The sequence below is a fragment of the Syngnathus floridae genome, chromosome 1 (genome assembly GCF_059516105.1).
Source record: "Syngnathus floridae isolate MCC-2025c chromosome 1, RoL_Sflo_1.0, whole genome shotgun sequence".
NCBI classification, from domain to species: Eukaryota; Metazoa; Chordata; class Actinopteri; order Syngnathiformes; family Syngnathidae; genus Syngnathus; species Syngnathus floridae.
The window spans coordinates 23,937,155-24,225,512 of NC_142413.1; the positions used below are offsets into that span (position 1 = coordinate 23,937,155).

Below are 288,358 nucleotides of genomic sequence, written 5' to 3' on the forward strand. Positions count from 1 at the left end.
CGCAAGTGTGTGCGAGAGCTTGTGAGAGAGAGATTATCAATGTATAAAGAAAAACACAAGATCATATACATTCTACATGTTTTTAATTGGTACATCAAATTTGGATCCAGGCACAAATAGTCTCACTAGCAAATGTCATGCAGCTGAACAATTTTATTGTCATGTTAACTGCGCACATTTTTTTCATTTTTTTTTCTAGAAATGCTATATTGGTCGTAATTTCAGTAGAATCTAAGGTCCAGAAAATTTCAAGTTCATTACAAAATAAAGTCTTTGCAATAAATAAATATTTATATTTATACTTTATATGTCGAAAATAAATACATTGTACATCTCATAAATAGGATCGCCCATATGTCCCCCTCAGCTGCTTGCCTTTTTTAATCATGTTCCTGACACGCTGAACATCACACATCAATCACTTGTTCTTCTGTCCCGCATTGATCACGCAGATCATTCAAAGGCCATTGAGCATTTATTCCATATTCTCGATGTCCATCTTAATCTATGTACTAGTAAGCTCCTTGTCCTCACTAGTAGAATAATTTGGTGCGCTAGTACAATGTCTTAGTGCCACTTATCACTTACTGGCAACCTTGGCAGTGGAACAAAACTGCACTTTTTGCCAACGGCATGCTACTGTACTGCTACGGAATAAATGCTCAAGGGGCAGCTATCCTCCATCTGGGTTGTAAGTGCTCTCAGATGAAGACGGCATTCGCCACATTTTCTGTCCAATGCGGGACATTCTCGTCTCGCTTCAGGCTGTGACCCCTCAGAACATGTCACGGGTGTGTACTGTACACTTGAGCCTTCTTCCTGTCCTTTGGCTCTCTGAGTCCATGTAGGAACGTGCCTCCTCTTCCATTAGCTCTAGTGCTTTCTTTCCCATCACGTGGTAAGTTAACCGTCCGTTGGTTCTGCGCCAACATGGTGCTAATTGAGCTCTAGGAAAAGTGGTTATAGCGCCTGATTGGAGCGCATTCTCTCGTCACTTTGCTGGGCTGCAGATGCAATGAAGCAACATCCAGGAACACAGATGTTTATATCAGTGCTCTTGGTAGCGAGCCGAGGCGAGGCGCTGACCTCGGAGGAGGGTAAACAGTTTTGTAGCAAACAAACCCCTTGTGGTCATGTCTTCTTGCAAGCGGGATCGCGCATCCAAGCTGCGGTCACCTGTATTGGAAGAGGTCCCGATAGGCCTGAGGAATTTTTTCAATCTCCACAGGCCGCGGTAAGAAGTGTGTCAGTTTCTGGTGCTTTTTAGTCCTGCTGCCCTCCCTGGGCGAGCCGTCTTTGTTCAAGGCCACGTAGTAGAAGCGCGCCGTGTCGTTGTGCTTGTACAGCGTTGACGCATACGTGTTGTACCAATTCTCCTCAAACTGCTCCCTGAACACGCACTCCGCCGTCAGCTTTCTCTGTGAAGAGAGGGGAAACTACATGTTAGGGTCTGTCGACATGAGAGAGAGCCTCCTTCTTCCTACTTTACCAGAAATATTGACTGGAAATTGTGTAGAATCGAATATAATGTGAAGGATTTAACAGTTCGTTTATTCATTATACAGCTCCTTTCGGTGTGTGCACCTTAGCCACCAGAGGGCAGTATAAGACGATTGCTGTTAAAATCACGATTGTTCAGTAACATCAATTGTTTTTGAAAGAGGATAAAGAATATATCTGTGAATGTTTGTGTTCATATGTCTTTTACAAAATGTTTGAATACATTCTGACGCTAGCTAGTTTAATTAGCTCGCCTATGTTTTTTTCCCATCGTGCGTTAGCATTAAGTTAGAGGCCTTTCATCGGACCATGTTATGTTAAATACACAAGTGTAATTTTAAATTTTATTTTTGATTCTAGCAAATAGGAGTGGCAATAACAACTTGACACAAGCACTTAGGCTCTTCTTTTTTCCTTCACCATCTGCTACTTCTTGTGAAATTCCCTAGTGCTTGTGACTCTAAACTCATGACAAAAACAAATCTGCAGTGATATGGCTTCTATCTTGAAAAATTAATTGGATCTTTTTTGGGCTCGGCGCTGGGTTAGCAATTCCAACCAGTTTGGGTTTACAAAGGCAATGCCCTGGACTCATTTTCCACATCATACAGCCAAGTAAAGGCCAATATTTCAGAATCTTTAAGAGTTCAAGCTAAACTAACGCACAGTTGGTCATTTAATAGGTTAATACTGTCTGCGCTTACAGCTCTGTTATGCTAGGGAAGGCCGTGAATCACAGTCACAATGTCTCCTTAAAAAAAACAGAAAACAGCATCTTGCGGTTATATTTCAACATGAAATGGGACAACCTTTGCGTGGATTTATGACTTCAGCGGCCTTTAAATGCAGCCACTGAATGACGTAGCTGCTGAACTGGGACACAGAATTTGAATAGCATTTGTCTGTGTACAGTATGTATGGGTTTACGATTTGCTCATATAAGTAGTTTTGGGGCCCTGTGATGGGTTGCGAGCAGTCCGGGCTACTTCCCGTCCCAAAGTCAGCTGGAACGGGCTCCTGCTCAGCCGCGAAACGAATGCGAACAAGTGATGCAGAACATGGATGGTCCGATGGAAGTCATATTGGGCACGTGGCCAAAACAAACAACATTTCTATCCGTTGTTAAGTTGCAACTCACTACACGACTGACAGAGACGAGTGCTTGTGATCATTGCTCTTCCATTTAAGTCCTGTAGGTGTCAGTGATTTACATTTTGAAACATTTGGAGCCAGTCAGACAATTGAAGAGTGTTTTAGGTTCCCATCGTCTGGGTTTGTCATCCAGTGATTTTCTGGTGCAGCCTATCCTAGCTGACTTTGAATGGAAGACAAAACGACACCGCCGTAGCGATTCTCTTGGCGGCAGTGCTTCCAGTATATGTACAAATACTAAATCAGCTTTTTAGGCTAATCAGATTTCAGCCACTAAGTTCCCATGTCAATCTAATTTGCCCAGGGCCTTTAGAATTAGTAGTGCTGGCCCAGGACAATGTAACATGTTTGTTTAACCAATAAGATTTTAAATTGATAGCTAACTGGCCAACAATACCATTTGCTGATTGATTGTTTGAAGGAAGCTAACTTTGACTAGCAACATGTCTGTAGTGATCAGCGTCTGAATATGTTGGATGTCTTTGTCATTATATTTATTAAGAGTTATTACGAAAAACAGGATGTTTACTGTAAACACATGAGTACTGTAACACTGTCTCATCTAATACTATACAGACGTATTTAGTGATAGTATTCAAAAATCCACAGCCTGTGATTACCAGAAAGTCATCTCAATGTCTTACAGCTGCTCAGGAGCATCCAACTGAACTTGACGTTTCAAAATGGAGCTTGAACCAATGTTTAATCATGTGTCCAATGAGGCGGTTCGCCATGGCTTTCCGCAATATAGCGTGCGTGTCATCAAACCGAACCCGTAGAAACTCATTTAAGCAGGTGCGCATTATGATGAGGGTGAGTCATTAGAATGACTTTTCACTTAAAATTCCAGAGTCGCTCTGCGGACCCGTTGACCTCTTGTCGTGCTGGGGGATCTTTTCCCTCTCTGTAATGCAACATGAACGCTTCACACACACACGCACACACACACACACACACACACACACACACACACACACACACACACACACACACACACACACACACACACACACACACACACACACACACACACACACACACACACACACACACACACACACACACACAGCGAGCGTCTCTAAAAGCTGTCCTGACAGCGCAGCGTGAGCGATGGCTGCCGGTTCAGCAGGTGAGAGCAAGCTGGCTGGCTGAGCGTGTGAGAGCAATAGGAAGACACAAGGGTACGAGCTCCTCGGCTGCCAAAGACCAGTCATTCATGCAACGCCTGCTTCTGGTTCTGCTCTGTAAGCAGACCGCACAGAGGGAGGATCCCCCCCAAGAAGGAAGCCCTCGTTGCAAAAAAGCAGGGCTTTAAGCTGATGCTTTGTCAGGCTGGAAGAGCTGTTGTGTGTAAACACACATGAACGGACCGTCCTATTAGACGTACTCGTCAAGGTCTGCTGACTCGTTGCAGCGGAAGAACCCTTTAACCTTTGACCCCGGCCTCCTTTGATCAGTGGCAACATGGAAAAAAAAAATGCTAGTTTCAATATGTACCATCTCCCAAAGCATATTTGCAGTTTGACATTTGCAAATTCTCACAGCAAGAGTAGAACAGGGAGCTCACACTTGGTAGGAGAACCTCCAACAGCCAACCAAAACTCATGGTTGGAAGCAACCATCCTAAAGAATAAACAAACATGAGATGGCTGACAGAGGCAGAGAGAATTCAGGGATGAATGGCTTTCAGGGATGAATGTCTAAATATCTAACAATTCATCAACAAAGCCTTAAATAGTAGCATTTAGCTGACTGTGACTGAGAGACTGACAGGTGTTGCGGTTTTGGTTAATAATAGAATTCAAATCAGCTCAGCTGTCAACTCTTACTATAACCTGCGGTAATTAGTTACTACTTGCATTTGACTATGAGAGGGACAGCCGCTATTTTTACTTGGGTTATGTTGGTCAGGTGTATACCAGGTCTCGTCGTCATCCCCCAATCACTGCTTCCCACCATCCGCCATCACATGCCCCTCAGCCCCTGGGGGTCAAAGCCCCAGGATACCAGACTCTTGATACATACGCATGCAGTAACAATATCTGCCATTTCAACACAATGGGCGAGTTTAAAGGTAGAAAGGTGGCCTCTGTTTCCAACGCTCTGGGCTAGAGTTTGGAGGGTGGGGATGGGGGGGTGATGGGCCAGAGAGGCCCCAGGTAATGCCTTGGGACACCTGATACACAGCCCTTGCATACTTTAGCCCCTCTATGTCTTCATCTCCTTCCCCTCTCTTGAGATAAAAACATTGTGTATGCATGACAAAGAGGGGGAAATTCTTCAGAACCAAGCAAACTGGCTGCTTCCATGTTTAACGCTGAAGGCCATCAAGTTCACCAACAGGAGATCTCAGAAAATCTGGACTCACTTTGATGAGACTTAAACAATATTTCCGTGATTCTGAATGACTTGAGTCCAACGCAACCCTATGAGGTGCTTTTTGTCTAAATGACCTGCGGTCGAAGGTTCATTTATAGAGGCGGAGTTCTAAGGGCAGCGTGTTAGACATAATTATTTCGTCTTGCTACAGTTTGCTATCAGCCCACGAGCCTTGACAACGCACTGAAACCCGGATGATTACGTGCGCTATTGAATTATTCAAACATTCAAAGGAATCGGGATAACCTAAGGAGCTATACTGAAACTATGGTGGAATATCCAACTTGCTTATTCTCACTTGCCAACATCAGGGCAAAAGACTATAGCAGACAGAAGCAGAGAGGAGGCCTCATTATTGAAGTAAACAAAAACTTTTCTTGAATAAAATATCAAATGATCACTCATACTTTACTTCTGTTGTTTCAAAGCATTGTGTATCATTCTGAGTTCCCAGGCAAGAAGTGCAAAGAATTGTGGAGGGTTTTTGACTCACCGACCCATAGAGCTCTCCTTTCTCGTTCATGCCGAGGTAGAGTCCGGCATCCACGCCCCTGATGCTGACCAGACCGACTGCCAGACTGATGAACTCCAGGATACCTTGGGATCAAACATGCACGCTGGTCAGGAAGCGCTCCACTGTACACACCCACACAAAGACGTCTGTGCACTTTTTTTTGGCACTTTCTCTACTGGTCTCACTATGGCTGCCTGCAAAGTCAGGAACACGCTTGTGTGTAATTTTCCTGCCCTAATGTGCCATCTACTTGGTGACATGAAAGGCATTTTTTTCCCCCATGGACCAATTCAGTTCTGCCTAGCAACAAGTGGACACACGAACATAATGTAATGTAACACGACGCAGCACATTTATAGAGAGGTACAATGATTGATCAATCAATCGATCAATCGATCGATCGATCAATCAATCAATCAATCAATATTTCTGATAATTGATTAATCGTTAGGAAACCTTTGCTAATTTAAAATGGTCCAAATCCAAAATGGAAATTCAGCCTCCCAACATTAGATATTCTCAAATATAGTCTGGAGTAAAAATTTTTTTCATATACTAAATATCAAAGTCCTAAATGGCGTCATTGTTCATGCTATCAGAGAATGGTTGGCATAGTGCCAGCAGCAATTTACCAACCAGCAAGTCTTCACTTGGCCTTTACTAGTGAGAAAAAATTGAGCACTAGTTTGACTTTGTGCTATTAGTACAACTCGTAAAGCCCCAGATGTTACTAGTAGTACAAATAGCACGCAAACTTGTGCACAGTTTTGTCTCACTAATGACATGTTGTCCTACTGGTCTATACAAATGTCATACATGATAGCAATAAAAAATTACTTAAGTTATTCCTGTGTATGTTTGGACAATTCCGTTGCAAAAAGCCTCCAATTGAATTAAAAATATAAGGCAAGTCTCAAGTTATATTGGAGGCATTTTATGAAGTTGCACTTGCTGTACAGCCAAGACTAGTGTACTGATTTTTTAAAATGTTTTCTATATGGCGTTTACAATCGCTTGTAATGTAACAAGAGAGATGTTTGGCATGAAGGCTGGTGATCGAGCGGTTTGGTGCCCCAGCGTTTTGCACACCTAACTAGCAGTGACTTTTATGAGGAAGCTGAGCCTTTTGTGCCTCCGATGCTGACTCACAGGAAGTTCCAGCGCAAGCGTACGTGAACTTCAAAGGGTGGGAACCAAGCAGTCAAATTAAAAGCCTGGATGCTGGGATGCAGAAGTTCGCAGTCAGAGAGGATCCAGCTGGCAGAGGCCAGCGTGCGGCCACCTGGGCCCCATCTTCCCTCGAGCTCACGGGGTGCCAAACACTGACAGTGTGTCTTTTTAATCAGAGCCATGTCTGACAAAAGGCTTTGCATCTGTAACTTAAGTCGTGCCAGAGACAAAGACGAGGACCACCCATCCTTTTTATGCGCACCGTCCTGTTTTTTTGGACGTCTCCACTGGAAGCCTACCAGAAGTTCTGCTTTAGCCCGCACCTGCTTCCTGCATGCTACACGTCCGCACCCTCGCGGCACCAAGAGAGGAGACACCTGTGGGCGGCGCCCAAAGGGAATTCGGTTTAGGAGAAAAGGTGATTGTGACGCATATTCACTGGGGATGTAAAGAGCTCAAGAGTGACATTGATTCATTTAATTGGTTGTGTTGCCTCACCTGCAAACAATGTGTAACCTGCACTTGCATGTGAAAGCAAGATGGTGGTACATTGTTAGTCATTTTTTTCAAATATATCAAATAATTCATAACTTTGATGCTTGTACGCAACATATTTGAATTTCATTTAAAGTGGTAGGATGTAACAAAGTAAAAATACTCTGTAGTTGTCTTTAAGTTATCTATCTATCTATCTATCTATCTATCTATCTATCTATCTATCTATCTATCTGTCCATCTGTCTATCAGTCTATCAGTCTGTCTGTCTGTCTGTCACGTGTTAATGAGTGTTTCAGTAAATTGCGATGAATGAATACGTACCAAACCTACTGTGGTCCTGCCTGGTCCCGTGCACCGTCCCATTAGGGAATATCTCCAGCTGGAAGCCGGTCCTGCAGTAGAGCTGCCGCCGCCTCAGGATGCCTTTGAGGTGTCCAAAGTCGGTGGGCGACCCCCGCTGAAGGCCCCCTTCGATCTGGCCCAGGCGCTCGTTCAAGCCCAGCGGAGACTCCGGCTGCAGGGGCGCGTTCCCAAACGCAGGAAAATTTTGTAAATCCAAGTCTAGCGCTCCGAACAAAGTCCCCACCTCGGCCATGGTGTGCACGGCCGTCAGGTTAAAACTAACCGAAGGCATTTAAAGTGGTGAAAATGTCCGAGCCATACAGGCTGAACAAAGTCCTCTCGTCATCCGTTTTGATATGTACGCTAATAAGAAGGAAAAGACTCTATTATATACATCCTCCCCACTTATTCTCCTCACATTGGCCACGCCTGGCTGGCATCCTCTTGTTGCGCGCACCTCACTCGGAGCGCAGACTCCTCCAATCCAACTTGTCTGCAATTCCGTCGTCTACATGAAATCTTGGTTCCTCAATGACAAGTCGTGAGAGATGCATTCAAAGACCATCCTTGAAATTTTACCACGCAACGATCCATCCGCGGCTTTTTGGGAGCTCGCGCTCTGTGCAATCCACGCTTACGCGCAAGTGTCAGTGCCAACAAGCGGAGGTTCTCATGAGAGCCGTCTCTCCTCCTCCTTCTCCTCCTCCTTCTCCTCCTCCTCTTTGGAAGCAGGTGCTTCCTCGCCCCGCTGCACTACGTCTGCAAATATTGCAGCAGCTTTAACCACTTGTAGGCCCTACTGCTAGCGAGAAAGGGAGGGGAAAGCTCAATTGTCGTGCACCATCAAACGTGACTGGTGTGAAACCACCACAGCTACTAAGTGACGTTAAAGGGCTTGTCAAGTGCATTCAGAAATCTGTTTTGAAATACATTACACGTGCTTGACGATGGGTGCTTGCAACATGTGATGAAACTGAGAACTATTGAATGGCAGGGGACAGTTGAAAGAGCTTAGTGTAAAATAGCTTAACATGGCTTGATGAACCACCTCCATAAATTTGCAAGTTTCACCAAATTTTATCTAGACATGGCATAAGTATAGATTTCCACATTCATTTTGGTGATGATTGATTGAAGTCCTGTAACGTTAAGCAACACTAGACGTTTTCTCGATAATGATGGAAAGGAAAAGGCTTAAAGGCTCCATAAAATCCAAAATATTTGTGCAATTGTTTTTAACTGCAGCCCACTTACCTGTATTTTTATTTTATGTCAAGAGAGCATATAGAAAAAGGGAATGAAAGATAAGTCTGGACTTTGTACCTCTTTCTGTACACAGCGGGGCAACAAGTCCTGACATGTCGAAGCATGACCTGAAAAAAAGAAAACAGCTGTTTTGCAAAGACTTTGCTTGTGTCAAGTGAAAACAAACAGCAGGAGTGTTTTAACTAGATCATTGTTCTTGAGATATCAGTGACAGCGGGGTGGCTGCTGTGAGCTGCATGAAGACATCAATAGCACAATTCAAGTTGGAGACATGTTACGTAGTATGGTCGACCACCCTCAAGCTGTCTTTATGGAAAGCACCCCCCCTCGTCAACACAAGCAGCAGCATGACATACAAGTTGTCTGTTCAAATGTCTCACATTTGAAGTGAGACAGTGCATAGGGATCAGTGATTTTAAACTGAATTTAGGTCTGGGCTCTCACTGTTGCTTTAGGTCAGGGGTCACCAAATCCGATCCTCAAGGGCACCTATACAGCATGTTTTATATGCAGCCCTACAACAACACACCTGATTCAAATGATCAGCTCCACAAACAGGTTGAACATTTGCAATTGTCGGACTCGACACCTTCCTGAAGAGGTTTACGACTGCCATAGGATGGCAGCAAAGGACTCATTTCCTATTGGACAGGACAACAAGCTGACTCAATGAAGCTTCACCTAACTTCAACATAGTTCCTTGGCACCCAGATGCCTCAACATGGGCACTAAGCATTACGTCAATATGATATAGTATTGATGTGTGTGTCTGTGTTTGTGTGTGTGTATATATATATATATATATATATATATATATATATATATATACGTATATATTTTTTTTCAATATTTAATCGCAATTAATTGCATTTTTTGTATTGCTAACTATAGTTAATCGCACATTTTATTTTTTGTAAAAAATACCTTGATTGTTTTTCTGATCCATGAATTTAGCAAATTTTGATACCCTTAATATAAAGAAGAGGATTGATTTTCATATGCAGACACATTTTTTAGTGAATTGAATTCAATTTATAAAAAGTCACACAAACAGCCCTCAACAGTCCATTCTAAGAATTCAAAATTTGGGCAATATAAAAAATACAACATGCATATGAAATGTAAACAAGGACTCAGCCTATAGTGCAACAAAGCATTTTTAAAGATTATTTTGAATTTAGCAGCAATATAGCTATGAAAATCCTATAAATGTACACTCTCCACCTGTTAATATGAATGTGAAATTGCCCCTATATTATTTTAACAATAAAATACATTTTGAATCAGAAATAAGGGAAAATAGTGACAATCAAATACAACTATTGTTTATGGAAAGGATTTGGGGATTTTCTTGACTGATTTTTCTGCCAGAATGAATAGAAAAATATCAATTTAATAAGACGCAAAAAGTAGACTGCTCTTTTTGGGTGGCAAATAACATGCTGCAGTCTAGATCTGGCCCAGGCATTGAGTTTTATATGTAATTGAGAGCAAATTGAATTGATTTTGATCTGGTTTTATCAACACAAGGTGAAGTAGAACCCCCCCCACCTTTCCATTTTCTGTATGTGGCCCTCCATGGAAACGTTTGGATATCCCGCTGAGACGGTATGACTTGACACCCTCCAAAGCATGCAGGCCTGCTTAGCAGATACTTATTGTGACTATAAATCTTGCGGGCGTGTTGGGACTTCATTGAAGTTGGCGAGTGGACAGTGGCTTTCAGCACCATGCAGGCTATGAAAGGTGGCGAGGGTGACGGATGCCTGGGGGCCTCTGCTCGATGAATTAGCCAAGGGGTTGGCGAGGAGTCAGGTCAAGTGCGGCTTTGTGCAAGCGGACATCGGGGCGCTCACTACACAGGAGCCTGAAAAGACGTTTTGTCTCAGTTGGGGCAAAGATATGAAAGAGAAGAGAGGAGGAGGGACAGAGAGAGAGGCTAATGTCCAGTAGAACATAGGAATGAGTGTACTATTTTGTGGAGAAATATATTTTTATATATATATATATATATATATATATATATATATATATATATATATATATATATATATATATATATATATATATATATACACACACACACATATATATATATATACACACACACACACACACACACACACACACACACACACACACACACACACACACACACACATCTATATCTATATCTATCTATCTATCTATCTATCTATCTATATATATATATATATATATATATATATATATATATATATATATATATATATATATATATATATATATATATATATATATATATATATATATATATATATATATATATATATATCTTTAAATCCTTCAAACTCTTCGTCCTCCGTGTCACTTACGCACAAAGCCGTTAATGATGCCGGTAGTACTTGGGGCCCTTTGTCATCCCGTGATCGAATCTTTGTCCTTTATGTAAACAACCGCCGCGCCGCGCCACTGACGTCACTTGAAATTCAAATTACAGTAATCCCTTGCTACATTGCGGTTCGTTTCTCGCAGTTTAACTTTTTTTTTCTTTTTTTTTAATTTTGAAAATTTGTGAAAAAATTCACATATGTCGCTCCTCAGCCTTATGGCAGGGGGTGCTAGTGATCCCGGGATGCCTCATGCGCCTACCTGTAGAATAAGAGATCTCCAGTTCAAATTTACTGAGGAGCAGTCGTCCATTTATTTCATTTTACATTCATTTTTTTTTCGTTTTTTACATTTCGTTTTACAATGGAGGATTACATATCCAAACGATTTTCAACTATGAATTTTTGGTCGAAGCAGGTGGTCATCAGTAAAGGAAGACCAACTCCGGAGTTCAAAGTTTTGATTCGGACAACGGGACTTCGGAGCATGTTTTTTCAAACGGAGCGGTACGCACGATCGAAAACAAGTTTTTGATTCCATGTTTTTATGTGTGAAGACTGCTGATATGCAATTTTAATTGAAATATTTCAAATAAAATAATGAATAAGCCACTCTCGAGCAGCGTTCCCCAACCTTTTTTGTGACACGGTTAGGTGTCGGACAAAATTGACCGGGGGGGGGGGGTGACGTCAGTCCCTCCTCCAGTCATTAACCTCACCGCACGTCACTATCTATCTATCTATCTATCTATCTATCTATCTATCTATCTATCTATCTATCTATCTATCTCTCTCTCTCTCTCTCTCTCTCTCTCTCTCTCTCTCTCTCTCTCTCTCTCTCTCTCTCTCTCTCTCTCTCTCTCTCTCTCTCTCTCTCCATCCATCCATCCATCCATCCATCCATCCATCCATCCATCCATCCACAAGCTTGTGGTGTCTGTAAAATTAATTACGTCTTGTATTTAAATATATAGTGTGTAATTATTTCTGTTATGTGTCTAGTGAATAGCAGACGATTAATGTCAAGTGATCTTATTTGAAATAAGCGGTTTGCATAAATGTTTGTATAAGAGTGGAGCTAGCTAGCTAGCTATATGGCCTTCAATGGCATTAACATACGAACATAGATATTTTTTAATGTGTTTTTAAGAAATGAAGATTGACTTGAAAGTATAAACAACAAAAAAATAATTTCCCGGCTTTGATGTTGAGGACTTTTGTCTTCTGACAAAAATAAATTGTTGGATTTAGATACTCAGGCCCACTTTTTGGAAACTTTAAAGGTCAAATTAAATCAAACTGTAGTGAAAAAAGTCAGAGGTGGTACCTTTTGATTCCATGTTTTTTGGTAGCTAGTAGAGTTACATCTGTTGCTGGTCAGCTGTATTTTATAGTTGACAAGGCAGATTTATGGTTGCAGACACACGCACACAAACACATACACATGAACACACACTAACACACTGACTTAAAATGTTCCCATATGCTGCGAACCTGCCGAGGATATAGAAATGAAGATAATGACCTCAAGTGTACGTCTGCAGCTTTGAAGTCGCTCTCCCGGGAGCACACACATGCACACACACAGTCCCAATAGAAAATACACTCGGCGGATTGGAGGCTAACAAGTGCCTCACCTATTTGTTTGGATTAGAAAAAATTCATACGTGTCCTCTTTGGCGAGGTTAGCAAAGGTCTGCTTAGGCAAATAAAGTGGATATGTTTTACATATAGATACATGTTGGATTCAATTATGGCGCTTTGCTGGAGGACTGTTTTGACATTTTGGGAAAGCTGCATGTTCATGTTCTTGATGTTCTAGAGATACAGTATGTCTTTGAAATGTGTGTAGTGCGTTGGAGAGTGAAGGAATGGGGTCGAAATACAAAAAGTCCTACCTAGCTACAAAAACAGATATGCTCAAACCTCATTGAATAAAGTACATAAGCAGAAAAGTATATTCACATATTAAATCAATAAAAGAAACACTTTAAGCTTATAATTATACCTACACACCAAATCAATAAAGAAGACATAACTAGACATTTTTAATAGATGGTAATGAGAAAGGTTTTTATAACTTTATGATCTGATATATATTTTTGAGCACTTTGAAATAACAAATGACTTTTGATATGTTGCCTAAATAGCTTAATGACCCTTAAGGAACTGTGTAATGCATGCCTGATGTTTTTTCTCTAAATCATGGACACGGCCAGAGTCGTCTTGACCGTTCAGTACTTGATTGTATCTTATGTTTTGACTAATGCTAGACGCCCGTTTTTGATTACTACTGAACGCTCTGCACAGAGGGAAATATTTTGCCTAACAAAGAAAAGATACGGTTGGAAGCATGATTAAACTAAGAATATAATGACGTAAGCAAAGACATGAAGTATCAAAAGCACAAACTTTACATAGTCAGGGAACAGCAATAGATTAATGATGTCACAGCCAAAAGCTAACATAATTTCGTACAAAATGACAAAATTGAAAGAATGAGGTACGACAGTGTATGTCCAAGACTGGAGAAGAATGTTCACAGGAAGGTCACGTGGAGATAAAACCAGCAGGTGCCAGAGGGAGCCAGCCAAGGACTCGGCCAAAGATGATCGCCAAGGCCGAAAGACGGGATGGAAGACAACAGCCCCCACACACACTGAATCGCCCATAACCAGCACCCACTCCCATGGCGAACTTGCCCCACCCCAAAGACTCATCACCCATCAAACTCGGCCCACACTGGCATGTGCAGCTGATATAAGCTAACCAAAGAACCTTGAACGTTGCCTTTTCTGAATGGAGACTTTCCGCTCTTGAAGGGCCCAGCGCTGTATTATACTTTCCTGAAAACAGAGCTATTTGAACAAGAATTGTGATTGAACTCAACCAAACTGTGTAAGTCTAATTTCTGCTTCAGTGTCTTAGCATTTTCCTAAATCTGAAGAAATCAAACGAGCACGCAGTGAGTAAATTGGATAACAGGTGATTGGCAATGGCTTTTGCCGTGAGGCGCAGATAACGCGCTCCCTAAATTGTGGACAAAATCCAACAAGATTGAACAAGATCGGTGTTCCAAAAGCTGCTCCTGTGCTCTGTAAATGCCACCATGCATCTCATTAGTTTGACTAATAAAACAAAAAGGAATGCTTGGTTATGTAATAGCTTGATGCATTTTTTGTAAATAGCTGATTTTTTTTCGTATTACGTCAAGTGTAACTCTTCATGGTCCTTAGGTTGTAAACAGCCTCGGCTTAGGCTCACTGCCCATTTTTTCTGTTTTTTTTTTGCAAAAAATATTAAAAAAAAGAAAATAAATAAAAGTGGTTTGTAGTTAAACGTGCGGCAATTTTAGATTTGCAACAGACGGCCCAATGCCGTATGGTGTTCCGCAGGGTTCAATATTGGGGCCGTTGCTGTTTGCATTGTATTTGCTGCCCTTGGATTTCATCTTTAGTAAGCATGGTATTTCTTTTCACTGCTCTGCGGATGGCAGTCAGGTCTATGTCCTGCTAAGAAAAAAGATTGTTTCTCTTCAAGGCCACTTTTGTTCTGTCTGGTGGAAATAAAAGCCAGAAGAACACTAAACGTCTTCAACTTCAACAAAAAGAAAACAGAAGCTATGGTGTTTGGTCCCCGTGGCACTTGCTCCACATGGGTTTAGTCCCCAGTTTGTGATGCTGCGAATGTGAGTGTGAATAATTGTTTCTCTATACTGTAGGCACCCTGAGATTGACTGACCGTTCACGCATGGACCTGATAAGCAATGTAGAGAATGGATGGATGAACAGATAACAGATTCATTAGAATACTGAGCCCTCAAACACTCATACTGGTTAAAGAAGATAGCCTCCTGCTCCCTATGATACACCACTTGTGTGATCACATCTGATCTGGGATCAGGTTCTTGGGAACCACTCTTAACCCCAGACATGTGAGGGCACCAAAAGATGGCGGGATTTGATGTCGGCGGTGAGCACAGGAGTGTGCCGGGGGGGTCAAAGCCCAGCATGTCCTGGTCAACAAAAACAGCACAAGTCAAGTTGCAGAGAAGAGGCACATGCTCCCAGAGAGAAGGGCTGCTATCATCTGTTCTTATTTTATCTTTTGTGAAGCAGCATGTGGAAAATGATCTTCGCTGTGAGTTATTTGCAGAGCTGGATTCCGTGTTATTTCATTCCCAAGCAGAGACATAACAGAGAGGGTCTCCACTTTCATGCAGGTGGTCCCTCGGCCTTGTTCAAGGGCGCTGTGTGCGTTAGGGCGGGGGGTGTAGAAGTTCAGGTGGGTGGCTGGATTGTGAGGGAAGGGGGGACAGGCAGATGCATGCGAATATAGGTAATGGTTTAACATTTCATGGCCCGCCCACCCAATGTAAAGATTGTGTTAATTCATTACTTTGCTTTGGTTTCATGCACTAATGACGACACCTCACCTCCCCCACCCTGACCCATCGCCCAAGGTTCTATTAAGTTGAAGATAACGCTAACTCCAGTTTGACATACAGTAAACCCCCCTGCATTGTGGGTCTCAAGTTCACACTCCGGCAATTTTGTGTTGTTGTTTTTTTTGGACTGTTAATATAACTATTTGTAGTCTAACTGTAGTAAAGTGTAGAATGCAGTGTAATTCCACTTTCAACCACTTGATGTCAGGACACTTATGTAGTAAGAGAAGGTGTAAATTTGAAAGAAGAAGAACGAAAACAAAGAATTTCAACGCAGTCTAGCTTTTGTTTAAAATTATTGATTGTTATCGGCTGTAATTCTGTTTTCAAACGCTACAGGAAGTGACAGCTCATTTTATAATGTGCATCATTGGACATGACTATTGGTGTATTTTGGGAGATAAGTTACATTTGTTAGTTTGAGAAAAAAATGAATTTACTTACTGTAAACGGAAGAATCTGTACACTGTACAATATTTTAGTATTTTAAATGATTTGTGATTCAGATTTTTTTTAAATTAGACGTGGGGAATTTACGTTTTAGATATCTGTAACTAGATGCATAACAGGTCAAAATAAAATAACATGTATGACGACAACTGTATCTCAAACTGGAGTTACAGATAATTAGCTATTCATAATTTACAAGCGGATGTCTGCAACTGAATTGTATGAGTGTGGTAGGAAACCCGTATAGAGTGCGTGAATGGCAAAAGTGACATCATTTGTCCTAAGTAAAACGACATTGCTGATATCTTTAATTCAGTTTTGACTAGACAAAACTGAATTACAGATAATTGTATCTGTTGTTTAGACGAGTCCCAATTATGTTACAGATCATCTTGGATGAAAATTTCAAATTTCTTAATTACAGCTCTGACATTGTATGTATGGTTTTACAAAAGACCTCTCTAATTGGGTTGCCATTGGACCGTATGGATGATTGACACTTCTTGTGAGAACAGCAATAGCGTCCCCACGTGTGTTTCTTTGCTTTAACCTCGAACGGTGTGACATGAGGGGTTAGTTTGGAGAGTGTGTATGCGTGATCATGATCCTGTCTGATGAGGGAACGGCCCCTTGGAGCGAGACGATTATGTTCAGCGCAAGGATCCAGCCTCAAACAGATGTTAGGCGGCCTTTGTAAAGGCCTTGGCTCGCAGCCCGGGCCTACCTATCTGCACAGCTATTTACATGGCAATCCAGCTGCTCGCTCTCTTTTCCTGCTCGCTCTCTCCCTCTCCTTCCGCTCGTATTTGCATGGCCCCGCTCTCCCCTCGCCGTTTGAAATCAAATACCCGCTCACATATAAACTTTGATCAATCAAAGCCACTAATTTGTTTAGCTGACAAGACAGCTGAATTCAGGTTCGCTTGGGGAGGGGGGGTGGGGGGAGGCCAGGCGGTCTGGATCCCAGAATATCTTTCTGCTGACGCAAACCTTTAGCCCACGATTTATTCTTAGTTATTTTTCCCTCTTAGAAAACACGACTGCATCGCTGATAGTCTTACCTACTGCACTTTTTTGTCTGTCCGCTGGAGATGTGGACATTTCTGTTTTCTCACTCATTGTATGAGCTGACGCCGGACGTTTAGGGCTGCCTTTAAGTCATGTTGCCATCGAGCAGGTTGCCAAAATCCTTGAGATGGAACTGAAATAGCCACTTTTTGGTACCCCTTTGCAAGGCGGCGAGGTTCCCAAAGGGTGGCGCAAGAACGGGAAGAACACAAGATGCACCTTTTCTCAAACGAACCTTCTCTTGGAAAAATCTTTTTTGGGGGTCCAAAACGTGATCATCAGGATTTTATAATCTCAATCATTTTGCAATTTTACATTGTGTCAGATTGTAGAGACTTTAGACCATCAAACATGTATTGTCTCGTACCGTACCGTACCATACTGTGTTCCAGTCCAGTCCAGTCCAGTTCAGTCCAGTCCAGTCCAGTCCAGTCTAGTCTAGTCTAGTCTAGTCTAGTCTAGTCTAGTCTAGTCTAGTCTCGTCTAGTCCCCAGACCATATGTAGGTACCTGTATGGAAAACAAAAAAAATCTAGAGCCATTTGTTGCAACTGATGACTTGGTGACTCTCGGGGGTCCAGGAACGGCAGTTTGAGAACCACTGTCTCAGAGTGCAGAAGCAGTTCCAGTGAGTGTCAGTGAGAAGAAACATCATCTTTAAGCGGAAGAAATTGGAGTCAAGTCAGTAGAGGGCGCTAATGTTTTCTCAGCCGACACTTCACATTGCCTCACGCAAGGTGATGCTAAGACAAATGGAGAGTCTTTTCTTCATTAAAGAGGGAAGTTCAGCCTTTTGTTTGTTTTTAAGATTCTGTCTTCACGTGTGATGAGTCCTGTCTCCGTTTGTGCAATCAAAGCTGTTTGTTCGTCTGATGCCTCTGCTAATCGCAGTCAGACCTGCCACATTATGGAGGTCATTTTCTGTCAAGAGTGATGCACACTTTGGCACGACTATGTAGGCCTGCGCACGTGAATGCTTAGTTTGTTTAGCAAATAGGATTCACACAAGGCATGTCTTTCCTATGCTCACGGACAGGAAGCAGTTCTCTCCAAGAGACCTTTTCATTAACTCAAAGAGCATTTTGGCAATGAGGATACACAAAAGCACTGATGAAGCCTGTGGGTTCATTGTTGATGAATTTTATCATAGGTGAAAAAAAATGTAAAAGAAATCCACGTAAAGTCTTCAACGTCTTTAACTTTGATGTTCTAATGGCAAATAGTTGATTGAGACAATCTCTTCACTGGCAGAAAGCAGAGCGGAGGCTGAAACAGGTGCAGCGTGTTCATCGCGTCCTGATGGAGCAGACCGAGGGCCAAAAACATATTGGACGTGTTTGCAAACACATGGCCAATGTTAGCTCACTTTGTCCAGCAGGAAGGGAAAGAACTAAAAAACAATACTTTAATTGCGAGCGGCGCCAAGGACACGCAGATGGCTTGTACTTTAATTTGCAGCAGATCTCTCCAACTATTGGGAGGAAGAACCAACTTTCCTGTCTGGGATTACCACAGCAAGTTACACGCATGATATGTTTGGCACATTTTTGCCCTATCTGACGCATTTTCAATCTCAATCCCTGTGTCCAAAGTCAACCACTACCAACATTATCAAGTTAAGTTACGTACCGTATTTTTCGGACTATAAGTCGCATTTTTTCCCCCCATAGTTTGGGTGGGGGGGCGATTTATACTGACTTATATGTGAATTTTTTCACAAATTTTCAAAATTAAAAAAAAAAAAAAAGGTGAAACCGCGATAAACGAACCGTGATGTAGCAAGGGATTATTGTAATTTGAATTTCAAGTGACATCAGTGTCGCGGCGCGGCGGTTGTTTACATAAAGGACAAAGATTTGATCACGGGATGACGGAGATGACGAAGGGCCCCACATACTACCGGCATCATTAGCGGCTTTGTTTGTAAGTGACATATATATATATATATATATATTGAACCCAACCTTGTGATTGTGATTTTCCGCAATGTGCTCTTCTGTCCATTGTGTGTCATATTTTCTAACATTCCTCAGTTACGTGCACTCCCACCTCATCTTAACACACACGCACACACGTATACACACACACACACACACACACACACACACACGCTCACAAACGTACACACGCACGCACACCTTCATCTTCCATGTTTGTATCACAGCTTTATTTCACACGTAAGGTCACGCAGCAGCAGCAGCAGCAGCAGCAGCAGCAGCAGCAGCAGCAGCAGCAGCAGCAGCAGCAGTAGCAGCAGCAGCAGCAGCAGCAGCAGCAGCACAGCTGGCATCAATATGGCAGACGTCTTTCTCCGTCCAGCACTGGGAACTTATATTCATAGGGCTAATCAGTTTAAAAGATAATGAAAACTGAGATTGTTTACAGAGATTAGGCCTTTAGAAATGGAGTAATCAGCGTTTTGAGAGTGAACTGACAGTGGCGTGCGCGGCAAAACTAAGCGACGTGGGCGGAGCTCTCCGACCCCTGATGTCATGGCAGATACAAGATAGAGGACGTTCTCCTCGGCTACTCTCTCCATTTGCTCCTCTTTGCTGGAATGAAATTAGTCAGCGTGTAACGGATGGGGCACCTGTCAGCCAGATGTGTTTGACTAATGAGAAAAGTGAAGCATGAAGTAAGCATTTTGACAAAAATGTGGAGAGAAAAATTAATCTTGGGCCTAATTTCACTCCAAATATGCGTTTGGATTTATGTGGGATGACTTAACAGAGGTGCTACATCTTCAATGTATTTGTAAGCATAAACGACAATGAAGCGCATTAGTGAGAGCTTGTTGCTGACGTTGTGTTGTTTGTTGCCCGAGCAATTTAAGCCCGTTCCGATTTTATTGATTGGATTTACACAGAGGGCCTCGTCTTAATTGGGGAGGGGCTCCCCTGTAAGCCATGAAAGAAATTATCAGCATCTTACATCACATCCAACAAGAGGGTAACATAGGTTTAGAATTTAGACTTGCATACCACCACTCCTAATTCACCAGCCAAACAGAAATTGTACACGCTTACAACTGCTGAGTGGGAAGTAACTCCAATTGGGTGAAAGAGCTAACCCAGCAATGCTCGGTCCCTTTCAGACATTTAAACCCAGAGGATCAGAGGATACGGGCACTTGTTTTGGCCATGAAAAAGGTCCAGACAAAAGTGGGCACTTTTCCTCAGGTAAACAAACATCAGCAGCGCTTTTATGAAAGTAGTTCATATGTGTCTCATGAGAATTACATGAAGTCTGGTTAGTGTCCTTTTTTTCATCTCCCGACTTGTTTTTGCATACTTTAGTGCGAGGACTCCTTCTGGAAAGGAGCACAGGGGTGTGAATCTTTTGTCTGGGTCAGAACACACGCTTTCAGTGTGGCGGGAAGCAGCGAGGCAAACCTCGGCCCAATGATCAACGCCAATGGCATCCTCCGCTACGGCACCGGAGGGAATCTGCATTGTGAACACAGGACATAAAAGTCACATAAAGTTGCATAATCAGGTGAAAAGAGAAGCACGGAGGTCTTTATAAAAGAACCGTTCTAAGTTTGGCACTATGGCGCAGTGGGATTTTTTTTTTTTGTTTAAGTGTTACGCATATGCCAGCCGCTGCCTCCACTCTGATACTCTTGTTTGCTAAATCTGGCCATTCATTTCATGTGAGAGCGCCCCTTACAGTGTACTCCATCCATTTCTTTCCCAGAGGAGCATGACAGGAGGCGGCCTGTGCTCCGCCGCGCGCCAATAGGAGCTCGGAGTTGGGTGGTCTGTCCGTCAACAGCAGATTTGAGGCCGGGCCTGAGAAAAGCAGCTCGGCCGTATCACTTTCAAAGAGTGAAACCCAAAGCAGCGGCTGCTCTCTGCAGCCTGCCGCAGCCTCATATGCACAAAGACACCTGTTGTTCAGCCTCCATAGGAGGACTTGATCCATGGAGGTGTTCGTGCCATCTTGTTTTCACTTCGTTGGGTTGCACATGATAAAGTAAGTGTAGTACTGAAACCACGCTGTGTCAAAAACAGCTTTGAACATAAGGAAATAGCCAACTGTAAAGAGAAACACAAGGTTCAACATTCCTTCAGCGGACTCTGGTCTAAGTATCGCGCCAGAGCCAGATGATAAGGTTGTATTTCTTTCTTTATATCATAAAATACAATTATTAGGGGTGCAACAAAAACCGAGTACGAAGTGTTTTTTGATTTTAAAGATCTGAGGACGACGAACCAAATTATTCCACTCTAAAATATACAATTCAATTCAATCATAACGCACCCTATCGATTGTGATATGTATCAATTCTTCGTTTATTGGAGTTGCACACCCCTAATATATATATATATATATATATACATATATATATATAATATATATCACACGTGTCAAACGCAAGGCCCGGGGGCCAAATACGGCCTGCCACATCATTTTATGTGGCCCGCGAAGACAAATTGTGCATCAAATTCGTGTGTCATTACTAGAATTGCAAATTGTCTTCAGTTTTAATATATTTTTTAAAAAAATATTTACATATACTACATATATATGTATATGAGCCATAACATCGAATAGAATCATAAACCAAATTCTTCTTAGCTACACATTCTGCCTAGAAAAGGTGATCTTATTGCTGCAGATACTAGAAAGCCACCTCGCAAAAAAAAAACCATTGATCAGTACATCATCAGTAATTTAGTACATTGCCAATTGAAGCGAATGAAAGCACAGAAAAAAGGGTGCGCACTGCCCCAAGTGGTTAGTGTACCACATTAAAACTCATGCTCATCATAAGTCGTTAAACACATATTTTCTTTGTTCAAGCTTTATATGACCACATAACAATTATTGCAAGCAGTTGTGCTTTGTTTATTTTCTTGTTATTAAAAAGCAGATTACAAGATGTGTGACAATGAAGCATCTTGTAAACACTCTCTTTTCATAAGTGTTGATTTCATTGAGTGAAGCCAAGCTGTGATGAGACTTTCTGTACTTTATTAGAGAAATGACACATGGAGTAATTTCATTGATTTGTCTTTGGACACCACTGCTTTATTGTGTTTCCCTCCACTGTGCAACAAATGGGCGTTGATGCCTTATGAAGGCCAGACACTTTAGTTACACTCAAGTGCTAATTGCAGTAAATAGAAAACAGAGAAAGACAATTGTTAAAAGCTGACTTTAAAAGCTTGACTGTATTTGATCGACGACTTTGATCTGTGGAGACGTGTAAAGTTCACGAGCGAGATCCTGCATGTGATGTAAAATAATTGAGTGGTTTAAGATGGCCTGATTATTGATATGTTATGTGTTTGTGTTAGATTAGATTTAGTTTTGTTTCATATTATGCCATGTTTTGCCTGTGACTTTTTTTCACGTCACGTTTGCTTGTTAGGGTTTCATCTCCACCTGTTGTTGTTAGCTCTCTTTCTTGTGTTAGCCAATCAGGTCCCTCCAGCCAGTCGTGTCTTGTCCGGGCGTGCCTCATTGTCTCCACATTGTTGCATGTTGGCAAGTGTGATTCCACGTGTTGCTTTGAGACTTTAGATTTAGAGGGTTTTTTTTCCCTATCAATCTTGTTTGCCTGTTGTTTAATAAATGTTTTTTTTAGAATCTACCTGCTCCACATTGTTGCATGTTGGCAAGTGTGATTCCACGTGTTGCTTTGAGACTTTAGATTTAGAGGGTTTTTTTCCCTATCAATCTTGTTTGCCTGTTGTTTAATAAATGTTTTTTTTTAGAATCCACCTGCTCCACTGGCTTGCTTCTCCTCCCTGCACTTGGGTTGTAGAACTTATTCTTCCAACACCACAAAAGCTCAAAACATTGAGAGTTTGAAATTTCTTGGCTCTTTAATTTTCAACATAGTCTGTGGCATGAGAACAACCAAAAGATGAAAACTTTAAAATAATTGAGCAAAGACGGGTAAGCCTGTCGGCTACCTAAAACTCTCTCGTTCAATATGAATGGCGAGGGTAATTTGATAAGGCGCCACCACTCTCTGGGATCAAGCAGTGTGAGTGGAGGCTTTGTTTGTGTGCCAAAAGGATTTACGGAATCAAATACAAGTTTTCATTTCCTTGTCTGAGTATACATGGGGGGGGGATTAGAAGAGGAAATATGTGAGCAAAGTAAAAATGAGTTACCAGAGGTACTGCGATCTACTTCTACTTGTTATCCTCCTCTAATGTGGTATTTCTCTGGTGAGCTTTGTATTTCAGTGGGATTCAATTATTCTCTCTAAAACCGTACAACACAGTAGTGACTAGTAGCAACATACTTTTACCCCATTGCATGCTGTTCGTAACCTTTAACCTCATACTTTGAGACCGACATAAACCGATGACCTCCTGTATAATCGCTTTAACGACATGAAAATTAGAAGAAAAAAAATCCAAGCTATCCTAAATGAAAAAAATGTGGCCGGTGTCTTTTGACTAACATGAGAACACACTTCTCTAATCTTATAATGCAAGTTAGCATATAGTGCAGAGGATGAAAGTGTACGTCAACATGTGTTAGACGTGCAGCACAACAAATGGGTGTAACTTGACAATTTGAGACGTTGTAATGTAAAAAGACAACACGTTTAAGTTGTTTGAAGAGAAGTAACAAGGGTTAGGTCTGAGGTCTGTTCTCAATGCTTTTGTTTCCTCACGCATGTTTAAGTGCGTACGTGATCAAAAATCCCATCAACATGTGTCCTGTGGCTGCCGTCATGTTCTGAAAAGCAGACAACATTCCTTTTAAATCACTTTCTATCTTACACACTAAATACATTAACGTTACGATGAGATGGATGACGTACAATAGCTGCCTTTTTTTCCCCCTCGTGCGTTTGTGTACTCTTTCATCTGTCAATTTCTGAAAATACGGCATTCCTCTCCGCTCTCACTGACATCATTTCACGACTCTGAAAAGTTACTGTAATATTGCAGAGAGCTCACGAAAGTCCCTTGCTGCGAGCCCACCAGTGACTCCTGACGGGCGCTGACCATAAAAACTTGATGGAACTTTTTGGGCCTGTTTAACTTTCAGCCTGCTGATTTTTTAAGAAGTAGGTTGGGTCATTGAAAACTTGACACCTGGTCTGAAATGTCTCAAGGACAAAGTACATGGACTTGAAACTTGATATCAAGCACATCCTCAAACAGCTTTTCGTATTTTAGAGCACATTCAACAACACAAAGAAACATGACACCTTCATTGGTTACGTTTACATAGACACATTTACGTATTCGCATTAAAAGCCTGATCGAATGAAAATGCTTCATGTACACACCCCATTCGGAATATTCTGATTCGATAAAAGCTATTCCGATCAAGATTTTATTTCAAATGAGAAGGGTGGTTGATGTTGATAATCCGCTCAGCGTGCGTGAAAATGACGAAACTAACCGCCTTTACCGTGCATGTCTGTGACGTCTCTATATGCGTTTGTTATTTTCGGAAGCTAGTAAAAACAGAGCGGTCGCTAGAGTTGTCCTCCTGTAGGATACACTGAAGCTCCATTAGGAAGTGGTAACACAAAATAACGCAAACGTTTCAAGTAGAAATGGACTGAGAGGAAGTCTTCTTCTATTACCATTTCTGGTATATTTGGCCACTAAAATAATGAGTTCTGCCTGAAAGTATGATGCATGAACATGCAAGTCCTGTTCATATCAATATTTTTTGTGTCCATGAAAATAATGCGTCCTATAATTCGAATTTTGATCAGCTGTAGTCCTTAGCTATTGTAGTCAATGGTGTCTGTTGTCAATCAGAGACACGTGCTCTGCATATACACCTGGTTTATAGTCTCACTCGCATGTCCTCCACAATGGAAAATGAAACGGTGACACGAACTGGAATGATTGTGTCATCTTTCAGCAGACTGTTGTCACAATAATGAGGTCAAAGGAGTGGGTGAGGTAAAAACGTTGTTCCAGGACCTTTGTTGCTGTGTATGAGAAAAGATGTGGTTCGACCCCGTCGTCATCACACAAACAGATGTGCACCTCTCACTGTTCTCTGTCCGGGCTGCCATGACCACCCTTCAGTTGGCTGGTCTAGTCAGTCATATTTGCTTTCATTAAAAAACACTTTGAACCAGTGGTGTGACTCGAACACGAGGGACATGCCTCCAATAAATAACAGTTTATCTATAGCGCTCTAATTGGAATCACCTTTGAGTCTCTGTTCTCTGATTTTAGTACGTTTGCGTCACCAGAAACAGATGTTAGCAAGATTCTTACTGCGTTCTGCTTTTGATTGAAAAGCTGGTCGATAGTCAGGCTGATGACATTTTGCTTCCCTGTGAACATATTTCTGATTGGATTCATGGCGTGCCTTTCAGAGTTCCTGACTCCAACTGCTTGTCACATCCAACGTTGATACTTCACGTCTCTTACTTGTTGCGCAAAAGATAAACACGAATTAAGAATAAAAGTGGGCCAAAAAATGGACATTAAAGCAAGATTTAAAGACCCTGAAGAGCAAGAATAAATGTCTTGTTAAATTGACCCACTACTGAGAACAGCGTTGTTAAAAACTGCCCAAATAAATGAAATGAGGCTTCAAAATCATAAAAAATAAAGACATCAACATTGCAGCCATATCATTGAATAATACTCAACCAATAACAATGATTACATTATTGTCATTCTAACATTGTTTTACAAGTATAATTTGCAGATTTTATGACTGACATGATAGCCATATCCAATACGGCGGACAAATGAAAACTTAGCATTATCAGGATGGAAGCTGTTGGCTAGCTTACAGCGCTAGCAAGCTGGATGGTATGAAAAGCAGGTAGCAGTCCCGGCCAGTCACAGCTTGCCGCAGACAGGTGAAAGTCTGTATATGTAATATGTATAAAAGCATTTCCTGTTCTACAGTATATTTAAAGCGGAACTCAGGGGAACATGATTAATCATACCTGTTTATTAATCACCGCGCCACTCGTCAGGCAGAGAATTAATGAACAAGTGAGCAGAGCGTGATTTTTGTGTAACCTTTGATTAACCCAGTGGTTCTTAACCTGGGTTCGATCGAACCCTAGGGGTTCGGTGAGTTGGCTTCAGGGGCTCGGCAGAGCTGGTATGTCATTACCCCCCACCCCCTGCGGATGGCCGAACATGTCTGAATGTCGTGTAAATTCGCGATAACGCATATCTGAACTGGTCTTGCAAAGGCAACAGCAGAAGTCACACTGATTTGCTGCTATGTCATACTAGATTAACCTGATAAGTCATAGAGCAATGCTGGAAAGCAGAAGGAGTCTGTATTCCTTTTTTCTGGGCCTGCCTGGCTTCAGAGGCCCTGTCGCTTCACATTAGCGCCTACAGGCCGCCGCGTCTGGCAATCAGCTCCACAGCTTGAAACACCTGCTCATGTTAGGCACTTTCCATGGAATCATGCAGTAGTTCCATCAGGAATTGATTGGGATGGGGAAAAACGGCAAGCGGGAAAACAACAATGTGACTGCACGTACAGTAAAGTCGACTCCACTGGAAAGAATGCCACCGTTTGTTTTCTCAGAAATTTCTCCTTTTCAATTGCTGTAGTTCACAGGCATTTTATGATATGAGATGGTCTGGATGCCTCCTTGGAACATATGTACTTTGCCTGGTGTACTGGTGTCAAACTCAAGGTCCGGGGGCCAGCTCTGGCCCAGCACATAATTTTTGTATTTGTGTTATGGTTATTGCCAAATGGATTTGATCTTTTAATTTTGGTCTCAATGACCCTCTGAAGGCAACTAGGACCATAGACCAACATTATAAGTGCACTACAACACAATTCTTAACTTTTCTTTGCTTTTTTTTTCATCTTTTGTGTTGCTCTTATTTGTTGTAATTGCGAATATTGCTGTTGCGACGCTATCTCACGAGCTATCGTTTCGAACAATTTTGCCACGTGTTTGGGGGAAAACAACAGCCTACTAGAAAATGAACTTTGTGAGAGTTTATCAGAGGCACTTCAAATTGTATAGGGTGTGTTCAGATTTCCATTTATCATGGGTCTGGTGATGATTCGTCGATTCTGAACGGAGTCAGATTCCTGTTAGAAGAGGGTGTGCAGACTTGTGCAACCCCATTTATTTCAGTTTACTTTTACTTCATCTCTTGAATCATGCAGATTATATCTCACAATAGTGGAATAATTTTCAGAAGAAGTTTTAGTTTTCTTGTCTCTCAGATGTGTATACTTTTTATATCCACTGTATTGACCCTTGTCCCAGAAGCAGGTTCACCACTTCATTTTTCAGAATTAAAACCTGTAATGAAAATCCACTTGCCGTAAACCAGCAGAGCAGATGAGCGCCTCACATATCTTGTGGTATTTCCTGGCTCGTGTCAGCTGTTTTTGGACGACTTGATTCCTTTTTAAATTCCTCCCAAAGTGCCTCCTCCTTTAGACACTTTTACAATCCATCAGGATTTGTTCTGACTTTTCCTCGAATGCCAAGTGGTTTTCATCAGCGGTATATTTATCCACACACAAGCTCTCTTTGTTTAAATCATACTTGTCATTCTGATTGTTTGGTGCGCTACACATGTGCTTGTAAGTATTCCTTCGCCCATGAGAGCTGTGAACAGATGATAGAAAGCGGTAGGGAGGACCACAATGTGCAAACTCTGGCAGTGCAGTCTGCTGCGTGCTATCTAAAGTCTTTATTTCCCTTTTTAACAATTGGAGCATTAGGACCAAAGTGAAGAGGTCATTCATTGATGAAAATAAAGTTTTTAAATGTGGGTCATTTTTGTGTACTGTGATAGCGGGTGTTGGCCTCGAGCAGTTTTCTGGATGAGCTGTCTTAAGCTTTACATGCCGTGTTACTCATAATGGACCCATATTGTACAGTACATCCAATTGCCATTAGGATAATTCTAATCAAAACATGCGAGTATGTGGTTGCTGGCTTCCCCAAAAAATATTTTTTTCTGTAACCACCAGCGATATGCTTGTCCTCCACTATCAGTTCAAATTCTCAAATATTTCACTACCTTTTACACTTCTACACCTGCTCTGAATTGGGTGTGAAAACTGGGACTCGTCTTTTGCATTTTAATTTTCTATTGCTTTTTAATGTTGCATATGCAGCAAATATGTAAATTTCTGTGGAAAATATCTTATGTTTTTAATGGAATATCCAATTTAAATAGTTTCATGGAACACTAGTATTTTCCCCATTTGGTTGTTCTGGTCCTGTTTGTTATACCATACAGTACATGTTTACTTTAACCTCTCAACCCATAAAGACTTGAGGTGATAACATCCTCTTCTTTCTCACAGATATTGTACGTGCTTCATCTCACAAACAGACGCACGCATGCACACTGACACACATCCGCTTGTGATGATGGGTAAGAGGAAAACATTCCTCAGGGGTGAAATTGCCCTGAAGCCTTTTTGTTTGTGTGTGTGTGTGTGTGTGTGTGTGTGTGTGTGTGTGTGTGTGTGTGTGCGTGCGTGCGTGCGTGCGTGCGTGCGTGCGTGTGTGTGTGTGTGTGCGTGCGTGTGCTTGCGCGCGCGTGTGTGTATGTACTATATACACGCAATTAGTCGATAAGGTACATTCGGTCATTAAAAAACATCTAATATCATTCAATAGATTTTACGAAAATTAAGGCCTAAAATACAAAAATGATATTAACAAGCATTAATCACAATGTTCAGAGACATTAAAAAAATTAATACAATTGATGGAAAAACATTGTTTTCATGCTTTATTTTGATTTTAAACAGTCAGAACAAAATTTCAAAAAATGATTATTTCGGTAAAATGGAGAAATGCATATTCCAGCAGAAATTATTAATTGCAAGTTAAGTTAATTGCAAGTTAACTCAAGTTAACGCAAACTTATCATGCGATTAATTGCAAACCACAGATGTATGTGTGTACATATTAAAGTTAAAGTCCCAATGACCGTGACACACACATCTGGGTGTGGTGAAATTTGTCCTCTGCATTTAACCTATCCCCGTGTGATTTTGATCCATCCCCTGGGGGAAAGGGGAGCAGTGAGCAGCAGCGGTGCCTCGCTCAGGAATCATTTGGTGATCTAACCCCCCAATTCCAACCCTTAATGCTGAGTGCCAAGCAGGGAGGCAATGGGTCCCATTTTTAAAGTCTTTGGTATGACCCGGCCGGGGTTTGAACCCACAACCTTCCAGTCTCAGAGTGGACACTCTACCACACGCTGGTGTATCTTTGGTGTATGTTTGTATCTGTGTTTACTCATGCCTGTGTGCATATGTAACAAGTTTATTTTAAGAAAGAAATGGCATTAAAATGAATTAAATTCGATTTGCTGATACCTGAAAATAGATACCTCACCTGACCAGTGTATAGACATAAATGCAGTACACATGTTTAGAAGTACACAATAAACGGAAGGGAGAATACTTTTTTCAATTTATGTCTACGCACGCGCATGCAGGCGCACACGTGCTGCCGAGTGAATCCAGGTGCATGACATCAGGTCTTGAGTATCACTTCAGGTGATGCCTTGTCAGTGTGCGTTGTTGATGTTGTGCGTGGACTCACACACCAGCAGCAGCCGCTTGTTGGTGGTGGTGGGGTTGGGGGAGGGGCATTGTGTGGAGGCATAACAGACCAAAAAAATAAACATGTTGTCAAGGCAATATCCAGCGTGTTCCCTCACGCCCGAGACTGGCAGCGGGATTGTTTTCAAAGCGCTGCTGCTGTTTCTGCACTTAGACACCTGCGACACACAATACGAGCACAGCATGGGAAAAGCATGCTTGTGGTTCCCTTGGGTGGGGGGGTGTTGGCAGGCATGCGTGTGAGGCCCAAAGTCAGAGTCTGAAATACCCCTTGCAATAGCAAGGGGTGTTTGCCTCATCGTCCAGTACGCTGTGCTGAGAGCTTTGATGCGTGTGTGTGTGTGTATATGTGTTCAGCTGGACTTGCAGGATGTTTTTATAAGGGAGGTGTTCTATATAAGTGCCGGCAGGCTTTTGTGGTGTGACGGCGCAGGTGACGTGGGCACGGCACCACCCAAGATGTCGAGTGTGCAACACACATTGGTCACGCGACGTCTAATATCTGCTATGTGCCAGACAAGCATCACCAACTTGAGTGACCCTTTTTATGTGAAAGTAGGTGAGTGCAGGAATTTGGAAACCAGCTTTCCTCTGACTGGTAGATGGCTATATCCGGCCAATTTTGGTGCTTTCTTAAATAGACACATTTATCCGTATTACGTAAAAGCCTGATTGGTATAAAAACGCTTCATGTACACACCTCATTTGAAATATTCTCACTGAAGTCGGCCTCGGTTTACCATTGCATGCACAAGAACGCAGAGCTGGCCTTCTGTCTTAAAAATCAACAAAAGTACTATCTGGAAGATACGTTGCAGCTCCATCAGGAAGTGTTAACTTGACATATTTTTTGTGTCCATGCAAAGAGTGCATTCGGTCACAAAATTTAATCCCAACTTTGATTGGATGTTGTCCATGTAAACGCCGCTAGTGTCGACAAGCTCTCTGGATCCTCCTCGTTAACTCTCAAGATGGATTTGCTGTGCTGTTGTGATGTCACTGTTAGAATAAGGCTCAGAAGTTAGCTAAGTTCTAGTGTGAAACGTGTTGCAACTGTGCGAGTTTTGGTTCACTCCGCCAGGCCTCAGGGGAGCCTTCATTTCTCGCAAGCAAGCACTTAGACCAACTCTCTTCCACCGTCTGCTAGAGGGGGAATAAATAAATAAATAAATAAATAAATAAATAAATAAATAAATAAATAAATAAATAAATAAGGGAACTCCACATCATAGCGTTTTAATTGGCTTTTGTGGCTTAACTGTGGCTAGCCTGTGGTTACCGCGGTCGGGCCAGTGTGGACCACAACAGCCACCGGATGGTTTCAACTTTTAAACACACAAGCACTTTCTAAGAAATACACGCACACACACGCACACGCACGCACGCACGCACGCATGCACGCACGCACGCACGCACACACACACACACACACACACACACACACACACACACACACACGATGTAGTAATAACACTCACGTTTAAAAAGCCTGGATTACACCACCACAGCGGTCGCCATTTCCTCTCAATGTAACCACTTGAAGAAATCCATCTCCCTCCATTACAACACATTAGAATGAGAGCACGCATACAACTAAACATGTCCACAAAAATGACCCAAACTCTGCTGCCCAATAAAAGAGTACATCAAAAGGGTCCACTGCATTTAAAAAGTTCTCTTTTGTCTGCCTGCAAATCTTTCCTGTACTGATGAAAGGCATTAAAAGTCTCTAGTTAGAGTTTGAACCCCCGTCACACAGCTGCTGATGCCGTTCACTAGTATTTTCTCACTTATTCATGAGAAAGCCAAAAATTGCTCCAAATCCCTCAGCCTCCATTATTACAAGAAAGGGCGCCGTCACCATAGAAATCTAGTATGAGTAACAGAAAAACAAAAGGGTGGGAGGGGTGGAGCAGGATATGGAGGAAACAATAGAGAGACAATTCTCATAGGTAATACCGTATTTGCCGGTGTATAAGTCGACTCAGTGTATAAGTCGACCCCCTAAAATTTGACGGAAATTTACAATTTTATGATATACACCGGCAAATACGGTATTTAAAAAAAAAAAAAAGAATCATGCATTAAAGTGTCAAAAAGATGTTTATAACGCATTTTCGCCGGTAACTTTATCCGCTCACTGCAATCAATCTTGAGAGGTTTTATTTCTAAAGCTTGACTACTACATACTACATATGTACTACATACATATATATATATATATATATATACCGTATTTGCCGGTGTATTAGTCGACCTTTTTCGATCCAAAATCGACCGAAAAAAATCGACCTCGACTTATACACCGAGTCATAAAATTTAACTTCGTATTCATCGCTTCAAATGTGATGGTATATATATATTCCAGTATAAAGTATATATTCCAGTATAAAATATATATATTTTATATATTTAAATTATACTAAAATATATTTTTGGATCAAGCGCATGTGTATACAATCCATTTTACATCGTGCTTTTTTTGTTCATGGTTCAATTTTCAATCAGCTGTTTGCGGAACATGTTGGGCAGCACTGAGGCCTCCATGCCAAATATTCTGTTACTATAGCAGCAGAAATCATGGCCATAATAATAAGCACGAGTCGACATCAAAAGGGAAACTGTGGCAACTGTTAAGATGTTCAAGTGCATTCCCATTTACTCAGCAGTGAAAGGAGCGAAAGGCACAGAAACATGACATTTTCCTATTTGGATTTGGAGATTCCATGAGAGCTGCAAAGGTTAAGCTTCCAGGAGGCTGCCTGCAAACTACTTGATGGGATTAGAGAACATATAATTGTTCAACTGCTCACATGTGTCATAAAAGGCGTCGGCTAACCCCCTTTGTAATGAGGATTATGTGTCTTTTCCATGGATTCATTTCTCCAAACACTTGAAGCATTTGCTGAGCTTTGTCTCGCCCATCCTGATGTTGTTCGTCGATTGCACACATGGGCCAACGACCTTGACTTTCCACTTAGCTCTCTGACTTTTTTTTTTACTGGTCAGTACGGACTGCTGGGAAGCTTTAGCCAAATCCTGTAAAGTGAGTTTCATTACTGTACCAGGTGTTAATGAAAGGAGTTGTGTTTTCAATGGAAGGGAATCCTAACTGATGACATTTTACTTTTGGCCAGGAGATGTTGAGCCTTTTGCTAACCATAACATGTAATGACAATTCCAAAGCCTGATTTAAAAATTTTGTTAATTAGTCACTTTAGGGTTCTCACAAGTGATATTTAATTTACATTTAATATATGTTTTCTGTGCAAAACGGGGTGGGGGTGGTGGTTGGGTATGGAAAAAACCCCTCTGAAAACAAAAAAGATCTAAAAATCCATCCATCCATCCATCTTCTTCCGCTTATCCGGGGTCGGGTCGCGGGGGCAGCAGCTTTAGGAGGGACTCCCAGACTTCCCTCTCCCCAGCCACTTCATCCAGCTCATCCCGGGGGATCCCAAGGCGTTCCCAGGCCAGCTGAGAGACATAGTCTCTCCAGCGCGTCCTGGGTCGTCCCCGGGGTCTCCTACCGGTGGGACATGCCCGGAACACCTCCCCAGGGAGGCGTCCAGGAGGCATCCTGATAAGATGCCCGAGCCACCTCATCTGGCTCCTCTCAACGTGGAGGAGTAGCGACTCTACTCCGAGTCTCTCCCGGATGACCGAGCTTCTCACCCTATCTCTAAGGGAGAGCCCGGACATCCTGCGGAGAAAACTCATTTCGGCCGCTTGTATCCGAGATCTCGTTCTTTCGGTCACGACCCATAGCTCGTGACCATAGGTGAGGGTAGGAGCGTAAATCGACCGGTAAATTGAGAGCTTTGCCTTTTGGCTCAGCTCTCTCTTCACCACAACGGACCGGTACAGGGTCCGCATTACTGCCGACGCTGCACCGATCCGCCTGTCGATCTCACGCTCCATCCTCCCCTCACTCATGAACAAGACTCCAAGATACTTGAACTCCTCCACTTGGGGCAGGATCTCATCCCCGATCCGGAGAGGGCATTCCACCCTTTTCCGATCGAGGACCATGGACTCGGATTTGGAGGTGCTGACCCTCATCCCGACCGCTTCACACTCGGCTGCGAATCGTTCCAGCGAGAGCTGGAGATCACGGCCTGAAGAAGCCAACAGCACCACGTCATCTGCAAAAAGCAGAGACGCGATGCTGAGGTCCCCAAACCGGACCCCCTCAACGCCTCGGCTGCGCCTAGAAATTCTGTCCATAAAAATTATGAACAGAATCGGTGACAAAGGGCAGCCTTGGCGGAGTCCAACCCTCACTGGGAACGAATCCGTCTTACTGCCGGAAATGCGGACCAGACTCTGGCATCGGTGGTACAGGGACCGAACCGCCCTTATCAGTTGGCTCGGCACCCCGTACTCCCGAAGCACCCTCCACAGAACCTCCCGAGGGACACGGTCGAACGCCTTCTCCAAGTCCACAAAACACATGTGGACTGGTTGGGCGAACTCCCATGCACCCTCGAGGATCCTGCCGAGGGTGTAGAGCTGGTCCACTGTTCCACGGCCAGGACGAAAGCCACACTGCTCCTCCTGAATCCGAGGTTCGACCTCCCGACGGACCCTCCTCTCCAGCACCCCTGAATAGACCTTACCAGGGAGGCTGAGGAGTGTGATTCCCCTGTAATTGGAACACACCCTCCGGTCCCCCTTCTTAAAGAGGGGAACCACCACCCCAGTCTGCCAATCCAGAGGCACTGTCCCCGATGTCCACGCAACGTTGTAGAGGCGTGTCAGCCATGACAGCCCCACAACATCCAGAGCCTTTAAGAACTCCGGGCGGATCTCATCCACCCCCGGGGCCTTGCCACCGAGGAGTTTTTTGACTACCTCAGTGACTTCGGCCCCAGAGATTGGAGAATCCGCCTCAGAGTCTCCAGGCCCTGCTTCCTCAATGGAAGGCGTGTAGGTGGAATTGAGGAGGTCTTCGAAGTATTCTCCCCACCGACTCACGACGTCCCGAGTCGAGGTCAGCAGCACGCCATCCCCACTGTAAACAGTGTTGACGTTGCACTGCTTCCCCCTCCTGAGACGCCGGATGGTGGACCAGAATTTCCTCGAAGCCGTCCGAAAGTCATTCTCCATGGCCTCACCGAACTCCTCCCACGCCCGGGTTTTTGCCTCAGCAACCGCCGAAGCCGCGTTCCGCTTGGCCATCCGGTACCTGTCAGCTGCCTCCGGAGTCCCGCAGGCCAAAACGGCCCGATAGGACTCCTTCTTCAGCTTGACGGCATCCCTTACCGCCGGTGTCCACCAGCGGGTTCGGGGATTGCCGCCACGACAGGCACCAACGACCTTACGGCCACAGCTCCGGTCGGCCGCCTCAACAATGGAGGCGCGGAACATGGTCCACTCAGACTCAATGTCCCCCGCCTCCCCCGGGACGTGGGAAAAGCTCTGCCGGAGGTGGGAGTTGAAGCTCTTCCTGACAGGAGATTCTGCCAGACGTTCCCAGCAGACCCTCACAGAGCGTTTGGGTCTGCCAGGTCGGACCGGCATCTTCCCCCACCATCGGAGCCAACCCACCACCAGGTGGTGATCAGTTGACAGCTCCGCCCCTCTCTTCACCCGAGTGTCCAAAACATGCGGCCGCAAATCCGATGACACGACTACAAAGTCGATCATCGAACTGCGGCCTAGGGTGTCCTGGTGCCAAGTGCACACATGGACACCCTTATGTTTGAACATGGTGTTCATTATTGAAAATCCGTGTCGAGCACAGAAGTCCAACAATAGAACACCGCTCGGGTTCAGATCAGGGGGGCCGTTCCTCCCAATCACGCCCTTCCAGGTCTCACTGTCATTGCCCACGTGAGCATTGAAGTCACCCAGTAGAACGATGGAGTCCCCAGAAGGAGCGCTCTCCAGCACTTCCTCCAGGGACCCCAAGAAGGGTGGGTACTCTGAGCTGCTGTTTGGTGCATAGACACAAACAACAGTCAGGACCCGTCCCCCCACCCGAAGGCGGAGGGAGGCTACCCTCTCGTTCACCGGGGTGAACCCCAATGTGCAGGCGCCCAGCCGGGGGGCAATAAGTATACCCACACCTGCTCGACGCCTCTCACCGTGGGCAACTCCAGAGTGGAAGAGAGTCCAGCCCCTCTCGAGAGGGCTTGTACCGGAACCCAAACTGTGTGTGGAGGCTAGTCCGACTATATCTAGTCGGAATCTTTCTGCCTCGCACACCAGCTCGGGCTCCTTTCCAGCCAGAGAGGTGACATTCCATGTCCCAAGAGCCAGCTTCTGCAGCCGGGGATCAGACCGCCAAGGTCCCTGCCTTTGGCTGCCGCCCAGCTCACATTGCACCCGACCCCTTCGGCCCCTCCCACAGGTGGTGAGCCCATGGGAAGGGGGACCCACGTTTCCATTTCGGGCTATGCCCGGCCGGGCCCCATGGGCGAAGACCCGGCCACCAGACGCTCGCCTTCGAGCCCCGCCTCCAGGCCTGGCTCCAGAGGGGGGCCCCGGTGACCCGCGTCCGGGCGAGGGAAAACAAAGTCCATTTATGGTTTTCATCATAAGGGGCTTGGGTGAGCCGTGCTTTGTCTGACCCCTCACCTAGGACCCGTTTGCCATGGGTGACCCTACCAGGGGCATGAAGCCCCCGACAACATGGCTCCTAGGATCATAGGGGCACGCAAGCCCCTCCACCACGATAAGGTGACGACTCGCGGAGGGGAGATCTAAAAATATTCCCAAAAATATCAGTGAAAATGGGAATCGCAAATAAGTGAGGACTTTATAAATGTATGTATGTATAAAAAACATTTGAATTGTAAAATTGGTTTTGATTGAAAAAAATGTGAATGCACAGAACCAAAGTGAATTGTACTTTAAAATATATCAAAATACATAGCAAGATACATCTTTGAAGATGCTTACTACCGTATTTTTCAGACTAAAAGTCGCTCCGGAATATAGGTCGTGTTAGCCATAAAATGCACAATAACGTGAAAAAAAACATATATAAGTCGCTCCGGAGTACAAGTCGCATTTTGGGGGAAATTCATTCAACAAAATCCAACATCAAGATCAGACATGAACGAGCAACAACAGGCTAAACGATAGGTATGTTAACGTGACATAAACAGAAACGAAGAGTTGAGAACGGGCCTGACGTAACATTCAGAGTTATTCAAATAACTATTACATAAATAACACGTTTATAAAACCATCTGTGTCACTCCAATTCATTAAATCCATCGATCATCCTTTATGTCAACAATGGGTGGCGCTTGCACTTCAAAATATTCCACAGGCCCATATAACGATATATAAATTATATATCAAATAACTATTATATAAGCAATAATATTATCAAACCATCTGTGTCACTCCAAATCATTTAATCCATCGATCAATTTCCTCATCCTTTGTCAACAACGCCGTGCGTGCGCCCTGACGTCAGCCTCGTCGTTATTCCACAGATCTAGTATATAATTATATATTGTAGCGTTAACAAAGTACAAGGACCCAAGCACTGGCGTGGACTTCCAGGCGTGTGGCGGCGTGGACTTCCATCCCCGGAGGTGGCACTTCCAGTCACGGAGGTGGAAGAGAGCTCCATAGTATGGGACCGGGCGTGCGTAAAAGCCATGTCCGAGCCCCATCCACCGTCCCCGGACAGCCACCCAGCCGAGCACTGGCCCCCGACTTCCATCCACGGAGGTGAAAGAGAGCTCCGTCGAGTAGGACCGGGCGTGCATAAAAGCCATGTCCGAGCCCCATCCACCATCCCCGGGCAGCCACCCGGCCGAGCGCTGGCCCCTGACATCCATCCACGGAGGTGAAAGAGAACTCCGTAGAGTAGGACCGGGCGTGCATAAAAGCCATAATAGTTTTTCAAACCTTCTGTGTCACTCCAAATCCTTAAATCCTTCAAACTCTTCGTCCTCCATGTCACTTACAAACAAAGCCACAAATGATGCCAGTCGTACGTGGGGCCCTTCGTCATCTTCGTCATCCCGTGATCGAATCTTTGTCCTTTATGTAAACAACTGCGCCGCTGACGTCACTTGAAATTCAAATTACAGTAGTCCCTTGCTACATCGCGGTTCGTTTATCGCGGTTTCACTTTTTTTTTTAAATTTTTGAAAATTTATGAAAAAAATTCACATATAAGTCACTCCTCAGTATAAGTCGCCCCCCCACCCGAACTATGAAAAAAAAAAACGCGATTTATAGTCCGAAAAATACGGTACTTATATCTAGTAATGTGCCCGCGAGATCCAGCCTAATGTTTATCATTTTAATGAAAGCCTGGCTCGCCATTAGCCTAGCATTAGCCTAGCACCTGGCTCACTGATCAAGAAAGAGCCACCCTTTAAGCCATTTTCACAATGGCAAGAAGAATGTGAAAACGTGTAAAAGTCCTAATCTTGGGCTATGACACCTGGGAGCTGTTTAAGTTGTAAAAAAAATTCACACTATGTCTCCATTAAAGGTTGCATTTGTGAGTTGAGCGTTCCCTTTAAAGTGTGTGAAGTTACATGGAATCCATTAACAGTTTAGTAGGTGAAAATTATTTTTCCAGTAATAGACTTTGAGCAAATTAAGAGAGGTCAGGCAGCAATTTATAGAGCACAGAAACTGGGCAAAGTCTTTGGAGTTAAAAGCGTTGTGAACCTCCAGGGGCCAGTACCCGGTCCCTTTGTTTGATGTTGATTGAGCTTTCCATCTCACTGCCACCTTTGCTGCAAAGTGACATCATCTCAAACCGCTCACATAAAAAACATTTGACAACCGTGATTGTGTTTTGGTCATGTGTTTGGTCTTCGTTTGGCCCCGAGCGCCGATGAGTTGTAAATGCAGAGCAATCACTGGTGCATGCACTGAAATAAGGCTTGGCTGTGGGGACAGGAAACATTAATTCCTGTGGTGCGCAGAAAACAGCAGAAACATTCCTCATGACTCTCATGTACGAGTGAGGCAAGTGATGCATGTGAAGTGTCTACATCTAAATAAACTTTGAAAGAAGCCTTTGTGTAATGACTTTTCTTTCCCGCTAGGAGCTTCGGATTGTGGGAAAGAATCAGCGTTTGGAGCTGTTTTTCATGGTCTGGCTGGGCTGGGAGTGAAGAGTAGCGTAGCTTTGAAAAATATCATTCTTTTTTTGGTTTGGTGATATGCTGGCAAACATTCGGGAGTGTGAGAACTTTTTCATGACAGAGATCAATTCAAGCAAAATTATTTTTGTTTTGTTCACTTTGGGAGTAGCAATGGTGATTGCTCTCTAGTGCCCGATTAATCGATGGAATAATCGATAGGCTAATAGATTCCAAAAAGATTAGTTTGTCGTTTACTCTGATTCATTTTTAGCTTTACAGCGTAATTTTATACCAGCCATGAATATTCAATGTATATTTGGCATAGATTGGTCCGTAAAAATAGTCTTTGGGGTCTGAGTTGGATGTAAAACTTGCTTTTAATAGGGTTTACGGAAATGTCACTGATGGTACAGCGATTTACATGCTTGACTTCTGCGCAAACGTTGTACTGCAGTTTCGGTTGCCACTCAGTGACATTGTGAATTTTTGTCAGTCCCAATTGGTCATGTGATGGACTGCCGACCACTCCAATGTGTTGTCCAGGATGCAGCTCGGATGTGCTCCAGCTCCCTTTCACCCTGAGAATGTTAAGCGTTAAAGAAAATAGATGGATGGCTTGCTAAATTGCCTGTTTCTGTGCTTATTTCATATAGCGGGAAATTGAAAAGCAGTTGTTGACAAGGCAAGAAGCAACACATCTTGCTTCGTTTGCGTTTTGGAACGATAACAAACAAATGAGACACTAACCTCCTTGGCGGAGAGTTTTAGCGATTCCCGTCAGCTATATACAGCATTTTATTGTCTCTCAGCTAATTGTTTTAGCAGCATTTGTTCTGTTTTAGTGTTCTCATCGTTGTCATCTTTGGACAGAGTCAACAGTAGACAGTCGTTTTCTGAGAAAAAGCTCACGGGCGCTCCAAGCATTTGAACCGATCGGTGGAGCTGAATGAAGAATTAATGTTGTTGGGCGCCGCGGGCAGCACGGTGTTAGTGGTGACTTTATGAGCTTCGACAGAGTCGGTGTTTGTGGGAGAAATGAACTGCAAACTGTGTGTGTGCGGTCCCGCTAATGCACTTCTTCAACACCCTGAGAATCATAAAATGGCTCTCAGTGGAGCAGGTCTCCAATCTGCCTATCACTCCATTAGCAGCCGCGCTGCTTGACTCAGGCCAATGTGCAAAACAGCTGTGGAAAAGGCCTCCTGGCTTTTCTTTAACACAGTGTCCCCTTAGAAATGTTTTTCCAACTCTCCCCATTTTTATCAGAAGTCTCGAAATTCCCACCCACTCCTGTCATGTAAGACTGGTTTCCCTCCAAGTATGACATGATGGAGCTCATCTGGATCGAGTTAGGGTGGGGCACCCTGCGGAGATAGAGTGGACGGGAATGACATGACTGAATCGATAAAGTCTCATTAACACGTTTGGGATGATGGAGTGCAACGAATACTTGATTGTGCCGCTCGGGACGGCGGAGCTGCCGTACTGACGCAATGCCGACACACTGCATTAATCCCGTTTTGATTTGATCATCCTGTTTCTGGTATCTCGTGAACCTCCCATTGCGTTATTAACCAGAGAGGCAACTCAGAGATAAAACCTGACACTGGAGAAGCAGAGGCTGGAGTTTCTGTCTACAGCGCTAGAATAAGTCATGCACCTAATTGAGCTGGGCTTAATGGAAGACTGACCAGTGAGATGTTAATTTCAGCTAAAAATAAGAAGACACATTTTGAGTTTGCTGAAAAGGCATGCGGGAGACGCCCAAACTCTGGGGTCAGATCAGACCGAAACAGATTTTTCCGGCTATCAAGGAAACCTCTGTTTGGTGCACACCCAACACATCTCATGATGACAAGCACACGGGTGAAACACGGAAGTGGCAGCATCAGGAATGGAAAGAATGGTGGTTGGCGCTAAATATGGTGATATTTTTGAGAGAAAATCTGTACCAAGGTGGCGCTACAAAGTTCTGACTTGATATACTTGATTATTAGGGGCTCAAAACCATATGACATAACAGAGAAACAGGAACCATGTTGTAGGTCCACCAGTCAAGAGTTTCCTGGTTCAAAAGTGGAATGATTCCGTGACCCTTTATTGCAGTGCTCGAATGACATTTGTTTTGCGAATGGCATTTCCTCATGAAATGACAAGATTTCCATTTTATTCAAAAGTGGTGCGAGGACGTTATCAAACGCATCGCAATGATTTTACCTTTCCAGTTTGACCTATCTGAGGAATGTGGATATTAGTAACCATTTATGCATGTTAACGCAGTAACATCTCCCTCATGAAACATCAGGTTTGTTTTCCCACTTCCTCTTCTTTTTGTGTCTGTTGAACACCAAGCCCAGGACCGATCAGGCTTGCTCCGTTTGATGCCAATGGAGAGTAATCAGACTAATTGTTCATGGCAGCGCCGATGAAACATTTCAGAAGGATAAAAAAGCCAAACTTGGAAAACTGAATCAAAATCATTAATCACAGGCAGGAATCTGCTATTATGTCTGTTTTCTATTAGACGCAGGCGTGAGCGGTGCGCAGGGATGGGGATTATCTGGCTGCTGCTCTGACCTCAGCTGTCCTCACCATGACCAGACAACAGAGTTCACAGCAGAGTGCATTATGGCCTTCACCCGTTATCACCCATCAAGACTTTGGTACGTGGAGATGGTTGGAGGTGCCGAGCTAACGGGGGAAACTCATCTGGAGCTTTATCATCTGAACTGCGGAGGGGTGTTTGCATCATCGGCAGACATTTAGATTCCAAACAGGTGTTGTCATACGGGCTGCTTTTCAAGAGCAATTTTGCAGGAATGGTCTTGCAAAATTGTGAGAACAGCTTTTGGAAGTTTAGATTGGTAGTGGAGTGACGAATGGCTGGCATCGTTGCTCTCCGCAGGCACTCTGGCTTCCAACACTATCAAAACGTGCATAGAAGTGTCAGTGTAGAAGAAAATTGCCTTAAACTGAGATAGATTCCAGCTTCACAGTCACACTTAACAGGTAAGTAGTATAAAAAATAAAAGTGGAATGAATATTGACCCAGTGATCTTCAAGAACTCATCATATTCAGTCTTGATGTTGCAACCCCATACATGCTGTGACTGCTAACTAACCAAAGTTCAAACAAGTCCCCGGAACACATCTGGGCATTCATACCACTCTTGAAAAGATGACAGAATTATAATTATAAGATGTATGTGTTGCCCCAAAGGGGCTATTTCATAAGTCCAAGAGAAGGCAAGAAGTAGGTCATGACAATCATGGAACTAGAATGACATGGTTCAGAGGGTCAAACATTTCTACAAATCTACAAAGTATGCTAACCACTTATCTGTGTATGTGTTAACCCAAATTGTATTTAAGTATTCAAAGTTGGCAATCAAACGGTATATACCATTGATCAATACCCCTACCCTAAAATTCACCATACTATGACAGCAGCCAAGCAGCCAATCTTAATGTTAGCTACTATTGAATATTAGCTAATACTGAATGTTAGCTAATATTGTTCCTGCCATTAGATAAAAATCTTTTCTTGGATGACAGCAATGTTATTGTTGAACGTAATTTAGCAATGAAGATACTAAATCCCTTTCTGAAATGTAAACCTGCGACGGAATGTCATCAAACTATCCCTTCATCCATTTTGTTTCCCGTCTGGAGACAGACAAGAATTCACACTCGCACCTATGGGCAATTTGGCATTCTGACTTTTGTTATAGTTTTAAGGAATTTGGCACAAGAAAGCACATACCTTGTGTATTAGACACAGTGGAAAGTTAGTCACTGTGTCTAGCCAGATTGCAAATTTGGGACCCAGAAGTAGTAGCATTAGCATAACTACAATCTGCATGACGAACAGAGCTAATAGGCCATCATCAACCTGAAAAATGTTGTGAACAAGAAAGACACTGACAAGGTTGTGATATTTCCTTTCATTGCATTTCGAAGCCAAAAGAAAGAAAAATGCAAAAACAACTCTCTCAAATAGAAAGTTTGTGCTGGGGAAGGTGGCAGCAGATGCGAAATGTTTCAGCTGACCTCCAAACTCAGAGTAGTGAATCGTGAGAATAGGGAATGTGGGACCATACGTGGGAGCAGAATGAAATGAAGTGTACCCCTCCTCCATTTCTGCAGCTTTCTCTTCTTTTCACCTCTTTTCACCAGACGGACTTTGATTTAGCACCGCTGGTTTTGCTGTATTTTTCTTGGCCTTTGAATATGGAAAATACAGTGTAACAAAGCACTTGCTGCCGCCCAAGTGAATGGATTCAACTTCTTTATGTGACTTTAAAAGATGGACGACCTCTTTGGAGGTGACACTGGCACTTTAATTCCCTCATAATCCTTAACTCAACACAGAGCTCTCTCGCAATTGCCATCGTTTAATGCCTGTGCTCGCCGTTGTACAGATGCAGTGACATCATCACAGCAAGACATCTCCATTCTCAGCCACCTGATGACATGCGGACAGGTTGAATTTATTGTCATGGATACGGAAACACGTGTAAACAATGGATTCGTGTGCGGGGTGATTGCTCCACGTGCACATTCGTGCCGTGTGTTTTTTAAAATGTATTTTTATTTTATTTTTTTATTTTTATTTTTTTTACACGAGAGCAGGTAGCTCATCACTAACAGATGGAGCCGGGAAAGAGCGCAGGGCCAGAAGCAGCAGTTGTTCATTATGTTCATCTTACATGACTCTCCAAGAAAAACCTTTGTTTCGGATCCTGTTAATGATTCACGTACATTAACACACACTTGCACTTGCCTCAGCACTAATGAAGCAACTCCAGCTCTCAGATTTATTGTAGCTCCGCTAGGCTGAGGGGTCGCCGGATTTTGAGCGATGGCCGATTGGAGGAGGGTTTTTACTGTCACGCGGGGACTCGCAAGTTCTCTTTGAAGCCACGGCAATCTTTTTCCAAGCAGCTGTCGGTCTGGTGAGTGGCTCCTGACAGCAGTGCGACTGTAACACTGGATCCCGCACAGGGGGAGAGCAAGTCAGCTGCCAGGCTTCACATGACACTGCCAGTGGAAAGATGGAACTTTGAAAAGACATCAGTGGAAAGACCTTCAATGGAGCTAGCTCACTTTTCCACTACTGATAAAAGCCGCTTTTGATGAAAAACATTCCACGCAGATAAATACGCAAATATGTCTTTGCACACTTTGACAAAAATTAAATGGCTTTGAAATGATGTCATTTTTTTCAAAAGCTATTAAATTAAAATCTCTTCTGTGGTCAAAAGTTTTTTATTTTACTTTCCCTAGTCAGACTAAAAAGTGACAAGGTGCTGCTTTCCGCAAAGGTGGACAACCGTCTGTCTCGGCCGCGAGTTAGTCATTATGAATGAAACGTTTTGCTACAAACCAGTACAAACTGTTTAGGTTTCATTCCGTGCACTCTGTTTTGAGACATGCACGCAGACCGTGACTGCCGCGGCAAATGTTTTGACAATTAAATAATCTCGCTGGTCACGTTAACCTATAGATTGCATTGTCTCACGTCTCATTTTGTGCACTGTGGTCTGAAACGAAAATGCCGCTGGGAACACGGCGGCTGTATAGCCAAATGGACCACGATGGCCCATGATGACAGGAGGCCAAGAAAATAGTCTTTTTCTTTTATAGTACTGAACTGGTGAATGACAATATGAATTTTTTTTTCAATATTTACAATGTTTGGTATGAGTAAGGGCTTTGGATGAAATTGAAACTTTTTGCAAGTGGGCCCCTCAATACTCACATGACTCTTGTCCCTGATCTTTGTATCCCCCTCACTCTAACATCTCCTTCCCACATCAGTCTGTCTCTTTTCTATTTATTCCACTCACACAGTCTGACTTGTTGGCCCTGTGAATTAAATTGGAGGGATGGAAACATCCCTTAAGTATCTGCTCAGGAATGTCATCTGCAAGGACAACTCCAGAAGCTTTCCATGCAGAATTTGGAAAATGGTTAATCAGAATTTTGCTTTGAAGAAAGGAAAGAAAAACAAAGTAAAAAAATTCAGGCCTTTTCAACCCTTTTTTTTTTTTGGGTCACTGACGGGACATTGTCTGGACGTTGAGGTCAGGGCAGACAGGGTAGGTCGTCCCGGAGCAATTTGGTGCTCTGGAACTTGTGATGAATTGTTATCTCTGAACAAGTGAGCAGGAGACTGACTCGCGGATTGACATGTTTGCTATTGAAGGAGCAAACGATCAATATTATAGTGGACCTACCTACATTCCACCCTTACCTATGACTGGTAACGAGCTTGGGTACTAGGGACCCAAAGAACAAGGTTGGCCAAAATCTGTAACTTTATTTTGCCTAAATGAATGTTCTAATTTAGCTAGCTTAAATCTACATATTGTATTTGGCCAAGGATGAAGAAGTAGGATGGAAATATTTAAATTACCACCAACAATATGGTATGATGTGTGCTGGAAATAAAAAAAATATAAATAAATATAAATAAAAAGTTTAATCAAATACCAAATGACTCATCTTGTTCCATCTGGACATTTTTTTTCCTTTTTGGATACAAGAACAAGAATCATAGTGAATTCAGCACTAATTATAAACATTATTATTGAACAATAAGGAAAACATACAAATTAAACACCAGTGTGCAGAATTCCACATCCCTCAACTAAAAATGTGCGATACCAAAATCAGTTCAAAGGAAGTGCGTGACTCGAAATGGCTTTAATAGACAGTGTAATTAGTGTCCTCCACGTGGCACGGCCATGTCAATTACTGTTATTGTTGAAGACATGCATGTCTCCACCCTTTGAGCAGATTTATTTTCACACATACTGGGTGAGGTGTCTGCAATTCTTCTTCCACCCCGTCATTGTTTGTTCTGCTGTGAATATGTGCAAAAGTATTAGGCCTTTTCTTGCTCCACTAAGTCCAGTCCGTTGACATCATACCAACCTCACAATTGTCCATCTTGACCACTTCTCTGCGTGTATTCGGTTGAACGCCATAAATTATATCTTAGGTTCAACATGACACCCGCTAATTTTTATCAATGCTATCGTAAAAACGTCAGCGGTGTTGTGTGGGTTTTTTGTTTTGTGTTGGGTGATATTGCAAATGAAGTGTTCTTTGAAGTCATGGCAATGTCTTCTCGCAACATTTTGACCCTCTAATTACTGCTGCGCTCATGTCTGATGTTTACATGCTCACCTTTTGTCCCAATGAGGTAATGTGGGCAACCCGGAGCGCTTTGATGGTTTGGATGAGCACCAATGTCAATATGAATACAGACTTTCCAATATGTGCTTCATATTGACTTCAAACAAATGCAGGACATGAATTCCTTGTCCAGACGCTCAAGCATGCAGGGAATGGGATGGAAATCCTATCAAATCAAGTACTGGCCTTGCAAAACAATGAAACAAATGCAGTAAACAACTCAAGTGCACTCATGTTTGTTTGGCCTTTCTTTTCATGGAATCACTACACTTTCGTTTTGTAGAATTGCTATATGTAGCTGTTCTTCCTTTTAGTGGAAGCACGGAAGTAAAATGCCCAGGCAGATGAACAATAAAAAGTCCAAGGGCCCTATTTTTGTTTACAGGCACACGGGTGCTTGGTGTAAAAACTGCCGGATCTTCATTGTCGTGCCGGGGCAAGTCTACTTTACCGTGTTTGGGAATTTGGCAGACTGTGCTATGCCACGCTGGGTGTTCTGGCAGATAGGGGGCGTTTTCTATTGCATGCCTCCGGCGCATCTGACATTTTGGTGAGAGAACGTAGATTAGACTTGAAAAAACAGGTTTAAGTTGTGGTGCAGGTGGTGTAACGTGACTTTGGCGACAGATTCTTTGGCTCGCTGGTATAACTGGAGGATGTCATTCCATTTCATGTGTTTCAAATGTGTTTCTTTTGGTTGTAATTATGGGTGGATGCTGCCAATGTAAGTTATTTTTGTAATTTTAATAAGCTACTTCTGTTCTCTTTACTTTGTGAATTTCTTCACCTGTTTTGGTTTACAAGTCGCAGCAAATTTTCATTGTAGATGGTTTTGACAACATGCATGTCTGTCATCACATCTACCCATCACTTGTCAGGAAATGGCAAGTAAACATTTTTTTTTTCATGTTCATCAACAACAATGCATGCTGCCACATTGCAAAAAAACATTGTCAATAGTGTTTCAACCATTGGCCACAGCGGTAGAACAAGTGCAAGACAGCTCAGTGGCCTAGTGGTAGAGTGTCTGCCCTGAGACTGGAAGGTTGTGGGTTCAAACCCCGGCCGGGTCATACCAAAGACTATAAAAATGGGATCCATCCATCAGTAGGGTAAAACTAACCTGTCTCACGACGGTTTTCACAAACAGCAGCCCTTGTTTGTCTCTGGAGGAGATGATTACAAAATCAAGGTGTGTGCTTGGCACTCAGCATTAAGGGTTGGAATTGGGGGGTTAGATCACCAAATGATTACTGCGCGCGGCACCGCTGCTGCTCACTGCTCCCCTCTTCCCCAGGGGATGGATCAAAATCACATGGGGATGGGTTAAATGCAGAGGACAAATTTCACCACACCCAGATGTGTGTGTGACGATCATTGGGACTTTAACTTAAACTTAAAAGACACGAGATTGAGTCTCTGGGGTCAAATGACGCACCCACATGCTAAGTGCCACTTCCTGCTCAAAGCATGACCGTGAGCTACAGCTCAAAACCAAACACTTGAACCGCTGCCATTGTGTCTCTTGCTCATAATGAGCCCTCATGGTGGTATGACATAAACCGCCAAATCTTTTCTTTGCTTTTGATCTTTCCACACAGACAAGCGTGAACTCTGCCCAAACAGGCTCTCCTTTAGCCCTCAACTGTCTGTTTATGTAGACTCCCATCAAGGTGGCATGGAATGCACCTCCATCACGCTGCACTCACACACCTCTGAGTAAAGGAGTCTGCCTCAACCTGCTGCTATGATATTTTATTTTAACTCCGGGGCATATGTTTTGATTAAAAGGCCGTTACTGTTTTGCTAGACACAATGGCTTTGTAGCGGAGTTTTTTTTTTTTTGCTGTGTCGACGGATGGATGCCTCCACTGTGCGGATCAACCAGAGAGGAGCTGTCACCACTCGGCAGCCGACATGGTCGCTTGAAGTGAGAGAAAGGCAGACAGCCAGAACAGGGTGGAGGGACGTTGTTACTTCTGGAGCTGGTGACAGATGATGTTGAATTAGAAAAATGCCATAATAGGCTCAGGAGTTTGATTCTTCTGAATCCCAGAAGTCTCTTTCATTACAATTTATTTATTTAGTTTTTTTTTTTGTATACAACAGGAGAGAAGGTGGAATTAAAATGTGTCAAATAGAGAGTCATGATAAAAAGACTGTTATTGGAGATTGCTGTTACCGCATCAGACCATCATTCCACAATTTTAGGAAAAAGGGAGTGGGAAATATTTTTTTCTTGAGAATATTGAAGTAAATGCATTTTTTGGTCATATGCTCATACTGATATTTTTCCATAATTAGAGTCAATGTATATTTCACCTACAAGAAAATGTAATTTGACTGGATACCTTGATGTGTTTAAAGTTGATTCAACCCTAATCTTCCCCCCCTTTTTTTTTATTGGTGTCAGGGGCATGTTTAGAGAATGTGGAAGGAAGCACACATCAGGCATGGAAAACACATTCAAGGGTAAAGATTCAAACTGAGAACCTCACAATTGTGAGGCAGACATGTTAACCACGAGCTCACTGTTTCGATGTAAAAATATTTATGTTCAAAGAAGGCTACGGTTTAATAACGGTCTTTTGGCGTCCTCTATTGGCGATTTTTAAAGTTTCTAAATTTAGGGTTACGCTGTACTGTGCTTTCAATTTCACTCAAATGCATTTGTAAGTCAGACTAGACGAAAATTCGTTGATTTCGATTGAATTAAATTTTGTTGTTGTGATAAACCATTGGCGAAATTAGGAAGTGCTAAGTAAAGAGCCGAAATCTTTTTTTTTTATTATTATTACAATCTACCAATGTACTGTTCTATAAATACTAAAAAATATATACAATAGAATAATCATTTTCTTTTTCATATTATTATTTTGAGTAAGTGAGAGTGTGCTGAATCGACGCTGCTACAGAAAATCCCTGGCAGGAAAGCTAATCGAGAGCAAAGTGAAGCAGCATTTCGATGGAGTATGGCGCTCTCCGGAGGTTTGAGATGCTGTCAAAGGGTTTTTTCGTGGATACCTGTGCTTATTATTGCCTCCGTGGTGCTGTGGTCGTATTACGCTTACGTATTTCAGCTATGTCTATGTGAGTATCTGAAAGAGGTTGTTCTTCTTAACCATTTATTTCCCCCTTTTTAAATCGTAAACATGACATGTTTGCCGCACAGGTCTGTTGACACATTTAAATGACAGAGCAGGAACTCGCAAACTACCCGGAAGTGTTTTGAATTTGAGCATTTGTGCCGTTAACGTTTTTGCTTTTTAATAAAAACCTTTAAGGCGGTTTTGCTTTTATCGCATAAAGGGTGGCCATTGTTATGCTTTGTGGTGTGAGCCTGTCATTCCTACGAATGTTGCTAGCCGTAAATGTCCATTCTGTGTAAAGATAAACTGCATTGTTGTATGAACTGGGCGCATGTTTTAAATATGCTAAATATTCTTCTTTTTTTGTTTCTGTAGTCACCCTGTCGAACACACTGGAAAAGGGTGAGTCTTGTTTTTGATGGGAGTTTTGCAATATCTAAAACAATCTATGGATGTGAACATGGTGTATTGTTTGTCTCTGCAGTAGCCTATTTGCTGGTATTCCATGTCTGCTTTGGTATGTTTTCCTGGACTTACTGGAAGTCCATCGTTACCCCTGCTGCATCCCCATGCAAGAAGGTATTCTCAAAATCTTATCACGAGAAATGTATTTTGAGATGCTAATGGGATTGCTTTTTTGCTTTCTAGTTTCAACTGTCTCACTCAGACAAGCAACGGTATGAGATGGAGGAGAGGCCGGATGTACAGAAAGAAATCCTGGTTGAGATTGCCAAAAAGCTGCCCATCTACACTCGAGCTCAGTCTGGAGGTAAACTTTCACTTGAGTTTTAATGAGATGCTATCCCACAAAGGCAGGTGGATTAGCGTCTTCTCGTATGCTAGCAGATGCTCCCTAAAACAAACAGTATTAGCATCCCAAATGCAAGGCAGGCGCGCTGCGAACTCTCTTTCATTAGGGCTGATGGCTGAACAGGAAGTTAAGCTCAGCTCAAATGGCCTTCCTCTTGTGTCTAGCTATCAGGTTCTGCGACCGCTGCCAGGTGCTGAAGCCTGACCGCTGTCACCACTGCTCCGTTTGTGAAATGTAAGTCACGCTCAGCTACCCAGTATGTGCTCCTTTTTTCACTTGCGGGAATGGTAATCTTACAATGATAAAAAAGAGGTTGTCCTATTGGCTTCCACTCTATACGAATGAAGAGTAGCCTTAAGAATTGTAAATAATTGATCATATTTTCCATTTTTAGGTGTGTTTTGAAAATGGACCACCATTGCCCTTGGTAAGTATGATTTTCTTCTCCAGTCTCTTAAATAAATACTTTATACATTAGTGTCCTCTTGATGTCCCAATGTGATTATGCTTTAGGGTGAACAACTGTGTTGGCTTTTCCAACTACAAGTTTTTCCTGCTTTTCCTCTCCTATTCAATGCTGTACTGCATCTACATCGCAGCCACAGTCTGTCAGTATTTCGTCAAATTCTGGGTGGTAAGTGTTCGAAGTTGTACTGAGCAGTACGTTTGAATACCGCTGTGGGATTTATCGTTCTGTTACTCTCTTTCCTAGGGGGACTTGCCAAACGGGCCGGCAAAGTTCCACGTCCTTTTTCTTATGTTTGTGGCGCTCATGTTTTTTGTCAGTCTCTTGTTTCTCTTTAGTTATCATTGTTGGTTGGTGGCAAAAAATAGATCCACTTTAGGTATGGCACAAAAGGAAATCAAATGGTAAATATGCTTATCATATTTTGACTTTCATGTTCATTTCACCTTTCCCAGAGGCCTTTTCAGCTCCGGTCTTTGTCAATGGGCCGGACAGACACGGTTTCAATGTTGGCGTATGCAAAAATCTGCAGCAAGTATTTGGAAAAGACAGAAGACTGTGGTTCATCCCTGTTTTCACAAGGTGAATTTGATCTGGACACTATTGTGTGACTGCCTATTGTGATTTTTCTTTCTGTGTCTTATCCTGTTGTGACTTCTCTTTTTGTGTCTTGTTCAGTCAAGGGAACGGACATTACTTTCCTTTAAAGAATCGAAGTGAGTGTCAGAACCCCTTACTGGCAAACAAGGAGATGTGGGAGGAGTCAGATGATGCTTCAGAGGAAGGAAACTGGGGTGAGTCATTTGAATACTGGAGGCTCAATTATTCCTACTTGATGTAATATATAAAAAATCGCATTTGATTTTACGTGACCTTAAAAAGGAAGTTTGAACTTCTACCTTAAACGAGAAGATACCATGCAGATTATGTTTTGAGGGAGGACGTCTTGCTTGCTTCTTTTGTAGTACAGTTCTGTACAATGCAAGCTTTTAAAGTTTATCCGATTCAAAATATATTCATCATGTGTCATTTGCTGGAAATAAAAAGTAGTCCAAAGTTCCAGTGTTGTGTATTTACAGCGTATCCGTGTAATCTAGTGATGAATAGAACAAATAGGTGGTTGAGAATGCGTCACGTGACCACACATCTTTGCTGATGCACCCACATTATCAGCACATCCTCTTGTCTCGTCCAAGCAAACAATGTCCGTCCGTGACCTCTGAACTGACCAATGCAATTTGTGTTGTGCGTTGAGGAATGCAGTGAAAGTTCAACGCTTTATTCGGTTAATGTGGCAATGTAGTAAACATGATTGAAGTCTCAGACACCAGATACAAAAAATTGTGGTTCGGATTGAAGTTGAGCAAATGAAAAGTGTCGCCTGTATCTTTAAAGATGATTTGCTAGTCATTCAAAATTGTGAAGTGGCAAAACTGGAAAGCCATGGTTTCTGTACTTCCTCAAATCACAATGCGTTTGCCTCAACGTGACACGGTTTGACCTTTCTTTAAACCTCTATCACCACAGAGAGGAGGCTGAGACATACAAAATGAATGTCGACAGCTGTTGTTTCCAAACATGACTTCATGGTACACTCAGTGGCGATGTTATCCGTCCTGCTGAGTGCCGAGCGTTATGATCTTTCTCTGGTGTCATCAAGGTTTCCAAACCATTCCGCCTTCCCGTCCAACATTAAAATGAATACAGACAATGTGAAAATGACTATAGAGGCTGCGGTCACGTGACATTTATTCCAACGCTTCAGTAGCATTGTAATGGTTTTGGAATGGGAACCTGACTAGAGCAAGTCTGCTGATTGCTTGTGGGCAATGTCCTTAAACCAATATCGCTCTCTGGTGGCCACAGGCTACACGATTTGAAAAATTTCTAAACTCTTCAAAAGGAAACTCGTTTATATTTTCTTTCCCCCCCCCCTCCAATTTCAGTTGAGGATCAAGACCCTTCTGTCACCATAGAGATAGAGGACTTAGACAATGGACACTGGTGCAGAAGTTGAAGTTGAAGAGGAGGAGGAGGAGGAGGGGGAACGTGCGCTCTTAATGTGGATGTTCGCCAAGGCATTTGGATGTTATTTTCATCCTTTAAAGACAACGTGTAGAAGCAGGTGTATATCCTGGTGCATCCTGTTGCCGCACAACAATTAACGGGAATTCCATGTGATTTGAACGGGTGGCTTTTGAAAAATTCAGTGTATTGTTTGCACCATCTACTTTGACCTCATGCTCACTTTTGCTCCTGGAGGCGGCTTCATTGACTGGAAGTGCTAGTTAGCCCAGATAGCACATCTTATTTATTTCCTCTCACCCAACCGGATTTAACCTGCGCCTTACACATACTGTTTTTATGTCTTGTCCTTTTCCAAATGAATGTATCCAGCAGCCTGCTTTTCACTACAACGTGGTGTACATTTTAGGCAAAAATCTCCATCATATACTTTGATAGTTTTCTATTAATTACCCTGTGTGTTTGGTGAAGTTGACAAAGAAAGGTGAGAATTTTCTCTCAAAATGTAAGAACTCTAAATAATAATGTGTATTCTGTTACACACTATTAGTTTTTGCCTGAGCTCAATTAGTTACCAAGTGCTGACTACATACCCACATTCCAAAAGTGTGCATTTAGGGTTCTCGCATGAATGTGAATGGTCGGTCAGCTATGCAGCAAGCGCAACTTTGAATAGACCTATTCTTGGCCGAGTGCCCAGGCTTTTCCGCTTCAGCCGTGCTCTTTAGGCAGGTGTGTCTATGAGAAGTGACTGGAGTAGGGAACAATTAGCCTTAAGCTGCACCCAGGTAAAAAGAATAAAAGTACAACTAAAAGCCCTAATATGAGGCAATTAGACATTCCATTCCCAATGTACCAATGTAACACCTAAAGGACAATTCTTTGACCCCATCAGACATCAGTAGGTCTAGCATAAAAAAAAAAAGTTCTAATAAAGGCATCCTCTCAAAGTAGGATGCACTTTTTGCCCTCATGTACCGCTGAAAAACTGATATTGCATACAAAAAACGTAGTATTAGGCACTATTAGGCACCAGCTCAGTGGCCTAGTAGTAGAGTGTCTGCCCTGCGACTGGAAGGTTGTGGGTTCAAACCCCGGCCGGGTCATACCAAAGACTATAAAAATGGGACCCATTGCCTCCCTGCTTGGCACTCAGCATTAGGGGTTGGAATTGGGGGGTTAGATCACCAAATGATTCCCGGGCGCGGCACCGCTGCTGCCCACTGCTCCCTTCGGGGATGGGTTAAATGCAGAGACAAATTTCACCGCACCCAGTTGTGTGTGTGACAATCATTGGGACTTTTTTTAACTTTAACTTTAAATAGGAATTCAACTCACATATCGGCAATTGAGATTTTTTTTCTAATCCATAGGATATAAAATCGTTAATTGGCACAAGTGGTTTATAAGATAGCACAAAGGTTCTTGCTAAGGAGGAGAGGTTCATCCAAAAGTGGATGGTGAGCAGGTCTCCTAAAAATGTGATGTTTGTATTGTTTTGTATCCATGTTCCTGAGGTATTTTACAGATTTGATGCCAATGTTTGGAGACAAACACAATTTCTCATGACAGTTTATTGACAATAAAAGCAAAGCCTGACTGGAACGAAATTGTGTTTTTACTTCATTTTCACCACTCAAATCACACTTGGCTGACAAACACTTCTATGTCAAATGTTGTCTATGTTTAATGTAAGTGCATGTTGAAACCGTCAGAAAAATGTGGATGTTATACGATGCTTTTTTTATTGCTAAATTAACAATTGAGACATAGCTGCTGTGGGCAGCGCACATTTTGCTCCATTATGTGACATATTTATAGCTAAATATATATATGTCAGTGACACATTGTATGTATCAGAAACCTGGATGTCTAACAATAAATAAAACTTTTTTTTTTTTTGACCAGTCAGTCTATTTTTTCAAAGCTCACGTGGAGGTCTTTGGCGTACTATATGTGATTGTATCATTCCTCTTTGCCAGTAAACATCGTTCTTTTCCATTTGGTGGTCTTTCTGATAACAAATATAAATATTTTATTAAATCACCACTTGCAACATACAAAATAAAATTATCTCTATGGCTCTGCATTGTTTGTATCCATATGACAAATAGCGAAAAGAAATCAATAAAATAAATAGTTTAAGTATTTGGCACAACAATATTTTTTGTTGTTTGTTTAAAGAAAACTGACAAAAACAATTACAAACTTATGTTGTCCCGTTTGTCCTGGATTTAATCGGTGCCAAAGTACCTTTGCCCAAAATGTGTTGGTGCCACCGGGTGAACTTCTGTTGCCAGTATGGTGATGTCTGGGAACTCCTGGATTATCGATTTGGCCCCTAAATTATGAAGAAAAGAAATCATCTTTACATTTCATTCTTACTTGACCATTGTGGACTTTCATTTTTTTCTTTAGTCCAATTTTAAATTGTGTCAGAAATACATTATGAGTGTACACATATTTTCACTTTATAATTTTCTATGTTGACATTCTATTGACTGTAGAGGGGGCTAGCACCTTATATAAAGAAATATTGCTACAAACTGGTCATTAATTTACAGTTTTTCTCCATTAGTTCGTGTCATTTCTTCTAACAGAAATCATTAAAACAGGATCACTTTACAACTCAGTCCGACAGTTCAGCGAAGCATCAAAAGGTTGCTTGTCTGTTTCAAGGAGTGAGCTAACTCATTGTAGAAAAAAAATACAATCCATTTCTTTGCTTGAGTATTTTTGTTTTGTTTGCAAAGTTCCCATTTTTTCCCCATCAATTTGGCTTTGACCCCGCCGCGAGTCGTCACCTTATCGTGGTGGAGGGGTTTGCGTGCCCCTATGATCCTAGGAGCCATGTTGTCGGGGGCTTCATGCCCCTGGTAGGGTCACCCATGGCAAACGGGTCCTAGGTGAGGGGTCAGACAAAGCACGGCTCACCCAAGCCCCTTATGATGAAAAACATAAATGGACTTTGTTTTCCCTCGCCCGGACGCGGGTCACCGGGGCCTCCCTCTGGAGCCAGGCCTGGAGGCGGGGCTCGAAGGCGAGCGTCTGGTGGCCGGGCCTTCGCCCATGGGGCCCGGCCGGGCATAGCCCGAAATGGAAACGTGGGTCCCCCTTCCCATGGGCTCACCACCTGTGGGAGGGGCCGAAGGGGTCGGGTGCAATGTGAGCTGGGCGGCAGCCAAAGGCAGGGACCTTGGCGGTCTGATCCCCGGCTGCAGAAGCTGGCTCTTGGGACATGGAATGTCACCTCTCTGGCTGGAAAGGAGCCCGAGCTGGTGTGCGAGGCAGAAAGATTCAGACTAGATATAGTCGGACTAGCCTCCACGCACAGTTTGGGTTCCGGTACAAGCCCTCTCGAGAGGGGCTGGACTCTCTTCCACTCTGGAGTTGCCCACGGTGAGAGGCGTCGAGCAGGTGTGGGTATACTTATTGCCCCCCGGCTGGGCGCCTGCACATTGGGGTTCACCCCGGTGAACGAGAGGGTAGCCTCCCTCCGCCTTCGGGTGGGGGGACGGGTCCTGACTGTTGTTTGTGTCTATGCACCAAACGGCAGCTCAGAGTACCCACCCTTCTTGGGGTCCCTGGAGGAAGTGCTGGAGAGCGCTCCTTCTGGGGACTCCATCGTTCTACTGGGTGACTTCAATGCTCACGTGGGCAATGACAGTGAGACCTGGAAGGGCGTGATTGGGAGGAACGGCCCCCCTGATCTGAACTTGAGCGGTGTTCTATTGTTGGACTTCTGTGCTCGACACGGATTTTCAATAATGAACACCATGTTCAAACATAAGGGTGTCCATGTGTGCACTTGGCACCAGGACACCCTAGGCCGCAGTTCGATGATCGACTTTGTAGTCGTGTCATCGGATTTGCGGCCGCATGTTTTGGACACTCGGGTGAAGAGAGGGGCGGAGCTGTCAACTGATCACCACCTGGTGGTGGGTTGGCTCCGATGGTGGGGGAAGATGCCGGTCCGACCTGGCAGACCCAAACGCTCTGTGAGGGCCTGCTGGGAACGTCTGGCAGAATCTCCTGTCAGGAAGAGCTTCAACTCCCACCTCCGGCAGAGCTTTTCCCACGTCCCGGGGGAGGCGGGGGACATTGAGTCTGAGTGGACCATGTTCCGCGCCTCCATTGTTGAGGCGGCCGACCGGAGCTGTGGCCGTAAGGTCGTTGGTGCCTGTTGTGGCGGCAATCCCCGAACCCGCTGGTGGACACCGGCGGTAAGGGATGCCGTCAAGCTGAAGAAGGAATCCTATCGGGCCGTCTTGGCCTGCGGGACTCCGGAGGCAGCTGACAGGTACCGGATGGCCAAGCGGAATGCGGCTTCGGCGGTTGCTGAGGCAAAAACCCGGGCGTGGGAGGAGTTTGGTGAGGCCATGGAGAATGACTTTCGGACGGCTTCGAGGAAATTCTGGTCCACCATCCGGCGTCTCAGGAGGGGGAAGCAGTGCAACGTCAACACTGTTTACAGTGGGGATGGCGTGCTGCTGACCTCGACTCCGGACGTCGTGAGTCGGTGGGGAGAATACTTCGAAGACCTCCTCAATTCCACCTACACGCCTTCCATTGAGGAAGCAGGGCCTGGAGACTCTGAGGCGGATTCTCCAATCTCTGGGGTCGAAGTCACTGAGGTAGTTAAAAAACTCCTCGGTGGCAAGGCCCCGGGGGTAGATGAGATCCGCCCGGAGTTCTTAAAGGCTCTGGATGCTGTGGGGCTGTCATGGCTGACACGCCTCTACAACGTTGCGTGGACATCGGGGACAGTGCCTCTGGATTGGCAGACTGGGGTGGTGGTTCTCCTCTTTAAGAAGGGGGACCGGAGGGTGTGTTCCAATTACAGGGGAATCACACTCCTCAGCCTCACTGGTAAGGTCTATTCAGGGGTGCTGGAGAGGAGGGTCCGTCGGGAGGTCGAACCTCGGATTCAGGAGGAGCAGTGTGGCTTTCGTCCTGGCTGTGGAACAGTGGACCAGCTCTACACCCTCGGCAGGATCCTCGAGGGTGCATGGGAGTTCGCCCAACCAGTCCACATGTGTTTTGTGGACTTGGAGAAGGCGTTTGACCGTGTCCCTCGGGAGGTTCTGTGGAGGGTGCTTCGGGAGTACGGGGTGCCGAGCCAACTGATAAGAGCGGTTCGGTCCCTGTATCACCGATGCCAGAGTCTGGTCCGCATTTTCGGCAGTAAGTCGGATTCGTTCCCAGTGAGGGTTGGACTCCGCCAAGGCTGCCCTTTGTCACCGATTCTGTTCATAATTTTTATGGACAGAATTTCTAGGCGCAGCAGAGGCGTTGAGGGGGTCCGGTTTGGGGACCTCAGCATCGCGTCTCTGCTTTTTGCAGATGACGTGGTGCTGTTGGCTTCTTCAGGCCGTGATCTCCAGCTCTCGCTGGAACGGTTCGCAGCCGAGTGTGAAGCGGTCGGGATGAGGGTCAGCACCTCCAAATCCGAGTCCATGGTCCTCGATCGGAAAAGGGTGGAATGCCCTCTCCGGATCGGGGATGAGATCCTGCCCCAAGTGGAGGAGTTCAAGTATCTTGGAGTCTTGTTCACGAGTGAGGGGAGGATGGAGCGTGAGATCGACAGGCGGATCGGTGCAGCGTCGGCAGTAATGCGGACCCTGTACCAGTCCGTTGTGGTGAAGAGAGAGCTGAGCCAAAAGGCAAAGCTCTCAATTTACCGGTTGATTTACGCTCCTACCCTCACCTATGGTCACGAGCTATGGGTCGTGACCGAAAGAACGAGATCTCGGATACAAGCGGCCGAAATGAGTTTTCTCCGCAGGATGTCCAGGCTCTCCCTTAGAGATAGGGTGAGAAGCGCGGTCATCCGGGAGAGACTCGGAGTAGAGTCGCTACTCCTCCACGTTGAGAGGAGCCAGATGAGGCGGCTCGGGCATCTTATCAGGATGCCTCCTGGACGCCTCCCTGGGGAGGTGTTCCGGGCATGTCCCACCGGTAGGAGACCCCGGGGACGACCCAGGACGCGCTGGAGAGACTATGTCTCTCAGCTGGCCTGGGAACGCCTTGGGATCCCCCGGGATGAGCTGGATGAAGTGGCTGGGGAGAGGGAAGTCTGGGAGTCCCTCCTAAAGCTGCTGCCCCCGCGACCCGACCCCGGATAAGCGGAAGAAGATGGATGGATGGATGAATTTGGCTTTGAACTGAAGCACAAATCAACATCTGCTATCCATTCCACAATAAAACCATTTTTAAAATGACAACGCAGGGAGAAGGGTTTTACTGTGATTAAAAAAAAAAATTGTACATTCATGTACAAACAATCTGATATTGTTTATTGTAATGCAAATTCATTGTTTGCTTGTGTTTATTCAAGAAATGTGGGAATGTGACCTTGATAGAACAATCACATATTGATCGCAATATTGAGGCAAAAATAAAATGGCAGATATACAGGACAGTATAGTGAAGGATTTCCTTCCACAAATCTTTGTCTTCTCATTGAATATAGTGAGAAACTTGATTTCAAAATAAGTGTTGTAGAAGACTAATCACCAGCTGCAGCCAGCGCCAGTCAAATAAAAGCAATGACACATCGAGAGGAGAAACGCAAGAGGGAGATTGAAGCCTGATTTGTTGGGTAAACAAAAGCAAATGGAAAATGAGCTGGTGCAGCTGTGCTGATGTACCGTGAGGTGTGGAAAAGAGGCTGAGGAGGATTATATGCCCGGGCTGGACCCCGTGCTCGATCAGCACCTTCACTGCTTCAATCACCGTGTTCCCAGTACCTGACACGCACGCACACGCACACACACACACAGCGTTTAAGGTGTATTACACACGGCACACTTCTGAAACTGCCCTCACTTAAAACTTGACATCTTAAGGATGAAGTGGATTATTAAATCAGAGAGCAATATGAAAAGGTCTGCCAGAGTGTGATTGCTTATGTTATCATCTCAACAAGGTCTCCTTGTTATGACCTGCACATCCAGCATGCGTTTGAAAATTCTGCCAGTAAAATAAACCTCCAACCTGACAGGGTCAACAGCATATATTTTTTCCTCATTTGTGTGCAGGTTAGGAAATGCAAAAGAAAATATACATTTTTCTGGCTCTCATTATGCTGTGCTGCAGCTTGGTGGGCATCACCGAGGCAGAGTATAATTTCTTCGACGAGAGCTATAATTATCAGACCAGGGTGAGTGGCGCCTGAGTGATGTGGAAATGGAGACTTGGCGGTAAAGGTCGATGCGACGTCTCCAAATGCAATATATACATAAAAATGCAGACCTCCTATGTGCGCTCCTGTTGGGAAATTGAAATGCAGCCGAGAATTGTGTGTGTGCGCGTGTGTGCTGACTCACTGAGGATGGGATACATGAGCAGCACTTTTCTTCTGTAAATATCCGGTGGGAACTTGGCATAGTAGACCTTGGCTCTTTGGGTCTCCTCATCACTTTGGATGAGGATTTTGCCGATGCGAATGGAGCGGCAGCAGTCCCGCAGCCCTTGCTCCATAGCCTCACCTGATGCACGGAACACACTCCAGAACATTTAAAATTGAAATCGAAATAATTTTCTCACTTACAGATCACAGGTGGTACACAAGTGTGTTCACTTTGTCCAAATTGACTCACCACTCCTCATAATGCTGACGCCGCAGTTGCCTCTCTCAAATTTGACTCCTTCGTATTTATATCCTGAAGACAGACACAAGTCAGGAATGAATGTACTGTGAAATGAAATGGGATGGATGTCGACTTTGGCAGCTGCTCACCTGTTGGTGTTGTCACAGTACACTCGGAGTAAGGTAGTTGATTCAGGCCTTCTTCTACCACAAGTCTAATCTGTTGAACAACACACTATTAGTTGATTTGATATAATGAAAACGGATAAACATGCTGTTGGTACTGTATGATCCTACCAGTCGATCAGCACAGAACACAAAATCCCCTCTGCTGGTCGTCCTACAAACACAAGGAAAAAAAAGTCCCATCTAGATGATGATTCTGTTAGTTGTATTGGCTATTGAGCTGTGCAAATAACGATTTCCGAATAGATCAAAGTTGGTGTTATGCAAAAGTCAATGTGGAAATTATAAAGTAATTAGTAGAGGGGATTAGTTCAATGGGGTGCGTATATTTTCCAACCACTTGAATCAAAAGCAGTGTATTTTATCACTCATTTAGCCTGATGGTCAATTGATTTTAGTATTTTGAATCTGTCAGGACATGTCAGTTGAAGGTGGGAAACATACAAGGCCCAAGAGCATTTGTTCTGACCTACCATGTGATTCTAAAAAAATAAAAACAAAGATCTAGGACCGTTACTAAAATCCCCCACGACTGCTCATAATATATAATAAAAAATTGTTCCCACCTTTTTTACCTCAAATGGCCCTTTGAGAAGTTTATAAATCCCACCTAACAAGAGAAAGGTTCCCAATATTTACTTTTTTGCCCAAATAAAATATTCAAGTAGGCTTTCAGTATATTATACTGATGCCGGGGTTTCCTGACATCGGCAGCCAGGAAATTATAAATTAAAAAATAGTGTTTCTAGGTATAGGATAGGCTTCTCTCATTCAAAATACAATTGTAGCACTTGATTGGAGAAGATAGACATTAACCATAATTTTCAATCCTTATAAAGTTGGTGGAGAAGAATGTCATCTTATTAAAAAACAACAACTAATATATACTGGTGATTACTTGAGCATAGGTGCCATAGTAACCCTTACAAACTGTTCATTTTCCATGAGGACATATCAATAGTATTTTGTGTGTTGTTCCGTAACATTCTCTTGATTGTTGTTTATATCAAGTTTTAAACAATGGCCCTTTTCAATGTGTATTAATATTCTGTGTGACATTAACAAAGTGAATTCTTAACAGTGTTGTGGAGAAAAGGGAAAAATGTACTTTTATTTCCTGTATTGTAGGCATTGCACTTTTTTGTAGGTGAAAAGGCACACCCTGACCTCTGTTTGACACTAGAGAAAAGTACATACCAAACACAAGGAACTTTCTTAAGGGAAATGTGTGACAATATTAGAACTGGGATGGGTCGTGATCACACACTTAATGTGCTCTTGATTAAAGCACTTTAATGTTTTCTTTGAATGTTAATTTTTATGGAAGAGATATCTTTGCACTTGAATCACAGTATGTGGTTATTTTGTTGTTTGCATCAAACCCCTTTGTTGTTGGCTCAGGATAGTGGATCTTTTATTCATATTGGAAAATGTATGATCAAACATTAAATATACAGTATTAAGAAGACACATTTGCAAGTATATACGTGGGAGGAAAATTGATTCTTTATAAATTTGGTGGAGGGGAATGGTGAATTGATATAATAACAAAGCAGTGACTCACTTGTCTCTTATAATAGTCTGTAATTCTCGTATCTGGTCATTGAGAGGAAGTAGTTTGAGTTGGGGTCCCGGTGAATCCTGGTTTACGGGCTGCCTGCTGCTAGCATCACCTGCCTCGTGAGTGGCCAACACAGCGGCCACATTGCCGCTGGTGTTGGTGGCAAAGCGCACTTGCTTCATTGGGTGCTCCTGGCCGGTGTTTACATTGCTCATTTGCTGATTGTGGCATGGCATCCTGAGCGAGGGGGCGGGCAGCGGTTCTCTAGCAAAAAAAGATCAAAGTTGGGCCGGCGACCGCCGCATTAACCAGCCGTTCAACAAAGAGCAAAGCGGCCAGACAACGTGTTTTACCTTTAGGCGCGCGGCTCGTGTTTTCGAAAAGAGAAATTCCCAAGTTAATCCAACTGTCGCATCCGGCCACACTTCAGCGACACATTCAACAACGTTTAAACTATAAACCACGTCGTTTAAAAAGTCAGATTTGTCCTACGTTAATGTTTAAAATCACGGTGTGTAGCAATAACACGCCTGCTAGCTTTGACACTAGTGACAGGCAATGACCTAAACGGAAATGACGTAGCCGGCGCGCGCACGCCCCGCCTCCTCTCACACTTGCAACATGGCGGCACTGTTGGTGTCACTGAAATGCGGCTTACACTTTCACAGAAGAAAACTGGCAATTATCCTTCAAAAAACTAGCTCCTACCACGCTTGGAGTACAGGTCAAAACGAGAATGAGACGAAGTGCTCGCGCCAAACCTCTTACCTGGTAAGTTCAACGAGGAGTTAGACAGGACATGGTGCTTTTTGGGGTGACAGTCAACACACAAGGACAGAGCTGGACACAAGTGGTCAAATGTCCTCAATTGTTACATTTGAGTTAAACTAACGAAGTGTTATTGTAGTATTCTCACGTGGGTGTTCTATGCGGCTGATGTCATGCAAACCCCTCGTGCGTTTGTATAATGACTGCTAGCTAGGTGCTAACGTAGATCTCCAGTAGTTGGATGTTTCCAAGTTGTAACTTCTCTTCAACTCACCGTTCTATGCGATTTTTTGTATGGCAACTGAATGACTGTATGGGTCGTGAAATGGTCTTCGTTTCTTTAGTTGGTCAAATCTTGTCCTAGGGGTCTTGCATCACGTGTCAGAGAGCGACAAGAAGTCAGTAAATGTTAGATAAGCGTGTTTGTCCCACCCGGTGGTATATTGACATCTAAGTATTTTCTGCTGACGTCATTGTGTATGAGCTGCATAATTCCACGGTTAAACGAATGAATAGAATAACATATAAAAAGATTGAGACATTTCAAAAGTGAAAGTTGAAGACATCCATTTTCAGTTTTGATATGACACACAGTTTCGAAATGATGCTTGGGTTTCCACTGTGTCACTTGCATGACTATATACTTAATTTTGCTTCTGAACACTTCATTTTGTGTTTTTAAAACACTTTTGTATTGCTGAAACTTTATTAACCTAATTTCCACTGACAATATCCACGTAAATAGTATCCTTATTTCTGACTATTAAATATTGCATATGTTATTCAATATTCAATTTGCTCTTCTCTTACAAGGACCCTAACAGCAAAATTAACAATGAGTGTTTAGTCCATTATTTCCTTTTTTTTGGTGACAAATACTGAAACATTGCATGATGCAGACAAGGTGAAATTAAGATAATAAGTAAAGGTTATATTTATAGTTTCATCTTGAAATTACACTTGAAAGTCAAATACTGTATCTCTTACTTTTTGGGAGTACTGTAGTGTATTTACTACATTTTCAGTTTATAATGTATTGCCAGGGTTTACATTGTACTTCTTTCTCTACATTACATAGATAGATAGATAGATAGATTGATTGATTGATTGATTGATTGATTATTGATCCCGGGGCAAATTCAGGAGCCAGCAGTTAGATACAGAAACACATAGATACACATACAATATAGCTTAATATTAATAAACAACAAATAGATAAAAATAAATGATAAATAAATAGATCAAATAAATAGATTAATAATTAATGGATAAACAATAAACAGTACAGTATTGTTAAAATATTAAAATATATGCATAATTGGCGTGCATTGCATGTGCATTGCATTGTAAAATCAGTTAAGACAAAAATAAGTTAAGACAAAAATAAAAATTTACTCAACTTCTGAAAATTGTAAAACGGAAGCAATCAAAAGGAATTTTGTTGCTTTCAAGATCCCACAAAATGTATATAAGTGGCTTTATAGTGATTAGCTGCTAATCTGCTGCTATGGGCAAACTACGGCCCGCGGGCCACATCCGGCCCACGGGACCGTTTAATCCGGCCCGCCAACCCTGAATAAATTGTATTATTAAACATTTTTTTTGGTCATTTTGCCTGCAATGACTGCATTTCCCCAGTAGATGGGGAACCGCTCGCCTGCGCATTTACTACCGGAAGCCGTGTCAGAAAGCTCGGTGCGCACTCACAAGTGCGTGTACGTACTCAGTAGTACGGACACTGCGCACTCGCGCTCTATTTGTATCAGTGCCTAATTTAGAGCGTGGGCTGTGACGACAGCATTCTTGTAATTTGCGCCCTGAGCTTTCAGATACAGTTTTACGCTAAAGCCACCCACAAACCTTCCCCTGGAATCCTTCCATTAAAATGAGTCGCCCAAGGAAAAGCGAGGTGGACACTGAGTGCCGAGTGTTTAAAAAAGAGTGGACAATTTGGCTCGATGTATGCGATGTGACGTTCAGCCACATGAACATCAACCCGTCACAGATCTAGGTAAACGGACCAACACCACGGATATCTCCTAAGAATTGCCACAGCAAATTTTACTCCAGACTATGACGCACTAGCAAAAAAAGGGAGACCAACAACACTGTTCCCACTGACAATGAAGGGGAGGCTCTCAAGTTTGTTGTAAAAAAATGCATTTTGAATATGATTTGTACAAATACCAGGGATTGAAACCAGCGACCATTCTCATTTTCAAACAATGCAGGATGCTCAAGGACATCAGTGCACCACCTGTTTGCGACTAATCTTAACCTGTAAAGTTCTTAAGGCTTATTTTAAGGAAGTGTTTCCCGTTTCCTCACCTCTGTTACCAGATGTTAGTGAGTTAAAACTCTGTTCTGATTTTCAGATACCCCTCACCGTGTTGCCGTTTTGATTACTTTATTTGGATGTATGCTTTCACCGATTCTTCAAGATGATATATTTGGTCGGAATGTTTGCCGTTTGATGTGATCTCATAAGATAAACATCTTTCATTAATCTGACTTGCAGGCACTGAAGTGATGGAGACTGTTATTCGTAACAGTGTCGTATTTTATGAGAATCACTGATAGCAGTTTTTTGGTGAATCTTCTTTTTTTTTTAATGCTGTTAATAAATGCATTTGTTTTCAAAAAAGTTTTTTTGAATATCCATGCTTTACTACCTACTAAAGGCCAAAACCTTTTATGCAACGACCTTTACAGGTCGTTTATATTACTTCACACAAACACTACATCCATCTGCTCCTGGTTCGGCCCTCCGGTCCAAATTTAGAACCCAATTCGGCCTGCAAGTCAAAAGGTTTGCCCACCCCTGGATTAGCACAAGGCTTTTAGTAATCTGTGAACTGTCAGAATGAAATAACAAATTGAGCACACACAGTGGGGAGCCGTAATACAAATTTATGATCAGTGCATTCACATTTTGTGTTTCAGCTTAGTACCCTGCCACACTCACGAACAATCACATGGAATACAAAAACAAATGAAGGCTGTCGCCGCATTTTGGAGGCAGCAAACGTAAGTAGACATGTGACGTACTTGCAGATCTAAGTGCTGTGAATATATCAGATTCATTCTAACGGCAAACGTTTCGCAGCATTTGCAGGTGACAGACAAACGAACATGCTGGCACGGGAATGCCGGAGGACGCCTCAATGCAGACCCCAAAAATGTGGTGAGCACTTTTGTTGTTCAGTGTTTGTGCAAGCAAATCACAGATGGACTGATGGGGAAAAATAATGGAGGCCTCCACTAAAAATAAGATATTTAAGAAAAATAATGACATAATGGTTTTATGCGGCTCGGTGGGGCACTGGGTAGCACGTCCGCCTCACAGTTAGGAGGGTGCGGGTTCGATTCCACCTCCGGCCCTCCCTGTGTGGAGTTTGCATTTTCTCCCCGGGCCCACGTGGGTTTTCTCCGGGCACTCCGGTTGGTAGGCCAATTGAAGACTCCCTAGGTGTGAGTGCGAATGGTTGTTTGTCTCTGTGTGCCCTGCAATTGGCTGGCAACCGGTTCAGGGTGTCCCCCACCTACTGCCCGATGACGGCTGGGATAGGCTCCAGCACGCCCGCGACCCCCGTGGGGACTAAGCGGTTCAGAAAATGGATGGATGGATGGTTTTAGGCGGCTCGGTGGGGCACTGGGTAGCACGTCCGCCTCACAGTTAGGAGGGTGCGGGTTCGATTCCACCTCCGGCCCTCCCTGTGTGGAGTTTGCATTTTCTCCCCGGGCCCAGGTGGGTTTTCTCCCGGCACTCCGGTTGGTAGGCCGATTGAAGACTCCCTCGGTGTGAGTGCGAGTGCGAATGGTTGTTTGTCTCTGTGTGCCCTGCGATTGGCTAGCAACCGGTTCAGGGTGTCCCCCGCCTACTGCCCGATGACGGCTGGGATAGGCTCCAGCACACCTGCGACCCCCGTGGGGACTAAGCGGTTCAGAAAATGGATGGATGGATGGATGGGTTTTAAGGAAAGAGCACAAAAATACACAAACTTTTAGCAGATGTTCACCTTTTACTTTTCTCGTCACAAGAGAATTTTGACCTGTTCAAAAGTCTTGAATAGACCACGAGAACGCAACATTTATTGCTTTCAAAAAGACTCACAATTATTCGCCAGTCAGTGGAATAGGGGCTTTAGCATAAAGCTACCTTGTCAAGTGGATACTCATATCTCAAAGCATTATTTATTTTAACAGATAGTATATATTTAAAACAAATACACTCATTAACTTTTAAGCACATTAAAGATCATTATGGATAATACTGTAAAACCATCCAACATTGATGATCGTTTTCTTTCCACACACTGAATTAAGCAGATTTAAAGCACCAATCACCCAAGCCCCATTTTGTATCACACAAAGCTTCGCAATTGCAGTAAACGTTAACTCCCTCTATGCAGTGTCGCGTATTACTTAATTGAATTGGAATCAAAGGCAGATGTTGCGAACAAGGTCGTGCAATTTGGGGCTGTACCGCGGCGCATCCATATTGAATGGATTAGAGGAATTAGTGCATCAACTTTGGCCTGCAAGAGTCCCTGTGGCAGGTGTGCGCTAGAGTGCTGGTAAATAGACATGCTGGCAGCAGCGGGCGCCCCACCGTCAGATGGGATGACAGCACAAGTGTCTCCGGGGACTTGTAGTGTCAGGCTGGATCTTCAGCTCTGCTTGAGAAGCCCCAGGGCCCCCCTGTAGACCTTTGATAGGCCACGTGAAAGAGTCTATGACAGCCAATGTATGTCAGAGTTAACATTCTTAACTGTCTTCTGAGTAATACAAAGAAGAAATAAAATAATAAAAAGTCAAACTACTCCCACTCTGCAGGTTCCACTATATAGTGTTGAAGTCTTGCAAATGTGAATTTATTTTAATTGAATCTTATGCATTTTGTGTCATCTCGAGAGTAAGCTTTTTGCTTGTTTTCAAACTAAATGAAAGCTTGCTTTTGTTGTCTACAGCTGAAAGAAGTCAACACAACTACCATCCTGTCCGCCATGCTGACTTACGTGTGGCCCAAGGACAGACCTGACTTGCGGGCCCGTGTTGCGATCTCTCTGGGCTTGCTAGCTGCAGCCAAGGTATTAGGCCAAGACTATTTCGTTTCTATGATAGATATCAGATCATCATATACATTGACTTGACTTGTTGCCTTGGCATGCCACTTTGGCTTTATGATAGCTGAAAAGTTTAACGTTCGAAAATTGCACCTGTTGGAGTTTTTCTTGCATTCTGCTGTGCACTTCTTTTATTTCTACACTCCAAAGGTGATGCGCCTTTTGAGACTTCAGTATATGTAATATTTATGTCAGGTGAAGTGTTGCAATCAGACAAAACATTTTCTTGATATTAAGGACAGTACTGGCTGGTGGAAGTTGAAAAGTGCTGCTGATCACTAAAGTCTCCCACCAAAGGGCATTACAGTAAAATGTTGCTTTCTGGTAATAAAAGCTTCACCGTTAAAAATTCAAGGCTAGAGAGCAGCTTACTTGTGTGTGCGCACTAAAATACAAGCACGGAAACTTAGTTTTATTTTTGTCATTGCCATGTAATTTTCCCAGTTAATTAGAGTTGTCTTTTTTTAATCAATCATTTTCACTCTAATTTGGTCCTTGGATTTTTGTGACGTCGTCTCATCTTACTGTGGGTAGACCGCACGTGTGCAAGTCAAAATGAAACATAGTGCCAGTCGTCAGTGTATTATATGTCCGGAAATGCTCACCTTGTAAAACTGAAATTTACAGCTGCCTAATAGGCTCATACTCTGAGCACGGCTCCCTCTAGTGTGTGTTTTAGAGGCGACATCGTCCAACCTTTCTTATTGATTTCCTGCTTTGGTGCAGGTCTCCCCAATTCCTCATGGAAGCGTCATCTGTGTGGAGGATGTTTTTCTATCTGCTGAATTAGAAATTATCTAGTGACAAACCAGTAGGTTCAACAAAGTAGCTACATTTTACAACCTTGTAATGAGTTAGTAGATTAGTGATGTGGTGTTTAATATGTGACATGGATTTTCTGATTGATTTATATTCCTAAAAGGCAGGACTATTAATGCCAGAGTACAGTGCCCATGTCAAGTGTACAAATTGCGAACCCTGTTGTTGATAGCTTTCTTTCTCCATTGCTTGTGTCCGTTTGTAGGCTATGTGAACAATTGAGTCTATTTAGGGCTAAGTGTATGCATATTATTTTCTTTACTGTACTGATATGCTGTTATATTATGTTTTGTTGATATTCGTGCAGCATTTGATGAGAGAAAATCTAAGAAACAAGGCAGAATGGAGAGAGGGTCTTGCTGCGTTTCTCCTGTGTTCTCTGGCTGCCCTAATGTATCACAAAGTGCTCAGGTTGACTCAGACAGCTGTCCCTGTGCTTTTAATTAGCCCTAATACCCAATTCACTTCCATTAGCTGGAAATACCAGCCAGCACAGGAACACCAGCAGAGGCAGTGAGGGAACATTCACGGACATGCACGGACGATGCGTGTAAAGCTTCCAAGGATATGTTGGAAAATAAATCTGGTTTTAGCTTTTTAAAACCTCCCAAATGGAGACTGCTGTAGGAATGGGCACAGGAGTTCTTTCACGGGACATTGACAATTCTGTCAATTGAGTAGAATTAAATATCTTTTTGGGAACCGTACCTTGAATATCAGACTCGCGTTAAGTGTGAGTCTACTATTCAAATAAATATTTGAGTGGGGGGAATCTACTGTGCGACCGGACCCCCTCGATACATCTGATTGGGCTTACTACTTAGGACCACAGAGTTGTTTTTGTTTTCCTCATTTTGAGACTCACTTCCCCACCTCCTTGCTCTTTGCCTTCCCAGATCACCAATGTGACGGTGCCCTTCATGTTTAAGTATGCAGTGGACGAGCTTAACCAGATGTCGGGACACATGCTGAACCTGAACGATGCGGCAAGCACTGTGGCTACCATGGCAACGGCCATGCTGATTGGCTGTGAGTTCCGCACTTTTGTTGCACTAGCAGTGTGCCGTGCTCATCAGAGGGGACTATGGGACTGCCTATTATCTCCAGGCTGACCTTTCCCGACACACTCGCATCAATGCAGCTGCACAAGCCCTGCCTTATCCTCCTTTTATTGACATTATGCGCTTTTATTATATGTTTGAGTTCACCTATTTTAATCAGCACATATTTCCTGACAACTTTTCAATGTGGCAATCGGTCCTTTCAAGGTGAACAGGGAGGCATTCATATTTTTCTAAAGCAGACTTAGATATTCTGATTTATCTCATAGTGGGTTTCTGACGAAGCCCAGGTATGTTTTTTTTTCCCCCATCTTTTTTTCTCTCTGCATTCCGTTTGTATACCTCATTTCTAATTGCCCGAATCGTCCCGTCCACCAAAGAGGAGTCCGAGGTGAGGTGGAGGTTTAGTCAGAAGTTCATTTCTGATTAGATTAGGTTTTTTTGTGTCTGAGGTGCTAGTGAAAAGTATAAATGCATCAGGAAAATAGTGACCGGACACCTACCAAGTCTCCGTGTTTGAGATCAGCTTGAATACACTTAGCCCTGTAGCCACTTATTTTAATGAGCCCACTTAGATCTTGCTCAGTAGTGCTTGGTGAATAATTGTAGCACACGAACAGGACTCCAGATGGGATAAAAAAGGATGACAAGGAAGAATGTACAATACGCTCTTTGAGAATGGAATTGTATTCTTTGCACCCTTTTTGCACTGCTCTGTGGAGGGGTGTGTAATTTGGCTGAAATGGTAGCCCTGTGCTCATCCTACCTTGTCAGATGTTTTTGTTGTTTTGTTCATTTGATGAGCATTCCTAATTAATGCCGCATTACTGCCCCACGAAGACCGGCAGACAGAGCAATTACTGCCCCACTCTCGTCCCATAAGACAAGCAATGTATTCTCAGCGAATTCACATCAAGATGACCAGGTGTCATTCAAAGTCGGACTAATATTAATTTGTAACTGACCCCAGCCAAATTGTGTGTGTGTGTGTGTGTGTGTGTTTGTGTGTACTGTACTGTACTGTACTGTACTGTACTGTACTGTACTGTACTGTACTGTACTGTACTGTACTGTACTGTACTGTACTGTACTGTACTGTACTGTACTGTACTGTATCGTACTGTACGTATACTGTATATACGTACATATAATATACTATAATGTACTGTATATAAAACCCAGCCCGGTTTCATTCTTCTCAGCGTCAGGTGTGTAATTGCCTTTGTCCTGCCCTGTCCCAGATGGTTTGTCACGGGCCTGCGCAGCCCTCTTCAACGAGCTTCGGAATATGGTGTTTGGCAAAGTGGCCCAGAGCTCTATTCGACGCATCGCCAAAAATGTCTTCCTCCACTTGCACAATCTGGATTTGGGCTTCCATCTCAGCCGCCAGACGGGAGCACTATCCAAGGCCATCGACCGCGGCACCCGAGGCATCTCATTTGTCCTTAGTGCCCTCATCTTCAATCTGGGCCCCACAGTCTTTGAGATGGGACTTGTGAGCGCCATCCTGGTAAGATCTGTTTTGGGATCTTTTCTCATGGTGTTTGAAAAGTTGAAGGCTCTGAAAAGCAAAAGCTTCTCACAGTTTTCAGTCTGTGTGTGGTCCCGTTATTATCTCAATACCCAGCATCTTACATCACCTTGGCACATTTCACAGCAGAACGTCAGGATATTAATTCCAGAATGTCTCATTTTCATTAGATGAATCCCCAGTTTCTTTGGGTGGGCAACCCAGAGCCCATTAGACTCGATGTAGAATCCCCAAGCTTTGTTGCAGCCTAATGTCCTCCTGTAGTGTACGCCTGCCCGCAAGCACACGCGCACACTGGCACTAAAAGATCTGCTCGTCTGTAGCTTTGCCTTATTATTCCACCCCGGACCATAATGTCAGCTAGGATATAATGTGGACAGACTTCATTGCCCACATGGCTACAGCATTAGCACGATTAGTAGTTCTTGTCGTTTCCCCTCCATTTGTGACACCCTATTTCGTTGCGAAGTGGCCACAAACTCACTTTTGACACGCGTGCCGGAGCACGGTAGGCTGACGTGCTTACTTGACTTTGTGTCATGGGGCTGTTAAGTTGCAAGTAATAATTTTTTTTTTTTTTTGTCTCTCCCTCTACCTGCTTTTGTCCTGTGCAGTTCTACAAGTGTGGTGGAGAGTTCACGGCCGTGGCCTTGGGTACATTATCCACATACACCCTTTTCACCATTCTCGTGACGCAGTGGAGGTAACATTTAGCCTGTCCATCTTAAATTTACTCATTTATAACGTGTAGACAGTAGAGCACGGTGTCAAACTCAAGGCCCGGGGGCCAGATACGGCCCACCACATCATTTTATGTAGCCCACAAAGACAAGTTGTGCATCAAATTCATGTGTCATTACTAGAATTGCAAATTGTCTTCACTTTTAATAACATCTTTTTTTAAAAATATTTGACCAGTTTTTACTCTTCTGATTTGAAAATGAGTTATTTGTCAGTTTGTTTTGTAGCTTTTACTGTATATAATATGAGGTGCTCCTACATTTATTTGGGTTGACAGTCACAATGGCCCTCCGAAAGAAGCTATGACTACAATGCAGCCCGCGAAAAAAATGAGTTTGACACCCCTGCAGTAAAGACTCGCTTCTGTCGGCACTTATCGGCAAACGTGCGCCAAAGTGCTTGTTTCTGTGCACAGGACTCGTTTCCGCATAGAAATGAACAAAGCAGACAACGAAGCAGGCAACGCAGCTATCGACTCTCTTCTTAACTATGAGACTGTTAAGGTGAGATCACATAGGCACGTACACATTCCCGCACACCTCTATACTTCAAACCCTATTTTCAGTTCATCCTCATTGCACTCCCCTCCTTCATTTTTCATTCCTGTCTTTTGCTTCCTTTCACTTGAGTCAGGAACTATATGACTAATGGTACAATCAATATCGAACAACACTGGCTCTTTCTTTTCTCTTTCAAACCTACAATACCAAGTACTGTTATTAAGAGTAACACTGAATTAAAAGGTAACAATTTGTGTCCTTAAAAAAACAATAAATATGTGCACTCTGTACTCAATATGTGTTAGTACAGATATACAGTTGCACAAACATTTTATTTACACATCATGTCAGAAAGATGGGGCTCAATGGTTTATTCTAACCATTCATTTTAATAGGTGGAAGGACAATTCATGCAGTTTTCCTGCTCAGAGTTTGAAAATGTAATCTCATGTTCCATAAATGCCATCAGTCACATCTTAATTCAAGTGTTATGCAAAGGCACCAAATAGTAGCTTGGCCTAGATCAATTGAGGGACTTCACATGATTGGCATCAGACTTTCAAAATTTCAATTGACCTTAATTCTGCCCAACACGTCAGTATAATTTATCTAATCTGTATGTGATTGTGCACTGATTAGTAATGGCATTCCAGTAAAGCAGGGACATTCAAATACACATTTAAAGGACCATAGTATTTTTTTCTCCATTGAGTCAAAAGCCCATGTACCGTAATTTCCGGACTATAAGTCGCGTTTTTTTCCATAGTTTGGGTGGGGGGGGCGACTTATACTCAGGAGCGACTTATATATGTTTTTTTTCCACAAATTTTTACTTGATCATTAAGACATCACTTACAAGTATAGTTGACCACTTCCCATGTTATTTTTAGTATAGTTAATCACTTCACATGCTTTTATATCTTTATCTTGAACATATTCAAAACATAAAAAATAGAGAAAACATCAAATAAAGCAATTAACACTTTAAAGCACCATATCCAAGTCCACTGTCTGCTGTATGTACACTTGCTCCATTTTTGCTCCTCTTATATTTATTATTATTTGTTTATTTATCATTTATTCAACACTCTTATTTATTCATTGTTTGTGCCTTCTTGGTTTTTTTTTGTGTTGCTTGTATGCATATGTGTACTATCTCACCGAGGGATAGTGGAAACGTAATTTCAATCTCTTTGAGTGTCTTAGTATATAAAAAAAAAATCAACGATAAAGCAGACTTTGACTTTGATAAAACAACCAAAAAAAATTATATTTTCAGACGAAACTGGATGAGGGCGCTCTAAATTTCACCGTTGACCGTGCCTCATCAACTGGGTGGGCTTAAGAAAAATGGCACCAAAAAGAAACTCATATTTTGCAGGTTACAAACTTCAAGTTGTAAAATGTGCAGCTGAAAACAGTAATCGAGCAGCAGAAAGAAAGTTTGGAGAACCGTGATGTACCAATGGATTACTATTTCAAGTGACGTCAGTAGCGCGGCGCGGCGGTTGTTTACATACAAACGTGCCCACACAAGGACTACCGGCATCATTAGCGGTGATCATTTCTAAGTGACACGGAGGACAAAGAGTTTGAAGAAATTAAGGATTTGGAGTGACATAGAAGGTTTGAAAAACTATTATGGCTTTTACGCACGCCTGGTCCTACTCTACTGAGTCGGGGGCCGGCGCTCGGCCGAGTGGTTGTCCGCGAACGGTGCGCGGGGCTCGGACATGGCCATTACGCACGCCTGGTCTGTCTGGAAGTCCACGCCGCCACACGCTTGGAAGTTTGTTTTGTTTAATAAAGAGCCGTTTACCAAACCCACGTCTATCCTTGTACTTTGTTAACGCTACAATATAGTTATATAGTAGATCTGTGGAATAAAGACGAGGCTGACGTCAGGGCGCACGCGCGGCGATGTTGACAAAGGACGAGGAATTTGATCGATGGATTTAATGGAATTAAAGTGCACGGATGGTTTGATAATATTATTGGCTTGTATTATAGTTATTTTAAATATAGTTTATCTATCGTTATATGAGCCTGTGGAATATTTTGAAGTGCAAGCGCCCTCAGCCGTGCGCACCCATTGTTGACAAAGAACGATCGATGGATTTAATGAATTGGAGTGACACCGATGGTTTTATATACATGTTATTCATGTAACAGTTGTCCTTAATCACTCTATATGTTACGTCAGGCCCGTTCTCAGCTCTTTGTTTGTGTTTGTCACGTTAGCATACCTATCGTTTAGCCTGTTGTTGCTATTTAATGAATTGGAGTGACACCGATGGTTTTATAATTGTTATTCATGTAATAGTTGTCCTTAATCACTCTATATGTTACGTCAGGCCCGTTTTCAGCTCTTTGTTTGAGTTTGTCACGTTAGCATACCTATCGTTTAGCCTGTTGTTGCTATTTAATGAATTGGAGTGACACCGATGGTTTTATAAACATGTTATTCATGTAATAGTTGTCCTTAATCACTCTATATGTTACGTCAGGCCCGTTCTCAGCTCTTTGTTTGAGTTTGTCACGTTAGCATACCTATCGTTTAGCCTGTTGTTGCTATTTAATGAATTGGAGTGACACTGATGGTTTTATAAACATGTTATTCATGTAATAGTTGTCCTTAATCACTCTATATGTTACGCCAGGCCCGTTCTCAGCTCTTTGTTTGTGTTTGTCACGTTAGCATACCTATCGTTTAGCCTGTTGTTGCTATCGTTTAGCCTGTTGTTGCTCGTTCATGACTGTTTTTGGTGTGGGATTTTGTCGAATAAATTGCCCCCAAAATGCGACTTATACTCCGGAGCGACTTATATATGTTTTTTTTTCACTTTTTGGGGCATTTTATGGCTGGTGCGACTTATACTCCGAAGCGACTTATAGTCCGGAAAATACGGTATATAGGTCAGTCAGGCTACGTGCTATGAGAGTGTAATATTCAAAAGAAAACATTTCTTTAAGACAACAATACCATGGATCCGAAACAAATGTATCAGGTGAGGGTTGAGAATACTTTTGTTTGTAGCCTACAAACATTTAAGAACGAAAGTAATGCACACATACTGCAATAAATATTATTTTTGTCCTATAATTCCGCAGCTTTGTTTACGCTCAGTATGTGCCCGTGCACCCGTGTAAGATGTCTTTTCTAAGACAGAAAGAATAATGGTTACGTGAGCCCAAAGATAAATGTCAATACTGAAATCGGTACACTTAGAAATGATTGCTAGAATGCTGTTAAGTTGGCAACCTTTACACAGTTGACAGAGCACTTTCAGCACTAAGGTCTTCTGTTATTATTACAATAAGCTACAAAATGCAAAGATATTAAAATTATATAATGATGAAAATAGTCATTGTAAATTGTTTCTATCTATAAACCCTTATTTCTCTAAAAACTCACCATTTTATTAGACTCAGATTTCTTGCACCTTGCTCCATTTTAAACTTCATTCGCTGCATCTTTGTTACATTTGTATATTTGTACGCACACAAACAAATGACCTCTCGAGCAGGCTCCAAGGGATTTTTGTTCATTGCTCCGGATATATTTTGCCACCTATGTTATTTCCTTTGCTTAATTTACATTCTGTTTTCCTTTTACATGTTGTTCTGTTATTTTGTATCATCTGTGTCAATGTGGCCGAATTTAGCATCTCTCTGAGCTGTGAGTGCATACATAATTAGATCTCCACCCACTCAGAAATCCGTTCCACTTTCACAAAGGGCTCAATGAGGAACCTGAACAGGGTGCCTTCCTTGCGCAGCTTCTGTTTGTTTGTCGTGTGCTACATTTTCCTCTCGATCAGGTCTCCTGCCTTCGCCTTTCCATATTCTATGGCACGTCCGTAGCCACACAGTCGGTAGCGAAAGAAGCAAATCCGCCCACTTTGCCCAAGCAGAAAAACACGAGGGCAACTAAACAAATGCAATGTTTGTCAGTTAGGGGTAATTGGCAGTGGAGTGGTAGAGGGAGCTTGTTATGGTTGGAGTTTTATTTGCTGCCTTTAAGCAACGTGCGTGGAGCCGATTCATGAGGCTTTCCCCTCAAGTGATAGCTGTATGGCTTCATCAAAATTAGTGCCGCTCTTGTGATTCAGCACTTAAGCGCTTCTCTGGCGGCAGATGTTAAGATGCCATCCACCGAGTTTGACAGAAATGATTGTATGCTGTCCTTCCACCACAACTTGAAGAGTATGTCTTTAGAGTTATTCCACACAAGCTTAATCTTTAGCTGACTATGAGTTTTGTTCTGTTAAGGTACTGATTTTCATTTCAATGCCAAGGATGTGAAGATACAGTCATGAAGTGTTTTAGAGGCCAGGCCAACCGAGACTCAGATTCCACTCGGAGAACGGATACACTCTTGATGTGGGTTGTACTCGAGTATCTGTCTGACATTTCCTTAACCTCCGACCCCAGCCACATTTTGTGCTTTGTGCTCAACGTACACATTCTTTTCATTGTATGTCTCCCAAGTCATTCCCGTCTCCATCTCTTTGTTTTTCACGCCAGTACTTCAACAACGAGAATTATGAAGCCCAAAGGTACGACGGCTTCCTGAAGAGCTACGAGTCGTCCTCTTTAAAAACCACATCCACGCTCGCAATGCTCAACTTTGGCCAGAGTGCCATCTTCAGTGTCGGCCTCACCGGCATCATGGTGCTGGCAAGCAAGGGAATTTCAGCAGGTGATTGTCACCGTATTTGTACTTCATTTGTTTGCGTCACATATTTTGCTGGCCATGCTGTTTTTACACTAGTTTATGATATTCACTATGAGAAGAAGGTTCTATACATCCTTGATATGTTTTTGCATTGCTGCTGGCTTGTAGGCACGATGACAGTGGGTGACCTGGTGATGGTGAACGGCCTGCTCTTCCAGCTCTCCCTCCCTCTAAACTTCCTGGGCACCGTGTACAGAGAGACGCGGCAGGCGCTTATAGACATGAACACGCTTTTCACACTGCTCAGTATTGACACCAAGATTAAGGTAACGTCAGTGGCAGCCCGACATTCATTTCTTCACATTGTTGAGATCATTGCAAGAGCATTTTATGTGTTCCCCTTTGATATTCTGACAAAGTCTCAGCTTGTATGGAGCGAAACTAAATACTGTATAGAAAAGCCTGGAGATACGAGATGAAAAAAAGAAAACTTTTGAAATTGTTTTTTTTTTTGTTACAGTCACAGTGTTACTAATATCTACCGTAATTTTCGGACTATAAGTCGCGTTTTTTTCATAGTTTGGGTGGGGGGGGGGCGACTTATACTCAGGAGCGACTTATATGTTTTTTTTCCACAAATCTTTACTTGAACATTAACATATCACTTACTTACAAGTATAGTTGACCACTTCACATGTTATTTTTAGTATAGTTGATCACTTCACATGCTTTTATATCTTTATCTTGAACATATTCAAAACAAAAAAATAGAAAAAAAATCAAATGAACCAATTAACACTTTAAAGCGCCATATCCAAGTCCACTGTCTGCTGTATGCACACTTGCTCCATTTATGCTCCTCTTATATTTATTGTGTTATTTGTTTATTTATTATTTATTCATCACTCTTATTTATTCATCGTTTGTGCCTTCTTGTTTTTTTTTTTGTGTTGTTTACTTGTATGCATATTGTGTACTATGTCTTGTCACCGTGGGATAGTGGAAACGTAATTTCGATCTCTTTGTGTGTCTTGGCATATAAAGAAATCGACAATAAAGCAGACTTTGACTTTGATGAAACAACCAAATAAACAAAACAAAAAACGAAACTGGATGAGGGCGCTCTAAATGGGAAGGGCTTAAGAAAAATGGCACCAAAAAGAAAGTCATATTTTGCAGGTAAAAAACTTCAAGTTGTAAAATATGCAGCCGAAAACAGTAATCGAGCAGCAGAAAGAAAGTTTGGAGAACCGTGATGTACCAAAGCATGACTGTAATTTGAATTTCAAATGATGTCAGTGGCACGGCGCGGTGTGGCGTGGCGCGGCGGTTGTTTACATAAAGGACAAACGTACCCACGTACGTACTACCGGCATCATTAGCGGCTTTGTTTCTAAGTGACACGGAGGACGCAGAGATTGAAGGAATTAAGGATTTGGAGTGACATAGAAGGTTTGAGAACTATTATGGCTTTTACGGACGCCCGGTCCTACTCTACTGAGCTCTCGTTCACCTCCGTGGATCGAAGTCGGGGGCCGGCGCTCGGCCAGGTGGCTGTCTGCGGATGGTGCATGGGGCTCGGACATGGCTTTTACGCACGCCCGGTCCTATTGTATGGAGCTCTCTTCCACATCGGTGGCTGGAAGTCCACGCCGCCACACGCTTGGAAGTTTGTTTTGTTAACTAAAGAGCCGTTTACCAAACCCACGTCTTTCCTTGTACTTTGTTAACGCTACAATATAGTTATATACTAGATCTGTGGAATAACGATGAGGCTGACGTCAGGGCACACGGGCGGCGTTGTTGACAAAGGACGAGGAATTTGATAGATGGATTTCATGATTTGGAGTGACACAGATGGTTTGATAATTATTGCTTGATTATTGCTTATATAATAGTTATTTGATATATAATTTATATATCATTATAAGGGCCTGTGGAATATTTTGAATTGCAAGCGCCGTCAGCCGCGCGCACCCATTGTTGACAAAGAACGATCGATGGATTTAATGAATTGGAGTGACACCGATGGTTTTATAAATGTGTTATGTAATAGTTCTCTTTAATAACTATATGTTACGTCAGGCCCATTCTCAGCTTTTCGTTTGTGTTTGTCACTGTTGGGTTCACAACATTTTTCTGAAAGGATTCTCACAGACGCAGTGGATGCCCTCGCTGACAATTCAGCTTCTGCAGAAGGGCGCAAACCAGACACACAGCGAGTGTGGCTGAGATTCGCGCTCTTCTCGAGTTTAGCCGTGCCTTTTATTGAGAAAGAAACAATTGGGCAAGTGTACATGAACGGGTAGTTTCCCAGACAGGAAGGACATTCCATAGTTACATCTCATGACCACAGAACAAGGGGAACACTCTTATGGACGGAGCAGTATGGTCGTCTCATGACTTTAGCTTAACAAAGACGTAGTCTTAGTGCCCCTGGGAATACATCGCTGTGCCGTACTCATGACTTCAACTTAAATAAGACTTTTGTCTGCTTCAGTCATCCCATGACAATCTCATGATCTGTTCATCTCTAGCTAACTGTGGGGCTTATTGTATAGCGCGGCTCATGACTCCAGTCATTAGCCGGCCATATGCCCCCAAGTCATTATCACGAGGCCAGACTGTCACATACTGCGGAGAATCTTGCACACAAAAGTAGATACATAGAATCCAATGATAAAGAGTATATTTCTCCCAACAGTCACGTTAGCATACCTATCGTTTAGCCTGTTGTTGCTATCGTATCGAACGATCGATGGATTTAATGAATTGGAGTGACACAGATGGTTTTATAAACATGTTATTTATGTAATTGTTGTCTTTAATAACTCTATATGTTACGTCAGGCCCGTTCTCAGCTCTTTGTTTGTGTTTGTCACGTTAGCATACCTATCGTTTAGCCTGTTGTTGCTATCGTTTAGCCTGTTGTTGCTTGTTCATGACTGTTCTTGGTGTGGGATTTTGTCGAATAAATTGCCCCCCAAAATGCGACTTATACTCCGGAGCGACTTATATATGTTTTTTTTCTTCACCTTTTGGGGCATTTTATGGCTGGTGCGACTTATACTCCAGAGCGACTTATAGTCCGAAAATTACGGTATTTTTAATCCATCTGTTCATTTTCAGTAGCGCTTAACGTAACAAGGGTTGTTTTTGAGTCACTTGCAGGGCTCACGTACACCAAAGTTTACTTCTGAGGACAATTTAAAGCTTTTGATGAACTCAACTCAACTCAACTCAACTCAACTCAACTCTATTCAACTGTTGCAAAATACTGTCCATTAAGCAAAAATAAGTCGTGCAACAAATGGTTAAAACAATAAATGTTTGTTAAACAGGACATCTTATGATAAATTGTTAGGTTAACAGTAAAATCTGACCTCATCGTTTCGTCACCAGACATTTGTGAAATTCAATCGGGAGCCCTTTTATTGTAATAAAATCAAATGATAGTTTTGCATGTATTTGTGCAACACACCCAGTGGAAAGATGCTGGATAAACTTGGACATTGATCTTGAAAGTTCTTTCAAAGTACTTACATTTGATCTCAGAAAAGCTGTCGAGAGCCCGCAGTCTCTCCCCGCTTGCCTTTCAGCAACCACGCCACGTCGTGGGTGCACTTTAAATACATAGTCGGATGTTTACTGTTTATAAACTGTCAATGCAGATTTGATTTGAACAAGCCCGCCCTTTGTTTCTCCTTCCGAAGTGGCTGTCAGTTATTTTTATGAGATGTCCTGACAGCCCACCTCGTGCTTGAAGGGTCCACTTAAGTGCAAATGTGTGTCTGCTGCCTGGCACTCTCTGCGCGATTGAGGTGTCCGGTCTGTAATTGCGGCAGTAATCATGATTCTTATTTTTGATTTTTTATCTTCCATCCACTCATCAGTACTGCTCTCATTTGTGTTCCCCGGAGAATGGTGCAGCCCAGCAGGCCATTATTGACTGAACACATTATGCATTCTTTTCAGCATTTGCATTATGTACTTAAACTAATCCACCCCACCCCTTTAACGACTCCGTCAAACAAATGATTTTGCCTTTCCCGCATGTGGGAGGGGTGAAGTTGTAATATGTTTGTTTTAATGGACCGTGAGTTGTTTGTATTAATTGGCAGAGCCGGGTTGTGCTGTCACTCATGTTATATAGGCAATCTATCTAGCGAGGGGCTCGACCCTTTGGAAGGTTTTCCAACTTAAAAGAAGCCAGGAAGAGCGTTTCTGCTCTCTGCCTTAGCTACAGGCTTTTTGGTTATTATGTTGCTATTAGTTTGTGCAGAACAGGCTTTCAGTCTTGGCGTAAGGACGGGGCTTTATTGGCTACTGACCTTGGCTTCATCACAGCGTCATACTGAGAGCTGAGCCCATTGTGTAACTCAGGTTTTTGTGTGTATTGATCAGTCAGTCGAGAGTGAAGATGAAAAATCTGTCTATTTTTTTTAAGTACCACTTAAATCCTCTTTTGATACTCCGTTTTTCCACCATACCCATCTTCACAAGGTGTTGCGCTTGAGTCGTCTGTCTGTCTGTCCGTCCGTCTGTCTGTCTGTCCTTGCACTGTCCTTATGTGTGTGTCAGTGGATGTAATTTCATCTTTTTCCGTTTCATCGTCTGTTAACTTTGCTGCAGGAGAAGGATCGAGCCCCCCCATTAAGCATCACACCACAAGAGTCCACCATTCGCTTCGAGGATGTGTATTTTGAGTACCTGGAAGGCCAGAAAGTCCTGAATGGGGTGACCTTCGAGGTACCTGCTGGGAAGAAGGTAGCCATAGTCGGTGGCAGCGGCTCCGGGTAAGTCGCCAGCAGTACACCTGCGCCAAGGTCTCGCAATTGTCTCCACCTTCTGGCATCAATGGAGTGTAAGATTGCCACTGGTGATGATTGGTCATATCTCTGCTTTCAGGAAGAGCACGATAATGCGGTTGTTGTTCCGCTTCTATGAGCCCCAGCAGGGGAACATCTACATCGGTGGGCAAAACATCCGAGACGTCAGCCTCGAGAGTTTGAGGAAGGCCTTAGGGGTCGTACCGCAGGTCTGCGATGCAATTCGATAAGGCAAAATGATTCACCGACATCTACTTAAGTTTTATGCACGTTTGTATTTTATTTCTTTTGTGTGTGTTAACATTCAACAACAGCGTTTAAAAAGAGTTAAAATTCCATTTAGCTTTCTCTGCAAAGTGCTCACAAGATAATCTGAACAGATGGTCCAATGTTTTTTTCATTCGCAAACTACTCTTTCTCCCTCCTACCTTCGTCTTTGTATCTACAGCGCTCTGCTCCCGCTGCTGCAGCAGTACTGCTATTCTCTCTGAAGCTCAACCCCCCCACCACCCCCCTCCGTCCTTTGTGTTGTCAGGATGCTGTTCTGTTCCACAACACCATCTACTACAACCTGCAGTACGGGAACATCAACGCCACACCGGAGGATGTTTACCAAGTAGCTCGTCTGGCAGGCATCCATGATGCCATCCTCAGGATGCCACATGGTTACGACACCCAAGTTGGGGAAAGAGGCCTAAAGCTGTCAGGTCGGTAGCACTTAAATGACTTTAAATCATCGTCATAGAAAAAAATAAACTAGGAAGTACTCGGTATATAACGTTCTACTTTTTTACTTTTTTAAAATGTGCGACTAAAACGGTGCCTGATGATGCACAGAAAATAGCCTAGCATGAGTCACCCAGTGAGAAAGACACAATTCTTTAAATAGTTCATCAATCATGCTTGGCTAGAACCTAATTGTTCCTTTTAAATATATTAAAACCAAGACATTTTGTACAGTTTGATTTTTGGTGGAAACATTTGGATGTAGGGAAGGCATGCTTGAATTTGGTGCGGAGGAACTTGACCTCAACCATTGTGATGAACTCACATTGCATATTTGATTTTCACCCCATGTTCACTTGTCAAGAATTGTTACATTAATCTTAGTTGTTCATGTTGGTATAAGCTGATGTCACTCAGGGTTTCAAACTTTTTCTCTGACATTCCCCGCAGCTGGCGCCGTTTTATAATGTTTCTAAAAGCCGCTCGCATTCAAAAGGCCACACGCGGCTTGTATGTAACAAAGGCTGAGTCAGACGTAGCCAAAGTCTCCTACTGATTTTTTTCACAATTAAATAAAAGTCCTCTTGTATCCGTCTAGCATAATTGTTGCTGCGGTGCATTTTCGCTCTGCTTGAGGTGATTATCCGATGAGGGCAGGGGGAGACCTTTCGTTCATAATTTCGTACCTACCCGCTGAGGTCTGTTTGCATTGTTTCCTGACGTCCATTGTTTCATTTCAGGCGGGGAGAAACAGCGTGTGGCCATCGCCCGTGCAATACTGAAGAATCCGCCTATTCTGCTGTATGACGAGGCCACGTCATCTCTGGACTCCATCACTGAGGAGGTGCGGGCATATTTATTTAACAGAACAAACATCCAGTTGGTCACCTGCCAAAGGTGCACATGATACCGTATTTGCCGGTGTATTGGTCGACCTTTTTCGATCCAAAATCGACCGAAAAAAATCGACCTCGACTTATACACCGAGTCATAAAATTTAACTTCGTATTCATCGCTTCAAATGTGATGGTAACCAAGGCCGTTTCTCATGCATCTCAATGTGCGTTGCACTTAGAAAATTTGAACCGGGCGGCGTGCGCGAGTGCGCGGCCCGCTGGAAGTCGAATGAGGCTCCGTGATCTCCTCCGCAGTGCTTATAAACAGCCGATCCGCTCGGCGGGGGCTATTTTCGGCCACTTGGCGCGTGCGCACGGCCTCCCGGATGTGCCGGGCGGCGTGCGCGAGCTTGCCGGCCGCTGGAAGTCGAATGAGGCTCCGCGATCTCCTCCGCGGTGCTTATAAACAGCCGATCCGCTCGGCGGGGGCTATTTTCGGCCACTTGGCGCGTGAGCACGGCCTCCCGGATGTGCCGGGCGGGTGCGCGAGCTCGCCGGCCGCTGGAAGTCGAATGAGGCTCCGCGATCTCCTCCGCGGTGCTTATAAACAGCCGATCCGCTCGGCGGGGGCTATTTTCGGCCACTTGGCACGTGCACACGGCCTCCCGGATGTGCCGGGCGGGTCCGCGAGCTCGCCGGCCGCTGGAAGTCGAATGAGGCTCCGCGATCTCCTCCGCGGTGCTTATAAACAGCCGATCCGCTCGGCGGGGGCTATTTTCGGCCACTTGGCGCGTGCGCACGGCCTCCCGGATGTGCCGGGCGGCGTGCGCGAGTGCGCTGGCCGCTGGAAGTCGAATGAGGCTCCGCGATCTCCTCCGCGGTCCTTATAAAGCGCCGATCCGCTCGGCTTGGAGCTATTTCCGGCCTCCCGTTGGTGTCGGGCGGCGTGTGCGAGCTCGCCGGCCGCTGGAAGTCGAATGAGGCTCCGCGATCTCCTCCGCGGTGCTTATAAACAGCCGATCCGCTCGGCTGGAGTTATTTCCGGCCACTGCGCATGCGCACGGCCTCCCGGAATTTGAACACATTTCGTTAATAAATTTCGCATATTTCTCATTGAATTTTGAAGTTTAATATAATGCAACAATTGAGCTCGACTTATACAAAGGATATATCCTAAAATCGTAAATTTCCGTCGAATTTTAGGGGGTCGACTTATACACCGAGTCGACCTATACACCGGCAAATACGGTAATTCTGCATCTCCCCCCCCTGCCTTCACACATTGCTGCACATATTCCCCTCTTGCCACCTGCCTCTGTTTCCGTCTCGTTAAGCTCCAGCTCAGTTTAAACCTCCTCCGCCTTTGTAAATGTTACATTTAATGAGGAAGTTCAACACGCCCTTTCTGCTTTTCAGAAGCATGGTAGAGCGTGTTAATGATGACTTCCTGTTGATATAAGTGGTTCCTCAATTAACAATGGAAACAATTGCAGTGAGAAACACACGTCATGTTTGAAGATTTTGGTTTCAACATAGTACAACACGAGGAAAAACAAAAAAATAATGCCGGCTCTTTTTCAGAACATCCTGAGCGCAATGAAAGAGATGGTGAAAGACAGGACCTCTGTGTTCATTGCTCACAGGCTTTCCACTGTTGTAGACGCCGACGAGATCATTGTTCTTAATGAGGTACGTAACACGCTCTTCATTTTACAGTACATTGTGTTTCTTGTCAGATTGTTTATTTCTGCTGATTCAAAAGTTTAAAAGTAAAATTACAGGGCCTGCCACGAAAAATCTGCGAGTCATCCCGCGAAAGGTTCGAATTTCCTGAAAATGCCACAGGGTGGCAGTAAGACATCGCTGTGGCCCAAGTAAATTTATACGACATTTATACGACAAGGTGGCGCTAAAGCAATACTTTTATATTAGATAAGGCTTTAACCAGAGTACACAATTACGTATCTGATTTCTAGCAGTGAATAACTAAGGAGAGGAAAAAAAAAACTCAATCAATTGCAAATATGCCGGGGTACACTTAACGTGTTTGTTTTTAATGGCCAGTCCAATTAGCACGTTTTGCAGGATGATCTGCACTCAAATCACTTTTTGTTTATTATCACTGCCAAACAGTTTGTTTTGGACAGTTATTATATTCCACCAGTCGTATTTATATATATACTATAGCTCAAACATTTTTGTGCAAAACACAGGTGTTGGCTTGGATTTTGCACCATGATGTAAATTTGTTTATAACAATACTCCAGAAATCACAGATTGTTTTTTTAAGTGCTTATGAACCAAGCTTTGCTGAGAAACCTTACTTCAATTGTTCTGTCATTGACTCACACTGGCAGGAAGGCAAGATGATAATCCCAAAGAAACCCCTATTCAGCTCAGACCTTGTTTGTGAGACTGGCTGAGTCAAATATTGAAAAGGAAAAATGAACAATATTCTTTCTATATGACATTTTTAAAGAGTTGTATTGAAGGATTGCAGCAGTACAATTTACAGGCAAGTCGGAATTTAGAGTTGTACACTTTTAGCGGCCTTTCTGGGGGGTGGTAGAGTGGTCGTCTCCCAAACCAGAGGTTGGAGGTTTGATCTCTGACCCTTGTGAGCGAAGTATCCTTGAGCAAAACGCAGAAGCCCCAGTTGCTCCTCCTGATGCTGCATCATCAAATATTGAATGTGAATTCATTGTGAAGTGCTTTGACGAACTTAACATGTGGGAAAAGTGCTATACAAGTGAAAAAACATTTTGAGGTACCACATCAACACGCAACCTGCTGTGCAGCACTGAGAGTGACTGTATACTGCCAGAAAGCAAGAAGGGGTAGCGAAGGTCTCCAATGGATCTCCAGTAAAAGTCATCGTTGAAACTGATCAGAGAGAATATACGTATGTGTTTCTGCTTTGCCATTAGATGAAATGGTTCAAATATATTATTTCTAATTTTCTTTTACAAGTTGCAAATGTACAGTTTGAACCGAGTAAGCGTTGCCATTTATTTAGAGAACTGTACTTGCGTAAGTCACCGCCTTGTTTTCAAAAGTGGTTATGCATCACACATTTCTCTGACAGCGGAAATGTGAATAGATACTAAGGACGGCTGTAAAAGTGTTATAATAAGATTTTCAGAGCGGTTCACACTGTAAACACAAACACGAGCTCTCTGTGATGTGGTCAATGGCATGTGACAGGTGAGAAGACATGTAAAGGCCTTCCTTTGAATCACTTGCCGTCTTAAAAGAGCATCGCTGCGAAACCGATCAGCAGTCAATTGACATTTTCCACCGGCGCTCCCAATGCTGATGAAAGAGGCTCGTTTTGAACCGCTCCCAGTGAGCATGTGCGCTTCCGTGTTCCCAGAGTCAGATGGCGGAGATCAGAGGGTCGTGGCGAGGAGGCATGTTTGGTGTGTGATGTCACCATGGAGTTTGCAGGTGTCGCTGGCAGAGGACCGCCCGGGGTGCTCATTAAAAAGCACGCTAGCACTAGCACGCTCGTCTCGGGCTCACTAAAGATAATACCGACACCTCTGCACACTCATGGGAGCTGGGGGGAAGGGGGCGCCTTCATTTGTGTTGGACTGTGTGGGTGGCGTGCGTACGTGCGCGCGTCTTTGTGTGTATGTTTGTGAGTCAGTGTTTTTGTGCGAGAAAGCCAACAGTTGTTCAGGAGGCGTGAGGGAGCCTACAGGAGGGAGCTGGCTCACTGCACTGTGTGTGGTCAGTGTTTGTGCTCATGAAGAGATTGTTATTAAGTCGGCTCATTATTACACATTCCTTGGTAGAACTGAGTGCGTTTGCAGACATTTTGATTTGGCCAAACTTGGGTTTCTTTCTTTTTTTTTTTTTTTTTTTGTCCTGGCGGGACAGGGTAAAGTGAAAGAGCACGGCAACCACCAAATGCTCCTCGGCACACCTGGCAGTTTGTACGCCGACCTGTGGAACACCCAGAACAGCAAAATCCTGAGCAACAACAAGAGCTCCAGCCGGCCGGCGCCCGAGCGCCTCTCCCAGAAGGAGGAGGAGAGGAAGAAACTGCAGGAGGAGATCCTCAACAGTGTGAAGGGCTGTGGGAACTGCTCCTGTTGAGAGAAGCTGCCACCTCCAAGTCTCGTCACCATCTCCACACAGATGGCCCATGCTGGAGTCCCCAGTCTGTGTGGTATTTGAGGAAGGAGGGCGTCGGGGGATGCGGCCCCATTATATATCCCAGCCAAACCCCATGGTGCGGCCTTGCTTCCTTTTCCTCCGGCTTCTCCTTCTCAACTGAATAAAGCCTCTCGCCGGCCAAGTTGAGGAAGAGCTGAACAGACACTGGATGGCATCCAGAGCTTCTATATGTGACTTTCCTCAGTGGAAGCCAAGAGAAAGAGACCTTGTAAATCACATACGTGCACGCTAGACATCTGCTAGACAACATGGTCACATCCGCTTCCCTGTCTTAACTTTGCATCCGTTGGGCTTTATAATGACAGCTTCCTTCACACTGGAAACAGAGGAGATATCACGTAATGATGTCCATAGGCTTCATGAGACACACTTTATATGGCTTGATCTGAAAGATCGTTTTTAAGGTTAATTTGAACCTGAATGGCTTTTTAAAATACGTGCGAGCGTGTATATATTTCCGTAATTCTGACTTTCCCCGAGGTTCAGTCGTAATGTACATTTCCGCTTGAAATGTCACAGACTTGAGTGAAATGTTAAGTTCTTCAGATTGTCCCCATTAACGCTTTGACTATAGGTGAATGAGTCACGCGCAAACAAAACTGTCTCCCGAGTGAATTAGCAGAATGTCACCGGTGCGTCGATGTAAAAAAAATAACAGCAGGAATGGCGAGAAGCGTCTAATGAATGATAATGCTTTTCACCGCAGAGTTGAGCCACGTTGCGAGGGTTCCTCTGGGAACATTTTGCAGTAGTGTCGTCGAGCCGACGCAGCAGCTATTGTGTCGACATTCGCCTTTGTTAGTTTAACAGCAACTAATTGGACATATTGATCAGAGAGCATTGAAGGTTTTGCGTCAATATTAATTTTTAAAAACTGACACGTATGTCCTCATTTTCAGAGGGCTGCTTTGTTTTTGTGATACGCACACTTTGTTTCAATCCCTGCTGGTATTGTTTCTATTAATAAAATGAAATGATTGTCTTCTATACACCCATCGTGTGACTGATTTCTTGCACAGTGTGATGACAATAATGATGAATAAATACTGCCTGGTAGGTCTTTAGGAAATAAGTTATATTTTTGGTTTGTGTTTTGCAATTGGCACAGTTGTAGTTTTCTCTTTTGTGTTAAGAAAAGGAAAAAAATGACTTAAATCAACAAAATATTGTTGAAAACATGCCAAGACTGAGTGCTACTTTTATACCAATATTTCTTCAGCACTAATAGAAATAAAGAACTGAGTGAATGTTATAACAAGACAGAGACACATGTTTGATACATTGATTGATTGATTGATTGATTGGATTTGGTGCAAGGTCTGTAATCCTAACAGTCAGTAGATGTTTCCTTAATAATTGAAAGTAATAAAAAGTAACATTCAAGTAAAATGTCAGCCCAAGCGTGATGAGCCCCCCCGCCACCTCACGGCGAATGAAAGTCAACTTTGATAAAGTCTCTCTTAAAAGGAAATCAAGTGCATGATTACTGTCTGGATAGCTCTCCTTTCAAGCGTTAGATGTCCAGGCACATGAGTTGATGGTAATGGCGTCCTTCTAACACAAGCCAGGAAAAGATTGAGACACTTCATTAGCAACTCCCAACAGTGGCTGCCCCTTAAAGGTGACTCACTAATTATTCAGTGAACATCATTCATTGTGATCTGCTCAGGTTTGTGTTTGATTTGCTCAAGGACATAACGCAGCTAAGCGTTGACGTTGAGCCAGTTTGTCAGCGTGGTGGCCCTTGCATTCTAGTTTTGTGCAAAACAGGGTTACGAAAACATGTTGTTCCACCGCCCTTATTTCCAAGTGTGAGTTATTTGTCTCCATTTGGTCACGAGGTAATGAGCGAGCCATCTCGGTTTAGCATGCAACGTACTCCGTGTTCTGATTATGCTAAGGCCTCACATAACATCTGTAATGTGGACCACAGCAGGAGCGCCAGACCCTCATACACACGGTGACCTTCTGCTGAAGGAGACTTCCCAAATTGTGCTGTGCAGAAGGGATGATTATCTGCTCTTATTTCCATCTTTCTGCCCAAATAGCACTTCTTCAGTGGTTCTCTTTTTTTTTTTCTTTTTACACCAAGTACCACCTAAAAAAATACTCATCTATCCAAGTACCACTATCACAGCCAATATTCAAACACAGTAGTGTAGTAGCAGAGAGTATTTATTCCTAAGAATTTATTTAATATTATTGAAAGTCACTGTGACATTGTGCACAGTTGGAACATTACCGCTGTGCTTTATGATATGGGAATAAAAACTGTCCACGGTTCAATTAAAAAGTATTACACGTAATACCGTGGCAGGTTTACATTGTTGTCGTTCTTCTACAATCATCTAGCGTTTAACTTTTTTTTTCCCCAATGGTCTGGCCTTTTAAAATCATTTATAAATGGAACTGAATATTTTGGTACAGGCCTAGATTAAAATTCATTATTTTGCACAAGACAAATATTTCATAGTTCGTTTTAAATAAAATATTTTCATGCTAATTTTAATCATCATGTTGAAAGTCAAATACAACTGAACTGTACTTGGCCGATGAGTCTTTTCTATACCACTAGAGAGAGTCTGCATATCACACTTTGAAAATCACTCCACTAATGAATTGTGATCTCTATTGTGATTCTTTGTGGATGGATTCGGAATGTAAACATTACCCCAAAAGCCACCGCGCCGCACCCTACCTCCTACAAAGCCTACTTATAGGTTATAAACATTTGCAACCCCCCGTCCACCGCCTGTTACTTAAGTCCCCCGCGCTCTCCATGGTCTGAAAGTGGAAGTTGATCCTCTGCACCAGACAGCCAGCTCACACACACCCATCCCTCCTCGATGCAACTCGTAGGCCTGTGTGGCCAAGGGCGGGCGTCTCAGCCGTGATAAATATGCATCAGTGCCTCACAGAAGATGTAGTTATTTCCACCGTTTTGTGTGGGAGTGTAAATTTATGTGCGTAATCCTTGTGCGTGATACCAGTGCTCCTGGTCAGAATGAGAGCGAATATTCACACAGTGATGCGCACATGACGATGAATTCAACAAATAACGATACACACTGCGTTGCAAATTTTTATGTACTGGAAATACTGTGTACGTATGTATGTGTATGTGTGTGTGTGTGTGTGTGTATGTGTGTATGTGTGTATGCATGCACTAAATACAAATTTAAATCAAACTGCTTATGTAAGATTTTGTTTTAATTTTTTTTCATTGGAAAACACTGAAGAAATATGAATAAATACAAAATATTGTGCAGCTTGTATAACTGTCAATTTACTGTCCCATCAAAATACAATGATGCTGTTAACTGCTGACAACAAAAGTGAGTAAACCCCTCTGTGAAAATGTCCAAATTTCGCCCTATATTGCTGTCCACCATCTTGATTTTATCCTCAATATGTTCCTCAGGTTCTCATTAAGAACAACCACACTGTAAAATTTTCCTCCCTTCATACCCATAGCAGCTAAAGATTTAGTGGTATTTTTTTTACTGCGTGGGATGTTTTGTTGTCTTGCATGAAAATTATCCTACTGTGGCAGGCACAATTCTTTTCAAACTAGGCAAAAGGTGGTCAGGCATAAACCCATATATTTTGTTGAGGTCATCTTGACACCTTCGGATCCTCCACAAACACCGTACCGTTTATTGCCTTGTACACGAATACACATAATTTACACTCTACCTTAAACCAATGAATGATTGAATATAGCAAGAATACACATCACCATACAGACAGGAAATTATTCTTTAAATTGGAAAGCTTGCCTCACTTAAACCATACATACTGTTTTACAGAGCGTATTTACATTTTTACACGTTTCCTCTCACCATTGACCAGCAGCAGGGATCTGAAATAATTATATTGTAAGCAAAAAACATCAAGCCATTCATCTAGCTTCTGTCTTCCCTCTTGTCACAGTTGAGCTGGAGCCAATCCCACCTGATATTGGGCGAGAAGCGGTGTACACCATAAACTAGTCTCCAGCCAATGCCAGGGTACTTATGTATACTGAGGCGAGGCAAGTGTGGGCTAAATGGTAAACAGTAAATGAAGTGCGCTTATTCAGCACTATTTTGTTTATACCACCCGAATAGATGGAGCTGACTTAAACAATGACTTTGATATTAAGTCCGACGGGTCACAGAGTGTCAATCAAAATTAGCTTCAATTCGCTATTTTTATTGTAAGAAATGTCGACTTATATTCTTTGTCATTTTTTAGAAATAAAGAAATTCACAATTTAAAGCAGGTTACTTGACAGTCAAGATGGTGAGACTTCCGTTCCCCAGCCAGTGTGAATCAGGCTTTCGTAGTGAACAAAGCCTTAAATAGGTGGGTGTGGCTGATGGTGTTATAGACAACCACTCACACCAAAGATGCAATTCAATTGAAGGCTAAATTATCCATAGCTGTGAGAATTTATGATTATACATTTGTGGATCTAAAATGTGACAATATTTGTTTGTAAACTGCATGGATTGCGTAAGCGGGGTACACGAGAAATGATGACTCACGTCAAATACCGTAGCCGACTCTTTTGACCCTTTTACGTGTCGTGTAGCTTGCTGGCTGTTGAATCCCACTAAAATTGTCACATCACAAGTGGCTGCTGTGGTATTTCCCAAGGGAGTTGCTCCATTATTCACCGTCTACAGAGCCACTCCGGGGTTTATGCCTAGATGACATCATTACCATCACTACAGTGTGTCAAATTCAATTTAGGTCCAAGCGTGTTTTAATCGGAAATAACTTAGCATTCAGGGCCAATTTTTACATAACTTATAGGACGTTTCACACCAACTGTCAGGCTTGTTGAGCATCAGTGTTTTTTTTTTTTTTTTCCTGCTTGCATTTTATTCTCAACATTTCGCTCCAAGAATTTTAGTGCATCTTCAGTGAGTGCTGCTGCAAGCAATTTCAGGTGCTCACTACCGTCACTACTTTACATTTATTTGTTTGTGTTCATTTTATCACTTGGCTAGGCTGCATGCCAGGACAACGACAATGATCAATATCAGATAGTAATCTCGTGATTTTATTTTCAAGGAGACTTCAATTTAGTAAGCATCCAAAATATCTAATGTGGTACACTTTTTGGTCTTTTTTCATAATGTGTATTTTTTACTGGCTTTTCATTAGACTAAGTTAAATAGTTTTGTAGAACATTGCCGTGTCTACATTTTTTATTCTCTTTTGTTCTTTGTGACTAAAACTATTCAAAAAAGGTTTTTCATGTGGTCTCTATAGTACAGATTTTCACCTATCACTGCTAGGTGTTGTGTGCTGTGACAAAGGTGCAGAAACAGCAACGAAATGAATTCAATTAATTTTCCTACGCATGGCCAATTGTTGCCAGGCAGGATTCATATCAGCACATCGTCTGAATGAATCTTTTTTTCCATGTGGCAGCCGCCCCATCTTGTCTGTTGATGTTGCTGAATGACAAATGAGGGTCACTAGAGGACAGATACTCCAAAACCACGTCATAAGGATTACGAGATGTTTATTTATACTCAGTAATTTAGTAACTGAATCACTGCTCTGTAGACGCAACATATATAATTGAAAAAATAGGGAACCACTGCATAAAATGACCCATCATGACATTGAACGAACCCTGTCCAAGCACTTTACAATGATAGCATTGAGCATACTTGTGATAATTTCTTGATGGAAAACCAAAAGTGATATCTGTCGCACTTGGCAGTATTGCGATGTTATATTTATGTAGTAAGAAACAATTAAGGCGGAACAATGTGTGAAACCTGGCACTGGTGTAAATATAAAATTTGGGTCTGGTAGGGTGACGTTGTGAGACAGCTGTGTGGGCGTTGCATTAGGACAGCTTGTTAGTGATACTGTTGCTCAGAAATACAGACAATGTGTCATTATTTCCACTCCAGGAATCCATGTTTTGGTCCAACTAATGCACTGCACATTTATAATATTTGATGAACTGATGCCCATGCCAAGTTTGCATTCACTCTCTTAACTGTGGTTCATATTTGCAACAAGATACACATTTTGGAGAGAACATTGTTATGATGTGGCTGGGATTATTTATTTGCTATTAATTAATTTGTTACACAATGCCAACTAAATTTCATCGTGAAAAGATATTTCGGGTTTCTTGCGTCATATCACACACAATTAGCTTGTCAGCCTTTAAAGCAAGCTTCGAACTTGTTCGATACGTCTCTGATAAAGACAGCAACAAATGGTATTTAATGGCTTTAAAAAAAACAAAAAAAATCTCTTGCAGTTGAAAAGTGAAATGAAGCAAGCAAAGGTTCCACATCTAGTATTTCTAAAGTAATTTGAAAGGCCGCGAGGCGGGTTTGCGTCAGAGAGGAAAATAAAATAAATTGTATTTGCCAGCGTGCATGCACCAAGAGAAGAAGACAAGTTCAATTAAGAGAAGCAACATTGTGTGCGCTTATACTGTGTTTGATTTAATGTTTGTCAAAGAGCCCAAAATATCCAATTGTGTTATTGGAAGGCCATTATAGCTTCACGTCTGCACAGGTATGCGATCTCGCTATTAGTTGCAATAATTTGCCGTATTTCTAGTGTCTGTCTGTCTATCCGTTCGTCTGTCTGCATGCCCTGAGCAAAATCATATCTGTCAATCCACCCAATGTACGCCTACTTTATGAAAATATCAAGAGACCTTTAATACATTCCCAAGTAGGCAAAGAAATACGCCAGTGATGTACAGTATTATCAATTCCGAGTTGCCAATACAAGAATGCACAATATATTAAAAAGAAACTTGAAAAGACACATCTACCACATTAGGTAATTGAAAAGATGAATGGAAAAAATCAGGCTTATGCCAACATGTTGAATATCATTTTTCCAGTGAGTTAGTTACAACTGCATTGCATCATCATGACTGATGTGTCTGTCTTTCCTTAAAAAATACAATCTTAGAAAAATCTCTAGGTACAGGGCTGTCACAAATAAGCCATTTTGGAATCGATTATCCTATCGGTTATTCTATCAAATACCCCTGACTTTTTTCCTAGGTAAAATGTCCAACAGTGATAAGGACGCCTCTACACGTAACATTTGAGTTTGTCAAACTTCATGTTTTGACCTCTATACTAACTTCAAAATAAAGAACATAGAACAATAGTATTGATTTTTATATAAGCCAGGGTCTTATGTCGTTCACAAACACAAGTGCCTCTCGGAGCCAATCAATGTCTGCTCTGTTGCCAGTGGATGTGAGGACTTATTAAAAAAAAAAAAAATCAAGAAAGTGTGATATAAACCATTACGTAAATGGGTAAATAAAAAGAAATGATTATCACGCCCATACTGTCCTGTGTTCCCGATTCTAAATGACCTCACCTCCATTTCGCTGTAGTGTCAGAAAATCTCTCTTTGGTCAATTTTAAGGGGACAAGAACAAACAAATATCATAATCCATTGATGGATACATTTGTTGGAGGAAGAGTAGGATATGCATTTCTCTCAGCCCGAAGTATGATGTGGTTCAGTTTTAAACATGTTTTACAAATAAACATAAATAATTCGAGCATCGTCAATCAATACTCTGCATTGTTGTCTTTTAAATTCCGTACTCATTTGGAATCTCATTTGATTGCATTGGCTACTTGACAAGAACATAATTCCTGACAACATGAAACTACATATTCTTTTGAATAAATAGGGTGGTCAGTTTTGCTTGTCTGTAAGTACTTAGACTTGGGTCTAGGTTTAATTCTAGTAATGACACACGAATTTGATGCACAATTTGTCTTCGCGGGCCACATAAAATGATGTGGCGGGCCGTATCTGGCCCCCAGGCCTTGAGTTTGACACCTGTGCTCTATAACCATCGTGGCTCACCTGTTTTCTGATTTTGGTCATGTGATATACCCAAACTGAGCTGTGATTGGTCAATACCTGGCTCTGAGCAACTGTGCTGTCATTTTCAGTTGACAAGTAGCAGAATGGCCTGCGCCTTCTGTTTACTCTAGTGGAACATATTGTAAAGCACCTTTAAGTGATTTTTCATACATCTCTCGTGTCGGATCTCATTTGATTGAACGGGTTATTTTGCAAGCGCAAATAAGTAGCAGCTTTTCCCAGAGAGCTACAGAGTGTCTATCCAAGTGTCACGAGTGGAACCATCAGGACGTGCATCCGTGGCAGCACACACGAACAGCCTATTCATTATTCATGTGCTTGCAGTCGTCCTGTTATGATACAGTCCCATCCGGAGTGGCCTACACCTGATTTGTTCCGCGCCTCCGTCGGCCGCCTGTGCGCGCTCATAGGTCGGATCCAGAAGGCTCGAAGAGGAAGAGGAGGGGTGAGCAGACTGCAAGGAAGGGGAGAGGTACAGCTGCAAAAAAAAAAAAAAAAAAAAAAAAAAAAAAATAGGAGAGGGGGGAAAAAGAACCGTGACAATGGCAACATCAAGCTGCTCCTAGTTTGTCGAAAAGGAGGCGGGCAGGAGCTGGGACGGGCCGGGCCGCCTTGTGAGCGCCTCTTCCTGGAAATACGAATCGCGGCGTAGCATGGAGCAGCGCGGCAAAGGAGAGTTGCCGTGTCTCCATCACTGAGAGGCGCGTCCACCTGCTAAGAGAAGGCCTGGGCTGCTGCTCCTGCCGCTGGTTCTGATTCTGGTGTAGCTGCTGCTGCTGGCTAGCTGGGGCTGGTGGGTGGGGGACATGCAGGGGGGACGTGTTTGCATTTGGGAGGAAAGAAGACGCACCTTCTCACATTCCGCCCGAACCTCTTGCGGAGGATCCGATTGCGACGCGCGGAGTAGGACGCAGTTTTTTTGTGGCGCAGACGCTCTGGAGGTAGGCAGTCAAACGTTCTTTTATCATTACCATCGCTATTAACGTGAGCGTTTTGTGTTGCTGAATTGGGGTGCTTGATTAATACACTGATTTAAAGGCCATCCATGCTTTCGCTCTCCCCCATCAGACATTTTATTCCAAGGGAGCATGCGGTGTAGTAGCAGCCTCCTTGGGACAGCTGTCGTATAGCGTGCTCACGTTCATCCACCCATTGCAGCTTTCTTGAAAGAAAAAAGAAAGAAAGAAATTAAGAAAAATACCCACTCACATTGCATACTGGCTAATTTATGTTATGTTTAAGAGAAAAAAAAATGCACGTCTTTTGGAATCCTACTGTTGTGTATTTAGGGCGAGCCGTCATTTAAATATGCTCCCCCCCTTCCCTATATACTCCCTAAACGAACAAGACACGAATAGTCCCCAGTAATGAATGATTCATGAATGAGATATTGAACCCCCAATATGGGTTAACACACCTTCCCAAGAAGCCCCTCCCCCTCTCCAAAGGATCCCAAACATAAATCCTCATTGCAATTTTTCTTCTTTTACGTGACCCCCGGCCCCCACACATGCACAGACACACATGGTGGCAGTGAAGTATACAGGTGCACTGTGTGTGAATGCCTTCACTGTCAGCCCACTAGCTTTAGAGAAAGCATGTTTACTCGATGTCCTGAGCACGGTCGTGGTGTTGTGGTGTTGCTTTCTAAGATGCTTGGCTTATTAAAGAGACAAAGTGTTGACATTGTGCTTGTGACAGGTACTGGGAACACCCTCCTGCTTTTAAGTTTTACGGCAATTTAAATCCTTTTGAGTGCGGCTGCAGTGAGGCGCTGGTCGTGAAATGCTTATCAGTTGCCCTTTGCGGGTCCTTCTCCCCTAATGTGAAGACAGCAGTGAAAACCAGATGGAAGGCCATGCATTGATTGAGTCAAAAAGAGCCTATAAGAGGGTTAAATTGAGTTGACACATTGATGTGGGTATCATTATCATGTGTGACGGCACCATGTGCGCTATTGGGCCCCGGGCTATGTGACGTGTGCTTGCAGGCGGGGATCGTTGCGGGTGCTCCTCGGCCTGGTCTTGTTTGACGATCCTCGGAGTGGAAACTAGCTGTACCGAAATGCGTCACAACAATCCACGTGTTCTCTTTCCTTATTGGCGGCACAAATGTAAACAGGAAGAAGGTTTGGCCGCAGTAGTGAGTGAAACAGTGGCAGTAAATGCACTGTTGTTAAAACTGCTGGGTCAAACTAACCCAAATTGGGTAAAATAGCAACATTTCAAGTTTGATAGCATTTTAATTTAGGCACATGTTTTGCTGTTGTGAAAATTGTGGCTGTCACAACAAAGAAAAACGTTTTTTCTAATTCAAATTCATGCTGATAAAATGCACATTGTGTTTTTTACAATGAAGGCGTAGAAAACGACCCATATTCATGCGTTAAAGCTACCAAGAAATTGGTGAGGTGATTATCAGTATACATAGCTGTGGTTCAAAATAATACCCATTTATCACAATGTTCAAAGAAAAAGCAACTTTCCCCAGTTACTGTCCACCAACGCAAGTAACTCACGTAATATGTTTTGCCCAGTCCACACTAGACGCCATTCCCGCAATCCATTTTCCACGGGTGGGACGTTAGCCCTAATTGCAATTTGAACTCGTGTTTTAAGTCATCCCATTGATAGTTACTAAAATTGACTAAAATAACTTCAGGACACAAATTGTCCAAAATGTGGACCACCTTCAACTTGTGGAGAGTCAGAATAATTAAACCATCCTTCCAATACAATACAACTTTAGTTAGTGCATAAATCTCGCCCTGGTTGTGTCATTAAATGTAAATGGGTGTGAGAAATTTAGCCCAGTAACACAATTCAGCCCCATCTTTCTGCCAGCAGCTTTGCCTGAAATGTGTTTTAAAATGCAGCTCGAGCTTTATGTTGCAGCCATAAAAGCGGCAGCTTGTGTACATAGTCTCTCTCTTATCTTCCCGGGGCTGATGTGTGTGCACTGCTCGGCGGCTTCTCCTGCTTTCTGGCCTTGGGCGAATGCACAAGATTCTGCTAGCACTAGTCAGTCCACAGAGAAGCAACTAAAGCCCATCAACGCCGCCAGCCATTCTCCTCACGTGACGATCATGCCTCTTATTGATATTTTACACCTCGAACACATCCTTATCATCATAAATCAGAATCAAGGACTAAGATGTTGCAAGGTGTTGCTTAGAAAGGACATGGTATGAATGACAAACCAGCCTCTAAGGCGTCCCACTGAGCTTTATGTCTAGAATGGTTTCTTTCCTGATCTGGTATCTCTGCTCTAGAAAGCACCTTGATGATGATCCCATTAGGGGGGTTTGGTCAGTAACAATGTATGCAGAGTCCCGCTGCGTCTGGGTTGTGACACGCCACGCTGAGGCCCAGCAGCTCTAGTCTTTCTCTGCGATGCAGGCTTTCTGTAATTAAAGGCAGAGGTAAGAGCAGGGGAGCGGGCCGGGCCCTGATTGCTTTTCATAGCCGCGAGCACACAGAGAGCTGCAGCGTGTCCTCAGGGGACTGAGGCGCTGTTGAGCTCTTTTTCGCTGTCAGCTCCACCCCACTCCCCTTCCCGGCTCAGGAAATATCCTCTTGCTAGTGGCGGACCCCAAAACGTATGTTTATCCCTGCACATACAATTTTCATTTTCATCGGAAAATATGTGTGCATAAAGGTGGGACAGTGTAATGAATTAAAAACCAAAATGGGGCACCATTGCGGAATGAACAATTAATCAAATTCATTCGATGTTGCTATGTACAGAAGTAGAATGCAATTTTCTAAAGGCTGCAATTAAGAAAAAAGGAAACTTCAGTTTATAATTTGTTTATCTACAGCAGTGGTTCCCAAACTTTTTCAGGCTAGCGCCCCCTTGGCTCCCCAGTGAATTCCTAGCGCCCCCCCCCCCCCCCCCACACACACACACACACAGATTTGGTATGCCGCAATTTGAAAAGAGAAAGGTTAAACACAAATGTGTATTTGTGAACTAATTTAAGCAAAAGCAAGTTTACCCTCTCACGTATTCATTTTCTTCCATTTACTCACAGAAAATGGTGGCGGACGTGATCTAAGGCACGCCACCCTCGCCACCCACACAATGACACACGCGCGAACACGCATATATGCACACACACATGCACACACAGGTACAAAGTCATATATGTACATTCGTAACAATATATATCAGTGAATGCACCACCCTAACCAGCTCAACACAACACAACACAACACAACACGGCGCGTTCTGGCGAGTCCCCAATTTCATGTTCACTTGAACTGAAGATGATGTTGACCGCCAGAATGCGATTTTTATTATAAGATAAAATTCTGAACATTACAAGCTTGAAATTACAAACCTGAGTTTTTGCTTTTGTAGTCTATGCTGTCTATGTAGTGACTACATAGACTTCGGACTGCCGCCCCCCTACCGCCCCCTTCAACTTCTGACTTTGACTTCGGACTGCCGCCCCCCTACCGCCCCCCTACCGCCCCCTTCGTCCTCACCGCCCCCCCAGATCTTTCCACCGCCCCCAGGGGCGCGGTACCGCCCACTTTGGGAACCACTGATCTACAGTATCTTGCTAAGTTCTGCGCTCCAAAGCTGCACAGACTGGCAGAGCTATTCTTTTTCTTTGGGGTTAAAATGTAGAAAAGAAATTCCTGGAATAATCAAAAAATACCTCAAAGTAAATTGTCTGGCCTGGCACCTGGTGGCGAGGGGGGCAGTGCCCCCACGACCCCTCTTGAGCTCCGCCATTACGTCCACGTGTACATTCTATTATTTCATAAAATATAAAAAGTTGAATTGATTAAGCTGATTATGCTACATTTTTTAGATTAAGCTGATTATGCTACATTTTTTACACAATTTTGTGACAAGGTAGTGAATGCTTAAAATAAACTGCGTCGCAAACTGTTTTGCATATCTGTCGCATAGACAAGTTGTCGACTGCCTGTACTGCAAGGATAAGTTCTAGCTCACTCGTGACCCTCAAAGTGGATGGCTATCAAGATGTACAGAAATCTGATAGTGTATGTTCACCTGTTCTTTAGCGAGCAGTGTAGCCTATGTCAGCTCAACGGTTGTTGGGAGAGGGACATTGGACATAAAATCAGTTCTGTCATGTCTGGAAAAATCCAAAGGGAGCATGGGAGAGCTGAGATTTACACCTGAATGGCAAAATTGTGAGGCAGACGTGTTTACTTACCATACAACATTTTTTTTTTCTGTGTACAAGATGGATTTACTCATGAAATTTCTGTGTCTTGTTTTTTTGCATCGTTGAAAGACCAAGTAGGATGCGCGAGGCATTACACATTATAAACATGGCAAAGTGATTCGTTTTACTGATGGACTCATCCATCTTAGGTTCAAAAGTCAGTTATAACTTAACTGCTGCTACGCATCGGTTTAACAGCAGCAACTTCTCTGAGCTTTTGTGATGGTTTGATTTTCTTGTTAGTGTGTTGTTCACAGTTGTGACAGGGTATGTCCAATTTATCAATTTATCCTACATGTTGTTGCTGTTACATTGCAAATCCAGTTTGTTTGTGGACCTTGTTCAGGACATTATTAAAAGTTCAATTCAGGCAACTTAAATCTTCTGATTGATAGGCAGGCAGGCAGGCAGGCAGGCAGGCAGGCAGGCAGGCAGGCAGGCAGGCAGGCAGGCAGGCAGGCAGGCAGGCAGGCAGGCAGGCAGGCAGGCAGGCAGGCAGGCAGGCAGGCAGGCAGGCAGGCAGGCAGGCAGGCAGGCAGGCAGGCAGGCAGGCAGGCAGGCAGGCAGGCAGGCAGGCAGGCAGGCAGGCAGGCAGGCAGGCAGGCAGGCAGGCAGGCAGGCAGGCAGGCAGGCAGGCAGGCAGGCAGGCAGGCAGGCAGGCAGGCAGGCAGGCAGGCAGGCAGGCAGGCAGGCAGGCAGGCAGGCAGGCAGGCAGGCAGGCAGGCAGGCAGGCAGGCAGGCAGGCAGGCAGGCAGGCAGGCAGGCAGGCAGGCAGGCAGGCAGGCAGGCAGGCAGGCAGGCAGGCAGGCAGGCAGGCAGGCAGGCAGGCAGGCAGGCAGGCAGGCAGGCAGGCAGGCAGGCAGGCAGGCAGGCAGGCAGGCAGGCAGGCAGGCAGGCAGGCAGGCAGGCAGGCAGGCAGGCAGGCAGGCAGGCAGGCAGGCAGGCAGGCAGGCAGGCAGGCAGGCAGGCAGGCAGGCAGGCAGGCAGGCAGGCAGGCAGGCAGGCAGGCAGGCAGGCAGGCAGGCAGGCAGGCAGGCAGGCAGGCAGGCAGGCAGGCAGGCAGGCAGGCAGGCAGGCAGGCAGGCAGGCAGGCAGGCAGGCAGGCAGGCAGGCAGGCAGGCAGGCAGGCAGGCAGGCAGGCAGGCAGGCAGGCAGGCAGGCAGGCAGGCAGGCAGGCAGGCAGGCAGGCAGGCAGGCAGGCAGGCAGGCAGGCAGGCAGGCAGGCAGGCAGGCAGGCAGGCAGGCAGGCAGGCAGGCAGGCAGGCAGGCAGGCAGGCAGGCAGGCAGGCAGGCAGGCAGGCAGGCAGGCAGGCAGGCAGGCAGGCAGGCAGGCAGGCAGGCAGGCAGGCAGGCAGGCAGGCAGGCAGGCAGGCAGGCAGGCAGGCAGGCAGGCAGGCAGGCAGGCAGGCAGGCAGGCAGGCAGGCAGGCAGGCAGGCAGGCAGGCAGGCAGGCAGGCAGGCAGGCAGGCAGGCAGGCAGGCAGGCAGGCAGGCAGGCAGGCAGGCAGGCAGGCAGGCAGGCAGGCAGGCAGGCAGGCAGGCAGGCAGGCAGGCAGGCAGGCAGGCAGGCAGGCAGGCAGGCAGGCAGGCAGGCAGGCAGGCAGGCAGGCAGGCAGGCAGGCAGGCAGGCAGGCAGGCAGGCAGGCAGGCAGGCAGGCAGGCAGGCAGGCAGGCAGGCAGGCAGGCAGGCAGGCAGGCAGGCAGGCAGGCAGGCAGGCAGGCAGGCAGGCAGGCAGGCAGGCAGGCAGGCAGGCAGGCAGGCAGGCAGGCAGGCAGGCAGGCAGGCAGGCAGGCAGGCAGGCAGGCAGGCAGGCAGGCAGGCAGGCAGGCAGGCAGGCAGGCAGGCAGGCAGGCAGGCAGGCAGGCAGGCAGGCAGGCAGGCAGGCAGGCAGGCAGGCAGGCAGGCAGGCAGGCAGGCAGGCAGGCAGGCAGGCAGGCAGGCAGGCAGGCAGGCAGGCAGGCAGGCAGGCAGGCAGGCAGGCAGGCAGGCAGGCAGGCAGGCAGGCAGGCAGGCAGGCAGGCAGGCAGGCAGGCAGGCAGGCAGGCAGGCAGGCAGGCAGGCAGGCAGGCAGGCAGGCAGGCAGGCAGGCAGGCAGGCAGGCAGGCAGGCAGGCAGGCAGGCAGGCAGGCAGGCAGGCAGGCAGGCAGGCAGGCAGGCAGGCAGGCAGGCAGGCAGGCAGGCAGGCAGGCAGGCAGGCAGGCAGGCAGGCAGGCAGGCAGGCAGGCAGGCAGGCAGGCAGGCAGGCAGGCAGGCAGGCAGGCAGGCAGGCAGGCAGGCAGGCAGGCAGGCAGGCAGGCAGGCAGGCAGGCAGGCAGGCAGGCAGGCAGGCAGGCAGGCAGGCAGGCAGGCAGGCAGGCAGGCAGGCAGGCAGGCAGGCAGGCAGGCAGGCAGGCAGGCAGGCAGGCAGGCAGGCAGGCAGGCAGGCAGGCAGGCAGGCAGGCAGGCAGGCAGGCAGGCAGGCAGGCAGGCAGGCAGGCAGGCAGGCAGGCAGGCAGGCAGGCAGGCAGGCAGGCAGGCAGGCAGGCAGGCAGGCAGGCAGGCAGGCAGGCAGGCAGGCAGGCAGGCAGGCAGGCAGGCAGGCAGGCAGGCAGGCAGGCAGGCAGGCAGGCAGGCAGGCAGGCAGGCAGGCAGGCAGGCAGGCAGGCAGGCAGGCAGGCAGGCAGGCAGGCAGGCAGGCAGGCAGGCAGGCAGGCAGGCAGGCAGGCAGGCAGGCAGGCAGGCAGGCAGGCAGGCAGGCAGGCAGGCAGGCAGGCAGGCAGGCAGGCAGGCAGGCAGGCAGGCAGGCAGGCAGGCAGGCAGGCAGGCAGGCAGGCAGGCAGGCAGGCAGGCAGGCAGGCAGGCAGGCAGGCAGGCAGGCAGGCAGGCAGGCAGGCAGGCAGGCAGGCAGGCAGAAGCGATAGTTTCTGTGTTCCCAAAACTCCTAAAATCAGTTAATTTATTAGCTATTTAAATCGTATCACTTTATGTTACTATCTTTATATTCATTTTATGCTTTTTGTTTTGTTCCTTGGAAAGTGAGCACAACCAGCTAATTTGAATGGTATTTATTTGGCCACTGGAAATTGACAGAATTTTATTGTGTTGGCCTTATTTGGTTAGTTGAGTTCTCTCTGTAAAATATGTGTTTTATTAATCAATGGCAAAACCATCAGAAAGCCACCATTCAATTTTAAAATTAATTAATCATTCAGAAGAATTTATATCATTTATCGAGACATAAAATGGCCTATATTGGGATATATTTTTTGTCTTGTATCAAACAACACAAGATGCATACATAGATTGACGCATGTAAAAACACTGTCATTTTACATTTGACATTGGTCAATACAGCTCACATGCAGTTAGACACAGAGATACGCAAATCAATACAAACTGCCAATGGATTCCTAGATAAAGAAGATACTACATGGGTCGATACACAGATCTAGATGGATAACGATTATTTATTCATTTCAAAACTTTGTGCTTATTCTACTCCCAAAATTCACATTTAATAATTGCAATGGAACTTTGCTATTTTTATTAATTTTGAAAATCTGAATCGACACCCATCCCTAATATGTCACAAGCAGCACGGTGAGTTCACAGCACATTCACAATGCAGGAATATGCATACACCGTTCACTTTATTAATTGTTTCACAGTACTCCGATTTCTAGCCACCAAAGATTTAAATCACAAAAACATTTTGATGAATTTGCCTTCCCTAGTCTGTGTAATTATTTGTTTTATGCGCCATACTTTATTAAACCCATTAGGAAAGTTATGGTGCACCAACATACCAGCGGAGAAACGGATAAACAGAGTTAATGAGACATATTGTGGAGATGAAGGTTTAGAGTGTGACAAATCACGCACACACCAAGGTGGCCCTCTCGCTCCCCTACACATAGGCCCTTTTCAGGATACAATGTTAAAGAAAAAGCGTGCAGAAAGCTGTGTGTCATCTTTTTGTTGATGAATTAGTTGTGCATGGTTAGACCAAGTAATGCGTTCGGATTTCTGCCATCAACGCACAAAGGTCCAATTAATGCGGACTCTATTAAAGCACTTTCCGCATTGCCTACTTGAGCTCACTATGTGGGCTGGTGGCCACTGGGACCACGTGTACGCAGACTTGACGTTCATACCTCATTGTCTGCTTCCACATCAGACCCTCATATTGCGGATGGATAGATAATGTGAAGTCCCCCTGCCTCGCCCCGCCCCCTGCACAACCAATGTTCCGTCCCCCCCCCCCCGAACATGTCAACTCCCAGGATTCTCGAAGCAGACCGTGAGATGTGATCCTGAGAAATTTGAGAAGGAGCCTGCAGCGGCGGAGGCTTTAATGTGGCGGACACAAGTGCACTCACATGAATGGTGTGAAAGCATCATATTCACAACATGACTCGGGAGGGAGGAAGCTGTGTGACGAGGCTGGATTTTAATTGCTTTCGCAGTATGCTCCCTTGTGTTGTTCTCTTTGTAATGGCGCACACAGTGGCAATAACAACGTTTTTTTCCTCATATAATAACACTAATAGATTCATTGGCCCTTGTCTAATTTCAGCTTCTTTTTTTTTTTTTGAACGTTTTTTTTATTTTTTTATTTAATTTAAATTCCTCCTGTCGAAGCCGGAGGTGTTATATGCTGGACATGTATACTGTGGGGATAGTGGAATAATAAGACATCTTCATTAGCCTTATCTTTAATTTGGCGGCTGGAAAGGGAGGGAGGAGGGCGAGGGGCTTGATGATGACGAATCAGAGTAGCACGCACCAGGAGAGAGGAATAAATAGGAGCTGCAGAGGAATGGCGGGATGGTGGGAAGATGAGAGGAAAGGATGGACTGAGAGAGTACAGAGACATGAGGAATAGAAATAAAGGCTGCTTGTACGGGAGGTTGGGGTGCATCGGTAACAAACAAACCGTGGTGAGATAGATGCTAGTGTTTCTAATGGGGAGAGAAGCTCCTTTGCACTTTCTCATCTTTTTTTTTTTTGTAAATGTTGTTTTGTCTGTTCACCACTTAACAAGGGACGAATGCCTCAGAAAAGAATCCGCTGTACGTACTTACCCGCATTTCAAGACAGCCTCGTTTGCTTCTCCAAACAATGTTGTGAATCTGCATGCAAAAAAAAAAAGCCGACCGGATCATACGCCGGATGAACATTTATTAATATTTATTGTGATGCAGCATTCAGTCAAAGATTTGCTGTAATCCGTTTAGCAGTGCTGCTGTTTTCATTTAGGAAAGTCTGCAGCGCCACTTGTGCCCAAAACAAACATTCAGGATAATTGATGTGAAAAGCTTTTTTATCGTCATCCATGTCAGAGAAAAAAGCGTGGCAAAAGCCCACCCGTCAAAAATGGCCAGTAACGCTTCGCATTGCGTTTCTCATACCAGGCCAGAGGCAAGACAGAATGCAAGTTAAATGAGAAACATCCCAGAATATCAAAACACCAAACTGAATGGCATGTGTGAATTTTTCAAGATGGATTTGACCCGATCTGTTGGATGTTGCTGCTGATGGCACAACAGCGTGACAACTATTCTACTAAGGCTAATAATTATAATCATTCCCAGCAAGTGGTCCTTGTCAGAGGAGCGTGGCACAATGGAAATAATAATTAGGACTTCTCATTCCACATGCGTTCGGGATGAAGAGTCTGATGTGAGCACACTGCGAAGTGACATCCAGGATATACATACAGCTGCGTGTTTGTTTGCCTGCCTGCTTGGACTTGCCGCAGTTCGTTACAGTTAGGATTTACTCGTGATAACTCTTTGAATCTTATCGCACCCCATGCCTCGATACAGTCTGCATCGAATCATCTTTTATTGAAAAGATGCAAACAAAATGTCATATATTTTGTATCAAATCGTCTATTATTGGAGGGATGCAAACAAAATTTGTTTTTTCCTGGGCCCCTCTTCAATGCTCAGAGGAAATTTAAAATCCTACTCACCGCTGTAAAGTTAATTAAACCAACCAAGCTTGTGGTGGCATTCGGTTTTTGTACTATATGCAGATCTAAACAAGTGTCTAATTGTAGCGTCAGAAAACAAGCGGGACCATGACGCCTCCCCCTCACTTATTTTGGGCTCGCCTCTGACAGCAGCATCGGGCCACGTATGGAAGCTCCGCCATGAGCAAATAGACGTTTCTCAGCTCGCTATGTGTCAGTGCTCTTCCAAGTCACATTCCCCAAGTCATCCTTCAGCTCCACAGTCACAATTCAGCCCACATACATCAGTGCTGAGCCAGTGAAATGCTCTCCAGAGGGAGTCAAATAAGCACCTCGGTGTAGCCGCAGCTGATATAAAGCGCTAATTCATCATTTAGTCACACAAAGCCTCTGAGATTCATTGTTAATACCTTGTATACTTGTATGCTGAAAATTGAAATAACACGTAGGCCTCTGTTTAATTCAAGTCGTGGTGACTCACAGGATCGAAGTATGTTGTGGAAAATGTGTCTGATTTAGCTAAGTGAATGCTTTGTAGATATTTTTTATGGTAAATTTATGATGTTCAAAATGGCCTTCTTTTACTTTCCCCATCTGACCAGATAAATATTGGACTCCAGCCTTTCTTTGTCTCAGTTATTCTGAGTAGATGAAATGGATGGTAAGAAAAGTGTAATTTGTTTTTGACACCTAATTGACCATTACACAGCAGATAATGATGAAAATCGCTCTTTCTAGCCACGTTAAATGCTAAACAAAACTGGTGGAACAAAGCAATTTCTTCTTTGAAAATACCAAAAGTTGAAATGTCTATTTCAGGACTTTTGTTGAGCTCCTTGTTTACAGAATGAACACGTTCAGAAGATTTCATCATGAAACCTTTATTATTATTGTTGTTGTTGTTAAATTGTTTTTACCCTTTAACAAAGTGAACTCTTATAAAAGTGTAAAAAAAAAAAACAGCCCCAAAAAAAAAAAACAACGATTCAGTGGTAACATTACCACCAAACTTGATTTTTTAGGGCTTGACAACGACTCAAATTTTTGCTCTTGATTAATCGCATGAAGCCTTTGCGATGAATCGTGAATCAATTTAAACGTAGTATATTGTGATAAAAAACCAAAATGTACTTAAGCAGAGATGCTTTGCCTTACCACTAGAGGTGCATTGACCAAATTGATAAGAGCCATTCAGAATAAGAAAGTCAAAGGCAACGACTGATATGTCCTCAGATTGCACGCTTTTCCAAATAGCAAGAGCATCCTTTTCAGCGGGTGCATCTTTGTTGCACTTCCAATCACCGCTTCAGGACAATGTTTCTGTTATGCTTGGCTAAATACTTTGGCTGCATCGCAACATGAGCTATTTTCCTTTTTATATTCAAATGATGCTTTGTATAAACCGCTTCTTTGCCATCTGTCTCAGAGGTGTTGATACGACGTGTTTCCATCTCACCTGATTCCCCCAAAGGTGCTCTTTATTTGGGATTTGCTTATGGTTTATTTATGTAAGTACCGTAATTTTCGGACCATAAATCGCGTTTTTTTTCGTAGTTTGGGTGGGGGGGCCACTTATAATAAGGAGCGACTCATTTGTGAATTTTCTCAAAAATTTTCGAAAAAAAAAAAGTGAAACCGCGATGTAGCAAGGGATTACTGTAATTTGAATTTCAAGTGACGTCAGCAGTGTTACAAAAAGGGCAAAGATTGATCACGGGATGACGAAGATGACGAAGGGCCCCACGTACTGCGGCATCATTAGCGGCTTTGTTTCTAAGTGACACGGAGGACGAAGAGTTTGAAGGATTTAAGGATTTGGAGTGACACAGAAGGTTTGAAAAACTATTATGGCTTTTACGCACACCCGGTCCTACTCTACGGAGCTCTCGTTCACCTCCGTGGATAGAAATCGGGGTCCGGCGCTCGGCCGGGTCGCTGTCCGGGGACGGTGGATGGGGCTCGGTCATGGCTTTTACGCACGCCCGGTCCTATTCTATGGATCTCTCTTCCACCTCCGTGGCTGGAAGTCCACGCCGCCACATGCCTGGAAGTTTGTTTTGTTAAATAAAGAGCCGTTTACCAAACCCACGTCTTTCCTTGTACTTTGTTAACGCTACAATATAGTTATATACTAGATCTGTGGAATAACGACGAGGCTGACGTCAGGGCGCACGCGCGGCGTTGTTGACAAAGGACAAGGAATTTGATCGATGGATTTAATGATTTAGATTGCACAGATGGTTTGATAATATTATTGCTTATATAATAGTTATTTGATATCTAATTTATATATCGTTATATGGGCCTGTGGAAGGCGCGCACCCATTGTTGACAAAGGACGATCGATGGATTTAATGAATTGGAGTGACACAGATGGTTTTATAAACGTGTTATTTATGTAATAGTTTTTTTTAAATAACTCTGAATGTTACGTCAGGCCCGTTCTCAGCTCTTCGTTTGTGTTTGTCATGTTAGCATACCTATCGTTTAGCCTGTTGTTGCTCGTTCATGTCTGTTCTTGGTGTTGGATTTTGTCGAATAAATTTCCCCCCAAAATGCGACTTATGCTCCGGAGCGACTTATATATGTTTTTTTTTCACGTTATTGTGCATTTTATGGCTAATGTGACCTATATTCCGGAGCGACTTTTAGTCCGAAAATTACGGTAATCCCGGCGAGGGAAAATCTGTTTTTGGGGCGGGGCTTGTTTACTTTCTGCAGCCATATGAGCTAATAGGTTTTAAACCTGATCTCAAAGATGCCTACCGTCGCAGTGTTTCAGCTCCGGTGATGAGGCCTCTGGAGAGGCGGGCTAAGGTGCCGTTGTGCAGTCTCGGGCCAGCCTTTGCTGAGAGGAGCGTCTTGTTCTGACTGCTGATTCCAGAATTGCTGCTGTCCTCAGGGGTTCTACGACCCGACACGGAATTAGCCGTAACAAACACTAACTACTACACAGGCAGGCAATATTACTCTTAAACAAAATCATCTGCGTAATAGATAGTGAACATACACTATATTGGTGAGTAATGAGACACAGCTCTTAAAGGGGGGTGTTTACGGTACTGTCTCTAAGTTTTTGCCCAAAGCTGCGCCCCATTGCCCACGTCATTTATAAAGGCATTCAATCATGGCCGCTATTAATGTGCGGCAAATTATTTACACAGGCATGCCTTATGTCAATATTGATTGATTGATTGATTGATTGCCCCCCACCACCTTTGAATTACTGTATTTGCCGGTGTATTGGTCGACCTTTTTCGATCCAAAACCGACCGAAAAAAATCGACCTCGACTTATACACCGAGTCATAAAATTTAACTTCGTATTCATCGCTTCAAATGTGATGGTAACCAAGGCCGTTTCTCATGCATCTCATTGTGCGTTGCACTTAGAAAATTTGAACCGGGCGGCGTGCGCGAGTGCGCGGCCCGCTGGAAGTCGAATGAGGCGCCGCGGCCACCTCCGCGGTGCTTATAAACAGCCGATCCGCTCGGCGGGGGCTATTTTCGGCCACTTGGCTCGTGCGCACGGCCTCCCGGACGTGCCGGGAGGGTGCGCGAGCTCGCCGGCCGCTGGAAGTCGAATGAGGCGCCGCGAGCACCTCCGCGGTGCTTATAAACAGCCGATCCGCTCGGCGGGGGCTATTTTCGGCCACTTGGCTCGTGCGCACGGCCTCCCGGATGTGCCGGGCGGGTGCGCGAGCTCGCCGGCCGCTGGAAGTCGAATGAGGCGCCGCGAGCACCTCCGCGGTGCTTATAAACAGCCGATCCGCTCGGCGGGGGCTATTTTCGGCCACTTGGCTCGTGCGCACGGCCTCCCGGATGTGCCGGGCGGGTGCGCGAGCTCGCCGGCCGCTGGAAGTCGAATGAGGCGCCGCGAGCACCTCCGCGGTGCTTATAAACAGCCGATCCGCTCGGCGGGGGCTATTTTCGGCCACTTGGCTCGTGCGCACGGCCTCCCGGATGTGCCGGGCGGGTGCGCGAGCTCGCCGGCCGCTGGAAGTCCAATGAGGCGCCGCGATCTCCTCCGCGGTGCTTATAAAGTGCCGATCCGCTCGGCTTGGAGCTATTTCCGGCCTCCCGTTGGTGCCGGGCGGCGTGCGCGAGCTCGCCGGCCGCGATCTCCTCCGCGGTGCTTATAAACAGCCGCATGCGCACGGCCTCCCGGAATTTGAACACATTTCGTCAATAAATTTCGCATATTGAATTTTGAAGTTTAATATAATGCAACAATTGAGCTCGACTTATACAAAGGATATATCATAAAATCGTAAATTTCCGTCGAATTTTAGGGGGTCGACTTATACACCGAGTCGACCTGTACACCGGCAAATACGGTAATCAATCAGGGGTTGGGCTACAAAACTTCTCCCCAAATTTGAATTATTTATTGTACCAAGTCAGGCAGTCACTTTGTGGAACAGTTTGGGTAAGGCCATTTTCTGTGCTCCGATGACTTTATAGTGAGAAAAAAATATGATATATAATATATATATAAGATATAAGAAAATAATATATTTCTGTTGGTAATCCCTTCCAAAGCTTTCAGGAGGAACGAGGGCCATGTCCAAAGACTGAAGGGCAGACTTGTATGTTTTATGTTGTTGTTTTTTTAGGTAAATTCGGCTTTGTGGTTATTCTGAAAACTACGCACAGGGTAAGAACTGAAATACCATAGAATAAAATAGAAGCGCTTGAACATTACAATTTATTTCAAAGACCAAATCAGTGGCCTCATTTCAAGCCACCGGATCATTGTTTTCACAAAAGTAAAGGCAACATGACCCACAAAGAAGCAGAAAGTGAAGTTGGCTGACCCGGCCGGCAGAGCGTCTCCAGGGAAGAACCTGACAATTTGTTGACTTCACACACACTCATTCACTAATTCCCGCTATTGCACTATTACTGTACTTCCTCTGGGAGTCTTCATACATTTGCCTAGAATCTGTTTTCTGAGAGAGCGAGAGAGAGAGAGAGAGAGAGAAAGGGTAAAAAGGGTCCTTGGACTCATCTCTGAATACTTAAACAAATGTGGATCTTAAATTGTGTGGTAAAATGTATTTAAAGCAGGCTCAGAATTAATTCCATTTTTCTCTGAAGGCAGATGGGCTTTCCGTATCCGCCAAGATGAGTCTCTGTGCCCTCCTGAGACTTCCCATCACAAATCAATTACCTTCCTACCTCCCTCGCCTCTCCCACTCTCTCCAAGTGCTCTCCTCATATTCTTCATTAGAAGCCCACCACTTCCCCTTGAGCTCACTTTGAACATCTCAACCAGAACCCTGTGTTTTTGAGTGTCCGTGCCACCTTGGAGTACCTCTGTGTCATTTGTTAATGTGTCTTAGCCGCATGTGCGGATCATGTGTTCCGAGTCGGTGTCTCTGATGATAAAAAAAAAAAAAAAAAAAAGGGGAGGACATTCTGGGCTGGACCCAGACCTTTCAGACAGTGAAATTCTGGTTGCAATGCTAAAATGCAGCGGCTTCGTGCTTCGGGAGCGATTATGTTATTGTATGTTCTCTCTTGCCTGAGATCCCAAACAAATATCTCGCTAACTGAGGGACTTGACGGCGGTATCCTATTTTAGTCATCGGCAGGTAGGCGGATGAGTTGAACTGCTCCGCGCAACAAAGTCTTAGACTAATTAGCCCGTCTAATTATGTCTTTGTGCTGGAAATTTCTCAAATTAGTGTGATTGTGCAGGATGTATGCATGCTCATTACACTTGTCATTGTGGCGCTTAGCAAGAGAAGTGTCAGTAGGCCTCACCGCCGCCACCACCGTCCATATGTCATTATTAAACACGCTATTCTCGGAACTGCGAACCATCGCAGAGAACTTCACGGAGAATGTCACCTGCGAGAGACTTGACATCCCCCCGTGCGGACCACAGAAAGGTCCCCTTTGATATTCCCTCTTCACGTGGCAGCTGTAAAAGTGTCACTGCATCAGGAATTGTTAGATGTCTCACATGGCGACACTTTTTGATTTGCCTCCATGGGGTAAGGAGCCACACACTCACGCTCCTTTTTCTTCTTCACTTTTTCTCGTGGCACCAAGTGAGGACAAGACCACCTAACCAAAAAAAAATTCTACCTCTTCCTCCCTTGTTCATTTCCTCCCATCCCTTCTCCTTCCCCCTACTCCCAGGCCTGTGTAATTGGTATTCCGAGTGGCAGCTGGGATCCATACAAACGCAGCAGACAGAGAGAGCAAGCAAGCAGAGAGGAATGTGTGTGTGTGTGTGTGTGTGTGTGTGTGTGTGTGTGTGTGTGTGTGTGTGTGTGTGTGTGTGTGTGTGTGTGTGTGTGTGTGTGTGCGTGCGTGCGTGTGTGCGTGTGCGTGTGCGTGCGCGTGCGCGTGCGCGTGCGCGTGCGTGCGAGCGAGAGCGAGAGAGAGAGAGAGAGACATGGAGGCAGGGAGGGAAAAAGAGAAAGCAAGCAAGTCAATATGCTGCTTCATTAGAACACCGAGTCACAGTGATCGTCGCCTCGTTTGTTTGTGTTTGTCCAATACTTTGTCCAAAGCAAGGCCTGACGACCCGGTTGGCTCACAGCGACAAACCAACAGCGACACGCCCTCTGGCAGACATTTTTTGTGCCTCTTTTGACCTTTTTCCACCTACTCAGCTTCGCTAGCACTACTCACGTTTGATGCACTGAAGGTCACTCATTGGTTGAGCAGGTTTGTCAAATTGACATCACAATCCCTAAACCTGAAAATTAAAAAAAAAAGGTTCATTTCGGTCATGCGGTACACTTTATTTTTATATATTTGTATAACAAGTATATAGTGTCTCGATAAGTTCAATTCTTAAGAAGTGTAATCCGCATTTGTTTTACATTATCAGCCGCGGATTTGTTTGCATTATTAATGCAATCTGATTTACGACTTGGTGTGAATACTTAAAAGACTGCTGGTCAATGTTAACGACTCCTATTGAAATAGATGAACTCATGTTTATTTCTGGTTCTTTTTGCCTTTATTTCAGCGTTAGCATAACCTATAAAGCCAAATCATTTATGCATAATAATCTGATAAGTGTAGCTAGAAAGGGGCATCGGATCAACGAGCCTGAGATGAAATTCAGCAAAAATATGGTTCAACTTGACAGTGGACTTTGTAGTACCAGAACACAGTTTCTGCTCAGTTTCTGTTTTTTTGGATGGGAGCCAGTTTCAGTGCTACTGCAAGCACCTTACAATAGCAATGACTAGGGTGAGAATAATAAGCATCATTTTCTAAGGGCATAGCTGTGGTAAGCAAAAAGCGAGATAAGGTGAAGTTTTCCAATATAAACTCGAAACACATTTGAACATCCTCTCAGAGGTTGCGCAGCATTTTGCAAAAGTGAACCAGAGTGTAAAGTTTATACATGTCCTTACATTGCTTTGGTTTTCCATGACAAATACTCATTGTCAGGGTTTTCCAGGTTATCTTTATCGTATGATCATGTTGGAACGCAACCTGTGATAAATAACCTAGCTTGTCCCATCCTACACAAAGTCGTAAAACACCCCTTGCTATGTTTTGACTAGAGGTCAAGGGCTTTCTCTATTCAGTCCACTCTTACCCCCACCCTGTTTCTCTTAATAAAAATGCTCTTGCAGGAGCCAAGAGTCAGACCTCCATTCGATCATCGCTGTACGCACAGCAACGAATGGACTCTCCACCTGCAGGTGTCTAAAAGGACTTACTTGTCTCCCGTGTGGTTCTTGCAAAATAAGTTGAAATGAGCGAATCTCTAACATCCATTATAGTTCATGTCTGAAGAGAAATAGGGACAAGATAGTTTTGGGAGTCTCCACCATGGAAGTTCTAACTAGACGACAACTTGGCTCCTCACTGTGGGAGCCAACAAGCTTAATGACTCCGCTACAGTTGTCCCAGACACAAGTAACACTTAAGAGTTAGATTCGAGCTTGCTGGCTGCTCTGCTGGAAAAGCCAAAATGCTGTTAAAGGGCAAGTCAAGTCAAAAAGATTTTTTTGCCCTACTAGTCTAAACACAAAATTCAGATTAATAACAAACACATTTGTGAAATCTAAAGTAAACAGAAAAATCCACCCATTTTTACCCAGCTCAACGGGCGGCCATTTTGCTTCTTGTTGTCGACTAAAGAATGACATCACAGACCAATCACTCATTCTTCTGTCTTCTTTGTCAAATTTGTGAGGTTTGCCCTTAAGCGCCAATCTCACTGACCTGCATAATATTTGCAAGTGTTTTAGAAGTTAGCAAATGTTGGTTCGCTAGGGCCCGTTCGAGGTCACCAACGGTCGCCTGCACTTTTCTAGTTGGAAGGGAATCTTGAACAAATATTTGATGCAACAATAAAAAACACAAAAACTGTTGGTGAATGTTTATGACCTTGAACAAACCCTGACAAACTCCCACGTGAACGCACAATTTGCCCATCAGTACAATAAGGGCTTTCGGCACTGCAATGCCATTTTCAGTCGACTGCAAGTGGCAGTACAAGACAAAATAGCAGCCTTAAGATGGATAGGTACAGGTGGATTTTTCTGCTTAATTCCATAAACACAAAATTAATCAAAATACCACGTTTAGACCACCAGTAGAGAGATTTTTATTTTCACTTGACTTCCTCTTTAAGTCCTATCTGCATCAGTTTCCCATTTACAATAGATTGTTGTTGTAGAAACCAACCAACAAAGCTGCTAAGGTTATTATAGTCTGCGAAAATAACCAAAACTAAAAAACATGTTTGATAATGAAATGAAATGAAACGAAACCAAAACTACGTGTATCTCACTATCTTTACCATGGTATGGTTAAAAATGTTAAGAATTCCATTTTAACATTGCCTGTAAGGTTAATACAGGTCTTATAAGTTATTGAAATGACTCTCTATCTCTTCATAGAAAATGTATTTTGAAATCGTTACCAAAGCTTCATATGTGTGTTTGACCCTATGTCCTAAGTGCTAATGTGTTCTCGAAATAGGCAGTAAAACAGCAGGTCAGGTTAAAGGAGATATGTCATGTCTCTGTTTTCAAATGAAACTTCCATTAGACAGGAGGCTGCACTTATTGAAGTAAACACAGAAGTTCCAGGAAGAAAACAAAGCGGCGGAGTGTTAGTATGTATGTGGTCTTGGCGAGCTGAGAGCATAGCGCCTGGCAGGATATTGAACGAGTAAGTGCATGAGAGAAGCAGGTTAAGCAGGGTTGAAATGACCTGTTCCTCTCCTGAAGGCCTGTTTATTTTCTTGTCCTATGTTATCGCAGTGGCTGTTTGGTTTGGGCTGCTGGCTCTCAAGGCCCTGGCGGTGCACAGTGACCTCTCATTAGCATTGCTTGTGAGAGCGTGAAAAGGAGATTGGTGCAAAGGCCATTTGGGTAGATGTGCCTAGCCTTTGAAACCATCCGAATATGTCAACCATACAAATAACTCATTAATAACTCATTTGAGCGGCTAGTCATGGAGCACATCAGATCCATTCTCCCCCCCCCACCATAGACCCCTTCCAGTTTGCGTACCGAGCCAAACGGTCCTCTGAAGATGCCATCTGCTCTGTCCTCCACTCGGCCCTCTCCCACTTGGAGAGTAGGGACTCGTATGTGAGATTGCTGTTTGTGGACTTCAGTTCTGCCTTCAACATCATTGTGCCACAAAGACTCATCTGCAAACTCGACAAGCTGGGCCTCGGTACCTACCTCTGCAACTGGCTACTGGACTTCCTCTGTCAGAGGCCTCAGGTGGTACGTGTTGGCGACAAAATCTCCGCCAGCATCACGCTGAGCACGGGGGCCCCCCAAGGCTGTGTGCTCAGTCCGCTGCACTGCGTCCTACAGCGACAACCGCATAGTGAAGTTTGCTGACGACACGACTCTGGTGGGTCTCATCACCAAGGTTGGAGGTTGACCTTCTGACCGCGTGGTGCAGGGACAACAACCTCCTGCTGAACGTCAACAAGACCAAGGAAATTGTTATTGACTTCCGGAAGGGTCACACCCAACACCTGCCGCTGACCATCGACGGTGCTGTGGTGGAGAGGGTGAGCAGCACCAGATTCCTGGGGTTGCACATCAGTGAGGACCTCTCCTGGTCCGCCAACACCGCGTCACTGGCGAAGAAAGCTCAGTGCCGCCTGTACTTCCTGCGGAAACTCAGGCGAGCAAGTGGTCCTCCGGCCGTCATGACTACATTCTACCGTGGCACCATTGAGAGCGTCCTCTCCAGTTGTATCGCTGTCTGGGGGCCCCTGCAGCGCATAGTGAACACAGATGGTAAGATTATTGGTGCTTCACTCCCCTCCCTGAAGGGCATTTACACCTCCCGTCTCGCCCGCAAGGCGACCACGATTGTGAGTGATGTGAGTCACCCCGCTCACTCTTTGTTTGATCTTCTGCCGTCTGGGAAGACGTACAGGAGCCTGCGCTCCCGCACCTCCAGACTCACCAACAGCTTCATTCTCCAGGCTGTTAGGATCCTGAACTCTCTTTCCCCTTCTGCGTACTTATTTGTTGTGTTGTTTATTTATTATTTATTCTCTTATTTATTCATTGTTTGTGCCTTCTTGTTTTATTTTTCTTGTGTTGTTTACTTGTATGTACATTGTGAACTATGTCTTGTCACAGTGGGATAGTGGGAACGTAATTTCGATCTCTTTGTGTGTCTTGGCATGTGAAGAAATTGACAATAAAGCAGACTTTGACTTTTGACTTTAACCATATCAATTTAAATGAAAGGCTCCTACTTTTATCCCACACCCCTTTGCTCTTGCTTCTATTAGATTTGTTTAATTGGCCAAAGCCCATCATGAAAATCGCTAGTCCCTTTGGAATGGGAGCGTATTGGGGACCCCCTCAACCTCTGGCCAGGACATTTAACCAAGATGGCCTGTTTAGGGAAGGGAAGTGCTTGTAGGAACCATCATTTCTGTTTGGAGTCAGTGGAGACTTGTGTCTGAATCTAACTGATGTCTTCAACCTTGCAAGTTGGGAGCATTGGCAAATTGTACTGGCAGCAAGCAGAAAAAGTCCAAAATACAATAAAATGTGTGTGAGGCTGTTGTTTAGGAAGTGGCCTAGAGCCCTGTTCGAGTAGCACAGGAGGGTATTGATTGGAGGAGCTCAATAGTTGGGCTCTTTTAATCACCTCACTCAGAGGCTGTATTGTCCCAAAGGCCTGGAAAATAAGCGCGCCTAATTACCCCGTGCATATATGCACAAGGCCACTGGCTCCCAGACTTGTGCGTGTGTGTGTTTGTGCGTGCGCATACCCCGTTCAGGCCCACACAGCCACTAATCAATAGGGCTGATTACCAACAGGGAGCTCCATTTGCCTCTGTTCTCCTTGGAAAGCCTTCTTCGGCTTTTGCACATGCCAAGACAAAATCATCAATACACCACTGATGTTTGCTTATGACAATCATCTTAATGTGCATTTTGTTAATTGGGATTTTGCAATTAAGCCCAGATTTGTGTTGTCCTGCCTATATTTAGCGTACATTTAAAAAAAAAAAAAATCCAATACAGCAAGGAATAGTATGAATGACCATGAATGTGCAAAATGTTGAGACTCAAAGCCATTGTGCTAGGTATGTGGGAAGAGAATTGCTTATGTAAAATATTCTTGTAGAGTTACACAACAAGCATTTATACTTCCACTTAAGGACAGAGTTTAAATAGCTCATTTTGAATCCAAATCTCAGCCAGGTACTTTTGGTTGTTTCCTAAAAGTGGACATGTCTTGAAAACACGATGTCTGTTTTCCCGAGTTCAAGCTTTTCCATGTTTGTCTTGTGCCATTAAACAAACTGCTTGTTCTTGTTCAGTGTACAATTAAAGCTTTACACACGAGGGTACTAAAAATGTCATTTCTCCCACTCTGTTTTCTTGCTCTGCCGCCATCTTTCCTCCACAGTGCTTGCCTCTCAGCCTTATTGGCTGTCATAGCTCTTTATACTGTTTGGAAATGCCGTACATTCTGTTACAGGCTTGTGACTGATAGCCTGCCAATTTAAGCTATGGCACATCCCCTTCCCCCCGAGCCCCCTCAGTGCAGAGCACCAAGAGAGTCGCATTAAAGCTGTGACAGTGTGCTCCTTTCACCGCTTTCCCTGATTCCACGCTGCCTGATTAAGTGTTTCTCATCACTACTCGCTGTTTAGCCATAATTGGAAAAAGCCACTAAAACATGGCCGCCGCCTTCGCTGTGTTGTACAAGACGCTCTTGTTGCAGGTAAACACAGAAGCACCGGCAAAAGATCTTAGCTAAGTAAATAATCTGGCTATCAAGTGTGACGGATTACCGTAATTTCCGGACTATAAGCCGCACCGGACTATAAGTCGCACTAGCTAAAATTCAGGGATATTTTAGTTTTTTTCTTACATAAGCCGCACCGGACTATAAGCCGCACGTGCACATGAGTTTTTTTACAAAGAAAGACAGTACACAGAAAGCCGTAAAAATCCATAAATATGCCGCGCCGCCATTTAAGCCTCAGGGTTCAAAGTAACCTTCTGAATAAAATGCATTAAAAGTTCACATTAATTACAACTTGTTTTTGGTAAGCAAAATGTCAGAAGAATTGAATTTAAATCCTGATTGATTGGGTTTTAATACAATGCAGATGGTCCAAACAGCGCCACTGCTTTGTGTAATTTCTGAGTCACATGGCAGAGTAAGAGAAAGGGTTTAGAGCCCTTTGACGCAGGTCACCTAGCGTGCATTCCTACTAAAGCTCATAAAAGTCACAAGCAACACAGGCAGAATAAGCAGCAGCCATAGTAGTGTTTCAAAATAGTATTTTTGTTGTTGTTTTTTTCTTCAAGATACCGCACAACAGTGGTCCACAGCCTTTTTACGAGTGTATAAAAATGATCAAGTCATCACAAAAATCACGAAAAAAATCTTATATAAGCCGCACCTGACTATAAGCCGCAGGGTTCAAAATTTTGGAAAAAAGTCGCGGCTTATAGTCCGGAAATTACGGTACATTTTAAGAGTTGTTAAAGATGGCCCTTTATATTACAAAACCACCATTTGCCTTCAGTCACCTGTGCGTTACTTTAAACACGTTGCTGTTCTATCACGGCAATGTTGTAAGGAAGCCGAGGCATCTCATTGGAAACAATTGCAGGACTAAACTGCATTTTAAAATGAGCTGTGTGCAATCCATTATGGCCGGGTATTGATGGAGCATTCCTCATGGACAGGCCCCGTTGCTCAATTATCAAGCACTTATCAATGATCTTGCTTGTCGAGCTTTTGTCCCGAAACTAATAATCAAACTGGAGAAATCTGACCTCCTTTGACGGGGGAAAGTTTTTGCTGCTGTTAAGGGCTTTAAAAGCACTTTTCAAATTGTAGCCCTCCAAATGTTCTTCTACTTAATAATTTTAGTAAGCTAGTTTTGTTGCCGATGGTGTAGGGCTACTCTGATCGATTCCCGATCAGTGACGATGTGCTGGGTGTTTGTCTCTATATGTGCCCTGCAACTGGCTGGCGACCAGTTCAGGGTTTGGTCTGACTTTTGCCCGATGTCAGCTGGGATACGAGCAGAACTTGCCGTGTTGAAAATGGATGAATGGATCGATGGAGTTTGTTGCTTTCATTTGTTTTTAAAGATCATTAACTTTTGTTAATATTTTTTTTAAACATGTCCCTTTAATTATGTGAAGCACGTTGAGTTACTTGCCTTGACACCTGACGGGCTGAAGTTGCATCTGCTGTTGCTTCTTCACAGAAAGTGTTGCTAATCAAATTTGTCTTATTTTTAACCACAGCTTTACTGATAACAGCAAGAGTTTTCTTTAAATGTTGACTGTTGTAGTGGCGTTTATCCTATTGAGACGTGTTTCAATATTTATTCGGCTACATTATCAGTTCAAAATTAAATTGAAGCTAGCAGTGGCTCTAGTGTGAAACATTACCAGTAGCTCTCTCTCTCTCTCGGTATAATAGAATGCACTTCTTCACCATTGCAAACTACAACCTTAATCCAGCCTTCCATTTTCTATATTTCTCATCCACATTAGGGTCGCAGGTGAGCTGGAGTCTATCCCAGCTAAGATGCATGTTATTTTAGAATGTGGTAGGAAGATGGAGTACTCGGAGATTGCCCACACAACCGCAAGCGTGCATGAAAAACATGCAAATTCCTCACAGGAAGCCTGGAGCTGAGATTCAAACTCCCAACGCAACTACGATAATCTGAGTGTCAGTGAAAGCTGAATGTGACTGTTTGTAAATCCGGATGTTTTGTAACTGTGCTTGTAATGGGTCTCATTAGATTGTGCTGGTGTGCCTAATGTTATGGCCATTGAGGGTATATGGACATACGTATCATGGACTAATGAGCATTTGGATCCACAATATTGCTGTGTATAACAGGCATTTTGAATTTAATGGCGAATATTCCTAATTTGCTGCACAGTTGTGACTGCCTTCATTTGGTACCTTTAGGACAGAGTGGCAAAAGTCCTAATGAGGTTTTGCACTATTTAGTCTACCTGTAAACTGCAGGTCATTCCATTTTCTTCCACTAGCTGAATTTTTTTGTAATTAATATATATTTGGTTGAGTGCAATTGGACAGTTTTTGTGGTGAGATCATTTCCATCCATGCGTTTTCTTCTGCACTTATTCTCGGGTGTGTGCCAAGAGAGAACTGGAGCTTACAGAAGAAAAATCCAAAATAAATATTTAACAAATATTTGCCTACCTGCGGTAGCTTTTGTAGACTTTATTGTGACAGCATGGCTTGGGGAAAATGTGCAGGATAGCCAAGCTTGCTTCACATTTACAGAGCAACACATATCATCTACGAATGTGGCATTTTTTCACTCAACCTTGCGTTAAGGGAAGATCATGGAGAAGAGTGATCATTATACTTTCAACTATGTGATGCGAGCTCGCCTCCAAATTAAGGTGTCTTCAAAAGCTCACGTCAAAAATGTCCAAAAGGAACGATGCAATTTGTGACATGATTTCATAAACAGAGCGCGATGTGCAGTGGACAGACCAGCAGTTAGCTCTCGCATGCTGTCAGTCAGTATGGGGTGTTCAGACAATTACTCAATAAAAACAATTTGCACAACTAGCATCGTGTCACCGATGGCTCCAGCTTGTTGTCAAATTCCACTGAGACGAGAAAAAATTTGCATTATTTTATTTTGAGTTTTTGATTATTACCATAAAACAAAGGGTCTCCAAGTAACCCCAAACTAATTCTCATCTTTCTACGTTTCCATTCGTTAAGATGATAAATTCTCCCGAGAAGCGGTTGTACAAAGGGGATGCTTTAGGGAGGATTATAGTGGAGGTGTAGATGTTACCAGCCCATTAAATGGGTGCTTTCAGTTGTCATCTTGAGCAAAGATGTAAGCCTTACTGTAGCTCCTAATTGGTCCAGGATCCACACCCAACTGACAGAGGCCATCTCACAGCCAAATTAATCACATGACATTGGTACAAAATGTGTAAGGTGGAGGTCAGAGAGGATGGATGGTGAGCAAAATGAGACTCGGACTACAAAACAACACTCACCTCCACTCAACCCAGCTTCACGTGACCCATGTTTTTGGATCAGAGAAATCAACAAAAAGTGTGTCTGTCCATTTTTGACCGGATGAGGGTTATTTTTGACCCAACTGTTTTGAGTTACACAGTAAAATATGATGGGTTGAGCTGTAGCTCATTGTCATTTTTGCCGGTTTTGTTGTGTATTTTAAGTTGAAGTAAATTTATTGTGACCCTCTTGGAAAATGTTGGTGATGGCTGGATGGCTCTTTGGGTAACACACGGGACTTCAGACACAAGGATCGGGGTTAATCCCGATCCCTGTGCGTTGGATTCGATATTTCATTTAATTTCATTTAATTACCGTAATTTCCGGACTATAAAACACAACGGATTATAAACCGCACCAGCTCAAATTCAGGGATATTTCAGGTTTTTTCTTACATAAGCCGCACCGGACTATAAACCGCACCTGGACACAAGTTTTTTACAAAGAAAGACAGTACATAGAAAGCCTTTTTAACGTTTTAATAACATACTTGAACATGTCTTTCTAAACATTGCCTGTGACGCAGCAGTAGTACCACAGCAACGCGGAAGTGTGCACGCGAGTCATTAGCAAAGAAAGACTGAACACAGAAAGTTTTTTTAAAGCTTTAATAACATACCTTAACATTTCTTTCCAAACACTGCCTGTGACGCGGCAGTAATACCGCAGCAACACGGAAGTAACACAGCAAAGTCACTGAGACGCGGCGGTAACACAGCAGCAACACAGCAGCAACACGGTAGCACAGCACTAACAGGGCTGGTTAAAAAAAACATACCAGTAAAAGTAAAAAAAGAGCCGTCTTCATCTTTCTCCTGTGCACTGAAACCATCGAAGTCTTCCTCCTTAGTGTCTGATTGGAATAGTGTTAGATATCCTTTGCCTCACACTTTCTCAGTCTCTCTTTCGTTGTCGCTTTTATGCATTTCTTCGAGTGTGATGAGGGTCTGTTCATGCTAATCTTATTCATGCACGAAGCGCTAAATTACATTAAACTAGCGAGCGACACGTATAGCTTAAAAGCGGCATCATATGCATTTCTTTTGTCCCCCATAATGACGATTTGTGTATAAAAGCTTCCTTTCAGTAATGTCCGTCTTGATCTCGTTCTGTCTCTTCTTTGTGTGAGTGCGAGTGTGGGAGTGTGCTTGATGCGCGAGACGATCAAAAGACAAACTAGCACGTCTTCTTCGGCGCATTATCTCTTCTTCGTCTGTCTCGCTCTTGCTTTCTGCTAGAGCGCCCCCTGGAGGCCGTAAAAATCCACAACACAATGTCATCAACATCGACCGCCTTTGGCTTGAAAGCGGCATCATATGCATTTATTTTGTCCCCCATAATGACGATTTGTGTATAAAACCTTCCTTTCAGTAATGTCCGTCTTGATCGCGTTCTGCGTGATGCGCGAAATGTTGTAAACACAAACTATCACGTCTTCTTCGGCGCATTATCTCTTCTTCGCCTGTCTCGCTCTTGCTTCCTGCTAGAGCGCCCCCTGGAGGCCGGAGGCCGTAAAAATCCATAAGTACGCCGCGCCGTATAAACCTCAGGGTTCAAAGTAACCTTCTGAATAAAATGCATTAAAAGTTCACATTCATTACAACTTGTTTTTGGTGAGCAAAATGTCAGAAGAATTGAATTTAAGTCAAAGTCAAAGTCAGCTTTATTGTCAATTTCTCCACATGCCAAAGACACACAAAGAAACCGAAATTTCGTTCCCCCCTATCCCACGGTGACAAGACATGGCTCACAACAGACAAACAAGTAAACAAGTACAACAAAAGCGTGCTGAATAAATAATGAATAAATAACACAACAATAAATAAATAAATAAGAGGAGCAGGAAAAAAAAAAAGGAGCAAGTGCGCGTACAGCAGACATTCCCGAAAATAGCGCAACAGTGCCGCACGCTACGCAGAAGGGGGTAGCGAGTTCAGGGCCCTAACAGCCTGGAGAAAGAAGCTGTTGGCGAGTCTGGTGGTGCGGGAGCGCAGGCTCCTGTACCTCTTCCCAGAGGGCAGAAGGTCAAACAAAGAGTGAGCCGGGTGACTCACATCACTGGCAATCGAGGTTGCCTTGCGGGCGAGATGGGAGGTGTAAATGTCCTTCAGGGAGGGGAGCGAAGCACCAATAATCTTACTAGCCGTATTCACTATGCGCTGCAGGGCCTTCAAGTTCTGTTCAGTGCAGTTACCACCCCAGACAGCGATGCAACTGGTGAGGACGCTCTCAATGGTGCCACGGTAGAATGTAGACAGGACTGCCTGAGGAGCACAAGCACGCCTGAGCTTCCGCAGGAAGTACAGGCGGCGCTGAGCTTTCTTTGCCAGTGACGAGGTGTTTGCGGACCAGGAGAGGTCCTCACTGATGTGCACCCCCAGGAACTTGGTGCAGCTCACCCTCTCCACCACAGCACCGTCGATGATCAGCGGCAGGTGTGTTGTGTGACCCTTCCGGAAGTCAACAATGATTTCCTTGGTCTTGTTGACGTTCAGAAGGAGGTTGTTGTCCCTGCACCACGTGGTCAGAAGGTCAACTTCCGACCTGTACCGAGTCTCGTCGCCCTTCGTGATGAGACCCACCAGAGTCGTGTCGTCAGCAAACTTCACTATGCGGTTGTCGCTGTAGGTCGCAGAGCAGTCATGCGTCAGCAGGGTGAAGAGCAATGTACTGAGCACGCAGCCCTGGGGGGCCCCCGTGCTCAGCATGATGCTGGCGGAGATTTTGTCGCCAACACGCACCACCTGAGGCCTCCGACAGAGGAAGTCCAGTAGCCAGTTGCAGAGGGAGGTACTGAGGCCCAGCTCGTCAAGTTTGGAGATGAGTCGCTGCGGCACAATGGTGTTGAAGGCAGAGCTGAAGTCCACAAACAGCAACCTCACATATGAGTCCTTTCTCTCCAGGTGGGTGAGGGCCGAGTGGAGGGCAGAGCAGATGGCATCCTCAGAGGACCGCTTGGCACGGTACGCAAACTGGAAAGGGTCAATGGTGGGGGGGAGAACGGACTTGATGTGCTCCATGACCAGCCGCTCAAAGCACTTCATGATGATGGGCGTAAGTGCCACAGGGCGGTAGTCATTGAAGCAGGACGGTGCAGGTTTCTTCGGCACAGGAACGATGGTGGCAGCCTTGAAACACGAGGGGACGATGGCCTGCTGCAGGGAAACGTTAAAGATGTCCGTGAAGACACCCGACAGCTCCCCAGCGCAGTCCTTCAGCGCTCGACCCGGGATGTTGTCAGGGCCCGCCGCCTTACGGGTGTCAATAGCGGCAAGCGCCCTCCTCACACCGTCGGCAGAGAGGCGCAGGGGCTGCTCGTGTGGGGGGGGGAGTGGTCTTCAGCGGGCAAGTGCCGTTCTGGGCGTCGAAGCGAGCAAAGAAGCGGTTCAGATCGTTCAGCAGACGGACGTCGCCCTCACAGCTCCTCGGCGCGGGCTTGTAGTCCGTGATGGTCTGAATGCCCCGCCAAAGGCTACGTGCGTCCTTGCTGTCCTTGAAGTGGGTGGAGACCTTGCACGAGAACGCCTTCTTCGCTTCTTTGATGCCTCGGGACAGGTCGGCCCTCGCTGTCCTCAAGCCAGCCTCATCCCCCGCTCTGAAAGCCTTGTCCCTGGCCCTCAACAGTCTGAGGACAGCCCCCGTCAGCCACGGCTTCCAGTTCGCGCGAGTGACGACGGATTTCGAGCAAGTCACATCATCGATGCACTTCGTGATGTAAGAGGTAACAGAGTCAGTATACTCCTCTATGTCCGTCCAATCGTTGTAGGTGGCTGCCTGCTTAAACAAGTCCCAGTCAGTGGTGTCGAAGCAGTCACGAAGTGCATCGGAGGCACCCTCAGGCCACACTCGAACCTGCCTCCGAACCGGCCTGGATGCCTTTACCAATTGTCTGTATGCGGGCAAAAGCAAAATGGTGAGATGGTTACAAAGCCCCAGATGGGGGAGGGGGGTGGCTTTGAAAGCTCCCTTTTGCGCTGAGTAGACTAGGTCCAGGAAGCTGTCTCCACGTGTCGGAAAAGGAACATGCTGGTGAAGCCTCGGGAAAACAGACTTTAGGTTGGCATGATTGAAGTCTCCAGCGAAGATGGTGAAACCGTCAGGGTGCGCTGTCTGCTGTTCACTGACAGCCTGGTACAGTTCACCAAGCGCCGCAATCCTGTCTCCTTCGATGTTGGAAGGCGGGATGTATACCGCGACTAGCAGAATCACGGTAAATTCCCTTGGCAGATAAAAAGGACGGCACTTAATGATCACAAACTCCACAAGCGGCGAGCAGTGCTTACATACCACCACAGAGTCCCGGCACCATTCTTCTCGGATGTAGACGCATATTCCACCTCCTCGCGACTTTCCCCCTCGTACAATGGCACGGTCCGCCCTATAGCACGCTAGCCGCTCCAGATGCACTGCAGAGTCCGGAATGTTGTCACTCAACCAGGTCTCGGTGAACACGAGCACACAGCAGTCCCGCACCGTCCGGTTCGTAGACCTCAGCAGGCGAACGTAATCCATTTTGTTGTCCAGCGATCGAACATTCGCCAGAAGAATGGAGGGCACCGCCGGGCGCGCTGGGTTGGCCGCCAGCCTGGCCCGGACGCCTCCGCGCTTGCCCCTCTTCTGCCTCCTCGCACACCGTTTCCGACGGCTCCCAACCGGGGGAGGAATAGCGGGTGAGGTCGGCGACGTTTCAGGACGTAGCAGTCCGAGCGCCTTTAATGTCGACGCTTCAAAGTCCAGAACGCCGCAAAACCCACTTCTGCCGATGTCAAGCAGAACCTGCCTGCTGTACTTGTAGCACGGACGAGACGAACACACAAGACTGTCGGACGAACACTCATTGCTAAATGCTGATTGCATTTAGCTAAATGCTAAATTGCACACTAAATGCTGATTGATTGGGTTTTAATACAATGCAGATGGTCCAAACAGCGCCACTGCTTTGTGTAATCTCTGAGTCACATGGCAGAGTAAGAGAAAGGATTTAGAGCACAGGTGTCAAACTCAAGGCCCGGGGGCCAGATACGGCCCGCCACATCATTCTATGTGGCCCGCGAAGACAAATTGTGCATCAAATTCGTGTGTCATTACTAGAATTGCAAATTGTCTTCCCTTTTAATATATATTTTTTTTAATATTTGACCAGTTTTTACTCATCTGATTTGAAAACAAGTTATTTGTCAGTTTGTTTTGTAGCTTTTACTGTATATAATAGTGTTAAGAGTAAAAGTGATCAAGTCATCACAAAAATCATGAAAAAAATCTAAAATAAGCCGCACCTGACTATAAGCCGCAGGGTCCAAAATCTTGGAAAAAATTCGCGGTTTATAGTCCGGAAATTACGGTACTTTTCACCCAGCAAATTTGAGCGAGCTGCTCTTGTCCACAGCTCACACCCAGACACTCACACCTCAGTAGGCTCCGCCTTTTCAAGACATAAAACAATTTTAAAAAGTGTTTTGGGTCAGAAATGTGCACTATTGTACATTTAAAGGTGGTCACTTTCTACCATGTAGTTCTACTTAAAGATAATCCTGGTTATAGACCACTTTTTGCAAGAAAAAAGTCTGCCTGTAGGTCATTGTTAATTTTTCACATATACTGCACCACCATTCATATTTCACGTTTCATAAACCATTTACAAACCAGTTGAAAGATGTGAATCAAATGAGAATTTGCTGGGCTAGACTGAGGTTTTAAAAGGTGCTCATTGAACATTTTAGTCCTCGCTTGTGATTTGATATGAGGTAGCCAACTGCAAGCAGCAATAGAAGCAGTCAAGAGAATCGCTTGCTTATTTTCAGGAAGCGTCTGGGAATGTCCAGCTGTCATTCCGTCCACGTTTCCATCACCTCCTCCTCGCCATGGAGAGGTGGCGGGATCGAAGGAGGTAGCCTATGCATAGAGCCATTAATCACTGCTGTGGAGGTAGTAAACGCTGTTTGATGGTCATTAGAGAACACTTCTATTACAGAGGTTACTGTGTGTAGCGCTTAACCTTCTCATGTTTGATGTATAGCACGATATGACTGCTTTGGAGCAGCAGGGCGAAGCATCCTCGCCCAGACTAGAATGTCCCCCTTCAGCGCCACTTGTGCAATCATTGTGCAACCTTTTGTTTACATCCCTTCGTGCTCCTCCTTCCAACCCCCCCCCCCCACACACACACACCTTTCCCGTCATCATTCTCTTTATCCTCACCCCTCCCTATAATCTAAAATGTGTCTTGCAAGTGGAGGCAGCTGCTTAAGTGGCGGGAGAGGGAGGAGAAAAAGGGGAGAGTGGAAGTGCAAGGAGGGAGCGAGTCTGACTCACACTTAGCTTTGCTGGCTGAATGCTGCAGCACCAACTCCTCCCATTTCCCTCAAGGTCTCGCACTCTCTCTGCAACCAGTATTTCACTTGAGCTTTACGTGTTGTTGAAAATAACTTTGTATGCTGCCGTTTTGCTACATTATAGACGTCCTTTTCATTTTGTTATAAAATTTTAATGCGGGTCCTCCTAATTATGGTGGCTGCTCGTGATGCAGCTGCTCGGCCGCAGTACGTGCACCACTGCGGATGCAGTACGTGCACCACAGCGGACGCAATGCAATAAATGCTGCCAGGATTGTCTCCATCGATAATGTTCTAAATGAAATGTCTCGGGAACTAAGTTATCTAACTAACGCTTTGACATGTTTTTTAAACGCTGTTGCTTCATTAGTGCTTAAAAGCGCACTCCCCTGCAGCGCAATGACATAGTGAGCAAAAGCCCTGTGCTTTTTATCAGCTGCCATTCACACTGGGGCTACCGAGTACGAGCAACAAGGCCACCACAAAGTGGCACAAGACAAAAGCGCGATACTGGGAGGTTGTCAAGAGAAAATGATGTCTAACGAGGTCAAAGAGGTGCTGTGTTTTTGGGGGCAAATATAGCACGGTGAGAAATACAGCATGGTAGCCTTGCTGTTTTTCTCCACTCACTGGTCACTTGGTTGTTAACATGAACCTAGTTGGCTACTTTTTGTTCATTTGAACCTCCAAAAGTAAATTATGACTGGTCAGTCTCCAATTTGTTCTGATTTTCAAGCTAAATCGATCATTGAGATCAATCATCCATCTATTTCTATAGAGCTGGGGTATATCCCTGGTTACTTTAGCTGAAAGTAGGGTTAGAATAGTTTGGCTTTTTTATGGCAGTTGTTTTTTTAATTTCATTTCAACTTTTGTTTTCATTTTGTTTTCATTAGTTTTTAGAGCAGGTTTGTTAGTTTTTTTAATGTTTCATGTAAGTAATTTTTTTTTAGCTGTTTTAGCTTTTTTAATATATGGAGTGTTAGTGGAGTGCATATTGAAAAATGTATACCGTAATTTTCGGACTAAAAGTCACTCCGGAATATAGGTCGCATTAGCCATAAAATGCACAATAACGTGAAAAAAAACATATAAGTCGCTCGGGAGTACAAGTCGCATTTTGGGGGAAATTTATTCGACAAAATCCAACACCAAGAACAGACATGAACGAGCAACAACAGGCTAAACGATAGGTATGCTAACGTGACATAAACACAAACGAAGAGCTGAGAACGGGCCTGACGTAACATTCAGAGTTATTAAAAAAAACAATTACATAAATAACACGTTTATAAAACCATCTGTGTCACTCCAATTCATTAAATCCATCGATCGTCCTTTATGGAAACGATGCCGCGTATGCGCCGCGCCGCTGACGTCTAAATACTCTAAATATTCCACAGACCCATATAACGATATATAAAGTATATATCAAATAACTATCATATAAACAACAATATTATCAAACCATCTGTGTCACTCCAAATCATTAAATCCATCGATCAAATTCCTCGTCCTTTGTCAACAATGCCGCGCGAGCGCCCTGACGTCAGCCTCGTCGTTATTCCATACATCTAGTACATAACTATATTATAGCGTTGACAAAGTACAAGGAAAGACGTGGGTTTGGTAAACGTCTTTTTATTTAACAAAACAAGAGTTCAACGAGCCAACAACTACTGAACTGTAACGATAAAAACATATACAAGTTGCTATACGAAATAAAATATATCAAATAACTATAACATAAATAGTTCACCACCACACGGCCCCAAGCACCGGCGTGGACTTCCAGGTGTGTGGCGGCGTGGACTTCCATCCCCGGAGTTGGCACTTCCAGCCACGGAGGTGGAAGAGAGCTCCATAGAATAGGACCGGGCGTGCGTAAAAGCCATCTCCGAGCCCCATCCACCGTCCCCGGACAGCCACCCGGCCGAGCGCCGGCCCACGACTTCCATCCACGGAGGTGAAAGAAAGCTCCGTAGAGTAGGACCGGGCGTGCGTAAAAGCCATGTCCGAGCCCCATCCACTGTCCCTCGACAGCCACCCGGCTGAGCGCCGGCCCCCGACTTCAATCCACGGAGGTGAAAGAAAGCTCCGTAGAGTAGGACCGGGCGTGCGTAAAAGCCATAATAGTTTCTCAAACCTTCTGTGTTACTCCAAATCATTAAATCCTTCAAACTCTTCGTCCTCCGTGTCACTTACAAACAAAGTCGCTAATGATGCCGGTAGTACGTGGGGCCCTTCGTCATCCCGTGATCGAATCTTTGTCCTTTATGTAAACAACCGCCGCGCCGCGCCACTGATGTCACTTGAAATTCAAATTAAAGTAATCCCTTGCTACATCGCGGTGCGTTTATCGCAGTTTAACTTTTTTTTGGGGGGGAATTTTGAAAATTTGTGAAAAAATTCACATATAAGTCGCTCCTCAGTATAAGTCGCCCCCCCACCCAAACTATGAAGAAAAAACGCGACTTATAGTCCGAAAATTACGGTAAGTATAATAAAGTAATTTACAATTGTCAAATGACCTTCAAAGTCAAGTCAAAGTCAAAGTCAGCTTTATTGTCAATTTCTCCACATGCCAAAGACACACAAAGAAACCGAAATTTCGTTTCCCCCTATCCCACGGTGACAAGACATGGCTCACAACAGACAAACAAGTAAACAAGTATAACAAAAGCGTGCTGAATAAATAATGAATAAATAACACAACAATAAATAAATAAATAAGAGGAGCAAAAAAAAAAAAAAAAAAAAAAGTGCGCGTACAGCAGACATTCCCGAAAATAGCGCAACAGTGCCACACGCTACGCAGAAGGGGGTAGCGAGTTCAGGGCCCTAACAACCTGGAGAAAGAAGCTGTTGGCGAGTCTGGTGGTGCGGGAGCGCAGGCTCCTGTACCTCTTCCCAGAGGGCAGAAAGTCAAACAAAGAGTGAGCCGGGTGACTCACATCTCTGGCAATCGAGGTTGCCTTGCGGGCGAGATGGGAGGTGTAAATGTCCTTCAGGGAGGGGAGCGAAGCACCAATAATCTTACCAGCCGTATTCACTATGCGCTGCAGGGCCTTCAAGTTCTGTTCAGTGCAGTTACCACCCCAGACAGCGATGCAACTGGTGAGGACGCTCTCAATGGTGCCACGGTAGAATGTAGACAGGGCTGCCTGAGGAGCACATGCACGCCTGAGCTTCCGCAGGAAGTACAGGCGGCGCTGAGCTTTCTTTGCCAGTGACGAGGTGTTTGCGGACCAGGAGAGGTCCTCACTGATGTGCACCCCCAGGAACTTGGTGCAGCTCACCCTCTCCACCACAGCACCGTCGATGATCAGCGGCAGGTGTGTTGTGTGACCCTTCCGGAAGTCAACAATGATTTCCTTGGTCTTATTGACGTTCAGCAGGAGGTTGTTGTCCCTGCACCACGTGGTCAGAAGGTCAACTTCTGACCTGTACCGAGTCTCGTCGCCCTTCGTGATGAGACCCACCAGAGTCGTGTCGTCAGCAAACTTCACTATGCGGTTGTCGCTGTAGGTCGCAGTGCAGTCATGCGTCAGCAGGGTGAAGAGCAATGGACTGAGCACGCAGCCCTGGGGGGCCCCCGTGCTCAGCGTGATGCTGCGGCACAATGGTGTTGAAGGCAGAGCTGAAGTCCACAAACAGCAACCTCACATATGAGTCCTTTCTCTCCAGGTAGGTGAGGGCCGAATGGAGGGCAGAGCAGATGGCATCCTCAGAGGACCGTTTGGCACGGTACGCAAACTGGAAAGGGTCAATGGTGGGGGGGAGAACGGACTTGATGTGCTCCATGACAAGCCGCTCAAAGCACTTCATGATGATGGGCCACGGGGCGGTAGTCATTGAAGCAGGACGGTGCAGGTTTCTTCGGCACAGGAACGATGGTGGCAGCCTTCAAACACGAGGGGACGATGGCCTGCTGCAGGGAAACGTTAAAGATGTCCGTGAAGACACCCGACAGCTCCCCAGCGCAGTCCTTCAGCGCTCGACCCGGGATGTTGTCAGGGCCGGCCGCCTTACGGGTGTCAATAGCGGCAAGCGCCCTCCTCACACCGTCGGCAGAGAGGCGCAGGGGCTGCTCGTGTGGGGGGGGAGTGGTCTTCAGCGGGCTGTTCTGGGCGTCGAAGCGAGCAAAGAAGCGGTTCAGATCGTTCAGCAGACGGACGTCGCCCTCACAGCTCCTCGGCGCGGGCTTGTAGTCCGTGATGGTCTGAATGCTCCGCCAAAGGCTACGTGCGTCCTTGCTGTCCTTGAAGTGGGTGGAGACCTTGCACGAGAACGCCTTCTTCGCTTCTTTGATGCCTCGGGACAGGTCGGCCCTCGCTGGATGTAGACGCATATTCCACCTCCTCGCGACTTTCCCCCTCGTACAATGGCACGGTCCGCCCGATAGCACGCTAGCCGCTCCAGATGCACGGCAGAGTCCGGAATGTTGTCACTCAACCAGGTCTCGGTGAACACGAGCACACAGCAGTTCCGCACCGTCCGGTTCGTAGACCTCAGCAGGCGAACGTAATCCATTTTGTTGTCCAGCGATCGAACATTCGCCAGAAGAATGGAGAGCACCGCCGGGCGCGCTGGGTTGGCCGCCAGCCTGGCCCGGACGCCCCCGCGCTTGCCCCTCTTCTGCCTCCTCGCACACCGTTTCCGACGGCTCCCAACCGGGGGAGGAATAGCGGGTGAGGTCGGCGACGTTTCAGGACGTAGCAGTCCGAGCGCCTTTAATGTCGACGCTTCAAAGTCCAGAACGACGCAAAACCCACTTCTGCCGATGTCGAGCAGAACCTGCCTGCTGTACTTGTAGCACGATAAAGCACGACGAGACGAACACATAAGACTGTCGGACGAACACTCATTAGACGAACAAATCACCGTACTGACGGGACAGAGAGTGGCCGCTGCGTGTGCACGCGCCGCCATCTTGAAAGATTCCCTCTTCTGTATGGATGTCCTGCAATTTAAAATGATCCCTGAAAGCTCATGTATGATTAATTGACCAAGATGAAAACAAAGGACATTTTCACTCGTTAGTTTACCTGACATTAGATGTCGTTTCAGTTATATTTCTAACTTTTTCTTTCTGTTTTTAAGCATTTTCAATTTCGGTTGTGAAATGTTTTTTCGTTTTTAGTTTTGGATATTAGTTTTGGTATTATTCATGAATATTTATATTATTAATATTAGATTCAAGATTCAAGAGTTTTTTATTCGCCATGTTTGAGCGTGCCAAACAAGGAATTTGACTTTGGTAAATCACAGCCTCTGTTCAACATTTAGGTGACTAACAACAACACTCAGGACATGTGAAGAACGAAAGATATTCTCAAACATCCCCTGATCTTAAACTCCCAAGAGGGCAAGGAAAAACTCAAAACTCCAGCTAGGGGAAATGAGAAACCTTGAGAAAAGACCACAGATGGGAGGGTCCCTCTTCTAGGAGACCAGGCTGCAATGGATGCAGAGAGGACACATAGTACAAACAGTGTAGACAAAAAAGGTGTGGAAAGCGGGATGTTATTGCACAGTAATGACTCTGAGACTCTAAGAGTGGTGTGAGTTCATCAGAGCGACAGCCTGGGGGAAGAAGCTGTCTCTGTGTCTGCTGGTTTTAGTGTACAGAGCTCTATAACGGCGTCCGGAGGGGAGTAGTTCAAACAGGCTGCAACCTGGGTGCGAAGGGTCTGTTGAGATGTTACTTGCACATTTCCTGGACAGGTACAAGTCTTGGATAGATGGGAGGTTGATTCCAATTATCTTTTCTGCAGTCCTTGTTGTCCGTTGCAGTCTGTGCTTGTCTTGTTTGGAGGCCGATCCAAACCAGACAGTGATGGAGGTGCAGAGGACAGACTGGATGATGGCAGTGTAGAAGGTCTTCAGCAGCTCCCGCGGCAGGTTGAACTTCTTGAGCTGTCTCGGGAAGTACAGCCTCTGCTGGGCCTTCTTCCGGACAGAGTCTATGTGGCCGGTCCATTTCAGGTCCCGAGAGATTGTGGTTCCCAGGAACTTGAAGGTGTCTGATGAGAGAATAGTATTACTGCGGATAGTGAGGGGTGAAAGTGGTGAAGGGCCTCGCCTGAAGTCCACTGTCATCTCCACAGTCTTGAGCGGGTTCAGGTCCAGGTGGTTTTGGTTGCACCAGTGGACCAGCCGCTCCACCTCCTGTCTGTACGCAGTCTCATCACCGTTCTGGATCAGTCCGATGAGAGTGGTGTCGTCTGCATACTTCAGGAGCTTCACAGAAGAGTCACTTGCGGAGAAATCGTTGGTGTAGAGGGAGAAGAGCAGTGGGGAGAGGACGCACCCCTGAGGGGCTCCAGTGTTGGTGGTCAGGGTGTCAGATGTGATGCTCCCCAGCCTCACACGCTGTCTCCTGTTGGTCAGGAAGCTGGTGATCCACTGACAGGTGGAGGCAGGCACCGCGAGCTGGATGAGCTTCTGTTGGAGGATGTCAGGAGCGATGGTGTTGAACGCCGAGCTGAAGTCCACAAACAGGATCCTGGCGTACTTTCCTGGGGTGTCCAGGTGTTGCAGGATGTAGTGCAGTCCCATGTTGACCGCATCATCCACCGACCTGTTTGCCCGGTAGGCAAACTGGAGGGGGTCCAGCAGGGGGGCCGTGACATCCTTCAGGTGGTTCAGCACTAACCTCTCGAAAGATTTCATGACCACAGATGTCAGTGCAACAGGTCTATAGTCATTCAGACCTGTGATGGCGGGCTTCTTGGCCACTGGAACGATGGTGGAGCTCTTGAAGCACGCACGCACCTCACACAGCTCCAGGGAACGATTGAAGATCCTTGCAAAGGTGGGCGCCAGCTGCTCAGCGCAGACTTTCAAGCAGGAAGGTGACACGCCGTTTGGGCCCGGTGCCTTCCTGATCTTTTGTCTCCGGAACATCTGGCGCACTTCCTCCTCGCGAATCTGGAGTGCGGGCGCGGCCTCTGCAAGAGAGAGAGTCGGTGACCACGGTGATGGAGGTGTGGACAGAGAAGTTGTGGGGGGAGGTGAGTATGTGGATTGTGCTGCAGGAGGTCCCGTTGTGTGGGAGGACCGATCAAACCTGCAGTAGAACCTGTTTAGCTGGTTAGCGAGCCTTGGGCTCTCCACAGGACGGAGGGTTCGTTTCTTGAAGCCCGTGATGCTCTGCAGGCCTTTCCACACTGTTGAGGGATCAGGATTGGCAGAGAGGTGTCTCTCCAGGCTCTCCCCGTAACACCTCCTGGCTTTCCTGACCTCTCGGTTCAGTGTGTTTCTGGTCTGCTTGAACAGGTCCCGGTCGCCGCTCCTGTAGGCCTCCTCCTTGACTTTGTGCAGCCTCCTAAGGTTTGGTGTAAACCAAGGTTTGTCGTTGTTGTACGTGCAGAAGGTTTTAGTCTGCACACACAGATCCTCACAAAAACTGATGTATGATGTGACAGTGTCAGTGAGTTCATGCAAGTCTGAATTTGCAGCTTCAAAAGGCTTGGAAGTTTTTAGTTTCTGTCTGTAGGCAGGGATCAGATGAACTAGACAGTGGTCCGACAGTCCTAAAGCTGCACGAGCCACAGAGTGGTATGCATCCTTAATTACGGTGTAGCAGTGGTCCAGTGTCTGTGCCCCTCTGGTGGGACACGTTATGTGCTGTCTGTATCTGGGGAGTTCGTGTGCGAGGTTCGCCCTGTTAAGATCACCCAGAACAATGATTAGTGAATTTGGGAGAAGTTTCTCCATGTCTGTCACCTGGTCAGCCAGCATCTGCGTGGCTACACTCGCACGTGCGTGTGGTGGGATGTAAACAGCCGCCATGACGATCGAGGAGAACTCCCGTGGTGAATAGAACGGCCGGCAGTTTATGAAAAGTGTTTCTTGGAGAGGGCTGCAAAACTCTTTCAACACCATGACATCGGTACACCAACATTCATTAATGTAGAAACAGAGACCACCTCCCTTTGATTTTCCGGAGAGCTTCGCGCTGCGATCTGCACGCGTTAGCCGAAACCCAGCTAACTCCATGGCGTGGTGGGGGGTTTGTTCGCTAAGCCACGTTTCAACAAAACGCGGCGGATCTGCTGAAGTCCATGTTCCTTGAAGTGAGGAGCAGCAGTTCGTCCATCTTGTTCGCCAGGGAGCGGACATTCGCCAGATGAATTGACGGTAGGGCAGAACGGAACCCTCTCTGCCTCAGCTTTACGAGGGCTCCGGCTCGTTTTCCGCGTCGCCACCGTCGCGCTAGCTTGTATAGCACCGCCGCTCCGGCTAAAATCTCCGACAAACAGTCTGAATCAGAGAGAACAGGAGAGAAAATACCAGAAAAAGACTGACCGATGTTTAACAGTGCTTCTCTAGTAAAAGTGATCCGGGATGGACAGCAGAAGACACAGAAAACACACAAAATGAGACAAAGAAACAGAGAGCGACTCACCGTGGCAGCCATCCGCGGCGCCATCATTAATTTCCGTTAACTACATTGGAGGAGGGTAAGTTGTAAAATGGCAAAAACATTTTCAAAGATGGAAACGTTCCATGGAACGTAACAACTGTCACGTACATATATAGCTTTGTTTTTCTTTTATTGATTTACTTTAAAAATACATGTTTTTAAATCAATTCATATTTCAATTTTCCATTACAATATTTATACCAATACTATCCAATTTCATATGTTACATACTGTAATCATGAAGGTATTCAATTTATACGGTGAGGTGAATTTTACAACATATCACCCAGCCTTATTACAAGGTGATTATCATTCGTGATATTTTATTAGAACATCCCAGAAGACATTAATGTTATTTGAGTTGTTCTTCTTGCAATTAATTCATGCTTTAACCAACATTCATTGTCTTGACATGGCACTATTAATATTAATGTTTGGCCCTCAGATGATTGAGGTCAAGGTTTGTGACTTTGCACCACACCATTAAATGGAAACACAGTCAAGGTCTGCGTGATGTTACTGTGGACTGTGTTTTTTTGCTATTCACATTGGTATAAATATTCATGGTCAGGGGGCGGGTCTTGGAGTCGGTTCCCTTGTCTGATTATGAGAACAGAACTCCATGAAGCAGATGGTGAAAACTGTAAATATTCATCTGGTGTCTCGCATGCCAAGGATTCTGAATGACAATGAATGTCCAATGTTCCGGCCAAAGATTTTAGGCTCAATGTTCTGAATATGAATATATGCTTATCAGAACAGAGTGGAACTCAGTTTATGCATAATCTTACATGCCAATATTTTCAAATGAACACCAAAAACAGCATTAGAAAGAACTGAAGTTCAGCTTCTCCTGGGAAGGGTGACCAAATAAATTGCTCCTTGCTTGTGTTTGTTCAGATAACGGCTGGATTTGTTACTTCCTGGTTGGCAGTTAGATGTACTGTTCTCATTCCAAGGCGGGGGAAAGCTCTTTCGACCTAAAGTGAAAATTAATGATTGTATCTCTGCTTATTCATACACAAACCAAAATGTAATTGAATTTGCCCATTCCCTTCTTTGTGAGATGAACCCGATGCCAAACTGTTCGGTTTTGTTTACATCCCCCTAACCTAACACTGCTTGAAAGAAAATCAAGATGTGTACCCACTGGTGGAGAAATATACAATTCATCTTAATATCTATACATCATATCATAAATAACTTTGTAGGTTTAGGTTTATTGTTTAGCACATATTATTATAGCAATAACAGTGCAAGGAGGGAGACGAAGCCTAGGGCTTGTAAGGAGCTCCACTCCTGTTATATATACAAACAAAGTGCAAAACAAACAAAGTGCTGTGTAGTCAAATGTCATTCAAGTGTTTAAAAAAATATAAGTACCGTATTTTCCGGACTATAAGTCGCTCCGGAGTATAAGTCGCACCAGCCATAAAATGCCCCAAAAAGTGAAAAAAAAAACCATAAGTCGCTCCGGAGTATAAGTCGCATTTTGGGGGGCAATTTATTCGACAAAATCCCACACCAAAAACAGTCATGAACGAGCAACAACAGGCTAAACGATAGGTATGCTAACGTGACAAACACAAACAAAGAGCTGAGAACGGGCCTGATGTAACATATAGAGTGATTAAGGACAACTATTACATGAATAACATGTTTATAAAACCATTGGTGTCACTCCAATTCATTAAATCCATCGATCATTTGATACGATAGCAACAGGCTAAACGATAGGTATGCTAACGTGACAAACACAAATGAGGAGCTGAGAAAGGGCCTGACGTAACATATGGAGTGATTTAGGACAACCATTACATAAATAACATGTTTATAAAACCATCGGTGTCACTCCAATTCATTAAATCCATCGATCGTTCTTTGTCAACAATGGCTGCGCGCGGCTGAGGGTGCTTGCACTTCAAAATATTCCACAGGCTCATATAACGATAGATAAACTATATTTCAAATAACTATAATATAAGCAATAATATTATCAAACCATCCGTGCACTTTAAATCCATTAAATCCATCGATCAAATTCCTCGTCCTTTGTCAACATCGCCGCGCGTGCGCCCTGACGTCAGCCTCGTCTTTATTCCACAGATCAAGTATATAACTATATTGTAGCGTTAACAAAGTACAAGGATAGACGTGGGTTTGGTAAACGGCTCTTTATTCCACAAAACAAACTTCCAAGCGTGTGGCGCCGTGGACTTCCAGACACGAGAGCTCCATGGCAGAGGACCGGGCGTGCGTAATGGCCATGTCCGAGCCCCATGCATCGTTCGCGGACAGCCACTCCCGAGCGCCGGCCCCCGACTCAGTAGAGTAGGACCGGGCGTGCGTAAAAGCCATTATAGTTTTTCAAACCTTCTATGTCACTCCAAATCCTTAATTCCTTTAAACTCTTTGTCCTCCGTGTCACTTAGAAATGATCACCATTAATGATGCCGGTAGTCCTTACGTGGGTCGCGCCGTGCGGTGCCACTGACGTCACTTGAAATACTAATCCATTGGTACATCACGGTTCTCCAAACTTTATTTCTGCTGCTCGATTACTGTTTTCAGCTGCATATTTTACAACTTGAAGTGTGTAACTTGCAAAATATGACTTTCTTTTTGGTGCCATTTTTCTTAAGCCCACCCAGTTGATGAGTCACAGCCAACGGTGAAATTTAAAGCGCCCTCATCCAGTTTCGTCTGAAAATATATATTTTTTCAGATGTAGTTTTTTGTTTTGTTTATTTGGTTGTTTTATCAAAAACAAAGTCTGCTTTATTGTCGATTTTTTTTTTCATATACCAAGACACACAAAGAGATTGAAATTACGTTCCCACTATCCCTCGGTGAGATAGTACACATATGCATAAAAGCAACACAAAAAAACCCAAGAAGGCATAAACAATGAATAAATAAGAGTGTTCAATAAATGATAAATAAACAAATAATAATAAATAATAATAATAAATGTAAGAGGAGCAAACAGACAGTGGACTTGGATATGGTGCTTTAAAGTGTTAATTGCTTTATTTGATGTTTTCTCTATTTTTATGTTTTGAATATGTTCAAGATAAAGATATAAAAGCATGTTCGTCTCGTCCGCGCTACAAGTACAGCAGGCAGGTTCTGCTTGACATCGGCAGAAGTGGGTTTTGCGGCGTTCTGGACTTTGAAGCGTCGACATTAAAGGCGCTCGGACTGCTACGTCCTGAAACGTCGCCGACCTCACCCGCTATTCCTCCCCCGATTGGGAGCCGTCGGAAACGGTGTGCGAGGAGGCAGAAGATGGGCAAGCGCGGAGGCGTCCGGGCCAGGCTGGCGGCCAACCCAGCGCAACCGGCGGTGCCCTCCATTCTTCTGTCGAATGTTCGATCGCTGGACAACAAAATGGATTACATTCGCCTGCTGAGGTCTACGAACCGGACGGTGCGGAACTGCTGTGTGCTCGTGTTCACGAGACCTGGTTGAGTGACAACATTCCGGACTCTGCAGTGCATCTGGAGCGGCGAGCGTGCTATCGGGCGGACCGTGCCATTGTACGAGGGGGAAAGTCGCGAGGAGGTGGAATATGCGTCTACATCCGAGAAGAATGGTGCCGGGACTCTGTGGTGGTATGTAAGCACTGCTCGCCGCTTGTGGAGTTTGTGATCATTAAGTGCCGTCCTTTTTATCTGCCGAGGGAATTTACCGCGATTCTGCTAGTCGCGGTATACATCCCGCCTTCCAACATCGAAGGAGACAGGATCGCGGCGCTTGGTGAACTGTACCAGGCTGTCAGTGAACAGCAAACAGCGCACCCTGACGGTTTCACCATCTTCGCTGGAGACTTAAATCATGCCAACCTGAAGTCTGTTTTCCCGAGGCTTCACCAGCATGTTCCTTTTCTGACACGTGGTGACAGCTTCCTGGACCTAGTCTACTCGGCGCAAAAGGGAGCTTTCAAAGCCACCCCCCTCCCCCATCTTGGGCTTTCTGACCATCTCACCGTTTTGCTTTTGCCCGCATACAGACAATTGGTAAAGGCATCCAGGCCGGTTCGGAGGCAGGTTCGAGTGTGGCCTGAGGGTGCCTCCGATGCACTTCGTGACTGCTTCGACACCACTGACTGGGACTTGTTTAAGCAGGCAGCCACCTACAACGATTGGACGGACATAGAGGAGTATACTGACACTGTTACCTCTTATATCACGAAGTGCATCGATGATGTGACTTGCTCGAAATCCGTCGTCACTCGCGCGAACTGGAAGCCGTGGCTGACGGGGGCTGTCCTCAGACTGTTGAGGGCCAGGGACAAGGCTTTCAGAGCGGGGGATGAGGCTGGCTTGAGGTCAGCAAGGGCCGACCTGTCCCGGGGCATCAAAGAAGCGAAGAAGGCGTTCTCGTGCAAGGTCTCCACCCACTTCAAGGACAGCAAGGACGCACGTAGCCTTTGGCGGGGCATTCAGACCATCACGGACTACAAGCCCGCGCCGAGGAGCTGTGAGGGCGACGTCCGTCTGCTGAACGATCTGAACCGCTTCTTTGCTCGCTTCGACGCCCAGAACAGCACTTGCCCGCTGAAGACCGCTCCCCCCCCACACGAGCAGCCCCTGCGCCTCTCTGCCGACGGTGTGAGGAGGGCGCTTGCCGCTATTGACACCCGTAAGGCGGCGGGCCCTGACAACATCCCGGGTCGAGCGCTGAAGGACTGCGCTGGGGAGCTGTCGGGTGTCTTCACGGACATCTTTAACGTTTCCCTGCAGCAGACCATCGTCCCATCGTGTTTCAAGGCTGCCACCATCGTTCCTGTGCCGAAGAAACCTGTACCGTCCTGCTTCAATGACTACCGCCCTGTGGCACTGACGCCCATCATCATGAAGTGCTTTGAGCGGCTGGTCATGGAGCACATCAAGTCCGTTCTCCCCCCCACCATTGACCCTTTCCAGTTTGCGTACCGTGCCAAGCGGTCCTCTGAGGATGCCATCTGCTCTGCCCTCCACTCGGCCCTCACCCACCTGGAGAGAAAGGACTCATATGTGAGGTTGCTGTTTGTGGACTTCAGCTCTGCCTTCAACACCATTGTGCCGCAGCGACTCATCTCCAAACTTGACGAGCTGGGCCTCAGTACCTCCCTCTGCAACTGGCTACTGGACTTCCTCTGTCGGAGGCCTCAGGTGGTGCGTGTTGGCGACAAAATCTCCGCCAGCATCATGCAGAGCACGGGGGCCCCCCAGGGCTGCGTGCTCAGTCCATTGCTCTTCACCCTGCTGACGCATGACTGCTCTGCGACCTACAGCGACAACCGCATAGTGAAGTTTGCTGACGACACGACTCTGGTGGGTCTCATCACGAAGGGCGACGAGACTCGGTACAGGTCGGAAGTTGACCTTCTGACCACGTGGTGCAGGGACAACAACCTCCTGCTGAACGTCAATAAGACCAAGGAAATCATTGTTGACTTCCGGAAGGGTCACACAACACACCTGCCGCTGATCATCGACGGTGCTGTGGTGGAGAGGGTGAGCTGCACCAAGTTCCTGGGGGTGCACATCAGTGAGGACCTCTCCTGGTCCGCAAACACCTCGTCACTGGCAAAGAAAGCTCAGCGCCGCCTGTACTTCCTGCGGAAGCTCAGGCGTGCATGTGCTCCTCAGGCAGTCCTGTCTACATTCTACCGTGGCACCATTGAGAGCGTCCTCACCAGTTGCATCGCTGTCTGGGGTGGTAACTGCACTGAACAGAACTTGAAGGCCCTGCAGCGCATAGTGAATACGGCTAGTAAGATTATTGGTGCTTCGCTCCCCTCCCTGAAGGACATTTACACCTACCATCTCGCCCGCAAGGCAACCTCGATTGCCAGTGATGTGAGTCACCCGGCTCACTCTTTGTTTGACCTTCTGCCCTCTGGGAAGAGGTACAGGAGCCTGCGCTCCCGCACCACCATACTCGCCAACAGCTTCTTTCTCCAGGCTGTTAGGGCCCTGAACTCGCTACCCCCTTCTGCGTAGCATGCGGCACTGTTGCGCTATTTTCGGGAATGTCTGCTGTACGCGCACTTGCTCCTTTTTTTTTCTGCTCCTCTTATTTATTTATTGTTGTGTTATTTATTCATTATTTATTCAGCACGCTTTTGTTGTACTTGTTTACTTGTTTGTCTGTTGTGAGCCATGTCTTGTCACCGTGGGATAGGGGGGAACGAAATTTCGGTTTCTTTGTGTGTCTTTGGCATGTGGAGAAATTGACAATAAAGCTGACTTTGACTTTGACTTTGACTTTGATGTTAAGTGATCAACTATACTAAAAATAACATGGGAAGTGGTCAACTATACTTTTAAGTGATGTTAATGATCAAGTAAAAATTTGTGGAAAAAAAACATATACCGTATTTGCCGGTGTATTGGTCGACCTTTTTCGATCCAAAATCGACCGAAAAAAATCGACCTCGACTTATACACCGAGTCATAAAATTTAACTTCGTATGCATCTCATTGTGCGTTGCACTTAGAAAATTTGAACCGGGCGGCGTGCGCGAGTGCGCGGCCCGCTGGAAGTCGAATGAGGCGCCGCGACCAGTCGCTCCTGAGTATAAGTCGCCCCCCCCCACCCAAACTATGAAAAAAAACGCGACTTATAGTCCAGAAATTACGGTAAATAATCTGGATGTTACTTGAAGTTATACTTCGAGAGGTTTAATAGGAAATTGGGGGTTTAGTCAGCAGTCTACAATATTCTGCCGCACAAGAGTAAAATGAGGATTCTCTCAACTTAGTTCTTCATATCCTTTGTGGGCCCATTGGATGAGCAGCTAGAGTTGAGTGAAAACATCCTTTCTTTTCTTTTTTCAGTGCTGCCCAGTTGTGATAAAACAACCGCTCTAAAAGAACCCGCATTATTTAATTCTATGGCCACCATTTTTTTCCAAGCTTGCAGTGTAAGGACATTAAACCAATGAGCTGCTCCTCCACCTAAGTAAAGAAGGATGGTATTTCCTGTTACCGATAGTTTCAAGCTTGGCAATGATGTATCTATCTAATTGCTAATCTGAGTGTTGATTGGTTCACTGCTGATTCTCCATTTGTGCCTGTCAAAGATACAATCAAAATTATAACTAGTAAAAGTGTGCAAGCAATTACGCAAACACACACATTTTAGTAGAACCGACTGTTTTTTGTGTTTGTTTTTCTGCTTGCTTTCCACAATGCTGCGCTGAAATGCAACTGGTTCCAAAAAGCAACAGCAGTCTAGAGAAGATGCAAACTCACACACGACTTGGCAAATGTGTAACCCATCACACAAATTGCGCTTTCAAATGTTGCTCAAAATCATTCTCGGAGGTGTCCAACTGCTTCATTATATAGAAAGGCTTCACTTATGTCAATGATGCTACCGGAAAGGCCTTTAAAATCAACTCATGTAAATTAATCTAGAGGGCAGTGTTGAAGTTTTTTTTTGCCTTTATTCTAAGGATCAATTAAATTTGCTCACTGGACCTGAGCTGTGATTTTATCACATGCATGGTTGCTTGATCCAGAATAAAGATATGTTATGTTCACGGCAACATTACACATTACATCACACTGTGATATGTCGCTAGTCAAAAAACACAATAGCGATCATTAACAATGAAGGGAATATCAATTATAGAGCACAGATTTGCACGAAGGCCACACTTCCCAAAGTCATTATGACAAATCATCAACCGTCATATTTGTTAGCTAATCTCCCTGTCAGTATATATCTTGGCTGGACTATTTTTATTGTTACCCAATATTTTAATGGTTGTTTGAATAGATTAAATAGATTCATTTTTGCTTTAGTAAGAAAAGGAGGAATTTTGAGCTGATCACCGATAAGGACATTTAAAAAAAGAAAAAAAGAAAAAAAGAAAAACGGTCGCTGATGCGAATAGGTCTGCTGAAATACTTTTTTATTTACTGTACTGTCAACCCACATTTATCGCGGCCGGTTGGGACTGGCCCAAACCAAGAATATTGATGCCCATTAAAATGCATTGGGGAAAAAAATAACAATTAAACCCTAAAAGTTATCCCTAAAACACTGATAAACATCAAATACACAAAAAATAATTTAAAATGGTTTTTTTTCGAATCACCTTGTCTATGCTGAGAAATCTTGGATTATTAACGATGGCAGCACCGATTGTCCCTGGAGTGAACAAGATGGTGTTTGCTGTGATGTCATATTTTGCCGAACCAATTAGTGATATCATTATCGGCAACTTACAACGGAAGATGCATTTTGCATTAAAATGCAAAATGTCTGCCTCAGAATCAGACTGCAGTGCGCCAAACAAATCCATATTCATATGCCTTTGCTTGATATATGTCTACTTTAGCTGCCACAATATGAGTATGCCGCCACATCTTTATCCTCTTTAATTTGCTCTGCAGCACAGTGCAGCCAAACTTACACAACCCTGTTTTCGTGACAGCCTGCCACCACCCTTATTCCGCTCTCTGAATACATTAAGAACAACACCCGATCTCTTTGCAGTTTAGCAAATTAATTTGAAAAAAACCCAAGATCCATTCTATCAGTTTTTACTATATGTAGCTCACAGTCATGTTCCCTTGTAAACTCTGTCTGCATAATTCTTTAATGATGAGCTTTGGTGTCAGTAGGGCTGCTTGCAGTGCACAGAAAATCTCTTGTTTGTTAAGAGCAGCAAATTCGCAGTGAGAAAATACAGAGTAGTTGCTGGTGTTTATCATCCGGTGCATTATTTCTCTCTCTACAGTACTTAGAATAGCAACGCTAATGTTGGCGTGAAAGAAACATTTAGGAAGATTCTGCAGAATCAGGAAGCTGGAGATTTTCTCCACAAGTCACACAAATTCATAAATTCAACCACTAATCTAGGTTAATCAAGTTGTTTTCTACCTTCATTTGACTAACATGAGCCAGAATCTTTACATGATAGTTGCGATAATGGATGCGCTGCTTTAATCCTGTTAGAACACACTCGCTAAAAGGAGGAAGAGCAATTACGCTGCTCCTTGTTTAAAAAAAAAAAAAAAAAGGAAACGTCTCTTGAAAGATGCCAGCCTACCACGCTGACTGTTTTTGTGCAAGCGAGCCATACTCTTAGAGGAACTGTTATTTGGCCAGTGAGATTGTATGCGCCGCTGCCGCCGCTGCTGTGAAGGAGGCGCCTGTGAATGGCTGCCCTGGGCATTGAGCACACAGCGAGCCACACAAGTGAGCTGCAGCCAGCAGCTCTAGAGAAACAGCAACACTGTTATTCAGCCCCGTGCTCCAGAACATTGTGTGTGCATCTGTAATCTCACTTAGCCCCTGGGCTGGCACAGAACCCCCCCTCCCCCCTCCCCTCCCGACACACACAACACTCACCGTCATGTTCTTTCTCTTTCACTCTTCCTTTCAATGCTCTTTCTCTTCATCGACACTGCGTCAATGCCTCTCTCTCTCTCTCTCTCTCTCTCTCTCTCTCTCTCTCTCTCTCTCTCTCTCTCTCTCTCTCTCTCTCTCTCTCTCTCTATCTATCTCTCTCTCTCTCTCTCTCTCTCTCTCTCACACACACAAAAAGATATAGAGCCTAGCAAATACATCCACTTACTTTCTCGCACTGTCACCCATTTGCAAACACACTAAAGGGCCTTGAAGATACACCCATGTGTAAAGATCACACTCTGACTGTGTCAAAGCCACAGCAGCCTGTTCACTTTTCATTGAAATGAAACGCAATTCTCCGTCATCGGCTTCTTCGCTGACATGGGAGTGGCACTTTTTTTTCCTTTCCCCCGCAAAAACCAACGAGCCACCACATTATGACCACTTGCACAACACGGCAAGAGCTGTGTCTTGACGTGTTGATAATCAAAAACTAATCGATGAGCAAAATAATCAACAACAGCTTATTTGAGCCGTTGTTCAATCTAAGATCCCAAATCCTCTGATTTAAGTCTCTTAACAATAATTATTCTTTGATTTCTGCAGTTCTTTGTGAAAGCAGACTGATTGTCTTCTGTGTTTAATCAAAATAAGATATTTGAAAACATTCCTTCATTTATTCATCTTGCGAACTGCTCCACCTCACGAGGGTCGCAAAGTCGTTGGAGCCAGTAAGCGGGAAACACCCTGAACCGGTCGCCAACCAATCGCAGAGCACGCGTAGACAAACAACCATTCACACTCACACCTATCTTTTAATTTTTTGTAAACAATGACCGAACCACAAACTGGATCCATTTAAAAAAGGTTGCTGAGTACATCAATCCCTCTAATTGTTGTTTAGTTTTTTTCCATCATCACTAAACTATAACAAATAAATAACAATATTTGGGGGTTAATAAACTGCATTTGGAGGAAAACTGTTTTGTTATGCAAAGTAAAAAATTAGGAGATATTTGATATTACAGATATTTGATAGTCACAACTGGCAGTTCTTCACGTCTCTACAACATTCCCAGAAATTCACTATATTTCATTGAGGTACTTCTTGGTGACCCCTATTTTAACCCCGACACTCCGAGCGACGCACGGAAACGCAATAAAAGTGGTTCTTCAAAACATTTGGTGACAATCCCATGCCAAGCGCTGCACGTCAAGCAGCACTCTGCATAACAAAAACTTTGACTCTATTTTTTTTAGGTTCCATATACAATATACCAAACTCAAAAAAAACAAAAAAAACGAGGTATGATTGTCAAGGAGGAGGTGGCAAGAAATAGATGTTATGAGAGGTTGTTGGCAATGATCGATTGCCCCATTCACTAACTGCAAGCATTTACTGCAGTGGTGGAGAGTCAGCGACCCTGCCGTTTGCTCTCTAGCTACTGCTTCATATGAAATTATAATGTTTTTGTTAAACATAATGTTGGGGTAGAACCTTCTCACCTACAAAAATCTCATTGCGTTGGCTGTATGTTCTGCCTTTATCGGACGGCATGACAATATGCAAGTGGCTGCTTGGTGTATTTGACTGTATGAGTCGTGTTTAAATATATATGAAGGGGATGACTGAAAGCGCGGCCCGCGAGCGGTGTCATGTGTCAGCGCTTTTCATGGACTCCTCGCTTTCTTGCTTGCCTTCGTTCATTCTCTTAGACGCTCCCTCCTCACTCTGCGCTCCCCTGTGCCGCTTTGTGCGGCGTAATTCATTCACGCTCTTGCCTTGTTTTGCTGCACCACTACACTGCAGTCCAAGTGTAAAAGCCTGCCCTCTTCCATGCACTCTGATGTGATTTGACCCCAGCTACTTTATACACGACGAAAGCGATTCATGTTTTATGCTTGATATTTTATTCATCTTTGCGTCAGCTCTGTCTTTTTCCCGTCGAAGCCGAAGCCGTCCGAGGTGAGGGGTTTGAAGCAACAAGAATATCTCAGGAATTGACATGTTGTGATCATGCCAATGATGTGTCGTCATCATCATCTGCAGTCTGCCTCGTGTGGCTGTCATCCTGTGATATCTGCTACTGGCTCTGCATCTTTATTCAATCTTTGTTTCCTTTGCAAATTACAACGGAATCGATTTAACGGCACATTTGTAATTTTTATTAGCTGTAATTTCCCGCTAGTACAACATGCATACATTTGACAAAATGCTGAGAATACCTGCTACAGATTATTTGAATGATATTGCACAGTATCGGTTCAGTCTAGAAACGCTGACATCAGATATTGATTCAATGGCCTGATGGTGATGAATGATGTGTCTACTGCATATTGCATCAAAGAAATGAAAATGTGTTTTACATTGATTATAATAATGATTCTTTTTTGTTTTTTTTTTACTACTCCCAGCCCTGTGCATTTTGTTTTGATGGAGTTTAAAACAAATGAACAAAAAAGGAGCCAATCAATCAGTTCTTTTGTTTTACCTTAACATTTGGCGGCACAGCTGACTTGTGGTTAACGCATTCACCGCGCAGTTCTAAGACTGAGGGTTAAAATCCAGAATGTAGCCTTTGTGTGTGTTGCACGTGACTGTGAATGTACATGTGAATGATTGTTTTTTTATTCATATGTGCAAACATCTGGCTCCAGCTCACCTGCCACCCTAGTGAGGATGAGCCATAAAGAAAATGGATGGATAAAAGTTACAATATTGGCAAATGTACAAAATATCTTTTTTTTTTTTTTTTTTTTTTTGAGAACTGATTATGATTGGAGCATGCGACAGAAAAACGGGGTCATTAAATTCACTCTAATGTACACTTGTACTCCGGGACAGCCAGGCCGCACAGACAGATTTGGGAAAAAAACTTATTTTTATAATTTTGTACCGGAGCATAGACATTATGATTGGGAATGTACTGTGCGTCGTCATCATCATAATAATTATTTTTGACACATTTCAATGAACATTGTGTTGCTCCTTCTGCCTTGACCGCCTAGAAGCAGTAAAGAGATGAATGTACTGTCCAATAACACAGTCATGGTCAGCAAGCCTTTAGAAAGAACAATTAAAGAGATGCAGTACAACTAATCAGTGCTCTCAGTGTGAGGGGAAAATAATCTCCAGAAGCACATTCTTTTCAGTGTGATGTTGGAATATCAGGCATATTGTCACATGGTGAGTTTGACAAACTTGAAACATGACAGATGTATAAGAAACAATAACACCGATTTGTTTTATGATGCTGTTGCAGTGTAATCGTCAGCTCTTTAAAAATCTGTATAAAACATGTTGCATGTGCTTTATTTATTTTAAATAAAATTTAAGACGATTTTCATTTTCGCTGAGTAGTATTGGTTGGCATATAGAAAAATAAATTAGCAACTAATAATGGGGGGGTATTAGAAGTTGTGGTTCAAAGGTAACAGTCAGTCTGGTTTCCAAGCTCATTTGTTTGTGTCTAAAGGGGGACATTGCAAAACAATTTTTTTTGGGCGTCCCACTGAGTTCAACGCAAATGCATTTCTTTCTTGCATCTTTCCCTTGTGTCAGACTGCAGCAACTTTCCCAATTGAAATTGAATGCCGAGCTTTTACTGGCGGGCTTGTTTGATTATCCGCACGCAGGGAGCTGTGCTGGATTGCATTCCTTTCATCATGCTTTAAGCAGTGTGAGCCCGCTCCCCCGTGGCATTTTAGGAGAGGTGATTTTTAGTGCCTCTCCTTTATGCACATCGCTTTGGCTGCCTCCTCCCAGTCTTGTCTTCTACAGGTGGATATTGGTTTTGACAAGTGTGCTAACCCTAGACTACCTTGGTTCTCAACAGGCTACTTTTGCCAGCTTGGATGTTACATACAAACTGCTGTGAGTTAAAGTCAAGACACCGGCTGCTGCAGTTGCTATTGCTTGCTGACTAAGACTGCAAACCAAGTGGAATATTTCCAGTCAACGTTCAATAAATATTCTGAGAAATTTTCATGGGAAGTTTAGCAAAATAATTTTGGATGTCTTCAGTTAGACAAAATGGATGCTTTTTTAAAACGGATGCTTTTCATGGGAATTCAAAATCATGAATCAAAATTACTATGCAATACATTGGGTCGTTTTATTTATTTTTTCTTTCAAGAATGGTGCATTTTCGTGTGTGCCTGTGAGTGTGTGTGTGTGTGCGTGCGTGCGTGCGTGCCTGTGTGTGTGCGTGTATTCCACAGCTGTACCTCATGAAGTTTCCAAGTATAAACATTTCCAAACATCAGTGAAACTTTTGATGGAAATTCAAGAGGAATGTGTTGTTCATATCAAGATTTTGTTGTTGTCATTATTGGTGGTATGATTGAAGTATAACGTTGTTTCATTCCAATATTGACCATACTTGAGTAGTTTGTCTTCTACCATACTTTCCATTTTCTAACATTGCTGCTTAGATGAGTGTTTTGCCTGACTTTCTATCTCCCCCCCTTCTTTCCTCTGCATGATTGTTAGCGTTCGACTTGAGCGGTAAACGACCCACTCCTGTTGTACTGACTGCTGTTAGAGATTTGTTCACTCCAACTTATTTTGCAAGAACCACACGGGAGACAAGTAAGTCCTTTTGGACACCTGCAGGTGGAGAGTTCACTCGCTCCAGAATGAAGTCTGAACCCTCGTTCCTGCGAGGGGATATTTATTAAGAGAAACAGAGTGGGGGTTTGGGTAAACTGGCTAAAGCCCTTGTCCTCTAGTCTAAACATGTCAGGGGATGTTTTATGACCTTGTGATAAGGAGGACAAGGTAAGGTATTTATTACCTGTTGCATTCCAACATAATCCTATGATAAAGATAACCTGGAAAACCCTAACAACTGCCATGGCAAACCATCGCCTCTGAGCAATTTGTTGTTCATCATGTGAGATAACACAAGGTAGATCAATTCTTCCCTGCTTTTTCAAAGTGATTAAGACAAACGGCGGCGGCATTCTCCTCGCTAGAGTGGATTGTAGAATAAAGAGGCCGCTTCTCTCTGTATCACAGTCTATCAGCATTATTTACCAGTTCTGCCATTTGCTTTGTACAGCACCTCTCCCTGCCAAGTAGGCGGCTGGCGTTGGACCAGAGGCTAGCTAGTGACAACAGGCTACAGTGGAAAGCAAGGGGAGCTGTGTGTACGAGCCAAATCTTTTCACTCCTGTCGGCCGCCGAGTAAAACGCTGAGCTCTATCTGCTCTCACTGAGTGGAACATAGCTCTTTATAGGATTTTTCCACACCGCTCTCGTAGAGAAGGTCACAAGACCAGCACATTTTGGGAATCAGTGTGGGCTAGACATTACAATTCCTTTCTACCTTGAGTACTGAGACATATTGTTGCTGCAATGCTAACAAAAGTAATTGGAGATTGTCCAGCCATCACTTTTTATTTCATGTTTTTTAGAACATACAAAATGCTAACAAAGAAACAAAAGCCAATGAAATATTATTTTGTTTTTCTATTCTGCTTCAATGAACTTGTCATACTAACTTGACTCACAATTCTTTTAAAGCCCCTAAACCAAATCTAGCTACTCAAATGACAATTGAACCAGAAATACCCACAGGCTAGTGTCCTCCATGATCGTATACACACCAAATCTTCAAATAAAACAATAGATTCCTTGCACCAGGATATATTGTGCCTTTTTCCATTCCTTTATAATCAGTAGTAGAACAAAGGATGAACTCACAAACAGGGTTGCTCTCGTATCTAAAATTGTACATCACTGCACCATCTAGTGTGTGTGTGTCGGGGGTGCGTCAGTAAAGTTGTTTCCAACTTAATGTCATGTAATAAGTTCATGTAATCAAGAAATCAAGTTTATTTAAAGGGGGCTCTTGAATGGATGGCATTTTAAACTATTTTCATATACAAGTAAATTGTGTTGCAAGCTAGGCGCCATTGTACATGAATTACACAGGAAGATCTGTGTGTAAGATCTAAAAGTAGTCAAAGGGCTTTGCACGTGTTACGTACTGTACGGAAACGTCAGAAAGTCGCTAATAAATACGTTTGTCATTTCAAGCCATCAGCAGCACCTACGGAAACATCAGCACTCAAAGCTTGGAAACTGCATGACACAGATGGTGGGAAAGCCTTTGTAATGCTAATATGATATCAAATTGTGTGTAATGTGTGTGTGTGTGTGTGTGTGTGTGTGTGTTTATGTGTGTGTGTGTGTGTGTGTGTGTGTGTGTGTGTGTGTGTGTGTGTGTGTGTGTGTGTGTGTGTGTGTGTGTGTGTGTGTGTGTGTGTGTGTGTGTGTACATGCTCCGCAGTGCACTCTGGGTACCGAGCTGCCTGACTGTGTAGTGATTTCCCAGTATGGTGAGAAAAAGACCTCCCTGGGCTCGCGCTGAAAAGGCTGTGCGGTCAGCGGGTCTTATTGCTCGGCCTGCTGCGACCGGGCCTGCCTTGGCTCTATTGATTCCTCTCTTCGGTAAGCAATGTCGACTGTTAATTAACTCTGTCTCCAAGTGTTTGTCACATTATGTGTCCTTGTGAAAGATGGATGTAAAAAATAATAAGGCTCGTGTATATGGCGATCAGGTGTGTTTAAAAGGACTTCAAACAATACCCCGCAGATGCAGTCCCGAGCCATGTAACAGTGAGCCCCTTCCCTACAAGCCAGCCAATGGCAGGCCACTTCCCATGTCGCCAACCAATGGCTTTGTGCCTTCCCCGAAAGGAGGCGGCCCGGAGACATTGATGTCTTTTCCGAGCTGCTCGGCGTCACATTGTTGTCAATTAGATTTTCAGCCCTTATGCCAGGTATTTGAATCGCAAGGGGGAACATTTCATATCCTCGCTGTGAGAAGAATGGGGGATCTTGTCTATCTGAAAGAGCATGCTGGATTAAGAGGGTTATTTCCCCGAGGTGGGGTGGCTATGAGAGCGAGTGTCACTCAGACAGCTCTCACTCTCACAGTACCTCTGCCTCGGAACACTGCCAGGAAGCCCTGGCTTTGACTTCTTCCCCCCCTTCGTTCCTTCCTCGCATAATCCTCGGCTTTTTGCTCCAATTTAACCCCCTCTCTGCCTATCGGGGCCTCCGTTAGAACCTGTGATGAGGGTAACACCTTACGCTCCTCCAAAATGTGCACATCTTCCAGTAACGACCAATGTAATTCATTCAGGTAACCCAGACTACAGTTAGCCTTCAAGCAACACCAGAGATTAGTACATATGTACATTATGTTTACTTCAACTCGATACTGATGTCAGTCTTTGAAAGGCCTTTAGTTGAAATCACCTCCAGCTTGCAGTAATGAAAGAAAATTGACACAATTGACAAGTCTTGAATAGCACATACTTCTCAGTCACGGTGATGTATTGTGCATGCAGCAAAGCAATTAGTTTGTAATGAGTGCAAAAATACAGGAGGACACTTGATTGCTAACAAGTCTCGTTTATTTATATAGCCCCAAATCACACGCATGTCTCAAAGGGCATCACGTGTACAAAAATTGATAATTAGTCCCCTGATCTTAAACTCCCAGGAGGGCAAGGAAAAACTAAAAAAAAAAAAAAAAATACTGCGGGGGAAAAATGAGAAACCTTGAGAAGAGACCACAGATGGGAGGATCCACCTTCCAGGATGACCAGGCCGCAATAGATGCAGAGAGGGCACATAGAACACATAATATAATTGTGACTACAAGTAACTTGTGATTTAACTTTATTTTGTAACTCAAGTAGTCCATAAAAAAAAAAAAAAAAAAAACTTTCTGGACAGTAATCTGTAAAGTAACTGCGTTACTTTCCAAGGTAACTGTGGCAACACTGATTAGAATGGAGACAGTCGTTGAATGTTTGATACGATGCTCTTAAGACATGTCGAATGCTCCTCTTCTGTTACGGTCCTTGAGATTCATCCATCCCCCTCCTCGAGCCTTTAATGGCACCCCTGTGTACACATCCTCTTCCTTACCTTGTCACGCTCCCTTCCCTCTTTCCCTGCAGCTTCAATGATACCCTGCAGGGAATGGAGGGTGGCATGCTTTGGAGGATGGTTGTTATTCCAATCACACCTCAGATGGATTGAGGTTCCAGTCAGGCGCGGAATAATTGGCAGGTTCACACATCTACGCACAGCTATGCTATTCTAATGTGTGTGTCTGTGTGTATGTATGTGTGATGATAGAGGGTTTGTGCGCCGTTCAGAGGTAATTTCATTGATTACTAGCTTTGGTGTGCTCTCTTGTGTCGTGATATATATGGCGGCAGTTTATGGACTTATCCTCACAAGGGTCAGAGCTGAGCTGGATCTTGTCTTAGCTGACGTTGGTGCGAGAGCTGGGGTACAACCCAGCTATTAGACTATTGGGTATTTGCCACCAGTTGTTTTTCTATATGGGCACATAGACCAACAACAATCCAAGAACTAGGGTGGCTGGGGAAAAAATGTTTATGTAAAATGAATATTTTATTCACACATTTTTCTTAATGACTTCTGGTGAACAAAACTTTGTACACATTATAGGCTCTATTTTTGTGAGCGGAATACTTCCTGGGCTGATGGTATTTCGCAAACTTGCTCTATTTGTAAAATTGATGGAATGTAATAATGACGTTTGTTTTGTGACATGGCGACTCACGTTTGTATTTATTGTGGCGATGTTCTTCAACTCTGTTAGTGCAGATTTTTTGTAAACACACATTAACTGAGGGGGATATTGGGGTCATCCGGGCTGACGGGCCAGATTTGATAAAGTGAAGGGGCCCAGGGGACAATACTTTCTTCAGACATTTTTTAACTACAGAATTTCATGCAAATACATAATGTTATGAAACAAATTTCATTGTCCAAATTGTCTTTATTTTTTAAATGACAAAATAACCAAATATAAGCCATTCAGGTAGATGTGAACAACTTTAAAAACACAAATTCTGCCTTTCATTCATATCTGAAGAGTCAGATAACATTGAACAAACTGCATGAAATAATTTAATTTACAAGAGTTTAAAATTATTTTTGCCTCATGAACATTTTAAACAGGAGTTATAAGTCATGCAAAGTTGTCTGTTATCATTAAAACTTAAAACAAGTTAATTTTGCTCCTGTCATTTACAATATTTTTCAGAAAGTAGAAGTTTGTGTCACGTCTACAGGTTCATAACTTCAACAGTATTAACATGGCCACTTCGTAATATTTAATATTAAGTAATTTTTACTTTTGATTTACGTTTGACTCACAGCCCCACGTGATGAATCGCTGTTGTGATGCCAGTTCAGCTTGGAGCTGCTTCACTTTATCAGCTTAGTCACTCCCTGTTAGCTTGTCGTATGTGTTAACATGTTTAGTCTGATGCTGTCTCTTTAGGTTGAAATCCTTTAACAAGGCAACAGTCTCTTTACGAATTAGACAAACACAATCACCTTGATTTTCAGTGAAGAAGTAATGTAATTCCCATTTCTCTTGAAAGCAACGTCCCTCAATGTTAACTTTCCTCGTTTTCGCAGAAATGAGCGGCGAGGGCTGGTGCTGCCACCTTTTGGTAATAGGAGGAATTACAGTTTCAAGTTTCATGATTTTTTTAATTCAGTTTGACAGTGCAGGCGGGCCATGAATAATACATTATAAGACCAAAGCTGTGGGCCGTATGAAATATGACCGGGGGCCAGATTTGGCCTGCGGGCCGGACTTTGGACATGCCTGTCATAGGTTGTATGTATTGGCCCTCTCCTTCCACGAGTCATTGACTCATGGGACTCCGGGGACAACCACTGATACACATCAGTGGAGCAATGTGGGGCGGCGGATCAAGATGGGGGATGTAATGGTGGGGACAATAAGATATACTATCTGCTGGGAATCACATTGACCCCATAGATGCATTGCTATTGATTAGCAATTGATGGCAGATGTAGCCAACACTGATATTGAGTGTTATTTTGTATCAGCTTTTCTTTTTTTTGTATGTGTTTGTATGTGTGCGTATGTGTATATCTTGTTGGATTTTGTCCACAATTTAGGGAGCGCGTTATCTGCGCCTCACGGCAAAAGCCTTTGCCAATCACCTGTTATCCAATTTACTCACTGCGTGCTCGTTTGATTTCTTCAGATTTAGGAAAATGCAAAGACACTGAAGCAGAAATTAGACTTAGACAGATTGGTTGAGTTCAATCACAATTCTTGTTCAAAAAGCTCTGTTTTCAGGAAAGTACAATACAGCGCTGGGCCCTTCAAGAGCGGAAAGTTTCCATTCAGAAAAGGCAAAGTCCAAGGTTGTTAGATCAGTTTTATATTCAGTAGCACATTATGGGCCGGGATTGATGGGCGATGAGTCTTCGGGGTGGGGCAAGTTCGAAGCAGAGTCTGCTTGCATGGGAGTGGTGCTGATTATGGGCGATTCGGTGTGGAGGTGGGGGGCTGTTGGTGTGTGTGTGTGGAGGGGGGCTGTTCTCTTCCATCCCGTCTTTCGGCCTTGGCGATCATCTTTGGCCGAGTCTTTGGGTGGCTCCTTCTGGCACTTGCTGGTTTTATCTCCACGTGACCTTCCTGTGAACATTCTTCTCCAATCTTAGACATACACTGTCGTACTGCTGGATTCTTTTAATTTTGTCATTTTGTACGAAATTATGTTAGCTTTTGGCTGTGACATCATTAATCTATTGCTGTTCTTTTGATACATCATGTCTTTGCTTATTCTTAGTTTAATCATGCTTCCAACCATATCTTTTCTTTGTTAGGCAAACTATTTCCCTCTGTGCAGAGTGTTCAGTAGTAATCAAAAACTGGCGTCTAGCATTAGTCAAAACATAAGATACAATCAAGTACTGAACGGTCAAGACAACTCTGGTCGTGTCCATGATTCAGAGAAAAAACATCAGGTATGCATTACACAGTTCCTTAAGGGTCATTAAGCTATTTAGGCAATATATCAAAAGTCATTTGTTATTTCAAAGTGCTCAGAAATATATCAGATCATAAAGTTATAAAAACCTTTCTCATCACCACTTATCAAAAAGGTCTAGTTATGTCTTCTTTATTGATTTGGTGTGTAGGTATAATTATATGCTTAAAATGTTTCTTTTATTTATTTAAGATGTGAATATACTTGTCTGCTTATGTACTTTATTCAATGAGGTTTGAGCATATCTGTTTTTGTAGCTAGGCAGGACTTTTTGTATTTTGACCCCATTTCCTGCAATCTTTACACGCCATTTCCGCCGAAGGCAGGTCTGATCTTGTAGAGTGCGCACCGTTTGGAATTAAAATGGCTACAGTACAAGTGTGACGCGAGATGTGTTAGAAGATGTTTTCTCATCTGTGATTGGCTATTACACTGCCTGGGCCCAGCGGTGGCTGCCATCGCATCATTTTTGGCCTTAGCCTGTGATCCAGCTCATCTGAAAGGGCATTTTATTAGGAAAAATCAAAATTCCACTTCATACCATCATACACACTCTGAAAGCAAACAAACACACACACACTCACACACTGACAGGCCGGTTCTCTCCTTGATTGTCGGAAACATTTGAGCAATCACAGTTTTTAATAGTTTGTCCACTGCAATAGATTTGAAATTAAATAGCCAATAAATGACTGAGGTGTAGATTTAAATTGAAAATTTTTATGAGTGTATGGCACTTTCTCATTTGGAACATACCCCCCCAACCTACACACACACATATACCCACGCTCTTGATTGCTTCATTCCAAATCCAAAGTGTTGATGCCGGTATCAAAATCCTTAAAAATCCTTAACCCCTAATAATTCCATCATTTTCCTGATCCATCCGTACACTGCCGTAGAATGGAGAAGAGCGCTCACATGCGCGCAGACATGAACAATTACTTGCAAGGCAAAGAAAGGTACTGGCCCTGAAAATTGCATAAATGTCAATTACTATGTCGCTTAAGTGTGAGGGCTAGAACAACGTGGTGCCAGTAAAAAATATTGATCACTACAAGCCCGAATGTGTTTGAAAGAAACAGACATTGACAGAGCGCCCTGGCTGTCATGTGAACCTGCAGGATATTATTATAGTGTATTAGCGACATAATGCTCGCCACTCTATCCGGCCTGATTTAGATGCAGCAAAGCAAACAAGGTGTAGCTCTAATAATGCAGCTGTTGGAAATATGCTAATTGCCTCGCAGATGGCTCAATGTTTGCAGTACAGATAATATGGATCATGCAAAGCATGAGGGTGTGTTGGAAAGAGGCAGGCCATTATTACTTTTGGTGAAAAGATAAATCTTCTGTATTCATAAGCAGTTTATTATATAGAAGCGTCTTTTTAAACGCTACTGTATTGGAACTCTATGGTTCTAATTTGTGTGACCTGAATGGGAGTGTATATGTTACAAGGCTGGCAAATTTGCAACTAACAATCGGTTTTGACCCTGTGGGCCAGTGATTTCTAACCACTGTCCTGGTAATTGGTTATTTGTTTAAATCCCTGTTTTAATTTACAATAGTCTAAATCTTCAGAATTCCATTTTCTCATCAGTAACTCTTCTCCATTCTCTGTAGTTCTTCATGAAATAGTTGGGAAAAAAAAGTTGAAATAATGTCCTGAGAAGAAATGTCAAAGCTGTTTTGCAACCGATTTGAATAATAGACAAATAATCGACAGATTAATCGACTATTAAAATCATCAGTAGTTGCAGCCCAAATTATATCCCAATTTAACGACCAACGCAATTTCTTTGTCCTTTTCAAAGGTTTATAGCGATTCTATCAAAAATATTAGTTGCATAAGTGCCTCTGTGCCTAAAAATGTGCCTTCCTGTAAATGCAGTTTTTCCATCCAGCATGCTTTTGTTTTTGTCTGGTATTACCTGTGAGTTGCTGACGTGTTGGGCCGCTATGCTCAATGTGCGTTGGGCCTGAGCTACCAACATTTAAAATGTCACTGATACTTCCTCCTTTTTTCATCCCCGCGTATTCTTGTGCTACTCTTGTTTCATCCACTTGAGGCAAGGCGAGATGTTCTTTTGTAATGTCATCACTGTACACACGAGCCGGATATATCCATATGTTAGTAGGACTGCCTTCTCCTGTCTCATTAGCAGTGGTGTGGAGGCCCCCAGAGTTGGTTCTTGTGCTCCACTGGGACAACTGATGAAGCCTGGCTATGTGACCTTTAACAACCTAATCAACTTTTAACACCTTGCCTACTGCCTGCCTTATTGCCATTCTTCCCTCTGCCATTCAAGGGCAGGCCTCCTTCCTCATTTAAACTTCATCACGCCCTCCCTCTTCCTACAAGCACACTTATTTTGAGGCCTGAATCTTGTTCTTGGACGTTAATGTTCGGATGTATGAATGACGCAGTGTAGCAAACACATACGCTTACAGTCTCTAAGAGTGATGCATTGTAATTGGTTGCCGCTCTGCTCAATTTTGACCTTCCCTCTGCTTATTTCTCTTCTCCCCTTATCACTCAGTGTCCTTCTGCGTGCTGCAGTACTGAGCGTGTTTGAGAATTAAGCAGCAAAAAAAAAGAAAAGAAGGAACAACAGATAATGGCAGTTTAAAAAGTCACTTGTGGAAAAAAAAAAGATCTTGCAGCAGAATCAAAGACTTTGCCTTCAAAATCGGCTTTACACAAGCAGGAATTTGATGAGCTAGTTACATATACACCTATATATGTTAAAAAAAAGGGTAACTGACCGATCACCAATCTGATCAGAAGATGGACCAATTTATCCAGTCCATTTAAACAACGTCTTCATTACAGGACAATCGACCCCCGCGATTTGCAGAGGATTAGGACTGGACTGGACCGATCCATGATTAGCCGCAATCAATGTGTAAATAATGTTAATTGAAATGCATTTGGGGTGGAAATAATAAATTAAAGCTTAAAACGCTAAAACTCTACGAAATACCAAGTGAATTAGAATGTATTGGGGAAAAAATGAAAATAAATCAGACATTATGTTGTGAGAAATTGATGATGGCAGCACAGAGCGTTCCTGGAGTTAGTGTGTTTGCTGTAATGTAATGATCATTACTAAATTATGACTCATCTCGGATTTTGCATTAAATGCAAAATATCTGTCAATCCAACCTAGCAGATCAGATCTGTGTAAACTGTAAATTTTACTCCACAATGTTAAAAATGATACTTTTAATTAAAAGTTTTTTGTTGAACTTTGCCACCCATCATTTTGCCTAGCTCGTTAAAATTCAGAAGAATAATAGAAAATAATAGAGCCTGCTCTCATTGCGATGGACTTAAGGTCATCACTGCCAAACACAAGCGCAACTATTAAACATCTGAGTAATCCTTTGTTTGTAAAAACGTTGCTTATGATACAGATCTGAATTTTAGTAGATTTTGTAATAATTCCATTAACTGAGACCATGGGAGAAATTGTGCTACGGGAACTAATTATAATTAGTTGATGAGACAAAGGTCAGTAGAACAACACAGAATCCTAGGACATCTGCTGGTGAGAGGTCTACACTGCATGGATGGATAAATAATGGCGTGATCATCTGTCAAGCGGATTAACAAGCGCTCAGGGTCGGGATGCAAGACGAGATGACACTGCAGGAAAACAGAAAGGCCAGACAGCGCATTTTATGTAACCCGACAGATACATAGGGGTGACATTGGGGGCCCCGAGGTCTGTTGAGGAGAAACCCACGCTAAAGGCTATTAATGGTCTGTTCATTGAGAGACAAAGTGAGACCAAATGGACACAGAGCTGTGGAGATAAGGGCTAGATTAAAGGGCAGAAAGTGCACTGCCAGTCTGCAAGAAAGTCTACCGCTTTTCTTTGGTGACACCCCCAGATAATGAAACTAAACCCCAAAAATATATATTCTATCTAATCATAATCAAATATCCATAAATAGGAGGTTACCTCTTTTTTTCGGATAATAACAATAATGACTTTCTGAATGTATAGACAACGAAAGGGCAACCTAAACAATGTATGCCAAATATGCCTTTTTAAATATGGATAAATTACGCCATGACCAGTGAATAGCAAAAATCTGCAGATAATTGGTACCCATTGCATTTACATTGGTGAGAAAAAGATGAATACAGCTTTGAGTTTTTTTTTTAATTTTAAATCTCAGTGTGGGCAACCAGTTGGCCATCCCTTGAAGAGACGCTGCCATTTTTTGATTGGTGTTGGAATCTCTTGTTGACTGACAGCGCAGTGACAAATTTTTAAAAGAAAGAATTTTACAGTTCTATTTTGATTCACATGCCTGAGGCCAAAACCATGGTGAAAAGGATAGCATTTATAGTTTATAGTGATATATTATTTATTTTGTTGTCTGCTTTTGGAAGGTCTTATGCTGGTCTGTGCGTGCGTCTGTGTGTGTGTGTCTTTGTGTGCGTCTGTGTGTGTGCGTATGTGTATGTGCGTGTGTGTATGGTGTATATAGACATACACAAATACAAATCTATGTGCATATATGCATACAATAAATAGTAAATACATATATGCATATATCAATTGCATATATCAATAAATCTTTAGACATAAATATGCATATACAGTGCATATGGGTAATATTCATAGTTTTTCCACATTTTGGTATCTTAGTTATCTGACAGAATGTTTCTTACATTCTGGAGGCCAAGTGATACTGTATTTGTCTCGCAGGTTATGATGTACACAGAAATATTTCTTTTTTCAAATCCTGATCCACTGTGAGTACCGTAATTTTTGGACTATAAGTCGCTCTGGAGTATAAGTCGCACCAGCCATAAAATGCCCCAAAAAGTGAAAAAAAAACCCATATATAAGTCGCTCCGGAGTATAAGTCGCATTTTGGGGCGCAATTTATTCGACAAAATCCCACACACCAAGAACAAGCAACAACAGGCTAAACGATAGCAACAGCAGGCTAAACGATAGGTATGCTAATGTGACAAACACAAACAAAGAGCTGAGAACGGGCCTGACGTAACATATAGAGTTATTAAAGACAACAATTACATAAATAACATGTTTATAAAACCATCTGCGTCACTCCAATTCATTAAATCCATCGATCGTTCGATACAATAGCAACAACAGGCTAAACGATAGGTATGCTAACGTGACAAACACAAAGAGCTGAGAATGGGCCTGACGTAACATATAGTTATTAAAGAGAACTATTACATAACACATTTATAAAATCATCGGTGTCACTCCAATTCATTAAATCCATCGATCGTTCTTTGTCAACAATGGGTGCGCGCGGCTGACGGCGCTTGCAATTCAAAATATTCCACAGGCCCTTATAACGATATATAAATTATATATCAAATAACTATTATATAAGCAATACTATTATCAAACCATCTGTGTCACTCCAAATCATTAAATCCATCGATCAAATTCCTCATCCTATGTCAACAACGCCGCGCATGTGCCCTGACGTCAGCCTCGTCATTATTCCACAGATCTAGTATATAACTATATTGTAGCGTTAACAAAGTACAAGGAAAGACGTGGGTTTGGTAAACGGCTCTTTAGTTAACAAAACAAACTTCCAAGCGTGTGGCGGCGTGGACTTCCAGCCACCGATGTGGAAGAGAGCTCCATACAATAGGACCGGGCGTGCGTAAAAGCCATGTCCGAGCCCCATGCACCATCCGCAGACAGCCACCCGGCCGAGCGCCGGCCCCCGACTTCGATCCATGGAGGTGAACGAGAGCTCAGTAGAGTAGGACCGGGCGTCCGTAAAAGCCATAATAGTTCTCAAACCTTCTATGTCACTCCAAATCCTTAATTCCTTCAATCTCTGCGTCCTCCGTGTCACTTAGAAACAAAGCCGCTAATGATGCCCGTAGTACGTACGCGGGTACGTTTGTCCTTTATGTAAACAACCGCCACGCCACACCGCGCCGTGCCACTGACGTCATTTGAAATTCAAATTACAGTAATGCTTTGGTACATCACGGTTCTCCAAACTTTCTTTCTGCTGCTCGATTACTGTTTTCGGCTGCATATTTTACAACTTGAAGTTTTTTACCTGCAAAATATGAGTTTCTTTTTGGTGCCATTTTTCTTAAGCCCTTCCCATTTAGAACGCCCTCATCCAGTTTCGTTTTTTTTGTTTTGTTTATTTGGTGGTTTCATCAAAGTCAAAGTCTGCTTTATTGTCGATTTCTTCATATGCCAAGACACACAAAGAGATCGAAATTACGTTTCCACTATCCCACGGTGACAAGACATAGTACACAATATGCATACAAGTAAACAACACAAAAAAACCCCAAGAAGGCACAAACAATGAATAAATAAGAGTGATGAATAAATAATAAATAAACAAATAACACAATAAATATAAGAGGAGCAAAAATGGAGCAAGTGTGCAGCAGACAGTGGACTTGGATATGGCGCTTTAAAGTGTTAATTGCTTTATTTGATTTTTTCTCTATTTTTTTTATGTTTTAAATATGTTCAAGATAAAGATATAAAAGCATGTGAAGTGATCAACTATACTAAAAATAACATGTGAAGTGGTCAACTATACTTGTAAGTAAGCGATGTGTTAATGTTCAAGTAAAAATTTGTGGAAAAAAACATATAAGTCGCCCCCCCACCCAAACTATGAAAAAAACGCGACTTATAGTCCGAAATTTACGGTACATGCATATCATTCCCGTATTCTTCAGCAGCCTGGTTATCACGAGCATCTCTTTCATCACCACCATCATGTCGGAGATTTTAAGTGAGGGTGTTTGATGAAATGTATCAACTTGGTTCCATTCATTTTATATAATTGTATCTTTAATTTTAGTGATGTCTCTTGCTTTTTCATTTTTTTTTCTGTCATTTCTTTAAATAAATGAGGATGGATGGATGGATGGATGGATGGATGGATGGATGGATGGATGGATGGATGGATGGATGGATGGATGGATGGATGGATGGATGGATGGATGGATGGATGGATGAGAAGGAGCGTGGGGAAGTTGTGCCCCAAACAGCCAGGGGCAGGCATTTTAGATGACATGACACTCCTGTAATGGGTGAGAAAGACTTAAATAATTTTCGGTGTATCAGTGCCAACCAACCTCATGCTGTTGTTCGCCTTAAAGATTTACTTGGACCTCAAGCTTTTGTTTAGACAGCATTGCCAGTCACAGCTTTTCTCTTTTGACTCAAGGGCGCAAGCAAAAAATGGTGGTTCCAAAACCAAAATGCTCATCCGAGCTACTGTTCACCGCCCACGCAGGAGCAAGCAGCAGAAAAGGCGGGAGGGAGACAGTCTCGGCACCGTGTTGTACCAACCCAGTCAAATGAGAATACAGCATGTCGGCGTTTACGTCTTACTCCTCTGTCCCCTCGAAAAATTCATCACTTGATTTTTTATTTCTTTGGATTGATATCGTTATCATTTATATTTATCTCGTGCTAGATTTTGGAACTGCATTATGGCAAAGCCAACACGAAGGTTGCAAATGGGCAGGAAAAGTTTTTTTGTTTTTTGATGATGATGAGTTATGGGACTTTAAAAAGAATATACAAAACTAATATAATATAAAAATTATACCCACACATTCGCTATAGAAATAAGTAATAATGATGGGAATTCACTCTTTTTGTTCTTTTCAAACTGCAACACTGATTTCAAAAGTGATAATGAACATTAATGTTAGTCATGCAGCCAAAGATTTTAAAATATTACATACGGTAGTTTTTGTTTTTAAGTCTGTAATCATTGGCTGATGAAGTTGCTGCATGCTTAGCTTCAATTTTCTAAAATGTATACCAAAGTCACAATGATGAAGACTTTTATTATTATCATTGTTTTTTGTTCCCTTTCCAAATATGTCTGAAAATTTGAATAGCATTCATTAATTTAACATTCCTACAATTTTGCAACCCTACTCTACACACACACACACACACACACACACACACACACACACACACACGCACACACACACGTACACAAAACCTTTTAGTCACCCTTCTGACTAAAAAAAAGTTTGGTTGTCACAGTTGTAGACACTTTTTTTTTTTTTTGGGCTAGCTAAAAGTTTAACTGGCTTCAGCAGCAAATCATCAGTTTGCTTCACCCAAGCCCCATCGATCGCAACACATGGACAAAGGGTTAGTAATGAGCTACAATACATCTCTTTTATGTTCAAATAGATTCACTCTTTTCTGCTTTGAAAAATATTTTGATGAATATTTCATTTCGTGCGGCTCGATGGCGCACTGGGTAGCACATCTGCCTCATAGTGAGGATGGTGCGGGTTCGATTCCACCTCCGGCCCTCCCTGTGTGGAGTTTGCATGTTCTCCCCGGGCCTGCATGGGTTTTCTCCGGGCACTCCGGTTTCCTCCCACATCCCCAATACATGCTTGGTAGGCCAATTGAGCACTCCTAATTTTCCCTAGGTGTGAGTGCGAGTGCAAATGGTTGTTTGTCTCTGTGTGCCCTGCGATTGGCTGGCAACCGGTTCAGGGTGTCCCCCACCTACTGCCCGTTGACGGCTGGGATAGGCTTCAGCACACCCGTGACCCCCGTGGGGACTAAGCGGTTCAGAAAATGGATGGATGGATTTCATTTCGTCGCCTATGATAAAGCAATGTGAATGTACTGCATGTTATAAACATGCTGAGGAAGGATTTGTGGAAGACTTATATTTTTACCACAAATTTAAAAAAATGCATCTTCTAACAGTATCAATCATCAATAGCCAACAGCAATAAAAACCAAATCTGCAACCAAAAACGCAAGTCGGCCGTAACGTTTGACACGCGTTGCTGTTATCATTGTATATAACATGAATATGTTGATGAAAACAGTTTGACTCGTTACATTTGCCTGCTGTGTGAAAAATTCCTTGACCTTGGACGGAACAATTTCTATTTGTAAGAGGGCAACACAAAGGGAACAATATGCGCTTTAACCGATAGTAAGATCTCTGCAGTGCAGCGATTACGTGTCAACAAGACTGCGACAGCGAGAGGAACAAATAGGAAGGCGGCTTTGCATGAACTTCACATGTTCTCTGCTTCCTTTTCACACTCGGCAAGCATGTTACAAATGTGCAGTGTGTCTCCAGCAGGCTTATAGTGGGAAGTCAACTTCACATGCAGCCACTACTACTAATCTCCCGACCGAGTCTAATCCCTCGCTAACGTTTCCATCAACGGGGATATGTCCAAGTTGATGAGAACATTGTGCTTGGCTTCAACATATGTTTAAAAGTTTCTGTGTCTGGAGTGGATCCATGTTTCCGTCTAAGCACGGCTACTAGCTCAGAAGTCTTACAATGCGTTGCCTATAACGCATCTTATGCAAGCGTTGTGCAGTACCTGTGCTGAAAGGGCAAATTGCCAATTTGGTACTGGCTATTTGCTTCAGTGCTCCCTGTGGTGCTTTGAGGGCTCCTTAGGTGGTGGTCTCATCCTAAACCCTTGACTCATTCCTTCCGAGCACACTGGACTCTTTGTACATGCGGTAAACATAATCTCCACTGTGAAATCTTGTTTCAGCGTTTTTTGACAATTAAACATAGTCCTCTACTTTCAGCCGTTCGTTAATCCAGTCAGAGAGCCATGCGGTAAACCAGGAAGAGGCTTGCAGGAATTAGATTGTGCTGCAGATAGGTTCCATACAAAGCATGTAAACATGTTCTTATCTTGTTATCCAGCTTGCACATTAACACATCATGCGATGAAGAAGTGGAGGAGGACAAGTCAAACCTTAATCGTTCCGTCTGGCTTCTTCCACTCCCCCCCCTATTTTGCTCTATTTCTGTTTTATATTCTTAAACAGACTCCACTCCGCATGAAAAACACTGCAAGAGTCATACACTTAATGTTTCCCAACACTCAAAGAATGCAGTGCTGCTTAAAGACAATGTATTATTCCTAATAATGCTGAATTATTGCACACCAAAGCAAAAAAACAAACATTGATTTTGAATATGGTGTCAATTGTCACAGTGTCAAACAGTGGTCATTTTGTGACAGCGTCAAGTCACTGGAATTTCACTGACTCCAACCCATATAGGCTAGTACAGATCTCATAAATACTATAAAGTAAACACCACTTTTTTTTTTTTGCATGATAGGTTATGATGGTGTTGCTGCCCGTGATAATAAGCTTTGAAAAATGACTGTCGCAAGCTTGTGGCGCTGGAATCCTCCCAAAGGTTTTACCCTTGTTAGCCCTATGGCTCCAGTGTCAATGCTCGTTCTATTACAGTTAGTCCATCATTATCAGTGGAGATCGCCTCTAGTCACATCTTGATAGAGTTGGCGGAGATGGTGAGTGGTGGAAATTCTTGCATGATGAGTACAAGACAACCATGAATAACGAGCAAACACACTGACGTTATTAGAATCGAATGGCAGTGGGAGGACTGTTGCAATATGCCTGCCTTTGCCTTTATTTTATTTTATTTTTTTCTTTCTGTTCCTGGGATTGCATGTGCAGCCTATGCCAGTGCATACCGGTGCTGAATGCTCGGCCTTGGGGTTTTGTGTAGCGCACATGCAAGCGGCCTTGAAAACACGCGCACGCTCATGGAGACATGCAGAGGCCTCCCTCACTCACAACACTTCCCCAATCCACACTCTGATGTCTGCCAGGACCTGTGTGGCCTGACTAGCCTTCCTGCTGTGTGTGGTGTCCACGCCACTGTGCAGACACGTTGTTCAGTGGCCACAAACAATTTTTAATAGGACAATGTGTGACTTCACTTTTTCGGAGTCCTTGTTGTATTTCCACCGGTTGATGTTATTTCCTATTTGAAATGTTGAAATGTTGTCTTAGGTTTGGTATCTCATTCTTGCTCTTAAATGGGCAAGCTCAATTTTTTCACCAGTCGTTGGAAAACTACCAAATGTGACTGCGAGTATAATTTGAATCTCTGGTCCCAATCAAAGCCGAATGATTTTGCATCTCACTTGGCTCACTTTACTTTGGATTCACACTGGTATCTTTAACGCTGCATCCAGTAAAAATCATGATTCATTGACACAGTGAAGCTATTTTTCTTCACCAAACAAAGTATTTTGATGAGGTCCGTAAATTGCTCTATTGACCTCATGTCGGTCGCTCTAGTCAAACAGCTGTTGACTTGCTAAATGCAAACTCAATAACCAACTAGAAAATGCAATTTCTGGAGAAATTGCGTGTGAAGGCAAAGACTTTGAATAACGTCTTGGGGAATGATGCCGAATGATGTTGAAACGAGTTGAATTACTTGAGAAATGTAAAAAATAGAAGTGTAAAACGAAATTTTGGAGAATTTGGTTGAATTTCAAATTTGAAAGTTTGGAATTTTTGGTAAGTGGGAGGTTGTGGAATAGGTAGGCAAAAGATGAACAGTTGAAAGTTGGAACGGGTTGAAACGGTTAAAAAATGTAGAAGTTAGAGCAAATCTTGAATCCCCATAGAGAATGAATGGGAATTAAAAGAAAAAGCAATTGCGCCAAAATGTTTTGAAATTTGGAACAAAAGGGAAAAAAACAGCTTCAGGAGGTTCACTTTTGGGGTTAAATGTTGAAACGGGTTTAATCGGACAGAAAATGCAAAAGTTAGCTAAAATGTAGCTATTTAGGGCACTTAATGTTGAAATAAGGTCACTTCCGGTTTGATTTGGGTCACTTCCGGTTTCATTAGAGGCACTTCCGGTCAGGCTGAGGTCACTTCCGGTTTATTTGGGGTCACTTCCGGTTTAAAAAGGTCACTTCCGGTTTAAAAAGGTCACTTCCGGTTTGATTTGGGGTCACTTCCGGTTTACCTGAGGTCACTTCCGGTTCATTTGGGGTCAATTCCGATTTGATTTGGGGCACTTCCGGTTCATTCCGGGTTCATTGGGGCACTTCAGGGTCAATCCAAGATGGCCGCCACTCTGGAAGTGGGGGTCAAGGGTTGAATTGTGGAAGTGGGGGTGAAGGGGGTGAATATGGTAAGCATAAGGTGAACAAAGTGAATAAAGTTGGAATGGGTTGAATCGGTTGAAAAATGTAGAAATTACAAACTAAATTTTTGGAAAATTTGGTGTGAATTTCAAAATTGAAAATTTGGAAATTTTGGTAAGTGGGAAGGTGTGGAATAGGTAGGCAAAAGATGAACAGTTGAAAGTTGGAACGAGTTGAATCGGTGGAAAAATGTAGAAATTAGAAGTGAAAAACTAAATTTTGCGAAATTTTGCAAAATTTTGTGCAAATTTTAAAAGTGAAAACGTGAAAATTTTTAATTTGGCAAGTTTGGGAATGTCCCCAATGTGATTTGAATGCATTGAATTAAGTGAATTTCAAACTGGAGCAACGTAAATGTGAAATGTTGAATCTGCCATTAAGAATGAATGGGGAAGAATTTGCCGGAATTTTGTGAATTTTGCGAAAACGGAAAATTTTTTTGAACAAAAAAAATGTAAGCAGCCGTGTCATGAATATTTGGAATACGTCAAAAGTGGAACGGAGTGAATCGGATGAATTATGTGGAAGAAGAAGCGGGACACAAAAGTGGCGGGAATAAAATAGAAGAATAATAATAATAGAGAATGGTGTAGAATAACATATGTGTGAAGGCCATCGCCTTCACACAACTAGAATTTGCAATTCCTGAAGAAATTGCGTGTGAAGGTGAAGAGGTTGAATAAATACTTTGGGAATGCTGCAGAATAATGTTGAAAAGAGTTGAATCAGTTGAAAAATGTAGAAATTAGAAGGGAAAAAGCAAATTTGGGAATATTGGGTGTGAATTTCAAAATTGAAAATTTGGAATTTTGGGTAAGTGGGAAGTTGTGGAATAGGTAGGAAAATGATGAACAGTTGAAAGGTGGAATGGGTTTAATAAGTTGAAAAATGTAGAAATTAAGGTAGAAAAACAAAATTGTAGAGAATTTTTGGTAAGTGGGAAGTTGTGGAATAGGAAGGCAAAAGATGAACAGTTGAAAGTTGGAACGAGTTGAATCGGTTAAAAAATGTAGAAGTTAGAGCAAATCTTGAAACCTAATAGAGAATGAATGGGAATTAAAAGAAAAAAAAATTGCACCAAAATTTTTTTAAATTTGGAACAAAAGGAAAAAAACGGCTTCAGGAGGTTTACTTTTGGGGTTAAAATGTTGAAACGGGTTTAATCGGGCAAAATTTGCAAAAGTTAATACAAATGTAGGTATTTAGGGCACTTAATGTAGAAATATGGTCACTTCCGGTTTGATTTGGGTCACTTCCGGTCTATTTGGGTCACTTCCGGTTTGATTAGAGGCACTTCCGGTCTAGCTGAGGTCACTTCCGGTTTATTTCGGGTCACTTCCGGTTTAAAAAGGTCACTTCCGGTTTAAAAAGGTCACTTCCGGTTTGATTTGGGGTCACTTCCGGTTTGATTTGGGGTCACTTCCAGTTTACCTGAGGTCACTTCCGGTTCATTTGGGGTCAATTCCGGTTTGATTTGGGGCACTTCCAGTTCATTCCGGGTTCATTGGGGCACTTCAGGGTCAATCCAAGATGGCCGCCACTCTGGAAGTGGGGGTCAAGGGTTGAATTGCGGAAGTGGGGGTGAAGGGGGTGAATATGGTAAGCATAAGGTGAACAAAGTGAATAAAGTTGGAATGGGTTGAATCGGTTGAAAAATGTAGAAATTAGAAGGGAAAAACTAAATTTTGGGAAAATTTGATGTGAATTTCAAAATTGAAAATTTGGAAATTTTGGTAAGTGGGAAGGTGTGGAATAGGTAGGCAAAAGATGAACAGTTGAAAGTTGGAACGAGTTGAATCGGTGGAAAAATGTAGAAACTAGAAGTGAAAAACTAAATTTTGTGAAATTTTGCAAAATTTTGTGCAAATTTTAAAAGTGAAAACGTGAAATTTTTGAATTTGGCAAGTTTGGGAATGTCCCCAATGTGATTTGAATGTGTTGAAATAAGTGAATTTCAAACTGGAGCAACGTAAATGTGAAATGTTAATAATAAAGGACAGCAATAACAATAGTGTGAAGGTCTTCACCTTCACACTAATAATAATAATAATAATAATAATAAAGGACAGCAATAACAATAGTGTGAAGGTCTTCACCTTCACACTAATAAAGGACAGCAATAACAATCGTGTGAAGGTCTTCACCTTCACACTAATAATAATAATAATAATAATAATAAAGGACAGCAATAACAATAGTGTGAAGGTCTTCACCTTCACACTAATAATAATAAAGGACAGCAATAACAATAGTGTGAAGGTCTTCACCTTCACACTAATAATAATAATAAAGGACAGCAATAACAATAGTGTGAAGGTCTTCACCTTCACACTAATAATAATAATAGAGAATGGTGTATAATAACATATGTGTGAAGGCCATCGCCTTCACACAACTAGAAAATGCAATTTCTGGAGAAATTGTATGTGAAGGCAAAGACTATGAATAACTTCTTGGGGAATGGTGGTGAATGATGTTGAAACGAGTTGAATTACTTGAGAAATGTAGAAAACAGAGGTGAAAAACGGAATTTTGGAGAATTTGGTGGAATTTCGGAATTTTGGAGGGTTTGGTTGAATTTCAAATCTGAAAATGTGGAATTTATGGTAAGTGGGAATTTGTGGAATAGGTAGGCAAAAGATGAAGAGTTGAAAGTTGGAATGGGTTGAATCGGTTGAAAAATGTAGAAATTAGAGTAGAAAATTTTTTTGGGGAGAATTTGGTTGAATTTCAAATTTGAAACTTTGGAATTTTTTGTAAAGGGAAGTTGTGGAATAGTTAGGCAAAAGATGAATACTTGAAAGTTGGAATGGGTTGAATCGGTAGAGAAATGTTGAAATGAGAGTAGAAAACCGAAATTTTGGAGAATTTGGTTGAATTTCAAATTTGGAATTTTTGGTAAGTGGGAAGTTGTAGAATTGGCAGGCAAGAGATGAACAGTTGAAAGTTGGAATGGGTTGGATCGGTTGAAAAATGTAGAAATTAGAGTAGAAAAACGAAATTTGGGAGAATTTGGTTGAATTTCAAATTTGGAATTTTTGGTAAGTGGGAAGATGTGGAATAGGTAGGCAAAAGACTAACAGTTGAAAGTTGGAATGGGTTGAATCGGTTTAAAAAATGTAGAAATTAGAGGAGAAAAACGAAATTTTGGAGAATTTGGTTGAATTTCAAATTTGGAATTTTTGGTAAGTGGGAAGTTGTGGAATAGGTAGGCAAAAGATGAACAGGTGAAAGTTGGAACGGGTGGAATCGGTTAAAAAATGTAGAAGTTAGAGCAAATGTTGAATCCCCGTAGAGAATGAATGGGAATTTAAAAAAAAAAGTTTCACACTAATAATTATAATAAAGTGAATGGTGTAGAACAGTGGTTCCCAAACCGTTTCAGACTAGCGCCCCCTTGTCTCCGCAGTGAATTCCTAGCGCCCCCCCCAACCCCCTTCGACTGACTCGTCCTACCGCAGATGTTGTGTACAAAGGCCATCGCCTTCACACAATAAAGTGAATGGTGTAGAATAACATATGTGTGAAGGCCATCGCCTTCACACAATAACATTAAAGTGAATGTAGTAGAATAACATATGCGTGAAGGCCTTCGCCTTCACACAATAATAGTAAAGGACAGGAATAACAATAGTGTGAAGGTCTTCACCTTCACACTAATAATAATAAAGGACAGGAATAACAATAGTGTGAAAGCTTTCACCTTCACACTAATAATAAAGGAAAGGAATAACAATAGTGTGAAGGTCTTCACCTTCACACTAATAAAGGGCAGGAATAACAATAGTGTGAAGGTCTTCACCTTCACACTAGTAATAATAAAGGACAGGAATGACAATGGTGTGAAGGTCTTCACCTTCACACTAATAATAAAGGACAGGAATAACAATAGTGTGAAGGTCTTCACCTTCACACTAATAAAGGACAGGAATAACAATAGTGTGAAGGTCTTCACCTTCACACTAATAATAATAAAGGACCAGAATAAAAATAGTGTGAAGGTCTTCACCTTCACACTAATAATAAAGGACAGGAATAACAATAGTGTGAAGGTCTTCACTTTCACACTAATAATAATAGTAAAGGACAGGAATAACAATAGTGTGAAGCAGGGCTGTGGACTCGGACTCGGGGATTCGGACTCGGTCGGACTCAGTCATTTTTGCTGGACTCGGACTCGGTGCTGATTTTGACCGAGTCCACCGAGTCCGACAATAAAAAAAAAAATACGTTCAATTTTATTTTCATCATGCTGCTGAGAATGCGCGTAGGAATACTGTCCACAGCCCTGCTTACGATCAATGCGGCCACGTTGAGTTGCACTTAGGCTAATGTTTACATTATGTACCAATGTCCATCCATCCATCCATCCATGCATCCATCCATCTTCTTCCGCTTATCCGGGGTCGGGTCGCGGGGGCAGCAGCTTTAGGAGGGACTCCCAGACTTCCCTCTCCCCAGCCACTTCGTCCAGCTCATCCCGGGGGATCCCAAGGCGTTCCCAGGCCAGCTGAGAGACATAGTCTCTCCAGCGCGTCCTGGGTCGTCCCCGGGGTCTCCTACCGGTGGGACATGCCCGGAACACCTCCCCAGGGAGGCGTCCAGGAGGCATCCTGATAAGATGCCCGAGCCACCTCATCTGGCTCCTTTCAACGTGGAGGAGTAGCGACTCTACTCCGAGTCTCTCCCGGATGACCGAGCTTCTCACCCTATCTCTAAGGGAGAGCCCGGACATCCTGCGGAGAAAACTCATTTCGGCCGCTTGTATCCGAGATCTCGTTCTTTCGGTCACGACCCATAGCTCGTGACCATAGGTGAGGGTAGGAGCGTATATCGACCGGTAAATTGAGAGCTTTGCCTTTTGGCTCAGCTCTCTCTTCACCACAACGGACCGGTACAGGGTCCGCATTACTGCCGACGCTGCACCGATCCGCCTGTCGATCTCACGCTCCATCCTCCCCTCACTCGTGAACAAGACTCCAAGATACTTGAACTCCTCCACTTGGGGCAGGATCTCATCCCCGATCCGGAGAGGGCATTCCACCCTTTTCCGATCAAGGTCCATGGACTCGGATTTGGAGGTGCTGACCCTCATCCCGACCGCTTCACACTCGGCTGCGAACCGTTCCAGCGAGAGCTGGGGATCACGGCCTGAAGAAGCCAACAGCACCACGTCATCTGCAAAAAGCAGAGACGCGATGCTGAGGTCCCCAAACCGGACCCCCTCAACGCCTCGGCTGCGCCTAGAAATTCTGTCCATAAAAATTATGAACAGAATCGGTGACAAAGGGCAGCCTTGGCGGAGTCCAACCCTCACTGGGAACGAATCCGACTTACTGCCGGAAATGCGGACCAGACTCTGGCATCGGTGATACAAGGACCGAACCGCCCTTATCAGTTGGCTCGGCACCCCGTACTCCCGAAGCACCCTCCACAGAACCTCCCGAGGGACACGGTCGAACGCCTTCTCCAAGTCCACAAAACACATGTGGACTGGTTGGGCGAACTCCCATGCACCCTCGAGGATCCTGCCGAGGGTGGAGACCTGGTCCACTGTTCCACGGCCAGGACGAAAGCCACACTGCTCCTCCTGAATCCGAGGTTCGACCTCCCGACGGACCCTCCTCTCCAGCACCCCTGAATAGACCTTACCAGTGAGGCTGAGGAGTGTGATTCCCCTGTAATTAGAACACACCCTCCGGTCCCCCTTCTTAAAGAGGGGAACCACCACCCCAGTCTGCCAATCCAGAGGCACTGTCCCCGATGTCCACACAACGTTGTAGAGGCGTGTCAGCCATGACAGCCCCACAACATCCAGAGCCTTTAAGAACTCCGGGCGGATCTCATCTACCCCCGGGGCCTTGCCACCGAGGAGTTTTTTAACTACCTCAGTGACTTCGACCCCAGAGATTGGAGAATCCGCCTCAGAGTCTCCAGGCCCTGCTTCCTCAATGGAAGGCGTGTAGGTGGAATTGAGGAGGTCTTCGAAGTATTCTCCCCACCGACTCACGACGTCCGGAGTCGAGGTCAGCAGCACGCCATCCCCACTGTAAACAGTGTTGACGTTGCACTGCCTCCCCCTCCTGAGACGCTGGATGGTGGACCAGAATTTCCTCGAAGCCGTACGAAAGTCATTCTTCATGGCCTCACCAAACTCCTCCCACGCCCGGGTTTTTGCCTCAGGCACCGCCGAAGCCGCGTTCCGCTTGGCCATCCGGTACCTGTCAGCTGCCTCCGGAGTCCCACAGGCCAAAACGGCCCGATAGGACTCCTTCTTCAGCTTGACGGCATCCCTTACCGCCGGTGTCCACCAGCGGGTTCGGGGCTTGCCGTCACGACAGGCACCAACAACCTTACGGCCACAGCTCCGGTCGGCCGCCTCAACAATGGAGGCGCAGAACATGGTCCACTCAGACTCAATGTCCCCCGCCTCCCCCGGGACGTGGGAAAAGCTCTGCCGGAGGTGGGAGTTGAAGCTCTTCCTGACAGGAGATTCTGCCAGATGTTCCCAGCAGACCCTCACAGAGGGTTTGGGTCTGCCAGGTCGGACCGACATCTTCCCCCACCATCGGAGCCAACCCACCACCAGGTGGTGATCAGTTGACAGCTCCGCCCCTCTCTTCACCCGAGTGTCCAAAACATGCGGTCGCAAATCCGACGACACGACTACAAAGTCGATAATCGAACTGCGGCCTAGGGTGTCCTGGTGCCAAGTGCACACATGGACACCCTTATGCTTGAACATGGTGTTCATTATTGAAAATCCGTGTCGAGCACAGAAGTCCAACAATAGAACATGGCTCGGGTTCAGATCGGGGGGGCCCTTCCTCCCAATCACGCCCTTCCAGGTCTCACTGTCATTGCCCACGTGAGCATTGAAGTCACTCAGTAGAACGATGGAGTCCCCAGAAGGAGCGCTCTCCAGCACTTCCTCCAGGGACCCCAAAAAGGGTGGGTACTCTGAGCTGCCGTTTGGTGCATAGACACAAACAACAGTCAGGACCAGTCCCCCCACCCGAAGGCGGAGGGAGGCTACCCTCTCGTTCACCGGGGTGAACCCCAATGTGCAGGCGCCCAGCCGGGGGGCAATAAGTATACCCACACCTGCTCGACGCCTCTCACCGTGGGCAACTCCAGAGTGGAAGAGAGTCCAGCCCCTCTCGAGAGGGCTTGTACCGGAACCCAAACTGTGCGTGGAGGCTAGTCCGACTATATCTAGTCGGAATTTTTCTGCCTCGCACACCAGCTCGGGCTCCTTTCCAGCCAGAGAGGTGACATTCCATGTCCCAAGAGCCAGCTTCTGCAGCCGGGGATCAGACCGCCAAGGTCCCTGCCTTTGGCTGCCGCCCAGCTCACATTGCACCCGACCCCTTCGGCCCCTCCCACAGGTGGTGAGCCCATGGGAAGGGGGACCCACGTTTCCATTTCGGGCTATGCCCGGCAGGGCCCCATGGGCGAAGGCCCGGCCACCAAACGCTCGCCTTCGAGCCCCGCCTCCAGGCCTGGCTCCACAGGGAGGCCCCGTTGACCCGCGTCCGGGCGAGGGAAAACAAAGTCAAAGTCAAAGTCTCCTTTATTGTCAATTCCTCCGCATGTCAAGACACACAAAAAGATCGAAATTACGTTTCTCACTATCCCAGGGTGACAAGACAGAGTTCACAACGCACATACAAGTAAACAACACAGGAATAATAAAACAAGAAGATGAACAATAAGAGCGATAGCACGCTAGCCGCTCACGATGCACAGCAGAGTCCGGAAAGATGACAGTCAACCAGGCCACTGTGAACACGAGCACACAGCAGGCACGCACTGTCCGGTTCGTGGATCCTATCAGGCGAACGCAACCCATCTTGTCGTCCCGCAAACGAACGTACGCCAGGAGAATGGAAGGCACGGCTGGGCGAGCTGGGTTGGCCGCAAGCCTGGCCCGACGTCTCCGCGCTGGCCCCTCTTCCGCTGCCTCGCAGACCCGCTGCCGACGCATCCCAACAATGCTCCAGGACGGAGCAGTCCGAGCTCACGACGCAGTCCAACCGGGGGAGGAAGAGCAGGCCAGTCCGGCGTCGCTCCATGACGAAGCAGTCCGAGCGCCCTTAATCTCTCCGCACCAAAGTCCAGAACGCCATAAAACCCACTTCCGCCGATGTTGAGCAGAACATGCCCGCCGCACTAGTAGCACGACGTATCACACGAGACGAACACACACAAAACTGCCGGACAAACACTCAGTAAACACTCACAAAACACCGAACGGGACAGAGAGTGGCCGCTGCGTGTGCACGCGCCGCCATCTTTCGCCTCATGAAACAAAGTCCATTTGTGTTTTTCGTCATAAGGGGCTTGGGTGAGCCGTGCTTTGTCTGACCCCTCACCTAGGACCCGTTTGCCATGGGTGACCCTACCAGGGGCATGAAGCCCCCGACAACATGGCTCCTAGGATCATAGGGGCACGCAAACCCCTCCACCACGATAAGGTGACGACTCACGGAGGGGTGTACCAATGTCAAGGATGATTATGTCACCAGCTTATATCATTATTTTGATTTTGATCTAAATTAGACTAAGCAGTCACATGAATTAACAGAAAAAATGGACAGCCGGACTCGGACTCTGACTCGGACACTGACTCGGACTCGGTAGTCAAGAGGCCGGACTCGGACTTGGTGCAAAAATCCGACCGAGGCCACAGCCCTGGTGTGAAGGTCTTCACCTTCACACTAATAATGATAATAAAGGACAGGAATAACAATAGTGTGAAGGTCTTCACCTTCACACTAATAATAAAGGACAGAAAAAACAATAGTGTGAAGGTGTTCACCTTCACACTAATAAAGGACAGGAATAACAATAGTGTGAAGGTCTTGTTGGATTTTGTCCACAATTTAGGGACTGCGCTATCTGCGCCTCACGGCAAAAGCCATTGCCAATCACCTGTTAATCAATTTACTCACTGTGTGCTCGTTTGATTTTTTCAGATTTAGGAAAATGCTAAGGCACTGAAGCAGAAATTAGACTTACACAGGTTGGTTGGGTTCAATCACCATTCTTGTTCAGAAAGCTCTGTTTTCAGGTAAGTACAATACAGCGCTGGGCCTTTTTGGCGACAATGCTTAAGAGCAGAAAGTCTCCGTTCAGAAAAAAGGCAACGTTCAAGGTTCTTTGGTCAGCTTATATTCAGTTGCACATTGTGGGCCGAGTTTGATGGGTGATGAGTCTTTGGGGGAGGGCAAGTTTGCAGTAGAGTTTGATTACATGGGAGTGGGTGCTGATTCGTTGAGAGCTGGTTCCGTGGGGTTGGGTGCTGATTATGGGCAATTCGATGTGTGTGGGGGCTGTTGTTTTCCATACCATCTTTCAGTCTTGGCGATCACCTTGGCTGTTTTCTTCCTGGCGTTCTCCCTCTGGCACCTCTGCTGGTTTTATCTCCAAGTGACCTTCCTGTAAACATTCTCCTCCGTTCTTGCACATACACTGTCGCACACCAACCATTCATCATTCTTTCAATTTTGTCATTTTGTACGGAATTATGTGAGCTTTTGGCTGTGACATCATCAATCTATTAATGTTCCCTGACTATGCAAAGTTTGTTCTCACCACTCACCATGTTTTTGTTTGTTTGTTCTTTTGATACTCCATGTCTTTGCTTACATCATTATATTCTTAGTTTAATCATGCTTTCAACCATATCTTTTCTTTGTTAGGCAAAATATTTCCCTCTGTGCAAAACGTTCAGTAGTAATCGAAAAGCTGGCGTCTAGCATTAAGCAACATATGACGTTTAATCAAAACACAAGATATAATCAAGTACTGAACATTCTAGACGGCTCTGGCCGTGTCCATGATTTACAAAAAACATCAGGCATGCATTACACAGTTCCTTAAGGGTCATTAAGCTATTTAGGCAATATATCAAAAGACATTTGTTATTTTGCAGTGCACAGAAATACATATTGAATCGTGAAGTTGTCTGTTATTATCTTATATCAAAGAATGTCTAGTTATGTCTTCCTTATTGATTGACTACGTGAATATACTTGTCTGCTTCTATACTTTATCCAAAGAGGTGTGGGTGTACTGTTATTGTAGCTAGGCAGTTTTTTTGTTTTTATTGTTTTTTGACCCTATTCCTTCATTCTTCACCTTCACACTAATAATAAAGGACAGGAATAACAATAGTGTGGAGGTCTTCACCTTCACACTAATAATAATAAAGTGAATGGTGTAGAATAACATATGTGTGAAGGCCATCGCCTTCACACAATAATAGTGAGTGGTGTAGAATAACGTGTGAAGGCCATCGCCTTCACACAATAATTATAAAGTGAGTGGTTTAGAATAACATATGTGTGAAGGCCATCGCCTTCACATAATAACAACTCCAGTCTATACAAATAATATACGATATATTGTGGCTTAGCGATTATAGATAATCATTTCGATTGATATTGGGCGGGACTGGTGGATAAAAACATTTTTTTCCCAAGTATGGATTAGGCCCTTGAATAACCTTTTTTAAATATATACAGTATAGTATATAAAATCAAAAAAATTCTCAAATTTGGGGCTGTGGGTGAGGTGCTTAAATAAAAAAAATTAAAAATCGTCCTTAATTACTACCTACAGCATTTTTCAAGCCTCAATACCAAATGTAAATCACAGAAGGATTGCACTGTGTTGATTTGATCCACAGAGAATGATAAATTTTGTCCATTGTGGTCGATTGTTTAATAGGCTGAGTTTCCCCTAGTTGATGCAGCAAATGAATTTGTCTACTCCCCCCTAGACTGGGTGTGCCCAGTACCTAATGTACATATGCACACGTGTGATGTCTGTGAATTGAAGTCACCCGCTGAGCCACTGAGTGCGCCGTTTCAAATGGAGTTCCCTTCAAGTTGCTCTCCAGCATCCTTGCTCTCAAGTCGGTGGGCAGCTAATGAAATCTGGAAGCAATAGGATGAAAGAGATGAGCTGTTTATAGTCAGCCGTGCACTCCCTTTCTCTTATTGTTGACTGTCCGTCTTAATCTCCTAGACACCCTTTTCTCACCGTGAGGAAATCATGTTATGAGATCCCCTCCTCTGGCTCATTTGTCATCCTGCTTGCCCAGCCCTCCAGAGAGGAGCTGGGAGAAGAAGTGGGAGTGCAAGGGAAGACTATCAACAAGCAAAAGGCTAAATCATCAATATTAATTTCCTGGCCCCCGACCGAGTCTTTGTCATATTTTTGACATCAGATTAATATTCCTCATTAGTTACATTTCTGCTTACAGTTCAGTTGAGTTTAACGGAAAAGTTTGGGTTCGGGTTAAGCTTAATCTGTTTTATGTTTCCATCATCAGGTGTGGAGCTATAGCTGTGTCGGCATGTTCATAAATACATAATGTAGCATGTGGCTAGTGCAATACAATGTAACCTACCCGTGAACTCAACCAAGAGAAGCAATGTGGAGATAGCAGCACATTCTGTAAAGATGAAACTGTCTTTCATCAATTGCAAGTCATATATTTTTTTATGTATAATGATGGTATAAGCCTGCTCTGATTAATAAATAGTGGGCAGCATGTCTACGATCTGGTTATATAGCCATTGGCTGATAAGCCAACACCAAGATTCTGAAAATTGATACGGAATATGATTTCAGTGGTATACAAACATTACTTTTTTGTGTTTCAAGAGTATCTAAAATCCTCTAAAATTACTCTGCTTACGAACCAGAATTAGTATAATTTGGGATTTTTCATGGCAGCGTCTTTTTTTTTGAGTTAATTTTATTGGGTTTTTAGATGACATTTGTCGGTATTTATTGGTTTTAATTAGATAAAGAAATGCTTTATTTTAGTTTAGTTTTTATTAGTTTTAGTATCAGTTTAATTTTTAATATGTGGACTATTTGTCGAGTGCAAGATAAAACGTAAAAAAACATCAGTACGTTTTGTGTAATAACGTAAGATACAATTGTACAATGACTGTGACTTTCCTTCAGACACACAATAGCACAGTAGTTAAATACAGTTCAAATTAACCCCAAAGGTTCATAAACAATATTTACAAAGGCGAAAATAAAGGCCATTTTCATTGCTTGACACAAAAAGAGCTGTTATGATGAAAAAAAAAATCAAAAAATGTTTATTTAATACATAATATGCCTCTTTCCGTGATCAGCAGGGACAGATGCCTCACCACCTTTGACCTTAAACATGATTATAAATGCAAAGACGAGAGTTAGATGGCTGGATAAATTAAAGGCAACACATAAAAACATGGTAAATACAACACCCGCAAGCCCCCCTAATGCCCTGATGTTGCTTTTACAACACTGACAGGGGAAACATAAAAACATTCCCATCGTAGTCAACTGAGCCTTTTGTGCCATCCAATCCTTTTTTAGTGTGACGTACTTGGCTGACAAACTTCAACCGCTGTCGTTTTTCTTTTTGTTTTTGTCGCAAAAGTGCTTTGTATCAACCTGCCTGCTTGCCGGTGCACTGCCTTTCCCGTACCACATAGACACTCAGTCATTGCCCCAGCGCAGTCCCCATAAGTTGCAACAGTAAACGAGTCGGTGTTCACAGTGTGCTGTCAGCGCCTCAGCCACATCTCTTTAATCTCCCCTCTTTGAGCTGCCTTGGTTTTCCTTGCCGCCAAGGCGCATAGGAGGGAGACAGTCGGCTAATTACAATAAACAAATATGCTCAGAGCTGTCTATGTGAGCTTGGCATAGGTTAACAACTGTGCTATAAATGTTAAATGAAGCTTTAAATAGGAAAGATTGGCGCAGTTTCCATAGTGATCTCAGCTGTGTACTTTCTTGCTTGGCAAAGTTTAAATTAATCTTAGACTGGAATCTGTGATGCACACAAAGAGCGATGGTTTGCTACCCCTAGGGCCTGTTTGATGTCTCTGTCATGTTTTCCCTCAATTACTGTAACTTTGGGCTTGTCGAAGCCTCGCCCGGATCTTTGCTGTAACGAAATCTAGTACACTAGCGTTAATGTCATCACGCATTAGACACAACTGCATTCACCCTTTAATGATGACTTCTCTCTCTCTCTCTCTCTCTCTCTCTCTCTCTCTCTCTCTCTCTCTCTCTCTCTCTCTCTCTCTCTCTCTCTCGCTCTCTCTCGCTCTCTCTCTCTCTCTCGTTCTCTCTCTCTCTCTCTCTCTCTCTCTCTCTCTCTCTCTCTCTCTCTCTCTCTCTCTCTCTCTCTCTCTCTCTCGCTCTCTCTCCGGCTCTCTGCAACAGGTGGGACAGTCAAAATGATGCATAGTAGGTGCAGCGTGGAGCTGTATTGATGGACATGTTAACAGACAGCGGTCTCACACTCATTGTGAAGACTTTCCAGGCCGATGTGGCGGAGGACACAGGTGAAATTGTATTACTTGACTTGCACATTATGTACTGTGCTCTGGAAAAAAAAGATAATAGTCCACCTCTGAATTTGTTTTTTGCTACAATGTCCATTTACAGTGAAACGTCAAAGGACCTCTGGGAAGCTGGTCGAAACAACTTTTTTCTCATGAGAATAAATGTAAACATGGTTCCATAGGCAAACTGTGACCTTCATACAACTTTTATAACATAATAATGCAAACTCCTTTAATGGTTTTCGTCCATTTGTTTTCTATTAGAATTGTCAAAAACACTCCCTTTCATTACTCAATAAGATTTAATGATTTCAAAATTACTTTAAGAATAAACGCAAACTGGTTGTGCCACACCAATGCCTTTTTACAATGTTTCCACAGTTCTGAATAGCATCGACCTTGTGAGAATTAATTCAACTTTGCATAACTATCTGAGGTTAAACGCACAACCCAATAGTTGTTAGCAGATCTGCCTCACAGCGAGACTGCAGTTTTGAATTTTGGGCTCTGGCCTTCCTGTCGGTTGGGTGCGGGGGTGGTCGGAGCTAACATGAAATGAGCTTTGTGGTTGGCTGATTTAGCACTGCTTTCAAGGACAAGCTTAAAAACGAGTCATGCGTACCGTTTTGAGCAGGGAAAACATTGATTTTTAGATATCTTGAATGTCGAGATATTTAGATCTAGCTATGATAACAATCATTCAGTCCCACATTTTTTTTTGAGGCGTTAAATCGATATAGCAATATTCAACACCCATATTGCATCTTTTTCCAACATTGTGCAGCCCTAATGACCAGCGATACCAGGTGCACTTTAATTGGTCAACAAAGGGACGTGCATTGCTAACACAATCACATCCACTTCAAATGTCCTTTGCAGGTTTGCAGATTAGATTCCCATTAAACATCATCATCATCGGTTTAAAGTCCACTTTCCAGACTGCCGCTGGGTTGGACTGGATTCTCAATTTGACTTTCTTCCACCGGGGGCGGTCCATGGCCATCTCGTGGTTGAGAGTCCTATATTGAGAAAATTTTTGGAGCAAAACCTTTTACAGCCGGATGCCCTTCCTGACACCAACCCAAAGGGAAATTCCCATTAAACATGAAATATTAAAGATGATGCCATTGTTTTTTTGCATTTTTCATGTCTGAGTGTAACCAAGAACACTTGCATTTCTGAAGACAAAAATGAGTACTATCATTAAAGAAAATAAAAGTTCATAAAAATATATGTATTTTTTTTAAAGCTCTAAGCCTCAGTTGGTGGGCAACGTAGTTCATTTCCGTAGGTGTGATTGTGAATGGTTGTTCTTCTGTGTGTGCCCTGCAATTGGCTGGCGAGCGGTTCAGGATTTGCCCCGCCTGCTGCCCAATCAGCTAGGATAGGCTCCAGCACACCCGCGACCCCCCTGAGGTTAAGCGGTTCACAGTTTAAAATATTAATTAAAGATGAAAAACTGCTCGTGGCTTTGCAACCTGTGATTGATTGGCATGAAGTAGCATGTCAATAGTCAGCTACATGTGATTGAGTCTTGAAGGAGCTTTTAGCCCAGAATTTCATTCATGATGCAAAATGATGTCGACTCGTAGATGAAAGCCACTTATTTTGGAGACAATGCTGGAATAGAGGCAGGAAGGGAAGACAGGTTCTGGGATAAGGACCGCCATGAATCATGCTGCACTTACTCACCGCTTATTATGAACATCCTGTACCGGCTGCATTGATTTCTCCCCACCATTCACACAGCATATATCTTCTAGTGAAGATGGAGCAATAGGTAGCAAACAGCTTCTGTAGTTGGCCTAGCAGCTGGATGAGTGAACGCCCCAGGTGGTTGAGCTGAGGGAACAGCTACATCAGCATTTTGTGAATATAAGGGCCTCGATATATAACAAGGATAAGGCGCACGGGACTTGCAAAGGAAGCAGATAGTGAGTAGAACAGGGCCTAAGTCAGCATGGAGAGGGAGAAGTGATGAAGATGGCATACATGGAGGGGAACTATATTTAAAAAAAAAAAAAAAAAAGGCAGCCTATCAGCTATTTTCATTCGCACTCTTCTCTGGTGATATTGAAGCGATTTACTTCCACCAAGGCAGTTAAGTTTCATCGCTGTAGGGCTTCCTTTGTTTGTCTGTCTTTTACTTTTGGTCAATGATTAATGTAGGTATTCTGTTAGTGTTGCATGGTATATTATGTAATTTATAAATCACTTATTTAATCCTAATTATAGTGCATTAAACCTACGTAAGCCAATGTTTGTCAGGAATTAAAATAATTATATTAAATTGACAGTGCAGAAACCAAAACAGTTATTGTATCTTTGATATTTACACAGATCATTTCATGGTAATGACTATGCTAATTAAATTTAGGTTAAAATGTCTTATCTAATGTATGGGTCTGATGGAATGAATGTTTCACTTTGAGACAATGTGGACATGAGCGCCTTCACTTGCAGTATGTCCGGTATGTGCTGAAAGATGAGCCCAGTCTAATCAGGTCTCATCCAGGTTGGCAGAGGGTTAGGCTGTCTAGCGTGGTCAGGTGCGGCAGGGCTGAAGATCCCGACCGTTCACCGCCGCCTGCCAGCAATCCATGTCTCTCCATATGGTCGGTGTGAGTGGCAGCGCCAGGGTGCATGAGCTGTTTCTCATCCAGCCTCGGTTCCTATTCAAACACAACTTGTCCTACAACAGGATCAGCTCCATATATGAACATCTTGCTGTGTGAGAAAAAACATACTGCATCGTGGTGGCTGTAGTGCTTGTCTTGTTCACACCTGCCAGCTTACATGTAGAAGGAACACGAGATTGTAGCTAGCAAGTGCTTGTGTGGCTTCCGATCCCCATTTGACCTTCAATGTCAAACATGATTTGTCAGCTAACGTCATTGCTGTGTGTGTGTGTGTGTGTGTGTGTGTGTGCGTGCGTGCGTGCGTGCGTGCGTGCGTGCGTGCGTGCGTGTGTGTGTGTGAGTGTGAGTGCGTGTGTTTGTACCTGTCTGACTGGTCTGTAGCACATTCTGAACAGCTGAAGAGCTAATGGTCCAGCTGGAGACAGATGGCCCCTTGATAACACTATACCCCCGAAGCCAATAACGCACATGCTTCAGTCACACACATGCACGCACACACCCACACATTCCAGGCATGCACACACTAGATATGAATTTTTAATCTCATATAAACCCAGTCCAAATAAATTTTGAATATGCATTTAATGTGTGTTGGCAAATTGAAAAGACTGGTTGGTATTGTAGGATTCCCACATCCTGACTGAGTCGTGGTGAATACTACTGCTGTAGTTTATTTGTAACAATTTTACTTGTAGTCAGAATAATTAAACAATAACATGACAAAAATATTTGAAAAGTAATGAAAGAAAATACAGGAGATGCTGACTATTGAATGTATTAATGTGTACATACTGCAACAGACGATGTTTTGCTAAGTCTAATTTGCTCTGAGTAACTAATCTGAAAATGGCCACGAGCTGTTTTACTGTGGGATAACTGGCCTACTGAGGCAAAAGCGTTCATTCAAGTTACAACGGCCTGCAAGACTGACTTTGATGGCCTTTAGCAGATTAGATAGAAAAGGCTGCACATAAACTGAAATTTGATTTAGACAGAATATGTATCAGTGCTGTCGAGAGAAATTCTATGAAATGTGGAGACTAGACTACTAGACATAAACTAATTCAAAACAGAATTTAGGTTGTAAATGTAGGTCAATGCTTTTGATAGCGCAGGGAAGGCCCAGATGCAGCACCACTGTTTTATACAATTTTAGATACTTTAGATAGCAGGCAGAGCGTATTTGCAAGGCTCAAAACAAGCAGTTTGACATCGCAATTTGCGGACTGACAATAACTTTGAAGCACTAATGGAATAAGCGCCAATGGAAGTGATTTTCAGCCACAAACCCGAATAGCAAAAATGAGGGATGAGAAACAGGAGGACCAACAATATTTATATTTTTCTGCGTGCGTGGTCCATTTTTGTTTAATTGTTTAATTTAACTCAGTTAATTAAAAGTAAGTTCTATACTATCCTAATAGTCTCAATAATCCCCTAATTGATTTATTCTTTATTGTCCTAATATTTCTGAGTTTCCTGCAAATTAAAGAAATGTTTGGCATCATTTAACAGAAAATATATCGTAATTGCTGTGATGTTCTTACAAGCTGACAAGTTGCTGATATTGCACTTTTCTGACGATGAGAGGAAGCAAGAGGATGCATATTTCTCAGGGGATTAGCATGGTTTAATGACGTAGCATACACGTATGCTTTTCATGACCAGCGGGCTTGTTGCAACATTTGTGCGGGACGGAAGCCCATGAGACGCGCTCTTGCAAATTTCATTACCTTGCTGCATCACTCTCAGATCATATGCATATTCAAAGATGTGCCCAACAGCAGCACACCCATGGTGAATACTGTTTGTTCAGCGCTCTTCCCCTGAAGCATTTACCATTACATCAATAATGATTTGGCACATCTATTCAAAGATGGGTGACATTACTACTTAACCTCTATGAATGCATTATTTTTTTCTTTTTGATTGGAATTTTAATTTTCCAATAGAAATAAGTGTGGTGTCTCAGCATAGGGATTGCAAACAGAGGCAGGTGTGGATCATTTTACTTCGACAATTTCCAGCATATGGGCCATGTCCCAAGTGAACGTACCTGCCTCCACTGCTGTGATCTAATTATGCAGCGCAAACACATTTATCTGCCTGCTGCCACAAGCATGCGTCTGTGTGTTTTGATTGTTCCTCATCAGTTTTCAACTAGTAAACAATGTCCCAATCAGCTTTGTAAAAAACACCCCAAAAATAAAACTATGAATTTTGTTACTGACATGTTTGTAATTTTGGGTGTCTTTGAGACACTTTATGTATATACACCGTGACACTGAACTGCTCCCTGTGCGCTTAATGACTCCTTTGATTCAGTAACTAACAATGTGTGTTTGCTGTGTCCACCATACACGTAAATACATAAATACATGCTTACACGCCTGGCACTGAATTGATAAATGGATGTAAGAATGCACCGCAAGACCAGCCACAAAAAAAAACACAATAAAAAGCAGTCCACTGACAGACAAAGTCTTCTGAATTTTTGCCATGATTCCAAAATAGTTGCAGTTGTATTGCTTTCATAACATTTCACAAAAATATTCAATTTCACTGACAAAAATATTGCATAAGCCAGCATTGTAATATCGATTGTGGTTTAATTCATACTGTCATGTTTGTTTTAAAATTCTGCACTCTGGTTGTTAATTAATAATAATTGCTTCAAGGCCACAGAAGAAAAAAAAGTTTACTTTTGAGTACTAACTGGTCAAGCAACTTATATATATTTTCTTTTTCCCAGCAGGGGTATGTGAGCAGAGTGGTGACCTGAGTCTAAGCAGACTTGATGCTGCTCTCCCACCCCCACCTCCTCCTGCAGTGGAGTCATCCCAGCGGCTCTGCCCAGCACACCAGAGACCCACGCTCACGTCACCGACGCTCTCCTTTCCTCTCCCCCTTGGCACTGACCCCTCTTTGGGTCTAACAGCAGCTCCATGCCCTCCCTCCCATGAGGTTCCGAGCCTCGTCCCTCATTTTCAACACACCCCGAGTGCCGCCTCGCTTCCTAACCCAGCTGTTAGCTCCTGGGGCCCGATGGGAGATACCCAGAAGAGCAACCGCTTACCTGCTGCCACCTCTCTGTCACTGACAATGATGGAGCCTGACAACGTATCTACCCTGACAGAGGAGTGTCTCCTTCAGCCGGGCCGCACCTGCCTTGGTTGCTTCATTGAGAACTGTGACGCCACCTCCGAGCAGAACTCACCACACGAGCCTAGCACGAGCCCTAATTCAGAAACTGGACTAAGTGTACGGATAGGGGACGTGAACCGGGAGGATTTCTCTGACATCAACAACATCAGCATCCGGTGCCTGAGCCAAGCGGGGGAGGCAGTGAGTCACTACGGAGAACAGCTCCTCTCTGATCAGCTACTTAATTTCCCCCTGCCGAAAGCCTCTGATGAAGGCAAGCCGGTGCAAGGAAACAAAGCTACAAATGACTGTGACGATCCCCAGGACGATGCGACAACCAAGCACTTATATGAAGGACTGTTACTGGACAAAGTCAGTGGGGAGGAGGTACTGTTGGCTAACGCCAGCCAGGACTGGGGTTACTTTGAATCCTTCATCAGCGAGAGTAAGATGGAGTTGCTGGATCTATGTTCTAAGAACGAGCTGTCAGTCAACCTCTTCTCTGAGGAAGATGTTGACAATTTATTTGATGATGAAGATGACGACTCTACGTTAAGCAGTGATGTTTGTTCACTAAAGATTCGCTACGAGTCGTTTCAGGACAACATGAGGGAAAAAACAAATGTGCTCCAGGAGGAGACACAGTTTAATTTTTTCCCTAGTGTTCTGGCCAACTGTGCCAAGAAAGAAGAAGGAGTAGGAGTCTTGAGGAGGAGTGTTGATGAGCTGCAGCCCAAATCCGATGAGCTCGTCCTGCAACCAGAACAGGAGGAAAACCCAGGAGACTGCAGCAGCCAGAGCCCTCTTGATGGCTCCCAAGGCTCACCCATGTCAACTCCTAAAGTGAGCTACGTAATAGACTTTAATTCTACAGAGGAATCGGGAGAATTCAGCGACGACAGCTCCTGCACTGGCTCCTCCTCAGACACCGTGCAGGAGGGCAAATTTAAGAAAGGTCACTCCAAAAGATTCCTCAGTCCCTCAAATCCACTCAATTATGGTTTGCGTTCCAAAAGAAAGGTTCGATACAGTGATGATTACTTATATGACGTTGACTCACTTGAGAGTGAGAAGAATGCAGAGAAAAAAGAGAAACCACCGCCTGGTCAAAAAGAAGAGGAAGACGTAGACTGGTGTCCCAAAAAACGGAGGAAATCGTGTCGTAAAGAGCCGCCCGTGGTCATCAAGTACATCATCATCAATAGGTTTAAAGGGGAGAGACTCATGTCGGTGAAACTGGGCAAATTTAACCCCGCAGATGGTAGCGTGAGCTTAAATGCCGACACAATAAGCAAATACCAAACGCTGGCTCCACTGAAGGATTACTGGCAGGCGAAGCAACGAGAGAGACAGGAGCGGCTCAAGCTGGTCGCCAGAGATAGACAGCAACGTGGTTTTCATCTCAACGGACGCCACCATCGTCCTTTTAATTCCAGTCATCTTAAAAGAAAATACAAGATTGCAAACAGATTAAAGGTTCAGAGGATTCACACTGTAGAGCGATCGGTCATTGTGCACGGTTCTCTGCCCTCTGATCAGGCCCAAGGGGGCGTTACTAAAGAGAAGGGCACCCTTATGTTGGGGGGAATAGCAGCAGCTCCCGACATACCAGTCACATTGGACTTAAACTCCATCTCTGACCCAGTTGTAATCAAGAGTCGCTCGCAGGAGAGGGAGGAGAGAGAGGGGAGGAGGTTGGGAAGGAATAAAATAGTCCGGATAAGAAAATTCAAAAGCGAAGCCAGGCTGAGAAGCCTGAAAATGAAAGCAGCAGAAGGAGAAGATAGGAAGAGCGTGACAAATGAAACGGATGCCCCTACAGCAAACACTGAGGAATTTACTGTTGGGGCAACAGACGCAAGCATTAACTCAACCACAGGCAAACCAGATTTCTCTGACAATGCGATCGCAAGTGACACCGATAAGGTGAAGTTTCCATTTGTTTCATCCTCCTGTCCTGCGAGCAAAGCCTCGCCCTCAGGGGAGGTGGAAACTGGGGTTTCTGTCATCCCAGGGGGCTACCTACAGACCCTGCTAGATGCCACAGACTCCTCTGGAGGGACATCTATCCCATATTTCCCTCAACAGCCCTCTAGGCAACAGTATCCTGTGGGCCTTTCTCTAGAGGAGAAGCAATTTTGCTCTCTTCAACTCGCTCAAAGCTGTGTACTCTCCCCTCCTTCAGAATCGGAGCTCCAACAGTCGCCCCAGAATTGCCCCAGTTTCCCCCAAATGTGGCATCCACAGCTCTGCACCAATCCTAACCAAAACTTTGAACCTGACACCCCTGAGACCCCTATCTTACCCAACAGCTTCCCAGCCGCTGTACCCGTAAGTGAGAGCCTACCCGTTAATAACTACAGCCAAGTGAGCCCCGAGGGCGAGCGGGTACTTTACGAGAAGAATTACCTGACTGAGCCTGGACTCCAGCCTGGGTCAGATCTGCAAGTATGCCAGTCAACCTGTGTAGAGGGCCAGGTGCAATACCAGAGAGGGTCTCTGTGCACTGACAACGGAAGACTCATCAGCTACGACTCGGTAGGTTCCCTATCAGCTTCCTCGAGCAATTACAGTTCACTAAGCCTCAAATCGTGCGAGCGAGAAGGTGAGGAAGAGGGCCGAGACAGTTTTTTAGCTCACTGCAGTCCTAAAATGGTGATTCAGCAGAGTATGGATGCCCTTACGCCACTCAGGGAGTCCTCAGACCTGCTGGACATCTCCAACTTTACCCCTGACAAATTTAGACACTCGTCATTGTCAGAGCTTTCCCCGCCGGAGACGCCTAACCTCTCGCCGCAGGTTGTGGGACATGAGATGAAGATACCAGGGAATGTCGGAAAGTATCAGGATGTGAACGATACGTCCACGGAGCGCAACAGAGACGTCAAGTGGAACTGTGACATTATGCAGCAACAGGAGCACACGGGAAATGCCTACACAGTGGAGGACTGTCAGTTTCCACTGCACAACTTTAATAGCCAGGATGTCTTATGTTTGGATAAAAAAGGGGAACTGGGGGCAACAGAATTTAATGAACAGACTGATAAAATGTCAAGGACCAAAAACATCAAGTCAAAGCGGAAAGGCAACTACAAAGAGGCAGCTGCGGTACAGAGCCCAAAGAAAGTTCGGGCCCCCAGAACCCCCAAGTCAGAAAAGGTAAAGACCCCCAAGCAGAATTCTCGTTCAACCAAAAAGATTAAGGCCATGTTAGAGGGGAAGGCGGCCAAGAACCAGGCAGATGGGTGCGGCGCAGGCCTGACTGACAGCACAAGCGGCGGGGACTGGTCTGGCACTGGCTGGTCAGAGGGCAACAGTCTCGTTGCAGACAACCAGAGAGAGTTTGAGGAGCCCTCCAATATCCTGTCCAACATCGTCTCTGGGATGGCTGAGGTCCAGAGATTCATGATGGCCTCCATTGAGCCGCTGTGGAATCCCATGTCTGAGGCTGATGCACCCTTTGATGCCAATAGCCTCAACCTAAAGACCCTTAAAATCTTGGCAGGCACTGAGTCCGATCTGAAGAAAAAGGGTGCCGCGCTAACAGGGCTTGGGAGAGGCAGGAAGGCAGGGGGGAAAGGAGGGAAGAACCAGGCCAAATTCAACCCCACTCATCCCTTATTCCCTCAACTGGCTCTGGGTTGTGACATGTTTGACAAACCCAACTTTATCAACCCCGGGCCTGCGCACAAAAAGTTGTACCGCCACAAGACCAGTGCAAAGTTTCCTCGCGTTGAAACGCTGAAGGGGAAGCGAGCCGAGAGAGACCCAAATAAGGACATAGCACTGATGAGCTCTTTTGAGAAACTGAGGTAATATTTCGTTATCAGCTGCTGTTGACCCCCCTTTTCTCTTCCCCCCCCCCACGATACCTGAGCCCTCCCTCACAAGCATACCTACACTGACGCTATGCCAGAGCTGCATGAGAACTAAGTTCCCCCTTGATTTCTCTCACTTCCTTTATTCCCCCAAAAGGAAATTAATATCTGCATGAAAAACTTCTTGTACGTTGCAAACTACCTATTGAGTGATTGTGTCGAGCTTGATTGAGATTTAAAAACGACCATGGCTGCATTTTCCTCGCTTTTGTTGTTTCTGCTTTGTTTGTTCTTCTTATAGTTGTTGGGTTTTGTTTATGTTTTTGTTTTGTTTTTTTCTTATTTTTGTCTGGGGAAAAAAAAGAGAATAACCCTTGAAAAATTGTTGGGTAAGCTTTTTGAGGAGCTTTCTTTTTGTATTTTCTCAGCAACAACATGCTCCCCTGAAGTATGTATTTATACCCTTTCCCTCTGAAGATGTAGCTGTATACATAAATGCATTGAGTGACATCTACGCAACCCTCCTCCTCATTTGTTTTTGTATGCAGAATGTGGATGTCCTGTTGTTGCCGTCCTTCATACACTGCCTGGCTCATTTCAAGAGGGAAACCTACAATTAATGAGCCCTATTTAATCCCAAGGCATCTTGAAAACACAAGATGGGACCATTTTGTATTGATGACATATCAGACGTCTTTTTTCCTCTCGAGACCGGAATGATTTTCTTTTGTCAAGCACTTATTTTTCTTCTGGAGCCTTGAGGAACTGGTTATCTACATTTACATTTTTACGCCTCGCAAAGTCATAGAAGCTTCACCCTCAGAGTATTTTTGTCACTGTTGCTGTACAGGGACATGCAATATTTGCAGAAAAAGGAAAAAAGAAAAAAACACGGAGATAATTATACCTTAAAATCAATGTGCCAAAAGTAACAATGCTGTGTAGATGACCTCTTATATATGTGTGAATATTGGCTGTTCCTATTTTTTATCTACCGGAATATTCGCTCCTTACAGACACCACAACAAGAATTCTTTGTTTGGGACTCTGTCTCTCTCTTTATCTCTCTCTCACTCTCTCTCTGTCTCTCACTCTCTCTCTGTCTCTCCTCTCTCATTTGATGAAAGGCACCAACAGCTGGCAGTGGTACATCACCACTCACTAAACCAAATCAGAAACACTCTTCTTACCCCAACACCCCCAAAACCACCACCACCATCATCACTTTGTTTGCCAAATTCAATTTACCTCAGCATACCACTGAAAAGCAACAAGCGAGAGAAGCAAAAGAGGAAATCTTCTCTGAAGGGCACTGAAGAGGAAGCGGATGAGAGGAAGATGCATTCAAACAAGCTTTCTGTGAACCAAGGAGATTGTCATTAGGATGTTTGAGGCTAAGCAAAGAAATTATTTGTCAGTTGGAGCTGAGCCTCACTGAATAGCTCTTTTGGACTGAAGATTCAAGGCAGTTTATGACACACATTTGGATGAACGTGCCGATCCCAAATGGCAGTCAGGCCCGGGCGGCATCCTTTGCAGGTAAGATTTCATGTGAATGTGAAAGCAGTTTTTGTTACAAATGCAATCAGCGATCTTGTAAATGAAGAAAAGCAAAGAAGTCTTTTCGTGGATTCAATGTCAAAGGTTTGCTTTGAATAAACCCAAAATGATGACGTCAATTTAATTTTCTTCACATTCTTGTGGAGTTTTATTTTTAAATTCATGTATTATTTTGCACCATTGGCATATTCACTTTTTACTTGCTTTTTTTCATGGAATATCATTGTTTATTTATCATCGCAGTTTTTGGTCAGGTTTTGGCAGAAAGTCAATACAATATGCATATAGTAGTGCATAATTTAAAGAAAAAAAAAAGGTAAAAATGCTCTATCCGGTAGCATTTTTTAATTGACCGCTATTCATTTGCGATTTAGCTTCCAGGATTCAACCTTAAATACAATCAATGTGTTACAAATGGCTGCAAAAAAAATATAGACATTTTATATGTACTTAAAGAAGGTGCAGCTTCTTTTACAGATATATACACCAGACAAAGGCCTGTTATTTTTGGGACATTCTATTTAAAGGCGATGAGTGCAGACATGCAAGCTTGACTTATAAACGGCCCTTGTCACAAAGGACATTGTGGCACAAGGATGATAGTAATAAGATCAAAATCAAAATTTATTGCTTTTATGTTTTTGTTTTTCCCTTTGCATGATCCTGCTTTTCCTCCAGAATATCAGGGTTAGGACCAAGACGAGCTGCTGATGGGAAGCTCCGCATGGGTTACAAAACCCATTTAGTTTGCCTTCTCTCATTTCTGCCTATTGTCAAATTGAATGTACTTATCTAAGTTTTGATTTTTTTCTGTTTGTTTTCAAAATGTGCCACTGTTGAGCTGCCTCATTTTAATGGTGCTAAGAAAGCTGACATTTTGTTTTGTTTATTTTCCCAGAGTTAACAAAAAAAAGAAATGCAAACTAGATTAGGTTCCTAATCCTCCTTATGAATGTATATTAAAATGTTATGTTTGATGTATTCACTTCATGATTCTTTGACATTGATTGGAATTACTTTTGCTCTTTTCATTAAAATATTGCCAAGCTTTATATATACTGTCTAGAGTTGTTACCAGAAGGAATCTTAATGAACTCTTGACACAACAAAATCTTGTATATTTTTTGTGTGCCAATTTGTAACATATTTTGTAAGTGTATATTTTTCTTAGAAAGTGCTGTGAAGTATTTGTGTGTGTGAGTAACCTTTTATGCGCCTCGATGGGCAGTGGAAAGGATATACAATGAGAAGTTTCTGGTTTTAAAAACCAAAATATGAAAGTATCAACAAAAAACTAGAAATATTTACATTTTGTTGGGAGTTTTTGTAATAAGACCATGATCTTGTTGTGTGAGTGTTGTGTTACTGTGTAAAACACAAATAAGCAAAGAAAAAAAAAGAAAACTTTGGAGAGAAAAAAATATATAATTTGTGAACAATTTGCTGTTTTATAGATTTTCATGTAAATTATTTGAATTTTATTTTCTTTCTTTTTTTCTTTTTTGTTTGTTTGTTTTGTTGTAACTGTTGCAAAGGTTTTGAATATTTGTGATCAAGCCTGTATGGTGATAATGTAATATTGGTAACTTGCTGAGTTTTGTAATAATGTTTATGGAGTAAATATACAAATTAAAATAAGATTTTGAATGCTGCTTTCTGAAGAGAATCGGGATGTGTTATTTCACTGTTTTCAGTATAATCAGTGTTATTTACTTCTTGATGATGGATGGATGGATGGATGGATGGATGGATGGATGGATGGATGGATGGATGGATGGATGGATGGATGGATGGATGGATGGATGGATGGATGGATGGATGGATGGATGGATGGATGGATGGATGGATGGGTTTAGGTAGGTAGGTAGGTAGGTAGGTAGGTAGGTAGGTAGGTAGGTAGATAGATAGATAGATAGATAGATAGATAGATAGATAGATAGATAGATAGATAGATAGATAGATAGATAGATAGATAGATAGATAGATAGATAGGTAGGTAGGTAGGTAGGTAGGTAGGTAGGTAGGTAGGTAGGTAGGTAGGTAGGTAGGTAGGTAGGTAGGTAGGTAGGTAGGTAGGTAGGTAGGTAGGTAGGTAGATAGATAGATAGATAGATAGATAGATAGATAGATAGATAGATAGATAGATAGATAGATAGATAGATAAACAGTCACACCATTCATCTCAATTAGACCTTGCCAATATTGTAAGATTCTTTGGCGAAAGGCATTTTAATTTCTCTGGCTCCAGCCTTGAATCATGTTATTTTAATGTCAGAACTAAGTAGCACTCAGGGTCAGGCATAGCTCGAGTGATTGCTCATCCATAATTCCGAGCTGGGCACTGTGGTCCACACTGCAACTCATTCTGGCATGCTTAATTGGAGCTGGAGCTACTGTCTGAGACTATAAACACACCTTGTGATGTATGCCTCTGAAATTGTCAGGCAATATTAATATCGTGTTTGTTTTCTAGTCGCATGTAACAGTTAAGCGAGCAAGCTAATTATAAAATAAAATATGTCATGTAATGGATCAGGTATATAACTTCAGTGAGATATTGTCAGTGGTTGTCTGTTTTTCCTTCAGAGTATGTTTTTCCCAGTCAACAAAATCATTGTGTGCATTGAGTGCTGGATTAAATTATTTCTTAACTGTATGAGCAGCTCTATTAAGGTGGCATATTATAACACCTTGTAAGATAATTATATTTGTGTGCAATAGAAAGATAAACGGATGTAGAATGAATATACAATAGATAGTTAACATAATTAGTAACAGCTATTGAGTGCAACAACCGAGAACATGTTAAAGTCAAATGTCAAACTTAGCAACAATACATACTGTATATTGGTCATAGAAATTTAAAAGTCGGATCACTAGTATCTCAAGACAACAGTATAGTTTTATTCAGGGGTCACCAACCTTTCTTAAACCGAGAGCTACTTCCTGGATACTGATTAAGGCAAAGGGCTACCAGTCTGACACACACTTCTGAAATAGCCAATTTGCTCAATTTGGCTTTCACTGTGTGTTATTATTGTTATTTCCAGTTCACATGTGTGATTTTAACAAGAATAGTTAAAATACAGTCAAACCTTGGTTTTTGACCACGATCCGTTCCAGAAGGCGGTTCGAGAAGCAAATCGGTTGAATTCCGAATCTATTTTTCCCATTACAAATAATGGAAAAAAATTAATCCGTTTCAAGACAAAAAAAAAAACGTCTTTTCAAAGCATTTTTTCATTTGCGCATATTTGTCCGATCGTGCAACTGCAACGCACCGCCGAACGCGCAACCGTAGCGCGTCGCCCACCGCGCAACTGCACCAAGCTGGTCGCATTATTGTGACAGAGCCGTCGCTGAAATTTAGAAAATATTTTTAAAGTCCTGATGTACTTTCCAAACTTTAAGTGGACCTAAGTGCGCAGGGAGCTTAATTTTGTCCGATCGCGCAACTGCAGCGCACTGCCAAACGCGCAACAGTAGCGCGTCGCTGACCGCGCAACTGCACCGTGCTGGTCGCGTTATTGTGAAAGAGCCGTTGCTAAAATTTAGAAAATATTTTTAAAGTCCTCATGTACTTTCCAAATTTTAAGTAGACCTCAGTGCGCAGGGAGCTTAATTTGGTCCGATCGCGCAACCGCAGCGCGCCGGGCGCTCACAGTCGCATTGCTTTAAGAGCGAGCGTCTTTGTGTTTTAGGATGGCTTTACTGCTCCCACTTGCTTTCTTTGGAGGCATGATTAGGGGTTAATACAATCCTCAAAGTAACGAAAATACAATAACAACGGAGTCAGTCGGCATCCGGGCAGCGCAGTCGGGTTTTCTCGGGTCCTCCCTGCTCATCTCGCGAGGTTCGACCTCCGAATTTTTTGTTCGAATTCCGATTTGTTTGAGAACCAGGATGTTCGAAAACCGAGGTTTGACTGTAAAATAAATAGATGCAGCTCACTGACAAGTGCCGCTATTTGAGCTAATTTTAGAACAGTCCTGCGGGCGACTCATGCGGTCCTCACGGGCGACCTGGTCCCCGGGGTGACCCCTGGTCTAATTAAATAGAACAATTGGTGAAAATTCTGGCACAAAATGCCCTCTTTTTTTTTGTTTCGATCTTTTCTGTCAAGAAAGGTGTTCCAGCAATCATATGCCTTTTTTTCTTTCTTTCTTTTTTTAATAGGAAAAGAAGGATGTAGACAACAGATGTGCTTCTGTAACAGTTTTAATGACTCGAATTTTATGCACTAAAACATGGGTGTCAAACTCGTTTTTTTCGCAGGCCGCATTCTAGTCATACCTTCTTTCGGAGGGCCATTATGCCTGTCAACCCAAATAAATGTATGAGCACCTCATATTATATACAGTAAAAGCTACAAAACAAACTGACAAATAACTTGTTTTCAAATCAGACGAGTAAAAACTGGTCAAATATTTTAAAAAAAGATATTAAAAGTGAAGACAATTTGCAATTCTAATAATGACACACAGATTTGATGCACAATTTATCTTTGCGGGCCACATAAAATGATGTGGCCGGCCGTATCTGGCCCCCGGGCCTTGAGTTTGATACCTGTGCCCTATGGCCAGATTGTGAGCTGTGATATGTTGGTTACAAATGCACTCCGAGTAATAATGTTGCTGACACATATTGTCAAAAATGGTTGTTTTCCAAATAAAGACAACGCAAACATTATATAAATATCTCAATATGAAGGGGATCTGTTGGTGGAAGAGAGATTATTTTCACATCTATTTTATTTGGAATCTTAAGTGACGCTTTCGGGACTTGACAGGCGCATTAACGTAAAGAAGAAACATTTCCGTGTAAATGCGTTTGTGTCGCCAGGCAGTAGTTTGCATTGTAGCCACACCATGACGCTGTGACTGAACTGTGATTCGTTTCAAACCAAACCAAACCAAACTAACATTATTCCTATGTCCTGAATTTTGTCTATCAGGCAGCGGCTTTTCCATTGATTCGACGTATAAAATAGCCGTGTTACGTCTTCAGATACCCCTGCGATACTAAACTCGGGGAAAACAAATTTTCACCACCGGAAGACCGTGGTAGCGTTCCCAAAAGAAACAAAATGGACTCTTGAAACTACACAGCGTTGCAGTCAATAATTTTCAAAGGTTATCGGAAGCACCACTGGGACCTACGATTATAAGATTAGTCTGGTCACCGAACAGGTAATATAATAGTGACATTCAGAGGAACGGTGTATGTTTCCTGGTATTATTTCCAGCGAACTAAATCGGTCCTGATATGCTTGCTGAGTATTGGTTGAGAACGCATCTGTTGTCCGCTTAGTTAGCTCAACAGTGGCTATCCATGACACTACACTTTATGAATTTGGAACAAACCCATCCCGTGGTTGAACGTTAATGGAGCTTTGTCAACTAACCGCTTTACGATTGCGATTGACCTCGCCTGGTATGTGTCCAATCAATGTTGCGATACTAACAACTCCTACAAGGTAAATCGCTCTCGTAACGTAAATTGAAAGGCCCATTTGAACCTTACGTAGCTAGCTGCTGCTCCGCTAGTTAGCATCGGACCCATTTAGCCCCTTGTCTCGGCTTGTTTGACTATAAGGCTAATAATACACGTTATAAATTGATTCATTAACGGTAAGTGTGTATCATGTGGTTTCAACCACATAATTTGCAGTAGTACAACAGCGTCCGTGTTCAATTCGCGTGTTTAGCTCTGTGCGTAAACTGAGCTATTGATGCCGTTTTATGACTTCCATCTCTATTCATGAAAGTCTTACATTGAAATGAGACTTTTCCACTCGTCTGTTATGCAGTATATACATGTATGTTCCATGGACGGCTTGGCCGTTTCGAGCGAATTTAAATGCTGATTTAAAGTTTGGGGTTTTGTAATCTCTAATTCACCGAGTATCGAACTGGAATATTATGACAACAAATTGTACTGTTGCCACTATATTACAGTTGAATTTAAAAGATGTAGAATCAGGCCGTTTCATTTAGTGAACCACAGATTTGTTTTTAATCACCCGATTTGTCAACAACAGTGACCACTAACAATTAAAATGGTTCCTGTGGATTTTTAAAAAGTCCCTAAATTACCAAATGCCACATTTTTTTCTAATGCCGTCAGAAAAGTCTTGAATTTAGCTTGTCTTAAGATGTAGACACCATGTCCTGAACCATTATTACATATAATAATTGTGTTTGATGCAGCATCTAAATCTTGCTGGAGCCTGGAGAATCTTCCCGGACCTCCTCCCCTTCTGAATCAATGGAAGGGTCTGACAGTTCAGAGCAGAATGGCAGTGACCAACCCGAGTCGCAGCGCAGGAGGCAGCTCGATCGTCTTGGCAGAGAAGAAGCCTTCTACCAGTTTGTCAACAATCTCAGTGACGAGGACTACCGTCTCATGAGGGACAACAATCTTTTGGGCACCCCAGGTAATATTTGATTTCATGGGTAGTTGATTTCACTGATCAATCGGTCATCTCAATTTCTAATTTCTGATGTTTAATCCAAAGGTTGGCCTAAGGCTGCCTAAACATTTTGTTCCGTATGTCCAATAAGTAATCTGCTGGTTTAGGTGTCAGTGGCTTGATTCAAACCACATGGTTTAAGTGACAGATTTCCCAAAAAGGGCTTGGTTTAGTTTTGTGTCATAGCAACATTTCTTTCTTTTTTTATAGATTTAAGGATTCGACCTTAGCAAAATATGCCAGTCAATCACAGTTTTTCAACTGTTAGTGTGAATAAGAACCACTGAGTCATCATGGTTAAACAAGTGTGCACTATTTATGTGATCATCAGTACCCCCCCCCTCCACTCTCTCCACAATCAGTTAAACTTTTTTTTATTTTTTGCCTGTACTACGGGAAGATGGTGTTAAGCTCAAGAAGCTTGGTTTTCACACTATGATGAAAATGCCACAAGTTTGGCGCTCTACTGAAGACACCAATCCGTTTGTGTCCCAGGACAGTGGGAGGGAGAGTATAAGTTTGGAGCATCCTTTAGCGGATCACCCTGCGAGGCGAGGGCATTGACTGGACAGTGGCATGCCCTGGTAAGTCGAGGTCTTAAGCATTGTCCTGTTGCTGTGCTTGAAAGAAACAAAACAGCTCTACAGATGAGTATTTTTGAAAAGTACTCTTTGGACAATGGGATGAATTTGCAACTCCTTTGTCCTGTGTATTTATTGCAGTATGTTATAGAAACGTTGCGACTGGGGCAAATAAATGGAAAATGGATTTGTTCACTGTTTAGGTGTTAAGTGTTTCTGATTCTATTCCTGTTGTGGAAGACGATAAAAGGTTTTGTATTCTGTTGGAATATGTTTCTTCCAAATTTACTGATCTTTGGATTTAAGTGCAAAACGGTGTGCACGTTAGTGTCTTAGTCATTGTTTGGAATGAACAAATGACGTTACCTAAGGGAATTACGAGGTTAGACAAAGAGCAATTCGTCTGTTTGATAACATGCTCTTCTTGTGTTTGTAATTATTTTCCAGGGGAGGCAACCGAGGACGAGCTGTTCAGTAGACTTCAGAATATCAAAAATGGTGCAGAGCAGCAGAGTAACACGCCTCGTACCGAAAATGTGGAAGAGCCCATTGGTAACTTTTCCTTTAAAATGTAATTGGTAAAATAGAGATGAACTTGAAATGTTTTGACATCTCTCTCTAAATTTTAGAACAACCAGAAACCTCAGAAGACCCCGCGAATGGAGATAGTCTCCTGGAATGGCTGAACACTGTGAGGCGCACAGGCAACACAACCAGAACTGGTCATCGTGGAAACCAGTCATGGAGGGCAGTAAGTCAGACCAATCCAAACAGTGGAGACTTCCGCTTCAGCCTGGAAATCAGCGTGAATCGCACCTTAGCTGAGCAACAGGCAGCTGCCCAAGGAGAGCAACAGCCTCCGGAGTCTCAAGAAGCGGAAGGAAATGCAGAACCACCCGTTCTTATGGAGACAGGAGTGGTGGAAGAACCAGTTGTTGAGGAGATGGCTGTCGTTGTAGAGCCAGAACCTGAACCTCAGCCAGAGCCCGAGCCTGAGCTCGAGCCCGAGCCTGAGGTGGTTGTTTCATATGAGACACATGGAGAACCTCCCATCTCACCAGTTGTCGTGCCAGTTCAACCTACGCTTTCCGTATCCCTACGTAGAGGACACAGAAGGGCTCGCAGCCGCAGTTCGGAACCATGCAGAACCCGGGCTCGTACAGCCAGAAGCCGCTCCCCACTTCGATTAGATCAGCTCGAAGAGCTCCCCAATCCCCGCTTAGCGCAAATGTCTCAAGGCCCCAGCACCGATATCAGCACTCCACCCGCGCCTCAAGTGGAAGGTAGTTCTCGGACTCGACAGCATGTTGTTTCTAGGCAAAGTGCTGCTGAGAGGGATAGTCAGCAGTCCCAGCCTGAAACTGAACAAACGCCTGAGAGCCAAAGTGTTTCCTCTAATGAAGGAGAAAGTGGCGTCGAAGGGGGTGCAACGGGACGACGTCCCCCTACTATCATGCTTGATCTCCAGGTGCGTCGCGTGCGTCCCGGCGAGTATCGCCAAAGGGACAGCATTGCCAGTCGGACCCGTTCACGCTCGCAGAACTCAAACAACACATTTCTGTATGAAAGTGAGCGTGGTGGATTTCGTAGGACTTTCTCCCGCTCGGAGCGCGCTGGTGTGCGAACCTACGTCAGCACAATTCGCATCCCTATCCGCAGAATCTCGGATGCGGGTTTGGGAGAGGCGACTTCAATGGCTCTCCAGTCTATGATTCGACAGATCATGACCGGCTTTGGCGAGCTCGGCTACCTCATGGATTCAGACTCTGATTCTTCCGATTCCAATCGTGCAGCCAATGCATCGGCAGATTTGGCTGAAAACTCCAATAACCCCGACACAAGCACTCTCGAGGCTCCCGTTGTTGACGAACCACCCGCGGTCGCTGGTGTCAGGGCAAGGACGGTTGAGACCGATATGGATGAAGGACTTGCCGCTGCTCCACCGGCACCCGGCGGCCGGGCTCGACCCCGACCGCCCATCAACCTCGAGGAGCCAAGCTCATTGCCCCTTCTTCGATTGGCTCACTTCTTTCTCTTAAATGATGAAGATGAGGACCAACCCCAAGGGCTGACCAAAGAACAGATCGACAACCTCGCCATGCGCAACTTTGGCGAGAGTGACGCCTTGAAGACTTGCAGTGTGTGTATAACGGAATATGCGGAAGGAAACAAGCTCCGTAAGCTTCCTTGCTCTCACGAGTATCATGTGCACTGCATCGATCGCTGGCTGTCAGAGAACTCCACCTGCCCCATCTGTCGCAGGGCCGTTCTGGTGTCTACCAATCGAGAGAGCGTAGTGTAGTTCATGGCAGCTTTCTCACACAAATTATATTGTAACCCAAGTTCAAAGAAAAGAGTCATGGTTGAAATCTATACCATCCATTCCATTTGCAAGTTTAGCTTGATGTAGTCACCAGTTTGATTTGGGTTGACCCACGCTGGCACCGGCGGAGGTTAGGGTTGCAGTGGTAGTCTGGTTGTCGGATAAAATGCGTGTACATTTTCTTTCCATCGAAGAATCTACCTTTCTCCTTTCCAATTAATCCTTATTTCCAAGTTGCATATTAAAGAATGTTTGGAAGTTTTAGCTACAGTCATACAGTATAGAAAAGATCGGGTACAACGTGCGTTATACCTGCAGTTGGTTATTGTGCATGGAAATTGGCTTACCATTGCAACCCTAGTCCGGACCCTAGCAACGTCAATAAACTTCACTATTACAAAGCTAGTTTCCACCTATACAAAGTTAGCCCCACACTGCGCATGCTGTTTGAATCTTAACCCCCTAGCGACTGTTCAGTTTTTGCACTGAATCTAGTTGTGTGTTTGTGAGAGAGAGCGAGCCACGATTCTCAAGAAAAAAAAACCATCTGTTTATAAAATCAGTTCGAGCAGCTCAAACTGCCCCCTTTTGTTCGCTCCAAAACAATGCCTTATCTGCCATAAGGTCTGTTGGTACAGTTCAATTACTCCTGGTCAAAGTATTAGCTGTAAATAGGCCTGATTTTGAGTCATGCTTTGTATTAGTGGTCTTATTTTTGGATTGTAAATCATCTGTTAGATTCGGGGTTTATTGGCCAATGTTTGTGTCTACTAGGGCAACCCTCACTTTACATTCAAACAGATTTGGGATCAGTCTACCAATTTTATGCAGTGATTGTTTCGGCCAAATGAGGACATTGTTGCTCTGCCATTTCATGTATACACAGCCATCTTTATTAACTATGGCATGATGTACATGTGTAATTGTTTTATAAAATGCAGTACGTGGATGCTTGTTCAGGCAAAAAGAACATGGAAAACAGGTCACATAAAATACGGGATTTGTGTATATTTGGCCAATACAAAAATTTCGATCCTAGGCGTTAGAGATGTGTCATTGTCTCTATTGGTTGTACATATTGGTTTAAAATTGTGCTGTTGACATGTTATTTTTCAACATGTTACCAGTACTAAAAAGCATAACATGCTTGGTTTCTGTATCAACGGTTCGATTAGTTTCTAGTCTACTTTCATACAGAGTGAAATGCGATGCGGCTCCACTGTCACAATTCAAGATGGAATATTCACAGTAATTTGCAAACTTTTTCATCACACAAAAACTGTTAGAGATTTCCAGCCCCAGATGCCCATTACAGTGTGCAATACATGCAAAAGTCAAAGTACACAGAGCAATTATATAAATATATGCTAGCATCAAATCTGTTGTCAATGGTTGCATTCACTAATAAAAATTCATCGCCTTATTAAATGTGTTGAAATTTCTATTTTTGAGGATTGATGGCAATATTGATGAACAATAGCACAGGCAAGGAAGTGGAGGACAACATTCCACTCATCCAGGTCTTTGTTATCACACTTTGCTTTGCAGCCATTGAAAATTAATGCAAGATTTTGTCATTGTTGAAGACCACAAACTTGTGTATTAAACATGTAAACCATATGTTCTCTTTTGGGCCATGCTTGGCCTAGTTCTGTGATCCACCCGATTTGACTGGGTATGAATGGAAACTAACTGCTGAATTAAACAAGTTATGCCACTATTTCATTGTAGGTATCGAGTTTGTGAATATCGTCTATGTGCAGGCTCACATTGCTGAGGTTAAAAGGGGCAATTTTTACATTGGGACATAGATACAGTGCAATCAGATCATACGGCATACACATGTACGGTGCTCTGAAGATCAACCGAAACCTCTCCATCTCTACTTATGGTTGTTGGTGTGTTTTCAAGCGGCCTGCTCTCCATCGAATTGCATTTACCCATCTGATCTTTTTCTCCATTGAAAGTTCTCATTCCGGTTTTGTCCCTTTGGAACAATGCAATTAACCTTGCATGTTCAGGGAAAATGGGAAGTATTGAGCCAATGGAAATATGAGGAAAACATGTAAACTTAACATTGGAAGGCCAGAGGCAGAGCTGATATTTAGTTCCCAACAGTCAAGTTTTGAGGCAAATGTGCTAAACTCTATCTGCTGTGATATTCAAGTTTTTTTCTTAATTTATTTTCATTTTATTTTACATATACAGTAGAAACTGGCTATTTGAATTGGAGGATGGGGCCTGCCCACAAATAATGAAAAAATGCGCATAATTGGCGTCTGTTATAAATTCATTGGGGGAAAATAACGAGATTTTTTTTTCAACTCCGTGGAGATAAACCACGAATAAGCATTCTCCACGAAAAACGGGATTGGCCACATCTCAGTGTTAATCACCAAATGATTCCCGAGCGCGGCACTGCTGCTGCTCGCTGCTCCCCTCTCCCCCAGGGGATGGATCAAAATCACATGGGGATGGGTTAAATGTAGAGGACAAATTTCACCACATCCAGATGTGTGTGGGACGATGATCATTGGGACTTTGTTGAACAGATGGTAATAATGTGTGCTAAGCCAGTGTTTTCCAACCTTTTTCGAGCCAAGGCACACTTTTTTATTGAAAAAAATCCCGCGGCACACCACCAGCTGAAAATGCGAAAAAAAACAACTAATATTCACAATATAAGTGTTATATTGTTAATATAAGCTTTTTTTAACATTGAAGAATGTCGTTGAATCGGACATCTTGAATAGTAATCAAATAAAAACAAAGACAAAAAGTATTTCACAATCGTTAATATTTATTCTCACTCAGTGTGAAACCTGGGCCTGTTTGGATAAACACAGAGCAGATATCCTGGCAGGAATCGATGAAAGACACACACGAAGCTCTTCCTCCACAGCTCCAAGTCTTTCTCTGTTTTTAGTTTTTACAGCAGTCAGGCTTGAAAAGCTCACCTCACACAGATATGTTGTGGAAAATGGGAGCAATGTCAAAATAGCTTTGTGGGCCAGCATGGGGAACTCCTTGGCAGCTGCCAACCAGAAACTGTCCAAAGGTTGATCAGCAAAGCTTAGCTTGAGACCACGATCTTGTTTAAGTTCAGTTAGTTCCTCCTGCTCCTGTAAAGTCATGTCCTTTCCAACAGCTGATGCTGAGCTGAATGGGTCCTTAACCCACTCAAGGTACTCTGTGGTGGCTAAAGATAAATAAAATAACATTTTCTGCTCAAGAATTTTCAAATGTTTAACTATTATCTCACACGGTGCAGCAGTATTAACATCTTGCCATTTCTTGGTGAGTGGGAACATTTCAAGATTGCCACTTTCCACATGTTGCTCCCAGAGTTGCACCTAGGAACGGAATCCATTTATTTTATCTGTGCTTGTACGCAGGTTTTCATTTCGGCCTTGCATTCGTGTGTTCAGTTCATTCAGATGATGAAAAATATCTGCCAGGTATGCCAGCCTTGCACACCACTCATACCTTGCAAGCAGCTTTGCGTAATCGGACCCCTCGTTTGTCAGAAACACTTTAAGTTCCTCTTTCAGCTCATACACACGGGCCAGCACCTTGCCGCGCGACAACCATCGGACCTCCATATGAAACAGCAAGGCTTTATGCTCCGCTCCCATTTCCTCACATAAAGCCGCAAATATGCTAGTTTTCACAGGTCGTGACTTTACAAAGTTTATCATGCACACAACATCATCTAACACAGGAACGAGGTCTGCCGGTAAAGTCTTGGCTACGAGGGCTTCGCGGTGTAAAAAACAGTGCGTAATGATCACATCTTTTCACCACATACCAAGCACAATGGAGTAGGTGCCGTTGCATCTCCGGTAAAAGTAAATCCAAATGAAAGATCGTTTTCGTTGTATTGCCTTGTCTTTGCTTTCTTTTTACCTCCACTCATACTAGGGCCCTGATCTGGCTCCGGATTTTGTCCAGGGTCCAGTACAGTGTCAGCATTTTTTCTCTTCAAAAACTTCTGCATCACTTTCACTATCGACTCCGTCTCGCTATCCACAATGTCAACGTCGCCGTCAATGCTACCCGCCGCTGCATCCATGCGTCACCAATTTTCTCGTCTGCAAGCACAAGGCAAATCGTTACCTGCTGCTGCCACCTTCTTATATGGAAGAGTCCTACATGATTACTCTGCCGGGCGCTACATCGCACAGGCACACAAATTGGAGAATTTCCCACGGCACCCCTGACAATATTTTGCGGCCAGTGTGCCGCGGCACCCCGGTTGAAAAACACTGTTTTATTGTATTTTTTTCAGCATGGCAGTTGGTCAAGAATGTTTGTAGTTTAAATAATTATAATTCATTTGTTAATTTCAGGCAGTGATGCACTTTGAATCTGTTCTGTTACAGACTCAAAAACAATGCTATTAATAAAGTTATTCTTTATTGTGAGTTGATCTTTCTTTTTTATTTATTTTTTGTTTTATTTAATGTTAATAAGGGTAAAAGCATGGGGGTACGAATTTTTTTTTTACCCTGGGGGGGCATCACAGAAAATAATTGAGAAGCACTGACTTAGTGTGATTGGGCTGCTGTTAGAATTTGTACCCTCTCTAATTTTGCGTGGTGAGGGGGGAACTTGCTACACTTGGTTAAACCACCCCCAAGAAGACACAGAAAAAGTGAGTTGATTGTTAACAAAATTAGCTGAAAAATAAATCAAGTTCAAATAATGAATCAATTTATATATAAAAATGTTACAATAATTTTCCATTTCAAAGTTTGCAGACCAACTGTAATACCACCACGGACCACCGGTAGACATCCATCCATCCATTTTCTGTACCGCTTTGTCCCCACAGGGGTCACGGGTGTGCTGGAGCCTATCCTAGCTGTCATCGGGCAGTAGGCGGGGGACACCCTGAACTGGTTGCCAGCCAATCGCAAGGCACACGGAGACGAACAACCATTCGCACTCACACATAAGAGCACTTTAGAGTGCTCAATTGGCCTACCAAGAATCTTTTTGGGATGTGGAAGGAAACCGGAGTGTCTGGAGAAAACCCACGCGGACATGGGGAGAACATGCAAGCTCCACACAGGGAGGGCGGGAGGTGGAATCGAACCCGCACCCTCCTAACTGTGAGGCGGACATGCTAACCAGTACGCTACCGAGCCACCTCCACTGGTGGACAATCGCTGATAAAAGACATACTGATGACATAAGCACAACTCACTAGGCTTCTAGAAAAGGCTACCACTCACAAAGAGCCACAAAAGAAAACGAACAAGTGCGACAAGTTACAAGTCATCAAAGGCAAAGCAACAAAGAGAATATGCAGGGACAAAAGAAAACTAACTACAGGCCAGCCGGTGAGAGGCCGAAATAATGTAAATTATGTTAATGTCATAAATGATCCAGAGGTCTGCCACACAGCCCCCCTTAATACCCAGAAGAACACTTCAAAACACACAAAAAGCCACCACAGGGTCCACCAACCAACCGGTTTAAAGGCAATGTACAATGACTTCATGCAGAACACTACCGCTTTTTCTCTATAGGCACCACCATAATAGATAAAAAGTGAATCCTTAGCGGTGCTACTTTGAGGGAACACAAAAGCAAAGATGGTTAGAATATAGCCCATTTTATGTATTTTTTGATAAGGAAAATGAAAAAAGTTAGCATTTTCTATTTTATTCATTTTTTTGGAGAAATAATTGAACAACTAATTACTCAGGAAATGCCCTCTTTTAAGGAGAAATATAGGAGGTGGAGCGGCTGGTCCACTGGTGCAGCCAAAACCACCTGGACCTGAACCCGCTCAAGACCGTGGAGATGACAGTGGACTTCAGGCGAGGCCCTTCACCACTTTCACCCCTCACTATCCGCAGTAATACTATTCTATCATCAGACACCTTCAAGTTCCTGGGAACCACAATCTCTCGGGACCTGAAATGGACCGGCCACATAGACTCTGTCCGGAAGAAGGCCCAGCAGAGGCTGTACTTCCTGAGACAGCTCAAGAAGTTCAACCTGCCGCGGGAGCTGCTGAAGACCTTCTACACTGCCATCATCCAGTCTGTCCTCTGCACCTCCATCACTGTCTGGTTTGGATCGGCCTCCAAACAAGACAAGCACAGACTGCAACGGACAATAAGGACTGCAGAAAAGATAATTGGAATCAACCTCCCATCTATTCAAGACTTGTACCTGACCAGGACCAGGAAACGTGCAAGTAACATCTCAACAGACCCTTCGCACCCAGGTTGCAGCCTGTTTGAACTACTCCCCTCCGGACGCCGTTATAGAGCTCTGTACACTAAAACCAGCAGACACAGAGACAGCTTCTTCCCCCAGGCTGTCGCTCTGATGAACTCACACCACTCTTAGAGTCTCAGAGTCATTACTGTGCAATAACATCCTGCTTTCCACACCTTTTTTGTTTACACTGTTTGTACTATGTGTCCTCTCTGCATCCATTGCAGCCTGGTCATCCTAGAAGAGGGACCCTCCCATCTGTGGACTTTTCTCAAGGTTTCTCATTTCCCATAGCTGGAGTTTTGAGTTTTCCCTTGCCCTCTTGGGAGTTTAAGATCTGGGGATGTTTGAGAATATCTTTCGTTCTTCACATGTGCTGAGTGTTGTTGTTAGTCACCTAATTGTTGAACAGAGGCTGTGATTTACCGAAGTCAAATTCCTTGTTTGGCACGCTCAAACATGGCGAATAAAAAACTCTTGAATCTTGAATCTTGAATCTTGAATATAGGCACACACCCCTCCCCTCCATGTCTTGGTTGATGATGTCATTGAGGGAAGGGTTCACAATTTCCCCCAGTGGAAATCATTGTACATACATGGCTTATAATGTCAAAATGACCCTAAGCCTCCTCACTGAGCGGCTTGTTGGCTGATGCGTTCCTAGGCAAGCCTCCTCGCTGAGCAGCAAGCCTAATTTTTTCCTCTTCCTGGAATATATGTACATTGATTCTTTCTTTCAGCGTATTTCAGCGTACCCAGCCACAACACGTATATTTGGCATTTTTGCTGCCTTAAATGTTAAAAAAAATACTGTATTCCAAAACAACAGAACATTGACTAAGCATAGTAAGCAAGCCAGAAAACAAAAACATGCCTTTGCTTCCTTCTCTGACATAGTCAGGCTGATGTGTCAATCACGTTTACTCCACCCAAAACATGGGTGTCAGTAGTGATGGGTCGATGAGTAGTCATCAAGCGTTTCGACACATTGCCAAACTGTATTGATACTGTGTCGATACTGTGTCACTGAGTGCTGACACCTGCTGGACTTAAAAATACTACAGGCCTAGTTGACAGACTCAACTGACACTGATTTGATGACCTAGTATATACATTAGTTAAGTTAAGTAATTATATTTTATATTGTATACTTTCACATATTCATTTAAATTTAAAATATATTTTCTTTTTTGTTACAGCCAATCAATAATGTGAACATGTATCATAACATGAAAATCGAAGTGAACGTGTTGTGAAAGAGGATGCTTGTGCACTGGGATTTGTTTGTTACAATTTTTTATTTAAAACAATAAGTGATTCCAATGTTTTGAAATTTAGCCTGTTGTGCTTTTTGGACACTATTTCTCCAGCCGTTGAAAACACCCGCTCACACGGCACAGATGAGGCTGGAGTGCAGTGTAATGAGTCTATTGATTGTCCCAGTATCTGACTTGGGGCTGCTCCATAAATCTTGATAACTTCGAGGATGGAACACAAAAGATCAAATATTGTTTTGGCAGATTTATCCCGTTGACAATGCGCTTCCTTCAACAGATCTTTGGCGCGCTTCCTTGACAGGCGATGTTAGGGTTGATAGATTGGTTTGATCCTATGCTTATGTTGGAATGTAACCTGTAATACTTAACCAAATGTGTCCTGTCTTATCAAAGTAGTAGAACAAAGTGCTAAGATCTTTTGAACTGATTGACCAGCTTCAGAGGAAGCAATCAAAGTTGTTCTGTTTACACAACATCGTAAAACAGCCCCCTGCTATGCTTTGACCAGAGGCTTCAACCCCATCCTGTCCACTCTCACCCCCACCCTGTTTCTCTCAATAAAAATACTCTTGCAAGAGGCCTGAGTCAGACCTCATTAGAGCATCACTGTATGCACAGCGACGAATGACTCTCCATTTGCAAGTGCTTAAAAGGGCATACTGTCTCCTGTGTGGTTCTTGCAAAATAAGTTAGAGTGAGCACCACTCAAACATTTTGGTGCCGTGACCCGGATCCCTCACATCCCCACTGCTGGTGGACGGAGGACAACGTGCTGCATTGTCGACAAGCCAGCGTCCATTAGGAGGACCTGGAAAAGAAAGATCTGGGAAGGAAATTCTTCGCTGGGCCAGCATCTTAGGTCTGCCTTCGTCTGACAACAGTGGATTGACAGGATCCGGAAGTGCAACGAACCAGGGGACAAGTAAGTAAAAGCCCTAAAGTAAAAGATGTGAAACACGTAAAAGTGCACAAGAAAATATACAAGTAAATAGGCAGGACAGAAGATCTTAAGTCTTGTGGAAGGAGGGGGTGTTGTAGAGTCCCCCTCTGGATGAAGTGGCTCTTCTGGAGCAGTGGTTCTCAAACTGTTTTATATATTTTTGTAAAATCTCACGTACCCCCTAGAGTACCTCCGTGTACCCCCATTTGACAACCACTGTTATAAAAAGTACTACTTCTCGTTGGCAGGGCTGGGTAATAGGAACTCCTTTAGTTCCCTGAGAAGGAGGGGGTGTTGTAGAGTCCCCCTCTGGATGAAGCAGCTCTTTTTTTTTTTTAAAGAGGACTTCGCGTAGGCAGGGATAGAAAACTTGTGTGGTTGAGAGAGTAACTGGTAGGATAAATTGATGAAAGAGCAGTACTAGCAAATAACACAGGCAAGAAATTTGTTGAAAGGTCAATTTAAACCAGCATTGAGGATCCCCAAAAGAAAAATTTTGAAAAAAATTGTATAAAAGATAAAAAGGTAAAGACCCAATGATTGTCCCACACACATCTGGGTGTGGTGAAATTTGTCTCTGCATTTAACCCATCCCCATTCATTTCTAAAGGTAGTTTAGCAGCGGAGCTGCGCCCGGGAATCATTTGGTGATCTAACCCCCCAATTCCAACCCTTAATGCTGAGTGCCAAGCAGGGAGGCAATGGGTCCCATTTTTATAGTCTTTGGTATGATCTGGTCGGGGTTTGAACCCACAACCTTCCAGTCTCGGGGCGGACACTACCACTAAGCCACTGAGCTAAAATACCAAATAAATGGGAAATAAAAACGGTACATCTCCAGCTCTTGAAGGAGATGAAAAGTATATGGCGAGTAGAATTCATAATTGTATGCAATACATGCCGAAGTGGAAGAAAAAGTATGGAGGAGAAAGAAAGTTGATTGTTGAAATGTGGAAGAAATGGTAGAAGTTTTGGAGGAGAGTGTGGCTGGGAAGAAAAGTAATTAAGAAAGGAAAGAAAAGAGAGAGAATTGAAATGTGCTAGAGTGTGGTTGAAAGCTCCACAAGAGAGAAGAGAACAAATTCAAGAGACAAAACATATAAAGATGAAAAGTGATGAGGTCACAAGTGTTTGTCAGACCAGAACACAATAAGGCCCCAGTGTGCAGGTGCAAGGCCGCAGCTCAAGCCGCGGCTCAAGCAAAGGGGCAAGAGGAGCTTCCGCTCCTATGCAAATCATGTATCCAAATTTAAAAGACCTGAGGTCTCCCCCATATGACAGCAAAACATGTCATTGTCAGATTATTAGAACATTTTCTAGATTATTAGAACTCCTGTACATTCAAGACATATGACAATGCTGATTGTATGCCCAATGACGAATGACCAGAGATCAAATTGTGTGCACACTTAAGTTAAAATTTGCAAATCAAGTGGTAAAGAAATACAACTTGCTTCTAAAAGATAAATAAAGAATTAGAATGTGCTGTCCTCGCGTGTGTGGGCGGGAACCAGCTCATGATCGACTGCAGGAAATGGCCAGCCTGTGACAATTCATTGGTGCCGGAGCCCCACCCCTCGCGCGCGAGAGCTGTGCATGTGTGTGCGTATGTGTTAAAATGATGAAATTGGCTAAACTTTTAGAGCAAAGAAATTTGCTAGACTGTGATCTATCCAATTTGCACCGCAAAACAGAAACAATTTTGAAAAATAAAAATGAGAGGAAAAGAGAGAAATCTGTTTGCGGGTAGAAACTGATCCACACTAGTGTATATTAGTGTCGAGCCCTCATGGGAAATTCGGAAAAAAATAAAAAACAACAGAACATGCTTTCAGGAATTGGATGAGGCAAAATTGTGAATTTAAGACATTGCACTGCTACATTTAAGAAGAATAATTGATTGGTTGTGTTATATGATTATACAAACTTCTATATGTGAGTTAAATCCGAGAGATTGCGTTATGAATGTTGTGTGGAGAGCTTGGATAAATTGAGACCAATGTGATGGAAAGACACCTTTTTGGAGACTGTGTGAGGTGCAAATGAGCAAGGATGAATGATTGCCTGAATGAAAAGAAAATACAGGTTGAATGGTTGAAGTTGTGTGCACACTTAAGTTAAAATTTGCAAATCAAGTGGTAAAGAAATACAACTTGCTTCTAAAAGATAAATAAAGAATTAGAATGTGCTGTCCTCGCGTGTGTGGGCGGGAACCAGCTCATGATCGACTGCAGGAAATGGCCAGCCTACTATGGAAAATTAGTAGAGCGACTTTGAAGAAAGAGTGATTTTGAGTAAGTTAAATGCTAAGAGAGAGAGAGAAAAAAGTTGCTTTTGGATTGATAATTAACTAGAGAAAAAACTGGAGAACCAGTAACACATGCAGAAGATGTGTGAACCGGGAAATTGAGAAGCGTTTTGGAAAGAAAGTCAAGTTAAATGATGATAGAATCATATGTAGTAAAGAACACATCCTCCCAAAAAGTTTGTCAAGGTGTGAGGCATGGGTGTTGCCAAGCCTCAGAAGGAGGGAGGGAGTAGGACAGATAGTGAAAGATAGTCATAATACAACATTTTACGACATATGGATTCTCCAATACATTTGGCGCCATACCATTAAGTTAAAATTTTCTCAAGCTTATCAAACTTTGGCTTGAAGCAATCAGAAGATGTTTGAAAAGTGACTAAATAAGCTATGAGGAAGTGGTGTAGCTGTTGGAAGGGCATGCGCTTATGCGCTTTCCTGGCCAATCAACACTTGTTTGAATGAAAAGGAGGATGGGGTATTGGCTGGGCTTCCTGAAAAACTGTGGACAAAGGATGTAGGACTTTTAACGTCCATTCCCCCAGTACAAATCCAACCAAGATCAGAGAATCTCCTTTAAAACAGGAGGCAATAAATGGGATAGCCCCTGTCATAAATGGTCTTTGGTGAGGAGGAATCATTAGGAAGTGCTCAAACTCTTCTCGCAAACACTCCTATTTGCTCAGTTCAAAAGGCCAATAAGATTGACTAGTGAATTTGCAAAAAGCAGACGAAGAACAGTCCTTGGCAGATAGCATGATCAGAGCACTCAAACTGAAAGATGTGTCAAATGCAATGAAGGAATGGGGTCAAAATACAAAAACAGATATGCTCAAACCTCATTGAAGAAAGTACATAAGCAGACAAGTATATTCACATATTAAATCAATAAATGAAATATTTTAAGCATATAATTATACCTACACACCAAATCAATAAAGAAGACATAACTAGACATTTTTGATAGGGGGTAATGACAAAAGTTTTTATAACTTCATGATCTGATATGTATTTCTGAGCACTTTGAAATAACAAACGTTTTTTGATATATTGCCTGAATAGCTTGATGAACCCTTGAGGAACTGTTTAATGCATGCCTGATGATTTTTGTAAATCATGGACACGGCCAGAGCCGTCTAGAACGTTCAGTACTTGATTATATCTTGTGTTTTGATTAAACGTCATATGTTGCCTAATGCTAGACGCCAGCTTTTCGATTACTACTGAACGTTTTGCACAGAGGGAAATATTTTGCCTAACAAAGAAAAGATATGGTTGAAAGCATGATTAAACTAAGAATATAATGATGTAAGCAAAGACATGGAGTATCAAAAGAACAAACAAACAAAAACATGGTGAGTGGTGAGAACAAACTTTGCATAAATCACGGACACTGCTAAAGTCGTCTAAAATGTTCAGGACTTGATTATATCTTATGTTTTGACTAATGCTAGACACCAGTTTTCGATTACTACTGAATGTTCTGGACAGAGTGAAATATTTTGCCTAACAAAGAAAAGATATGGTTGGAAGCATGATTAAACTAAGAATATGATGACGTAAGCAAGCACATGGAGTATCAAAAGAACAAACAAACAAAAACATGGTAAGTGGTGAGTACAAACTTTGCATAGTCAGGGAACATTAATAAATTGATGATGTCACAGCCAAAAGCTCACATAATTCCGTACAAAATGACAAAATTGAAAGAATGATGAATGGGCGGTGTGCGACAGTGGGCGAAGTGGATGTATGTGCAAGAATGGTTTACAGGGAGGACACTTGGAGGTAAAACCGGTAGAGGTGCCAGAGGAAGAGCGGCAGGAGGAAAACAACCAAGAACCCGGCCAAAGATGATCGCCAAGGCCAAAAGATGGGATGAAAGACAACAGCCCCCACACAGACCGAATCGCCCATAATCAGCACCCACCCCCACGGAACCAGCTCTCACCGAACCAGCACCCACTCCCATGGAATCAAACTCTCCTGCGAACTTGCCACACCCCCTGACTCGTCACCCATCAAACTCGGCCCACACTGGCATGTGCAACTGAATATAAGCTGACCAAAGAACCTTGAACGTTGCCTTATCTGAATGGAGATTTTCTGCTCTTGAGCATGGTCGCACGAAAGGCCCAGCGCTGTATTGTACTTTCCTGAAAACAGAGCTTTCTTAACAAGAATTGTATTTGAACTCAACCAACCTGTGTAAGTCTAAATTTTGTTTCAGTGTCTTAGCCTTTTCCTAAATCTGAAGAAATAAAACGAGCACGCGGTGAGTAAATTGGATAACAGGACATTGGCTATGGCTTTTGCCGTGAGGCGCGGATAGCGCGCTTCCCAAATTGTGGACCCAAAATCCAACAGCAAATTTACTGCCGCCTGATCTTTCTTCCCCACAGGTCAGTAACCGCTCCAAGCCAGGAGACTGGGACGACATGAAGGTCGTCAAAAAGGACAAACTCGGCCAGCCATGGTGAGAGGGACCATTCCAAGTCTTGCTGACTACCCCCACTGCACTGGACATTGCTGTATGGCCCAACTGGTTTCACCTCAGCCACTGGACGTAACAGAGAGTGCTGGACCCCGTTTTCGGAGTGGGGGGAAGTCTGACTACAAAGGGGCCTCGTCGTTTGGGGGGGGGGGGGGTCTCAATGTTGGTGAAGAATCGAATCCATAAGATCCCCACTCTGGCTAGGCAATGGGAAATATCGGTGTCTCTGCCATCCTAGTAGCAACGGGGCTCCACATGCTGCGTTGTGGCATGGTCTATGGGCTCATCTGAATAGACCAATTGACAATGTCGACTGAGGAAAAAGATGGTCACATAATGAGAACTTTGAGTACTGGTCATGGGACCCCAGAAACCCACATGAAACCAACACTTGGTACCGGTGTGTGACGTTCAGTGTGAGATCCCACACACAGAAGGTATGCTATGTGTGTCCCAAACACCCCCTTCCTCCACGCAAGTTCACCTGGAGGCCAGAACAATGACTGTCACTGAAGCGAAATGCATGAACTCTGTGGGAGGGGTTGGATTTCAACACTGTGCTGTCACAGTCCTGGACTCACAGAAAATAACTTGTGATCGAACTCTTTTGGATTAGTCCCAATGTGACTGTTGGAAGACGATAGATGCCATGAGTGGCCTAATCAAAAAGGGCTACCTGAATTGGACTACTTGTGTTTCATCCAAGAAAATGAAACCCACGAATGCATTAACGACTGCTCTCCAGGAGGAAACTGGATGGGAGCTTTGGACATCACCGCTGAGTGCCAGGATAGGAGAGCCAATTCAAGGCGTCAGGGCTCTCCTACCAACATAGCTTCACCATCGGACGGGACCTACTTCCTTCAGAATGGCTCGTGGCTTTGTGGTCACAAGAGGTGTCCGATGCTGTCCGCCAACTGGACACGAGTGTGTGCACGAGTGTGGGTGACCTACCACACCTACAGGATACAACATCATCAGCTGACGACAGCACACAACTCTTCTGGACGTCGACGTAGGGCTGTTGCAGCCTTTGAACCACATTACCCTGTCTGGGGTGCGAATGTCCCTGACAGCCACGAAGTGTGGTCCGCCGGAGACAGAGTCGTTCATGCGCGTTTTCCTTGGATCGGAGTTGGAAAACAATCACTCTTCATCGAGACACTGAACTATCGTTTCCAATCTTTTCTGAATCTCTCTTGCTGCAGATCAATGATGGACAAAACAGGGAGATTCAGGCTATTAGACTGATGGTCTTGCAAAACAGGTTGATTCTGGACTCGATGACTGCAGAGCAAGGTGGCCTGTGCCACATCATTGGGACTTCCTGTTGCACATACATTCCAGGAATTAATGACACTCACATCGACGCCGTGAACTCACTGAAGAACTTACAGCAGGTCATGTCAAAAGACAAAGTCCCACATCAATGGGATTTCTTTTCATGGCTATTCTCCGGGGCCTGAAGGCAACTGCTGTTGAAACTTGTGTCTCCTGTGATTTTTGTTGTGCTCATTTACGACTTGTGTTATCTCATGTTTGAAGTCAGCTGTATCAAGATCTGTGTCTTCTACCGTAGCTGAAGTGCGAATACAACATCTCGGGCATGTTGAATATGATGATTTTAATGCGCTGCGGACAGAAGATTGCGATAATGCTGATTAGCTGAACGTTTTTCACGGTAACTTGATTTGACCATTAAAAATGCCTCGCAAGTGATTAATACAATGATGTTTCTGTGTATTCATTTTTATTCTTCTATCTTCATTATATTTTCTTGCTTATGTTTGTTGATTGGGGTGACATAATCATATGATAAACAGGAGGGATATGTTAGGGTTGATAGATTAGTTTGATCCTATGCTTATGTTGGAATGTAACCTGTAATAATTAACCAAATGTGTCCTGTCTTAACAAAGTAGTAGAACAAAGTGCTAAGATCTTTTGAACTGATTGACCAGCTGCAGAGGAAGCAATCAAAGTTGTTCTGTTTACACAACATCGTAAAACAGCCCCCTGCTATGCTTTGACCAGAGGCTTCAACCCCATCCTGTCCACTCTCACCCTCACAATGTTTCTCTCAATAAAAATGCTCTTGCAAGAGGCCTGAGTCAGACCTCATTCGATCATCGCTGTATGCACAGCGACGAATGACTCTCCACTTGCAAGTACTTAAAAGGGCATACTGTCTCCCGTGTGGTTCTTGCAAAATAAGTTAGAGTGAGCACCACTCTAACAGGCGATACTGCTGCTGTTATATACGCTAATGTTGGAGTCGGGTTACTGTCCTTTTAAAACGCGGCCACATTTTTCAAACTGAAAAACACTGACTTATTGTAATAGTTCATTTAAACTTTAAAAACTGTATCTGCATTCAAGGACCTTTTTTTGTAGCAATATGAAAAGAATTGCCAAAAATGACTCAAAATGCAAGGTCTGGAAAGGCCACTTCAATTTGAGATGAACACATCAATAACCTAAAATTTGGAGGGTAATCTGTATATATCACCTATAGAAAATCCATTCAAAATTATATTCAAATTATACACCCTTGACTAAGGGTCCTCTTCAATTCCCTTCTCAATTTGCCTGTAAATTTGCAGTAAAAAACACACCAATAAACTCACACAGGATGAAATTATGACAAATCCGAGTTAATGTGTCACAATTTCCATGATATTGCAAATGGTGTCACTTCTCACAAAGACTTTAACAGTGCAACCGGAATATTACTCTGAAAATAGCAGTTTGAGCAGCAGAATAGCTCCTAGTAATTTTTTCCCCCTGTATTGTTTAATGTGCGGTGTGTGTGTGTGTGTGTGTGTGTGTGTGTGTATGTGCGTGCGTGCGTGCGCATGCATGTGTTGTACTCATTTCCAGAATTCACATGAACATTTGGTAAAGCGTGGGTTCTGCATTTGGCCAGAAGATGGTAGTAGAGGTCCATGAGTCTGGTTCCAGAGTCACTCATGCCTAACAGGCAGCACAGAGTTGAACCTGAATAAAACTGACTCTTTCACCACTTATCCTTTTTAAGGATCATATCCTTCTTTAAGCCCCACTGACCAAACTGGATTGTAACTGCAAAAATGTATTGCATTTTCCATTTACTTTTCATTTTAGATGCAATATTCACCGTGGGCTGTTTGTTGCACTTGCCACTCCTGGGTGTCCATGGTAATAATCACAGCATGTGAGCTTGTTGTAATTGACAATAAACCTAATAACTCTCCCTGGGAGGTTGACTGTTTCAAACTAATGAACAGGAGGTGCTGGCTGTGCGGGCTCAATCTCATTCTCAATTTTCAACAATAATATTTAAACAATGCATCCAATTCATCCAATGCAACAATGCATATTTAAACAATGCATAATAACTGTACCAATTTTTTTATCTCGACATATACTGATTACAAGCATTTCACAAAATTAGGCCTCTGCTTTTAAACCATCTAAGTGACGAATACAGTAAACACGCAGTGGGTGTCACATACTGGAGCAGGGAGTTAGTTTAGTTACTTGAGGGGAGTAGTTATATTACTCAAAGAAACCACAGGTAGGCATGGGCTGGTTTCAGATTCTGACACGATGATGACTGTGAGAATAAAACAACATGGTTTCAAGGAGTAGCTACTGTTAGAGTGACGCTCACTCTAACTTCTTTGCAAGAACCACACTGGAGACAGTTTGCCCTTTAGTACTTGCAAATGGAGAAAACCTTCGTCACCTTGTAGCATATACAGATGTGACCGAAAAATAGTCTGACTGAGGCCTCTTGCAAGAGCATATTTATTGAGAGAAAGCAGGGTGGGGGTGAGAGTGGACAAGTTTGGTGGTCACCTCAGCAACTGGTTAATCGGTGCAGAGTCTCAGCTCTTTGTTTTACAAGGTTGTGGAAACAGAAACTAGTGGAGCATTTTAGATAACTAACTAAGCAAGAATGTTTCCACACCATTTGGAAAGTTTCCACAACTGAATGTGGAAACTTTCCAGAGTCAAGGAAAGGTGAAAGGTTTAAACACAGTTAATAATTCTAGTCTACGTTCCAACATAATCATACGATCCAAATAATTTGTCAACCCTTCGTTGTATTTTGAAGTAACTTCAAACAATAAACTACTCGTTAGCCATGGCAGAGAATTGATAGTATTTTGCAGACTGTAGTCACTCTAAGGCAAACCTAGGCAAATTACGGCCCGCGGGCCACATCCGGCCCTTTGTGCGTCCCTGTCCGGCGCGCATGAGGCCAATCGTAATTTAAAAAAAAAAAAATGTGTCGTGCGTACAATACAACTGTTTCACTTTTATTTTGAAAGGCGTCGCACTTCCGTGTAGCGTCTGTGTATGTGAGCTGTGCGTGAAGATGAACAGTGCGAAGTAAAGTTGACAAGAAGCGCCGTGTTTTCAACAAGACATGGACTGCCAAGTATTTCTTTACAGAAATGAAAGGTAAAGCCATGTGCCTGATTTGTGGTACACAGGTCGCTGTGTTTAAAGAATATAATTTGAGTCGCCACGACACGACCAAGCATGAGAAAAAATACATCTGTCTGATAAACAGGGCGCATCAGAGGCTGATGCGTTGCTAGCAAAACTGCAAGCCCAACAAGGACTTTTTATCAAACTTCACACCCAGAGATGGAGCGGCTATGTCATTTGAGGAAACGTTAAAGAAGTTAAGAATAAATTGTACTGCTTAATAATTGTTTTTTTATTTGACCTTTACACCACAATTTCACATAGCTTAATATAAATATAAACAGAATAATTGTATTCTTCTAATTACCAGTACCAACTATTTAAAATAAATAATTTAGTGCATTTTACAATGGAAGAAAATTGAGCAGGTTTAAGTTATCGTAGGTGTGGCCCTCTGACACAACTCATGTTTTTCATGTGGCCCCTTGGAAAAATTAATTGCCCACCCCTGCTCTAAGGTGACAAACAATTTCAACACAACAATGCAATCAAATTAACACTACAGTGACTTTGTCAAAGAGTGTCGTTCATGTAAATATGAAATCATAATAGAACTTTTGCCTCCTATATCTGCCATTTGCACCAACAACTTTAGTGGGAGGGGTTGCGTCACTTTGCCTGAACGAATGACTCCCAGAAAGAAAGAAAGAAAAAATACAGCTCGTACCACTGTTGGAAAAATTCAGCGGTTTTGAAACCATGACTTTTTCAAACAATGGTAACTGGTGCATGATCAACCACAGTTGTGTATTCAAGTGGGTGTGAGTGTTTTTTTTAATAGTATTTTTTAATATATGTTTTGCAACATGGTAAATCATTTGACCTATATACAATGTTGTGAATATCATATTTTTGAGGTGAGAATATTGGCGCTTGTTATATGTGACTGAACCTACAGCCTGTCACAACAGCTCCATTAATGATCTATAGTTCTTTTACCTTCCACTGTTCTCTGCCATCAAGTATTCTTTTTGCATTTCCATTATTACAGGCATGATACTATTTGGCAGAAAGTATCAATGTCTAAACAGCATCTCCCCGGATGGCAGAGAGGAACAAGAATCTCCGCTAAAATTCAATACAATGAAACAAGAGAGAGGACTAAAAAAACATGCATAGAATCCAATCACCCCTCCGTGAGTTGTCACTTTATCGTGGTGGAGGGGTTTGCGTGCCCCTATGATCCTAGGAGCCATGTTGCCTGGGGCTTCATGCCCCTGGTCGGGTCGCCCATGGCAAAAGGGTCCTAGGTGAGGGGCCAGACAAAGCACGGCTCAGAAGACCCCTTATGATGAATAAAATATATGGACCTAGTTTTCCCTCACCCGGACGTGGGTCACCGGGGCCCCCCTCTGGAGCCAGGCCTGGAGGAGGGGCTCGAAGGCGAGCGCCTGGTGGCCGGGCCTTCACCCATGGGGCCCGGCCGGGCACAGCCCGAAAAGAAAACATGGGTCCTCCTTCCCATGGGCTCACCTCCTGTAAGAGGGGCCAAAGGGGTCAGGTGCAAAGCGAGCTGGGCAGTGGCCAAAGGCAGGGACCTTGGCGGTCCAATCCCCGGCTGCAGAAGCTGGCTCTTGGGACATGGAATGTCACCTCTCTGGCTGGAAAGGCGCCCGAGCTGGTGTGTGAGGCAGAAAAGTTCAGACTAGACATAGTCGGACTTGCCTCCACACATAGTTTGGGCTCTGGTACAAGCCCTCTCGAGAGGGGCTGGACTCTCTTCCACTCTGGAGTTGCCCACGGTGAGGGGTGTCGACCAAGTGTGGGCATACTTATTGCCCCCCGGCTGGGCGCCTGCACATTGGGGTTCAACCTGGTGAACGAGAGGGTAGCCTCCCTCCGTGGGGTGATGGGCCCTGACTGTTGTTTGTGCCTATGCACCGAACAGCAACTCAGAGTACCCACCCTTTTTGGGGTCATTAGAACAGGCATGTCCGAAGTCCGGCCCACGGGCCAAATCCAGCCCCCGGTCATATTTCATACGGCCCACAGCTTCGGTCTTATAATGTATTATTCATGGCCCGCCTGCACTGTCAAACTGAATAAAAAAAAAAAAATCATGAAACTTGAAACTGTAATTCCTCCTATTACCAAAAGGTGGCAGCACCAGCCCTCGCCGCTCATTTCTGCCATGGCGACTGCAAAGAAAACGAGGAAAGTTGACATTGAGGGCCGTCGCTTTCAAGAGAAATGGGAATTACAATACTTTTTCACTGAAAACCAAGGCAATTGTGTTTGTCTAATTCGTAAAGAGACTGTTGCCTTGTTTAAGGATTTCAACCTAAAGAGACACCATCAGACTAAACATGCAACACATACGACAAGCTAACAGGGAGTGACCGCGCTGATAAAGTGAAGCAGCTTCAAGCTGAACTGGCATCACAGCAGCGATTCATCACGTGGGGCTGTGAGTCAAAAGTAAATCAAAAGTAAAAATTACTTAATATTAAATATTACGAAGTGGCCACTACAGTTGAAGTTATGAACCTGTAGACGTGACACAAACTATTACTTTCTGAAAAATATTGTAAATGACGAGCAAAATTCAGTTGTTTTAAGTTTTAATAATAACAGACAACTTTGCATTAGGCGGCTCGGTGGCGCACTGGGTAGCACGTCCGCCTCACAGTTAGGAGGGTGCGGGTTCGATTCCACCTCCGGCCCTCCCTGTGTGTAGTTTGCATGTTCTCCCCGGGCCCACGTGGGTTTTCTCCGGGCACGCCGGTTTCCTCCCACATTCCAAAAACATGCTTGGTAGGCCGATTAAAGACTCCAAATTGTCCCTATGTGTGAGTACGATTGGTTGTCTGTCTCTGTGTGCCCTGCGATTGGCTGGCAACCAGTTCAGGGTGCCCACCGCCTACTGCCCGATGATGGCTGGGATAGGCTCCAGCATGCCCGCGACCCCCGTGGGGACTAAGCGGTTCAGAAAATGGATGGATGGATGAACTTTGCATTACTTATAACTCCTGTTTAAAATGTTCATGAGGCAAAAATAGTTTTAAACTCATGTAAATTTAAGGTATTTCATACAGTTTGTTCAATGTTATCTGACTCTTCAGATATAAATGAAAGGCAGAATTTGTGTTTTTAGAGTTCTTCACATCTACCTTATATTTGCTTATTTGTCATTTAAAAATAAAGACTCTTGTAAATTAAATTATTTCATACAGTTTGTTCAATGTTATATGACTTCAGATATGAATGAAAGGCAGAAATTGTGTTTTAAAGTTGTTCACATCTGCCTGAGTGGCTTATATTTGGTTATTTTGTCATTTAAAAAATAAAGACAATTGGGACAATGAAATTTGTTTCATAACAGTATGTATTTGCATGAAATTTCTGTAGTTAAAAAATGTCTGAAAAAAGTATTGGCCCCCGGGCCCCTTCACTTTATCAAATCTGGCCCTCCTTGCAAAAAGTTTTGACACCCCTGCCTTAGAGGAAGTGCTAGAGATCGCTCCTTCTGGGGACTTTATCGTTCTACTGGGTAACTATAATGCTCACGTGGGCAATGACAGTGAGACCTGGAAGGGCGTGATTGTCCGGAAGAGCTTCAACTCCCACCTCCGGCAGAGCTTTTCCCACGTCCCGGGGGAGGCGGGGGACATTGAGTCTGAGGGGACCATGTTCCGCGCCTCCATTGTTGAGGCGGCCGACCGGAGCTGTGGCCGTAAGGTTGTTGGTGCCTGTCGTGGCGGCAAGCCCCGAACCCGCTGGTGGACACCGGCGGTAAGGGATGCCGTCAAGCTGAAGAAGGAGTCCTATCGGGCCGTTTTGGCCTGCGGGACTCCGGAGGCAGCTGACAGGTACCGGATGGCCAAGCGGAACGCGGCTTCGGCGGTTGCTGAGGCAAAAACCCGGGCGTGGGAGGAGTTTGGTGAGGCCATGGAGAATGACTTCCGTACGGCTTCGAGGAAATTCTGGTCCACCATCCGGCATCTCAGGAGGGGGAAGCAGTGCAACGTCAACACTGTTTACAGTGGGGATGGCGTGCTGCTGACCTCGACTCGGGACGTCGTGAGTCGGTGGGGAGAATACTTCGAAGACCTCCTCAATTCCACCTACATGCCTTGAGGAAGCAGGGCCTGGAGACTCTGAGGCGGATTCTCCAATCTCTGGGGTCGAAGTCACTGAGGTAGTTAAAAAACTCCTCGGTGGCAAGGCCCCGGGGGTGGATGAGATCCACCCGGAGTTCTTAAAGGCTCTGGATGTTGTGGGGATGTCATGGCTGACACGCCTCTACAACGTTGTGTGGACATCGGGGACAGTGCCTCTGGATTGGCAGACTGGGGTGGTGGTTCCCCTCTTTAAGAAGGGGGACCGGAGGGTGTGTTCCAATTACAGGGGAATCACACTCCTCAGCCTCCCTGGTAAGGTCTATTCAGGGGTGCTGGAGAGGAGGGTCCGTCGGGAGGTCGAACCTCGGATTCAGGAGGAGCAGTGTGGCTTTCGTCCTGGCCGTGGAACAGTGGACCGGCTCTACACCCTCGGCAGGATCCTTGAAGGGGCATGGGAGTCTGCCCAACCAGTCCACGTGTTTTGTGGACTTGGAGAAGGCGTTCGACCGTGTCCCTCGGGAAGTTCTCTGGATGGTGCTTCGGGAGTACGGGGTGCCAAGCCAACTGATAAGGGCGGTTCAGTCCCTTTATCACCAATGTCAGAGTTTGGTTTGCATTTCCGGCAGTCATTCGCATTCGTTCCCAGTGATGGTTGGACTCCGCCTTTGTCACCAATTCTGTTCATAACTTTTATGGACAGAATTTCTAGGCGCAGCCGAGGCGTTGAGGGTGTCCGGTTTGGGGACCTCAGCATTGCGTCTCTGCTTTTACCAGACGACGTGGTGCTGTTGGCTTCTACAAGCCGTGATCTCCAGCTCTCACTGGAGCGGTTTGCAGCCGAGTGTGAAGCGGTCGGGATGAGGGTCAGCACCTCCAAATCCGAGTCCACGGTCATCAGTCGGATTAGGGTGGAATGCCCTCTCCAGCTTGGGGATGAGATCCTGCCCCAAGTGGAGGAGTTCAAGTATCTTGGGGTCTTGTTCATGAGTGAGGGCAGGATGGAGCGCGAGATTGACAGGCGGATCGGTGCAGCGTCAGCAGTAATGCGGACTCTGTACCGGTCTGTCGTGGTGAAGAGAGAGCTGAGCCAAAAGGCAAAGCTCTCAATTTACCGGTCGATCTATGCTCCTACCCTCACCTATGGTCACGAGCTATTGGTCATGACCGAAAGAACGAGATCCAGGATACAAGCGGCCGAAATGAGTTTCCTCCGCAGGGTGTCCAGGCTCTCCCTTAGAGATAAGGTGAGAAGCTCAGTCATCCAGGAGAGACTCGGAGTAGAGCCGCTACTCCTCCTCGTTCAGAGGAGGAGCCAGATGAGGTGGCTCGGGCATCTCATCAGGATGCCTCTTGGACGCCTCCCTGGGGAGGTCTTCCGGGCATGTCCCACCAGTAGGAGACCTCGTGGACGACTCAGAATGCGCTGGAGAGACTATGTCTCTCAGCTGGCCTGGGAATGTCTTGGGATACCCCGGGATGAGCTGGATGAAGTGGCTAGGGAGAGGGAAGTCTGGGAGTCCCTTCTAAAGCTGCTGCCCCCGCGACCCGACCCCGGATAAGCGGAAGAAGATGGATAGATGGATGGAGATTCCAATCATTCTAGTACTTCACGGTGTCTTGCCAGTAAAGAGGTGGGAGTCAAAAATATTACTATTATTGTGGCAACTTCGAAAAATTCATTACCCACTGAGACCAATTGGTTTCGGGAATGTATTTACAGGTGTTGAACTAGTGTTGCCACCCGTCCCGGATTCTCCTGGTTGTCCCGGATTTTTAAGATTCGAGATTCAAAAATTTTTATTCGCCATGTTTGAGCGGATCAAACAAGGAATATGACTTTGGTACATCACAGCCTCTGTTCAACATTTTGGTGACTAACAACACTCAGGACATGTGCGAAAATTGACAAATATTCTCAAACATCCCCTGATCTTAAACTCCCAGGAGGGCAAGGAAAAACTCCAACTAGGGGAAATGAGAAACCTTGAGAAGAGACCATAGATGGGAGGATCCCTCTTCTAGGATGACCAGGCTGCAATGGATGCAGAGTGGACACATAGTACGCATAACACAGACAATTCAAAATAGGTGTGGAGAGCAGGATGTTATTTCACAGCAATGACTCTGAGACTCCAAGAGTGGTGTGAGTTCATCAGAGCAACTGCCTGGGGAAAGAAGTTGTCTCTGTGTCTGCTGGTTTTGGCGTACAGAGCTCTATAACGCCATCCGGAGGGGAGTAGTTCGAACAGACTGCAACCTGGGTGAGAAGGGCCTCTAGAGAATTTACTTGAACGTTTGCTGGTCCTGGACAGGTACAAGTCCTGGATAGATGGGAGGTTGATTCCAATCATCTTTTCTGCAGTCCTGATTATCCGTTGCAGTCTGTGCTTGTCTTGTTTGGAGGCCAATCCAAACCAGACAGTGGTGGAGGTGCAGAGGATGGACTGGATGATGGCAGTATAGAAGGTCTTCAGCAGCTCCCGCGGCAGGTTGAACTTCCTGAACTGTCTCATAAAGTACAGCCTCTGCTGGGCCTTCTTCCGGACAGAGTCTATATTGCCGGTCCATTTCAGGTCCTGAGAGATTGTGGTTCCTAGGAACTTGAAGGTGTCTGTGGAGAGAATAGTATTACTGCGGATAGTGAGGGATGAAAGTGGTGAAGGGTCTCGCCTAAAGTCCACTGTCATCTCCATGTTCTTGAGCGGGTTCAGCTCCAGGTGGTTTTGGCTGCACTAGTGGACCAGCCGCTCCACCTCCTGTCTGTACGCAGTCTCGTCACCGTCCTGGATCAGTCCGATGAGAGTGGTGTCGTCTGCATACATCAGGAGGTTCACAGAAGTGTCGCCTGAGGACCAATTGTTAGTGTAGAGAGAGAAGAGCAGTGAGGAGAGGGCGCACCCCTGAGGGGCGCCAGTATTGGTGGTCCGGGTGTTGAATGTGATGGTCCCCAGCCTCACACGCTGTCTCCTGTTGGTCAGGAAGCTGTTGATCCACTGACAGGTGGAGGCAGGCACCGCGAGCTGGATGAGCTTCTGTTAGAGGATGTCAGGAGCAATGGTGTTGAACGCCGAGCTGAAGTCCACAAACAGGATCCTGGCGTACGGTCCTGGGGTGTCCAGATGGTGCAGGATGTAGTGCAGTCCCATGTTGACCGCATCGTCCACCGACCTGTTTACTCAGTAGGCAAACTGGAGGAGGTCAAGCAGGGTGGTTCAGGTGGTTCAACACTAACCTCTCGAAAGATTTCATGACCACAAATGTCAGAGCGACAGGTCTATATCATTCAAACCTATGATGGCGGGCTTCATGGTCTGTCCCGGAAAAAAAAAAAATCCAGGACCCGTTGTGTGAAATGTGTATTTCAGTTTAATTGTGTCACGTGCCTGTGGCACCTGCCATTTGACCACGCCCCTAATCCATACCTGCTTGTTAGTCTCCCTAGTTAAACCCTGTCATCCGGTCATGTCTTTGTCAGTTTGTTCCTGTATGCCACCCATTTTCTCCTTGTGCTTCGTGCCTGTCAGCCTGTGCTTTTCCCCTGTTGCCGACCGCTTCCGAATGCCCCCTACCCTGACCGATTGCCCGCCTTTGACCACGCTCTGATCGCCGCCTGCCTCAACTCCCTGCTTGTTGCTACGTTGCGCTCTTCTGCTCAGCCTCACCAGCCAGACGGGCAGTCCAGCTTTCCACTTCCCCTTTCCCCTATTCAAGAAAGATTCATGCTGCATTCCTGACAAATTGTAGCGTGCCTATGTCTATAAACTTGTGCACATTGTATTGTTCTTATATGTAACAAAGACGTCTCACACATAATCGTTATAAGTATGTTCTCTTTTATGTCCGTCAAAGATCTGGTGGTACACTTTATGGCAGCCGTCACGCTCCTTCCCCTGCTCTCTTTACGACAGTTACTGCCAGGGCCCGACTGGGAGATTTTTTTCAGGCCAGGAGTCAGTTATGTAACTAGGCCACCCTGGCCTTGCCCACACGTGCATGTTCACACCCACACTTAAATGCATGAACAAATCTGTAACTTTTCTGTATTTGGCCGCGTCCTCCTCCAGCACCCTTCTTTTTACTGTCCCTCTTTCCTCTTTTTTTTACCACGTTCGAAGTCCATTATCCTCACTTGCACTGCTCCCTAACTACAGCAGACGGAACTTGACAGTAACACGCCCCTCCCTCCACACGCGCTCTGTGTGGTTGATACGGACTGTGGGGGTGGGTGTTAATTCATATAAATCAATAGTCTTTCCCTCCTCACATGCTCCTGGTCTGAGTGGCCTGGCCTGTCTCTCTGAGAGGCGCGCTGCCGCCCCGGCTGACTTAAAAAAAGAAAACAGAGACGCAGGCCAGCAGCCCAATCCTCGGCCGGCGCTTTGGGAATACTCCCGGTTCTCCCGATGGTCAATCCGGGCGTGGTTACTGCTATCAGTACACCTTCCCCCTCCATGAAAACAACATATTTTTGAAAGAACTTATTATGAAAAATACCCCCACAATGATAGGTATATGAAACAAGCAAAGTAGGTATATGAAACAAGCAAAGTAAACTGAGCATTTAAAACATCAGCATATCATTTAAGAACACATCTGCAAGTGGATTATGAAAGCTACCCACCCCACAAGAGTCAGTGATTGTCATTCTTAGTGGTCCATCTCTACAGGTTCAGTTTAACCACAGGCTTTTTACAGGCAGTTTAACCACAGGCTTTCTGGTCAGACCTGCGCAGCTGAACGGGCTGGTGCGTCATCTCGGAGTTGTCCCTTCCTCTCACGTCTGTGTTACACAGAACATCTGTTGCATTGTCACGATCCTGTCCTTCATCTTCGTGCTCTCTTGCGCTTATCTCTGACTCGCTTGGCCTGTTCTCCTGCCTGGACTCATCCTGTGGTTGCCATGGCTCCTAGGTTTTCAGTAGATGCCTCCTGTTTCTGCGATAGACCACCATTTCCTGTCATGACATTGTATGACCTGGGAACAACTTTTTGCAACACGACGGCTCTACGATCTCGCGACCCAGGTCCTTCCATGCGAAATAACTCCTTCTCCTGCAGTGGCACTAGAAGAAGGGTGTTCAAACTTTTTGCAAGGAGGTCCAGATTTCATAAAGTGAAGGGGCACGGGGGCCAACAGATTTTTCGGACATTTTCTAACTACAAATATTTCATGCAAATACATACTGTTATGAAACATATTTCATTGTCCCAATTGTCTTTATTTTTAAATGACAAATAAGCAAATATAAGGTAGATGTGAAGAACTCTAAAAACACAAATTCTGCCTTTCATTTATATCTGAAGAGTCAGATAACATTGAACAAACTGTATGAAATACCTTAAATTTACATGAGTTTAAAACTATTTTTGCCTCATGAATATTTTAAATAGGATTTGTAAGTAATACAAAGTTGGCTGTTACTATTAAAACTTAAAACAAGTGAATTTTGCGCTTGTCATTTACAATATCTTTCAGAAAGTAATGGTTTGTGTCACGTCTACAGGTTCATAACATCAACAGTATTAACATGGCGACTTCGTAATATTTAATATTAAGTAATATTGACTTTTGATTTACTTTTGACTCACGGCCCCGTGTGAAGAATTACTGTTGTGATGCCAGTTCAGCTTGGAGCTGCTTCACTTTATCAGAGCGGTCACTCCCTGTTAGCTTGTCGTATGTGTTAGCACAGGGGTCACCAACCTTTCTTAAACCGAGAGCTACTTCCTGGGTACTGATTAAGGCAAAGTGCTACCAGTTTGACACACACTTCTGAAAGAGCCACCACTTTCTGAACCGCTTAGTCTGAACGGGAGTCGCGGGCGTGCTGGAGCCTATCCCAGCCGTCAACGGGCAGTAGGCGGGGGACACCCTGAACCGGTTGCCAGCCAATCGCAGGGCACACAGAGACAAACAACCCTTCGCACTCGCACTCACACCTAGGGACAATTTGGAGTGCTCAATCGGCCTACCAAGCATGTTTTTGGGATGTGGGAGGAAACCAGAGTGCCCGGAGAAAACCCACACGGGCCCGGGGAGAACATGCAAACTCCACACAGGGAGGGCTGGAGGTGGAATCGAACCCGCACCCTCCTAACTGTGAGGCGGACGTGCTACCCAGTGCTCCACCGAGCCCTTCAGAAAACCGCTGTCAGTAAATACAGTTTGTCACTACATCAGTAAGTGCGGGTTAAAACTCTACCCTGCAAAGCAAAAGCCGTTTATGAACAACACCCAGAAACGCTGCCGGGTTCTCTGGGCCCAAGCTCATGTAAAATGGACTGATGCACAATGGAAAAGTGTTTTGTGATCTGACGAGTCCACTTTTCAAACTGTTTTTGGAAACACTGGACGTCGTGTCCTCTGGACCAAAGAGGAAGCGGACCATCCGGACTGTTATCAACGCAAAGTTCAAAAGCCAGCATCTGTGATGGTATGGTGGTGCATTATTACCCATGGCATGGGTGACTTACATTTCTGTGAAGGCAACATAAATACTGAAAAGTACATACAGATTTTGGAGCAACATATGCTGCCATCCAAGCGACGTCTTTTTCATGGATGCCACTGCTTATTTCAGCAAGATAATGCCAAGCCACATTCTGCACGTGTTACAACAGTGTGGCTTAGAAGTAAAAGAGTCCAGGTTCTCCACTGGCCCGCTTGCAGTCCAGACCTGTCTCCCATTGTAAATGAGTGGCGCATTATGAAGTGTAAAATACGACAGGGAAGGCCCCGGACTGTTGAACAACTGAAGCAATTCATTAAGCAAGAATGGGAAAGAATTCCGCATGAGAAGCTAAGAGAATTAGTCTTCTCTCTTCCAGAACATTTATTAAGTCTTATTAAAAGGAAAGGTGATGTAACGAAGTGGTAAAAATGCCCTTTCCCAACTTCTACTGCACGTGTTGCAGCCATGAAATTCCAAGTTAATTATTATCTGCAAAATGAAATAAAGTTTATGAGTTTGAGCGTTAAATATGTTGTCTTTGTAGTGTATTCAATTGAATATAGGTTGAAAAGGATTTTCAAATCATTGTATTTTGGTTTTATTTACATTTTACACAAATTCCCAACTTCAAAACCGAATCTGGTTTGTACATCAATGATTGTACATCATTCTCTCACGTATTCTTGCAGGGCTTGGCTGTGATTGCTGTGATAAAATTCCTCCCGGTGTCGCCCCTATCAAGCGGTGTAGTCCGCTGAATAGGATGATTTTGCATTGAACTTCATGCCCTTCTTCAAAGACAGTCTCACTTCAAAGCTATGTGAGCAAATAGGCTGCAGCTCTCATATGTACACATATACTAGATGTATACTAGATGTATGCAATCAATGCGTGTGCATCCATTTTGAATTTGTGTCCAATGTCAAGTTTTTTTTTTTTAAACAAAACACTAAATTCTAAGGATCTAGAGCAGGGGTCCCCAACCCCCGGTTCGCGGACCGGTACCGGTCCATGGGTCACTTGGTACCAGGCCGCCAAGCTGCACATATTTTTTTTTTTTTTTTTTTATCGACAATCCATTCAGGTCAAACGCTCCTCCTGGTCACGTGACATGTTTCCCCAGTCGAGCCCGCAGAGCTAGCAAAAAATGAGTAAAAATGTATTTTGAAAAATATAAAGAAATTGGTGATTCTCTCCCAATTACATCCGTTGGTTCAGGTCAAGAGACAGAGATGTTTGGAAAGCTTCTTCAGAAAGGGAATGAGGAGACGGAGGAAGAAGAGGCTACGACTTCTAAGAAAAGGAAAGCTGCATTTAAAAGAAAATTTCTGGAGTCCTACTTAAAATATGGATTTATCGCCACAGGTGACTCTGACGCGCCAAGCCCGCTCTGTATGATATATGGCGACAGGCTAGCTAACGAGGCAATGAAACCTTCAAAACTGCTTCGGCACATGGAGACCAAGCATCCTGCATTAAAAGACAACCCTTAACCACATCGGGTGTCATTGTCTCCGATTACGCCGGCTCGTTTCTGAGAAACAAGCTCAGTGCTCTCACTAATTCAACGTAATGGTGAGTTTTATTATTATGTCGTTTATACTTGTTTTTATGCCAGTCGTATCCCTTTATTTTGGAGGGAAAGGGAAATGGTGGAGGGCCGAAGCGGCGCACGGGCGAGGCTGAGCTCGTCAGGTGTGGATAGCCGGATGGCAAGCCAGGGGAAGGAGCTGGCGGCTGGACTTCGCGCTGGCAATGACTGGACGTGGTGGACGGGTGATCTCCAAGGAGAGCAACTGCGGACTGACAAGGTAGCACTGAACAGACAGGAACAGGACCGAATCATACAGAAACGGGGAGTCAATCATCCAAGGACTGGTGTGCACGGAGACATCACGAGACAAGCTGACAAGGATTGTTGTGCTGCCTGTGCTAATATAGTGCTCTCAATGAGCCCGTGACAGGTGATCCCGGTGAGTGGGGGGCGTGGCTGGATGACACCGACGCGTGACAGACACCCCCCCACAAGGAACGACTCCCGACATTCCCAGGAACAGCCCCCCCAACACTGAATGGGCAGGCGGGGGGAATCAATACTTCGTTGATGTATCAGAATTGGCAGCCGACGTCGAAGCAGCAGATGCGGGTGCAGGAGGCGGCAAGGCCGGGGCGTGGTGCAGCGGCGGACCCTCCCCACAGGCCATCTCACTCCGGCACGGACACCCACGCCGGGGGCCCGGCTGGTCCGGATGGAGGCGGTGGAACTCCGCGACATGTGAGGGGTCGAGGATCCAGCGGCTTGGCACCCAGGAGCTGTGCGAATCATCGTACCCCTCCCAATCCACAAGGTACTGGAGCCCGCAGTCATGACGCCGCGACCGGAGCAAGGAGCGGACGGTCTAGGCCGGCTCTCCCTCAACGAACCGGGGCGGCGGCGGAGCAGACGCCGCAGCCAAGGGACTCTCAAACACGGGTCTCACCCGAGAGACGTGGAACGTGGGATGGACCTTCATGGAGCTAGGAAGGTGCAGACGAACAGCAGACGGGTTGATTACCTTGAATATGGGGAAGGGACCAACGAAGCGGGGCGCCAGCTTGTGGGATTCCGTGTGCAGTGGCAGATCCCGTGATGAGAGCCACACTCGCTGTCCCACGCTGTACGACGGAGCTGGCGACCGATGCTTATTGGCCTGGCGAGCGTAGCCGGAGACAGAGCGGAGGAGAGAGAGCCGAGCCCTCACCCAGGCCCGATGACAGAGGCGGACACAACCGAAGCCGACGGGCACGTCGCGCTCTGCTCCTGGTGGGTGAACAAGGGCGGTTGATAACCAAACACACAAAGAAAAGGTGACAGACCTCTGGCCGAGCTGGGAAGGGCATTGTGGGCATATTCCACCCAGGGGAAGCTGTTTGGCCCACCCGCGCTGATCTCCAGCGGCCATGCACCGGAGAGCCTTGCCCACCTCCTGGTTCAGACGATCGGTTTGCCCATTCGACTGTGGATGGAACCCAGAGGAGAGGCTGGCCGTGGCACCAAGGAGCCGGCAGAATTCCGCCCAGAAGACGGAAGAGATTTGATGGCCACGGTCCGAGACAATGTCTTGAGGGATGCCGTGGTGCCGAACAACCTCCTGCAACAGAATGGACGCTGTTTGCTGTGCCGACGGGAGATTGGGCAGTGGAATAAAATGGGCCATTTTGCTGAACTGGTCCACGACTGTGAGGACCGCAGTGTTCCCCTCCAAGCATGGAAGCCCTGTGACGAAGATAACCGACAGGTGAGACCAGGGTCGCCGGGGAATGGGCAGAGGCTGGAACAACCCGGCCAGGGGCTGATTAGACGACTTAAAGTGGTTACAGGTAGGGCAGGCTCGGACGTAATCGTGCGTGTCCTCCCTCCAGGCGGCCCACCAGAACCGCTGAGCCACCATGAACCTTGTGCGGGCAGTCCCGGGATGGCAGGTGAGGCGGGAGTTGTGTGCCCATTGAAGGACGGATGACCGCAGGTCCTCGGGGACAAACAGGCGACACTCTGGGCAGTTGCTGTGACCAGGTTGATCGCGCGCCGCAGCCACCACCTGACGACAGGGCCGCCACCCAAACAGACGCCGGAAGGATAGTAGGAATTGGACCCTCCACCTCCTCCCCCCGGGGAACCTCCGCGATAAGGCGTCCGCCTTTGCGTTGCTGGAGGCTGGTCTGTTAGAGAGCGAGAATTTAAACCGGCCAAAAAAAAGGGCCCACTGAGTTTGCCTGGCATTCAGTCTCTTGGCTGATCTCAAGTATTCCAGGTTCCAGTGGTCCGTCCAGATGATGAATGCTGCGATGGCGCCCTCCAACCAGTGCCTCCACTCCTCCAGAGCCAGCTTGACCGCCAGAAGTTCCCGATTGCCGATGTCATAATTTCATTCTGCGGATGACAGGCGGTGAGAAAAGAAAGCACATGGGTGGAGGTGATCATCCTCGTGGCTACGCTGGGACAATACTGCCCCGACTCCCACGTTGGAGGCGTCCACCTCGACCATGATCTGCCTCTCGGGATCGGGCACTCGGAGGATAGGAGCGGACGTAAACCTCCACTTTAATTCCGCAAAGGCGCGTCCTGCCTGGTCTGTCCATTTGTATGGGGAGGCGGGGCTGGTAAGAGCGGTGAGGGGTGCCGCCACGGTGCTGTAGTTGCGGATGAAGTGGCGGTAGAAGTTCGCAAATCCCAAGAACTGTTGTAGCCGCTTGCGTGTTTTGGGAACTGGCCAAGACGTGACTGGCCTCACCTTTTCGGGGTCCATCTCAACGGATCCCTCTCGCACCACGTAGCCGAGAAACTTGACGGAAGACGTGTGGAATTCGCACTTCTCCGCATTAACGTACAAGGAATTCTCAAGGAGACGTCGCAGCACCGCCCTAACATGTTTGATGTGTTCAGAGAGGGAGGAGGAGAAGATGAGAATGTCATCCAGGTACACGAATACGAACTTATTTAACATGTCTTGCAGAACATCGTTGATAAGGGCTTGGAAGACTGCTGGGGCATTGGTGAGCCCAAACAGAACCACCAGGTATTCATAGTGCACACTAGGAGTGTTGAAGGCCGTCTTCCATTCATCTCCCTCCCGGAGAAGTACCAGGTGATAAGCGTTGCGAAGGTCCAGCTTCGTGAATATGGTGGCGCCTTGAAGGCTTTCGAAAGCGGAGGGGAGGAGAGGAAGGGGATAGCGGTTCTTCACGGTGATCTCGTTGATTCCTCGGTAATCAATGCACGGGCGGAGCGTCCCATCACACTTCCCCACGAAGAAAAATCCTGCTCCTGCGGGTGATGAGGATGGCCAAATGATACCGGCAGCCAGAGAGTCCTGGATGTACTCCTTCGTGGCCTTACGCTCAGGGGTAGACAGGGAGTACACGCGACCCTTGGGAGGTGAGGTGCCAGGTAGCAGGTCGATCGCACAATTGTACGACCGATGTGGGGGAAGAGAAGTCGCCTTGGCTTTGCTGAAAACGTCCTTGAGTTCATGGTACTTGTTAGGGTTGATAGATTAGTTTGATCCTATTATTATGTTGGAATGTAACCTGTAATAATTAACCTAATTTGTCCTGTCTTAACAAAGTAGTAGAACAAAGTGCTAAGATCTTTTGAACTGATTGACCAGCTGTAGAGGAAGCAATCAAAGTTGTTCTGTTTACACAACATCGTAAAACAGCCCCCTGCTATGCTTTGACCGGAGGCCAGGGGCTTCAACCCCATCCTGTCCACTCTTTGTCCGAGCTATGAGATACGGCTTTGGTTTGTCCTAGCTATGACATACGGCTTTGGTTTGTCCGAGTCATGAGATACAGCTTTGGTTTGTCCGAGCTATGAGATACGGCTTTGGTTTTTCCGAGCCAAGAAAGGAACCCAGTGGAAGGAACGGGTTAAGAAAAACAGAGCTTATTTTTCTACATTGAAGAAGGGTGTAGATTCTTTTTTGTCCGTTTTTCCAAGCTGTTTGCATGAAAGTTGTGTGGTTGAGTGTGACTGGTAGGATAAATTGACTAAAAAGCAGTTCTAGCATTGATCCACGGCAATAACACAGGCTAGTAATTTGTTGAAAGGTATATTTAAACCTGCATTGAGGATCCTCAAAGAAAAAAAAAATTGAAAAAAAATTGGAAAAACTGAAACTACTAAAACTAAGATGGGAAATAAAAACGGTAAATCTGTAGCTCTTGAAGGAGATGAGAGGTACATGGCGAATAGATTTTCTAATTGTATGCAATACATGCCGAAGTGGAAGAAAAAGTATGGAGTACAAGGAAAGTTGAAAGTTGAAATGTGGAAGAAGTGGTAGAAGTTTTAGAGAGTGTCGCTGGGAAGAAAAGTACCGTATTTGGGAGTGTATTGGTCGACCTTTTTCGATCCAAAATCGACCGAAAAAAATCGACCTCGACTTATACACCGAGTCATAAAATTTAACTTCGTATTCATTGCTTCAAATGTGATGGTAACCAAGGCCGTTTCTCATGCATCTCATTGTGCGTGGGTGTGCGTCCGTCAGGCTCATCAAACAGCGAGAAACGGAATCATTATAAAGCGTTCGTCGCATTAACACGCATCCTCAGCAACAATTTCAAATATTCTCACCTCAATAACGGACATCAAAAGCCAGGCAGCGACGATGACTGCTAGGGGGAAGTACTGGGTATTGAGCGAATGTGCGCGTCAAGCAACGACAATAACTACCGGTACGTAAACATTCAATCGCCATGTCTAAATGAATGTCGTTGGCACTTAGAAAATATTCGCCAAACTTGGCCGGACTTCCAGGGGAAGAGGCCAAATTTTCACTTGTGGTGGCCGACACGGGGAACCAGCCGAGGCGGACACTTTACGGCGGTTGAGTCGTTCGCACTTTGAAAATATTTGCCAAACTTGGCCGGACTTCCAGGGGAAGAGGCCGAATTTTCACTTGTTCTGGCCGACATGGAGAACCAGCCGAGGCGGACACTTTACGGCGGTTGAGTCGTTGGCACTTAGAAAATATTCGCCAAACTTGGCTGGACTTCCAGGGGAAGAGGCCGAATTTTCACTTGTTCTGGCCGACATGGGGAACCAGCTGAGGCGGACTCTTTATGGCGCAAGAGCCGTTGGCACTTAGAAAATTTGAACCGGGCGGCGTGCGCGAGTGCGCGGCCCGCTGGAAGTCGAATGAGGCTCCGCGATTTAATCTGCGGTGCTTATAAAGTGCCGATCCGCCGGCCGGAGCTATTTTCGGCCACCCGGCGCGTGCGCGAGCTCGCCGGCTGCTGGAAGTCGAATGAGGCTCCGCGATCTCCTCCACGGTGCTTATAAACAGCCGATCCGCTCGGCAGGAGCTATTCCCGGCCACTTGGCGCGTGCGCACGGCCTCCCGGATGTGCCGGGCGGCGTGCGCGAGCTCGCCGGCTGCTGGAAGTCGAATGAGGCTCTGCGATCTCCTCCGCGGTGCTTATAAAGAGCCGATCCACTCGGCGGGAGCTATTTCCGGCCACTTGGCGCGTGTGCACGGCCTCCCGGTGGTGCCGGGCGGCGTGCGCGAGTGTGCTGGCCGCTGGAAGTTGAATGAGGCTCCGCAATCTCCTCCGCGGTGCTTATAAAGTGCCGATCCTCTCGGCTTGGAGCTCTTTCCGGCCTCCCGGTGGTGCCGGGCGGCGTGCGCGAGCTCGCCGGCCGCTGGAAGTCGAATGAGGCTCCGCGATCTCCTCTGCGGTGTTTATAAACAGTCGATCCGCTCGGCTGGAGCTATTTCCGGCCACTGCGCATGCGCACGGCCTCCCGGTATTTGAACACATTTCGTCAATAAATTTTGCATATTTCTGATTGAATTTTGAAGCTTAATATAATGCAACAATTGAGCTCAACTTATACAAAGGATATATCATAAAATCGTAAATTTCCGTCGAATTTTAGGGGGTCGACTTATACACCGAGTCGACTTATACACCGGCAAATACGGTAACTGAGAAAGGAAAGAAAAGGGAGAGAATTGAAATGTACTAGAGTGTGGTTGAAAGCTTCACATGAGAGAAGAGAACAAATTCAAGAGGCAAAACATAGAAAGATGAAAACACAAGTGTTTATCAGACCAGAACACAATAAGGCCCCAAGTGCACAGGTGCAAGGCTGCAGCTCAAGCCGCGGCTCAAGCAAAGGGGCAAGAGGAGCTGTGGAAGGGAGGGACCACAGATGGAAGGATCCCCCTTTCAGGATCACCAGGCTGCACTGGATGCAGAGAGGGGACAGATAATACATAATAAGAAAATCAATGAAAAAGTGGATGTCCAAGTCAAAGCGAAGAGCTGCCGGCGGTGCCCTCGATTGTCCTGGCACTGTCTTCGAGGAGGGTAAGCTGCAGTTCCGTCATCCTGAATTGGTTCACGAGAATCCAGATAGCCGCTGTCAGCTTGGGTGCCACCTAACCACCTTCCTAGCGCCCCGACATCTTCTGCTCAAGAATTCTCAAATGTTTAACTATTATCTCACACAGTGCAGCAGTATTAACATCTTGCCATTTCTTGGTGAGTGGGAACATTTCAAGATTGCCACTTCCCACATGTTGCTGCCAGAGTTGCACCTTGGAACGGAATCCATTTATTTTATCTGTGCTTGTAAGCAGGTTTTCATTTCGGCCTTGCATTCGTCTGTTCAGTTCATTCAGATAATAAAAAATATCTGTTAGGTATGCCAGCCTTGTACACCACTCATCACTTGCAAGCAGCTTTGCGTAATCGGACCCCTCGTTTGCCAGAAACACTTTAAGTTCCTCTCGCAGCTCATACACATGGGCCAGCACCTTGCCGCGCGACAACCATCGGACCTCCATATGAAACAGCAAGGCTTTATGCTCCGCTCCCATTTCCTCACATAAAGCCACAAATATGCTAGTTTTCACAGGTCGTGACTTTACAAAGTTTACCATGCACACAACATCATCAAACACAGGAACGAGGTCTGCCGGTAAAGTCTTGAATACGAGGGCTTCGCAGTGTAAAAAACAGAGCGTAATGATCACATCTTTTCACCACATACCAAGCACAATGGAGTAGGTGCCGTTGCATCTCCGGTAAAAGCAAATCCAAATGAAAGATAGTTTTCGTTGTATTGCCTTGTCTTTGCTTTCTTTTTACCTCCACTCATACTAGGGCCCTCATCTGGCTCCGGATTTTGTCCAGGGTCCAGTATAGTGTCAGCATTTTTACTCTTCAAAAACCTCTCCATCACTTTCACTATCGACTCGTCTCGCTATCCACAATGACAACGTCGCCGTCAATGCTACCTGCCGCTGCATCCATGCGTCACCAATTTTCTCGTCTGCAAGCACAAGGCAAATCGTTACCTGCTGCTGCCACCTTCTGATATGGAAGAGTACTACACGATTACTCTGCCGGGCGCTACACCGCACAGGCACACAAATTGGAGAATTTCCTACGGCACCCCTGGCAATATTTTGCGGCACACCAGTGTGCCGCGGCACACCAGTGTGCCGCAGCACCCCGGTTGAAAAACACTGGCTTAAGTAACGGTTTAATGATAGCGGTCTTAAAGGCTGTTGGCACTATCCCAGAGGAGACAGACAGATTGATTCTATTTAAGACGGACAGTCCTAAAATTTGAAATAATTCTTTAAGTAGTTTGGCTGGAAACGGGTCGAGTAAACATGTTGTTTGTTTAGCCGCACTAACCAGTTGTGTAAGCCTTTCAAGGGAGACGCTTTTAAAATTTGAGAGGGTTATTGCATGATCATCAGCGTCGGTAATCGGCGGTCTCGACTGAGCGATTGGAATGGTATTCTTGATATCATCCCTAATGGATTCAATCTTTCGCGCAAAACATTCATGAACTCGTCAGCTGAGTGGAAGGAGCTATTGGGGGTCGGCTGGCGTAGTGTTAGCTTTGCCATTGTATCAAATAGGTATTTAGGATTGTTTTTATTGAGATTAATGACTTGCGAAAAATAACGAGTTTTTGCTAAGATAAGCGCATCTTTATATTTTAGGAGGCTGTCCTGCCATGCCTGATGGAAAACCTCAAGTTTGGTTAAACGCCATCTGCGCTCATGCTTTCTACATAATTGCTTAAGCGTACGTGTTTCACCTGTGAACCACGGAGTAGGCAATCTACGGCGAGTTTTCAGACGTAGCAGCGCCACAGAGTGGATGGCATTTAACAATGTCGCATTGAATTCATTTGTAAGATTATCAATAGAGCCGATATATGTGGGAAATATGGCAGTTGCCGGCGACAGTAACTCAGATAGCGCAGTTGCAGTCATGGAGTTAATATTACGGCTGCTATAATTCTGATTGCTCTCTTGTCTTTGACAAAGAACTAAAATTTCAAATTTTATTAAGTAATCATCAGACAAAACAGTAGTGTATGGCAGTACTGTTCAAAGTCAAAGTCAAAGTCAAAGTCAGCTTTATTGTCAATTTCTCCACATGCCAAAGACACACAAAGAAACCGAAATTTCGTTCCCCCCTATCCCACGGTGACAAGACATGGCTCACAACAGACAAACAGTAAACAAGCATAACAAAAGCGTGCTGAATAAATAATGAATAAATAACACAACAATAAATAAATAAATAATTAATTAAGAGGAGCGTAAAAACGCGTACAGCAGACATTCCCGAAAATAGCGCAACAGTGCCGCACGCTACGCAGAAGGGGGTAGCGAGTTCAGGGCCCTAACAGCCTGGAGAAAGAAGCTGTTGGCGAGTCTGGTGGTGCGGGAGCGCAGGCTCCTGTACCTCTTCCCAGAGGGCAGAAGGTCAAACAAGGAGTGAGCCGGGTGACTCACATCTCTGGCAATCGAGGTTGCCTTGCGGGCGAGATGGGAGGTGTAAATGTCCTTCAGGGAGGGAAGCGAAGCACCAATAATCTTACCAGCCGTATTCACTATGCGCTGCAGGGCCTTCAAGTTCTGTTCAGTGCAGTTACCACCCCAGACAGCGATGCAACTGGTGAGGACGCTCTCAATGGTGCCACGGTAGAATGTAGACAGGACTGCCTGAGGAGCACATGCACGCCTGAGCTTCCGCAGGAAATACAGGCGGCGCTGAGCTTTCTTTGCCAGTGACGAGGTGTTCGCGGACCAGGAGAGGTCCTCACTGATGTGCACCCCCAGGAACTTGGTGCAGCTCACCCTCTCCACCACAGCACCGTCGATGATCAGCGGCAGGTGTGTTGTGTGACCCTTCCGGAAGTCCACAATGATTTCCTTGGTCTTACTGACGTTCAGCAGGAGGTTGTTGTCCCTGCACCACGTGGTCAGAAGGTCAACTTCCGACCTGTACCGAGTCTCGTCGCCCTTCGTGATGAGACCCACCAGAGTCGTGTCGTCAGCAAACTTCACTATGCGGTTGTCGCTGTAGGTCGCAGTGCAGTCATGCGTCAGCAGGGTGAAGAGCAATGGACTGAGCACGCAGCCCTGGGGGGCCCCCGTGCTCAGCGTGATGCTGGCGGAGATTTTGTCGCCAACACGCACCACCTGAGGCCTCTGACAGAGGAAGTCCAGTATCCAGTTGCAGAGGGAGGTACTGAGGCCCAGCTCGTCGAGTTTGGAGATGAGTCGCTGCGGCACAATGGTGTTGAAGGCAGAGCTGAAGTCCACAAACAGCAACCTCACATATGAGTCCTTTCTCTCCAGGTGGGTGAGGGCCGAGTGGAGGGCAGAGCAGATGGCATCCTCAGAGGACCGCTTGGCACGGTACGCAAACTGGAAAGGGTCAATGGTGGGGGGGAGAACGGACTTGATGTGCTCCAAGACCAGCCGCTCAAAGCACTTCATGATGATGGGCGTCAGTGCCACAGGGCGGTAGTCATTGAAGCAGGACGGTGCAGGTTTCTTCGGCACAGGAACGATGGTGGCAGCCTTGAAACACGAGGGGACGATGGCCTGCTGCAGGGAAACGTTAAAGATGTCTGTGAAGACACCCGACAGCTCCCCAGCGCAGTCCTTCAGCGCTCGACCCGGGATGTTGTCAGGGCCCGCCGCCTTACGGGTGTCAATAGCGGCAAGCGCCCTCCTCACACCGTCGGCAGAGAGGCGCAGGGGCTGCTCGTGTGGGGGGGGAGCGGTCTTCAGCGGGCAAGTGCTGTTCTGGGCGTCGAAGCGAGCAAAGAAGCGGTTCAGATCGTTCAGCAGGCGGACGTCGCCCTCACAGCTCCTCGGCGCAGGCTTGTAGTCTGTGATGGTCTGAATGCCCCGCCAAAGGCTACGTGCGTCCTTGCTGCTGTTATATGCGAGGTTGCAAGTCCTCGGGATAATACCAGATCTAAGGTATTTCCATTCTTATGCGATGCTGCGTACGGCTTGCGTAAAACCAAACGTATCAGTTAAAGTCTGAGACACTGAAATAAGTGGCTCTGACGGTAAATTCATGTGGATATTGAAATCGCCCATGATTATTACATTACCAGCATTTGTCACTAGATCAGCCATGAATTCTGAAAATTCATCCAGGAAGCCAGAGTAAGCCCCGGGTGGACGGTAAATAAGAGCAAGATAAAATGACGGTAAAGCGGTGGATCGGACAGTGAGAACTTCAAATGTTTTAAATACGTTAATCGAACGAGGCCTAAATCTAAGCTCAAAATTTGAGATGAGGGCGACACCCCCACCTTTTTTCGAGGACGCGCCACATGCGAGCTCAAAAAATTTGGAGGCGAGGCCTACAGGATACATCATCAGCTGATGACAGCACACAACTCTCCTGGACATCGACGCAGGGCTGTAGCAACCTTTGAAACACATTACCCCGTTTGGGATGCGAATGTCCCTGACAGCTACAAATTGTGGTCCGTCTGTGACAAAATCGTTCATGCGCTTTTTCCTTGGATCGGAATTGGAAAACAATCACTCTTCATCGAGACACTGAACTATCGTTTTCAATCCTTTGTGAGTCTCTCACTGCAAGTCAATGATTGACAAAATAGAGAGATTCACGCTATTAGACTGATGGTCTTGCAAATCAGGACGGTTCTAGACTTGATGACTGCAGCACAAGGTGGTGTGTGCCACATTATTGGGACTTCCTGTTGCACATATATTCCAGGAGATAACGACACACATCAAGGATGCCATGAACTCACTGAGGAATTTACAGCAGGCCATGTCGGAGGATAAAATCCCACATCAATGGGATTTCTTTTCATGGCTATTCTCTGGCGCTTGGTGGCAGTTGCTGTTGAAACTTGTGGTTCCTGTGCTTGTTGTGCTGTTGTTGTTGTGCTCGTTTACGGCCTGAGTTATCCCATGTTTGAAGTCTGCTGTGACGAGGGTTGTGTCTTCTACCGTAGCACAAGTGCAAATACAACATCTCAGACATGACGGGTGTGATGACTATAATGTGCTGCGAAACGTGGATTGCGTAGATGCTGTTTAGCCGAGCATGTTTTACAGAAACTTGATGATTTGACCATCGAAAATGCCTCGCAAGTGATGGATGCAATGATGTATTGTTTCTGTTTTTTTATTGATCTTTTTTATTATTATTTTTACTATTCTTCTTTCTTCATTATATTTTCTTGCTTGTATTTGCTGATTGGGGTGACATAATCATATGATAAACAGGAGGGATATGTTAGGGTTGATAGATTAGTTCCTATTATTATGTTGGAATGTAACCTGTAATAATTAACCCAACTTGTCCTGTCTTAACAAAGTAGTAGAACAAAGTCCTAAGATCCTTTGAACTGATTGACCAGCTACAGAGGACGCAATCAAAGTTGTTCTGTTTACTCAACATCGTAAAACACCCCCTGCTATGATTTGATCAGAGGCTAGGGGTTTCACCCCCATCCTGTCCACTCTCACCCCCACCCTGTTTCTCTCAATAAAAATGCTCTTGCAAGAGGCCTGAGTCAGACCTCATCGATCATCGCTGTATGCACAGCGACAAATGACTCTCCACTTGCAAGTGTTTAAAAGGGCATACTGTCTCCCGTGTGGTTCTTGCAAAATAAGTTAGAGTGAGCACCACTCTAACAGTACTGTGTTGGGACGTTGGAAATGTCCGGGTTGGGGCTGGGAATGGGCCTTTCGAGTGGGTTGGCAGCTGCTCTTAGGCAAAAGCTGCTCTTAGGCAAAAGCGATGGCATCGCTCCACCGAACGCCTCCCACCCCCCAGTCCAGCACCAGGTTGTGCAGTCGCAGCCAGGGAAGCCCCAAGATGAGCCGCTTCTCTGGGAGAGACAGGAGAAAAAACTGAATCGACTCATGGTGATTGCCCGAGAGAAGTAACCTGACTGGCTCCGAGATGGAAGTCATCTCGCCAATCAGCCGATCGTCAATGACATGAGCGGTGATTGACGGGCTCAGGGGCCGGACCTTGATTTCCCACTGACGGGCCAAACTGATGTCTATGATGTTACCTTCCGCTCCAGAATCCACCAAGGCCGCCACGTTGCGGTCGCCCGCTGCAAGCTGGATGCGTGCTTGTAGCGTGAAGGAGCTGGAACTTGAACGGGAACAGGGAGAGCAGGTGTTAGTCGAGGTCACTTGGATCCCCCGACGCCACGCGAGCTTTGGCCCTTTAATGGACATCGGCTTGGCGGGTGGGGCAGTCGATGGAGGCTGAACGGGCGGGCGAGGGTGGCTGCGCGGGCTTCGCGGCGCTCTTCGCTCCCGCCGCCGGGTTCGGATCCGCCGGTCCACGCGGGCCGCCATGTTCATCGCACCTTCCAAGGTTCGAGGACGCTCGTAGGACACCAACGCGTCCTACTCGGCGAGCCCGTGTAGGAAGGTGCTCACCAGGGCCGGTGTGTTCCACTGGCTGCTGCCAGCCAATGTCTGGAACTTGAGAGCATACTCTGACACCGATCAACTACCCTGCCGCAATGTAGCCAGCTCCTCGGCGGCATCCTCTGTGGCCGAGCCCAGGTCGAATAGCCGTAAGAGTTCACTCGCGAAGGGGTCAAATGAGTCACAAGCAGGGGCCCTTTGCTCATACTCAGCCAGTCCCCACAGCCGTGCTTCGCCCGTGAGGTGGGACAGGACAAACTCTACTTTGGCTGGCTCGGCCATGAACGAGACTGAACATGATGCTGCAGTTGGTCACAAACGCCCTGACATGTTTGGGATCTCCATTGAACCTTTCTATATTACCAAGATGAGGCTCTGGAACACCCACGGCTCTCTGGGTCTCGGCGATGGAACGTGAGCTGGATGTGCGGGAGGGGGCGACAACAGCCGGTGGGATGTGGCTGGGCGGATGCCTTCTGGACATGGAACGGAGGGTGCTGAGTACCTGAGCCATCTCCTGGCTGCCGCTGTTCGAGCTGTTGCTGTTGGTGCTGCAGCTGGCGCTTCTGCTGCAGGCCCACTTCGATCAGGAGTTGGATGTCCGCCGATAGGCTACTGACCGCTGTCTCGGTCTGCTCCAGTCGACACAATGCCATCTGATCACTTGCTGGCTGCATAGTGTTGGTCAGCTTGTACTGTGAGAGATCGGACAGTACAGCCAAAAGCAAGGTAAAGCAGACTTTATTGTGGAGGGAAAGGGAAACGGTGGAGGGCTGAAGCGGCGCATGAACGAGGCTGCGCTCGTCGGGTGTGGATAGCCGGATGGCAAGCCAGGGGAAGGAGCTGGCGGCTGGACTTCGCGCTGGCGAGGACTGGACGTCGCGGACGGGTGATCTCCAAGGAGAGCAACTGCGGACTGACAAGGTAGCACTGGACAGACAGGAACAGGACTGAATCATACAGAAACAGGGAGTCAATCTTCCAAGGACCGGTGTGCACGGAGACATCACGAGACAAGCTGACAAGGATTGTTGCGCTTGCCGCGCTAATATAGTGCTCCCAATGAGCCCGCGACAGGTGACAGTGATCCTGGTGAGTGGGGGGCGCGGCTGAATGACACTGGCGTGTGACAGTTACAGTATTGCATTTTATTTGTGATGTCTCTTTCCACAGACTATACAATGACAAGTCAAATAACATGTTATTGTACATAATAATAATAGTAATAATAATAACAATAATAATAATAATAAAGAATTGCAATACAAAAACAACTTAAATAGGCAGAATGTCGATTACAGGTTAGTCTTGAGTCAATGTTTTGGACTCAACATGCATTCAATATATAAAAATAGACCTTTGGTTGAATGTATTTACATTTTAAATATAAATATAAGTTAAAAATGTATTTTTGAAATACATAGATAAATACAGCCGGATAATGTACATTGTGTACCATCCAACGTTTAAAAGTATTTTTGGCATATTTAGCATTAAAATAGCAATAACTACATTAGAAATGCTACTTGACAATTACACATCTCTTGTCATTTTACACTCTTTTCATTTGTCAACCATTCTCTGCCAATTTTTAGTCGGAAGGTAAAGGTGTAACTACGTGGTAACTACATAGATATAAATAATAAACAGGGATCTAGCTCTGTCGGACATCCTGGAGAAGTTTATTTATCTCAGCCACCAACTCACTGGCATCCACAAGCTCCTGGTGGCTGTCAGTGCGTTTTCCGTGTCGGTGGCTCAGTACAGTCTCAAAATCGTCCTCTTCATAGTTTTCTGGAATTTCCTCCATAGCAGGAAGCCACTTGGATGATGGGCCAGGAAGGGCCACCGGTATTGGCACAGGAGCTTGAGAAAGTTGCATTATAGTGGGGCTGACTCTTGCTGTGAGCAAGGCGCTGCTGTGTGATTTGGGGTTGTTGCTATTCTGCAGGCTGTTTTTCAGTGCCTGTGAGTTATTGTGAATGTTGCTCTGACTGCTGAGCTTGGTGCTGGGTTTCAGAGTGGGGTACCTGCCTCCCTGATGGTGACCAGATGGAATAATGCCACTTCCTGGATTCTGGAAATGAGTATTGGCAGCCCAGGCTGCCACATCCTGTTGGTGGACAGAGGGGTTGGCCTTGCTTGGAAGATGACTCCTCCTCCGATCTAAAGATCCAGTCATTGGTACGCCAATACCACTGAGGCTAGTCCCCTTCTGGTTCTCATTCACTTGGATATATGAATCTAAACCCTGGGGAAGCAGGCGCTGGAGAACACTGCTCATTTCCAAAAGGAACGATGAAGTTCCACCAAGGTCTTCATCTCTGGTCTCATCCCCACCATCATCTTCAACTTCCTCTTCCCCAGTGCTCTCTCGGCGCGGATGTTTTCCAAATGTAGAGAAGCTTTGGTTTCGGCCAGATCCATTTTCGATGCACGGTTGAAGAGTCTTGTCCAGGGACTGGTCAGTGGATTGGCAGACTTCCTCCCCTGGAATGTAGAGATTGCTTCGGTAGTCAGAGGAGGATGACGCTGGGGACGCATGTGGGGGCATCCAGCACTGATCTGAATGTCCTAGTATGCGACATTCCTCAGTGCAGAGCCTCATAGCTGGGAGGGGGAAAAAAAAGTGGGAAATAATTGTAAGAAATCAGGAGACATAGCCTAAATATACATAGTACTGTATGTAATCAAAGTGCATATATACGTAATAATGTATGTTTTGACTTGAATTTCTTGAACTAAATCTTAGTGGGTCATATTTTTGTTAAAAGAATGAAAAAGAAAACCTCTAACGTGATTTTTCTAAAACTGAATTGTCAAAGCATAAAAGAAAAATAGCAATGTATCTAAAGCAGTGGTTAGGGTTAGGGTCCATTGAACCCTAGGGGTTCGGTGAATCGGCTTCAGGGGTTCGGCAGAGCTGATATGCTATTCCCCCCCCCCCTAAAGAGGGGTTCGGTGAATGCGCATATGAAACTGATGGGGTTCGGTACTACCGCCCCCCCTCAAAGTGGGGTTCGGTGAATGCGCATATGAAACTGATGGGGTTCGGTACTAACGCCAAAAAGAGGGGTTCGGTGAATGCGCATATGAAACTGATGGGGTTTGGTACCTCCAAAAAGGTTAAGAACTGATCTAAAGACATACTGCTCAATACATGTACAATATTTATATCTATGAGTTGTAGGTTGCACCTTGTTTGGACTTACATTTCATATTTACTGTATGATTTTATATCTGTGTATATTTTCAGGTTCTGATTGAAACTTAATTAAATTAATTGGAAAAATGGTGGCTAATATCAGTCAAGGCTATAAAATGAAATAAACATTTTAGAGACTGAAAATCTAGCATCACCCTTTTAAGAGAGCATTCAGCAAAGCTGTCAATGCTGATTAGTCATTCAAAACAACTCCATTAATAGCGTTTCACTTTCAAGTTGCTCTTTTCAATAATACATTTAACAGAATATCAGAAGAATATATGAAACGAATCAAATACGCAATGTTAAAGCTTTCATTAAAGGACTGCTCTTCTCATGTCTGCCATTGAGGGCCTTCATTATTCGGTCATTAACATGAAATACACATTTATTATACATCTTAAAGCAGAAAAGCGCATACTGCATTGGGAAGGCAAGCCACTGCTTAGAGCTAATAAAAAGCTCATATGAAATTTTCAATCTAAAATATTTAGGGGTTAATATGAAATAATCTAACATGATGATTCAATCCTACTGCATATGAATGTAAATTCATATCTGGAAGCTGGGGCTTTTGCATTGCTAAATTTGCAACTTTACTTTCATTGAATTTTATCATGGTACACAGAATTGTTTTAATCTTGAAAGAAAAGGCTTTTCCAGCCTGCCACTCTTTCATTCCAGCACCCAAGATTCAATTGTATAATTTCCTTTAAATGCAATAAGAATAATTTATGGACATAATAAAAAGCACATTATTGAAATGAAATGCAAGACTGACACTGTAAAAAATTAAATTTATTTTTATCCGAGACTATATATACACATGCCTGGTTCATTTATGTTTTCTGATTCAGCAATGACTTCAATGCAACAAATATTTATAATGACAAATAATTCATGAAACACTGCTCAAAATATCTATGCAATGGACAGGCGAGTGGAAGCCAGTGGGAGATGCGATGATACATATAACTATGAGAGCATTTCTGTTCGGGCTGCATGGCAACTATTCACATAGCAATTAAACGCCTACTTTATGATAAAAAAAACATGCTGTTTGGATGGCTTTGAAGGCTTGAAAGTGGTTGTGAGGAAAATGAATAATGAGCAGAACCTCACAATGAAACTATAAAAAAGGAAGGAGGGAGGAGGTGTTAGTCATGAGTGTTTAACTCAACCTCAATTAGGCTATTGTTCAAATATGGTGTCAATTGATGGCTGTGTGGGAAGCCGGCTGGAAATAAATATGACTATGGGAAGCGCTAATGCCATGATAGGGGGAAAAAAAGCTGCTTTGCAACCTGTGACTGTTGACTAACGCATGCTAATGGAGATGGGGAATTTACCCCTGTCAGCCATAGACGTCTATTAGACGTCTGGTCTATGTATAGACCTAATTTAGACGTCTAAAGTTGGTCTATGTATAGACCTAAAATAGACGTCTAAATTAAAAACATCAAATATGATCCTATTTCGAAATTTTAATGTCCGAACCAGCTGTAAGTTGTAAAAATAATGTACAGAAGTTGTTTGGATTTGTGTTTAACAAGCATATTGATCCGTACATGTGAATTGGTTATTTCTGTAACCTGATATAGACGTCTATTTTAGGTTATTTTATAGACCTACAATAGACGTCTAAATTAGGTCTATATATAGACCTAAAATAGGCGTCTAAATTACGTCTCTATATAGACCTAAAATAGCCGACAAATTTAAATCCATTAAATATGAAATATTAAACCATAAACCAGCTGTAGGTTGTATAAATAATGAACAGAGGTTGCATTGCTTTGTTTTAAACAACCATTGATCCGGGTGAAGTGTGGTTATTTCTGAAACCTGATCGACGTCTATATTAGGTCTATCTGTAGACCTAATTTGGACGTCTATATATTATTATTTGATGGATTTAATTTTGTCGTCTATTTTAGGTCTACACATAGACCTAATTTAGACGTCTATTTTAGGTCTATAGAATAACCTAAAACAGACGTCTATTTTAGGTCTATACATAGACCTAAAATAGACGACAAAATTAAATCCATCAAATATGAAATATTAAACCCAAAATCATTCTGAAAGTTGAATTGAATTCATTCATTTCAAATAGGCAAACCACGCATAACCAATCAACTGAAGACAAATACACTCAAAAGCACAAGCAAGGTGAAAGTCATTCAAACTATGACTCTGTACAAACAACAGATACAAACAGAAAAAAATCCACTGCACAAAATAGGCAGAGCCTACCTGTTTGAAAAGGAATGGGAAGTTGTATAAATTCATACAGTATTAATATTGTACAGAAGTTGTGATGCTCTGTTTTAAACAACCATTGATCCGTGTGAAGTGTGGTTATTTCGGTAACCTGATATTAGGGCTATGGAATAACCTAAAATAGACAGCAAAATTAAATCCATCAAATATGATCGTATTTCAAAATATAAAACTCTGAACCAGCTGTAAGTTGTATAAATAATGTACAGAATTTTAAACAATCATTGTTAAATTTAACTATACGTCTACTTGTAGATTGTCTGACCATGTGGGGGTTTGAATTAAATACATTAGATAAAGTACGCCCAAAAAATAGCTCATCAAGTGGATCAGAGTAAAATTAAATATCAACTTACACGAAGGGCGGTTGGGGACATATTTTACCTCCCCCTCCGAGGGGGCAGAAACTGGCTGGCAGCAATATTGCGACAACAGCCGCCTTATTTTCGGCAGCATTTTGGCGCTACTTTCGTCACATCATTTGCCAACTCATTTGCCTAATTAGCAAAAGTTTTAGCCAGCATGGCGAAAGTTTTAGAGAAAAAAGACGAGGATCGTGCCAGGGATATAAACAAGTCGAACGGGATCAGGAACTGCTTCAGATGGGCATTGCTCGAGAGCAGCGTCATCTTACAACTCGGAACACAAAGACGCTCTTAAAGCAATGAGACAGTGAGCGACCGACGCGCTGCGGTTGCACGATCGGACTTAATTAAGCTCCCTGCGCACTGAGATCCACGTAAATTTTGGAAAGTACATCAGGACTTTAATTTTTTTTTCGAAATTTCAGCGACGGCTCTGTCACAATAATGCGATCAGCGCGGTGCATTTGCGCGGTCGACGACGCACTACGTTTGCGCGTTGGGCGGTGCGCTGTAGTTGCGCAATCGGACAAAATTAAGCTCCCTGTGCACTTAGGTCCACTTGAATATTGGAAAGTACATCAGGAGTTTAAAAATTTAAATTTCAGCAACGGCTGTGTCATAATAATGCAACCAGCGCGGTGCAGTTGCGCAGTCGGCGACGCGTTAGGCGGTGGGCTGCAGTTGCGCGATCGGACAAAAATGCGCAAATCAAAAAATGCTTTAAAAAGTCTTGGAACGGTTACATTTTTTTCCATTATTTGTAATGGGTAAAATAGATTCGGAATTCGACCGATTTCCTTCTCGAACCGCCATCTGGAACGGATTGTGGTCTAAAAACGAGGCTTGACTGTATTATATTCACCTTGGTAGCCCACCAAGCAGAAATATCTTTTTAACAAACCTGTTGAAATTGAGTGATGAAATTAATGATTTTGGGGTTGCTATACTGCCAAAATCCAGGAGTTTCCAGGGAACTTTAACCCCGAGCCCCTCCGAGGCTTTGCCCCTGGCCCCCTGCGGCCCCCAATGGGAGCCTGTAGGGCCTGTGGCCCCTGCAGCCCCCAATGGGGTCCTGTGGCCCCTGGCCCACTGTGGCCCCCATTCGGGGGGGCCTGCGGCCCCTGGCCCCCTGCTGCAAGTGGGGGGGGGGGGCACAGCCGTTCTCATCCCTGCAGACAGAATGCCATCATTTTTTTTTCAAACAGGGCAAAGTTTATCATTGGAAAATGGTTCATTTGAATCTTGCTTCATTCTTTAACAGCTAGGAAGTGAGAGTCCATCACAGGGAAAAAGTAAGAGGGTTTTTTGTAGGCATTAGTCATTAAAAAAAAGGTCATAGCTGCAGTAATTTAAGTGAGTTTTATTTTTATTTCTCTACATTTTCAGAGTTTCTGAAGGAGCCCATCATGGAGCCCCTTCTGGCAATCCATGGGCTAAGGAGCCTCAACTCTCATTCATATTCTGATGCAGAGAGTGGACGGTTGCCCACTCTGGAGACCTTTGACTTGATGCTCAAGGAAATAAATGGCAAACGGGATGCAAGGATGAATGACAGAATGATTAAGCTTGGAATTGGTTACTCAAAAATTTGCTATAAATTAAATGTGTAACATCTACAAAACCGTAGCAGTACAAACACAATTTTTTGCGGCACAAACCAGCACAAACGCAGCACAAACGAACAGTACCATTTTGGATCCATTTGGAAGTGAATGGGGGGAGGGGCTACGTGACGTCCTCGCTATAGATTAAATGTGCAATATCTACAAAACCGTAGCAGCACAAATGAAAGTTTTTGCAGCACAAACGAAGCTCAAACGAACGGTACCATTTTGGGTCCATTTGGAAGTAAATGGGGGGCTGAGTGACGTCATCGCTATAAATTAAAGGTGCAATATCTACGAAACCGTAGCAGCACAAACAAAAAATTTTGCGGCACAAACGAAGCACAAACGGACGGTACCATTTTGGTTCAATTTGGAAGTAAATGGTACCATTTTGGGTTCATTTGGAGCAGATGGGGGGCTGGGTGAACTCTGATTGACCAATAAAATAATCTTTCATAACTAAAAAAACGTTGCAGCACAAACGAAAACTTTTACGGCACAAACCAGCACAAATGAAGCACAAACGAAACTGACTATTTTCCTTAAATTTCGGCCCGAGTAAGATAACGAAAGCAGGGATGTCATTCAAGCCTAAACCACACGCAAACTTGTCTTCTACTCTTCCTATCTCATTGTATATAGTCTTTGCATGAGTGGCATCACATTACAAGCACAGCAGGAACAGATGGTATTCAGTTTTATTCATAGTTCTTTATTGATAATAATTTAGCATGTTGTTATATTACTTTATTGCTAATTCATTTTCTGATTTTGCTTCCAAGTTACATTTAAAGTTGAATTTTCAAGGAGTTAAAGAATCTTTGTCGTACCAACAACATATTTCGATATGATATAGCTCAAAATATTATACACCCAAGGTCCCAGGTTAGCCCAGTAAGGCCCAGCAATTGTGAAAATGTAAATATAACTACAAAATAAAATAAAATAATAATAAAGAGATGAGGTGCATAAAGCTCAGCAAGTCCCTCACCTAGGAGTCTATCCAAAGGCGAGTCCCTGCCAGGCTCGTAGTCGCTGTCGCCTGCATCACTGTCCCCACGACCACTATCTTTGAGACTGAATTTATCCATCTCATTCAGGGCATATCTGAGTGGGAAAAAAAAACATCTGTTACAATTGTCATAAAACAATGGCTAATTATTCTTATTATTAAAAACTCTTTGCTACTAAAAACGAGGGAAACACTTTGAGGTTATTAGTTGATATAAAGGTAATGTAACATTATGCAGCATAATGGTTAAAACCAAACAGAGGTTCCACTGGTAGTCCACATTCAATGGATTATGACAGTTGTGTTGGAACCTTCAAAACTGTTCGGCTCAACAGTTTAGATTCAGTTTGTCTGCGTGTGATTCATTCGCACAACTCATTTTTGTTTTCCTCCCTCAAGAGCGCTACGCTATTCGGTGCCATAACTTGAGGGTTTAGGCAGGACATGACATCTACGCCACATCCCACAATGTGGCAGCCAATCATTTTGCAGCGGGACACATCTTGCCTCCAAAATCCTACTGCCTTTGAGGCTTCTCCTATTCAATACACCTTTTGCAGATCTCCGGGTGGTGTGGTGCATTATGAGTAAAGGAATTTCTTCAACTACTAACTCTGAATGAGGATCAATTGAGACAGCCATGATTAGGACCATTTCAACAGCTGGAAAGTTGATTTTTCTAATTTCATCTATTTTAAACTGTCGTTTGGTACTGATCCAGGTTTGTAGAGAACAAACATCAGCGTTGGATCAGGGAGGCCATTGAGATCCGCAAGCGGGGCCCGAGGACCATCAACAGGGATGAGGGAGCCTATATGCTCTCTACAACCTGCAACAGCATTCTGGAGAGGTGAATGGACAGCAGAGGGCGTGACTCACCTGTCAAATCTGACAGGTGAGCCACGCCTTCATCCATCAGCTGATAAAGACACGTCACTATCACATCGGTGACACTGATGAAGGCGGAAGAAACCGCCGAAACATGTCAGGTAATGAACCTAAAACAATTTGTTTGATATAAAAGAAACCAGTGAAGTGATTAAAAAGGAAAAACAAGATGAACTTAGTACAACTATTCTGGTACTGTATGACTGGCAATAATTGGATACCAAGGGAGGTTGTACTTTTCCATTTATTTATTTTTTTCATTCAACCACTATGTTTCTTGCTTTAGTGACGATCATATTCATCTCAAATATGCAGAATGCCTCACTCTTTCTGTAGTACCGTGGGCTTTGATTTTAATTTTTTATAGGTTGTGGTCTGTGTGGTGGTATTAAGGTGTGAATTGGGTCACTTAATTTGCCATTGAAGGTCAACATAAAAAATGCACCACCCACCTTAGATATACAAATTCAGTTCAATTTTATTAGCAATTCTAGCTGGGTTTGGGAAAAGGGCAGCTACACCCTGAACTGGTTACCAAGCGTTCATAGGACACATGAAGACAAAGCCCTCACACGCACATTTACACCATTGTTGGTGGAATAAAAAAAAAGTAGGAATACGATTTTTGGTCAAATATGCATACAGAATACAATTATTATTGTTGCATACGCTACAAAAACTGGTATATTCTACAATAATCAACACATAATAAACTAATAAGGTCACCACTGTAAAAGTGTACCCTCAAATTTCCATTCTAATTTAGTAGGTATTACCTGTAGCTCCTGGTGTATTTGTTGCCTCTGAAACTTGGCCGTGGCTGGTACTGGCCCTGATGGAGCATGGACAGAAGCTGTGAAACTTGCTACAATTCCAAGAGAACAAACAGGGGACAGATAAAACAGAAAAAAACAAAAAACAAAAAAGGAAAAAATGAAGAGCGGGACAAATGAATGGAGTCAAACAAGCAAGACCACAAGACAATGTTAAATGAAGGTGTGGGATAATGGGTTGGGGGCATGACTTACTGAATGGAGGTAATAGAATGTGGGCAGCAAAAAGACATTCTTAACATGCACTTAAGACATAAAATGAGATATAAAATTTTGTTTGTGAACCAAATATTCTTGTCTCTTTTGATAAACGACAAATGGTGGAAACAAAGCTGCATTTTAGTATTACTTCATCAAGGAAAAATTTGCAAATCAGAATATAAAACTCATGCCTTACCTCAACAGGAGGTGTTGTGCGGGCCAAATCCAAGGTGAAATTCTCTGGCATGTGGATAGAGGAAATGGTGACAAGACTGTTAAGTGACTGGCGGATGTGATGGCTCTGCCTGCTACCTCGTGTGCCCCTCTCAGGCATGGGCGAGGCTGACGGGGAGTGTGGATGGGACTGGACAGGAAGAATTCCATTCGCAGTTGGGACTAGGGTAATATCTGCCTTGTGTATGTGCCTCGTTGGCTTCTTCTGATAGCTGTTTTCTGCCACACGACAATTGTAGTTGTGCTTTGGGTCTTTCTTTTCTTGGGTGCAACGAGTTATTGCAAACTTCACCAAAACAATAAGCAGCAGGGCGCAAACTGCCACGAGAGATACGATGATGTGAGAGAGATCATGAGAGGTGTGGCTGGAGCCAGTGGGAAAGAGAGGGGGGAGGAGGTCCATATTTTCCTGCAGAGTAATTTTGAAGAGGGCCCCAGCGGTGAGTTGATTGGTACCTCTATCCTCTACTACAAGCCTGACCTCCATCACGTACCTTGCCACTTGTTCTAAGCTCGCATTGGTCCTGAGCTCACATCGCCCAGCATCCATCATAAGCAGATTTTCTTCATTTCCACTGACAATGGAGCAACTCACCTCTCCATTGGCACCAGAATCGCTGTCTGTGACTTTAAGCGCTGTGATCAACTCACCAGGAGATGCATACTTCCACACTGAAAGTTCAGCAGTGTGATTCCTGAGGGAGGGTGCGTGGATGATAGGTGGATTGTCATTTTCATCCAAAACTGTAAGAAGGACGGTGGTATTGGCTGAAAGTGAAGGATTTCCACCATCACGTGCCTGGATGGTGAAAGTAATATGACTGACATCTTCATGGTCAAAGGTCCTCAGGGCGTATATGGCACCATTTGAGGGATCAATGCTTACATATGTAGAAATTGAGCTTCCCTGCACCTGAGCATCAATTATGGCATATGTAACCTGGCCATTGGTGCCTAGATCTGCATCTGAGGCCACCACTGTCATCAGGTATGCTCCAGGAGGGTTGTTCTCAGATTCGAAGACCTCATAGCGATACTTCTCAAAACGAGGAGGATTGTCATTTTCATCCAGCACCTGAACAGTAAAATGTTTGATTGTGGAGAGGCTTGGGGAGCCTCGGTCCTCCGCTATGACTGTGAGGCTATACTCGGACCTTTTTTCTCTGTCTAATGAAATATTGGTAAGGATCATGTAGTTATTTTCATATGTTTTCTGGAGTCTGAAGTGACCTTGGCCATGAAGCCTGCACACCACGTCACCATTCAGCCCTGTGTCACTGTCATCAATACGCACCAAAGCAATGAAGGTGTCAACAGGTGCACCCTCTGAAATGTAAGCCACCTCCTCTTTGCCTGGAGTCATCAAGTTAATGTTTATCTCTGGTTTGTTATCATTTACATCCACCACTTTCACAACAATTTTACAAAGCCCTGGAATGGAGTTCGGGCCCAAATCCTGAGCGTGAACATCAAGCTCATAGGACGAAGTCGATTCGTAGTCCACCTTTTTAATAAGTGTAATATGTCCGTTCTCTGGATTTATATTAAACATTTCTAAGATTTTTGGTGAGATGTGACTGCTGAAAGAGTACACAATTTTTCCATTAGTACCCTCGTCTGGATCTGTCGCATTTAAATCAATAAGAAGAGTCCCAACAGGATCATTTTCCAGCAAATTAATAACATATGCCGGCTGTTCGAATGCTGGACTGTTGTCATTAGAATCAGCGATGCTAATTTTCAGCAATGTGGAACCAGATTTAGGGGGTACACCATTATCGGAAGCAGTGAGCTGCAACTGGTAGCTGGACTGCACTTCCCTGTCTAAATCTCGCATCACCACCAGCTCGGCGTACTTAGCCCCATCTGTCCTGGTCTTGATGTCTATTTTAAAAAAGTTGCTGGGACTGAGGAAGTAGGTGTGCAGCGAATTCTCCCCAACGTCTGCATCCAAGGCGCCGTCCAGCAGGATCCGCGTCCCCACGGACGCGCTTTCGGAGATCTCAATGGGGACGATGGCACGGGAGAAATGCGGGGAATTATCGTTTATGTCCAACACTTGCACTGCCACGTGGAATAGCTGCAGATATTCCGTCGGCAGTGTAACCACGTCAAATTCAATTGAACAGTTCAGATTTTTCTCACATAGCTTCTCACGGTCGATTTTGGAGCCAATGCTGATCTCTCCGTCTGCCTCTCGCACAGACAGGAACGCCGTGCTCCCCCGCTGCATGGCACAGAAGCGAAAGGACACGGAGCTTGGTAGTTTGGATAAAACTTCAGCAACATCATCCTTTAGGCGCGCGATCACAGTCCCCACTCGTTGTTCTTCATAAACTTGATATTTTAAAGTCTTGCAGCTGACCGAGTTCAAAACCGCGATCAAAATAAATACTTGGAGTTGAGCAGAAGGGAACATATTACCTTTGGCACCCATTTTACTGCGTCAGTGACTCCACAGAGGCGGGTGAACAACGAAGAAAATAAATCCCCTTCCTAATTTAAAATTAGAACATGTTTAAAATCTCCGTCCGTCGTTCACCATCCACTAAAAGTCCGCCGTTTAAAAAATATGTTTTAAAATGCGACAGTTCTTGCGTATGCGTATCCTCATGCACTCTTCGCCAGTGGCTTGAGTGGGAGTGAATTGCACAAAAAGAAGCAGAATGAAAGAGGGCGAGTCCGTGCGTGTGGGTGATCGCGTACGCGAGCGAGCCTTCATTCTGCTCAGTTACCCAAGCCCCCCCCCCCAACAAAAACTTATACAAAGAGAGTGCAGGATTCTCCTTCTCACATACACACACCTCAGAATTAAAGGTGTGCCACAACAATGGGTTGAAGGAAGAATTACGTATTCCGTGCGCAGCCACGTATCAGACAAACCTGCGCACGCTTACATTGTTGGTTTGGTTATTCACGACGTGTGCCAATTGAGCTACCCCTTTCTTTGTGTGCCTCCTCCAGAATCAGCCTGCTATATCTATTATGCGTTCTTCTAAAAACACATGGGGGGGATGTCACATGGATATGTCACTCAGTGTATATTATAACAAAGTATTAAACGATTCTGCTATATTTAAAGATAATCCACAACCGTTTTTAAGCCTGGCGGTGCCACTAATGGTCTCTTGTAAGGTGGCTGTTGTGGGTTAAAACTGAAGAACAAGGAAAGGATTCGAGACTACTTGAACCACCCAAATACTTTCATGGATCACATTTTGCAGATACTGCTGTGCAATTCTACAATCGTTTCACCAATTTTATTAACATTGCAAGTTTTATTTTCACTGAATGCCGTTATGCATTATTCACAGAAATAATGTGCTGTATATGTCTTTTCTGTCATGAGCTATTTTCACACTGGCGTCCTTGTAAAAGTTACACACAATTAAGGTCCATTTCCCTAATGCAGAAGTTACCAGAGCGGCCATATGTGAGAGTGCAGACATTGCTGCTCCCTGCAATGAGACAATTAGTTGCATGGTGATTGGCGACAACTGCTTTCAATCCATGGGGCACGGGCAGTGAGTTTGACTATATGTTCATCTTACACACGAGCATTCTGCCTCTGTCGGAAGAATCAAACTTTGACTTTAAATTCTCATTCCACATTGGTACCTTACAGTGAGGACAGTAACGCGTTAAATGGCAAACAATCAGATTCACTAGCAAACTTGGATCCGTATTAAAACCAAACAGAATTAAACATCCACAGAGAACAGGTTTTTGAAACATATATACATTTCTGCAAAAATAAATAAAGCAAAACATTTAAATCTAATTTGTTACCATATCTGCATTTACAATGTTCCTTTGACAAAATAGAGATTCCATTAAATATATTGTGGTGGTCACGGTATTGTTGCTAAGTTACCCACACAGCTGACCCCACGTGTGCTTTCTTCACAATCCCCCTCTTGTGGTCATACATTATGGAGGCCGACATCCTCCAACCAAATTATCATCCTGCAAACTCAGTTGTGTTCAGCCAGCAACTGGCCACATAGAGCAAGCCATCTGGTTCGAGCTTCAGACAGACCAAAAATCACAATTACCATGCATTCAGCAAATCATGAAGGCTCTCTCGAGAGACCAAAGAAAGAAAAAAATTCACGTCTGCTCTAATCCAGTGATGCAATGGAATTTTGTAAATACAATATGCTCCTGTCAAATCTTAGGTACCACATATTCTGATCAGGGTTTCCCGTCCGTCACAGACAGCAGTAACAGTAACAGACAGCAATCATTAAAGCATTCTGTGTCTTATAATGTCACTTCTGATTTGGTTTTTTTGCTATATATTAGTCAGTGATTAAAATCAGAGAAGATAAAAAATACTTTTACTAAACATGTTAATCTCTGTGTTATAGTATCCAATCAATGTAACAATCATATTGGGAGAGACTCGATTTCCAAAATCATGCTTTCGAAATTGCCCTAGACCAGTGGTGGTGTTCTGTTTTCACCTTGTTGCCCGCAGTTTCCGATTGTGGCAAAGTTTCAACTCACCTTATTAAAAGTTAAGGGGGTTTAAATATAGACTCTGAAAACAACCGTAAACGGTAATTTTAAGGGTTTGGTGTATCGCCAAAAACACGTTGCTAGCCATGACGTCTGCCAGCCAGAGGCTCTGGATGTTTATGAGACTGTATTTGTTTAGAGAGTAAACTAGTCACAAGAGCTGCGGGGAAGTTACACTTCTCCCTTTCCCAATATATTCCATGTGGGAAATTGCCCACTCTGTCTCTATACTGTACCAAAAAAAAAAAACCCCAATAGAATACACATACATCCCATTTCCCTACTAGCTGTCCATGACCCACTTCTGGGTTTCGACCCACCCGTTGAGAACCACTGCCCTAGAGACTCCAGTTTAATTTGATTAAGTAAGCTTCTTTTAGTGTTATTCCCATCTGTTAAGACGTAGCTGTTCTCATTGCTCTCCGCTGAGTAATTCATTTAGAGTCAGCGTCACTTAGTGGATGTGTCCCTTTGATGGATTTTATCTGCATTTCAAATTTCTCTTTTTGCCTTGTGGGGGCGGGCTCTCTGAATTGCCATCTGCCTCTGAACAAACACATAGACACTGGCTATGGTAACTGGAACATGAATGTTGGAATGTTTAACAAATCTAAATGTATTGTCATTTAGCATTTGTTAATGTTTTTTTTATTTTTTTTAAATCCAATTTTGGAAAAAATGCTTTTGAAAAAACTGCTTGTATTGGCAAGTCATCATTTGATTAGGACGTAAATATTTCAAATAAATTGAACAAAAACAATTTTCACCAAATAGATTAATTCAAGCATGTATACTTGTATGTAATAATGCAGTGTTTATTACCAATGTCAAATTTAACGTGTTGAGCAGACTTGTTCGTTTTGTGTTGCCTTGTATCGAAATTGAGGAGAAGACAAGGTGGGTGATGGGGATGTTATGCCCTTAGGGATCATGAAAATACAAAGAGGAGCTCCAGGGGATTGTGGGGGTGCTGCATGAAGGGCTCAACAACTTTGTCATTGAAATGAAGCAGGAGATCTTGATGACAAAGGACGCATAGCAGGTGGAGAGGCGGCACGAAGACCCCTCAAACACCCACCCTTGGAGAAGCTGTCCGGACGTGGGTGACATGAATGGAGTCTGGAACTCATACTGGAATTTGCAAACAGTGTGGTAAATGTAAACTTTGAGAAAAGCGTAGAAGGAGTGGGAAAAGTATTGTCTTCACTGACACTGTAAGTCAGATATTTTGCACATCTTTATTGCTTCAGTAGGCAGGGGCTGAGCAAGTACGCTGTGTGGATTGTAAAGGCACGTGAGCGTCTGGCACTGTCTAATTGCCCTTCTGTTATCTTGTGTGAGAAGAGAAGGAATGTAAGGTGCTCAATGGAGCATGGTAAGTGAAATAAGTCCCAAATGCAAGTCCAACTTATATTTATTTACACATGGTTTGTTGAAACACTAGTTCAGAATCAAGGTTGAGCAATTAAAACTCTTCATTAAAGATAATTTATATATTCCTCAAGTACATTTTACATTACGTCTACATGAACAAAAAAAATCTATAAATAAATAAATTGATTGGAATCAAACTGTTAAAATGCATGTAAACACCAACATCTCCACCATGTCCCACATTTTCAAAACTGGATTAACATCCAAGACGATTTACAAGGGGGATGGGACACAGGTGGAGACAATGACCTTAACAGGAGACACAGTGATTAAAAGTATAGCTCTTGAAACATCCACCCATTTTCTGTACTGCTTGTCGCTTGTCGCAGGCGAGCTGGAACCTATCCCAGCAGTCATTGGGGAGGGCAAACAGAGATGAACAACCATTCGCGCTCTCACACACCTACGGGCAATTTGGCCTACCACACGTTTTGGGAATGTGTGAGGAAACCGGAGTTCCCAGAGGAAACCCACACAGACACAGCAACTCCACACAGGGAGAGCCAGAGCCAGAGCCAGAGCCAGAATTGAACTGTGAGACGGACGTGCTACACCAGTGCGCCACTGTGCACTTCTAGTATTATAAGCAAATACTAAAGCAAACAGGATAATGGAAAGGACTAAAAACTGAGAAGTAACATCAGCGATGAAACAACTTGCATCAAATGGACAGTAGAGCCCATTTTCTGCCCATGCTTCAGCCTCCGTGGCTCAACATTTAGTTCATTAAGAGAAGAGCCAGGTGGGATGCATGTTTAGACTGATGTATCAACTTAAATGACCTGATATTTTAAACTACTATATACTTTAGTTGTCAACTGTGATATGATGATAAATCACATGTGTATCACAGTATCAAACAGTATTAGTGTTTTAACACCAAAATTGTATTCTTCTTGTTACTGAAAAAAATCATTATTATTATTAAATAATATCATAGCACTGATAATAAAATGTATTTTTCTTAAAATGTCTCAGATTACAAAAGTACAATATACTGAATGAGTGAGGGTCATTGATAAGTACATAGTAGATCGATGTAACTAAAGTTTGTCCACATTTTATACTTCAGTTATATAATATCTGATTTCATGAGTACCTGTAAAAGTGGGAAAACGTATTGCTTCAGGGGCATTCATTTGCTCCTGTACATTGGCTACGTTAACATGGACAATCAGCGTTCAAATTAAAATTATGATTGGGTGCACTGTTTTAATAGACACTAAAAATACTGATCCGACTCGAACTTGCGTACTGTACATCACACTTTCAATTAGAACAATTCGTTTTGACGTGTAGAATCAACAAACATATTGGAAATAGTCGTAGAAGAAGCTGCAGCAACTTTTATGTCAACCAATCTATTTCTACTTTAAACGTTTGTGTCATTTTGCATATATTTTTTTATGTTTTCCTAGGGATAGAAAGTGTACAGCAAAAGTCATGAACACTTTTCATCATAGAGCGAAACAACTGCTCATCAGTGTCTGAAGGCAGGTTTTCAAATGTTACAAAAGAACTATGAAACCAATAGCTTGAAGAACTGTAAATGGTAGAAAATATGGTGTTGGTTGCCCCTATCCAGTTATAACAGCATTCAGTCTTATGGGAAGGCATTCAACAATTTTGCAACCCTCTTTGGAATGTGTGCATTATTTTTGTGTGCCTTTATATGCTACTTCACACACAACTTTTGTGAAGTTAAACAGTATTGAACATAACTGAACAAATAAGGACTTAAACAGTCTTTTCAGACTTTTAGGACTTTTCAGAACAGATACCCTGAAAGCAGACAGAAAAACTTTAAATAGTCCACAAAATTACTGGAGAGACTATGTCAGCTGGCCTGGGAACGCCTTGGGATCCTTCGGGATGAGCTGGATGAAGTGGCTGGGGAGAGGGAAGTCTGGGAGTCCCTCCTAAAGCTGCTGCCCCCGCGACCTGACCCCGGATAAGCAGAAGAAGATGGATGGATGGATGGATGGATGGATGGATGGATGGATGGATGGATGGATGGATGGATGGATGGATGGATGGATGGATGGATGGAAATTACTGGTATACTTGATTGACCACACATAGTGTATGCACAACATAATTGTGTCATGTAATGTGATGGTTCTTCATCTCGATTTTTTTATATTTGTGTGGACACAAGGGAGAAAAGGGTAATTGGGCTCAAACTACTTTTGTGACTCCATGCACCTTTAAAGCCATTGAGAGCTCCTTCATTCTGTACTGATGCCTCTAAGGTACAAACATGGTGCCTGTATTGTTATGTCCTGTGTTCTCTCATCATTTTACTTGTTGAATTTCCATGAGCATAAAAGGGAGCTTCCAGGTGCACTGTTTCACCTTAAAGAGCACCTTTCACAAAGCAGTTAAGATGCAGGATTTTTCCCAACAATTGAAATTAAAATGTACTTCAATATATTTACAAGCCACTATTTTCTCAAGCTTTCTTCAAACCTAATCTTTGTCTTATATTCTTTATACCGTAGTAACAGAATGGGTTTCTTGTGTACATTTAAGCTATGGCAGTGCCAACGCCCTCCCCTCCAATGGAGACACGTCTGTCATCCGCTGTGCTGATACCTGATCACTTGTTTTTAAAGTCACATAGTAACAGCATATCCTGGGCTGGCTTTTCAAATCGCAAAAAATAATGAAAGAAGACACCAATTGTTCTTACCATGTTATACTGCACACCAAGCAAGCCGGCCGAACCCAAATAGACTGAGCAATTGTCCTGAGGTGTGAGTGCGAGTGCGGATGGTTGTTCATCTCTGTGTGCCCTGCGATTGGCTCGCAAACGGTCCAGGGTGTCCCCCGCCTACTGCCCGATGACTGCTGCCCGTGGGGACAAGCGGAATAGAAAATGGATGGATGTTATTTTGGAACGTGCAAAAGGCATTTGTTTGTTCTGTTTGTTATGTCTTTACAATGAAGAACTAATTTTTATATAACCTCACATGGATTAAAATTAGAAAACGGGTTCATGGAATAAATTAAGTTTCTAATTTGAGGTACTGCTGCATTGCTGTTTCTAATGTTGAAGTGGATGCCAGCCATATTTTAGCATCCGTCGCCATTTTATGATCAGAATTCTGAAGATAGAACTAGCAAATTTCCATTAATTTATTACAACTTTAAGAAAAGTTGCTATTCTGGGATAGTGCTTTCTTTAAAGTGATGTCATTGGTTCTTTTTTTTTGGGGGGGGGGGGATTTTATCCATCATAAGTACTAGTGTTATCAGTACTTGGTCTTAGTATCGGTAACTACACAAGATTGGAGTACTCGCACTGGTATTAGTCTGTAAAAAAAGAGGGCTTGAATATCCTTAGCTTTAGCATGACAATAAAGACATGGCAACAGCAGCCAAATCATTGTTTTTGCATCAGGTCACTTAGTGGGGCAGCAAACAAAGGTCTCCTAGAGCAGCGGTTCGCAACCTTTTTTGCGGCACAGACCGGTTACATGTCAGACAATATTTTCACAGACCAGCCTTTATATAAATATATAAATACATTTATAATAAAAAGCGCATAAACATAAAACTCACCATTAAGTATCTGCTCCGTAGCTTTGCGGGCTCGACTGGGGAAACATGTTACGTGACTGGGACGAGCGTCTTGACCTGAATTAATTGATAGTCAATAAATATATCAATTAATTCAGTCCATGGCCCGGTGGTTGGGGACCTCTGTCCTAGAGGGCTCTACTTCAATATTTACCACATGGAGGCCAATGGGAGACAGATTTTCTGGCAGTTCACATTCATTAGACTTCATCCCCATTCCACTCAGGTCATCTACCATCCCCCACTCCTTTCTTTCTGTTAGTCTTGGCAGATGTGAGACAGGCGCTGACTTTTTTTGTCTTTTTATTTTCCTTTTTAGCGTGGGGGTAGTCTTGCTCAAGCGCCACGTGTTTTGAATTTAGGGGGCATTTGCGTAAACGCTTATAGATTCACAGCTCAGCATGTGCTGGAGGCTTGGTGCAACCGTTCAATTGTGTGTTTTTTTTTAAATCAAAACATGCCTTTTGACTTTTCACTTCAGTTTCTAATGAATTAATTATTCAGTTGTTTATGACTAAAGGCATGTACAGCACATGTGTAAACAGTTATTTTGAAAAAAAAAGTCAATGCAACATTCTGAACCCATCACTAATAATACTGCAGGATTGTCTTTTGTGATCCTCATTTTTAAAAGTATGCATAGTTGAAACAAAACTTGTGTTTCTCATGGAGGGCCATGAGGAGAGCTTACGCCACGTAGCCCCAGCCAGAGCAGTCTTAATGATTCACAGGCACATTTTTCCAAACACATTTTGGGAAAGCTCCAGAATTGTCATGGATCGGATGGAGCAGGGCGACCAAGTGCAGCTTGGACCAGGGTTTATTGAAGAAAACAAACTAACAGACTCGGCAAACTGACATGACTTAACAAAACAACAAGAGGACTGACCGACAGGGACGTGAAACAAACGGCGTGAAGACATTAAGACATGACGACAACAATGAACCAACCGGAAGTGAGGCAGACAGGACTTAGATACAAAACAGGTAACAAGAGGCAGGTGACTGTGGTTACATTGATTGAGGTGACACAGGAGGGAAGGGGCGACGCGAACAGAAACCATGGTAACAGATATAATAAAGCAATCGGGGACGAATTGTGACAAGAATGACAAGAAAAAAATGTGTTCAGCAAGTAAATAACCTCAGCGTTATCCCCAACTCAATTTAAAACAATTTTCAATCACAGTAAGTAATTCATCAGAACATTGTTTATTGAGAACATGATAAAGTTCTGTAATAACTCCTATAAATTTGTTTGCATCGAAGCGATCTCATCTGCTCAGCAGTCAAATCTGCTTGCTCGTTTGCAGGAGATAAGCTCAGAACTACCAGAAGCTCTGGGAAATGTAGTAGGGACAAATAAACCCAGAGTGAGCCTGCGGTGTAAAGCTGAAAAAATAAACAGAATTTTCTGCAAGCTCAAAAGTCCCCTGGCATTTACTGAACTCATGTTCACCAGAGAGCCATTCACAGACACTGGAAAGGGAGTCCAAGTATAGGAAGTGTGTAGGAAGACAGCAATGAGGTGCCAGCAGCTGGTGAAGCTGTGGACAGATTTTGTATTTTTTTGTAAGACTACTGCAGAAACAGACACGTGGGCCAGAGTACATCCAATTTCTGGGGGTCAAATTTTATTATAATTTTTTTTCAAACTATTTTTAAAAAATAGAGAAAACATCATATAAAGCAATTAACACTTTAAAGCACCATATCCAAGTCCACTGTCTGCTGTATGCACACTTGCTCCATTTTTGCTCCTCTTATATTTATTATTATTTGTTTATTTATCATTTATTCAACACTCTTATTTATTCATTGTTTGTGCCTTCTTGGGTTTTTTTGTGTTGCTTGTATGCATATGTGTACTATCTCACCGAGGGATAGTGGGAACGTAATTTCAATCTCTTTGTGTGTCTTAGTATATGAAAAAAAATCGACGACAAAGCAGACTTTGATAAAACAACCAAATAAACAAAACAAAAACTACATCTGAAAAAAATAATATATTCAGACGAAACTGGATGAGGACGCTCTAAATTTCACCGTTGGCCGTGACTCATCAACTGGGTGGGTTTAAGAAAAATGGCACCAAAAAGAAACCCATATTTTGCAGGTTACAAACTTCAAGTTGTAAAATATGCAGCTGAAAACAGTAATCGAGCAGCAGAAAGAAAGTTTGGAGAACCGTGATGTACCAATGGATTACTATTCCAAGTGACGTCAGTGGCACGGCACGGCGCGGCGGTTGTTTACAGAAAGGACAAACGGGCCCACGTAAGGACTACCGGCATCATTAGCGGTGATCATTTCTAAGTGACACGGAGGACAAAGAGTTTGAAGGAATTAAGGATTTGGAGTGACATAGAAGGTTTGATAAACTAATATGGCTTTTGCGCACGCCCGGTCCTACTTTACTGAGTTGGGGGCCGGCGCTCGGCCGAGTGGCTGTCCGCGAACGGTGCGTGGGGCTCGGACATGGCCATTACACACGCCCGGTCCTATGCCATGGAGCTCTCGTGTCTGGAAGTCCACGCCGCCACACGCTTGGAAGTTTGTTTTGTTTAATAAAGAGCCGTTTACCAAACCCACGTCTATCCTTGTACTTTGTTAACGCTACAATATAGTTATATACTAGATCTGTGGAATGAAGACGAGGCTGACGTCAGGGCGCATGCGCGGCGATGTTGACAAAGGACGAGAAATTTGATCGATGGATTTAATGGATTTAAAGTGCACGGATGGTTTGATAATATTATTGGCTTATATTATAGTTATTTGAAATATAGTTTATCTATTGTTATATGAGCCTGTGGAATATTTTGAAGTGTAAGCGCCCTCAGCCGCGCGCACCCATTGTTGACAAAGACCGATCGATGGATTTAATGAATTGGAGTGACACCGATGGTTTTATAAACATGTTATTCATATAATAGTTGTCCTTAATCACTCTATATGTTACGTCAGGCCCGTTCTCAGCTCTTTGTTTGAGTTTGTCACGTTAGCATACCTATCGTTTAGCTGTTGTTGCTATTTAATGAATTGGAGTGACACCAATGGTTTTATAAACATGTTATTCATGTAATAGTTGTCCTTAATCACTCTATATGTTACGTCAGGCCCGTTCTCAGCTCTTTGTTTGTGTTTGTCACGTTAGCATACCTATCGTTTAGCCTGTTGTTGCTATCGTTCAGCCTGTTGTTGCTCGTTCATGACTGTTTTTGGTGTGGGATTTTGTCGAATAAATTGCCCCCAAAATGCGGCTTATACTCCGGAGCGACTTATATATGTTTTTATTCACTTTTTGGGGCATTTTATGGCTGGTGCGACTTATACTCCGGAAAATACGGTAAGTCCTTTTAGACACCTGCAGGTGGAGAGTCCATTCGTCGCTGTGCGTACAGCGATGATCGAATGGAGGTCTGACTCTCGGCTCCTGCAAGAGCATTTTTATTAAGAGAAACAGGGTGGGGGTAAGAGTGGACTGAATAGAGAAACCCCTTGACCTCTAGTCAAAACATAGCAAGAGGTGTTTTACGACTTTGTGTAGGATGGGACAAGCTAGGTTATTTATCACAGGTTGCATTCCAACATAAGCATAAAACTAATCTAGCTAGGTTATTTATTACAGGTTACATTCCAACATAATCATACGATAAAGATAACCTGGAAAACCCTGACAGAGTCAATCAATATTTTTACGATATCCACACAATACTTTTGTAATTGTATTTCTAAACACTTTATTGTATTTTTAAACACTGAGATAAAGTTTGGTTAGAACTGCTGTTACAGCTCTAGGCCAATCAGCAGCAAGAGTACAGATCAACATGTTCTCATTGGTCTTGTTTCCTCCAAAAGTGTGCTGTAAAATCATACGGGCAGATAAAGCCCCGCTCCAAGTGATGCCGCATAAAGATGTGACGCATCAAAATATCAGCACTATTTGATATTCTTAAAAAACTGTGATGCACTGAGGCTGCAAAAGATGAACCGCAAAATGATGACGGAATCTCCCGTCGATCCGTCGGATGAGTAGACTAGCAGTTATTTCTGCAAGTCTTATCAGCACAAAGATTGTTTTAGGTGTCAAGCGGCCGTGCCGTCCCCTTGCCACCCTCTCGCCTACAGAGGGTCATTTGCCCAGCAGGTTCAGGTACTGCCACATGCAGGGCGGCCCAAGAAGGTGCAGCTTTACAGCATCCCCAATCCAACCCTTAAATGCTGAATGTCAAGCAGGGAGGCATCGGGTTCCATTTTTTTATAGTCTTTGGTATGACTTGGCTGGGGATCAAACCCACGACCTCCCGGTCTCAGTACGGACACTCATACCACAAGTCCACTGAGCTGGCAAAATGGCAAGGGATCACTGTACATACATTCAGTAACTTATTTTAGGAAGATTTCCCTGCTAATTCTATCTTTTTTTTCCTCCACACAAAACTATACCAACATAATTTTGTTTCTTCTCATTTTACTTTGTTTTCATTACCCTTATAACTGCTTTAGCGAGTTTACTGTTGTATGTTCATATTCAATTCCATCCGTGTTTGAGCTGAGAAGAAGAAACAATGGTCCTGGTATTTATTTTGCAAACTTTCTTGGATACATGTTCTCTCTTTCTCGCCGCGAACCTCCTCTGACTCCACCTTCCTTATGTCCCATAACCAAAATGAACGCCTCCTAACCGCTTGAAATATTATACACCCTACATCCAATCCCAACATTTTCCTACAAAACAAAGAGAGCCTTTGTACGCTCTATGTGTGTCAATCTGTTCAGAAATGAGACGCCCCCATGTGATCATGATCATACTGCATAAAGAGAATATAGTCAAACAACAGACTTTTTATTTGTTTTTTTTATCCTTATCATTGCACTGACCAAAAGATAGCCATATTTTGTTCTGGATATGATGTGTGAACAATTCTTTTAGTTGAATCTCTTTTTCCTGTTAATTCAGTTTTGAAGATCTGCTATTAATTTGGACCCACTATGGATGGCTTGCTCAATGAGAAAGAATGGTAAGTTCAAAAGTTATCAATGCATTCAAGCATTCGTGTTTTATGTTATTAAAGTCCAGCACTTTAATAATACAAATTCAAATTGTGAGAGCAATCATCTTTCAGCATCACATACTTGGACATATGAGGAACGCACTGCTTTAGGAATGTTTGGCAATGTTTGCGAACTTCATCAGATCTGACCTGAGATTGGCCGTGTGTTTCGATTTCTTTCTGGGAAAGCAGCCATGGTTTGATTGGTCTCAGATTTTCCTTGACTTACCCTCTATTTCTGTCGCCCACTGCAATCCCTCAATTTTCTTTGATCCATCGTGCTCTCTACATCTGCCATCCATAATTCCGTTCCCGTTTGCACAGTAGATCGAGCATTTAAGACTCCAGACCTCACACTATGTACATAGAAATAAAAAAAGACAGTCTTATAAAGTTCATGCTTTTTTTAATATAGATACAGTCAAACTCTAGGAAGTTTTGAAGTCCATAAAACAAAATAAAATGGAAGTATGGAAAAAGAAAAGAAGAAAGGCTGCATTGGGAACATCCCTGACTCCTGCCATAGAGTTCAGTATTGAATGGTATGAAGAACGTTTTGGATAGTCACAGCCATACTCGTAGCTTTATATCTTTAAGGCAAAGAAACATTCCACTATCACGTGTTGATAAAGAAAGCAGGGAGCAAGAAAATCCTGCATGTGTTGCCTGTGGATCCCTCAAGATCAATTTATCTTACAGTGGGACTTCACTGATTGGGGCTGTAGGGGGTAGTATGGTATTTAAAAGGGGTATGTAATATTTGAACTTGACACCACTGCCGGAGTTTGATTTGCTGCTTGATTAGTTCCAGAGACTTGAAAATAAATTGGCTAGCTGCTGAGAATATGGCATGTTTTTCGAGCATGTGACGCTGCTTCCTTTTCCCTAGGCCATAGTAAAACACTCCCGTCGGAAATGATAAGTTTGAGGTAATCTCTTGCATCTACAACACACTGTACAGCACGCCTGGACTGACCATATGGAGAACCGGGAGTATTCGCAAAGCGCCAGCCTAGGATTGGCCTGCTTTTTTTTTTTTAAGTCTGCGGGTGCAGCGGCGCGCCTATCAGAGAGACAGGCCGGGCCACTCAGGCCAGGAGCATGTGAGGAGGTAAAGACGATTGGTTTATATCAAAATAACACCCCCCCCACTCCGTGAGTTGTCACCCCTCCGTGAGTCATCACCTTACCGTGGTGGAGGGGTTCGCATGTCCCAATTATCCTAGGAGCCATATTGTCTGGGGCTTCATGCCCCTGGTAGGGTCACCCATGGCAAAAGGGTCCTAGGTGAGGGGCCAGACAAAGCACGGCTCAAAAAGCCCCTTAAGAAGAAAAACATATATGGACTCAGATTTCCCTCGCCCGGACGCGGGTCACCGGGGCCCCCCTCTGGAGCCAGGCCTGAAGGTGGGGCTCGAAGGTGAGCGTCTGGTGGCTGGGCCTTCGCCCATGGGGCCCGGACGGGCATAGCCTGAAAAGGAAACGTGGGTCCCCCTTTCCATGGGCTCACCACCTGTGGGAGGGGGCAAAGGGGTCAGGTGCATTCTGAGCTGGGCAGCGGCCAAAGGCAGGGACATTGGCGGTCCGATCCCCGGCTGCAGAGGCTGGCTCTTGGAATGTCACCTCTCTGGCTGGAAAGGAGCCCGAACTGGTGTGCCAGGCAGAAAAGTTCCGACGAGATATAGTTGGACGTGCCTACACACACAGTTTGGGTTCCGGTACTAGCCATCTCGAGAGGGTCTGGACTCTCTTCCACTCTGGAGTTGCCCACGGTGAGAGGCGTCGAGCAGGTGTGGGTATACTTATTGACCCCCAGTGTTAGAAAAATTGTATATATATGTTATCATGCGTTCTCTAATGAGTACTTATTCATAATGTTACTGCTCAGTATGCTTGCTGCTTTGCCTTGCTGATTCTTATCTTGTGCAACAGAACAGAAGGATTACGGCTGGGTCAGGGGCGAGATGACGGTTGTGTCAAACAAGATACTGCTGACATCTCAGCAGAAAAATGACGTCCACGAGAACAGATTGTGAAAACAACACGATGCGCCATGAACCTTCTGATCTTCCTTAAAGAACATCACTTTCTCTTTTTACCTCTGGGAATCCAAGAAAGTTATTGATTGCTTAAACTGTTTTGCTGATATAGCCATATCTGCACGCAACACTTTGTGCATTACTTTTGTTTCTTTTCTTACGAGATGAAGCCCACAATCTTCTTCCCCTCACCCTTAGGGGCTAATCGTCTCACACTGTGGGTAGGGCGTTCCAAATAAAAAGAGCGAGAGTGTAAACAGGTTTTTCGTGTAGTGAGATTGTAGAAAGCAATCTGAATGAACTCCTCGTGAGAAAACTCAATATTCTGCCTCACTTGTGTTTGTCTGCTGATCCTTTTCTCTTATTCAGATATTCAGTTAGTACTTTGAACCTGACAGAAATTGGGGGCTCGTCCGGGATTCTCAACAGACCTATTTCGGGGGTCCAGCTGACTTTTCGACGCAGGACAAGTCCTTGGCCAAGGCACATAAAGAATACCTTTTCACGGGGCTGACTCGATCAGTCGGCTGGACAACAGAGTGGTTGACGAGAACATCCGAGGAAAAGAACCAGCAGACTGTGAGTAGGAATATTGATTCTGTTAAAAGAAAAGTACAGGTAATTTGGAGCAGTTAAATTCCGCTGCGGTGTCGTGGGGCCTCCTAACTTAACCTTCCTAATGTGTTAGCTTTCTGCTGCCATCTGTGGTAGCGGGTCATTGTACATTGGGGTTATGGGGCGCCTGTACATTGGGGTTCACCCCGGTGAACGAGAGGGTAGCCTCCCTCCGCCTTCGGGTGGGGGACCGGGTCCTCACTGTTGTTTGTGTCTATGCAGCAAACAGCAGCTCAGAGTACCCACCCTTTTTGGGGTCCCTGGAGGACGTGCCGGAGAGCGCTCCTTCTGGGGACTCGATTGTTCTACTGGGTGACTTCAATGCTCACGTGAGCAATGACAGTGAGACCTGGAAGGGCGTGATTGGGAGGAACGCCCCCCCGATCTGAACCCGAGCGGTGTTCTATTATTGGACTTCTGTGCTCGTCACGGATTGTCTATAATAAAAACCATGTTCAAACATATGGGTGTCCATGTGTGCACTTGGCACCAGGACACCCTAGGCCGCAGTTCGATGATCGACTTTGTAGTCGTGTCATCGGATTTGCGGCCGCATGTTTTGGACACTTGGGTGAAGAGACGGGCGGAGCTGTCAATTGATCACCTGGTGGTGGGTTGGCTCCGATGGTGGGGGAAGATGCCAGTCCGACTTGGCAGACCCAAACGTATTGTCTGCTGCGATCGTCCGGCAGAATCCTCTGTCAGGAAGAGCTTCAACTCCCACCTCCAGCAGAGCTTTTCCAATGTTCTGGAGGAGGCGGGGGACATTGAGTCCGAGTGGACCATGTTCTGTGCCTCCATTGTTGAGGCGGCCGACCGGAGCTGTGGCCGTAAGGTGTTTGGTGCCTGTCGTGGGGGCAATCCCCGAACCCGCTGGTGTACACCGGCGGTAAGGGATGCCATCAAGCTGAAGACAGAGTCCCATCGGGCCGTTTTGGCCTGCGGGACTCCGGAGGCAGCTGACAGGTACCGGAAGGCCAAGCGAAATGCGGCTTCGGCGGTTGCTGAGGCAAAAATCCGGGCGTGGGAAGAGTTTGGCGAGGCCATGGAGAACGACTTCTGGACGACTTCTAGGAAATTCTGGTCCACCATCCGGCGTCTCAGGAGGGGGAAGCAGTGCGCCGTCAACACTGTTTGCAGTGGAGATGGCATGCTGCTGACCTCGACTCGGGACGTTGTGAGTCGGTGGGGAGAGTACTTTGAAGACCTCCTCAATTCCACCGACACACCTTCCATTGTAGAAACAGGGCCTGGAGACCCTCCAGATCTCCAATCTCTGGGGTCGAAGTCACTGAGGTAGTTAAAAAACTCCTCGGGGGCAAGGCCCTGGGGGTGAATGCGATCCGCCCGGAGTTTTTAGACTCTGGATGTTGTGGGGCTGACAACATGGCTGACACGCCTCTACAGCATTGCGTGGACATCGGGGATGGTGTCTCTGGATTGGCAGACTGGGGTGGTGGGTCACCTCTTTAAGAAAGGGGACCGGAGGGTTTGTTCCAACTATAGGGGAATCATAGTCCTCAGGCTCCCTGGTAAGGTCTATTCAGGGGTCCTGGAGAGGAGGGTCCGTTGGGAGGTCGAACCTCGGATCCAGGAGGAGCAGTGTGGCTTTCGTCCTGGCCGTGGAACAGTGGACCAGCTCTACAACCTCGGCAGGATCCTCGAGGGGGCATGGGAGTTTGCCCAAACAGTTCGACCGTGTCCCTCAGGAAGATCTGTGGAGGATGTTTCGGGAGTACGGGGTGCCGAGCCAACTGATAAGGGTGGTTCGGTCCCTGTATCACCGATGCCAGAGTTTGGTCCGCATTTCCGGCAGTAAATTGGATTCGTTCTCAGTGAGGGTTGGATTCCGCCAAGGCTGCCCTTTGTCACCGATTCTGTTCATAACTTTTATGGACAGAATTTCTAGGCGCAGCCGAGGCTTTGAGGGTGTCCGGTTTGGGGACCTCAGCAATGCATCTCTGCTTTTTGCATCCAACGTGGTGCTGTTGGCGTCTTCAAGCCGTGATCACCAGCTCTCACTGGGGAGGTTCGCAGCCGAGTATGAAGCGTTCGGGATGAGGGTCAGCACCTCCAAATCCGAGGCCATGGTCAGAAAAGGGTGGAATGCCCTCTCCGGCTTGGGGATGAGATCCTGCCCCAAGTGGAGGAGTTCAAGTATCTTGGGGTCTTGTTCGCGAGTGAGGGCAGGATGGAGCGCGAGATCGACAGACAGATCGGTGCAGCGTTTGCAGTCATGCGGACTCTGTACCGGTCCATTGTGGTGAAGAGAGAGCTGAGCCAAAAGACAAAGCTCTCAATTTACCGGTCAATCTATGCTCCTACCCTCACCTATGGTCACGAGCTTTGGGTCGTGACCGAAAGAACGAGATCCCGGATACAAGCGGCCAAAATGAGTTTCCGCCGCAGGATGTCCGGGCTCTCCCTTAGAGATAAGGTGAGAAGCTTGGTCATCCTGGAGGGACTCGGAGTAGAGCCGCTACTCTTCCACGTTGAGAGGAGCCAGATGAGGTGGCTCGGGCATCTCGTCAGGATGCCTCCTGAACGCCTCCCTGGGGAAGTGTTCCAGGCACATCCCACCGGTAGGAGACCTCACGGCAGACCCAGGACGAGCTGGAGAGACTATGTCTCTCGGCTGGCCTGGGAACGCCTTGGGATACCCCGGGATGAGCTGGATGAAGTGGCTGGGGAGAGGGAAGTTTGGGAGTCCCTCCTAAAGCTGCTGCCCCCGCGACCTGACCCCGGATAACCGGAAGAGGATGGATGGATGGATGGATTGATGAAAGGGCAGTGGTGGGGGGTATGACTGGGAGGTTATTAACTGATTTAATAAAATGTTGATTTAGAAGAGAGGCCATATGAGACTTATGAGGAACAAAACTGTCACCAAAAGTCATAGCATAGGGGAAAAGGGGAGGTCTCAATTTATTTTCCATGGATTGATTGTTTTCCTGAAATTTTCAGAGGGACAGGATGCAAATTTATCCCAAAAATGGCAGACTTTGGTTTTTCTGATTGCCTGTGTAAATTTTTTTCTTCATTGCCGAAAAGCAAGCAAATCACTTGGAGACTGGGAGGAACGGGCTTTCCGAACACAAGGTGTTCTATTGACGGATTAACATAGCCAGATCACGATAAAACCAAGGACTGAAGCGGTCTTTGATTCGTATTTCAATGATTGGGGCATGTTTATTGATGATCCGGCCAAAGGTCAATTTGAAGTAGGACCAGGCAGCATCTATAAAAGAAAATGTATTATTTTTGACCCAGCACACTGCAGCAGTGTCTAGGAGGAAGGCATCTGAGTTAAACTTCTTCAGGGAGTGTTTGTAGACAATCACAGGTGGGCGTTTAACCGAAGAGCCAGAGCATATGCAAGCAATAGCACATTGATCGCTTCGATCTTGGCTAAAAAACACCCGACTTATAATTAGCGGGAGCTAATAATAATGTAAGGATAACATCTAGCAGTGTGGCAGAAGGAGATTTTGGATTATATCTCATGGGTTCAGATATCATTTGGAAAAGGTTAAGAGCATCAAATTGTTGAGCAAACAGTTCCGGTGGGTTAATCATGTCCCAGTTCAGATCACCTAAAAGAGTGAACTCAGAGAAGATGTGTGGGGCCAAGAGTTCACTGAGAGTAATTAAAGATGAGAGAGGGGCAGAAGGTGGTCTGTAGCAGACAGCAACAGAGAAGGAGAAGTTATTAGACAGTTTTATCTTTACCACTAAAAACTCCAGTAGCTTAGGGACAGACTTTGACAGGGAAACAGAACATTGCAGATGGTCTTTAACATATAAAGCAACACCACCCCTTTTGGTGGTTCTGTCCTGACGGAAAACATTGTAACCTGGTATAGAGATGACATAATTGACAATATTTTTTCTAAGCCATGTTTCTGAAATAGCAAGAACATCAGGAGTAGCAGTATGAATCCAAGATTTTAACAAATCAAATTTGGGTAACAGACTGCAAATGTTAATATGTAGGAGACCCATAGATGTACGTTCACAAAAATCAGCAAATGACAAATTAGAGACATTCTGATTAAGAATAGCTGGACCTGGGTTTGGATGTATATTGCCTGATATAAGCAGCATGAGAATAATTAAAATGTGCTTAAGCACAGAAAAAACGGTTTTTTTTAGGAGTATTGCAGTTTTCTTTCCATGGGGATTTTGCATATAATAGAAGGGGAAAGTCAATGAATTGCTGCAATACAAAAAAGGAATAAAACCGAGAATGTAGTCAAGAAAAACTAGGAAGTCCTGTATTTTTAGTGATCCAGAGAGTAAGAACATCTCTGGGCAATAGCCTGTAGTCCATCGTGCCACCATCATAGGAAACTATGGCTGGCCTGTGCGAATGACTGCCAGTGACCATGCCGGAATGATCCAGAACAAGCAGGCAGATAATCGTCAAAGAAGGCCAAGAGGCCATAGACAAACGTCTGTCGTGACACATGTTGAAAGTGCACAAGGTACCAAGGCACTAAGAAGGGTGTTCACCTTTTGGAGCAGGCGCTCCCGGCCCACCCAAGCAACCGGGGTCCTGACGCCATCATGGGTTCAAAAACAGCCGGACGGAAAAACCAAACTGTGTGTAGCAGCAGGCATGTTTCTCCTTCCTGAATAAATGCTCCCAGGGGCCAGGGGGAGCATAGCACCGAAGCAGACATCCGAGCCACCACAGGGCCGGAGGACAACCGCCCAACACTCGGCCCCTCTGGGCGATCAACCGGTCCAAAGGGCCCGCGTCGGTCCGATCCCCCGGTGGACTCAGAAGCTCGACGCTCACATAGCTCCCGTCTTGGTCCCTGTCGCGCTGGCGGACTTCGGTGTCAAGGACACTAGGAACGTGACAATGGTGCCGTCCTTGTGCGGGAACAAACTTTCTCGCGGACGAGACTTGAAGTGCACGTTAGCTGCGTCGCCAGGGGAGATAGTTTCCTCCCTTTGGGGTTACTCCCTTTAGGGTTTCTGGCTCTAATTACCATCCAAGGCAGGAACCTTCTCAGAGAGTTGAATTCTGACACATCGGAGTGGGAAACCCCATTGCCTGAAGATAAGTTAGGCAAGTGGGAAGCTTGGAGAAACTCGCTTCTAGAATTGAGGCACTTTCATATCCCTAGGATGTACACAGACATCTGCCTAACCAAGGGAGTGGAACTCGACGTCTGTAGCGATGCATCTGTGAAGGCCATTGGTGCCGTAGCCTAATTGAAAGCCATCCAAAAAGACACAGTAGATGTTGGATTTGCCATGGCAAAGTTCAAACTTGCCCCTTAATCAGACCCGACCATTCCCAGACTTGAACTGTGTGCAGCAGTCTTAGCAGTGGAAATGGCTGAGCTGATACAGGATGAACTGGATCTATAGCTGGATGCCACTAAGCTTTGCACTGATAGCAAAGTTGTCCTTGGATATATTTTCAACCAGTCCAGACGGTTCTATGTGTACATCCATAATCAGGTCCAGCGTATACACCAGTCTACCATCCCTGAACAATGACACTACGTGAACACCGAAGATAATCCTGCTGACCTGACGTCACAGTCGGTTCCAGCAGCGAGACTCACACAGACAATGTGGTTCAACGTACCAACCTTCCTGTGCAAGCCCTCTACTCAGCCAGACCCAGCTCAGTTATTCAGCTTAGCCTTACCGGAGTCAGATGCAGAGGTCCGTCCAGTTGTGAAGAGCTACATCACCAATCTACAAGGGAAGGTTCTCAGCACAGAGCGCTTTGAAAGGTTGTCCACATTCGACACTCTCCAACGAGCCATCGCACTCCTGATTCATATAGCAAGATCATTCAAGACTCCGACAGGCAAGTGTAAGGGATGGCATCACAGTGACTTCCCTCGCACAGTCGATGAGCTTTCCCAAACAAGAAAGCTCATCATCAAAGCTGTTCAGAGGAATACCTTTGTGAAGGAATTTGAAGCTCTGGAGAGAGGAAAGCAAGTTCCGTTATACAGCTGCCTACGCTCTCTTAACCCAGTCTTACAGGATGTCCTCCTCTGCCTTGGAGGCAGACTGAAGGCCATTGAACAAAAGAACCCTGTCATTCTCCCAAAGCAACACCACGTGTCCTTGCTTCTCACCAGATACCATCATGCCCAAGTAAAGCATCAGGGCCGTCATTTAACAGAAGGCGGGATACAAGCTGCTGGGCTCTGGATCCTGAGAGGCAAGCAACTCATCAACTCAACTATCCACAAGTGCGTCATCTGTCACAGACTTAGAGGATGAATGCAGGTACAACAATGGCAGATTTGCCTGCAGAGCGCCTTACAACCTGCCCTCCCTTCACGTATGTCTTCGGACCCTGGCACGTCTCCACCATACGCACCAGAGGGACGCAACCTAGGAGCAAGTGCTGGGCCATTCTATTCTGCCGCATGAGCTCCAGAGCAGTTCACATCTAGATGATTACCTTACTGGACACCTCAAGTTGCATAAATATGTTGAGGCGTTTCTTTGCCATTAAAGGACTAGCCAAACAACTGAGGTCAGACTGCGGCACAAATTTCATTGGAGCCTGCAAAGAACTTGGGCTGAGTGCACATCAACCAAACAGCACAGTGCAGCGGTACCTGCACCAAAAAGGATGCTCCTGGGCGTTTAACCTGCCTCATGCCTCACACATGGAGGCGACTCATTGGGGTAGGCCAACGAATCCTTGATTCAATGCTCCGTTATCACAGCACTCGCCTAACTCATGAAGTTTTGTGTACACTAATGGCAGAAGTGACATCAGTTCTGAATGCAAAACCACTAGTTCCAGTATAAAGTGATCCAGACAATCCATTCATTCTCACACCATCAATGCTGTTAACACAGAAAGTCGGCGTCCCACCACCTCCAGGAGACTTCACAGACAGAGACCTTCTCACGAGGCAGTGGAGACAAGTACAGGCCTTATCCAACTTGTTCTGGAACCATTGGAGACAAGTGTACCTGTCAACATTACAAAGCCGCAAGAGATGGACAGAGTCCTACCAGAACCTGCAAGACGGTGACATCGTCCTCCTCAAAGACAACCAAGCTGCCCGCAACAACTGGCCTTTAAGGGCGGTGGTCATAAAGGATATTCCAGGAACAGATGGTGTTAGAGTTGTGCACACTCCAACTTATTTTGCAAGAACCAAACAGGAGACAAGTAAGTCCTTTTAAGCACCTGCAGGTGGAGAGTCCATTTGTCGCCGTGTGGACAGCGATGATCGACTGAAGTCTGACTCAGGCCTCTCACAGGAGCATTTTTATTGAGAGAAACAGAGCGGGGGTGAGAGTGGGGGTCAGAGTAGACCGGATGGGGCCGAAGCCCCTGGCCTGCTGATCAAAGCACAGCAGTCTTTCACGATGTTGTGTAAACAAAACAACTTTGATTGCTTCCTCTGCAGCTAGTCAATCAGTTCAAAAAATCTTAGCACTTTGTTCTACTACTTTTGTTAAGATAGGACAAGCGAGGGTAATTATTACAGGTTACATTCCAACATAATCAAAGGATCAAACTAATCTATCAACCCTAACAGAAGACAGCAAACCAAGGACAAGCAAAGATTTACCTTAGACCAGTGACTGAAACTGTTTTACTGCTTCGTAAGGACTGATGTTTCAATCGTAGTTCTCAGTTGAGTTTAATGTCATGTCAGTGTAGTGACCTCACAGTGGTCAGGCAGGGAGTGTGTCGCCAGAAAGGTAGTATGTAGATTGTATATGTATTTTGATATAAAGGCAGTATGTAAATGCTTTTATTTTGATATCATTTCCTGTAACTTACCTACCGCTTCCTGCTTTGCCTGTTTTCTATCTGTTCAAAAAGAGTTTCAACAAACTAATTTCTGACCGTGAGGGATGCTAGAAGCAAAGTCATGAGTAAAGTTTATTCTTAAGTTGAATAATTGTTAGATTAACTTGGGTTTAATGTTGAAAGAAAAGATAATTAATAGTTTAAAAAGATCGTTTTTATTTACATGTATTTACATGCAATTTGCTCAAATGCTAACACTATATGCTATGCTAACGCTATGTGCTAAAAACAGTCAAACCTTGTTTTGTTGCAGTTTTCACTCTGCCATCTAATACTGGAATCTTCAGTCAACGACAGTAAAATGTTAACTACGACACAGACTCCTTGTTATTGCATCAGAGTTTAACTTGTTGGATAGCTTCAGTTGGTACACTGCAGTGAGGACGGAACAGGTTTACTGTTACAATAAAATAATAACTAACATTAAAAAACAAAATTTCAAACGAAACAAAAACTAACTATAACTAGAGCTGCTATCATATGTCATTGGTGTATATCCTTGTGAGTTGAATCAGGGTATCACGCCTGTTCTTGACATACAGGACTATTGTGATGAAGTTCTTTATTTTCTGTAATGCAATTAAAAAAACAAAAATGTCATACATTCTGGATTCATTACAAATCAACTGAAATATTGCAAGCCTTTTATTATTTTAATATTGCTGATTATGGCATACAGCTTAAGAAAACTCAAATATCATATCTCAAAATATTAGAATATCATGAATAAGCATACTAGTAGGGTATTCAACTAATCACTTGAATCGTCTAATTAACTCGAAACACCTGCAAGGACTTCCTGAGCCTTGAAAAAATCTCAGCTTGGTTCAGTAAACTAAATCACAAGTATGGGGAAGACTGATGATCTGACTGCTGTCCAGAGGACCATCATTGACACCCTCCATCAGGAGGGTAAGACACAAAAAGAAATTTCTCAAAGAGCAAGCTGTTCACAGAGTGCAGTTTCAAAGCACATCTACAAAAAGTCTGTTGGAAGGGGGAAATGTGGCAGGAAACGCTGCACAGCCGAGTGAGATGACCGCAGCCTTAACAGCATTGTGAAGAAGAGTTGCTTCCAGAATTTGGGAGAGCTTCAAAGACAGTGGACTGAAGCTGGAGTCCAGGTATCCAAAGCCACTGTTCACAGACATGTCCGGGAAATGGTGTACAATAGCTGTATTCCCATGGTCAAGCCATTTCTGAAGACAACGGAAGAAGCATCTAACTTGGGCTATGGAAAAGAAGCACTGGACAGTTGCAGAGTGGTCCAAAGTCCTCTTTTCAGACGAAAGCAAGTTTTGTATTTCATTTGGAAGTCAAGGCGCCAGAGTCTGAAGAAAAGGCTGGAGAGGAGCAAAATCCAAGTTGCTTGAAATCCAGTGTGAAGTTCCCATAGTCAGCGATGGTTTGGGGAGCCATGTCAGCTGCTAGTGTTGGTCCACTGTGTTTCATCAAGTCCAGAGTAAATGCAGATTTTAGAGCACTACATGCTTCCGTCTGCTGAAAAGCTCTATGGAGATGATTTCATTTTCCAGCATGATCTGGCACCTGCTCACAGTGCCAAAACCACCAGTAAATGGTGTACTGACCATGGCATTACTGTCCTCGATTGGCCATTGAGAATTTGTGGGGTATTGTGAAGAAGAAGCTGAAAGACACCAGACCCAACAATACAAATGAGCTAAAGGCCGCTATTGAAGCATCCTGGGCATCCATAACACCTCAGCAATGCCACAGGCTGATTGCCTCCATGCCACGCCGCATTGGATTCACAACCAAGTACTGAGTGCATTAATGGACATTTTCAAATGTTTGATTTTGTTCTGCTGTTATAAATCTTTTTTTTTTTAACTTGGTCTGAGGAAATATTCTAATATTCTGAGATAGGATATTTGAGTTTGATTAAGCTGTATGCCATAATCAGCAATATTAAAATAATAAAAGGCTTGCAATATTTCAGTTGATTTGTAATGTCTCCAGAATGTATGACATTTTTGTTTTTTTTAATTGCATTACAGAAAATAAAGAACTTTATCACAATATTCTAATTTCTGAGACAGTCCTGTACAGCTTGATGTCATGCATGTAGACAAGGTGGCTGATTTTTGTTCTACTTTGGAACCAGTACCCAGAGCCACTATTGGATATAATCTGACTGAGTGGGTTCAGGACTATGTAAAACAGCAGGATGACAGAGCATCTCCATGCCACACTTGATAGTCACCTGTGCAACTGTTTTTGAGTTGGCCTCTAGAGTTTTTTTCCACAGCCTCATTGAGGTCTTGATGAAGGTTTTTTGAATCCTATTGATGTCATAGAGTTACAAACACTCCAGTATCCGTGTGTGGCATTGAGTCGTAGGCTTTCTTGTAGTCAATCCTGGCAGTAATCCCTCGTTTATCACGGATAATTGGTTCCAAGACCACCCGCAATAGATGAAAATCTGCGAAGTAGTGTCACCCTCTCATTTTTAACATACATATTTTTTTGGTGTATCAATAAATGTATATTAAACCATATAAATGAGGGGTGTCCAAACTTTTTGCAAGGAGGGTCAGATTTGACAAAGTGAAGGTGCCAGGGGGCCAACAATTTTTTTCGGAAAATTTGTAACTACAAAAATTTCATGCAAATACACACTGTTATAAAACAAATTTCATTGTCACAATTGTCTATATTTATCAAATGACAAAAATACCCAAATATAAGCCACTCAGGCAGATGTGAACAATTCTAAAAACAGAAATTCTGCCTTTCATTCATATCTGAAGAGTCAGATAACATTGAACAAACAGTATGAAATACCATAAATTTACATGAGTTTAAAATTATTCAATTTAATTATTTAATTATTTAAAATTATAAAATTATTCTTATCATGAATATTTTAAACAGGGGTTATAAGTAATGCAAAGTTGTTTGTTATTATTAAAACTTAAAACAAGTGAATTTTGCTGTTGTCATTTAAAATAGCTTTCAGAAAGTAATAGCGTGTCACATCTACAGGTTCATAACATCAACAGTATTAACATGGCCACTTCATAGCTTGCTTTAGTAATACCGTATTGGCCCGAATATAAGACGACCCTGATTATAAGATGTCCCCCTCTTTTTCAAGACTCAAGTTTGAAAAAAAGACTTTTTGAACAACAAATGTAATTTTTATACAGAAAATAATTAAAGTACATTTGAAACAAATTATTATAACAATATATTCAACTCACAAACCATGTACTAATCACAGTCACCTGCCTCTCGTTACCTGTCTCGTATTTAAGTCCTGTCTGCGTGTCACTACCCGTCGGATCATCAATGTCTTCATGTCTTTTTGTTTTCTTGTCTCACGTCTCGGTCATTCAGTTCAGTTATTGTTTTGTCAAGTCATGTCAGTTTGCCAAGTCTGTTAGTTTGTTTTGCTCAATAAACCCTGGTTCAAGCTGCATTTGGTCACCCTGCTCCATCTGATCCCTGACAGTTATTGCAATTTTGTTGTTTTAGCACAGTAGATTGGTTTATTTACATTTCAAAAACCAGAAGCCATTCATTTACAAATGTCATTTAGTTTAAATATTTAAATGTTCAGATATAAAATGTGATAGACAGTTTTTGCATGATTTGAATGAGGCAAAATATCATACTTTTTCTCTTGATTCAGATGTAATTATTTCCTGTATAAAAATTAAATTTGGTGTCCAAAAAGTCTTTTTTCAAACTTGAGTCTTGAAAAAGAGGGGGCCGTCTTATAATCGGGGTCGTCTTATATTCGGGCCAATACGGTAATTCCCATTTTTCTTGAAAGCAAGAATGTCAATGTCAACTTTCCTCGTTTTCTTTGCAGTCGCCATGGCAGAAATGAGCAGAGAGGGGTGGTGATGCCACCTGTTGGTAATAGGAGGATTTACAGTTTCAAGTTTCATGATTTTTTTTATTCAGTTTGACAGTGCAGGTGGGCCATGAATAAGACATTATAAGACCAATGCTGCAGGCCATAAATAATACATTATAAGACCAATGCTGCGGGCCGTATAAAATCTGACCCCCGAGGGGTGCGAGAAAGCTTCCTAGGGGGTGCGAGGATACCCTGGGGGAAATCTACAATTCTTCGGGGATAATGGTCCGGTAACCGATAAAAGTGAAACATTTTGGAAATCAAGAAGTCATTGTGTTGATTGGCATTAGGGATAATGCTAATTCAAGTCAAGTCAAATCAAGTCAAGTTTATTTGTATAGCCCTAAATCACAAAGAGTCTCAAAGGGCTTCACATAGCCAAAAATTGACAATTATTCTCAAAGCATCCCCTGATCATAAGCTCCCAAAAGGGCAAGGAAAAACTCAAAAAAACCCTGCCAGGGGAAAATGAGAAACCTTGAGAAGGGACCACAGATGGAAGGATCCCCTTTTCAGGATCACCAGGTTGTAATGGATGGAGAGAGGGCACAAGTAATACATAATATGAAAATCAATGAAAAAATGGATGTCGGAGGTGCCCTCGATTGTCCTGGCAGTGTCTTCAAGGAGGTTGAGCAGCAGTTTCTTCATCTTGAATTGGTCCCCGAGAATCCAGCTAGCCGCTATCAGCTTTTGCGCCACCTAAGCCCCTCCCCAGCCAGGGAGGGGGTGGGCAGAGAGAACAACACAAACTCCGGCCAAATCGGCCACTCCAAGTTAGTTAAAGGCCATCTCATAGAAATGTGTCTTTAAACGTGTCTTAAATGTTTCTACTGAGGTAGTAGTTCTAATATCCATTGGTAGGGCATTCCAAAGCTCTGGAGCCCGAATAGAGAATGCTCTAGAACCTGCAGACATTTTCTTGGCCCTCGGTGTAACTAAAAGACTAGAGTTTTGCGAACGAAGGTTACGAGACGGAACATAAGGAACGACTAGGTCGACGAGATATGAAGGCGCTAAGCCATGCAGTGATTTATAGGTTAGTAGAAGAACCTTGAAGTCACATCTCAAATGGACCGGGAGCCAATGTAATTTGGCTAATATTGGGGTAATGTGATCAAATTTTCTTGACCGTGAGAGCAGCCTCGCAGCGGCATTTTGCACTAACTTACAGTTAGTAAACTTTTGATACTGGATTTAGGAAGACCAGAGAATAATACATTACAGTAGTCCAGGCGCGACGTGACGAACGCATGTATAATAGTTTCCGCATCCCCGGTCGAGAGGATCGGACGAATCTTAGCAATATTACGAAGGTGAAAAAACGCAATCCTGGTTATATTCTTAATGTGTTTTTGAAAGGAGAGCGTTTGGTCAAATATTACCCCGAGATTAGTTACAGTATCACTCTGAGTGATAGTACGGTTATTTATAGTTATAGTGGTTTCCTTAAATAAGTGTTGATAACGAGTAGGACCAATTATCAACATCTCAGTTTTATCTGGGTTAAGACGAAGGAAGTTGAGAGACATCCATTGCTTGATCTCCGCAAGGCACGCCTCGAGATTACAACAGTCCCGCGGATCTGTCATCGATAATGGCATATATAACTGGGTGTCGTCCGCATAGCATTGAAAACTAATATTATATTTACGTATTATGTCCCCAAGCGGAATCATATAAATATTAAATAAAATCGGTCCGAGTACCAATCCCTGTGGGACACCACACGTAACATTATAGAGCTGAAAGGACGTATTGCCATGGACCACCCGGTGCGTCCTGTCTGATAGATAGGAATTGAACCAGCTGAGTGCTGACCCTGAGATACCAACACAGCTTTTAAGACGCCCTAATAAAATATCGAAGTCTACAGTGTCAAAGGCAGCACTAAGATCGAGTAGTAACAATACAGACGACGTATTTGAATCCATAGCTATGAGGAGATCATTAGTCACTTTAGCAAGTGCTGTCTCTGTGGAATGATTAGCTCTAAAACCAGACTGAAAAGCGTCATAACGATTATTAGCGATCATGTAATCAATAAGCTGCTGCGCTACTATTTTTTCAAGAAGTTTTGCTATGAATGGGAGGTTTGAAACTGGCCTATAATTACTGAGACAGTCCGGGTCAAGATTTGCTCGCTTAAGTAACGGTTTAATAATGGCGGTTTTAAAGGCTGTTGGCACTATCCCAGTAATCGAGTAAACATGTTGTTTGTTTAGCCGCACTAACCAATTTTGTAAGCATTTCAAGGGACACGCTTTTAAAATTTGAGAGGGTTATTGCATGATCCCCAGTGCTAGTAACCGGCGGAGCGATTGGAATGGTATTCTTGATCTCGTCCCTAATGGACTCAAACTTTGAGCAAAAAATTTCATAAACTCGTCAGCTGAGTGGAAGGAGCTATCGGGGGTCGGCCGGCGCAGAGTTAGCTTTGCCACTGTATCAAATAGGTATTTAGGATTGTTTTTATTGAGATTAATGACTTGCGAAAAATAACGAGTTTTTGCTAAGATAAGCGTATCTTTATATTTCAGGAGGCTGTCCTTCCATGCCTGATGGAAAACCTCAAGTTTGGTTAAACGCCATCTGCGCTCATGCTTTCTACATAATTGTTTAAGTGTACGTGTTTCATCTGTGAACCACGGAGTTGGCCATCTACGGCGAGTTTTCAGATGTAGCAGCGCCACAGAGTCAATGGCTTTTAATAATGTCGCATTGAATTCATTTGTAAGATTATCAATAGAGCCGCTGTATACGGGAAACATGGCGGTTGCCGGCGACAGTAACTCAGATAGCGCAGTTGCAGTCATGGAGTTAAAATTAGGGCTGCTATAATTCTGATTGCTCTCTTGTCTTTGACAAGGAACTAAAATTTCAAATTTTATAAAGAAATGATCAGACAGAACAGTAGTGTATGGCAGTACTGCTATATTTGAGGTTGGTAATTAAGCCTCATAGCTGTAAAGTAAACCAATTATGATTATAATAATTATTTAGGGTTAGGGTTAGGGTTGCGAGAACTGGTTGGTGAATTGAATGGGGTGCGAACAAGGAAAAAGGTTAAGAACCACTGGATTAGAACATTAAAACATAGTTTCACACATGTAAGTACTATATTCATAGTATAAATGACATACAGAAAATAATAATTATATAATGATGTATAAATAATATAAATACAGTACCGTAATTTTCAGACTATAAGTTGTGGTTTTTTTTCATAGTTTGGGTGGAGGAGCGACTTATACTCATGAGCGACTTATATGTGAATTTT

General features: G+C 44.1%; 7 protein-coding genes and 1 long non-coding RNA gene across 15 annotated transcripts; 5 read left to right on the forward strand and 3 right to left on the reverse strand.

Moving 5' to 3' along the window:
* Positions 1–62: 62 nt before the first annotated feature.
* On the reverse strand, positions 63–8,314 carry fgf16 (fibroblast growth factor 16). Of its 2 annotated transcripts, XM_088389674.1 has the most exons (4): positions 8,135–8,314; positions 7,535–8,048; positions 5,525–5,628; positions 63–1,418 (listed from the first exon to the last, which is right to left on the reverse strand). In XM_088389674.1, exons 2-4 carry the CDS (start codon positions 7,845–7,847, stop codon positions 1,173–1,175), a joined length of 663 nt encoding a protein of 220 aa, XP_088245800.1. In that variant the 5' UTR covers positions 7,848–8,048; positions 8,135–8,314; the 3' UTR covers positions 63–1,172. The 2 variants fall into 2 exon arrangements, with proteins under 2 accessions (XP_088245800.1, XP_088245791.1); XM_088389665.1 differs by having other exon boundaries at positions 7,535–8,314.
* A 40,449-nt stretch (positions 8,315–48,763) lies between these two features.
* zdhhc15b (zDHHC palmitoyltransferase 15b) lies at positions 48,764–54,263 on the forward strand. The gene is made up of 11 exons (XM_088389814.1): positions 48,764–49,058; positions 49,433–49,459; positions 49,542–49,636; positions 49,706–49,826; positions 50,033–50,102; positions 50,263–50,295; positions 50,382–50,502; positions 50,581–50,713; positions 50,790–50,916; positions 51,013–51,128; positions 52,281–54,263. The coding sequence occupies exons 1-11, from the start codon at positions 48,941–48,943 to the stop codon at positions 52,349–52,351; spliced, it is 1,032 nt and encodes a 343-aa protein (XP_088245940.1). The 5' UTR covers positions 48,764–48,940; the 3' UTR covers positions 52,352–54,263.
* On the reverse strand, positions 53,916–62,274 carry uprt (uracil phosphoribosyltransferase (FUR1) homolog (S. cerevisiae)). The gene is made up of 9 exons (XM_088389829.1): positions 62,051–62,274; positions 61,701–61,961; positions 60,248–60,290; positions 60,101–60,170; positions 59,961–60,023; positions 59,688–59,849; positions 59,010–59,108; positions 54,613–54,700; positions 53,916–54,373 (listed from the first exon to the last, which is right to left on the reverse strand). Exons 2-9 carry the CDS (start codon positions 61,931–61,933, stop codon positions 54,325–54,327), a joined length of 807 nt encoding a protein of 268 aa, XP_088245955.1. The 5' UTR covers positions 61,934–61,961; positions 62,051–62,274; the 3' UTR covers positions 53,916–54,324.
* abcb7 (ATP binding cassette subfamily B member 7) lies at positions 62,258–88,483 on the forward strand. 3 transcript variants are annotated; one of them, XM_088389783.1, is made up of 16 exons: positions 62,262–62,468; positions 65,409–65,492; positions 65,572–65,649; positions 67,436–67,555; positions 69,307–69,439; positions 70,713–70,981; positions 71,617–71,705; positions 72,159–72,246; positions 76,771–76,945; positions 77,090–77,247; positions 81,554–81,717; positions 81,830–81,959; positions 82,199–82,457; positions 83,217–83,320; positions 84,894–85,001; positions 87,195–88,483. In XM_088389783.1, exons 1-16 carry the CDS (start codon positions 62,319–62,321, stop codon positions 87,411–87,413), a joined length of 2,328 nt encoding a protein of 775 aa, XP_088245909.1. In that variant the 5' UTR covers positions 62,262–62,318; the 3' UTR covers positions 87,414–88,483. The 3 variants fall into 3 exon arrangements, with proteins under 3 accessions (XP_088245927.1, XP_088245909.1, XP_088245918.1); XM_088389792.1 differs by having other exon boundaries at positions 62,266–62,468; positions 82,286–82,457; XM_088389801.1 differs by lacking the exons at positions 76,771–76,945; positions 77,090–77,247 and having other exon boundaries at positions 62,258–62,468.
* A 7,392-nt stretch (positions 88,484–95,875) lies between these two features.
* On the forward strand, positions 95,876–195,284 carry nexmifb (neurite extension and migration factor b). Of its 2 annotated transcripts, XM_088389761.1 has the most exons (4): positions 95,876–96,328; positions 152,502–152,662; positions 187,849–192,052; positions 192,607–195,284. In XM_088389761.1, the coding sequence occupies exons 2-4, from the start codon at positions 152,548–152,550 to the stop codon at positions 192,776–192,778; spliced, it is 4,491 nt and encodes a 1,496-aa protein (XP_088245887.1). In that variant the 5' UTR covers positions 95,876–96,328; positions 152,502–152,547; the 3' UTR covers positions 192,779–195,284. The 2 variants fall into 2 exon arrangements, with proteins under 2 accessions (XP_088245887.1, XP_088245897.1); XM_088389771.1 differs by lacking the exon at positions 192,607–195,284 and having other exon boundaries at positions 187,849–192,572.
* A 3,350-nt stretch (positions 195,285–198,634) lies between these two features.
* rlim (ring finger protein, LIM domain interacting) lies at positions 198,635–204,714 on the forward strand. The gene is made up of 4 exons (XM_088389855.1): positions 198,635–198,807; positions 199,828–200,054; positions 201,119–201,223; positions 201,301–204,714. The coding sequence occupies exons 2-4, from the start codon at positions 199,886–199,888 to the stop codon at positions 202,971–202,973; spliced, it is 1,947 nt and encodes a 648-aa protein (XP_088245981.1). The 5' UTR covers positions 198,635–198,807; positions 199,828–199,885; the 3' UTR covers positions 202,974–204,714.
* Positions 204,715–220,568: 15,854 nt separating this feature from the next.
* On the forward strand, positions 220,569–272,998 carry LOC148404712 (uncharacterized). Its single transcript, XR_015861346.1, has 3 exons — positions 220,569–220,693; positions 254,688–254,955; positions 270,623–272,998. It is a non-coding gene; the product is annotated as an uncharacterized LOC148404712 (long non-coding RNA).
* Positions 246,622–258,871, reverse strand: LOC148404713 (protocadherin-18-like). 4 transcript variants are annotated; one of them, XM_088389976.1, is made up of 5 exons: positions 256,201–258,871; positions 256,085–256,128; positions 255,631–255,686; positions 253,946–254,061; positions 246,622–248,104 (listed from the first exon to the last, which is right to left on the reverse strand). In XM_088389976.1, exons 1-5 carry the CDS (start codon positions 258,557–258,559, stop codon positions 247,149–247,151), a joined length of 3,531 nt encoding a protein of 1,176 aa, XP_088246102.1. In that variant the 5' UTR covers positions 258,560–258,871; the 3' UTR covers positions 246,622–247,148. The 4 variants fall into 4 exon arrangements, with proteins under 4 accessions (XP_088246102.1, XP_088246093.1, XP_088246087.1 ...); XM_088389967.1 differs by having other exon boundaries at positions 255,631–255,719; XM_088389961.1 differs by having other exon boundaries at positions 256,085–258,871.
* Positions 272,999–288,358: the final 15,360 nt, after the last annotated feature.

Bases quoted from the DNA above. Each gene is read 5' to 3' on its own strand.
- fgf16 (XM_088389674.1), bottom strand. From the start codon at position 7,847: ATGCCTTCGGTTAGTTTTAACCTGACGGCCGTGCACACCATGGCCGAG. The intron at 5,629-7,534 runs GTACGTATTCAT...TTTGATCCCAAG, and splicing joins GCAGGACCACAGTAGGTTTG to GTATCCTGGAGTTCATCAGT. The intron at 1,419-5,524 runs GTGAGTCAAAAA...CTCTCTTCACAG, and splicing joins AAGGAGAGCTCTATGGGTCG to AGAAAGCTGACGGCGGAGTG.
- zdhhc15b (XM_088389814.1), top strand. From the start codon at position 48,941: ATGGCGCTCTCCGGAGGTTTGAGATGCTGTCAAAGGGTTTTTTCGTGG. The intron at 50,103-50,262 runs GTAAGTCACGCT...TTCCATTTTTAG, and splicing joins CACTGCTCCGTTTGTGAAAT to GTGTGTTTTGAAAATGGACC. The intron at 50,917-51,012 runs GTGAATTTGATC...TGTCTTGTTCAG, and splicing joins TTCATCCCTGTTTTCACAAG to TCAAGGGAACGGACATTACT.
- uprt (XM_088389829.1), bottom strand. From the start codon at position 61,933: ATGCCATGCCACAATCAGCAAATGAGCAATGTAAACACCGGCCAGGAG. The intron at 60,171-60,247 runs GTAGGATCATAC...GTTGTTCAACAG, and splicing joins TGTTCTGTGCTGATCGACTG to ATTAGACTTGTGGTAGAAGA. The intron at 60,024-60,100 runs GTGAGCAGCTGC...GTCTGTCTTCAG, and splicing joins TACTGTGACAACACCAACAG to GATATAAATACGAAGGAGTC.
- abcb7 (XM_088389783.1), top strand. From the start codon at position 62,319: ATGGCGGCACTGTTGGTGTCACTGAAATGCGGCTTACACTTTCACAGA. The intron at 76,946-77,089 runs GTGATTGTCACC...GCTGGCTTGTAG, and splicing joins AAGCAAGGGAATTTCAGCAG to GCACGATGACAGTGGGTGAC. The intron at 82,458-83,216 runs GTCGGTAGCACT...GTTTCATTTCAG, and splicing joins AAGAGGCCTAAAGCTGTCAG to GCGGGGAGAAACAGCGTGTG.
- nexmifb (XM_088389761.1), top strand. From the start codon at position 152,548: ATGGTGAGAAAAAGACCTCCCTGGGCTCGCGCTGAAAAGGCTGTGCGG. The intron at 152,663-187,848 runs GTAAGCAATGTC...TCTTTTTCCCAG, and splicing joins TCTATTGATTCCTCTCTTCG to CAGGGGTATGTGAGCAGAGT. The intron at 192,053-192,606 runs GTAATATTTCGT...TTTTGTATGCAG, and splicing joins AGCTCTTTTGAGAAACTGAG to AATGTGGATGTCCTGTTGTT.
- rlim (XM_088389855.1), top strand. From the start codon at position 199,886: ATGGAAGGGTCTGACAGTTCAGAGCAGAATGGCAGTGACCAACCCGAG. The intron at 200,055-201,118 runs GTAATATTTGAT...ATTATTTTCCAG, and splicing joins CAATCTTTTGGGCACCCCAG to GGGAGGCAACCGAGGACGAG. The intron at 201,224-201,300 runs GTAACTTTTCCT...TCTAAATTTTAG, and splicing joins AAATGTGGAAGAGCCCATTG to AACAACCAGAAACCTCAGAA.
- LOC148404713 (XM_088389954.1), bottom strand. From the start codon at position 258,559: ATGGGTGCCAAAGGTAATATGTTCCCTTCTGCTCAACTCCAAGTATTT. The intron at 255,720-256,084 runs GTAAGGCATGAG...TTGGAATTGTAG, and splicing joins GCACAACACCTCCTGTTGAG to CAAGTTTCACAGCTTCTGTC. The intron at 254,062-255,630 runs GTAATACCTACT...TTTCCCACTCAG, and splicing joins AAATACACCAGGAGCTACAG to ATATGCCCTGAATGAGATGG.